This window comes from Melanotaenia boesemani, chromosome 12 (genome assembly GCF_017639745.1).
Source record: "Melanotaenia boesemani isolate fMelBoe1 chromosome 12, fMelBoe1.pri, whole genome shotgun sequence".
Lineage (NCBI taxonomy): Eukaryota > Metazoa > Chordata > Actinopteri > Atheriniformes > Melanotaeniidae > Melanotaenia > Melanotaenia boesemani.
The window spans coordinates 17,083,859-17,372,216 of NC_055693.1; the positions used below are offsets into that span (position 1 = coordinate 17,083,859).

General features: G+C 38.0%; 9 protein-coding genes and 1 long non-coding RNA gene across 11 annotated transcripts; 6 read left to right on the forward strand and 4 right to left on the reverse strand.

The window, feature by feature from the left end:
* The first annotated feature begins 4,991 nt into the window (after window positions 1-4,991).
* On the forward strand, window positions 4,992-8,006 carry LOC121649812 (protein FAM237A-like). The gene is made up of 2 exons (XM_042000891.1): window positions 4,992-5,364; window positions 7,903-8,006. Exons 1-2 carry the CDS (start codon window positions 4,998-5,000, stop codon window positions 8,004-8,006), a joined length of 471 nt encoding a protein of 156 aa, XP_041856825.1. The 5' UTR covers window positions 4,992-4,997.
* Window positions 8,007-11,908: 3,902 nt separating this feature from the next.
* Window positions 11,909-18,954, forward strand: casp10 (caspase 10, apoptosis-related cysteine peptidase). The gene is made up of 10 exons (XM_042001475.1): window positions 11,909-12,079; window positions 13,273-13,556; window positions 13,791-13,896; window positions 14,131-14,266; window positions 14,666-14,718; window positions 14,858-14,891; window positions 17,316-17,398; window positions 17,624-17,732; window positions 17,830-18,322; window positions 18,554-18,954. The coding sequence occupies exons 1-10, from the start codon at window positions 12,077-12,079 to the stop codon at window positions 18,711-18,713; spliced, it is 1,461 nt and encodes a 486-aa protein (XP_041857409.1). The 5' UTR covers window positions 11,909-12,076; the 3' UTR covers window positions 18,714-18,954.
* A 310-nt stretch (window positions 18,955-19,264) lies between these two features.
* Window positions 19,265-27,133, forward strand: prkra (protein kinase, interferon-inducible double stranded RNA dependent activator). The gene is made up of 8 exons (XM_042001476.1): window positions 19,265-19,872; window positions 21,069-21,244; window positions 22,473-22,554; window positions 22,778-22,856; window positions 23,983-24,100; window positions 24,195-24,289; window positions 24,373-24,535; window positions 26,490-27,133. Exons 1-8 carry the CDS (start codon window positions 19,820-19,822, stop codon window positions 26,645-26,647), a joined length of 924 nt encoding a protein of 307 aa, XP_041857410.1. The 5' UTR covers window positions 19,265-19,819; the 3' UTR covers window positions 26,648-27,133.
* A 1,506-nt stretch (window positions 27,134-28,639) lies between these two features.
* On the reverse strand, window positions 28,640-70,017 carry osbpl6 (oxysterol binding protein-like 6). Its single transcript, XM_042001474.1, has 23 exons — window positions 69,426-70,017; window positions 62,044-62,289; window positions 50,564-50,686; window positions 50,148-50,201; window positions 49,372-49,485; window positions 49,112-49,282; window positions 44,506-44,647; window positions 44,238-44,341; window positions 43,656-43,748; window positions 42,634-42,802; window positions 40,244-40,374; window positions 38,814-38,921; window positions 38,296-38,427; window positions 37,376-37,463; window positions 36,114-36,367; window positions 35,564-35,701; window positions 35,165-35,228; window positions 34,901-34,979; window positions 33,377-33,521; window positions 33,111-33,255; window positions 32,877-33,003; window positions 32,640-32,762; window positions 28,640-31,229 (listed from the first exon to the last, which is right to left on the reverse strand). Exons 2-23 carry the CDS (start codon window positions 62,188-62,190, stop codon window positions 31,118-31,120), a joined length of 2,763 nt encoding a protein of 920 aa, XP_041857408.1. The 5' UTR covers window positions 62,191-62,289; window positions 69,426-70,017; the 3' UTR covers window positions 28,640-31,117.
* Window positions 70,018-73,412: 3,395 nt separating this feature from the next.
* LOC121650828 (cytochrome c-like) lies at window positions 73,413-75,170 on the forward strand. The gene is made up of 3 exons (XM_042002581.1): window positions 73,413-73,510; window positions 74,073-74,251; window positions 74,354-75,170. Exons 2-3 carry the CDS (start codon window positions 74,080-74,082, stop codon window positions 74,497-74,499), a joined length of 318 nt encoding a protein of 105 aa, XP_041858515.1. The 5' UTR covers window positions 73,413-73,510; window positions 74,073-74,079; the 3' UTR covers window positions 74,500-75,170.
* Window positions 75,171-76,174: 1,004 nt separating this feature from the next.
* Window positions 76,175-125,718, forward strand: pde11a (phosphodiesterase 11a). Its single transcript, XM_042000804.1, has 20 exons — window positions 76,175-77,252; window positions 77,705-77,863; window positions 89,243-89,332; window positions 89,981-90,121; window positions 90,280-90,344; window positions 91,829-91,961; window positions 93,910-93,985; window positions 96,935-97,002; window positions 97,093-97,185; window positions 98,128-98,178; window positions 102,299-102,445; window positions 102,577-102,684; window positions 106,477-106,586; window positions 107,458-107,548; window positions 114,508-114,608; window positions 114,806-114,883; window positions 114,985-115,048; window positions 115,503-115,577; window positions 116,405-116,488; window positions 122,155-125,718. Exons 1-20 carry the CDS (start codon window positions 76,464-76,466, stop codon window positions 122,383-122,385), a joined length of 2,754 nt encoding a protein of 917 aa, XP_041856738.1. The 5' UTR covers window positions 76,175-76,463; the 3' UTR covers window positions 122,386-125,718.
* A 2,298-nt stretch (window positions 125,719-128,016) lies between these two features.
* On the reverse strand, window positions 128,017-155,025 carry agps (alkylglycerone phosphate synthase). The gene is made up of 20 exons (XM_042001814.1): window positions 154,811-155,025; window positions 151,201-151,290; window positions 149,985-150,075; window positions 149,733-149,853; window positions 149,562-149,636; window positions 148,425-148,496; window positions 147,536-147,615; window positions 146,057-146,137; window positions 144,944-145,069; window positions 144,627-144,735; window positions 141,082-141,209; window positions 140,467-140,518; window positions 139,093-139,169; window positions 138,880-138,992; window positions 137,366-137,435; window positions 135,637-135,698; window positions 134,746-134,835; window positions 133,173-133,272; window positions 132,996-133,053; window positions 128,017-129,606 (listed from the first exon to the last, which is right to left on the reverse strand). Exons 1-20 carry the CDS (start codon window positions 154,990-154,992, stop codon window positions 129,485-129,487), a joined length of 1,899 nt encoding a protein of 632 aa, XP_041857748.1. The 5' UTR covers window positions 154,993-155,025; the 3' UTR covers window positions 128,017-129,484.
* A 1,453-nt stretch (window positions 155,026-156,478) lies between these two features.
* On the reverse strand, window positions 156,479-157,916 carry LOC121650399. Its single transcript, XR_006012263.1, has 2 exons — window positions 156,854-157,916; window positions 156,479-156,744 (listed from the first exon to the last, which is right to left on the reverse strand). It is a non-coding gene; the product is annotated as an uncharacterized LOC121650399 (long non-coding RNA).
* A 4,589-nt stretch (window positions 157,917-162,505) lies between these two features.
* On the forward strand, window positions 162,506-169,183 carry nfe2l2a (nuclear factor, erythroid 2-like 2a). Its single transcript, XM_042001745.1, has 5 exons — window positions 162,506-162,698; window positions 165,532-165,795; window positions 166,068-166,160; window positions 166,246-166,431; window positions 167,543-169,183. Exons 1-5 carry the CDS (start codon window positions 162,660-162,662, stop codon window positions 168,809-168,811), a joined length of 1,851 nt encoding a protein of 616 aa, XP_041857679.1. The 5' UTR covers window positions 162,506-162,659; the 3' UTR covers window positions 168,812-169,183.
* A 3,338-nt stretch (window positions 169,184-172,521) lies between these two features.
* Window positions 172,522-178,306, reverse strand: hnrnpa3 (heterogeneous nuclear ribonucleoprotein A3). 2 transcript variants are annotated; one of them, XM_042001817.1, is made up of 11 exons: window positions 178,112-178,306; window positions 176,753-176,875; window positions 176,507-176,653; window positions 176,212-176,422; window positions 176,026-176,115; window positions 175,857-175,931; window positions 175,414-175,461; window positions 175,125-175,262; window positions 174,895-175,011; window positions 174,736-174,803; window positions 172,522-173,280 (listed from the first exon to the last, which is right to left on the reverse strand). In XM_042001817.1, the coding sequence occupies exons 1-10, from the start codon at window positions 178,130-178,132 to the stop codon at window positions 174,751-174,753; spliced, it is 1,023 nt and encodes a 340-aa protein (XP_041857751.1). In that variant the 5' UTR covers window positions 178,133-178,306; the 3' UTR covers window positions 172,522-173,280; window positions 174,736-174,750. The 2 variants fall into 2 exon arrangements, with proteins under 2 accessions (XP_041857751.1, XP_041857750.1); XM_042001816.1 differs by lacking the exon at window positions 172,522-173,280 and adding an exon at window positions 173,902-174,634.
* Between the last annotated feature and the right edge of the window lie 110,052 nt (window positions 178,307-288,358).

A 288,358-nucleotide genomic window follows, 5' to 3' on the forward strand; every position in this document is an offset into this window, starting at 1 on the left:
GGCACATAGCTGTAGGGAATATAATTAAATTATGTGGTTATTTACATGTGCAGCAAGGACTGCCATATAGATGTATACAGTGTATTCAGTTAAATGAGATATCAACAGTAGAGGTGTAGCTAAAATTACTGATTTACAGGATATAATTTTGTTGGATGAGTACATGTATAATCTCATAGAAGTGGTAACGTGAACAATAGTGGATAAAAAGGAAAGGACCTACCTAGAGTCTAGATGTGTGTGTAGGCCAGAAGTGTGTCATGAGTATCCAGGACCACCTCTGTCACCCCATGGTTGCGATTCTTCTGGATGTCTATGTACATATTTGGGCTCTATTAGCAGAACACAGCCTTCACTTTGTAACCAGAGCTAACTGTTGCCAACAGCAGTGCATAAACACTTATTTTGTGAAGGATGGTGCTGGTTGGTTTCTCTGATGCTGGTGATGACATGAGTGTTGCTCTGTTTGAGTGACCGTGATAAGCTCTGTTTTAACATTGCAGAGTAGTTTGTTTCATGCATTCCTTTTTATTGTTACATTTCTTTGGACATTGCCGTGTGGCCATGCAATATGGCTAAAAGGCTGCATTGGTTTATAATGTAGCTTCGGTGTGTAAATAGTGTAAACGTAGCAGGTGTGAATACAAAGTGAATGGTGGCATTTAGACAAATGGATTTTAGTCATTGTGTGATCGCCTGCTAATTGCTGGGATAGGGTCCAGCTTCCCTGCGACCCTGAATTGGACTAAGTGGCATAGAGAATGAATGGATGGAAATTTGTCTATTACTGGGAATGTTTAGATGTTGATTTTGTTTGTCTATAATTTTCTTTCTAATCTCCTGAGACAACTCTTTCCTTTGCTTCCTCTGGTCCATGTTGAGTGTGATACACACCATGTCACCAAACAGCACAGTGACTACCTGTAGCCCTATATATAGACCCAATGACTGATTACAAGATTGTAGACACCTGTGATGCTAATTAATGATCACACCTTGGATTAACATGTCCCTTTGATCACATTATTTTCAGTCTTTTCTAGGGGTACCATCATTTTTGTCCAGGCGTGTTTTATGAGTTTATTTTTTAAATAATTCTGTTGAAGCATGGTTGAAAAGCAATGTCTGACTTTCATTGGTTAAATTTCATAGAATTTTTATTTATTATCACTTTTGTCAGATTCAAGTTATTTCTGTGACCATTGTGAGTTTTTCTTTCATTAACCGAAGGGTCCCAAATATTTTGTCCAAGTGTGTAGTTTGTATTCATGTGTGAGATATTTGCAGTTACAATCTATTTCATGCTTGCAGTGATAATTGAAGTGAAGTAAGTTATTTGCCACTTTTGGCTGTTTTTGGTATTTCTGTTAAGGCATGAGTACTGGGAATTTCATGATTTTCCCTGGTTGGAATAATGAGGAACCCATTTGTTCTCTAATATAATGTTTTTTGGTAGTTAGTGTTTCTTTTTAGTGATGAATATTTATTTTAATCCTTACAACTTAGATACAAAAAATAAATAAATAAAATCCAGCACATTTTTCCAAGGCTGTGTAGAGATGTAGTTATTTCTGCAACAGTATTCTCTGTAAATGTAATTCTGTTAGTTTATTTTGTGATTGTAGTAGGAAATGTCACTTTTGAATGCTGCTTTTAAGAAAAGCATAACTTCAAAAGTCATGTGAAGTAAGCTAAGAAAATGTTAGTTGATTTGGCACATTTTTATGACATGTTTTACAGTTGTAAGAAGTTTGTTTTCTCCTTCAAAAATATGGCTTTCAAGTTTTAAAAACGATCACTTGCACTTAATTTTGTGGAGATCTTAAAAAAAAAACAATAGCAATAAAATATCCTAATAAATGTGTGATGTAGCACACAATTCTGAAACTGAATGAAAGAGTATTGCCTGTGAGCACATAATGAAAAGAGAAGCTAGATGATGTTTTAGTTGCAGCGTAGTACATTTTGATGACATGATGTTGAGTCAGGAAGAACACACAGTTTTTCCATTTATGTTTGACATTTATCATCACGACGTATGTTGCTGACTTATTATTTTCTTCTTTTTTTACATTTTTTACATGCGAGTCAGTTCGTGAAATGTTCATTTTTGTTAGCCAAATGTAAATAAAGAATGCCGTCAAAATGTATTAAAAGACACAAATTAAATCTAAAAAGCCTTAATATTCATATGAACTAATATTAAATATACATATTATACACACACATACACACACACACATATATATATATAAATATATATATGTACGTGTGGGTGTGTGTGTGTTTATAATTCCTAGTGGGTCTAAAGGCTTCAAACCTTTAACCCCTTACCCAAGAAAAAGCACCTTTTAATCCAAGGCATTTATTTATTTGTCTTTTTCACAAAATGTTTAAAAATAAATTACTGTTAAATTTATCTAATTACTACAATTTTAGCATGAGATCAAATGTAAGAAACATGCAGGCCAAGGAAACTACAGGACCGTCTAGTTAGTAGTTCTAATTTCAGCATTGACTGCAGTTTAACAGCAAACATTTATATAAAAATAAATCTTTACATACCCAAGCATATAACTTAACCAGATTAAAAACACACACCTAATCATTTATTATCTCTCATGCACTCATACAGATAAAACACATAAAAGGCCCCCCACCCACCCACCAATTCCATTATACATAAACTCTCTAGTATCAGGCTTGATGCTGCTGTGAGGAAGCCATATCTTGGGGATCCATCCACACTGAGAGTCACCAAGACCACAGAGGCCGCCATCCATAGGCACCACAATGATGGCTGGCCGGGTCCCACATCGCAACCATTAGGCTGCAGTGCAGTAGCCCACTGTCCACCCAGACAAGGGTGATCACCACAGATCTTGCAGACTGAGGAGGCATAGCCCCTGGTGTGGAGGATCCCAATGAGGAAAACACTGGGATTGAAATAAAAAGTTAAGAGTAAAAAAAAATCCCACTGCAAAGCAGCACTGCTAAAAAAATTCCCCACTGACTAGCTAGAACTGAAGAAACGTTTCAGAAGAGAGATGAAAAGTACCAAGATAAGGAAGCCTAGTTGCTTTTATTCATGCTAGTTTATCCATCTACTCCACACACCTCCTGGTAGTTGCTGATTTTACTCGTGCTGGAACGCTTGTTCTGTGTGGTGATGTGGATCAATTTCATGTGGGCATAAAATTGCTTTGTCTTTCCTTAATTTAATCTCTAATAATTACAGCTTGTAATTCTCTACCTCACTTACTTTCTAGAAGCATCTTAACATTACATTTCATGTTTCAGTATGAATGTGAAAATAGTCTTCATTTAATTTAGTCCCAGCAGAAGAAATGTAAAGCCTGCTTCTTTGCATCATCAGAGGTATGAATGAATGAGTAAGACCATCCAGTACATTTTGTTTTTGCCTCCCACCGTGAAGGTAATTACACTTGAGATCACGTATGCATATGACATTTAAGTAAAAGCACAAAAATGAACCTCCTTTACTTCTCTCTGAAACACTGTTTATTAGTTTGGTTTTAAAGATGGCAGAATCACCCAAGTTTGAGAAGTCAGATTGCTTATATTTCCTGTGGGAAACATGTGTCCGGAGTATGTTAGGTGCAAATTGGCTTAAATTATGTTTGTGTTTATTGTAGTAGAAATAAATAAATAAAGACAGAAAGGAAAAAAACATACAAAAATCCAATTTCTCATGACTTGACAGAAATCTTTCCACAAACGTTCATTGAAATTAAACATTCAATGAAGGTTTGAGGATCCTAGTCTAAGCATTTTGGTTGTATGAATTCAAGTTTTTATTTAATAGGAAAAAAACAGACAAACTAATCAGATGCAGTTTCATGTTTATTAGAAGAGCTGAGAGGTTTTCCCCAAATAAACATCCCCTATCTGAAATGTTTTTGTTGGACGTGGCAAGGGCAAAGATAAACCCTTAGACCTCTAATTGCCATTTTTTAATTCATTTATTTATTTTGCCTTGTATTAAGCCAAAGCACATCCTGTGCATGTTTATTTTAGACAGTTGGTGAACCTAAAAAACAGTAACTTTAACAAAATGAATTACACTTCATGTTAATTTCATAGTGGGGTATACTCCAACAACTATTTTCCCCTTTAATGTATGACACTATATGTACAGAAGTAAGATCTTCTTTCATGTTGTTGAGTGTTTATCTTTAAAAACTATTTTAATCACTATGAGCTGCATCAATAATGGTACAGATAATGGTGATTAATTTGATTAGGATGACTATATGCACCTCGTGTTGACATTTTTGCACATATGAATTAATTATAAATACTTCAGTATTTTAAAAAAGTGATTCTACTCTGTAATGAAATGCACAAATACAGCAGCATTTGCTTGTCTATGGCATAAGGGAAACAAAGAAAATCCAGTGCAGGAAAACTTCAGCCAAATTAAAAATAAATAAATAAATAAAAGCATGAAGTAATGGTTTAATGCTTATTGTTTGGTTGCAGACAAGTTGGGATTTTTTTTTTCTGTTTAAAAAAATATTGAACGTGACTAGCAGCCATTTGCAAAGGAGGGAGCTACTGACGTCAGTTAAGCCCAAAGAGGTATTTACCAAACCCCATCAACATCATAGCCCTGCCAGCCAGCCTAGCTTGAGTGGTAAGTTAAGTTTTTCTGATAAGGCTACTTTATATTATAGTTAGGCCCTTGTTTATTTTAGTAAGTCTAGCATTTAAATAACTTTTATCTAATCACTTTAATTTAAAGAGTCTTACACAACAAGCAGTGTTGGGCTGTAGCGTTTGCATATGTTGCCATTTGAAACGCATTTGGCTTTTGAATGTCATTTTTTAGTATTTAGACTCTCTATATTCAGTATAACAAAAATGTTAAATGGTTATTCGTATTATTTACTGCAGAAATGTGTTTGACTAGCAGTTGTTGCTGAACTTAACTGAGAAATGACTGGAACAGCTGATCTGCGTTTGGACCTGTGCAGATGGTCCCAGTTCTCATCAACTCAGCCTCCGTCGTAGTGTTTGTGCTGGCCTGCATGTGTGCAGTGTCGCTGCAAGGTCAGAAGCCGGGTCAGGTGGATCCCCTGACGGTCCACCGGGCGGACCCGCAGTGCTGGGACTCGTCCTCGGCTCTGCTGCTGGAGATGCGCTCTCCGAGGATCGCTGACACTGTGCCCGCGTTCTGGGATCTGATGGAGTCTCTCAAGTCATCTGTCAACGGAAAGCACACGGCGCTGTTCTGGGACCTGGCCCGGGTCTTCTGGGACATCTATCTGGACTGCGTCTTGTCCAGGAGTCACGGCTTGGGGCGGAGACACGTTACCTCAGTGCAGTCCCTTATTACTGACAGTAAGTGTATAAATGGGTAAAGTGTGCATACTTTTTTTTTTTTTTTTTTTGCAGTCGAACAAATCCTTGCAAGTGAACAGTTCCTAAAGGTCAAATGAATGTGCAACAGGAGAACTGGTTGTCATTCACTGAACTATAAATGAACATATCTGTTAGAAAAAGCTTTTGCAAAGGATTTGGTACTTATATACAGGATTGGGCTGCTGTAGCTATAGCAACAGCTTTAATACATTAGTCACTGCATTTAATGCCACGAATTCTCAAAAAACTATGGAAAATTTAAATTAAAACTTTTAATAGTAATCCTTCTTTTAAATTCCTATACAAATGATCTGACATTATTTCACTTATTTAACTCACTACTTTAAAAAGAAAAACATTACAACCTACATTATGCATCTATGAAAACTAAAGAACCATCAGAGAACGATCAAACCATAATCACCCTCCAGCTAGAAGTTTTTATTTTACAGTTCAAAATGATTTTGTTATATATTCCAAAAGTCATATTTCATACAAGATATAACATTAAAACAAAGCCTTTTTTCAACAATGAGGAATATTTTTTCCAACCAAAACATTTCCTGTATTTGTGTGACGTATCTATTTTTAGTGGCAACAGATATGAATACTAGTGAGATCAGATGAAAAGTAAATAAATAAAAAAAACAAAAATAAAATAATAGTTTTAAGCCTTTAAAATGGGGTCTTGCTTTTCCTGGTCTAAATACACAGGCTAATGCTTAACCAACATTGTAATTATTTTATTGGGGCTTTAAGATCTTATTAAAAATTATTACAAGAATAAAAAAACACTTTAAATATTTGCTCTATTTTGTAACAGTTAATAATCAAAGGTGACTTTCACTTCATTTTGAAGACATCTGTTCTCTGGATGTAAATATATTTCCTATAAGGAAAATGCATCTGCACTTTTAAATCATATCTGAGACATCAAAATGATTAAATGTGTGTGCATCTCAGTGAACTTTGTTTTTGGAATAACACCTGAAGGATATTGTAAAACAGAAATATAACTTTTCCAAAAGTATTTTAACACAAAGTTTTCAGGTGACTAATTTTCCTTCTCCACTCCTGTTTATTACTTTGACTTTTAGAAGGAAAAACATCTGCTGGACAGATAACTGTATTCACATATTTACTCAACTTAACTATGACTTTTGCTTTGTTTTAAGAGGCAACACATCTCTAAACCCAGTGCTTTCAGGATTTCAGGAGGTGATATTAAGTACAGCTGTAGTGTTGTATTGACACCAAGATACAGTTTCAATTTTCCATGTCTTAATGTTTTTTCGGGGATGAGCTACAAAGCAGCCTTGGCCAGCCACCTTTTTCTTGATTTTCTCATTGCCACCATCTGACAATTAGATGGAGACACTGCTCTCTTGTACACGGTGGCCGCTTGTTTGAACAGACAATCAAATTCAAACATATATTTTATGTAAAATGACCTTTACAGATGCCTAAAGTTCAAGTGAATACAGCATGTAATATATTTAAAAATTTCTATGATGCTCTGTCTAAATGATCTTGTAATTCAACACCATGTTCTTAATCATAATGAAGCATTTATACAGCAACATCTCATCAACTGCCTACATGGTGACAATATCAACTGTTAATGTTTAATAAAGAGGGTGTAAAAGTCATAAAACCACCAGTGACGACTATAGTGCTGAAGAAATGCTGATAAAATTTGTGATTAGATTCAAAGCAAGTTTTTCACATTATCAATTAAATATAAGTGTTTGTGCAGCTGTTATTAAAACCATACAATCCAGGCTCATTCAAAGTTAACAACTGTTGATAAAAAATATGTAAATAGTTTAATTTCACTTTTTTTATTGAGATGGACATTTGGTTGTAAAATATTATTATTCCCCCAAATATAGACCCTTTTTTTAAAAGGTCCCATTTACATGTGTCACTAGTCTGTGCCCCTGCCTAGCCACCCCCATCAAATATTTCCTAGACCTGCCTCTGCTTTCGTGTCAGTGCACCATGTAAGGCCTGGACCACTGCAGCTCCTCCTCTGCAACCAATCCACAATACTGCTGTCCAGCTGCTTTTTAACTTGTGCAAGAAATTAAAGCTCCTAGTTTTCTACACTGGCTAGTTGAAATCATGAAGTTTTTATTATCTATTCATAAAAAATAATAAATAATTACACCCTTGGTAATTAGTTGCATGATTCTCCAGCAGTTTTGTTTTAATATCATGTACTTTTCTGGGGTTTTTTTTTCACTGTCCCAGTTTCTTTACAGAACTTTTGGTTAACATTTTACATAACTTTCTTGTTATATTGTGAATAAAATATTATATGTTTATGTGATTTGCAAGTGAATGCTTTGTTTTTAATAACATTCACACAGTGCCTCATCTGCTTTTGGTTTGGGTTTGTATTCTTTGTAAAAAAAAAAAAAAACAAACATCAGAGTGAACGGATGTTGTTGGAGCATGAATGTAGTACCACGTTCAGCTTCTTTTTTACTCTGAATGCATGCTTGTCCCTTACAGAGTTCTTCAGATTCAACAGCTCTGGCATGAACTCCCGGGCATGGCTGAGCGTCAGAGTGAGACGCAGAGGACGCATCACAACCCTGAAGACTGAACCAAAATAAAACCATAGCATACCAAGCAATTATGGAGACTAACTTATGAACAGCCTTCATCATTATTTCATTGCTAATCAAAATTCTACATTCTCTTGTTATATCCTTACTGGGAGTTAAAGGATATCTCTTGTATTATGAATTTATTATATATATGTTTAAGTAATGTAAAATAAAGTATAAAGATAAATTAAAAATGCATACAGGTATTTGGTCACATTTTATTTCTGCACATTATCGTCCCAGTGGAAAAAAAGGAATGATTAAGCTGACTTTTACAATAAAGCTTTAACTTATCTGAAATTAAAAAAACACTGATAACCTCTTGCTGCCACATAAGTTTCTTGTTATGTCAAGGGAAAGCCTTTTTAGCAGAGCAACATGCAGAAAGAAAACTCCAGTTACACCGCACAGGTTGGTTATGGCTCTGCTATATAAATACACACCATTTACCTTTTCAGCAATTAATAACACTTTTGTTTAACTAGTTCAAACAAAGCTGTACTACTAAGGCCCTTTGTCACAATAGTAGTATTAGATGAGCAACTAGTCAGGTTTTTAACGTGTTAGTAAGCCTTTGGACCAGTTGAATCGAGTACTATGTTTAACCAGCTAACTGATGAGTCATATAGCTGGCATGTTTACAAGTCAAAATAGGTTATTATCCCAGGTTAACTAGTTACCAGCAAATATGCACTAATAAACTAGTGGGAGCTGAAATGTTAACTAATCATCTAGGAAAGGCCAAAAAGATCACACAATCGAACAAATGCTAATTTTTACTTTACTCCTGAAGTAGTGTGAGTAAAAATAAGTTTGCCAGTAAGGTCTTAAATACCCTTAGTTACTCTAGTTAAGAGTGATTTAGTCTTAAATGATGAACTACTGAGTGTAAAAATTAGTGGGCTACTGAAAAACAAAGTGTTCACTAGTTCAGCTAGCTGCATGAAAAAGAAATGAAAGGGTGGGGAAAATATCCAGTGAGGCTTCCCACTGGCATTTCATTCTTTAGTCAGCATTTGCCACAAGTCAGCCAATGTGGTTGTGTTGGTCACTTTGGCACAAACAGCATGTCTAAGATGATCCCACAAGTGAATGGGGTTGAGGTCTGGTCTGCAGGCGGGACATTCCGTCTTCTCCACTCCCAAATTCTGGAGGTCGTCTCTGATAAACCCTTCTCTGTGGGGGAGAGTTTTTTTTATCTTGGAGGATAGGGTACCGTCTCAGACTGTGAAGGATTGCTACTGGTTGTAGAATCTCATCTTGATATCTCTGCACTAAGTTTGTCTCCAATAGTGACAAGTCTTGTTTTTGCAGTGAGGCAGATAGAATAGAATAGAATAGAAATACTCTATTAATCCCTTCGGAGAGCCCTCAGGGAAATTTGGGTACCAGCAGCAATACAGCACCAACAGTAAAGCAGGACAAGCATAAGACACAATATATACAGGTACAAAGCAAAATAGAGGCAAATTAAATGCAATAAATATAACAATAATAACAATAAGATAAGTTAAATAAAACAATATAAACAAGCATTGCACACAGTAGAGGTGGTACAGATTCCCAGTTCACTATTGCACGTATCAAGATGCTGCCCCACACCATCACACTAGCTCCACCAACAGCTGTTATTGGTGCAGCAGTCAGCAAAGCTTTTTTCATGTGGATTAGAAAAAAGTAATTGTGGAAAAGCCACAATTATATCAAATATAGTTTGAAACAAATATCTATAAACTCACTAATAATATCTATAAAAGTCATCACACTTCATGTACTCATTACACTTTATAGTCAATAGTGGTGGAAAACATTATATTACAGAGGAAATTTTTAATGATATACTGCACTGATTCAGCAATACCTATGAGCATCCAGCAGAGACCACCAGATGAAGCCTTCTTTCCCAAGAGCCAGTGGGGATTTTTCAATGCTTAAGTGTATGAAGTTCACACAGAGGTCAGTGGAGTTTATGAGCCCACTATGTTTGCCCCAGCAAGTGGTAGAAGAAAAAGGCTGAGACAGTAAAAAAGCACAGTAAAGGCTAATTAATCTAAGGTATACACAGGTCAATTAGAATACAAGATTCTCTGTTTTCCTGACAACAGGGGATGGGTTTTAATTTGGTTTGAAGGATATGAGGATGCAAAATAAAGCATTGTGTATGTGTGTGTGTATCATGGGTGTGTTAATTGGGGGATGGAAGAAGTTTTTTGGGAGTTTTTTTTTTTTTTTTAATGTGTAACTTTTAACAAGATGCTGGACTGTCTATTTTTGTTGCTGACTGAATTTATTTGTGCCTACACTGGAAAATAACTTCTGTGACCTCAAGTCTGATTCATCTCCAATGATTTTTGACTGAAGGGATTTTTAACTTTGAAGAATTTTGAACACAGTTATTCCTTTAAAAGACTTTGCTTAAAATGCTGGGTGAACAATCTGAGGCATTTTGGCCCAATGCTGAAGACTGAGGTTTGCTGTCTTCTCCACACTTTGACCCTATGAACCAACTACCGCAAGCAGAATCTGGGCACATGACTGAATCACTCCTCCATATGTCCAGGTTCCAGTGCACCAGCAGAGGTGCAAATTGGCCTGATGGTATAGGGCAGTAATAGTGGGCATTCTGGCAGTCCTATGAGATCAGAGATTGGCTGTGCACAATCTGTTCCAGATTGTCTGGCTAGAGAGTCCTCATCCTTCAAATCTTGTTTGTAGATCTGTAGAAGACCTATGCCTACCTATGGTTCCCACGTAATGACTGGGTGAGGAAACATCTTCTTGTGGTGTCGTCTTTTAAGGACACTCGCTTTGCACTGTATCTCTGACAGCCCCCATTATATGGAACTTAATTTTTGAGATTATACAGTGTTCAGTCTGAATAACACTGTAGCTTGGTTTTAAGCAGCACCAGACTGGACCTGTCCAATGACATGCCCCTATCCAGATCAGTCAAAGGCATACAGTGCATGGAGCAGACATACTGCATCAGGGTCCGTGTTCACTGTGCTGCTAATCAGGCACCTGAAATTGTTATGGGGTTAGAACACTGACAGCGACAGCTCATACTGATGCTGTTATAATAAGTAATAAGTTTAAGTTAAACAGATTATACTGAATCATGATTATTGAAGATTTCTGTAGCTGCTGAAGAAGGAATATATCTCAACATTGCTATTGAGATTGAAAAAAGTTGCACTGGAAGATTAAAATATTAAGATAATAAGCCTCAATTTAAAATTCAAAGTGTTTATGCTGACAGTCGTTTTATATGTTGACAAGTTTTTTTGTTTGTTTTTTTTTTTTCTTTTACGTTGACAGTTTTCTTTCATTGGGTCCGCACCATCTATTGCCCGGGCAACCGAGCGGCTAGCCGGATGGGCGGAGTTTCCACTCCAGGGCGATCAGCCGGATAACCAGGTGAGAATGCCCCTCGGTGGAACACACAAATCACAGTGGGTTTTCAGATAAACTTAGAAAATGTCCCATCTTGAAAAATAATGTCGAGGTGTGTATACTTCACTAACTATACCCCACTTCTTACTGGACACAGACCAACCCAGACTCACCTTCAGATCCTGACCCTATGACTGGATTATTTTTCAAACTCTGGACAAGTTTTTTTTTTTTTTTTTTTTTTTTTTTTCCCCCTGGACAAACATTTAACTTTAATAAACTAGTTAACAGTCTGCTTTGGGTCTTGCCTATAATAGTTTGTACTTTTTTGCCACTTCTGTCTATGACAGTGAACATTTCTGTTAGCAGGTATCGCAAAATGATTTATAACTTTATATTACAAACTGGATTAGTTATTATTCCTCATGTAGGCCTAACAGCGGTATGTGCCACAACATGTATGTGCACTGTCACCAGTCGCATATTTATTCCGCACTCTTTCTTTTACTTTCGATTTCAGCTGTCTGGAACACTTGTCTGTAAAAGGTTTGTCGGAGATATAAGAAACATTTCTTCCATCTACATCACATACATAGATCCTGTAGTATGCGGAACAGCTGACAGACCAGCTCATACCCACCCACCCACCAGCAGTTTGAGCATTTTCTACATCCACCTGTAAAATGGTAAGACTCTGGATCACGAGATTAAATTCTTAACGCTTGATCAATCGCCTAAATCGAAGTGACCCACCATCCGTTTTAAAAACCTTTTCAGCTTTTTATAGTCTATTGACAGGTATTCAGCGACTTTAATTTCCCTGTCAGCGTTACGTAAGGGCTTCTTCTATACACCCGTTTTGTTTCCATTTTTATTTAACTTCGTGGAAACAGCCATTTATTTGTATAGCACATTTAATGTACAAGACAATCCAGTAGTAACAGCAGGATGTTAAAGGTTGGAAAATCTGTGGACAAGCCAGTTTACCAAGTGAATTTAATAGGAAGCTGCTGTTGATAGGCCAGTTTGTTATTACATTACGTTGCATTGTCACTACATTATGGGTTGAAGTAAATGTTAGTCTCTCGCGATTTAGACTTCTGTATTGTTTATTGTTTCTGTTTACAATAATAATAAAAGGCCACATATCTCAGTATGTGTTTTTTATGTTTAAGGTGTCATAAAACTATTATTTAGATTAATGTGTTATTACTGCGTGATGACTGTAACCGAGCCAAAGCTTGAGTCTTGAGTAATTTGGGAATGACTTAAGAAAATTTGGAGTTAAATCTACGTAGTTCAAGTATCTTCTGTTACATTTGTCTGTTGAATTCAAAACTAAGTCAGTTTAGCTTTCTGGAAAAAGGCAGGTGATGCAGATTTCTGTTGAGCAGCAACAGCACAAATATAAAGAGTCAGAAAAATCTTTTCTTGCTTTCAAACCCCAAAAATCAGCCTTCAGTTTGCAAACAGACGTCTGAAAAGTTCTGTTGTATAATGACATCAAAATAAATTTAAATTAAAATTGCTGCAATGAGCAAAGATCTGCACTCAAATATATTTATTAGAAGACTTAAGACTTGATTTCATGTCTAATAAAAATTTCCACCAGAGTTAAACAAAGGCTTTATTTTTAAATTAAAATGATTGAATTTCAACTTTTTAATTAGACAAAAAAAACAAACAAATAAATAAATAAACAATATTTAAATAAAGGTTGATGACAGCACAGATATTCCATGAAAAAACCTATATTGTGCTCTCTGCTCAGTTATTTAAAATCAGTGAAATAAATAAGGAATAAACTGTTATTGCAATAAACTTGTAATTATTCTCACCAGAGGAACCTGAGGTATCATGTATTTTGTTTTAAATACAGGAAGTGGATTTCCAAAAACTCCTGCTCGATGTGGACAAAGCCCTGTCTAGTCGTGAGATAAAAGCTTTAGGATTTCTCTGCACTGACCTCCTGAACCGAGACATGACCTCGGTGGAGTCAGCCAGTAAACTCTTCAAACATCTAATGGACCACGATCTCCTGTCACCTGAAGAACCACAGCTGCTGATGGAGCTTCTCCTCACAATCCAGCATCAACGTCTGCTTCGCAACCTCAGCCTGGCCGATAAGGCCTGTTCAACAAAAAGCCTCATCGCTCCTTACAGGTGGGATGCACATATTTAGTTTCATAACAACAAGTGAAATTCACAAAATATCATATATGCAACATCCTGCAACTAAATCATTTCTGCAGTGTGATTTTTATATTACTTAAACTCACAGTCAGTGTATTGTGTAAAATATTGAATTATGCCTTAAATTATTGATTAATTTAGTCTATAAATGAATAAATTGGACATCATACTGTAAACTTGTATTCTAATTTTCTGTGATTGCAGGAAGCTGCTCTACACCCTGTCCGAGGAGATTACTACGAAAATGTTGAGCGATATAAAGTTCATGTTGAACAATGAACTCCCACGTAGAAAGCTGGAAGACAATGTTGTGAGTGCTTCTTGGTTGATTTTTGCATAGAATCAGAGACATTCCTGACATTAAAATGACAACAATGCTAAATTTAGTTTTTCCAGACTGTTTAAGGTAATTCAATCTGATAATAATAATGATACTAATAATAATACTTTATTTGTATAGCCTTTTCCAACAACCCTCAGATGACCAAAGTGCTTTTAAAAGGACAAAAATGGGATGTTACTGTAATCTTTCCCAACTTTTCAGACTGCTCTGGAAGTCTTCCGGGAGCTGGAGCGCATGGACCTCATTAATGAAGCTAACCTAAATAAACTGGAGGACATTTTCAAAATAGTGTGTCCTGTGCTAAATGAGAAAATCAAGAATTTTATGGCACAGCAGGGTAAGAAACTTATAGTGACAAACAGATTTAAAAAGTAGATGGGAGGATAACTGTTTTAGTGGTTGCTTTAGGTGAATCACTGAGGACATATTTACTGATAAGCTATGATCATTCTGTGTCAAACCTCCACTCCACCCATATTGTGGATACTTAACATGAATTGAAGTCGTAACTTTAATGGTATGGGGTTTTGTGACTATATTTCTATCCTCACTTTTAATGCACAATAATACAGGGATACAAACACGAAGTGTGAAAAGTTTGCTAAATAAACATGGTGTAACACTTCTACCCTCTTTCTGCAAAGAACTGAGACTTAAGCAACATATAGTTTTAACACTGTGTTCAGATCTCATATTTTTCTTTCTTGTTCCAAATGATGTCACACCAACTACACAGCTCAAGAAAAGAATCATGCAACATCTTCATCTGATCCTTTTAATTTAAACCAGGTATGTACTGTCATGGTGCTTTCAGTTCCTCTGAGTGTTGTACTATTTCACATAGCTGCAGTCTCATACTGCATGTCACTGAGGCTTTATGCTTTCTGCACAAAACAAGCTAATGTCTGTTTATTGTATTTCCTGTTAGGTTTCAAAATCCTTACCGGGGACTGGTGTACAAGGTAAAGTCAGACACAACAACATATTTGCCTCTGATGGTGAGAGGAGTGTGCTGCATTTCTTAGGAGGTGTTGCTTTTAATTAAATAGTTAATTAATTAAATTCAGCAGCATTTGGTACAGGTAAATCAAAGCACATAACTCCAGGTTTTGCACCCCCTCACTTGCTTACCGTCCATCTGCAAATCCATTTTAAGATTATTTTGTTTTTTTAAGTTTCTTAATGGTCTTGCCCCTTTTTATCTTTCTGAGCTGCTTTTCTTTTATATGTCATCATCACATAAGGCAGCATGTGACCCAAGAAAACACCAGCAGCTGAAGGATTGAAGTTGAGGACATTAGGAAGCTACTGGAATTTCTCTTTGAAGAAATCACTAACATTGATTTAGCATTATGATACTAGTTGAGGAGGTAAAATCGCTCTGTATTCAAATGCAGAGAAAGAAAAGAAGATTGCGTACTTGGAAAGTAGGGTCACAGACCTGGAACAATGTGCCGGAATGAACAATGTTGTTATCACTGGAGTTCATCTAAAACCCCGGTCATACGCCCTAGTGCTGACCACTAACAGTGGGGTGAAAGCCAGAGGAGCTGGATCTGACCTCAAGTGTTTCCTGCAGTCTAAAGGCACTGAACTGGACTATAATAACATAAAGGCATGCCACCCTCTTCACAAGAGAAACATCACTGATAGACCAGCAGCACCATAAAGTTTATCAACAGGAAACATAAGAATGCTCTACTAAAGCAAAGGAGAATATTGAAAGGAATCAATGTTTTAATCAGTTAACATTTAACCAAGCCTAAAGCTGACATAGTTAAGTCCACAACCTAAAGAAAATGGGTAAAATACAAAACATATAGACCACAAAGAGCAAAATAAAAAATAAAACTAAATGGAACAAGAGAAGAATTTAATGTGCTGGATAGAATAATGCAGGATCTGGAAAAATAACATGAAAATATGACACTCAACTCATCTCCTGATATAAGCTGAAACACACATCTGACAGATCATTATATATTGAACCAGACCTGAACTTAACAGTAACACATGTTGCTGTTATGACAAAGAACAATTTAACACATCAATAAAAACTGAGTCCAAATTATTGATAATTCACTCGAACAAAAAACGCCTATATACCAACTTTAATAACATAAAAGAATGTTTAAGCAGCACATCCATTTAGGATTATTGCAATATCAAAAACCTGGTTGAGAAATGAGAAAGGAGTGAACTTTGAATCAGGCAAGGCAAGTTTATTTTTTTATAGCACATTTCATGTACAAGACCATTAAACGTGCTTTACATGAAACATCAGTAATTTACAGTGGGATGCAGACTGGAAAGCATTAAAAGCACATTAGGAAACAAACTATAAAAGAAGAGAAATTAAATAAAGACAGAAAACATCTAAAAATGTCATTAACAGTTGTTTTGTTTAGAAGTAGCGACAGAAAAGTTTTTATCTCTGATATAAAACTGCTGAGAGTTTCAGCGGACCTGCAGTTTTCTGGGAGTTTGTTCCACATGTGAGGAGCATAAAAGCTGAACGCTGCCTCTCCATGTTTAGTTCTGACTCTGGGAACAGAAAGTAGACCTGACCATGATGACCTGAGGGATCTGGTTCATAACAAACCAGAAGATCCTGAATGTATTTTGGTTCTAAACCATTCAGGTCTTTGTCAATTCAAAGTCAGTTCTTTGACAGACAGGAAGCCAGTGTAAAGATCTGAGGACTGGAGTTCTATGATCTACTTTCTTGGTCTTAGTGAGGACTCGAGCAGCAGCGTTCTGGACTAACTGCAGCTGTCTGATGGACTTTTTAGGGAAACCTGTAAGGACAGCTTTACAGTAGTCCAGTCTACTAAAGATAAATGCATGGACCAGTTTTTCTAAATCCTGCTGAGTCATTTTAGCCTCAATATATTCTTTAAGTGATAAACGGCTGATTTCACAACTGTCTTAATGTGACTGCAGAAATTCAGGTCTGAGTCCTGAATAGTATGTAGATGGATATGAACTGACATATGAACAGGAGGAACAAAAGTGTGGCTTTGTCTGTGGACAGTAATCTCAATTTCAAAATAGTGGAAAATATGTTAACAGTGGTGGACAATATATTAAAATTTATAACTGTATAACTATACCTTTCTGAAACAAATCAGAAAATCATTATCCTAATATTTTTCTTTATTGGAAATCTAGAATCTATCAGGATTTGGTAACTATCACTCTGTGATATGATGATAAATAAAACTCATTCAGATTTTTGGAGAAAGACATGAGGTACAGTCTCATGAACCAAGTGGTTCAGGTACTGAAAACAAGCTTATCATCATATCAGCTGATACTAAAAATGACACGTCTAACCTTCTTCTTGTCTTGTCTTTTCTCAATTTGACTTCATTTCCACATAACAGTCAAAAAAGAGAGGAATGATGTTGAGGAAAGAGTGCCGTCTCAAGAAAGCACAACGTCCTCCGTGACTGAGATAAAGACTCAGGTGTGTGTGTTGCTGTTTCTTAGACACGTAATAAAGCTCAGATCTTGGACAGCTCTTTTTATTCTATTTTATGTTTTTACCAGGAGCCTTTCAGTATGTCATTCCTTCCCTCCTTGTGCTGATTAAAACTATACTTAGTAAAACATGAATTATGCCCTGACATGTGTTACTTTAAATTCCTCTTCCACCTTTAAGGATTTAATTGGGATTATATTTTTTCTGTAGGGTTTAGAGGCATATCCCATGACTGCCGCAAAGAGAGGTGTCTGTATGATAGTTAACAACTATATCTTCACCAGTCTTGCTAAACGTGAGGGAACCAAGGTTGATCAAAGTAAGTTAAAATTTGATTAATTTTGTTTCCAAGCTCTGTTCTATATCTCAACTTACTATTTACATGTGTTTTTTTATCCATTTGTGTTCTTTTCTAGAAAGTCTGGAAAAAGTGTTTAAATGGCTGGGCTTTAAAGTTGAGTTACACAACGACTGTGACAGAAAGAAGATGCTGTCTGTGTTTCATGAGCTCAGCAGAAGAGACCACAGTCAGATGGACTGTCTGGTATGTTTTGTTCTCAGCCATGGCCAGGAAGGGGGTGTGCACGGAGTGGATGGCCTCATTGTCAGGCTCGAGGAGCTGATGGACCCCTTTGTTGGATTAAAGTGCCCCTCTTTAGTAGAGAAGCCAAAGCTGTTTTTCATCCAGGCCTGTCAGGGCAACAACACGCAGAAACCGGTAGAAGCTGACGGCCCTGAACTCAGCAACATCTGTTGTGACGCTAAAGCAGATAAAAAGTCTATCCCATCTGATGCAGACTTCCTGCTGGGAATGGCCACCGTTCCTTCATGTGTCTCCTTCAGAGAAAGGAGCAATGGCACCTGGTACATCCAGTCATTGTGCAAGAACCTTGTCCAGTTGGTGCCCAGGTTAGTGAAACAAAGTAACAGAGATTAGCCATTAATGGTAATGAAAGGAAAATATTGTACAAGAATACTTCATTTCACACTTTTATGTAGTCTCTTTGACAACTGCAGCATTAACAGCTGCAGTTACTTTACATTTACATATAATATGATTATATATGAGAATAGTTATTTGTGAACAAGTGTGAGTAAATACTTTATGCCACTTTCTCATGTCATCTCTTGTTTTCCCAGTGGGTGTGATCTTGTGTCCATCCTGACAAAAGTGAATGCAGATGTAAGCAGGAAGACTCACCCCACTGGTGAGAAAAAGCAGATGCCTCAACCAACCTTCACACTCCGCAAGAACGTGGTCTTCCCAATTCCCAAAACACCTGCTCCGAGTCTGCGCTGAGAAAAAAAGCACCTATGTCATGGACTTGCAACAACAATGTTCTGATCCTACATTCACAGTTTACATTTTCTGCTGTCTTTACAGGGACTGAATGAGTTTTAAAGTACTTTGTAGCATTTAGACACTGTTTTGGTCATAACTGATTGCAAAAATATGTCATATTTTTATTTTTTTTTTCAGCAAAGATATAATCCTATATAATTAAGTATTTTCGGGGGTTTTAATGAATGAATGGAATACATTCAATTGTTTGTTTTTCTATCTGAAATCCATCTTCAAAAAACATGGGCACATGTTCAATCAGTGTAAAAATAACAGAAGCAATATTTTAAAAAAAGATGTCAGAATTAAGTATTTAAAATAAATAGGTCAGGGAGCTTATATGCTGTATGCTTATGCATTTAAAACGTGCAAAGTTAGATTTTTTTTAGATTTAGCTTGAAAAAAAAATAGTCTAAATCAGGTGTGTCCAGCTCCAGTCCTCGAGGGCCACAATCCTGCAGGTTTTCAATGTGTCCCTGCTCCAAAACCACCTGACTCAAATTACGGAGTCATTGTGCAAAACTTAATAGGTTGTTGGATCAATTTAATTTGAGTCAGGTGTGTTGAAGCAGGAAACATTGAAAACCTGCAGGACAGCATCCCTCGAGGACCGACTTTGGACACCCCTGGTCTAAGTGAAGAGCAGAGAGGGCAATTTATTGCCACAGAAAAGGGAAATGCAGATGATAGAGAGGAACATTCAGTCAGCAATTAAAGCTGCAAACTTGAACCTTTTTTTTTTTCATAAGATTAGATTCTTGGAAACAGACTGAGCCAAACTACAACCTTCTGTTCCGTGAGGCAGAGTTAGCCTAACCCTCCACCAGCAGGTGCCGCTAAACATATTCCTCTCATTTCCAGTGATTACTGACCCGGATGTTTATATGCTGATACGTTTATTTGTCTATGATTTCAACGACAAGGCTACAATGATGTGTTGTTAGCGTTCACGTTCTTTGATTAAAAAAACAACAAACAAAAAAATAGATGTCCAGAAAAATTAATCAAACTGGTGTTCAAGTATTTTTATTTTTTATTTTAACTATAAATCTCTAACTGTAAATATGTCTCAAGAGGGATTTCAATCATCAGCATTAAAAACTACCCCCGACACGAGGTTTGTGTTTTGATTATTAATAATACTAGTGTTTATGCTCCGTGAACCATTAGCAAGAACCTGAAAATTGGGTTTCAAATCTTCTTCTTCTTCTTTAATATTATTACTATTTTTTAAGTTTACATATACAGTTAAATACAACGTCGATGTGCACTGTGCCAGACTTGTTAATACAGAACTGAAACTGCTTTGTTACATTGCTACCGGTTAGCTTGTTGGCTAGCACGACCTACACTGTGTGTTTTATTGTTATATATATATTTTTAATGGATGTACCTGCATCCCCCACGCGTGTAGCTTTTGTCAAATATGAAATACTTTTTAAGCAGAATGCCAAACATAATGATAAAACCTTCAGCTTGTGCGATGTTTTAGCTAACAGTTGAACATCTCAGGTACTAATAACATTAGCTTCTTTCGTGATACTTGTCTTGATGAAAATATACCAAAGAAACGTCTGTCTCATATTTGAGCTTAAAGCTAGAAATAAACGTTTTAGTATAATAAGACTGATAACCGGTTCACCAGATTTACTTTCTGATCTATAGTTGTAACAGTAATCATACCAACAGGTTTTTTTTTTTTTAATCTAAACCTTTAAATCTTTAAGCCATTACCAACCAGTTTTAGCTGAGTTTAAGTACAATGCCCTGCTTTGCATCTCTGGGTTTGCAAACTTTAGGTAAACTATACGTGTCATAGTAACATTCACATGAATGTAAGGACCCAAGGTTTCTTAAAGTATTGCATTGAGATGATACTCATGCTCAGTTAACTTAGTTTTATTGTTTATATATTAGATTAGTGTATGTATGTACATATGATAAGAGGTGTAAACCCACAATACCAAAGGTTCTGATTAATCATTTTCACAACAGATAAATATTAAAAATGCTGAAAGCAAAAAGCCAAAATAGAAACTATAGCTCAGTCATAGATATTTCTTGTTCTCAGACGCCTGAAAACATGAAGCTCTTGACAGTTTAACTAAACCCATTAATTCTCAGAAGTTTGTGAAAGTTACCTTTGAGTCTGTAATTTTAGATTAAATTAAAACCTTTAAATATTTTTGCCACATTAAATGCCACTTGCTATTATATTAAAGTTTCCTTGTTGTTCATCCTGTAATTTATTCTTAATTAGTGTTGTTCTTTTTGGCCTTATCTGTGTTTTGGTGTCATTGTTGAACCTGCAAGCTTGAACACAGATGAATTGCAGAGGAGCAGTCCTGGGAAGACCCCTATTCAAATATTGCATGAGTATGGCATTAAAACTGGGAACCTTCCGGTGTATGTGATGGAGAGGGCTGAAGGGGAGGCTCACCAGCCCAGCTTCGTCTTCAGTATGACAATTGGAGACATTAGCTGCACAGGTATGCCACAGTCCCACCCTAAGGAAGTGTCCAGAAAGGGCAGTCTGGCCTGTCGCATGTTATTTGTCCCCTCATGTTTGCTGTCATTTGTATGTGTTGCTGCAGTATCTGTAACACACACTATGCATGCCTTCCTGGACCAAAATATTGCACTTAATAATAATAATACATTTTATTTAAAGTGCCTTTCAGAGAAGAAAGTAAAACAAAGAAGTCTAAGTGCAATAAAAGAAGTGGAATAAAACTGTTAAAAAACAGTAAAAATACAGCAGTCAAATTAACTGAAAAAAGTGTTAAAGGTTGTAGCCAAGTTTAAACAGGTGGGTTTTCAGAAGAGATTTAAAGGGGGAGGAAGTCAACATTATGGAGGTCTGGAGGAAGAGAGTTCCAGAGTTTGGGAGCAGAGCGGCTTAAAGCCCTGCGCGCCATGGTAACCAGGCGATGGGACAGTGAGATGACGAGAGGAAGAGGATCTGAGGGAGCGGGAGGGAATAATAGTGTGGATCAGAGCAGATGGATGTGGAAGAGCGAGATGATGAATGGCCTTGAAAGTGAAATAGAGGATTTTGAAAAGGACACAGAAATTTATGAGGAGGCAGGGAAGCAGTTGTAGGATAGGGGTGATGTGGGAAGAGGATGAGGTTTTAGTGATTATCAGGGCAGCAGAATTCTGGACCCGTTGAAGTGTCTGGAGGGATTTGTGAGGCAGACTAAAAAGAAGGGTGTTACAGTAGTCAAGGCGGGAGGTGACCAGGCTATGGAGCAGGACAGCAGTAAAGTGAGGGGTCAGGGATGGGCGAAGGTGGTTTATGTTAGTGATGTAGGCTTGAAAACATAAGGTGTCATCAAGGATGATACCCAGACTCTCAACTTGAGGGGAAGGAGGAACTAAAGAGTTGTTGATAGAGAGTGAGAAGCATGTGCAGAACACTGCATTTCCAAAGACTTGAAGCATTGTCAGAGATCTCAATGTTATAATTAAATGAATCCCAGTGTTTAACTGTATAAAATAGCCTGATGTCAGATGGAGTTTTCAACCTGTTACACTGCAGTGGGACTCTTCTAAGGTCTGGACCATGCAACCAGAAAATATATAGAAATTTAAAGATTTTTTTCTCCATATCGTGTTTATATTCTTTCTGGATTATTTACTTTATTAAATAAACAACAGCTGTAAGGTTATTGTTGAAATGATCTCTATAACAAGTTTTTGATTGTCTTGATTCAGGTCAAGGATCCAGTAAAAAGGCTGCTAAACACCAGGCTGCAGAGGCTGCACTGAATATTTTGAAAATAGATGCAGGAAGTGGGTGAGTGGATATAAAATAAGTTACTTAATACTTAGTTAAATCACCATTAAGGTAATTATTCTGCAGGGAATACACAAGATTATAACAGCATTTTGTTCTCAGACATTTTAGAAATAACCTTCAGAGATGTTAGATTTGTTGTTGAGCATATGGAAGTGCTTCATTGACAGCATTTAGCTGCTAATCTCTTCTTGTTGTGCTCTTTTGATGTGATTCCCAACAGGAATGTTCCTGGAAAATCTGACAATAATGGAGTAGCAGTAGAAACTAACCACCATCCTAACGCTGTGGGCTTACTGCAGGTGTGCTGTAGTTTTTCTTCTTAATGTTTGTTGTGCATGTGTGTTGAATTTAACATATTAAACAAGATTAGGCATCCGTCTTGCATCCTACCGGTATTGTGCGCTCCCTCCAGCCAGTAAAAATGAGTTCTACACTTGTTTTATTTCTTGCTCTGTCCCTTTCTCTCTTTCTTTTCCTTTCTAACTCTCATGATGTCTTCTTGTGTGTTTGCTGAATCAGCCATTGTGCATGTGCAAAATGGCAGGTGTATTGACATCTAGCTGGTGACGTGGTGCATAAAGTAAAACTTGCAACATCATGGAGATCAAGTGCAGTTTTTTAGCCTCAGGACGCTGATGGGCAGCAACAGCTCCAAGAATGGACTTAATAAACGTCACTGTGTCCTCAAACAAGTCAGGAGCGTAGTGTTTTAAGGTCAGAAAGGTACATAGTGCAACCTTCAGGCCTTACAAATGAATTAGCTTGTTATGGATTTGGCTTGTACTTGGTCTCAGCCAAGTGATACTAATTTTAAAGCTTTATAAATACTGTGACATGTTAATCCTTGTATGAACTATTACAACCCTCAGTCTCCTCTAAGCAGCTGCTTAGTATTCTGAAGATTTGTATAACACAGGTGAAAGTTTAAAACAATAATACCTGACTCTCTACCTTTAAACTCCACCTTTCTGACTTGTTTTAATGGTACACTGGCATCAAGTTACAGATAGTTTTGCTTTATGGCACTGTGTCACATGCCTGGCCATTTTGAGTGTGCACCATGTATGATTCATCAAAGAAACAGTGTGTGTCTTGAAGCTCTTGGAAGTGATGAAAAGACAGGATTAATTCAATCAAATACAAACTGTAAAAACAAATGGCTATATAAAAGGTGACAATGTGAAGAGGATGGCAAAATCCACCAAGGATTTTTATCTGTGGCTCTCACAGTTGCATGCAGCTGCTACAAAAAGCTCAAACAAAGTTTGCATGCTATTGCATATTTATGTGCATATTTGTAAATATCTATTTATTTATAGAGGTTTACAGTTTACAGAGATATAAATGCTACAGCTGTGCAGCAGTAGGTTAAGCACTGTGTAATGATGACATGTATTTTAAGGATTTCTTTGTTTTTCTTTGTAGGAGTTAGCTTTGCAGCGAGGATGGCGTCTTCCTGAATACACAGTCTCTCTGGAGGCTGGTCCGCCCCACAAGAGAGAGTTCACAGTTATATGTAGAATGGAGTCATTGTCAGAAAAGGGTGTGAAATATTTTAAAGTTAAATCATCTCAGTAGTTTTTTTTTTTTTTTGTAATTGGTTTATTATGTGCTGGATCTTTGTGTTTGTGTCGTAGCTGTAGGAAACTCCAAAAAAGCAGCAAAAAAGGCAGCAGCAGAGAAAATGATGGCAAAGCTTCAAAACTTGTCGGGCTGCTCTGAAATCACATGGGTGTGTGGAATCTTTCTTTTTATTTATTTTTTGTGAGGCAGCTGCAACATTTTAGGTAAAAATCTCTAAATTTTGTTTTTCAGACTCCAAAACCGAGTGTCCGATTTGATACCATCATGAACTCCACAGCAGAGAGGATATCTTTACTCAGAAGGAAGCCGCTAAGCATTCCCAACACAGATTATATCCAGATGATATTGGAGCTGTCCAAAGAGCAAGGCTTCGAGGTTACATACTTTGATATTGGTAAGACAACAATTATTATGTCTCTTGGTAGCTACTGCTTCCTTTTTATTCGGTGACAAGCCAAATTCTCATTTCTTTCCCTGTGTTTTTATTTCAGCACCATTAATTTTTTGTCTTAGGCACTCTTACTAGTTGATCAAGAAAATGATTTATCCTTTAACTTTGTCCCTTTTTAGGACACATTGATGTTGCACTTTGAGAGTAGCCATGCACACTAAGAAAAGTCTGTCAAAATAGGGTCAAATGCACCATAAAACATTGTAACTGTTCACAGTAATTTTACTCGTATTATTTCATTCTCCCATTGCATCTTGAAGAACAAGAACATCAGTGGAGTGAAACAAACCGTGGAGGACAGGCGCCATCACAAGGAGTCGCTTGACACCAAACTCTGTTTCATTTGAATTTCAGCCTCCTTCACCATAAACCCAGTGAATGCAACAGTTATATACAATGGAAAGACAGAATTTTCCATTTATGGATTAACAGAAGTTCAAGTACAGAAAAATGTACTGGTAATTTTATACTAGGAGATTCTCTGTTTTTTTTTTCTTCGGACAGCTGCGGGGGACTATAACCAGTCATTGTCTGCCATCTTTGTTTGGATTACAGTTTAAGAGTAACTACTGCATCCATTTACAGTGAAGCCAAATTTTTAGTTTGTTTTAAAGGTCCCATATTATGCAAAATTCACTTTCTAAAGGTTTTCTAACAGTCATCTGTGTCCTCATGGCCTGTGTATGAAGCCTAAGAATTAGAAAATTCTTTCACTTATTGCTTCACTTTTCACTGAATGTGTGCTCAAACGAGTGAGTCTGAGATCTTTCCCTTTGTGACATCATGAAGGGAAATGACCACTGCCCCTAGTAGTGGATACTGTGATTGAGCAGCACTGAAAACATTGACAAAAACAACACATGGGGTCACGGTGAACATGTTATTTGCAACGAGGTGACGTGGTTCAGTGGGTAGAGTGGTTGTCTTGTAGCCTGAGGGCTGCCGGTTCAATCCTTGGCCTGTGGAGCTCATGTCCCTGAGCAAGACACCGAACCCCAAACTGCTCCTGATGGATCATGGTTCCGCCACCAGTGTGTGAATGTGTGTGTGAATGTGATGTATAATGTAAAGCGCTTTGGGTGTCATTCATGTTACAGTAAAGCTCAAAGCGCTATATATATACAGACCATTTACCATTTAACTTGTACCATTGGACTCTAAACTATTGGCATCCATGTTACGTACTAAGAGAGTTGACCTGTGTTATTTTGGTAGCTGCTACTGATGCTGCACATGATCTCATCAGCTTAGTTCTTGCCAAGTTACAAGCACAACACCTCAAAGTATTGGCAACATCTGGAGATTTCAACCACACCTCTTTCTTTGCTACCCTTCCTCTACACCAAGCATATCTATTGCGCTCACAATAATTTTTTTACAGACCAGGCTAAAAAGCAGAAAATTGCATGTAGTGATATACTTGTATAATCTGTCTTATTCAGAGTTTATCATGAAAAGCACTCATTTGTTGACTTTGCTAGAACACTGCCAAAGTCCAGTTTTAGTGACCAATACCACAGTCAACAGACAAGAAAAACTAACAAGATCATCCAAACTGGGAACTATAGGAGGCTAACCAGTCCCTTATCTGTGTGTATTGTGTCATTAAAAGGTCAGTAAACTGAGAGGGATAACTTTTAATGATGGGCTGACTGGAAAGCCTCTGTTCTGTTCAGTTCCGTTTATTTGCAATTTGCAGTACAAGAAACCACATTAGAAAACAGTTGCAAAGAGCTCAAAGTGCGCTACCAACATTTATCAGACAGAATATACGAAACACAAGCCTAAAATATACAACACATGGGTACATCCTAAAAACGCATAAGAAGAAGAAATACTAGGAAAAAAGCTGCTAGCACTGATATAATGTGATATTCATTGTGTCCTTTTTCCCCAGACGAGCTGACAGTGAACGGCCAGTACCAGTGCCTGGCAGAACTGTCCACCTCACCTGTGACTGTGTGCCACGGCACAGGCATCTCCTGCAGCAACGCACACAACGACGCAGCTCACAGCGCACTCCAGTACATCAAGATCATGGCCAATAGTAAATGAACATCACCAGCATCGATAGCTGCTTCACCCCAACGTCGTCAAATACTCAATAAATTAGCTGATGACCCGCCTGTCACCGTGAGAGATCAAGATCTATTTTTATTTTAATGTCTGCTATATTTAAGCAAATGTTAACCAATCACCGTCTAATCACAGTTTCTACTGTGATGTATTCGGAGAGAGATTAATACGACTGTAGGGATGGCATGCATTATAATCCACAAGAAAACATTTATGTTTTCAATGTTTGCATCTGTTAGAATGGAATCTTCATTCAATCTGTAATCCAGCTGCCTTCATGTGGCCCATCCTGAAAGTTGAAAACATGTTAACGTTATGTCTGTTGCATTTTATTTATTTTTTTTTATTTTGGTAATACATAAAGAAAAAAATTATGGACTGTATGACAAATGTTCTGACTTGTGTTCTTTGCTGTAGTGTCAGGAGCTACAGAAATCTATAAAATAAAGCAAATCATCACATTAATGATGCCTGTTAATGGTCTTACAAAAGGCTGCGTTGAAGGAACAGATTGCTGTGCTGCCCTACAGAGCTGTTGCAATGTTATTAAGTCAAAGGGTCTCCAGGGAGCTGACCGACTGACTGCAGTCAATTTATCGGGCACCATGTCCTGCAGCATTAGTGTAATTACATCAAAGCAGGTGTGTTCAGTTCTGATTTATTTAGTTTATTAGCTTAGAAATTATAAAACTGATCATTTTTTTCATTCAGTCTATAAATGATCGATTTTAGTTATTCATGGATAGGTGTGATGGAGTGTTTTGAAGAGGAGGGTGACAAAATTAATGCAAGTGAATTATTTGGATTACTTCCCATACATTAGCAGTGGAGTAAATATGCTAACACAAAGCATAATTTTTTTTTCCATCAACAACTTTTTTACAGATTTATTGTATTTAGATAACTAGTGGGGATTTCATTCGGAAAGCGGTGCAAATTTTACACAGCTGGACTCAGAAAACTCCATTCCCACAAACTCAATGCCCTGTCTTATCATGTGGTACCAACGAAATTTACAGTAATGAGAAAATAAAAGATCAATAATTGCCTCTAACATTTTTTTCTTTATCTTCTACTAAGATTTATCAAGACTTGATGGTGTCAGAACTCAGCTGTGTAAGGTATTTGACTAAATTAACTCAACAAAAGGCAAATATTAAATGTCCCTCCTTGAAGGGGGGTTTCATTTTCACAAGTGTGTGCACGGAGGGTTTAGAGTTTTACGTCACATTTGTGGGAGTTGCATGTTGCATTCTTGATGGCTTCGAGCTAGTGATATCACAAAACTGCTCTCATAACAAAAAATAAGCATTCTTCATGTGTACGCTCAAACATGGATTTATTCATGCACTTGTTAAGTTTCTTAGGTAGTCAGACAAACTAAGGCCAAGTGTTTGCTATTTGTTGTAGCTCAGTTGCCAGGTCTGAACTGGTAAATGGCAAGCAGTTTATGGATCTGGTATTAGGTTAGTGTGCTTAGGTCAACTGTGAGACTGTACTTTTGACTTGAGCAGTTATGGGGGGAAACATTTTGGTCATCTAGGTGGTGATTTGGGAGGTTTTTACTAATCTGAGGCAGAATTCAAGCAAACATGACTGTGGGGTCTCAAAGTTTTGTTTGTTTCATCATGACAAACTTTAAAAGTACCATTTCAATCTACAGACTGATAAAAGAAACAAAAATTCCACCTTGGATTCCACGCGCCATTTTTTTTCATTCCCAATATTAAAGTCACACAGACTCCTCAACTGTTGAGTTTTGCAGTTTTATTAGAACAAGCTCTATGTAGCAGCAGTGTACAGTGTTCATGGAAAGATATGTACTTGTTAAAATTGCACTTCAGTAGGTACCCATTAGGAAACAGATTTAGAAGAAACTGAGCTGACAGTGCTTCATGATACATGTCAGTCCAAAGGAAAAAGTGTCCAATTGCAAAAACAGAAACCTTTTATTCTTTTTTTTTTTTTTTCTTTTTGGTAAGGCATTGCAAACATTCACTGGCAAGCTAAGTTGTCTAGACATGCAGGTGGAATAATGGATGAAGAAAGCTTGGTTTTCTTTTTTCTCCCCCACTACATACTGACTCTATGATACAAACGCTATGCAAAGCACTGCCCTGACCTCCACACACAACTGTTGTGACTTAGTAATCAGTGTTGCTGGAAAAAGAAATTTTGCAGTAGTGCCCCATCTTCTGTATATTATGCATTCATAATTAAATCCAAAAGGTAGCAGAGCAGTGCAGAACAAAGTCTTTAAACTTTGCAAGCATGTTAAAGTCGGTTAAAACTCTTCTACTCATCTACCGTCAATTAAATCTTCCTCGTGATATTCTGTCCACAATTAAACCCTTAGTGGAAAGTGAAGCGTGTCTGGAGTTTGACTCGTTAATGGAATACCTTTGTCTTGGCATGGGATTTCCATCAGTTGTGTGGTTGTGAGGCATTAATAAATGCATTAAGGCACAGCAAGTGAAACGGACACTGATGGGTTGTAGCGCTGACTTTATGATCTGGGAAAAATAAAACTTTCTGCACACGGGTATTTCAGAGGGAAAACAGGAACATAGATGCAAAGCAGTACTACCTTTTTTTGTTTGTAAACTACAGTATCATGTGAACAGTGCACATGTAGGACGGATTAGTTTCACACAGTTTCATGTGTTTATATGTCCTCCTTCAGAGTCCTCACCCTGCAGTCCAGAACAAAGAAAATCAACTTAAATGTCCTCATGAAAAGGTGGTGTGTGATAACTCATATTGGTTTCATCATAGGTATGTTGTCTGACTTTGTAAAACACAAAAAGGGAGGTCACTAGATAAAACATTAAAGCTTATCTGCTTTGCAAAAAATATACAAAGTTCAAACAACTCGGGTGCTTTGCAGAAGCCCAAGACATAGCAGTAAATTCTCTGGGGACTCATTAATGCTTGTCCGGTAAACTCTTACTATGAATGAATTTGGTTTTAACATCTAAAACATGTTAAAAAAAAAACCCAAAAAAGCCTGTTTGGTTGTTTTGTCACAGGATGACCTGTAGGGGTCCCTGCTGTTTCATGCTGGACTATGTAATCTGCAGCTTTTTGGAGAGCTGAAAGTAGTTCTTCAATAATTAATCAGAATATAAAGAGTCCATGATTTGATGATTAATTATTTAAGTATTTTTTAATGTTTATTGGTTCTAAATTATCTCCTTTTTGTTTTTGTTTGATATTTTTACAAATGGAACGTTTTTGGTTGTTACAACCTAGAGAAAATCTCTTTGGGCTTTAGGAAACTGCTTTGGGAATTTATTCGGCATTTTTGACAGAAAATGTCAAACGTTTTGATACTATCATTTTTTTTTTTTAGTAATTGAAGCTTCTGCTCTGCAGATGTAGCTCGATGCAGATGAATGATTGGACTAGAAAAGATCTTTTAATAAAGGCCAGAATCAGAAAGTGTCTGAGGAAGGTTTGACAATCTGTAAAATATTACATCTCTACAATCTTTTTTCTCACTCAACACAGTTTTCTGCAACACATTCAGAAAGGACAGCGGACACTTAACCTGTGCAAACTATATATGGAGGGAGTCGTACATCAGTTTATGTAACCATGTGATTCAGAGAGTTGGTTTCACATAACAATGGTTAAAATTAGACAGTGTGCCAGGGGAAGGAGGGTGAGGGCCGTCCCTCTGTTTACATTATACCATCACAAATATGTGTTGACAGTATTCCCGTTTAAATAGTTATTTCGCCTTCTCTTTGAAAATGTCTCATTAAAGAGGCCATTTTTAGGCGCCATGATTCCTTTACTGTTGCAGTTCATTTGAAATTAGATGTTTCCCCGGACAGAATACTGCTATCTCACAGATTTTACAGTATTAAAAGGCAAAAAATAAATAAAATCTACCAATTCACATAGTTTTCTTTCCCTAAAGTCCAAGATATTTTATAAAAATACCTCTTTTTTTCTACAATAAGTGATGATATAGTAAATGTGGCTTTATGCCAGTGAAAGCTGCTCTCTAAACATGCAAGGTATCGTAGGCAATCAAAATGTCTACTTCATAGACTAGTCTAACCAAACTGCTGTTGGAAATTAAATGGCTTCAACTAAACGGCGCCTAATCCTGTGAGCTGTATGGGTGTCTTTTTTTTAAGGCAAGGACAAACTCCGAAGTCAAAAGAGCCGAGGAAAGATCTACATTGGAGTGGTAAGACTGTTGCCCTGACAACCCAGCTTCGACAAGCATGATGAAGGTGACCCTACAGGATATTTCCATGGATGGATGACCATGTGGCAGCGCCTCAGAACCTCAACAGGGTAACAGGCGTCAGGCCATTCCTCAACTCTGAAGTTGCTCATATCCATGCACACAGATGTTCAAACATGATTTTCTCAACACCTTCTTGTGCATAGGTAACAGCCTTCTTGTCTGTGGTGGACGGGGAGATCCATGTGCTACCACAGGTTCACGGTAGGCTCCATGTTGATGAAGCCGGGGTTTTTGCGGAGCTCCCAGTACGTGTTGTTGGAGACCCATCTCTCCCTGTGATTGGCATCCACAACTTTCCTAGAAAAAGACACAGAAGTGATAAAGAAATGGGGAGGAAACGTCACTCTTGCTTGTAACTTTAAATAACTTTTAAATGCTCCTCCCTACACATGAAAACACAAACTTTATGACACATGAACTGCTCTTCACACCAAGAAAGTTTGAGAGAGAAACGGAGACTCCAATTTTACACCCACACACATCCAGACTTCATCATCAGCTCTTACCCTGCAGAGACACTGATAAACTGTTTACAGCCTGCAGCAAATGATACTAATCATGGTGTTTTTCATCTCTTTGGCTTCTTTTTTTCATTGATGCAGGAATAAGTTTCATAAATCAGAAGACTGTGATATTTTAAATGAGAAAAACACTCCTACATGTACAACATGTTTCATTTAGGTCCATTTATTTGAAATGCAATTGCACTTTAGATTGTAGTTGGATAAAATAAAAACTTAATTATTCTCCCATGTTTTTAGTCCACTTGCTTATCTTGAAAACAGTAGTATATGAAATACCCGTCTAACTTTACAGTGATCACTCTCATTTATTTGACTGAGTTAATATTTATCAGTTGTCAGGGATTTAATTTGTTCTTTTCATCCTTTAAAGTTAAACTGAGAGTTTTAATATGAGAACTATAAATCACATCAATACAGGTGCTAGTGGTGTGTAATTGCAACTGTTCTGGTGCTCGTACACACTCTTACAAATGTGACATAAAACAGTAAAGTTGCAACAATCTCTTGTTGCTCTTTTTAATAAAAACTGATGGTAGAACATGATGAAGCTCTGATATGTAAACAAACGATCTCTTGAATTAAGAGAGAGGTAATCTAGCATAAGATTTCTTCAGCTGTGACATTTATGGACAAGACTGATCATGACTTGCAGCTTTACTATCAAACATCTGTCATTTTTCTTTTCCTTTTTTTCCCCTCTCTCTCTTTTTTAACTACCTATGCACCATAAATGGGCACATGTCAAAGGATGAACGCTGACATCTGTGGTTTGTGATTAACTTGTGCCTTCATTTTAGCAGATGTCTGAGCTGCCTTACAACTGACAACTTTCCACTGTTTATTAAACATAGCAGCTCTGATCACTTCTCTCATTACGCCAAGATTAGCTTTTTTGTCATGATAGTGACAGTACTAATTTATTAGGTGTTTCAGACCAAACATCAGTGGGGAGGCACTACTGCACCACTTTTTAATAGAAGGGTAATCATTCTTAATGACATAGATAGTAGAATAAATATTTATAGTTGGGTGAAAAGATTTCTAGATGTTAATATATAATTCTAACTTTAAGAAAAGAACAGATCTGATCAACAGTCAGATGAATTCTTTCACATATAGCTGAGAAACAACAAAAAATCCTAACTAACACAAAGGGCAGTACAGCTCAGCTTTCTGTCCTTACTTGAAGAAGCGCGGCTCGTGTTTGATGTTGTTCTCCTCGTTCCACTTTCTCCTAGTCCTCTGTGCATCCTCAATGCGCTGCTTCTCTGAGGATGCCATCTCCAAGTTCCCCTCCTCCAGATGCCTGTAGCAGAGGAACAGCTCACACCATGTAACTTCACACAACCTGGATGTGATTTGTGTGAAATCAACCATGATTTTTTTTTTTTCAGCTCGTCCAGAAACACACAGCCTTTACCTTTGATCGGGCCTGAATCGGGCATCTGTACGCGGCAAGACATCCTTCAACTCGGGGCAAAGCTCGTTAAGTTCAATGGCGAATCTGGTGAAGCCGTAGTACAGCTCAGAGTCTGTGGGCATGGAGCCTGACAAAGAAAGGTAACAAAACCCAATTTTAGCTTAGACACTTAAAAACCATTCATGCAGGTGGTTTGAAGTAAAGTCCAGCTGTGAGAGTGTACACGATGCTCACCTGGCCTCCAGATGCATTTGGCAGACGGTGGGACACCGCAATAAAGGCCCTCGTGCCATTTTCCAAAAAGCCTGTGGATCACTTTCCCTTCTTGATCCATTACAAATCCTTGTACCTCATTTACATTTGAGCTCCAGTAGTTTCCCTGAAACAAATGCACCATTAGTGACTCATGCCTCACATTACAGATCAAAAAAAGAAGCTGCAAATCAAAGCTTAGTTTACTGTGAGTTCATGTTCAAATCACATCTTCACAAAGTCATCACCTTAACAAAGGTAAGTTTGCAGAGGCAGGTGCTGCTTTTGGTGTTTCTGATGGTGATCTCCCCGTAGTGCTCGATCCACCGTCGCCCGCTGAGGATGTTGTGCACACAGGTGGTGACTTTATTCCATTCATAGTGATCTCCAAACCTAGAGAGACACAGTAACAGCTGACAGGCTGGAACAACACAGCGAGCGATGCAAACATGACTATATTCTTTTCCTGTCAGTTGTGTGTTTTTTTAAGTACATACATAAACACTGGAACAGCCCCCAAAATAAACACACCCAAAATAAAAAAACAAAACAAACAAAAACCAAAACAGGTAATAGGGGAACAAAGGAGTTAAGGGGTATATAAGTATGCACTTAGTTATATCATGAAAATTTTATATGTATTCACAAAATTAACTATATGGGCCAAAATAAGTTGCACTGGCGCGATATCCCTGAATACTGAACCGTACAAATGAACTCCAGAAGGTCACCTATGGATCATCCCCAGGTGCTATCGTAAAATGAGACAAGTCTTTATTTGCTAGAAAGTCTCTAAAAGGATCCCAAATATTATTAAAGGTTTGCTGCTGAGGTATCTAAGCATAGCATTTGTATGGTACACACTTAAGTCTTACCATATGGGGTTCTCTGTCCCACAGACTGGATTGACACAAGAACATGCATTCCATGCAAATGAGCATCCTATAGGCAAATTCTATGATTGGAGGACACAGGACTGAGGAATTTTCTTTGTTTAAACCCTATATAAGACAGAATGACACATCAAGTCTTTAGGTCTTCGTTCTGGCTTTGGGACCTCCAGATTTTGCTGCAGAAATCTGTTTTGATGTCTGAACTTTTGTAATAAACTTCTTTTTATTATTCAAGTCAGCGTCCAGAGACGTTTTTGCCTGAGAGACAATTTTTTCACTTCTCCTGATCAAGATACATCACTGCTTGCCCTTGATTTGAACCGAGTGTGTTTTAAACAGAGTAAGACATGGTTTGATCTGGCGGCTTAGCCCGAAGCCTCAAGTTCTCAGTCTGTGTGTTGTGTCCAAAATGCTCTAAATGTTTCTCCAGAAAGCTCTGAAAGAAGAACTTGTAAAACTCTGCACAAATAACAAGTTTGTATATTTCCACATTACTTAATAAACTGACTGAGAAGCACTGACATTTCTGTGATGCATTATGCAAATATTTAGATGCTCGTGTCAACAGAAAAGAAAGTCTATTAATTTAAAGTTTTACTATTATCAGAGTTTGCCTTGTGGGGGACACGTTTATTATTATTATTTTGTTTATTTTGTACTTTCACATTATTAAAAGCCTCTTTTAATGACCACAAGGCTTACTTGATTTTCTGAAAATAAAAAAAAGTGTTTTAGTCATAATTAGAATCTGAATGTTGACAGCAGTGCAGGCAAGCAGGTAATTACAATAACTCCAATCAACACTCCCCGAAATGATTAAACGTCTGGAACAAAGTGTGTGGTTTTGAACTCCAAACACATGATCGGGGAGGAAGTTACCTGGGAATCATGAGATTTACAGATCCAATGGGTAAAATCTCCATTGATTTTCCCCAGAATTTGTTTTTCCACCTCACATCTGGAAAGAAAAACAGAAATCTCAGAAATGAAGAACAAATCTGTAAACGTTAAGTCTCAAACTTTGTTGTTTTATTCTATTAACTTTGAGATGCAACTAAAGAGGCTCATCAAGTCTCTTGCTTATATCCACTAATGTGCAGGTCCCATGACGAAAGTCTCTCACTAATTAGTCAGGTAACCCACCTTGCCAGAAGGTGAAGTTCTTAGACTCGCAGTGGCAGGCGGAGATGGGAGGGTGGTGGCTCACCTTTGAGAAATGATCAAATGAAAAGAGTCTGACAGCTGCTGCACATCACAGAGAGAGAACCTACTTCTGATAACTCAGAAAATGTGGTTTATTTTTGCCAAAATTTAGACTACTGACTAAACATGTGTAAAATGTCAGTTTGGGCCGTAACAAAGTCTCAGGAGGTAAATCTGAAGAGCTGTGAGATGTGTTACAGAAGGTGGAAGCAGAATCAAAACAAAGTCCAGGTTTTACTTCACACCAAATTATACTTGTCTTTTTAAAGCTTTTTCCTGCAGCCTAGATCCAGTGGGGTATAAATGGACTGAAAGCACACCATCTTTGCATGAACCTACCTGTTCTGAGAAAAAACAGAAGCCCTTGTCCTCCCTAATACATTCGTAAGTCTCTCCAAGCAGTGGGTTGAATGGCTTACTTCCTGCTCTGTAGTAAGTGGATGAGTAGCCTGAGATGGCAAAAGCAGCGACCAGGGCCTGTCAAAACAACACCAGTGTGAATGGGGTTACAAGTCTCATTAAAACAGGTCCTGTCACAAATAAAGCAAACATTAGTATTTATCAAACAATATTAGAGTGCTGGATGATGTCAAAATAGGAGGATCTAAAGTCAACAGCTGCACTGAAGCATATTAACGCCTCACAAGCATGCCTTCCAGCAAGAATGTATTTATTACCACGTGGCTTGTGAATGTGAATTCATACATTAAATTCTCTGCATGAAGTACATAAAACAGCTGAAATCAAAGTTTTTGAGATCCAACTCAAGAACGCTCTATTGTAGAATTTCTTATTAGTGCATATTCAAAAGCTACAGCGAAAGGTCAGCATGCTTTACACAGATAAACATTTAATTTGACACAGTGCTTGTAGATGTCAGCTTCTTTACCATGCGTTCAAAGGGATCCTCAGTCTCAGCAGCCTTGTCCAGCAGCTCGCTGTACTCCAGCTCTTCGCACATACGCTGCAGGGTGTTGAGGGGCTCGTTCAGCTCCACAGGCATGGACACTTTGGACAGGTCCTTGCCGATGTTGTTCCTCAAGATGTTCCAGAGGTTGATGTTGCTGGTGTCTGGACAGGGTGCCGGCAGGCAAATGCGTCGCCCGTTACGGAAGGCGCTGCCAGCAAAGTCTCCGTTAGCCACTGGTTAAAACAAAACAAAAAAACGCAATGAATCCATCAGGTCTAGTTATTATTTTTAACAGTGATCACATATTCTTATAACTATAATGATAATCTTCATGTAAAAATCCAGAAATCCATTCCTTTAGGAACATTATACAAGAAATTTAATCACAATCCAGATGAAGATGCAAAATTTTAATTATCCGACTGACATAAAATGAAATGATGACTATTAAAGTAACTAGCTTAATCCTAACTCGCAAACAATAGCATAAACTCACCAATTCTGGCTTTTAAATGTTGAAGGTTTTATTTTATTATCTGCCAAAAAAAGTGAATGTGCACAGCTAACTTTTCAAACAGCTTTTGTTAAAACAAAGCATTTGAAGCTCTGAGCTTTCTTTTTTGATAAATTATTAACAATAATAATTAATGAGGCCACAATGAAAAAGAGCCTTGAAAAATGATTACCTGTAACTGTAGAAACCTTTTCAAGACTACTAAGTCAAGTCACCTTTATTTACGTAACACATTTAGAACAGAAGGTGCTCCACGGTTCTGTCCAATCAGGGTAAATAAAATTAAACAAATAAAATTGGAAATATGAAAACGATATAAATAGTATTAAAAACCTAACATGAAAATCATGACACACTGAAGTAAAAACCAAATCAATACATGAGTTCAAACAAATATTAGGTCATTTATAGTCTACTCTCATCCTCTGTGGGATGTGACAGAGATGGAGGAGGAAGATCCCATCCCGCCTTCGCACACTGCCTTCATGAAGCCTGAGAAAAGCCCTTGGCACAAAGCACCCCTGCAAAGTCAACTGCCTCTGCAACACTGATAAATGAGCTTGCCAGAACAAGCGTGTATCTGTGTGTGGGGGTGTGATGTTACAGAGAAAGCATGGCTGATGCATTAAGTGGAATCCCCTGCTTTATTTATGCTCATCTCCTTAATAAAAAAAAAAACAAAAAACCCAGGCTATGGATGCATGTGGTGGTGCAAAACTGGACCTACTTTGTCTGGAGACGTTATCAGTCACACTGGCGTTATCCTCAGATATGTTATCGCTCACATCACTGACATATGACTCATCATCTGAGCCCTGTGAGGGATACAGGTACAGAGCAGAACGAGTCAGTGCATTACAAATGACAGACAGAACAAGAGAAAGACTCAGTCTCACACAGATTCACACAGTCATTGCAGTTTGCCAGTGGCTTACAAACTGCAGCAGTCGCCGGCTATCTGTCCCACTGCAGTTATAGTAGCACGAGACACTGCAGCATTTTCATACTTTATAAATAGAAATGCAATGAGGCCATTGATGCCATCAGAGAGGAATGCATTGTTGCTGCTTTCTGTAAAAGAAGCTATGAAAGTTTAGCCAGCAAAGTACAACAGATTTGAATGGGCCTGGCATTAAAGCTACAGGGAAAAAACTGATGAATTTCTGTAGAGAATAATCCTTCAACATGGCTCAGTGAATGTCTGGGGAGCTGCAATGCTTCAAGCTCTGAGGAGATCTCACACCAGGAGCAGGATGTTCATCGCAGTAAAACAGTGGTGAAGGCAGAAATTATTGTTTCATGTTCTGGACCAAACTGCCTTTTTAATGGAGCTGGAAGCCACAAAATCATGAGTAACAGACAAATATTATGACTCTGAGACACAGCAGAGGAATTAGGCCTTGGAGCAGATTCAAAGGGAGCTACCATGTGTGCGTTTAAGTGCTATGCTAGCTCTGCTTTGATATGGTGCTCTCATTGACTGCTGACTAACTTCAGCGCCACACAAACGCATCATCAACTCCATTTTTCTCTGGCTTTCCAACAGAAGGGCTAATCTAACCCACACCTTGATTCACTTCCACTACAACACACTCATCACTGTCCAAACAAACATATTTTCTTAAAGTCAGCAGCCCTGTGCTGTACCTCGTTCTCTGACGAGCTGGCTGACAGAAGCACTTCCTGTGCATCAAAGAACTCCGAGACAGACTCTGACATGGAGAGTCGGCTTTCATTAGAGGCCTGCTGAGTCAGAGGGATCCCCATCTGTTCCACGGCCTGCAGGCAAACACAGCATTTGTTCAGTTTCTCAATATGATGACTGCTTTAAGACCCAAAATGGACATGAGCAAGCAGAAACAGAAGCAGCACTAGATGACAATACTGAGTTCATATTACATGAGTATCTTTGCCAAAGGGCAAGCTCCAATCCATTTCAATTAGTCATTTTTTTCCATTACCTCAATGTCAGGTTCTGCATAGAATAATGATTATTGAAGTTCACCTGCCAGGGTGCACCGGAAAGATCATCAATCTTTAGGAACAGGAATCAATAAAGCAACTGACAACTGCAGGAAGTGAACACTAAAAGTATGTGTCCTGTCATGGAAGATGTAGTCTTATCAATAGCAGCGGTATATGTGAGACTGACATCAGTGACCTACCTCATCAGGCGTGGCGATGATGTTCACACTGACAACTTGTTCAGTCAGGACGGATTCAGAATGGATGCGGTTGAGGCGAGTTCGAAGTTCTGCGTTCTGGGACAGAGTCTGATAAACAAAAAGAAGATAGTCATAATCTGAAGCCTGCTCTTGTTGTTTATACACATAAAACAGATCATCTGATTTTCTGTAGATATGCTGTATAGTGGCCCCTTCAGAGAAAAAGGAATTGGAAACCAATTTACTCTCAATGGCCATAACTTAATGGAAATCATTTTGTTTTAATTTCACTTCTCTTTTCAGCTTCTCAGTTCTCCTAACAGCAAGTCAAATATGAAGCACCAAGGAGGGAGAAAGTCTGTGTTATCTTGTGGACAAAGTACAGCACTTAATATCTAAAGAACTGGACACTTTGTCTTGACGAAAAGAAGAACTAAATTCAAAGAAATGTTGTACTAACATTCACCATTCATAAATGAAAACACTGTTTTTTTTAGCTGCTGGATGTCTTGACAAGTAGCATTTTACTTCCAAATGTGATGAGTAAGCAAACAAAGTCTAAAGGTTTACAATTATGTTGATAAGCAGAAGTGTACTGGAACAAATATCCATCTTTGAATGCTAAAAACATCACTATTCTTACGCTGCAGCACATCTATTCAATTTTAACTCTTCATTTTTCTTTAAAATTTTTTTTAATAAAAAGAAAAACAAGCATCATGCAGCATCTTTAAGTACATTGTTAGCTATGTTTAAAAAAAGACTATAAAACAACTAAAACATAAAAAAAATAATCCCACAGTAATTACTTGTAGATATTTAAATAGCTGACATTACAGTCGTAGCTATGGCAACCACTGACCCTGGATATCAGCCACCCACAGAGCTTTGCCGTAAAACCTGGCCTCCAGCTAGTGACAACCGTGTCACACTAACATCCAATTAGGAAGAAAACGGAGATTAAGTGGTGAGTGAAAGATTTCACTGAAATTATGTCAACAGTTAACAGAGGAATTGTCCAATTAAATCGCGGTGGTAGAGAGACAGCCCTAAGGAGCGCTGTTAATGAACTACACGGCATATTTCTCTACTCGCTAATTAATATAGGAAAAGATGATTGGACTTTCAGAACTAGCTTGCCTCTGTTCTAATCTCCACATGTCATCTTTATTAATTGTGATTTTTGTGACTTCTTCAGATTCTTCTTCATGATCATCACTTCCACTAAGGCTACCAGAAAACGGGCTGAAGTATAAAGACACATTGATCACACACATTGATCCTCTAGACGTCCTCATCTCTCCTGGTAATTCTATGAGAAACATTAGAATTAGCATAAAATATGAAAGTGGTCAACAAACAAGTCAGATGAATAACAAGCAGTGAGAGGAAAGAGGTATCATGGGTAATGGTTCGAGGGCACTCATTACCTGTGACAGAGACTTCCTGAGAGAGTTGATCTGGGCCGAATGGTCCGACTGGTCCTGCTCAGATAGAATCTGTTTTATCTTTTCTTTCTCTATGGCCACAGTGTTGAAGGCCGACTTCAACAGCGAATGGACTGCAGACAGATGAGATGAAAGTAAAAACAGTAACTTAAAAGAGCTTTGCAACAGTTCAAAGTCGTCCGCAGTTGCTTGGACATAATCTTTGGATTAAAATCTTTCCGCTCAGTACAGTGCATACCTCATCTTCAAAGATAAAACAGAACAGGCACGTGGGGCTGCTTTCACACAAGTCCAAAAACTGCTGGTAATGGTGCCACTTGGTGCTACTCTACATTTGTATTTCAGCTGTAATTTATTTATCTATTTCAAAAATCTAATGTGTCACACTACGTGTTTTGGCATCTTTTTAAAGATATAAACAGAATAAAAATGATTACTATAATTATAAGCAGGATTACATTCAGTTATGCACTTGATTAGCAAGGGTTACCAATATAAATGAAAAATTTATTAAAATTAACAACTGCTCCTGTGATCAGATGTATCTGCAACATGTTCACAAAGTATAGCTACACTTAGCATGAAAAACATTTTAGTGACACATTGAAGTACATTGTGGGACATTTTACTTTATATTTGGTAATTACTTTCTAAAAAAACATTTACACTTTGTGGCTTTCATACTGTGATGAAATGAATGAAGAATTTTTAGCGACAGATGGACATTTGCGAGAGCAGACTGGGCTCTGAGCGCTTTGGATCAGTTTGTTGTTGTAAGGAAAGAGCTGAGTTGAAAGAAAAGGCAAAGCTCTTGATTTACTGATCCATCTTTGTGCCAGCCCTCACCTATGGTTACAAGATTTGTGTGGTGACTAAAGGAATAAGAATCCAGGCAGCTGAAATAAGTTTCCTTACCGTGGTGGATTGGCTAATCCTTAGAGATGGTGTTAGGAGCTCAAATGAAAGGAGACAGCTGAGGTAGTTCTGTTATCTGTATTTTTTTTTTATTTTTATATCTCCAACAGGAACGAAACTGTGGGGAAGACCCAGAACACACTGGAGGGATTACATAACCCTTCTGGTCTGGGAATGCCTTTCCCCCAAGAGGAGACGGGTGTCCATGTTTTCTTCTTGGTCGACTGGTTGCCGCCATGTAAGCCGCTAAGCTTGATGAATGTATGTCTATTGTTCAGAGAGTTATATAGAGGGCATAAACTGTTTTGACGTTTTCTTTGTGAATAACTACTGTTCAGTACAGAAAATGTCTTCAATTAATAAAATATATTTTCTTCCTATTTAGTGAAAGATGTTATTAAATTGTTAATTTTGTTTTACTGTCGGGTCAGCACCAAAAATCCTTGTGAATCCAGTGAAAATCCTTAAATCAGATGGCAGCTGTAGGTCAGGATGAAGTGGGGTCAATCATAAGATTGTTAGTTTCATCCCCAGCTTTCCAGTCTACATGTTGCAGTATCCTTGGCTAAGATTCTGGGGTAAAGAGCCACACGGATCAACGTGTTCGTCACCATAGGAGACTTTAAAAAACAATCCTTTAAATTAACTGCAATGCTTCAGGAACTGTTCTCATGCCATTTTAGAAATATTAATTTAAAAAGAAATAACTACTTTAGCTTTGATGAATGGCATCACTTATATAAATTTAATCTCCATGTTCTGAATATGGTGACACTGCTGAAACTCATTAAATAGAGCAAGAAACAAAGTAACCTGTTGAAGGAGAGATTTTGTCTCCTTTTAATTGTATACAATCTATAACTTGGTTTGGTCTATAACTCGTGTTTTAAAAGTGTGGTCATGAAACTTCATATTTTTAATGGTGATACTGTCTTTTTCCAGAGCTGCAGTTAAATCATTACCCTGTAAAGTGGGTTAAATCAAAGCCAAGTTACATTTTCAGTCTCTCTCAGCAGGATTACACAAAAATTTACAAAAAACTTATCAAATTAATGAAAGTGATGGAGCATTGCTGCAGATCTGGTCAATTTATTCAAGCTCAAAAATAAGGCATTGGGTTGGTCAGTGGCATTGCTACACAGAACGAAGTTCTCAGCTGGTGCCTTACTAAATGGAGTTTGCATGTGCATTTTTTTTTTCTCTGGATACTCCCACAGTCTAAACACATATATTCTGATTTTAAATTCCAGGTTGCACCTCACCTCTCACCAAGCGCCAGCTGGGAAAGGCTCTGGCCCGATACGAACCCATCATATAATGTGGATATAACTAACAGAACTTCGCAGTTCATTAATAATGCAACGATACAACTCAAAAACTTTTAAATAAGAATAGGACACAGGTTGTGATAGACCTTAAAAATCCTTCAGGGTCAGTCATCCTTGGTGCCTGCCTACCTTTCTGGGCAATGGTGCAGAATTCCTCCTGAAGTTTTATATAGTCGCTGGCATACTCCACACTGTCTGCCAAGCGAGAGACTTGGGGCTGAAAGTCCACCAGCTCTGCACAAAGGTTGGGGTTGGATGAGTGTAGGCGGACAGGGGACATGCTAGCAGACAGAGGAACCTAGAAAGAGATGATAACCACGGAGGACAACTGTCAATCACCTGAGAGGCGCAATGCTGCTGATTTCTGGCTGTCTGTCTGAAAGCCAGAACATCTGGGCGTACCAGGAACCTTGGTCCAAAAAAGTAAACAATAAACAAAAAAAATCTAAGTCAACCCAGAAAAAGTATTTATAAAAAAAATCAATTAAAAGAACAATTGTGTTGGTTTTGGAAATGTTTTACCACTCATCCATTACCAGTTTGTATCTTGCAGATCAGTGGTGAAAACAGTTGTACAACCAAAGAAATGAAGCATACAACTTGCTTATTCCTGAAATATACAAGGCATCTCGTTATGAGGTTTTATTCTGTTGCAAATCTGATGCATGAAAGTTCAGCAGAGGCTGGTTTAACAACATGCATGAAAGTGGAAACACATCAGATATGATCATGACTCAGCTAAATTAAAAAAATGCAAAAATAAAGATGCATTTGTAAAAAGTGCTGAAGCCATGACACACAGTACCAATAACTGCCAACAACAGTGCAGACTTAAGAAGAAAAAAAAGAAGAAAGAGGACAGAAAAGGCCAAAACAAATGTGTTCTGCTGGTGTATGTGTGTTTTAACATAGTCACTATTAAAAGCAATAGTACTGCATTACAGACTACACTCAAGGGCTCTTCAACCTCTAACAAACACTTACTTACACTTAACCATTGATACTTTACATGATTTTTTGTGATTTAAATAATAAAGTTAATGCATATCTGAATGTTTCATGTTGTATGAAGTGCAAATATGTAAGTGTCAGCATCCTGCTTGTGTGTGTTTGTCTGTGAGTAACAGAAGTACAGATCTGGAGAGTGGTACCTGAAGCTGGAATTTTGCATCTTTGCCGACACTTTTTGTTCTCCATCTTCTGTTCAAGCGCTTTTCTTTCTTTGACAATTCTACACAATTGGCCTTTGAGGCACATGTGGATCAAAATATGCAAAGTGTGGTTAATAGGACAAACACAATACAAAACAAAAATGCAGTAATTAGCGGCACACAGATTGCAGTGAAATGGGTTGGAAACAAAAGTGAAATGTGTCATTTTAAGAATGAATTTTAGTCAAAAACTCTACTAGACAGTAAATGGATTGTAATCAGGTAGAGGGGCAGCAGGTGTCCTGAGATTAATACACTGAATTTTGTCTGTGTGGGCAGGAAATGAAGGTGGCTTTTTAAAAGTTTTCAAAAAACAACTACTTTTTTAAGACAAACTCCTCCATCACTGCCCATGTTATCTTTTTCTCTCTCACACACACATATACACTAACATCTATTTAGAGTTCACCCTTCAGGAGAGAACAGTGTACAAAGAAACCTATAAATGAATCTCAGACTAAATTGCCTTCCCTGCTCACTGTAATATCTGGATGTGTATGCATGCCTGTGTGTCCGTCTTACCTGCATATCTGTGAAGTTGGGCGCTGACTGAGTCCTTTGTAGAATCTCCAGACTCTGCAATAACCGGCTTAGCTCGGTCAGGTTGGACTGACAACGTGCAAGCTCTGAAAATAAAATTCACCCCCACAAAATCACAAATGCTTTATGTGTCATGAAATAGTCACCAATCCATCTCTGAAACATTTAACGAAAAGCAGGAGGCATGATTTAATCCACTCTTTTGTGAAATGTGATTTGCTCCAGGCATGAGAAAGAAAATTACACTTACCCTCTGCACACTTGTCCATCTCCTCTGATTCCTGCAGCCAAGCAGCTACCTTGCTCTGTCCATTACTGTAGGAGGCGGGCAGGCTGCTGTTGCTGCTGCTGCTGGGGGCCGCCGCCTGCCATGGTAAGCTGCTTGGCTTGGCCTGGTGTGGCGATGAGATAACAAACAGGGTCAGAGCTTTGGTTGCTTGGTCTATTGCATCATGTCATACTCTGTTGTGGAAATCTGCACATATGTTAGGTGCCTCACAAGGTATTGATGATACTTATTCACGTGGCAGTGATGTCACTGACAAATCAATACACGGTATTAATGCCAGAACTAATCAGTTCACTTGGAAATGATTTTGTCAACAGAACTGGTTTATGTAATTTTACATTACCTAAATCATGTGGACGACGTGCGTTTCAGGATTGATTTTAAGGTGCTGTTAGTTGTTTATAAATGTCTTAATGGTCTTGGGCCTTTTTTTTAAAATCTCACCTACTTTTAAATTATGAGCCCTTGCGGACCCTGAAGTCGTGTGGTACTGGCCTTTAAGTTGTTCCTAAAGTCAGGACTAAAACCTACGGCGAGGCCTCTTTCCACCACCATGGCCCTCGTCTATGTAACGGCCTGCAAGGGAACCTCAGGGCTGCAGAGACTGTTGACGCTTATAAAAGAGTCTTGAGACCTACCTTCTTAATTTAGCTGAATTGTTATTTTACCTTGTTTAGGCTACTTCATTTTATTATTTTTTATTTTATTTTCCTTATTCATATACTTATTTATTTTAAAAACCCTTGTTTTAGTCATTTTCTCAATTCTGTCTTTTATGACCTTGTTTTACTTTTTGTTTTGAGGTTTACTTAATTTTCTACTTTTAACATTTTTAACTCCAGTGTATTCTTCATGGTGGGACCATTGCTTGCTTGGTCTGCAGGATTGTTGCCAAGGCTAAGGGCCCTGCACTGGCTATATATATATATATATATATATATATATATATATATATATATATATATATGTATATGTATACCGACGTCACGCCTCTGCGTCGTCCATTAATTTATGATAATGGCCACCTTGAAAGGCATTATCCGGCTTATACCATGGTCCATTAAGAAAGAAAAAAATATTAAATAAATTATTAATGTGTTAATGTTGTTTTTTACTGTTAAAATCTTAAGTTTTCCACAAGAAGCAACTGAGTGGACTATTTCATTGTGACGTGTTGCCAAGGCAACCGGCTCTGACACAGAACCTGCAGCTCAGTCGGCCGCAGACGTGACACAAACATTTCAGAGGGCGGGTGCAGCTCTTACAGCTGTGTGTCCAGAGTATGATGCAACATTTTGTTTCAAACAATTGAAGTCTACAGATAGTTTCCTACATGTCAATAAGCCTGCAGGCTGCTCTGATCTGGCGCGTCTGCAGCCTGGCGTCTGAGTTTCTGTTGCCACGGTTACCAACTACCATTTAGTCAGTCAATAATTTACGGCAAGAAGGCTATTTGGCCGGAACTTCTTTCATAGGTGTCCATTATCACTTTTTAATGCCAATCAGACTCAAATATTCACCCAGACCATGGTATAAATATATATAAACCCTGCAAAACAAACCGACAATCATCAGAAGCATCAATAAATAAGACTGCAGTAGAAAGAAAAAAAAATCAGTCACAACAACAAAAACATCGGCAACACAAAGAGAAACATGAACATAACTGTAGTTTTGCTGATTAAACCCACAACACGACACAGTGACTGTCTTATCATGCACAGGCCCCAGGAAGCTAGGTACGGCTGCCGCTGACCCCATCAGGCATTGGCCCCCAGTGATGGACAGAGCACAGGGCCCCGGTGCCCACGAGCAAAACCCCAACCCCCCAAGGGAGAGGCCCCCAAATGCCTAAGAGAATCAGGTCCCCCTGGACAGCTACCCAATGTAGGCCAGCATCCACCCTGAAGCCCAAGACAGGCACCCCGAAGACCAGACCCGCTCCCTCTGAACCCATTCCCCAACCCCCCAAATACCCCTTTTTCGTCCCACCCCAACCCACCAAATACCCCCTCATCCTGTCCCCCCACCCCACTACTCACTCCCTCCCTACTATTCCCTCGCGTTTACGTGGAAATAGTAATTCCGAATTTAGGTTTACATGGAAAACATGTTTAATCACCTTTATTTAATTCTGCTTTAGATTTGGGGGTTGGTCAGAGGTTTAGAAATCTGCAAAATAACTGTCTTGATATTTCTATGTGCTGGCCAAATATCACTATTAAATGCCTGTAATCTTCAGGCCCTCAGACAACATGGCTTTAAAAACAGGAACGATTCTGTCATCAAAATCATTGTGTGAGCTCAGGAACGCTTTCAGAAAACTTGAACACAGTTCACAGTGCCATCCATAAATGGTGGTTAAAGTTCTATTATGCAACGAAGAAGTCACATGTGAACATGATCTGTCATCTTCTCTGCACCAAAGCTCATCTAAAATGGACCAAGGCAAAACGGAAAACAGTTCTGTGGTCAACTGAAAATTGAGATTCATTTTAGAAATAAGAAAGAGGTAGCATCTAGCTTGATGTCAGTGCTCAGATAAAAACCTGGACCTCCAATGGTATGAGGATGAATTTGTTGCTATGGAACTGGCAATTTGCACATCTGGAAAGGCATCGTCAACACTGACAAGTATGCACTTGTTTTAGAGAAACATATGCTTCCATCCAGACATGTATTTCAGGAAAGGCCTTAAATATATTAGCAAAATATTGCTAAACCACATACTGCATCTATTACAACAGCAGAGCTTTGTAGCAAGAGTCCAGGTGCTCAGCTGATGGCTGCCTGCAGTCCAGACCTTTCATCATCTGAAAACGTCATAAAATGCAAATATGACAAAGAACACAAAGGCCTGTCGAGCAGCTAAATTCCTGGATCAGACAGGAATGGGACAACATTCCCCTCACAAAATTCCAGTAAGTGGTGTGCTCTGTTTCAAAGAAGAGGAGATGCTATATAGTGGTAAACATGGCCCTAATCCAAATAGTGGTGCTGACAATGATTTCAAGATGAGCTAATATTTTCCATGAAATAACAAAATGTCTAATTTTTTATATTTGATATGCTTTCAATGTCTAATTGTGAATAAAATATTGAAGCATATTTTTTTTTAATTGGAGTTATAAACTGCCAGATTAAGTCATGTTCTACTTGTGTAGATTATGTCCATGTGGCTGCATAATCTATTCCTGCTATTTTGCACAGCGCCTTAAACTAGAACGCAATACAGAGCAACTATCAGCAAATACTCATTCAAAAAGCTGAAAGCTGCAATTATCAGGTTGATAAATGTGTTATGGGCATTGCTATAGATCAATGTTGGCTCTGCTCCACACAGACAAATTGCAAGTGGTATATGAATCATATTAATATTTGGTGTCCCTGATCAAGACAAGCAGCCCACCTTAAAAAACGCAGTAAATCTGTTCAGCAGTCAAGACTGAAGGTCTCTAGGCTTATTTTTAAATAACTGAAAAATGATATGCTCTTTGGCAGCCTTTAAGTGACATCTTTATTTTTAAAAAGTACTATGAAGCTACAAAGCTACAAAACCTAGAATATCTTGTTTTTGAGTCTTTGATGCAGCGGATAATTCTGTCTGAAGGACTGGAATCTTTCATTTAAGCTGATCTTCTGGGAGAGCTCATCAGGCTACAGCCAGATGCTCTGGATCCAAATCCTACTGATCACCTCTAATGGCCTCCACGTGGCATGAAGCATCACTCCCAGGAGAAGCTGCTCTGGGTGCATACTCACATTTACATACACTTCAAAAACACTGGCAGGGCTGGGTTTCATACTACACTGGAAACTGTCTCAACAAACAATCCATTTTGTTATCCTAATGGTTCGGATACAATTACTTGTCCAATCAGTTTGACTGCATTAGGTACCTATCTGTCTGCAATCCAGATCCATTAGTCTAGCAATTAGTCAGATAAAGCAGGGCATCTATCAGAGCTGTGGTAATAACTGAAATGTGGAACAAGTTTCCAGGTCATCCCAAAGTCAAAGAATTGGTTACATACATCAAAACTGTTCATCTGCAACTTGTGTATGATGAAAGCAGCAGAGTCTGACACATTTGTGTTGAAACATGAAATCCGTCATCACTCTGCATGATTGCTGAATCTAAATTCCTCTTTTCAGGGAGGTATTTTGGTACATTATCCTATTTTCCAGTAAAACATAGTTAGGCTGATCTCGCACTACCTGTGACACACTATTCCTGAATATTAACTGCAGACTGCTGAGAGCCAAGAGAGACTAATTGTGAGCCTGAAGCCAAGATAAAATATGAAAAATATCCAGATTTCTTTCTGAGATGAATTAATAAGTTCTGATTTGTGAGGAAAAGTTTGGATTTTTAAAAAAAAAATTTTTTTTAGATTTGCTCTTTTTCTAAGCGGAAAGCTATAAGATTAATGACACTCTCATACTGGTAACTACATGGCGTATAGCCTCAGCTAGTCAGCCTATCTTACCATAAAGACCAAGGACAGGGAGAAACATCTATCCTGTTGGACCACATAATCATATTACAATGAAGAAGGGAGCCCACCTTTGCTTCATTTACTACACTTGGGGTGGGCTGGGGCGACTCCATGGCAGCTGAAGGAGGAAATGTTCGCATGGGGGCATCCCGGGGGGATCGAACAATCTCGTTCTGCCTGTAGAGCCGGTGATGACGCAGCTTTGACACCCATGCATCAAATATGTCTTGAGACTTGACCTGAAGAGGAAGCAGACAACGAGCTTTGGCTTCAGTCATCTGCAGAGTCTGTTTATCAGTTTGAAATATTGGCCTATCATCCATGTTACCTTCAGGTGATAGATGTGCTCCTCAGTGTCCAAGTCGATGCGACGTGCCCTCTTTTTGATGGACATGACAGAGAGACCGACGTCGATGCTGCCATGGAGTTTTCCTTTTTGTATCTGAGGACATTAATAGATAATATAATGGTTTTACAAACATTATAAACATGATTTATGCACACACGTGATTTTTTTAGATCTGTTATCACATTGCAGATCAATTTTATGTCAAACTGTTAAGCCTGCAGTAACTGATGAGTCCCCCCGTGGTGTTAAATGCTTGGACTTCGATCATATGACCAAGCACAAGGACTTGATCACGCTTCCCAACAAGGGCTGTTTGCACCCGAGAGTCTGCTTGTTTGCCATTTATGTGAACTTGGGTACTTTCTAGGAACTTAAATAATTAAAAAAATGATAAACTGGCATAAATTAATGACCTAAAATTAAATTAAATGAATGAATGAAAAAAGAAATCTTTTGCTGTAGCCCTATAAACATTAGTGTCACTGACGATTATTTGCATAACTAATGAAAAGTCTAAGTCTTGAAACACTGTTGATAATCTGAGTAAAAGTTAATCCAAAGTGAGCCGGATATATTAGTTTCTTCACGGTCATCATGTGTTACACTTCCACTTTGTCAGTGAAGTTTTAGCCTTTGTGATGAGGTAACATAGTAACCTATGTTGCTGATGTTTCAGCTGACTCATTGTTAAACCAAGATGAGGTAAGGCGGGGCTGCCGTGCTTCTGCCTGTAGGATATAGTCAGTGTTACTTACATCAATGGGGGACTTGGAGTACTTCAGGATACCATTGTCCAGAACAAAAAAACGCTGCAGAGAAAATAAGCAGCAAAATAGTGTTGATTAAAGAACAGTGAGGACAGACATTGAATGTAGTAAAGATCACATTGCACCATTAATATTGGCTCTTCTCATATTTTGTATTAAAATACAAATGTGAACAAACTTAAAGGCAATGACTGTGTGTTTCTACTGGTATTCATTTAAGAATATGAGGCTTCAGTTGATGCTAAGAATTAAGAAAAATGAATCATTGTAGAAAAAGGAGGAAGGTCAAAGCAACATCTTTTTTCTTTTTTTCCCCCCACTGTAAACAGTCGCTCTGGCTTGTGTATGAGTTTGCTTTTCCTGCAGCAAAAGCTTTTGTGTGTCACATTGTGTTTGGATCCTACCTTGTGCCAGCCTTTCAGGGGCCATTTTCGCTTCTTCAACATAAAGCCTTCATGTTTGTCAGGCCTCTGGACGTTACTCTGACCGATTTTCAGCCCCTCAATTATCTCCCAGCTGTCTGCCTCCTAAAGACAGAAAGAAATCCACAGCTGTGTCAGAACTAATCCACTCACTCTTGCAGCATAGGGCAGAAACCGGAGGGTCCTGTTTGTTTTCAGGAGGAAAATAGTAAGAACACATGTAACACTTCTTTTTTATCTTTCAACCAAAAAATACTGCCCCATTTGAAATTCCTCCCGCTCTCTCAGCATTTCCGCTCCATTAGCTTTCTCCTGACTATGCTCTTCCTGCTCCTACAGAGTCTGTAAATCAAAACGATCCCTCTGGATTGGAGGGCCAGCAGGGTCATTCTGGGACAGGTAAGACATCCCAAAGTTGTGTCACTGGAGGACAAAACAAAGGAAGTGTGGGGTCACAGTTTTGAAAGCAGAAATATGTCTAGCAACAGTGAAACTGACCATTATGCTTTTTCAGTTTCTCTGAGGTTATTTTATTTGGAGGTTTTGATGTCATATCCTCTATATAATCAAGGTTTGAATCAAGAACCTTCTTGAAGGAGGCAACAGCGCCATGTTCTCCTCTTAGAGAGGCTGCTAAGATAATGCTTACTAAAAATGCTTAAATTAGTCCTGCACAGTCCTGAAGCAAATGTGCCAGTTTTTGATGGTTGCATGCTTAAAAGAAGAATAATTTTAAACTTTAATTTTAAAAAGGAGCTTGGTTTTGTTGCAAATGAAAAAAGAAATCAAGTTTTTACTGGTTTTAAACAAGTCTTGGAGAAAAGGTCTGTGCTTGGAGCTTTTCCAGTTATAAAAAATCTAAACTTATATCACAAAATGTGATGTATTTGTTTATTTAGGAATGATTTTTTGAGCAACAAAAGTATAAAGAAAATGTAATGCACTGAGAAAATGTAAACACTCAAGCTGGTCAGATTTTACATTCAAAACCTGCATCAATGGCAGCATGACTCTAAAGCAACATCAACTTAATATGCACAAGCTTCTCTGGCAAAGCGAATAATGGCCTCTGGCTCTCTACTGCACAATGTGATGCCAAGACCTTCAAGTCAGCTCTGGATGTGCATGATGACACTCGCCCTTGGACTTCAGGACATTTAACAAAAGGAGACAACAGCTTGTTTAATCTAATGACCAGGTGAACAGATCTGTGTGTTAATGAGGTCATGTTACCCCCCTCCTCCCCAACTCACCTTGTGAAATTGGGAAAATGGAGGAAGTAGCTCAAATTCATTAGCAAAATGCAACTTGATTCTCAAAGCAGTCCTGTCAAAAGGTAGCAGGCTATACGTTTGACTCCAGGCAGTTAGATCATTATCTTTTCAACAACTCAGCTGCAGTGTGTTTTCTGTCAAATGATAAATGCTTCAATGCTTTTTTACTTATCATGCATATGAACACCCTCCTCAACAGGCAATATGAAACAACAACCACAGAGGAATGCCTTACACAAACCTTCCTGCCTGTTATCTGCAGCATCAGAGTTTCAACTGACCCCCAAACCAATAAATCAATAGCACACTAAAAAAGGAACTGCCTGCGCTGCAAATATTTGAATTCATTACTCTTTCCAGGGCATCCCTTTAAGATCCAAACCATGAAAAGGATCCTCAGCATCTGGCTCCACAGAAATACCAACTTATATGCTGACGTCTGGCTAATATGGAAATTACTGTTCCAATGACACAAACTGATTTTGTTATTTCAGCTTGAAAACCAAACTGAATAAACCCAAAGTGTTCCTGCACTCTGCTTACATTTATTGATCTTACTGCAGAATAATAAACAGCTGAATGAGCTGGTCCCTCTTAGCAAATTTAACCATTTAATGAAGGATCATATGGCAGAGTAAGTAAGAGGCTGTCTGCTTTTCTATGGCGAGATTTCAAAAGGTTTGTTGAGCAACCCTGCTCCTTTGAGTCAATACATTTCCATATCTCCCTTGATAATTAGACACTTCAAATCAGTTAAACCACTTGGTTACATACCAGAATATTTCTTTTAAAAATGGCAGTGAGGAAGCGTGATCATTGACTGAGTCAATCTGTCAGCTGAGTTGTGCCTGCTTCATAGGGCATTTCCTCAGGGATTCATCACCTGCAGCGACACTCAACACAGTAGCTCAGCACACCTTTCAATGATGCAATGAATCAAACTATTACAGCTAAGGTCTCCCTGAGCAGAGGAAAGGACAAACACTCCTGGGGGACACCTTAGGCTAAATCAGCACTATAAATACCAGTGCAGCAGCCTACTTCTGATGACCATTTTTTCTTGCATATCTGTATCCTGCTTTGGCACAAACTTAATGCATAAAGGGACTCTATCATTCCACATCCAGCACAAGACCTTTAAAACAGCGAATTCAAGCAACAATCAAACATGACTGCTTCAAATGATGCTTCAAAATAAACAAAACAAACTCCCCAACTCCCAAAAAGATCTAATACATGTAACGTTAAGATTTAAGGAGGCTATGAGAGCCATAAATAGAGCAATTATATCCGATTCTCTAATGCGAAGATCATAAATTTATTCATAATATTGGATAACATTGTTTTCTCATACTAACAGATTAATTCCTGTCCAGCAGCAGAGGTAGATTTTTATACATGGGGTGGCCAAAATGTGGGCATACATTCACATACAACTCAGTGAGAACTTTACAAAAAGTTGTAAATATATCCCTTTCTCTTAATTCTTATATCTTCAAATATATATATATATATATATATATATTTCTCCACATTTTCATGCCGTGGTTTACTTTAAAATCAACTAGCAGTAGTTGAACTTTCACAGGGACAAAATATCTTCTAGAAATGTGCAGCTAAATGTCAATATGTTTACAGGATGACAATTTAGAAATCTCCTTAAAATGTACTTTAGACTGGTGCAGTAACAGTGGTGATCCATGTGTGTCTGGAAAGACGTTTCTGTCCTCCTCCACTGTCAAACACCTCTGGTGGCACCAGGGGTGTCCAACCGGATTGCAGAGGTGGTCGGTGCCACCCTGGCCACCCCTCTGGCTCTGCCCCTGTTCCGGTCTCAGGAAAGCACATTGACAGCAGCCTGTAATATGAACATGATGCCATACAAAGGCTTAGCTATCAAGCATCCAAAGGCATGATATTTATTCTTTTCTATATAGAAGCCTCAGCTGTGGGATACAGCTAGATTCTAAAAGATCCAGGTGGGAGTTGTTTGAAGAGTTATGAAAGCGGATGTGGGCATGAGACAATACAGAAGCAGATAGCTTATGGAGTCAGTGTAGTTTTTAACAACCTCTCAGGTGATATAAAATGCCAGCCTCAGGTAAGACTAATTGAATCTTTAGTGTTACAATCAATTAAAATTTCACAACTGACAATATGATTAGGTGCTCTTTCCAAATGACCAAATAAACATAAAGTACTGCATGTTTTCTGAGTAACAGCCCATTCTACAGTGAAACTGTGCTGCTTGATAGAGGAATTGACGTCATCTACCACAATTACCACTGGAAGATGATATTTCAGCACCTACTAACCACAATTGTTCAGAGGATGCATTTCACTGCAGTGTTTAGGATGGCTCAGCAGTCTAGCTCAGAGTATGATGGTGGGCTGCCACATGGAGGGGAAGTTAACAGGCTGACAGAAACACAAGCTCATGCACTGTGTAAACAGTAGATTAAATTACACTGACTAACAACCTGCATGTGTCACCTGTTGGCTTGTGGATGAAATATTGCAGTGTGTTAATGTGTTAAGCAATTTACTGAGAGAAGGTCTTTTTTTTACCTCAGAAACAGATTTTTAAGAGGACAGAGATTAACTCAAGCATCATGACCTCGAAAGACAATGATCATCAACAATTAACATTTATAGTCACAACAGATCAGTTACATCAACAAATGATCATTTGCCTTTGAGTCTTTATTACAAGTTGAATTTCCCTTTTAAAAGAAAAAACAAGTATAATAAAAATATCTAAAAAAGGTCATTTTCAGCCTTACTGTACACCAAAGTGTATTAGTCACTTTAGAAATCAGAATTTATCTAATGGAATCAAAATGACAGCATCTAGTATGTACTACATATATATATTATATCTAAAATCTCATCACTGCAGTTTTAGAAAGAGTAACAGTCCAGAAACTTTAAGACAGCTTTCATAAAAATACTGTGTGATTATCTAATTTCCTCCAATGTCTGGCCAGAAAGCATTATTGTGACCAGGAAATGACAAGAAACAATAGAAAAAAGTGGGTAACTGCAGGAGCGGTGTGTCATTTATTTGCCTTAAAAGGGAAGTACAGTATGTGTGGGTCTGTGAGTCAGGGTTTACTGTAGATGGTGCCTCTAATTGCTCTCAAGAGAATCTCTAGAGTGAACAGTAGTAGTCAGCAGAGGCTAGAGTGACATGTATTGATTTAAAAATGGGGGTAGAATCCCATTAAGGCTTTCCCCAAACAAAACACAGCATTCTATTTTTTTTTTTTTCACCAAAAGTGAGGTACAGTCGAGCTAACAAAAGTATTTTCTGAGTGTCTGCTATCCAAGGAAGCATTTATTCTGCTCCCTGCACATGTACCTTAGTGTGTGCCGCTGCCATAAATGTGAATTCCCATCAAAAGTTCAGGTATTAATTGGCTTAAAAGTTCAAAGCTATGGGGGTAGTAGATGAAAAATAAAAATGTTTTGCAAATGTCACAATATGTTTTAATCAAGAAGCCACTAATTAAAATTTAGTGGAACTGACGAAGTAGAATGGACTGCTCTGTCAGTTATAAATGTAAAATAAATATATTCAACATTAATGCAAAATGTTTGAAGTATTAAATCCTTAAGACAAGAAACTAAATATAACCCATCTGCACAGGTAGACCATGTAAAAATCTAGCTGTGTTGTTGTTTTGGTGCTCTGATTTCTCAGATGTCTATCTGTAGTTCAAATATTGGGAAATCTGAGACAAAGTCCTCAAATGTTTTCTCTTGTTTTATTATTTTTAACTCACCTTGAACTAAAGGTTGAATGCATATGTTTGGCCCATCAAATGTAGTCATACTTGACTTTTCTGGGTCATGGTCCCACAGGAGAGCAATACCCCAGTTCTGAGGTTTGTGTGTGGTTTTCTGTCTATGAGTACATGAGTATAAATCTCACTGATTTTACAGAAAGTGTAACGTAACACAACAAAGTTGGATCACAGAAAGAAGAGCTTACAGTCATCTAAAAGATTACAACCAGCTTTTTATTTTTGTGTTTGGGCATTTTGGAATTATAACAGCAAAATGATTCACCGAATCTTGCCATGAAACGAGTTAACAGGTAAACTTTGGGGGACAAACAGTGGTTATTTGTGTTTTTAACACTCCTGTTTTAACAATGATGATTTTTAGTCACACAGAGGAAGAAATTTTACACTGAAAAAAGTTGTACTAAAAAAAAAAAAAGTTCCAAAGAGCAGCTACAGAGAAAATGGAGGTTACGTCTATTAGATAAAATTACTGTTTCATAAATCAAGCTTGATAAACTTAATAAAATGATCACTTAAAACCTCTATTGCATGCATTATGATGTCAATTAGGGGAAAAAATGTTTTTATGTGTTAAAATAAACTGAAACATAGTCTAGTTTTCCAGTTTGCCAGTAGGAATGCCATAATGATGCATAAGTGCATAATAGATTAACAAAAACTTAATATTTATTTCAGAAACTTGTCAAATATTAAGCAGCTTCAACAAGTTACAATTCAAATTATTTTAAATGTTAAAGTATTATAAAAGGAAGTCTTTTAAAAGGTTTTATGTCTGCGTCAACTGTGGAACAACCCATTAAAATAAATGTCTAGAAAGTCATTTCTTTCTAGAGGAGGAGAATGTGGCTGAATTCATTCTATAAATGGAGGAAAATGTGGAAATCATGAGCAAATAAAACAAGCTCACTGTAATAGTAAACTATGGCCAACAGAACATAACCTTATTGAACCAACATAAAATTAAACTTTGTTAATTTACAAAGATTAAAACAAAATTATGATTCATATACCTTTACCTACGATATATACCTAAACACACAATACCACACACAATGCATGTTGATTGCATTATGGTCCAATGTTGCCTGAAGGCAACATATGCAATTTTACACAATGGTGTATCATTGCCTTAGAGCAACAATAGGTTTTTGTTATTTAAATAGAAAATGACTTGTATTTTGTGGAGTAAAATAACAAAGCTGTTTCCTTTGGAAAAATTCTGCCAAACACAGTTTCAATATGGCTTCCTGAGTCATGAAACAAATTAAAAACATTGTTATTGCCCCCCTATGGTCTTCTCTCCTATTTAAAGTATTGCATAATTCAAAGAGGATACATTTTGGATATATACCAGGACCAAAATTGTGCGGCATGAGGGTAAAATGGTCCAACAGAGAGTTGAAGATAAAGAAACATCTAGATATGGCTCAAATGTAATAAGGTAGTTGGAGTCTACCCCACAAAAAAAAAAAAAAAAAAAAAAAGACTAATTATATAGTTGAGAATATTTTCATAATTATTTAATAAATGATAAAAATAAAATAAAAAAAATACTGACACCAATCAAAATATCCTGGTGCTTACAGATGAGTTTCATACTATTTACATATTATTATTGTTATTGCTCTTTATATTAAATAAAAACACAAAATTTACCATACTATTTTTGAGTACATCTTTGATGTGTTGAGTACATCTGGTGAATATGTTTTCCCTTTTACATTCTCAGTTTTGGCAACAACAGAGCATTTATTAAAAGTTCAATCAGACAATATTAAGCAAAAAACAAACAAACATATATTGATTTGCCCTGGCATATTGCTAAGTGGTCTTAGGCAGTGATAGGATCTCTCTTATCCAAGTAGAATTTCAGGAACACACACCATCCTGTTTGTTGTGTTCTTTTTCTTCGTAACACACGGCAGTAGCAGCTCATCAAAATCCTTTTTGGAGCTAGAGTGCAGCTGGGGCGGGTCACACTTTACAGAAGCTTATTACTCAGCTGTGTGGACACTAACATCATTATTGTTATAGCTTTTGTTATAGTTATCGTCTTGGTTTAGATTGCCCTGTAGAGGCCATCTACACCAATCTTAGTTTGTGTTTATGCTCATAAAACAAGATCACCAAAGCTCAAGCTCGATTATTCTCACAACTTCCAATCCAATGTGAGGATGTTCCATTTAAACAAAACATACAGTGAAGCATTAGCAGTTGCTTAGCAACATACTATGTATTTAACAACTACTCACAGTAGAGCATACCCCAGCCTACCCATTGTACTGCAAACAGGTTCTGTTTATTATTACCTCTGCCAAGGCAGAAGTTGTGTTTTCGGCGACATACGTTTGTCTGTTAGCAACATAACTCAAAAAGTACTCGACAGATTCTGATGAAATATTCAGGAAATCTATTAAATGGAATAAAGAAGAACTGATAAGATTTGGGGGGTGATCTGGATCACCGCTTGCATAGGAATGTTTTTAACACTAGAACTGCCAACCAGTACCCCCTAGAATCGCCAGAGGAGGTCATTTTGACACCCTGCCAATGCAGCATAAAAATGATAAAAGTGGCGTTTACAGTGGCATGTTTTTTTTCTTCTTTGACTCTTTTTTTATCCTTCTGAAGTAGACAAAAAAATTTATTAGAATGTGGGATTACTTAGAACTTGTATTTCAAATTTCAAATGTCTATTAGACACACTAGAACTTACTAGCTTACAACAGTCACTTATTAGCTAATATATAACAAAATTGAGTAATTTTTTAAATGTGTTTATATTATTTATTAATTGTTTGAGGGGGAACAATTAGAAAAAAGCATCATATAATGCTAAAGTAACCAAACAAAGCAATGGATGTCAACTGATATCGATTCATTCATCGAGAGCCCAATAAAGAACACATGCTGGGTCATTCTAGCACCGATGCAGCTCTGGTAAAGGACCCATGCATTCAGTACAGCCATGTCCAAAATGTTATAAAACAACACAACAGGTCTTTTCTAGTTGAAGCCTGAGATGAATACTCACATCTTGTCAAGGATGTCTAAACTTAGTCTTATTGTAGTAAGAGGAGCTGATCATTTGTTCCCCATTTAAATCTTGATCATTTGTTGGTGCATTCATTCATTCATTCTCTGTACTGCTTAGTCCATTACAGGTTGCGGGTAAGCTGGAGCCTATCCCAGCATTTAACAGGTGAGAGGTAGGGTGGCAGGGCCAACACAGAAAGAGACAGACAACCATTCACAAACACACTCACTCCTAGGGAGAATTTAGGGTACCCAAATAACCTAACATGCATGTCTTTGGAAGGTGGGAGGAAGCCGGAGAACCAGGAGAGAACCCACGCATACACGGGGAAAACATGCAAACTCCACACAGAAAGGCCACCGCCCCCTCAGGTTCGAACCTTACCCCAGCCGAGGCTCAAACCAGCGACCTTCTTGCTGTGAGGTTGCGGTGCTAACCACCACACCTTTTATGCTTTTTTTCTGCTTCTGTTCATTTTTTTTAACTATGGTTTGTTATGCTTCGTGGTTTGTCTGTCTGTTTGCAACATAACTCAAAACGTCAAAAGACGGACTTTAATCATTTTGCCATTACAGCCTCTAACTTGTTGGATAATGCCACAATCATTGGGAAAAAAAAACCCATAAAAAATAAAAAGATTACAAGATTACATCATGGTAGATGTTATAATCCAACAGTTTGACCCAGATCATGTTGACATTCTGGATCTGGTGATCCAGAAAGTTGAAAATATACCTGGTACTGGGTATGCTGTCGGGCGTTTTGGGGTTTTTCTCAGGTGAGTGACCTAATGGGTTGGCAGAGGGCTGAGCTCTTGAGTGTTTCTAGTTGTTCATGTTTATCATCTAGTTAATCATGTTTTATATATTCCCTAAATATAATCAGGTTTATCAATTTATCTTATTATATGTTTTTACATATTTTAGTTATTTCCATATACCCATACTTATAAGATTAAAAAAAGAGAATCTCTTACAGTATTCTGAAAAAAGTAAACATGTATTCCTTAAGTAACAAGACTAGCTCATGCTGACATATTTGTCTTTCATTCACTATTTATTCACACTTTTACAACAACAGTTTAACATATACAAGAATAGTTTATTTACTCATACGTCTAAATTCCATTTCTAGAATTAAGATTAACTAGAGAGTAATGTTGAAAAAACATGCCCCTACGTGGAATACTGGCTGATGAAATACTTGTTATTGACCTGTATAAGTGGGTTTCAAATTCCACACAGCAGAAACAGTAGCAAGCAAAGCAATGTGATGCAGTAAAACAGTCCAGGCTTCATTTGAGCATCTTGTATTGTGGCCCAGTGTTGATTTGTCACAACGCCAATCTTTTGTTCTCTTTTAACCACCAATGTTTGCTGTACAGGATCGATTAGACCCATGTTATGCCACTCAGACTACTACGAAAAGCGTTGAAAAGCAATAGGAGGGCCAGCTTCAGCCTGTTTTAAATTAGTCTTACTGTGTTTAATTGAATAGTTTTGTTTGGTTCACTCAAGTAAGAAGCTGAACTTTAATTCCTGCTTTAATTAGACTGCTTTGTGGAGCATGCACCAGGTATCAGAGCACATGAAAGCATGGACTTTGACGTGAGCAATTGCTCCTTGGAGTGCAGAGGAATTGTTTCATGGCTGCTGATCATAGTGCTCTTGCACAATACTGTAGTGATTCCAAGCATTTTTGTCCTTATTAATCATTCAGACCCTATAAGATGAAAAACAGGGTCAAGGTTTGCAAGTACCAGTATTTTCCTTTAATGCAAAATTAATATTCTGCTCTGAGATTTGAAGCTCTGCTGTGGAAAAGACTGTTTTTTTCACTCTGTGGTAAGATGTTTGTCAGTTAAACTCACCCACACATCAGCATAACACAGTAGGTAGCTTTATATATTCATTTCAAGGGTGTATATTCAGCAAGTTGTTAAATTTGGTTTAAACTGTTTATGTCGGCAGATCCATTAAGCTGAAGAAGGACAGTTACAGCAGCTCTACAAGAGTCTGAAATGCCAAAAGCTACGATATTGCATAAATCTTGACAGTAAAGGGCTCCAAGAACCAAGATTATAATTTCATTCTTGTTGTGCTACTGATCTGCTGATTATCTAGAAATCTTCTTGATCAAGCAGGTGCACAAAATTAAGGTAATGTACCACACAGTTTGGGCATTTGTCTTAATCGTGCAGCTTCCTGTCTGGCTGCTACTTGACCTTACCAACTATACTAAAAGAGACCATTTATGTTGGGAAACAAAATGCTGAACCATGATTTTAATAGCAAGACGGTGACTTTAAAGAAAAGAATAATTAGCAGACATTTTTGACTGTCTGGTTCATCAAGCAGTACCTACTTTCCTCACACCAGCTTCCTTTTCTCCTCTTCTGCAGACACTAAGTTATGCTCCCACATAGCCTACCAGCATGTGCCACATGTTCAGTGGAGCACCAAGCCTCCGCCTGTCCATCATGAAATATTCATAACCCGACTCTGACGGAAAAGCTGTGATGTCAGAGATTCCAGTTTCAGTGTCCTGTTTCTGAGAGGCTGCAATGACACAGCAGCTCAGTGAGGGAAGGAGGACCGGGGGGGTTAAGTTTAAGCACATGTCCAGTGAAGAGTGAAATATAGTCTGCAACGGGCTTATTTAGTAACCAGGGAATTAAGGTTGTTCTCTCTGATTACTTAGCTAATAATTTAAGGTAGTGTAATGTTGATAGCTGGTTAGCCTTTTTTAACTAACTAACTTTTTACAAGGATTAAATGATGAATTATTTGCTTTTCTGCATTGATGAATTCATCAAAGATGTGAAAATAAAAACACAGTTCAGCAGAATTACCAGCTTAATCTGTCAATTTGTTACTTTTGGCTAACTGTAAAATAAAGCAACCGTTTGGCTTATACTTTCAATGAAGGCATTTCTGGCACATTAGAGCACTCTTTAACACGTTTTGGCTACTATGTCCTTAAATTAGACTGCACTGACAAAGAAACAAAACCAAACTGGGTTTGTTTGCGTCTGTCAGTCCATCTGTTAATACCATTTATCTTCTTGCTGTCCCGATCAGGGGATCAAGGCTATGTTGTGCCTGGTAATAGCTTGACCGGATGTGTTTGTAGACCTGCTGAATCCATATATCTCATATTCTCAGGCCCAATTCTCTTCCATCAGCCTGTTTTTCTCTTGGACAAAGAGTCTAGCTGATGGAAGACTGCAGCAACCCAAAGTAACGTTCACGTCCCCTGATACCTGAAGCTACAGTCACTCAGAGTGCTGCCATCTCTTAAACCTGCTGCTATAATGATTCCTACTGCCAGCAAAAAAATTACCTGCCGGCTGTCACGTTGAGAAGAGGAAGAGGAGGAGGCGCTCTTGTGAACTGGAGTGGAGGTTTTGTTCACTGGCGTGGAGCTCCTCTCCTCAGAGCTCATGGTGCGGCCGTGGGGGCCTCTATGGCAGTGATGGTATTGAGACATAGTGGGCACCAGGCGGCTCTGTGGACCTCCTTTAGCACTGAGCTCCGCAGACCAGGGGCATCGTCTGACACTTCCTCACACTCACTGCTTGCTGTTCATCTGAGACAAGAAAAACAAGAAGTTAGATTACTGCATTTAGTTACAAAGATAACAGCAATATCAAAAATTCGCAAGTAGGCCTCTCTGAGGCTTTCAGAAAGATCCTCCCTCAGTTTCAGTTTTTCATCTAACTCACAGATGCTGAGTTGAGAAACCCCGAGCCATTCTTTGAAGCATGGGTTTTTAAAATTCTTCTCATTACATGTGCATTACTGAGCCTTTCATCATGTTTGCTATGAGCTCAGTGCCACTCAGGATTTCTGAATACACTGTACATTAAGCTAAGGTGTGTGCTTCACTGAACTGTATCAGAATCAAGCTAAACCTACAGGACACAAGGCCTGGATGTAATTACACTCTGAAATATCAGTCATAATTACAAATTATTGGGGCAATTTATCATGTGGGCTCATGTTAAAAAATGCATTTATTGTCTTTTTTCTTTTTACAAAAATCTTAAAACCCTGAGATATTTGCTTTACAATTACAACAGAGTTCTCAATCATTTTATGTCAATCTGCAGATCAGTAATTTTTCGAACTATTGCAATTTTCTCCTTTTTTAATTTCAACTAACAAACATTATATCTTTATACAAGAATAATATGAACTCTGCAAACAAATAGGTTTGTCATTATTAAGCCGGAATGCAATTTTATTCAATAATTTCAGTTTGGTTGGTTGTTTTACACTATTTATGCTTCATTCTTCTGCTATGTTTTGGCATTACAAATCCAAATACCATTGCATTGTTGCACATAGGGTGCACATTTTATTTTTAAGCCAAATTTAAAAAAAAGGAGCGCCTAATAACATTAAGGAGTTAAATTTGTAGGATTTGCTGGACAAGAAGGTGGCGATCAAAGGCGTTAGCACTGCGGTAAAACAAATAAATGGGCAAATAAAGAAAAAAGAAAATCTCAATTTGTGTGACGATTAATAACCAATAAAAATTTCATGATTGCAACACTGCTAAGATGCAGTTAGACTATTACCATATTAACCATTGCAGCCAGCATTGCAAAATATTGATCCAAAATTAATGTTTGTAAAATAAATAATTAATAAGAGTCTAATTACATTATGCTAACAACTGTATCAATATGAGAATGAATCAGTTTTATTTGTAAAAAAAAAAAAATCTAGCCAAAACACTGGATCTACAAACATCCAATCATTTAACTTTTAAAACCTATCAAGATAAAGGTATGTCCATATTCTCAGTAAATACTGTATGTTCACTTCAAAATGTCGGTTAAGCTTAGCCTCTGCTAGAGGTGGGGGGTGTTTGTTTTCATCATTAGTCATGGCACATGCTGACATCCATAATACTGCCTGAAGTGGTGCTGTGTAATAATCTGAGCTGTATGGAGGTCTCAGCAATGATAAACATACACTGATTGCATGACAAAAAAACAAACCGCTAAACAAACCCTGTAAAGCTGATTAACTATGACACCATCAAAAATTGATGATGACCATCAGCTTTGTTTTTATTCTCTGGCATTTTGTACAAGTTACTTAATAATAATTGCAGCTCTATAAACATTATAAAACACAAATATATTAGGACACAAAATAATACCACTAGATTGTTATAGATTATATTATTACTCTTTAACAATAGTAATATATTATTTCCATCTTAACACTCAAGATTAATTCTAAAAGACTCCCAGAAAAAAACTGGCAAGGCAGAATTATCATATCGCCACAGGCACTAAGAAGCCATGCCACAGACAGTTTGCCTTCATACAGTGAATAGATAGTGAGCACCGCTCTTGAGAATCCTGTGGTTTTAACAACAGGATGTTTGTGTTAGGCTCTACCATGTGTGAGGGAACTCCTGAGTCCACAGAGCAGCTCTCCACACTACGGAAGTATGCTCGCTCACATGCAACCGTGCAGCATCTAACTGTGCATAATCTATAATTCAGATCCTCAGACAATGTCATCATCCCTGCCCTGCCTGTCTTAAGCCAACTAGCATGTAAGCTACTGTAAGACAAAGCACTAAGTCCATTCACATAGTATATTCCACTTAGGCTATTTAATAGATTGACTCTCCTTGACCTAATAAGAAGCACAAGTGATGAGTACTTCAAAGTCAACTTCACTGTTTACACTACACTGTTAACCTGAAACTGATCAAGCTATAGTTTGTGAGAAAAAATATGGAGCATTCTGAGAAACAATTACCAATTTTAAAGCGATCATCAACAATCAATCAACTCATTAAAATAATCAAAAGAGCTCACGCTGGATATGAAGATACTGAGAGCAAATGAGAAGTGAAAACGCAAAACAACGAGGGTTAAAACTGACTTTCAGAACAAGTACTTTTACCACTGAAAATTCTAATTCCCTAAAACAGTCACACGATAATTTCTGCATTTACAGTCCAAATCAGGCAATGATTGTAAGCCCATAACTCTTTGTATAGTTGCTAAGTGATGTCAGCAACATGGGTTTCGTAGTGTAAACCAGAAGTGCCAATTGGTAAAACAAATCAGTCCACAATCAAATAAAAATGCCACTGTCATAAATCTGACACACACAGGGCAGTCTGTTTGACTCCTGTTTGGATGGACAGCAGGCCTGCTCCATATAAAGCCAGTTGTGTTGGGGAAAGTCTGATCAGGACTTGATTAGTCATGAGCTTATAGATCTAAATCCAGTCACCATGATTATGGTCCTCTAAGCAGGAAGACAAGGCAGGCTATGTGTGGATGCTATTAAGACATTGCTGAAACACTTGCTCAAGAGTTCAACAATGTCACTGTCACTGTGACTGTCTTTACATAATTAGGTGACAGGAAATGTATGAAATGTGTCATTTCTTGCAAGTGCAAATAAATAATTTTCACATAGTTTTAAATAAACAATATAAGTTTAAAGCAGTAAAGCTTCATAGTTTTCTCATTTTGACTACTCTGACTTATTGGTTCTGCTATTATCACTTTGTGTGCTTCTGTCATTTATTTATTTATTTAGTATTTTCTGGTATTGCTTGTTATATTTTTTGGGGGGTATTTTTAATCTATGTGATGGTGGAAGGAAACCGGCTTGCAGTCTTTTTCTATGTAGGTCAGTAAAGAACAAACAAAAGTGAACACAGGGGGGATCTTAGTAAAGAAAATAAAAAAAATAAAGGTTTTAACTTGAAATTTTAAAGAAATTATTATTTTCTTTCAGGAATCCTTGCTAAACTTTTCAGCATTACATCAAGGGACTTTGCTGTTCAAAGTTATTGTTGGAGAGTCTGGTTTGAGTCTGAGATGCAAATTATCAAGATCCAACTCCACAAGGAGGCTCCTTTAGTAGTATAAAGTCACAATAACAACCAGTATGTCCCAGTCTGCAGTGAAGCTGCTTTTGTTTGCCTTTTCTGAATGCCTCAGGCTGGTGTAAAATGTCCCTAAACTTCCTATTTATGCACATACGCTATATCTCTTTCCTTGTGAGTTCACCCATCTTAGTGTCACAAGACCTATTGAGAAAGTATGGGGAAGGCTAGTGTTTTAAAACTAACAAGCTGTTGTGCAATATTAGTTGGGAAATACAGAAGAAAATTTAGCAAATAATTTGATAAAGTTTAGAAGGTAAACCTACATATTATACTTGGTTGTATTGGGCTGGATGATAGTAATGACTTGGCTGTAACTGGGTGGTTATTTTTAAATAGTGGCACAGTGTTATGGTGGTTATCACTTTTAACCAGGGGTCCATGATGGAATCTCAGCTTATGCATATTCTCCTCCTGCAAGCGAGGGTCTCCCCCCTACTCCGGTTTCCTCTGAAGACATGCATGTTAGGCTAACTGGTGAGTCTAGATTAACCAGAGGAGCAAATGTGCATGGCTATTGTCTGTGTTGGCCTTGTAATGAACCGTGTGAATTGCAGTTGACGCCTCTAACCCTATGACGGCTGGGATAGGCTCTACACCCCTTGCAACACTGAACAGGATAATGTGGGTATAGAAAATAGATAGATGGATCACATTTCTTAAAAATCTTTCTCATTGCCAGTTTGACAGATGTGTTTAGTCCCTCTCACCATCATGCTCTGCAGCATGTTGCTTTCTGCATCAAACAGACTTGATCAAATGCTTAAAAGCTGTGGAATTCATGTCCTATATTGCTCACATTTCTTTTTTCTGTCTCATTTCAGGTACTGAATTTGTGGAAAGGATGTTTTTTTCTCCAAATTGGTAATAAAAAACATTCAAACAGATGTTTTCCTGGAAAAAATAATGTAGCCGCTAAGCTGCGCTATCAAGTGATTATATACCATTAAATGCATGTGTTGATTTTTTTTAAGATTCAAGACCACATGTTCAGGGTTCATTAATCTACACGCTAGAGAGACTTACAACGAGCTGCGTGAACAACTCTAAAAACTGAGCATTAACTGTACACAGGGTTTATTCCTGATTATTCTGTCAATGACAGTAGCAGCATTTTTGCAACCTATAAAAAACTTATACAGCAGTCATAATTAGTTAATGAAACAGAATTAAAAATAATCAAATAAAATAGTTTGTGGAGAGAGGAAGAAACATCTGCAAACTGCTGGACTAAGGGGCATCTGCAAATACAATCTGCTCCACTGAGATTACTCTGTTTGGACAAAATCGAATTCTTACATGCTTTTCTTGATGTGTGTTGTGAACTCAGTGGAAGCAGCAAGTGTCTAGTCAAATTTCTCTTTCAGGGATCTGTCGAGTATAACAAATAACAAAGTGACTATCATGTGTCCTGACATAGGCCAAGCAAAGAAGAGCTGGCAAAACAGTGTAAAGACAGATACTGGAGCACTGTAATCCCACTGTGAGATCTGAGGGGGATGATAAGTTAGATGCCCTATATGTCACACACTGCAAGACCCAGTGATAAACAAACTAATGACGATCAGAAAGCACGCAGAAATCTATCCATACTGTGTGTTTTAAAGGAACACAGATGCCAGTGGTATCACTCGCCAAAAGCATGTAACACTGGTAACTGTGCTGTAACACAAGTTGACTGACAGTCATGTCTGAGTTGTCACCACATCCAAAGAACACAATCTCACAGTATTGAGCAGCACTCTACACTAAACCAAGTTTGCTGATCCCACTTTCTGTTGCATAATTAAAGTGGCCCAACAAAAGAAGTCTCATGTCCTTATATTACATTACAGGCCTTAAAGGACATGCGCTGTCTGAATTTACGACTGGCTCGTAATGCTTATCGACTAGCTTTGACTTTTTTACTCTGTATACTATCAGACTAAATGGATGTAGATCTTGTGTGACATTTGCAAGCAGCCAGCAGCACAACTCTTTGAAGTGGGCCTGCATTTTTTTTTCTTTATTTCCCCCCAAACAACACCAACTGGACAGAGCCAGTTTGTCCCACGCTGCACTCATTACATCATCTAGCTAGAGCTGAGCATCACACTGTGATGCCTTTAAGTTGCTGCCTCACCTTTGCCCATACAGGAAGCTGTCAGGAACTATAAGCTAAAAAAAAAGGAACTATAGGTACTGAATTCTTGTTTGCACTCACATGGCTATTTGTACTTTGTGGCTAATATCACACATCTCTGAAACTCTACTGCAGGGATGTGACACTTTCGTTCTGAATGATATTCCTGTTTTAGATGTGTTGATGATGGTAGAGGAATGTCAACAAACACATCCCTTCAAGATTACCCGTACATTAGGTTAATCTCTAGCAACTGTGAGGACCATATTAAATGTTACAAATAATTTTAAAAATCATCAAACCATTTATTGACCCGTTGTTTCCTATGAATGGGGTCAATGTCATACTGTAAGAGACACCTCCAATCAAAAGCTTTTCAGTACAGGAGACAAGTTTTCATTTATTTCCAGCACATGCTTCCATCTATGTGAACAAATACTGGCAAAATGTCCCCCAAAGCACAACAGCCCTCCACATCACTGTAGGAGTCAAGGGTTTAGATTACCCCTTGAATTTGTCATTATTCTTTATAAAGCAATATGTTTCCAGCTGAAAAACGAAACAACACAAACACAAATTAATTAGGTTAATAACAGAGCTAGCAACAAACGTGGTGGTAATTATCAAAAACTAATCATTAAAGCAAACCGAGAGGAGGGGTATACATGAGTCATCAAACTGACAGTTATGCATGAGTCTGGGTAACACTTTAATCCATCATGCGCATGAGTGTGTGAGCAGCAGGAATGAGAAATCATCTGTTTCGTGTGGTATGAAAAGGCAATCTAAGTCCAATATTTTAAGCATCGAAGCGATGATGGCTTCAGCTTTATCTCCTATCCATCTGTCACAAAATAAGTCATAGTGCAAACATATAATATTAATGGGATGGGGACACCTTCAGCAAGAGCAATGTTCCAGAGAACTAATAATCGCAGCCGATCAAAGAAGCATCTTTTCAAAGAGCCTATCAGTGACAAACTACAAATAAATACATGGAGCTTTCCTGTCTCCTCTGCTTTCTTTAACTTTTGTGCCATTTTAAATGACTGCAAAGTCACTGGCTGACCTTCAGTTTAAAAAGGAGGCTGGGTGATGGTATGGTGGAATCCTGGAAGTGACAGAAGTTGGGTAACTTTCAATAAGTTGGCATTTCAGCACTGGCAACATAATGAGTGTGTGTAGAGGATTATGACTGGAGATCATGCTTTGTGCTAATTTCACGATATGAGACAGCTGACAGTTTGGGGAAAGCAGAAGCTCAGTTAAAAAGGTGAAAATGTCAGTGACGCATTACATCATTAAAGTCAGTGACAGTTTGTTTCAGTGTTACCCCACTGAGGCATCCATGTTTTTTGAATCCTAGATCATAATAATGTCCGTGTGGTGTTGGGATGTTTGGGAACATGGAATTATCCCTGTCTCAAAGTAGCAGGTGCTAGCTAAGTCAGCTATGTGGTCATGTCTGACTGGTCCTCGGTGATTCACTCAGGATGCAAATACAAAAGGATGAGAGCTGGGGTTTCAGTCTGAGAGGTTGAACTGAGCATTACAACAGCAGCTCTGCACACTGATTCCGCATAACATTGTTATAATACGGCAGGATGGTCTATATAATGAACGCTGGCGTTCAGGCTGCTGTGAAATAAAGAAAAGCTTAGTGCCTTACCAGGGATGCAGTGTGACCATGTCTTTATAATTCTTGGCGCAGGAAACAACTGAAGGGGTCTTCCTTGACTGGGCAGATTCCCAGCTTCTCAAAGATAAACGGCTTCCATATGTGTCCGCATGGTATATATGTATTTCTTCTTTTCAAAGTCGTGCGCTACACGGTAGCTAAAACATTATGGGAAGTCAAAAAAAAAGTGCTGTGTTTGCCTGTTTCCTTGAATGCGGGCTGTGATGCTCAGATCGGCTCAACTGCACCCCGATCGCTCCTCCCTGCAGCAAGATCGGCTTTGAGCGGGAAGAAATTGCCGGAATGGATCAAACACTGGCGGACAGTGGGTGTTTACAAAACGCGGAAATGGAGACGCGCACGTTTCGGACTGGAATCAACCGGTGACGGAATCAGCAACTACACACCGATCCCAGAATGAAACCGCCTTCTGGCATACGGTTACCACCGCGAGCGCTCTGCGTCGCTACTGGAAACTGACTGAGGTCAAACTCTAGACAATGGTGCTACAGCAGACATAGCGCTTTTAAAATTAATTGTTAAAATGACTGGACAAACCTGTATGTTTCCTGTGTATGGTAAAAGAAAAGGGAAATAACTCAGCTCTGTAAGCTGCTTTCCCCGCTTTTACTCCCTTTTATTTTAAATGTAACTAATCTATGCGGTTGCCTAGCAACAGCTGTCACCACCCATTTGTACAGTAAATGGGCAGCAGACAGCTCTAGGAGATGGAAGTAGCTGTAATAATGCAATTTAACACAATTTAAGCCACTTGAGCACTTTCAATTCATGTGATATAATACTTTCAACCCCATCATAATTCTGGAAAAATACTGTATTGGATTTTCAGCGTGTATTTATTTCCATAAATAGGTAGACCTTCAAGTAAATTGAAAACAATGCAAATAAAGATACATTTTGGTATAATAACCACACAAACTAAATACAGTATAAGATCAAGAATGAAAACATTTGTTACATTGAGGCATGCAACATCCCTCATTCCTCAATAAAGACATTAAAAACTCCCACATAAAATATAAATATTCCTACAAAGAAATATATTTTGAAAAGTAGGCCTAATAATATGGTCAGTTTATGAAATAATTAATCCTAAATTACACTCCTCAGCAGGCCCATGATAGGCACATTACATCAAACGATCTGTTAGTGACCTTTGATGCCAGTAGCCTACATATTTGCTGCTGGTACCCAAATTTCCCTGAGGGCTCTCCGAAGGGATTAATAAAATATTTCTATTCTATTCTATATTTATGTACTTTTATAGCATATTTTAATTACTGAAAGTTAACTTTAGTGTCAAAACGCACACCCTCACAAATGAAATGGCTGAGTAATTCGAGTAAGCATCTTTAAAAGAGGAAATTTTTGATTCTCTCTGCAATGAATATGTCTCTAAGTGTCATTTTATAGATTTTTGTTCAGATTACCCATATAGTCCATAGCACTAGGAATTTTTAAAATGTAAGATTCTGCTTGGTATGTTTGGTATAGGCTATGCTTTTTAAAAGTTTATTCAGAGAAGTTTTATTGACAAAATATCTCTGCAGTGCTGCTTTCAACAAACTGTCAGTAACATACCCTTCATGCCTTCAAACTACATAACGATCACAAGATTTTGAAATTTTAATTTCTATACAAATTAGTCTTTTTATCTAAACACAGCTTTTGTTTGTTTGTTTTGTTTTGTTTTTTTCTAAACCCAAGTACCCCGTTTTATGATTCTTGCTTACTGTACCATCTGCATTCATGATGAACACAAGTACAGCTAAAAAAAACAATGTGGTTGTGGTTGTAGCTTACAATAGTTGTAGCTTAGCTTAGCATAGTTTATTTTAGATGACAGTTATTCTCACGAGGTACATAAAAAGACCAAACCGAGATCAAGAATCTCGCTGCTTATGTCACAATGTTGCAGGCCTAAGACATGTGATGGACTACAAAAAATTGTGATTTCTGAGAAAGAAAAACAGTATGTGGGTTTTTTTTTCTCCCAGAATTGAATATATATATACATATATATATATATATATATATATATAATATTGTTGCATGCCAACAAAACCTTTATGTTGTTTTTTTCTGGCACATTGTATCCCTTCAAGAAGCATACTGACAAATATCTACAGAAAGGAAAAAAGGGACATGATTTTATTATTATTATTATTATTATTATTCAATTAAAAGGGATCATAAAAGTATTGGTTAACTGGCCTAAAACATGGCATCAATATGTGTCAGACTTTGCCTTTACTTCCATAAGATGAGTTTCGGTTCAACAAATTGTAATAAGGAAATGTAAGGAAAAGCATGCCAAGTCAACTATGTTTGAAGATCTTTGAAGTGTTATTCTCAACATGTCAAGCTCAAGTTGAGACAAAGTGAGCTGAAATATATCTAGATAAAATTTAAATTAAAGCTACTATTTGAATGGGTAAAGACAAGCATAAACAGTATTGTAAACATGTAGTATGATATTATAACGTGTCTACATGGGCCCTGTAAAACGTGCAAATCTACAGATAAAGTCAGGTAAGAAAATGACCTCAGGTAGACAATACTGATGAAAGCATGATACACAGCTTGCTCCACAAGAATTTTAAACTGGGTAGGTCAGTGCTGAGGCCTGTTGTTTTAAATTGACGTAATTTACTTTTAAATGTTGTTTCATTGTTTTCAGGCTTGCATAGGCTGTTAGCAATTTCACAATCTAAGTATTATGAAAAATGTTTTGTGAAAAATTTGATAGGGTTTCTCAAGGAAAAATTGATAAACTTGTTCAAAACTGGTAGTGTCTGTCTCAAAAATGATTGACTATCAGTTTTTATGGCAAATATAATGTGGATCCTGACATGCACATGGCTTTTGAACTTTTAATGGCTACAACCCAGATAGCAAAGAATGTTTGGTACAAATATGACCCATGTCTTCAGTTTTCTTATGACCACATTTGGTCTTGACCCACTCATAGTAAGTAAAACTGCCTAAACTCAGGCACATATCCACCAGATACAGCCAAAATCTACATGATTTTTGGGGCCTTATGCACCCCTAAAGCATTTAACATAACCCATGTCAAAGCCAGTTTATGACATCTGGGACACATATGTCAAAAACAACACATGCTTTCATCAAATTTGACAAAGCTCATGACATCTGGGCCATTTCTGGGCCAGATAAGACCTGCATTCTGCTGTTAATGTATATAATTGTCCTAAAAAAAAAAAAAAAAAATCAGAGGGAGAAGACAGAGGAGTCAAGGATGCCATCTAGTTCAACTTGACAAAACACCTCTAAACAGAAGAAGTGGTCTGAGGTATCACTTACTGAGCACCTACAGCAGCTTTTAACTCTCCTCCCAGGGACTTTTGCATGTTGAATCTTGCAGCAAAACATGTTTGGCCAGACAGTAAAGCAGCTCGCAGGTAACAGTGACTATCTTTAAAGTAAGAATTATCTTTCAAGAATTCAGAAGCTGGAAAGTCCCTACCAAACAATTAGAACCCATGAAACTTCTGGGATAAGAGGTTAAACATCTTCAAGAACAAGAAAAGAAGTCCAGTGACCTTATTGAACCTCTCAGGATTATCAAAAATAACATTTCTGATATCTATGAAGGTGTACAGTATCTTTGAGCAAAAATTACATTAAAATTTCCAGTCAAGTATACAACATTACTGTAAGATGTTTTAACAATTTTTAAAATAATTGTTCCCATCCTCAAACAGATTGAAATAAATAGGCTTTTAAGGCACCATTTCAGTGTTTTTGCCTTAGAGGATTTTTGTATTACTGACATTTCATATTTTAAGGACTGTATCGACATTGCAAGGTAATTTATCAATGGAAACATGGTTTTAAAATTGCGCAACTGACATTTACCAGGCTAGGATGATGAAATAAGTCAGCTGACTGGTGACGTCACTCAGACTTCAGGGAAGGAAGCACGTTTTTTTTTTTTTTTTTTTTTTAACAAGGAAAGCCACGGAGCCGGTAGAAAGAGCACGCTATAGGAAGTTAATATAATCCGGTTGATTAGGCCTTTCATATAAAAAGGTAAGACTCTAATCATTATAATGTCAAACTTTTCCAACTGTTGTTCCTCCTGAACTACTTTTACGCGTGAATCGACTGAAATATGAGCTAAATCTGGCTTTGTCCGTTCCTCAAGGTAGCTACGGCGTGTTCTTGTGCCGGTCAATTCCAGAAAGTTCTTTAATGTTTTAATCCAGTGTTCAAATCTAATATGTATTCAACGTTTAGTCCTTGAGGTTTTAGCATATTTCCTTCACTGTCATGTAGAATCCCATTAAACCGATTTTTGTTGGAGACCTGAACGCAGCACAGACGAAAAAAATCCACTGTTTTGCTTCTTATGAGAAGTTTAGAGTTACAGAAGTGAAGTTAAAAGTTTTGTATCAGTATCTGAGCCATTGTTGCGTAACTGGGAAGAGGTCTCCCCCGTGTGGCTGAATAAGAACATGGTTTAAGATTTAATTAAATGAGGTGAATATTTATGAATGTATTTATTTGCTTGCATACATAAAATGATGAATATTAAAAGTCTGCAGTTATTGTCCAAGTTCAATTAATGTATCCATGTGGCATTTCCTTTTTAGAAAACATGCCTGGAGACATCGACAAGGGTAAGAAGACATTTGTCCAGAAGTGTGCCCAGTGTCACACTGTGGAAAATGGTGGAAAGCACAAGGTTGGACCCAACCTTTGGGGCCTCTTTGGACGCCAGACAGGTCAGGCAGAAGGCTACTCCTATACAGATGCCAACAAAAGCAAAGGTAATTATTGTATATGTGTGTCAAATGTGTTTTTTCACATTGTCATTGATATTATTCAGTTTAAACATTGTTTTTCACTCCATCTTCTCATAACAATTTCAGGCATTATTTGGGATGAAGACACCCTAATGATTTACTTGGAGAACCCCAAGAAATATATTCCAGGAACAAAGATGATCTTTGCTGGCATCAAAAAGAAGAATGAGCGTGTGGACCTTATTGCATATCTGAAGTCTTCAACTTCATAACAAACTCTTCTGTGCATCTTCATCCCTTTCCATGTCTTAACATTCTCAGGAAACCAGGACTTTTCATTTCTTCAAATTGTGGCAAGCAGTCTTAGTGATGTTTGTGGAGTTGCCATGTTGATTGTAGCTGTACATTAATTTTGATATCAATGACCGCCTTCCACTGCTGTAAAATAAATCTTTTTTTTTTTTTTAACAGTTGCCCTTTTCTAAGATAAATTATTAGACAATATATACTGTGTATTCAGGGTGTAGGGACTGAATGTGATATTGTACTGTTATGGATTATTTTTTAGTAATTGTCTGTTCCAAAAACTGAATATGCCTTTTCTGCTTTGAAAATGCCTCAGTTGTTTTTGTACGTTTTCAATTTCTAAGTTGAATAGAACTGACACTAAGCAGTATTTTTCTTACGTCATCCATTGATTCTCTCCCAGAAATCAACATGTTTTGGGTATGACGTCACACTGTAATGTTCTTATCTAACAGGCTTGGGGTGCTTCATTGTCATCATCACTCTCTTAAAAAAATTATGACAGTGTCTCTTTTTGTGCAGCCACATTAGACTAACTGGATTTGTGAACTGATTTACTGATATCTTGAAAATTGAGTCCTTATTTCCCCCAGTGGGAAAGTGGAGGAGATGAAAGAACATTAAATGGTTAGTAAAAGTGTTGTGTGTGATTTAGTGCTTATTTCTGTTATGTATCATGCACATAGGTTATTTTATGAATACCTTTTTAAACTAACATGACACAGCTGGTTTCTTTTAGAAAGTTTGAATTGAATCTTGATGTTTGAGACAAATAGAAACATTTAATCTTATAAAGGGGACATTTAGTGTCTCCCAAGTTCTGGATCACTGCCTGTTGAAGGCACCATGGTTTTGCTTTGATGTCATGACAGCTGATAGTATGTATATTTCCAAGTAAGGGCTTAAAATTTTAGATAAAGATTTTTAGAAAATGAGTGGCAGAACAGGAAAAGCCAAATCTGAATGTACAGGCAAACCCGTGGAGTGGACTACAGCTCCCCCCTGTGCTCAGTTGGCGCACCAACACTCATTCACTATTTTGTATAGGAATTTGATTTTCTGAAATGCACACCCTGCCAATACAAGTCGCTGTTGCATAACTTGATTAGGACCACCGTAGGTCCAGAATTTGCTCTTTTTTTTTGTAAGAGATGCACTGTGGAGCTGCAGTGTTTGTCATGAAGCACTCTTGACAGATAGACTTATCATGCAATGCATAGACACATAGGAATACATTGTGTTTGATGCAAATTACAATTTAACCTGCTCACAAGTTAATTTAGGCTTTTATCCTATTAGATGTTCTTGCAGAGACTAATTACAATCAATTAAAAAAAACTACTGTAATCCAGCATATCATCTTTTTGTATATTGCACTGATGAAAAAGTCATCTTGCATGCTGTAAAGATGTTAATTAAATGTATCATAGGCTCTGTAAAGGAGGACAAATGGTTCAAATGGCCAGAGGTCTGAGCGCCGAAGCAACCCCGAGCTGCAGATTGTGTGACGAAGCGAGCATCAGCAGGAGCGAGCCAACCACAGCCAGCCTCACTTGAACACAAGAGGGCAGATACGACGGTAATGCGCGGTAGTGGCTCTGTGTGAGGATTTTCCATAACTGCGATAGTCTACGAAAGCCTCACTTTGGTTCTACGTTGCATTATTTAGGTTTGCGTTCAGTATCTTGAGTTAACTGATCGGTGTTGATGCTGTGGGGGAATATGCTGATGCGCAAAAGGAGTCTCCATCCCTCTCCTCACAGAGTGGAAGCTGGATGTGTTGCTCCAGAGGTGCCTCCAGCATAATGCACTGTGGAAGTTGAGGTATTCGTGCAATTTTCTACTTTACGCCTCAGTAAAGCCTCATAGATGATATTTCTCTGCGCGACTTCATGGATTTGGTTCACTGAGGACCATCTGAAGCACAGACATGGCTGTGTCAAATATGGTGTTCTCTGACGTGGAAAGTTTTCTGGACTCGCATCCAGAGTTATTTGAGGACTACCTGAATAGAAAGGGAAATTATACTATGGTGGAGAAATGGCTCAAGAATCACCAGGCGAGCAAGAGTCCGGCGGCTGCGACTCACGCCGAACCGAGAGAGGAGAAGATCAACCCGTGTAAGGACAGCTGGGCGAGCAAATGTGACGGTCTGCAGCGGAGAGCGTCTCAGAAAGAGCTGCGCAAAACTTTCGCCAGATCCAAGGCAATTAATGTCAACAGGACATACGACGAACATGTGAATTCCAGGGCACAGGAGCCACTGACGAGCATGAGGAGGAGAGCTCTGTTGAGGAAAGCGAGTTCTCTGCCCCCAACCACAGCGCACATACTGAGCGCGCTGCTGGAGTCCAGAGTCAACATCCCCCAGTACCCGTCCACGGCCGTGGATTTTAAATATTACCTCAAAGAGCACAACGAAAGAGAGTTTTTCCTGGAGCTTGTAAAAGACATCTCTAACGACTTGGATTTAACGAGTCTTAGCTACAAAATCCTCGTGTTTGTCTGTATTATGGTGGATGCAGACCGGTGCTCCTTGTTTTTAGTAGAAGGAACTGGCAACAAGAAAACACTTGTGTCCAAATTCTTCGACGTGCATGCAGGTACCACGGTTTTACCTTCAATGAACTCAGATGAAGTTCAAGTGCCGTGGGGTAAAGGGATCATTGGCTATGTGGCTGAACACGGAGAGACAGTGAACATCCCTGACGCCTATCAGGTGCCTGCTCCTTATTGTGCATGCATGCGTGTGTGCATATCTATGAGTCACAGAAAGACTGAGACAGGGACACGGTCCATTTTCGTGCAGTTTGTCACTTTTATTCCTCTCAGTTTATTGTTAAGACAAAGTGTAGAACATCAAAGAGCTTGTGAGCCAACACTAACAGTAGGCTGTGCAGAGCTTGTGTCAAACCACATCAAAGTCCATAGTTAGGACTCTTTTAAGAAAAGAAAGGCATAGAAGTCTTTAAGTGGAAAGCTTAAATATCTTTTTCTTAGCATCTGAGTGAAAATGTTCTCTGAATGAGACATATTCAGGTTTATGGCTACATTTTGTAGCCCACATTTTGTGTTGCCCACATCTGAACATAGAAGTGGAGATAGTTGCTCTTGTTTTCCCTACAAGTGGATGTTTGTATTTTCACTTTATTCTGTGCCTGTGGGTTGCAGGATCGTCGCTTCAGTGATGAAATTGACAAGCTGACAGGATACAAAACCAAGTCACTTTTGTGCATGCCCATTCGCAACAGTGATGGAGAGATCATTGGAGTTGCTCAGGCCATTAACAAGACTCTAAGTGGAGAACTCTTCACTGAAGATGATGAGAAGGTAATTTCTTCATTACAGTTATGAGAACAAAATAAATGAGATTTGGGACAGGTTAGATTAAGCCATTCTCATTTATTTATAAATAGAACAGCTGCTCTTGAATAAAAGGGCTGCAAGTTACGCTAAGAAATCTCAGTACTTGCTGTACTTCCTGTGGGTTTCATGCCTTGTTGTCTTTAGGAGGATGGAAAGATGAAATTCAACCATTATCATGTAAATTGGACTAAGCAAGAGAAGTGGCACCAGATTATATTGATCTATTTCACTAGAAAAATAGATAACACTTTTTGGTTTTATGGCAAAATGGTTTGCATCTTAAATGTCCACCAAACCTGTTTGGTCTGCGAAGCTACAAGATTTAATTAAAAATCAAGACTCCCCATGGAAAGGCCGCAGGATGTTCTCTGTTGTGGTTCTGTACAGGTGTAGCAGTTGGTTGTTGGTGTTTCTGGTTTGATTGAAAAGCCGTTGCTTTTGCTTTTGTGTCCATTTTCTTTTTCTTTTTCTTTTCTGTTCACTCTTTACCATTTTTTGTCCCCTCCTGTCAGGTCCAGCAATATTATGTAAGTTCAAGAATGATTACTAAAAAAAGTCTGATTCTCAAGAGGAACCTTATACCCATAAAGATCTCCTTGGAAAAGCAAATTTGTTCGGCACAACACCAAACCATCATTTTGCTTGCTTTGATGCTGGAAAGCACAAGGGGGGGGGGGGGGGGGGGGGGGCGACGGACAGTAATGATTAGTGATCCTGTCACTTCTTTTGTCTTTTTTCCCTCTGGCTTGGCTTCATTATAAAAATCTCCTGCAGAATACTTCCACATCTGTGTAAATGATAGCCATGAAATATGGTACATCCATTTCAGAAAAACTTTGAACAGTTTTTGGTGATATTGGGACATTTCCTCCAATAACATCAGTGACCAATGTTTTAATTTACAAACTTGATGACATTACCATCACTCAAAATAGCAAATGATAAGAAACCAACACACTAAACTAAAATTGTTAAGACAGATCTACTAGGTCTATCGGTATGAATTATTTGTTGAATGGTACCAATTATTGAATGAGTTGGAGGGTCAGTAGCTGATACACTCTATAATGCTGCAAGCATGCTGTTATTGTTTACTTGTTTGCTTTTAAATCTGATCAATGAAGTCATGGAATCAGCTTAGCTACAACAGCATTCCTTGGTTACAGCGGTGTGTTTCCTGTTCTTCCATAGCCATCTCAGTGTTGCATAAACATTGGTGTAACCCATTCCACCTCTATATGTACTTATAAACAGGGTGCCACTGTGCATATATATATATATATATATATATATATATATATATATATATATATATACATACATACATATAAAGCTAATGTGATGTCTCACATCAGCTTCAAAGAACACCTAGCAACTCTTAAGACTCTTAGTTTTGTTATGACTGCTGCACGTTGAATTAAGCACAGAGGAAAGAATAAGCCTGAAGTTATGCACATGCTTTATGATTCATGCCTGGCATTTCAAGGATGTTATTCTTTTTTTTTTTTTTGTAGTGTTAGTGGTATACAGGCATAGCAGGGCAACAATTTGTCATACTTTATTAATGTCAATGTTGTAACACTTATTAGTTCAAAGTAGCGGCAACGTTAACCCTTTTTTGAATTTTGCACCCTTTGTTTTGCATTGTGACCTATTTGCATGAAACATTTTATTCTTTGTTGATGAACTCTTAAATTTCTCTGGCTTGATATTCAGACTAAGCTACAATATGTGATTATATTTATTTGACATTTTGTTTGTTGGTTAGCAAATTTATGCAAAGAGTTGAATTTCATATTGGAGAGACAGAGCATGGGCAAAGGAGGAACCTGTTAAATCTTGGTGCAAACCAGAATAATGTTTGGTAAAACTGCATAATATGGCATTTCAGTTGGTGGAGAATATACTCCATGAGTATCCCCATAAGTTGCTTTGTTGTTTGAATCTTTTATCAGCTTAAAATGATTGTTGTGATTCAGAGACCTTGAAACAAGCTGAGCATTCTCAGTTTGAACATTGAGTTTTTCAGAAATAAATGTAAAAGGGTGATTTAATAGATAGCACTGAAGCTTAAAATGTGTTTTTCTTCTATTATTATAATCCGATAATGGTTATTTCTTTTAAGCGCAAGAGGTTATAAAATTTTGGTTTGTCTCAAAATTGAAACCATCGGGCCCTCACCAGATATCAAATTAGGCAAATAAAACTTTAGATGAAGAACAACACATAACATATAAAATCATGTCTGTTATTTGACACTGAGAAAGATTATTGACAAATGTTAAAGAAGTGAATTCAGAGTGTAAAATGGTCAGAGAAACTGTAAAAATCCAAGAGTCACACCCCAAACTCTATAAGGGCTCAGTTAGCTTGTTAAATGTTTAACCCGTTGGTACCTGAAGTCCTGTAAGCAGGACATGACAAATAAGTATTTTACTCAGTCTCCCTTCCAAGTTACTCTTGTTTTTTGCACTGCACAACTGGTTGAAAAAAACATCTCATTTTCTCAAATGTAAATTTTATGCATATGAAAATGACAATATAGGAATCTAATATTTCTTGTATGTTATACACCATATGTAAGTTTAGATTCTTGAGATTTGAATGATCTTCATCATTCCAGGCTACAATCGCAGCTGTAGATTTAGTAAACACTTATTTCAGACTAGTCACAAAGGCAGTGTACCTTTGAAGCCATATTGTAAGAAATGATGCTGCAACAAAAATGATCCTGTTACATCAGCAAGGGTCCAGTTAAAGGGGCAAAAGCCAAAATTGTTTCACTGCAAGGTTTGCTGTTGTGTGCTGCCCGTAGACCAAAACAAAGTCTGCCATGACTCACACTTTCTTCCAACTCTTCCTCCACCCCAAACTCTGCAAATGAATGCAAAGTGCAAACACATCGAGCAAAACAATATCACCAGTTTGTGGAACATGTCAAAGTAACTTATAATGTTTATGTTGTTACTTGCTGTCCAGGAGAAAAGCTAGCTCCGAGTCAATTTTAGCCTCTTTAGCTCTCGCCGTGTTCTCCACTTTGGAAATACAAGGCCAGTGTTAATCCAGGTTTTATCTCTTTCTTTATCCGACAACTTTTCCAACAACCATAGGTTTTTTAGCGGTAATGTCGCATCTTGGTCGTTTGCAGGTGAATGTTTCGTTCTGCTCTCTGCCTTTCTGTTTGAAAATATGTGCTGCCATTGCAGAGGAGGGAGGAGGCAGTGATTCATATGAACATACATGAACATGCCGCCTGACTGGCTGGTGAACACGGGACTGGAGATCATCACAGAGAGACTGTGTGTGATATTATGCTATATTCCAGATGAAATTACACCTCTAGTTTTTCCACATAGCCATTTATTAATTCATTCAATCTAGAAATTAATCTCAGCTTATTGCCCCTTTAAATCAGTCCAGTATAACAGTTTGTCCACAACAATTTTTATCCATAAAAATCTGTTTTAGGTGAAAATTGCTGGATTTTAAGGGGTTAGGTTCATGATGGTACAATAAGAAAAAGACTGGACAAGTATGGTCTATTTGTAAGAGTTGCTGGGAGAATTCATCTCCTCTCTAAAAAGTGATGACACTGTAATATGTTGTGGTAAGAATTTCAAGACCTATTAAGAACAAGAAGGACATAGTTCTTTTTTCCTTAGACAGTGTGTTCCAGGGGGCTAAGACACTGTGGTAACACCATCAAGAATAATAACCTTATATGTGCTGTTCAGCTATTCTCCATCTGACTGCAGAGCGGAAAGCACAGCATGTCACCAGTTAATTCAGACTCGCCTCTTTAAATTACAACATTTTTGTGATTTTTGAATGACTGCCAGTTACTAACACTAGCTTAGGAAGAGTTCTAGTAGAGTTTGGGCACCATAGTTGAACCAGTTGTTCATGGATATTCTGATTTCTAACAGATTTATGATCCAGGAAGACTTAAGCAGAGCTATGGTCAACTTCTATTAAATATTTAACTCTTTTGTGAATAATCTGTATGAGGAAACGGGTCGATCAGATTGTATGTTGTAACAAACAGAAACAGATGCTAGCAGATGCCTGTAATACACAATTACAGAGAGGTAAAGCTGTAAGAGGGGGGGTTACATCTCTTACTGAGATAAGACTTCGGTTGCTGAATGACTGTGTATCTGAGAGGCACGAGGAGCACGTGTTAAGTCCATCAACACGCCTGAATAGATGTAGCAGAAAGGCAGTGACAGGCTGATATACTGACTTGCTCTCTTGTTGCATTAGGCCATAAAAGGCTAAAGAAAAAAGAAAAAAAAAAGCACGAAACATGAAAACACTGATCTAGTTTCCTTTGCTTTAAGTTTCACTGTAACAAATGACTGTGGGTTTTTCCCTCCATGGAACGGTTTTCTCTGTGGTGTTCCACTGCAAAGATTACATCTATAAATTCCATCTATTGTTGATCATATGAGTTTCTTTTTTATTAGTCCCTTGTTTCAAGAAGAGTACGTTTCACACTGCATTAACATCACACTAATGCCTAGGATGGCTACCGCTGAATTAGTAATGAAATGCGATGCTAGCATCAGAGAACACAGTAAGCTCCTGTACAGCACAGCTAAAGCTCAGCTTTTATGGAAGATCTTGTAATAAGAAAATGTACTTTCTAAAGCATGAAATGACACTGCAGTAGCAGATTTCATTAGAGGCTTAAATGTGCTTTTATCCGAACAAATTTGTTTTCTGTGTACTTAAATTTTTTAACACATTACAAAGCTGCTTTTAAATCCCACGCTGCCTTAATTGTGGTCTGTTGATACAGGATGGGGAACTGTGGGGAGTTTGAGTAATGGTCCAGCCACTGTATAATTGCAGCATCTCATCTCTATAGAGGACCACAGATACTGACTTCCTTTTACAAGTATAAATGGACCCACTTCTGCTATCTCTCTGTCATTATTATTTAAAATAGATTTGCCTTTCACTTTTGAAGCCTGTTAATATATTAGATGTGAAATGTTTCATACGATAGACATTTTTATAAATGATCTTTTAGCAAGATCACCCATGCAGGTTCCATCTGCCAATATTGTTTAACATCTGTGTGAGTCAATTGTAAAAAGCATTCTTCTTTCACCACTGAGCTCCCTCTGGCCATCAAAATTCCTGTCAAATGGCTCGAAGCAATATTATAATAGCCACTTTCACACAATTTCCCAATGTAAATCAGCAATTAAAGAACAGAGAATACAATTTCTGTCTAGAGCCACATGTTAATGCAATCCCAGAGGATATTGGATCTAATCAATTTTATAAAGAGCACTGTAACAGATTCCTTAAAAAGTGCTTAATATTGCATAAAAGAATATGACAAAATTCCAGTTAAATCAGTGTTCCTTGTGAGGTTGAAGACAACATAGTCACGAGGATGTTTTGTGCATGTTGCAGGTCTTGAATTAAAAACCCCTGCAAAGCAACAGTAGAGTAGGTACTGCACAGTAGAGGTTTTATAATTTGTCCCTCAAGAGTTGACTGTATTTATGGCATATTCATTGACTTTAAAAATACTTTGACAGTAAGAAGAAATTAGCAACAAAAAATAAATAGACAATGGTTCTACTTCTTTTTGTTCAAAGGGGTTGTCGTCTAGCACAAGCTTACATCAAGGACAACGAGCACAAAGCAGAAACACATCTTTATGCCCCTTAAAATTCCAACCCAGTGATACACCTTTGAATCTACACAGTTCAAACCAGTTTATTTGATCTCATTCATACATGAAAAGAAGGCAGCATTTATAAAATGCATCTGAAAGCAAAACCAATAATCTGCTTTGGAAGGAAAAACATGTAGAAAACAAGCATATTGTACAGAACATCTTAGCTAATGATGCTGATTTTTAGATTTTGTTGATAGGATAACAACTTTTTGCAGCTTACATGGAAGTCGATAAGCCAGAAATAATCAGAATACCACTCAAACAAGAAAAAAAAAGAAAGTTGGAACAGATTCATTCAATTCAGGCAAGTTCTCATTCATTTTAGATTGGTTGTGTTAATCTTTTGGGTATTATTTCAGTAGGAAAATGTAAGCATGTAAATGCATAATGTGATCATTTCTCTCTCGGATTACAGTATGTTCTTTTTTTTACTTCCTTTTGCCACAAGTAGGCCTAACAACAGATAATAGATAGAAATACAAAAAGAAGGCAGTCACTGCCTGTAGGTCAATACACTTCTCCATTAATTTGCACAATTTCATTTATGTCCTTGGTGTAAATTGGAGATTGGCCACTACTGAACTCTGCCACCTATTTTTGTGATGAACTCTCGGGTCCTCTGGCGCGCTACATTGTAAATGATAACAGAAGATGGAGAATTATTGCTGCTTAAACAACACAGCAGACGGTCTTATACTCATCCCAGGGCACGATATGAGTCTAACTTTGTCATTTCTTTTTCTATTGACCGAATGGAACGTTATCATTACAAAGAAAATTCAGAGTAATTGCTTTGGGTTGCATAAAGACACGCAACGTATGAGATGCCTTTGTGATAGTAAATGACATTAATATTCATCCTGAGTGATCTACACAGCTTTACAAGAAAATTAGTGAAGTACATTTATACACTTGTTCAAAATGTATTCATTTAACTGCCCATGGTTGGAAATTGTAAGGAGGCAAAATATGGTGAGGCTGTTGTTTTCTGTTGCATCAGTAGCATTGTGATAAGACAATCTGCCAACTGAAACTTTTTCCACAGGTTAAGTTATTTCACATAATTTGAACAGTAATTTTGCCAGATGAAGCTTTGGTTATAAAATCAGGATTTTATTTAGATTTAACAATCTGGAAATGCTTTAAGCAAATAAATGTTGTAAATGAGTTTTAATTGGTTGCATTTCAACAGTCCAAATTTAATCAGTGCATTTAGCTGGCACACAAAGAAGAGGTTTAGTTTTAGTCCGATTAAAACCAGACTTTTAAAATGCATGAAAATTTCAGTCTGACAAAAATCATGATAAATTTCAGCTTTTAAACTTGAATGAACAAACCCAGAAGCTGTGGTTGGAGGTGCAATAATTCCTGCTTGTGATGAATATTTAGGAAATTGAGAATTCAGTTTTCATATATATACGTTTGCTTTATTAAAGTTGTCAAATCATGATTTCAACACAATAACGCTTTGTTAATTAGCAGATCTGGCATTCAGAGATGTTACTTATTTCCAATAAGGTCCATCATTTCACCTTTTTTCTTTCTCAGTGTCTTCCCTTGTCCACTTTGGCTGTTTTTAAGCCAAACTAACAGAACTTTAACCAGGTAAAAGTGTTTGTAAACACTGCTAATGGGGAAGCATTCCTCAATACTGCATTTCTGTCCCAGCATGCAACTATGTGCAACACAGGATGACATATGTAAACATTTTCTATATGCTAAACTAGACTCAAATAAACTTAGGCATACCACAAATAAGTGTAAGCAGATATTAATACAACCTTGATTACAAATAAAGCTATTCTCATTTACATATTTTTTCTCCTGCTTTTGTCAGACAGCTAACTGAAAAGCAGTCCATTAAGAGCCAGTGTCAACTTGTGGTCCCGTATAGCATTTCCAGACTGTGGCTTTGGCTTAATAAAATCCTGATTTCATCACTGCAGCATCATCTGAAAAAAGTCACCCTTCAAGTAACTACAAGACAAAGTCTGAGGAGTGAATTTGAATATGCTTGCAGGTACAATAATCTCTCACAGAGAAAGTTCGAAGTCTCGATACCTCTCCTGTGCATGTGCACTAGGATGAAGATGGTGGTCCATTTGTCCTGGTGAAATTCTTACCATAGTTTGGCAATAAAAGCAGCAGCTGAGATATTTGTCTTTATTATATTTTACTTTTGCTACTTACGCCTGCAGATTTTAAGGTTTTTGATATGCTCATAAGGTCACAGTTGTCTCAAACTGTGGTCATACAATATTCTAATGTTATTAAGCAAATTCATACATTATGATTCTTCATTATTATTGCCCAATGATTACACTGTTTGTCAGCTCAGAAAACCAGAATATATAAACATTTTTGTATGACTACAAGGTAAATGATTCAAATGTTCCTGTCACTAAATCCACCTTTGTGTTTTGGAGTTAAATTTTTTACTCATAACAGCAGTTCTCTGCAAAACTGGCCTCATCACACATGCAACGGGAACACAGCTCTGTAGGTCACCTAGTAAATATGCACATGGAGAAGCGAAGAAATAAACTGTTGGCTCTGTGATTTTCCTTGACTTGCTCCATAAGACTTAGCAATTGTGGAAAAGAAAGTAATTGAGATTAGAGGAACTGACTGTCCCCAAGGCCTCGGCTAGTTTTATTTATTTATTTTTATTAAACCACTCTTTACTGGTCAGTTCGAAGGTCTCTAGGCAAAAACATCTTGTTTATACTGCAACCTTGTGTAATGGCCTGCCTGACAGAATGTAATTAGAGAGAGCAGCGCTCTTCTTGAGTTTGCCTGTTAGTTCCACAGGCAGATCCATAGCCAGATCCCCAAAGTCCTGCTCGCTAATGAATCTGCTCCTGCTGGGGTTATTGATGGCTGCTGCCTTTTTGGAAGATCATTATTAAAGAATTCCATAGGACAGCTGAAATAGCATTATGCATGGAAATATTGCTGAGCAACATGTGTTTTCTGTTTCTGAAAACAGTTGCATAAGTCGTTTGATTATGCATACTGACTGAATAAAGTGCATAAAATTAATTTACTCATGATAAAGAAATATCTCATACAACCTCATGGGTAATTATGTGATTAGTGATTTAATTAGTTATTTAATTTGTGCCTAGCATGATTGTGATGTGCATAATAATGTTCACAATGAGACTGACATGCCACAGCAAAGGAATTCTGTTTTTGAGGTTTTGTGAGGAACCCAAATAGTATTTTGACTTTACACTTGGGAAAAGACAAATAAGCCTTTATTTTATTTATTTATTTATTCATTTATGTAATCAAATGTTAATTAACAAAAACTGTTTACTGAAGGAGAGATGCTAAATACAGGGCTGATCAGATAAAATAGATGTGAATGAAAGGAAACAGCACTTAACAGATGACCAATAACATTTTAAAAAGATGTGGTTGGACAGTTGGAGGATTGCAGATGATGACTGAATGTGCTATCACATTTTGTTTATAAGTTGGTGGGATGGATGTTGAGCATGGATTGAGGGGCCTGCAGGCTATAACGCAAAGCTTGTTGAAAAGTTACGTTCAAATAATCAAATTCACGGTATTCTTTACTGGGAACTACTGTGGAGGAGATCTCTTCTTAGTACCAGGAAAAGCTGAAGGTGAGTTAGGAATGACTGATTTCTGACAGAAAAAGAAATTTTCCAAATCTTTAATGCAATCAAATGACTTCACTTTATCAAGTGATCTTAGTTGGAGGACTATATGACGACTAAGTGGATTTGTTTTAAATTTCTAAAGCAGGAAAAAATATTACTAATATTTCTGGTATTGGGCTTCACATCTAATGATGAGGGATTATGCGTTTCACTTGTGCCGTATAAACAAATTCTGTATGTACAGCCTACACAGCCTGTTCTATCAGCCCTCTCTGCTTACAAAGTCTTTAGAGTCTCTCTTTGGTGTACACAATCCATTCTTATTAAAGAAAATATAATGTACATTCAAACAGCTCTGCTATCATTGAATAAAAACTGACAAGTTAGAGCTTGCAGCTATAAGGTATTACAAAATTGTTATTTTTTCATTTTGATTTTTAAATACAGGGTCTTAAAGTATAGATCCATCATTCTCTGAATGATCCTGACTGAAAACAGATATCTAGTTAAACTTCTACATCATTTTTCGTGAAAAAAATCTGTTGCTTACCGTGTAGTTTTAAGGTTTGTGGGGTTTTTTGCAAGTAATGACTCGAGAAAGAAAAAAATTGCAGGAGTGAAAGAACAATTAATGGGCCAAAACAAATGTAATAAAAATGGAATATTATTATATTATTATTTAAATTTAAATTTAAAAATCCTTTGGATTCAACTTTTTTTTTTTTCTTTTTTAATTCTTTAACTTTATTATAATGTTTTTTCCACACAACCACCTGCGGCTTTAAAAGCAGCACAGATAACAATAGATGGGTAGTATAAAAAAAAATAATAGGCTAGATACTTCTAATACCTTTTGATTGGGTGCATCTTTTTATATGGAATCTGACAGGCACTTCACAGTATTTGTCCCCATCAGAAAAATGATCAATGAATAATGTTCAAGTAGCTTCGTAAAGGTAAAACTAGGAATTTTTCACATCCTCTTTTGTAAGAATCACCTTGATTTGCATTCTCACTAATGTTTAATAGCAAAAACAAAGTTCTAAAATCATCCATTTGTTCATTTCCTCCAGCTGAATAAAACATCTGCTTACACATGGGTTGTACGTCAGCATTGTCAGCCACTACTTAAATGAATTTTCTGAGCAGAAGTCACAAGCCTCATAGTTCCCCACAGTTATGCTCCTCACATGCCCAGTCATCAATGGCTTATATTATATATTACTTTACAGTAAAAGAGTTATCCTTGTATCAGCAGCCACAGCTGAGTAACTTCCCATTCATGCATTGTTGTGGTGGTCCTACCCTTGGGTCATGCTGAAGGCTGGTAAATATTAGTAGGTTTGTTGTACTGATTGTATTGTTTACACAGCAGCTAGATGCTAAAGATAGACAGATAAACAAAGCGGTAGAGGAACAAGCACACAACCTAAAATCCTATTGATTCCATGTTATGGGGGCTGAGTGTCTTCCAGATAAGGCAATGTTGTTGGGCAATTGTCATCACATTGAATTCAAGCTGCACATTCACATCGCAGCTGCAGCCACTTCTTCTTTTGCTTTTCCAAATATTCCCATGTGTTTGCATATAATAAAAAATTAACAGTGGTTCACAGGAAATTAATGTAGTTTAACTTTAAATAAATAAGACTTTGATTTGATTTCAGTATATAAGCTATAGCCATTAGGTCACATCAAGTGATTACATTATTTATGTGAAGAAAATATGTGTGAAATAAGGAGTTTATATTACCTTAAGGCAGTATGTCTGGACCACTCAGTCAAATGGTAAAATGTCAGCTAAATTGATCTATTTGTCCTAGAAAAAAGAAATGTCAATGAAAGGCAATTTATTTGTTCCAATTCAAAATACAGAATTTTTCCTGAATGAAAATATCCCAGCAACTTTAATTCTATAATATTAAACACACCCTGATTAGGTCAAAACAAACATAAAAACAAAAAAAAAAATGCAATAATCAGCATGTTTACAGATGTTTACTGCATCCACAGGTGCTACAGATGTATCTTCCCTTCTGTGGCATTGCCATCTCCAATGCTCAACTCTTTGCAGCCTCGAGGAAGGAGTACGACAGAAGTCGGGTAAGCGCCACAGGGCCAAAAAGGATAATAGCCCACCCATCCCTAGGATCAGCTTCACTTCCTCTCCCTTGATGCTGACATTGAGGCTGAGTATTGATCAGCAGCAGCCCACTTGCTGCCGGTGCAGTGGGGATAACGGAGCAGCATGCAGCCCTACATGTGCATTTTCTTAGGATCTGTAGAGGGGGATGGGTCTGTATCCAGATGGGGGCCTGGTCCATGATCTACATCTCACTGGGAATGTTAAGACTTGCACTAATTCATGTCACACATTGATCTGTGATAGAAGAGAACATAATGAGAACACAGTTCAGTGAGCAGAGGAAAAAAAATGAGGCAAGCTCTCTTTACACTATATGATTTTTATGTGCCTGTGCATTAAATTGGACTTGCGCCAACTCAGATAAAGGACCTAATTTTCTTTTATTAGAGAAAGTAATCATGCTAAATCATCTGGTTGGTTTACGGTTTAAGGATGATGATAATAATCAGGCATTAACAGCTGAGCAAAGCAAAACATCTTTATTTAAAGGGCCCTCACTCTTACCTGCTGACGGATATCTCATTCGGTAGGGTTTGCAGTAACATGTGGCTCAGATTGTTGGGAATAATGCCAATTGTATCTGTTTTTTTGTCTTTGCTGTTTAGGCACTTCTGGAAGTAGTCAATGACCTGTTTGAAGAACAGACTGACCTGGAGAAAATTGTCAGGAAGATCATGCACCGTGCCCAGACACTGCTTAAGTGTGAGCGCTGCTCTGTTCAGTTGCTGGAGGACATTGAGTCACCGGTACTGTTTTTCCCCTCTTCAATCCTGCTGAGTATATGTCTATCTGTCAGTGCATTTGTGTATGTGCAAGCCTTCCCTTTCAATCTGCCTCAGTTTTGTTTGAGTAAACACTGTGTGTCCAGACGCTTTGGTGATTTCTTCCCTTACATTTGTTTCAGGTTGTCAAGTTCACAAAGTCCTTTGAGCTACTGTCCCCAAAATGTAGTGCAGACACTGATAGCAGGTATGTATTGTGCCTCAGTCATGAGACGCTACTGTGCATCTCAAGATACATCTAAAGATGATTTTGCTTTCCATTTCCCCCTTGTCATTTCCCACTAAAAAGTTTTAAATTCTGCACAAAGTATCCACCAAAGACAAAGAAAAATAGTATAAAAATGGACTATCTGATAGTGCTGTAGGAGTAAAATGCTGATTCTCAACAGAAGACATACTCTGGGAGCCTTAATTGGGTTTTGCTGCTTCTATCTTCTGTTATGCATGAGTGAGTGGAGAAAGAGAGGCTTAATATTGTGTGGGATGTTTATGGATGAAAACAGCTCTGACGGGGAGACAAATGATCCCCCTCGCCTCTTGTGCACTTGCCACAGCTGATATGGTCACTTCAAGGCAGTAGTGATAAAACTGTAGCAAAAAAAAAACAAAACAAAAAAACAAAACAAAACAACAAAAAAAAAAAAACCCAATAATAATAATAATAATAAAAAAATTAAAAAATTAAAATCAACACAAGAAATTTAATTGAAAATAAATGAGCAGCCACTGCTAGACTGGCCAATTAGGCCTTTTTGACTAAAGACACATTTCTAATGGTTGATTTGATGTTTTATATTTTTTGCCTCAGCTGGTGAATTAAAGTAATGAAACAGCACAATTTTAGTCTACACTGAAATTATAGAAACATCTGAATAACAACACTGTGTGTAATTGAATAAATAGATTTTGTGTCAAAAGGTGAGCAAACTGTAGGATTTCTAATGTGCCCTGAAGCCACAGCATCTCTCACAGGGATGCTGAAGATGTGAAATGACTGACGAGGAAAATGAAGCATGACAGAGAGAAGAGCAAAAGTTAAAACATCAAACCCACAAGGGTTTATATCCACACATAACTGCAACACATGATTTCAAAGGATCTGACATCAGTGTCTTTCCATCTTTATTCTTAAGAGACTAAATTAGCTACACAGAGCATTTACTTTGTCGAAGCTGAAGGAAAGTCAGGCACAGCCCCCTGCAGTTAATGCGAATAGGAGGTGTGAGCACTGATTCAGGTGGGTTTTTTGGCAAAATGTGGGGGCGTTTAGCAACAAAAAGGCAATCACACAATTAACTTTTCATTACTTCATACGCTGCAGAAGAAGTTTACTGACATCTACTTTATAAGAAGTTCATTAAATACAAGTTAATGTGAAAGAGGGTCCACAAGGAAAAATAAGAGCAACTTTTCAAGTCTGCACTTTAGGTATGAAAGAGAATTAAGTTTGAAGAAATTCTTTTTATTTATTTGTTTTTAACTTGAAAGCAATATAAATGAAATTCATTGTATTTAATGGGGTTATCAGCTAAAGAAGTAAGAAAGAGGCATAAGAAAGCTGCTCTTTGAGAATAAAACATCTTCTAAATAAAGAAAGTTGGATTCAGCCATTGTGTTTTTTTTTTGTTTTGTTTTTTTTTGTCTCCTTCCAAACTTACTTTCTGACCCTAGTTTCAAAGACAGTATGGAGAAATCGTCTTATTCAGACTGGCTCATCAACAACAGCATTGCAGAGCTCGTGGCATCAACAGGACTACCCGTGAACATTAGTGATGCCTATCAGGATCCTCGCTTCGATGCTGAGGTATGAATTAACATCAGCGGGACTTTGTCAGAGTGAAAAAAGAGAAAATCTGTAATGACATGTCTGTAATGATTCTCAGTCCATCAGCACTCTATGGGATCTTCATACCTTCAGATCAGACCTTCAAATCTCATGAATGACTCATGAATGACTTCATTATTAAAACCAATGAGAAAGTGATGTCAGGATGGCTCTATTGGTATACATGTTGATAAAACAGATGAAAACAGAAATTAAAGGCCCTCAACGCAGAAGATGAATACACAGACTGTGTCGGTGTGTCGGTTACACACAAAATTTGGTCCGTTTTCAGGGAGCTTAGCTACCACCGGAAATCACAGGGGCAGTGTTGAGCTAACACACAACCAGCTAAAGGAACGAACCAGAGAAGAAGAAGAGAAACACGAAAAAGATGACTCAGAACCGCCAAATAAAATGCAACCGAAGAAGAAGAAGACATAGACGATGAAGAAGAGGAAATTGAAAGAAACTTCTTCGTGGTTTTCTTCTTCTTTTGGTGTTTTGGACAGCTGTAAACAACTTTATAGCAGTGCATTACCGCCACCAAGGGGGTCGAAACGTGGACTTGAACTCTAAACTCGGCACTGCCCACCTGTGGATGAACTGATTTATTACCCATGGAAATGTAAAAGATGCATAGAAGTGTGAGGGCGGTGACGTATGACGAAACTGTCTGGCTTCTGCATAGAGCATAAATGGGCCTTAGAAGGCCAGATTGTGACATCCATTCCCGAGTTTCCTCAGGTTGTGTTGATTTGAAGACAAGCTTGTTTAATAAGCAGTCACACCTGGAGCTTTATTTGCTGAAATGTAAATCCCTTTGACAACAACCATGTTGTTTTTGTAGTGCAAAAAAAAAAAAAAAAAAAAAAAAAATTAATTAGCTTAAAATCGTAGAAGAGGGATAGTTTCATCTGCTCCCATCGACCATGGAAACAGGTGTTTAACATAACCACTGCCCAGCTCGCATGCTGTCATGGAGATACATTACTTACATTATGTACTACTTTACATTGCATGCTTACAGTGGCTGTTTTCATCAGTTTAACAGTCATACCCTTAAAGACAAAGTGACCAATCTCCGAATGACTGAACGCCATCAATTTCCCAGATTGATAAAGCCACACATTTTATAGATCTAATATCTCAAAGAAACCATATTTATATGTTTCCTGTAAAAACTGAACTGATGAGGAGATTGCCTTCGTCACATGGCGTGAGTGCTCACACAGATTAAAATGGTTTCCACTCAGTTGAGCTGATAAGCTTCATAGGAAATGTCTTCAGGATCAAGAATAAAGCCCCAGCTGCCCTTGAGATGGTACTTTGTCATGACCAGCATTAAATTTTTTTATTCTGTGACACCACGTAGTGGTCAGCTGTCAATTTGTCTGCAGGATAAACACCCTCTCCAACCAGAAGGCTATATCAGCAGCAGCCAGTGCTGATTTTGCACAGATCGTAACAGACTCTCAGCAGTCCATTCTACATCCAACTGCAAGCAGCAGAAGTTTGACATGGTCACCCTTAAGTAACAGTGGCAGAAAATTGTTTTATAACACTTCTGCTGCAAGTTGGATGGGAAGAAGAGCTACCAGCAGGCCATTAATGAAGTGAATAGAGTGGCTTGCTGCTATCCTCTGCACATTACATCTTACACTTCCTATATTTCTTTGTGCAGATGTACTGCTCTTCTGTTTGAGGTGTAGCATATATACATAGTTAATGGAGAAGTGGTGAATTTAGTACAAGAGACGTAGATATAGATATATATATAATGCAAATTTGAAAAAGGTGCAATCTCTAAGTGCATCACATTGAAGAATAAAAACATTGGTTAAACAAGTCTCAAGTACAACAGTTGTATTTTTTGTGTACACTGATCATAATCCTCACTTTATAAAATCTTTTCTTTTTGTTTATATAGGCAGACCAGTTCTCTGACTTCCATATCCGGTCTGTGCTTTGTGTTCCTATATGGAACAGCAACCACCAAATCATTGGTAAGCTAACAAATGGTTATGATTTTCCCCAGATCTATCCTTATACTTATCTCTATGAGATATGACTTCAATAAATAAAGTCTTGTAATGTTCTGAAAAAGAATTATTAGAAAAGACAAGCTGGTTAGAATGATGTGTAAAAGTGAAAATTACACCTATGATTACACACTTGAAAATTAAATTAAGATGAGGCTATAACAGTTTCTGCTCCATTCTGGGGATGACTTTCTAGAGTTGGTAAGCTAGCCCTAAATATGCAATCCTTGACTACTGTTCCAGTTAATCCTAAAGGTTAAAAGACCAGGGGGTGATCCTAGTTATGTGAAGACCAGCTGTCTATTCCCATTTGAAAATCTTTGTGTGAGCGGACATATTGGAGAAACAGGATCGACCTTTATCCAAACTAAGATGCAATTTTATTGGTTATTGTGTGGCAGAGTATTGGAATTGAAACTACTGGAACCAAATTAAAGCCCCTCATTTTTCCCCCACATGTATTTATGAAATACTTTTACAGTTAGTACTCACAACATAAAAAATGCACCTTTTTGGTGCACAAAGCAAACATCAACCAGATGTGGAGCTTGTGCATGTGTACAGCTGAAACTGCAGGGGTGTGATGAGATCCATGCTGTGCTGCAGCATTACTCCACACTTAGAGGTGGAGTTTCCCTTCTCCAGTCAACGTGCTTTATGTTTGTGAATCAGCCGTGGGCTAATACCACACTGACACTGATAAATCATTGATCTCTTCTGGTTCTGGTGCTGGATATTGCAGCGAGGAGCCATGATAGCTGCTCCTCTCTGTCCACTAAGATCTGATGCATGAAGACATTAGTTTTATTTGAGTGCAAAGTGATCAGCATATCTTCTGCAGATAGTTGGTTAAGACCTGAGTGCGTCTTTGCGTAGGTGTAAGTGCATTTGGCAGGGAGGGAAGAGGGAAAGAGGAAGAAGAACTGAAAGAGTGAGGGGAGAAAGAAATGTAGCGTGTGTGGGTGGCACCTGAGGATGTTGAGCGAGAAATCATTACGCAAACAAAGCAGCAGAGATGAAATTCTCAAGTCAAAGACACAGTCACTTATAAAATGAATTTTCTTGTGTCATCTGCTGAGGTTACAGCCAGCTCATTCAGAATGTAACTAGAACAAGAAATATGAGGTTTAATGGCAAATTTGAAACTTTAGTATTTCATGCAGAAATGTGACACTAAATTTCATTTTAATTACTGCGGCTGCACCTGCAGTCATATTTTAGATTATATATTTTCAAATTTAATGAAAATACCTCCTGTTAACAAGAGAAATAAAATTGAAAGAAAAAATGATGGGTATACTAGAAAGGTAATCAGCATAAAAAGCAATTTTGCTTTTGCTTCTGCTTGAATTGCTGAAATAATTGCAGACTTTCATTGCACAATTTGCTGTAATATCACAACTAAATACAACTATAAAACTTTGATGTTAACACACTTTTTTTCAGAGATCTTGTATTCTGTGGGGCCTAGATTAAGATCTCTTATCCAATGACTAGTATTATGAATACTGATTTGCTTTTTCTCTTTCAAAGTGAGGGTGGAAGTGGAGTCATAATCTGTCTGTTAACAATATTTCACTAAACTACTACAGAATCTCAAGAAGCTTAGTTGTACAACACTACTATATTACTGAATAGTAAAAGCAATAGAATCCTCCTAAAGCAATTTGCAATGTAGTGTTAGTGTTTTAGATGAAAAATTGGCATTTCCCATGTTGCTTTTAACGGCTTCTCTGACAAAACTACAAACTGAAAGTGTTCTGATTGTTGTCTAATGCAAGTAAAACACTGACTGCTCATAAGTGCTACACAAACCTAATAATGAAAAAACACAAGTTATCAGTTCTTCAAAATGTAAATAACTGTTAACTGCGTGTCCTGTTATTTAAACAGCCCTTGCATAAAGACGACTTTGAGTTTAGCTTGGTTGTTTGATACAATTCCTTGTGGGTTAACACATTGCTGAGCTGGTTGCAGCTCAGGTCTGGTTTTGTGAAACACTAAGCAAAATTTGACACCCCCTCCATAGATTGCCTTCAGTAAATAAACTGCATTGTGCAGTCACACAACACTAAAGGTCTTCTGTTACTTCTTGATAAAACTTGTACTGTAGCTATGAATTACTGTAAAACTGTGTTTTAATAAATTGTATGTTCATATAATGGAAGTTATTGCAATATTAGTAATGTGGCACAGTTAAAGATAATGTGCTGGCAATGGGATCTAAGCAGTGATTTAGTTTGCTTGTGCTTGGGGTCGCCTATTCTAAAACTCATCACAAATTACAAAGCCAATTGCAAAAGGAGTCATTGTACAATTAAGAAAACATCAACCTTGTGTTTTATATTCAATGTCTCCATAAAAAAACTGTTCTTAGCTACAGTGCTAATCAATTTTTAGAGACTGAAACTTAGATGTAGCATTGGGAGGTTCTTTGACCGTTAAAGCATAAATAAAAATGGTAATGCATTGTTATTCCTTATTAGCATAATTCCTTTGTGATAATAGACATCACTCATCATTAAGTGTTTATACTTTATTATTAAAGCATTTTCTGTTTTTAATTAGATGATAAGAGAAGCAATCTAAACAGGGAAGACGGGTGTCAAAGACAAAAGGTTTCAGTCCCACAGCAGCGTTGTAGATGTGTAATTCTCTGTCAAAGTTAACAGTAACTGAGCGGCACCTTCTGCAGAGCCACACTTTAGTCATTTTAACACACACTTCTTTGCACACTACTGTAACTGAGTCCAGAGAAATTATGTGTCTCAGCTTAAAATTAATCAGTAATTCATATCCATCAGTTACTTGTGTGTGTGTTAAATCCTTATTAAACTGGAGCCAAGTTATGTGCACCAATCAACATCAAGCTGAAATGATCTCTGCTGTATTTTATCTCATGGATAAACTCAGGTGTTGCCCAAGTGCTGAACAGGCTTGATGGGAAACCATTTGATGATGCAGACCAGCGTCTTTTTGAGGTATTACACTTGCTATTCTTTATTTACTGCATACAACATCTAGTAGGCATTTTTGGAAACGATAATTTCTGAGCTTCATTGTTTCTTTAGGCATTTGTGATCTTTTGTGGACTCGGCATCAACAACACCATCATGTACGACCAGGTGAAGAAGTCTTGGGCCAAGCAGTCTGTGGCTTTGGATGTAAGAACACCTTAACTTATTTGGTTTCTTGCAATATCCTCCATTAACAGTATTTGTTTAAAACTAGCAGAAAACATTACAGTGCAAAAAGCTGATTTTGCACTCCTCCTTCTTTTTGTCCAGCGCAGATGTATTGCACCATTTGTATTAGTTTCGGGCTACCCCTCAGATGATTTTAAGCTTAAACCCTGTCCTATTCCTTCTTTGTTCCATAACTTTCCTTTAAAGTCAACACATGCTGAAGGGTGACACATTTACCCAGAAGTCACAGGAAACAGCAGCTGCTACATGGAAAATAAAAAGTCTTTTCCTCACTTTTTCCTCTCTCAGGGGGTCTTTGTATTTCTTTTTATAGTATCATATTTCCACAAGAATGTACGCATGAAAAAAGTGCTGATCTCTCTTTGTAGATAACCTTCTCACAAAGGTTTTATTGAAAATTAATGAGAGGCAGTGGAAAGCAATCCCTCATCTGCCTTGCAGAATGTAGCCATTCAGCACTAGTCAGCCTTTACAGTATGTCCTTAGATTACAATAGGGAGCTTTCGGTTGAATTAAAGTGGTTAGTACCAGTGTTTCTTAACATGAGCACAGATAGCTAGAGACAAATAGAGCATTAAAACAAAGAGAAGCTGAGTAAAATCATATGTGTACGTTCTGCTCCTGGTACCACTGAATAAACATGAGTATTTATGATCAAATAAGCAGCTGCAAGTCTGTGCAAGGTATTTCTCGGTGGGAATGAGGGGAACATGGTGATGAAATCAGTACTGACATCGCTGCTCTGACTGCTCTAGATTTTAATGTGACTTCCTCATCTAGGAAGACCACTAACATGCACTAATACCAATGTGCAGTACTCTCTTCTCTTAAACACCTACAGGGGATTTTAATGATTTGAGAAAAAAGAAAAGACTGAATGGTACTGTCATTATTTTACAGGTTCTGTCTTACCATGCCACTTGTTCCAAGACTGAAGTTGACAAATTCAAGGTAACAAATATTCATGTTGTTTGTCTCAGCTAAGTCCATTTTTTTCCCTCACAACTGCTACTGTTCTGGAAAGTGTTTTTACAGGATTTAAAATCATAACTTAACATAAAGCTTTTTCTTAATTGTCTTTTAGTAGCAATTAATGTAGCTGTTACAGGAAAAATAATGCAGTTTTTTTTGTAATTGTTTGCAAAGAAAACACTTTTTATGCTTATACTATTAAAAACAAATCATACACATTCTGGCACTAGTTATGTCCAAGGTTTAAAATGATTTCCCATCACAACGGTCAACCAGTCCCTCAAAATGCTAACGAGCTAAAAAGCTTTTTAACTTTTTTACGTGACATGTTGTGGTTTGTCACTTGTTTATGTGATTTCTAGCCAGAAGTACTATATGGGTCAAATAAAAATTCATAATGTAACCTAAATAACAAAAAAATTGGTATTAGTAAAAATGGGCTTAACTTTATCTATATGATCTATTTGGCTGTTTATTAAGTGCAGGTGTGAAACCTATAAAATAATTAGACTAAGTTCAAACTGCAGGCAAATCCGGCCAAGGCCACTTTTGTATGTCGTGATAAATTTGATCCAGTTGAGCGACCTCAGTCTGAACGGTCATGTCGCATTTCGTCTGACTTTATGTCATTGAAGTGAAATAGACCAGCGGAGGAAGGACGCAGCAAGATCAAAGGTAAACAATGGAGAAAACAGTATTATGTAAAAATTCTGATGGCTGTAATTGCACAACAACTTCTCCATTGATACACACACACACACACGCAAAGACTGCATGCAGTAGGTATTGGTCACTTCAGGGTCATAGACTGTTCACATTGGAGTCTGATGGCGGTCACACTGAAATTATAATGTAAACAACCATGAGAAAATTTTTTTTTTAAAATCCGGATTGAAACAAAAAAATTGGAGCGACATCAAGACCTACAGTGTGAACATAGTAAATATATTTTAAGTGTGGACAAACCCTAAAGTAAGTAAAATTTACTGAATATATCTGAAAATGAACAGACTGAATGTTCAGAACAAGAGTAAAAGGGATATTCAACAGAGTGAAGGAACCTCCTTGTAACCTGCTGCACAGTTTTTCCTGTACAGACATAATTGTTGAAAAAATGTCTTCTTTTTCCATAATGTAAAAGCATCCAAATGACTAGATTGTGCCCAACTCTGCAGTAGACATAAAACAAAAAGAGATTTTCAAGAAGAAAAAAATAATAGACTCTTTTTAAATTGCTTTTATATTCGCATTAACTACACCAGAATCAAAAATATGTGCCGGAACATCTTGTGGAGTTTACTGTGATAAAACTGTGGACAGGAGTTACAGTTTCTCCTTAAACAGCAGTTGTTTGAGCTACAGTTTTAAATAATTTTTAATTCAGATGAAATGTTAGGCAACCGGCTCTGGTGTACGTGTAATTTTTTGAATACTTGCTTGTGTACTGTGTTTGTTACCAGAGGATTCCACTAGGGGGCGCATTAGAGAACTTTGCTAGAAAAAGTTGCTAAATTTGTAGGGTGAAGATAAAACAATGAACATGGCGACAATCGAAGGGGTTTGGTTAATTTTGGGATCAGGCAGCAGCATTGTAGATTACCCATAAGGCCCCTAAATTAAACACAGTATGTCTTGTCTTTGAAACATACTCCATAACTTTTCCACTGTTGACCCTGTGACCTTACATCCAGTGTAAGTGGTCTCTACTCTGCCCCTAGTGGTTACTTGCATGTTGTAGCTTCCGTAGCATTATTTGGTCATGCACAAACAATGCTTCAAACAAAAGCAAAATACGCAAGGCGTGCATCACACACACACACAATTAAATGCAATTAAAAGCAAGTATTGTCAGTCATACACCCAACGTCACCGTGGCAACCTCAGCTGCTAGTTTCCTTCAACCTGTTTTATTTACACACTAATAAATTGAACATAGAATAGATTAGAATAGAACTTTATTTGTCATTGCAACAAAATTACTAAGCATAAACATTTAGTAGTAACATTTTAATTTAAATGCAAGTATAAGTCTGCCAAGATATTCAAATATTCAGAAAGTACAGAAATCTGTGGGGACAAACCTTTCACATAATATCATTCGCTGGCTAAACTTGCAACATGACATGGTCTCACTCAATCACTCACTGGTATTGATAATAAAACGCACAATACTTAAATGTGAATTGCAGTTGAATCAGTAGAGGAACACAATGCAAAAACATAAAGCATGAGTAAAGGAAGAGTAACAAGACAGTAACAAGTGTAACAATGAATATTCCTTTCTGCCAGCGCATGCTGATGAAACTTCAGACTCAACTCCCATGTGCTTCCACAGTGGCTCAGACACCCACTGTGTCTGCAGTTCATCTAAATGTGTTTATTCTGACACAGCTGTCAGCTCCAGCTAAGCTCACAACTTTGTCCAAAACCTTTTGTTTAACTAGACCTGTTCTAAACCACAGCTTAACTAGTCACATGGGAGGGCTGCATCTTTGTTTTTAATAACTTCACACATTACTTCAAAAATGCTTTCTATATGGCTGGGCAAATGTCTACTGAAAAACATTGGCAGATGTTTTCAGGAAGAACTAAAATGTTATTTGTGACCCACTTTTAAAGGTTTAGATCTTAAGCAGGGATAATAATGCCTGCTGTTGTTCTGCTTGACACAGCAAAGAAATTACATTCTAAGAGTCTTGTCCAATAGACTAAAGCTGTTCTGGTTTTAGTTCTTGATGTGGAATTATCTGAGTATAACAGTCTCACCTGTATTTTGTGGTACACTAAAGTTCTTGGTGTGGATTACAGTTTGTAATTATCAGGTCTGCTGTAGTGGAGCAGATAATCACCATAATATGGTTTTATTATTCTCCTAGATGTGCCAAAGCTTTACGGCCAATTCAGTTAACATAAAAAGCTTTTTATGATTGAGCTGAACCTTATTAGAAAGCCAACTTTCCATGATGCCTCAAATGTAACTATTTTTACCAAGATAGTAAAATGCTGAATCTGTCTCTTATAATGATTTGCAATAGTTTTAATTAAAACTTTTGTTTTCTAATTAAATCATTTTTTGTTAACCTTAAAGGGAAAATGAAGAATCCATGACAATGACATTACTGGTAGCATGTCTTCCAGACTTAATTTTGAAGTTTCTCAAAAGAACTGTGGTAGCACACAAGCATAAATATGGGCCAACAATTCCCCAGTGAAAACAAACTAATTGTGGCATTTGAAATGGATTACTTCAATCAATAAGCAATCATTCTTAATGCATTATTTATGAAGCAGAAAATACTGAAAATATCTACATTTTTAATTGGCATGACATTTTTGAAATATAGATATGACCTATTTTCCTGCACTTTCATGTGTAGGTTTTTCCCCTGTGGCCATCACAGCATAGTAGGATTCCTGCTCTCTGGTGTGCTCGTGTGATATTTCAGCCCCCTCATTCAGCACCGTGCTCTGCTTCCTCTCCCTCCACAGCCTCCACCCTCTTTCATAACTGCTCTACATATGGAGCCTCATTGAGCACACTTGCCTGGGATTCCACAGGAGTGCAAATGGCAGCGACAAACAAACCTGGCTGACATTTTGTCACCTGGGGCTTTGTATTAAGAGACGCAGAATACCTGCTGACCTGACAGGCAAATGTTTGTGAGAGAACACTGGGCTCTGGTGGCTGTGGGAGAGGAAGAGAAACACAGCTTCTCTGACACTGTAACATAGATTGGTTTACCATTATAATATGGAGGTTAGAAAGCCTTAATGACCATTTTCAAAATACTGACAAGAGACAGGAAGGACGTTTCATGCTCAGACAGTCACTAACCTCATTTATTTACCATTACGCAGCTACATTTTTCAATGAGCTCTGAAAGTAAACAACAGTCAAATTCTTCAGTAAAGCCCCCTCATTAATATCAACACTATCTAAATGAGGCCTCAGAGTCTTAATTAGCATGTCTTCATATTTTCATGCATCATCTAAAAATGGCACAGCATCTGCTGACCTTCCTATCCACTTCTGCTCCATAGGCTCATGTTCTTTTTCCTCCTTTATTTTTTTGTTTTCTCCCTCCATGATTGAAAACAGGCTGCTAACATTCCCCTGGTCTGCGAGCTGGGCATTGGTAAGCTCTCCTTTGATGATTTCTCCCTGGATGTTGACGCCATGATAACTGCTGCTCTGAGAATGTTCATGGAGTTAGGAATGGTGCAGAAATTTAAGATTGACTATGAGGTGAGACCACTAACTTTTTCCATCTTCTTTCCTCTGATTACTTGATTGAGTTTGCCCCAAACAGTGTTCTGCATCCTCTTGAAGACAGCTGACCCATGGGCTCATCTCTCTCTGCCCGTCTTCCCCTCCAGACACTATGCAGATGGCTGCTGACTGTCAGAAAAAACTACAGAATGGTTCTCTACCACAACTGGAGACATGCATTCAACGTCTGCCAGTGCATGTTTGCCATGCTGACGGTAAACATCCAGCCAACTATATTTTCAAAGGCATTGAGTATTTGTAATATGTTTGTACAGTTAGTTGTCTTTTATGAAGCTCTCAGAGGATCATGGATGCAGTGATGATTCTGAGATTAGATTACAGATGAATAAATAATAACTAAAGCCTAACATATGAGGAGGAGGTTTGCACAGATTTAAATATTATTTAATTTCAGATACAAGATATATTTCAAACCATTGGTTCCCAACCTTCCAGCCTATGACTGTTTTGTAGAAAACAAAACCTTTGTGTTTGTGATACTTCTGACTACATTTAGCAAGTACTTTCTAGTGGTGAAAGAATTATTGAGAGGCATTGCAAAAACATTCTATGTCAAGCTGTGTTATGTGAATAAAAATATCTAAGCAAAAGTAAATGCTCACGTTATCCATACATTAATATGAAAGCATCATTTCATTCTTTTCATTGATAAAGATGGAGCACAACTATAATATATTAGGCTGCAACCGCTAACTTAGGCTTAATATGCTGATTCTTTTCTCAAGTCATTGTTTAGTTTGAAAACGTTCAGAAAATACTCTCAGAAAACAAATGGCATCGTCTCTTTGCTTCATCCAACTCACTGTTCTCCAAATGATTGAAATAAAAAAAAATTAAAAATAAAAAATCTGAAATCCAGACATCTAAAAAGCTAGTAACATTAAATTTTTTAATTTATTCCATGAAAGATTGCTAAAAATTTACTTTGAATTAACCAACCAAGCATGGAAGCCTCACATTTTTGTTGCTTAATCTATTACAAATAACTAAACTTTTCTATAGACTCATTATAGACTTCATGTTAAATCTTAGTTTGTTAAGTAACTTGGAGAGTCCAAAAAATTAGAAAAGTAGTAGAAAATTAGAAAATGAGAAAAGTAGTATCAAAAGTTAGAAAGTTAGCAACATACAAGGACTCCACTTTTGTCCTTATGTCTTCTGATGGAACAGATTTCAAGGTCGCATTAGCTTATTAAAGTAATGTAACTTACATAAACTTGAGTCAGTCTTTAAAAGTATGATATGCTCAAAGTGGGAATTTATTTGGTCTGTACTTTTTTTATACTCTTAACAAATGACTCTCTGCACTTTACTTTTGCTTTGTTCAAAACAAACTATGCTAATATGTATTCCATTTCTTGAAGTACAACAAGATGAGTTTGCATGAGAACATGGATGTAGAAGTGAACAATGTTAGGTTGTGGTGTCCTCACTGTGCACTTGCATGAATCTGACTGGACATTACATGTGAGCTGGCAGCTGGGCACTAATGAATGAACCATTAATCTGTGCCTCAGTGAATCAAGATTCCAATATTATTTTAGTCAGATATTACATTTTAGACTTTTTTAATTCTGACTTAGTGTGTTATTAACTGTACAAACAGCCACTTTTGTGCAGATTCTTGTTTAAACAGAGATCCCAGGAGTATTACTTAATATAGTCTCTTTACTTTGTCCTTGAGGCATCACACTCACACTCACATACACATGGACGTACACACATACTCTTATATGATATCACAGAGTAGTTTATTTAATCAAGTGCAGCATTAATGTGCATTGTCCCATCTGAATTGATTATTGGCAGATGGAAATTAAATAATAGTGTGTAAGCTCCTCCATGAGCCACCACCTTATCGTGGTGGAGGAGTTTGTGTGTCCTGACGATCCTAGCAGCTATGTTGTCGGGGGCGTATGCCCCTGGTAGGGTCACCCATGGCAAACAGGTGTCTAGGGGAGGGACCAGACTAAGTGTGGCTCACAAAACCCTTATGATGATGAAAAAACAAGGACCAAGGTTTCCCTTGCCCGGACGTGGGTCACCGGGGCCCCCCTCTGGAGCCAGGCCTGGAGGTGGGGCACGGAGGCGAGCGCCTGGTGGCCGGGCCTTTGCCCATGGGGCCCGGTCGGGCTCAGCCCGAAAGGGAGACATGGGCCTCTCCTCCCGTGGGCTCACCACCTACGGGAGGGGCCATAGGGGTCGGGTGCATTGTGAGCTGGGCGGCTGCCAGAGGCGGGGACCCTGGCGGTCTGATCCTCGGCTGCAAAAGCTAGCTCTAGGGACGTGGAATGTCACCTCTCTGGCGGGTAAGGAGCCTGAGCTGGTGCGCGAGGTTGAGCGGTTCCGGCTAGATATAGTTGGACTCACCTCGACGCATAGCTTGGGCTCTGGAACAACTGCCCTCGAGAGGGGCTGGACCCTCTTCCATTCTGGAGTTGCTCCCGGTGAGAGGCGCCGAGCAGGTGTAGGCCTGCTCATTGCCCCCCAACTTGGCGCCTGTACGTTGGGGTTTACCCCGGTGGACGAAAGGGTAGCCTCCCTCCGCCTTCGGGTGGGGGGACGGGTCCTGACTGTTGTTTGTGCCTATGCACCAAATAGCAGTTCAGAGTACCCACCCTTTTTGGAGTCCTTGGGGGGGGTGTTGGAGAGCACTCCTTCTGGGGACTCCCTCGTTCTGCTGGGGGACTTCAATGCTCACGTGGGCAATGACAGCGAGACCTGGAGGGGCGTGATTGGGAGGAACGGCCCCCCTGATCTGAATCCGAGTGGTGTTTTGTTGTTGGACTTCTGTGCTCGTCATGGATTGTCCATAACGAACACCTTGTTCAGACATAAGAGTGTCCACATGTGCACTTGGCACCAGGACACTCTAGGCCGCAGTTCGATGATCGACTTTGTAGTCGTGTCGTCGGACTTGCGGCCGCATGTCCTGGACACTCGGGTGAAGAGAGGGGCGGAGCTGCAATGGGGTCCTGCCCCAAGTGGAGGAGTTTACATATCTCGGGGTCTTGTTCACGAGTGAGGGAAGGATGGAGCGAGAGATCGACAGGCGGATCGGTGCGGCGTCCGCAGTGATGCGGGCTTTGCATCGGTCTGTCGTGGTGAAGAGAGAGCTGAGCCGAAAGGCAAAGCTCTCGATTTACCGGTCGATCTACGTTCCTACCCTCACCTATGGTCATGAGCTGTGGGTAATGACCGAAAGAACGAGATCTCGAATACAAGCGGCCGAAATGAGTTTCCTCCGCAGGGTGGCCGGGCTCTCCCTTAGAGATAGGGTGAGAAGCTCGGTGATCCGGGAGGGGCTCAGAGTAGAGCCGCTTCTCCTCCACATCGAGAGGAGCCAGATGAGGTGGCTCGGGCATCTGGTTAGGATGCCTCCTGGACGCCTCCCTGGTGAGGTGTTCCGGGCACGTCCCACCGGAAGGAGGCCCCGGGGCAGACCCAGGACACGCTGGACAGACTACATCTCTCGGCTGGCCTGGGAACGCCTCGGGATCCCTTCGGATGAGCTGGTGAATGTGGCCGGGGAGAGGGAAGTCTGGGTTTCCCTGCTTAGGCAGCTGCCCCCGCGACCCGACTCCGGATAAGCGGAAGAGAATGGATGGATGGAGTGTGTAAGCTTTTCTGGGACCTTCCATTCTTCTGCCATGTGTTTTAATGAGTGGGCTGAAGGCCTTGCTGTCTTTGCTGCTATCCCCACAATGACCTATAGTGATTCATCAGCACATGATCTCCAGAACCTATTCATCTGAGCCATAAATCTTGATGTGCTGCTGCAGTCCCACTGGCATTTTTTTTTCCAAGATGATGCTGCTGTCGGAGTGTTTTTCCATTTTTATTTAATGTACTTCTCCGAGCTTCATAAAATAATGCACAGGCTGCTCATATTGAGTGCATATATATATATATATATATGTGTGTGTGTGTGTGTGTGTGTATGTGTTTGTTTTTTTAATTTGCCTTCTGTTCTTTGTGCCAATCAGACGGCAGGTTTCCAGGAGATGCTAACAGACGTGGAGATCCTAGCGCTTATTGTAGGTTGTGTGTGCCATGACTTGGACCACAGGGGCACCAACAATGCTTTCCAGGCCAAGTAAGTGTACCTGCTGTCTCCATCTGTTGACGCCAAAGTTGTACACAAACACGCTGCCTCCTACACTGTTTTAAAGTGTGTTTAAAACAGATGTGTTTTTTTCCATCCAACATGTTAATTCTTATTTCATGTGAAGGCTGACACTATTTTGGGCTATTTGAAGTTTTTAATGAATGCTAAAATACACCATGAGCAAGAATTAAGCTTAGAAAATTCCAGTGCTACCAGTTGCACTATGATAAAGAAAATATTGCAACAGTTGGAGTTTGTTTCTTATTATGAGTTAAACAGTCTTGAAATATAGATGACTGTTCCTTTGGCAAATGCTAAATCGGTTCAAGTGACGAAAACAAAATGAGCTCTTGTAATGAGCTCTGAAACAATAGATTTTTCCCTTTTGAACTTCTATTCTGCATATAAAAGAATAGACTTGTGGCTGTGGTAATCTGATATCTTGTTGCCAGAGTGAGCAGTAGCTGTGACTTTCTTTTTTTAAGGAATTGCAACATATGCAATGTTTATTTTTTTATTTTGTTTTTGTCACACTATGAAATCTCTGCTGCTACAAGGAAAATTGTAGTCAAAGTACAAATTCTATGTGTGGAAAAGTAGGGGAATTTTGCAATTTAATATGATAACTTTCTTTAATACACATTAGAGAATGACCATATTCAGTGTTTGACATTTCAATTTCAGCTGCAGTTTAGGTTATGAGTCTCAAGCTTCCTTTATTATTGAGCCGTAAGTTGGAAACTGAGTGCAATGTGAATGGGTGAGGCAATGGCAACAGACTTCCAGAGCAGTCTTTGTTGAATCCTGATTGTGTTATTCCTCTTTTTGTGATCCCAATGTGTGTTTGTGTGTGTTGCAGGACGGGTTCAGCCCTGGCTTTGCTTTATGGGACCTCTGCTACACTGGAGCACCACCACTTCAACCACGCCGTTATGATCCTGCAGAGCGAGGTGCGCTATGTTCTAATATCTGCTGCAATGCAGTTACCATTCGGCTTCTGATAATGCTTACCACTGCATGTTGTTGTTGTGCAGTACATTTTGTGTTATGTGATCACACACACCATTTCCAAACAAGCACTTAAGGATATTAACCCCATCCTTCTCAAACACGATATAGTTTTTAAACTTTAACCAAATGACACAATTGCATCGCTTCAGAAAAAAAAAAATAAGTATGTATCTTTTAACAGTTGCATCAAACTTTGTTAATTTTAGTAAAGTGTACAGAATACACTAATATTAAAGTGTGTCTTTCATGAGTACATTTCATACTACTGGTAGTGATCACCATGGGCCTGATTTTCTCCAGACATTGTGAGTGTCTGCAGGAGAAGCACAAGTGAAACTAATTTTGGTATCAATGCTACAAGTTACTCTCAAACCAGCATGCACAGAACTGGCAACCAGTGCACCTAACTGGAATGTTTTCCCTACTTTGACACACCAAAATATCTGTTGAGAAAAAGACCCATTAGTGTTGCAGGTGGAACTGTAAAAAGAAGATCAGACTCTCATATCTCATGGCTTTCAAAATGCTGTGAAGTTACAACCAAGAGGAAGTTAGGTTAGAGCTCTGTATAAAGACTTGAAACAGAGGGCAACAGCGAGCCTGACTTTGTTCAAAAGTAAAACGTGACAGCAAACCAACAGAATCTGAGACAGAAGTAGGCAAGTTTGATCCTCAAGAGCAGCAGTCCTGTAGGTTTTAATGGTTTTCCTGCTCTAACACGCCAAATTCAAATTAAATAGATTCAACATCTTATCAAATTGTGCTCAATGATTCATTAATTGATTCAGGTGTGTTGAAGCAGGGTGTTGTATCGGATGGACACGTTTACCAGTTTTGTTCATTTTGGCCACCAGAGAGCATTGGTTAGAATGCATAAAGATAAAAGGTTCCTTTTGGTTTGGGCTGTTTATTGACATTAGTATGTGTGGTTTCTGAAACCTTATGGTGCCCCTGGACACACCATCAGTGATGTAACCTGGGATCACAGGGGGTTTCAGGTCTTTCAACAATCAGACCCCTCCTCCAGGCGACCCAGCCAGGGTTGATCAGGCCCCAGCTTGTGTCCAGGTAGCGCTACCCTACTTGCCATGCCTCTCCCCTCTTGATCCACAACCACCTTGATGCCACTTCTGCTACGTTGGTGGCTAACTTAACAGCCCTTCGCTGACTTCTGTGATGCCCAGCATCTTGTTGGCCCTGCAGAGGGATTGGCCCACAAATCCTCGGCATCCCACTTCGATGGGTTGGCATCGTGCCCGCCAACTATTGTTCCGGCACTCCTCCACTAGCTCTGAGTCCATCCACTAAACAGAGATATAATACAACAAAAGTGTGCAGTACATTTCACAACACCATACATATTACAAACAAACATGCTCAGCATGCAAATACCCACAGTTGTACAGTAGTACAACAAGGAAATAAGACAATACTTGGTAAGGATATATAAGGAAAAAGCTACGTTTGGGGCTGCTGAGCTACACCTTTATGTGTTGTAACAACAGCAATATCTGGCTGAATGAACACAATATACACTCCAGGTGCGAGCTAATAGGCGAGCCAACAAAACGTAAATACTCACTGGTTGCATATGTGTACACAGTCTTAAACCAGGAAAAACCCAAAAAACGTGAACAGTCAGACTTTATTCCTAACTAATGAAAAAAACAAATACTTCCACCACTGCACTCAGTACATCTGCTGTGTTCCTCTTCCACTGAAGGAGTGCAGCCGAGTTTCGCCTGACTAATTAACAAGCGGCCAATTAAGCTGCCAGTTAAGGGCAACCTTTTCTAACACAGGGAAACCTCTAAACTTACGGGACTGCGACTCTCTTCCATAACCCTGGTCCAAGACAAAAACTGATTATGGTCGATTCAAGTTTAAAGATGTCATATTTAGATTTTTCTTGTTTTATCCTTTTTTCTGTCTATACTTAAGCACTGGACCTGTAAGTGGACAGAGTGAAGTAAAACTCATAATTATTTACACATCATGTTACTGTAAGTCCTATAAGTTTTTCCAAGGAGGATAAAGGTAGGGCAAATGGCGATTTAAACAGCCCTTTCAACCACAAATCTACCTGTGATGTAAGACAGAGACCAACATACTCCACCAACAACATGACAACACTTTAATAAAACTTCTGGCCACTTAGGTTTGGGCTAAAATACATTATTTTTACTAAGTGTCACCTTTATGGGTGCCATTTTATTGTTTGCCTTGTGTTATTGTATTTCCTAAACTGCCAGAATATTCGTTTGAAGTCACAAGACTTATACAACATATATATATATATAAAAAAAAAACTCTGTCTTCCTGCAAAAAAGAAAAAGAAATAGAATAAGATCATATGCTACCCATTCTGTAAAATGAGAAATTTAAAAATGTCCTTTTAAATTTTAGTACAAAAGCTACACTTTAATCACATCTTGATTTTTCATTCATAGTGGTGTACACAGGCTAAATAATGTGCCACTGTCCAAATATTAGTGGAACTTTCCGTAAATGAATAAAAAATGTGGAAGGCTGCTTTTTCCTTAAAGAAAAAAAGGAGCTTGTGCTCAGAGTGCTTGAAGGCAGCCATGTGCTGCCTTGGTGTGTGCTACATGTGAGTAAATAAACAAATCGCTCATGCTGCCCTCAAATCAATGTAATTACAGAGATGATAGAGTTGGTGGTAATTGGTTGAGAGAGACATTTTACCAGGTGAGTGGGTTTCATGAAGTTGTAATTGGAGGTGTTTTGAGGGAGCAGCTGAGACGAGGCTTAGTAGTGGGTTCCAGTGGCTTCATTATCATGGTGATGACAACACAGTAAGCTGACAAATGTTTGCTTGGAATATCATATTGGTGTCTGTTGATACTGGAGGTTTAACTGTCGTTGTCCTTAGTTAATTAGCTTACAAATGAATACTGTGGCTAAATCAAATAGATGAGACAGCTCATACTTCAGTCAGCCAGGCTGCACCAGCCATTAATGACTGAGTAAACTTTTACACGTCACCCACTTCTTTTGTGCCTCTCGGTTTTCTCTAGTTATTCTCACTCCGGGTTTCGTCCTCCATCTGCTCCAGTTGTGACAGAATGAGAGATGTCCTTTGTGTTTCTGCCGTTATGTAGTTCAATATTTTATGGGAACACATGAGCTGATGAAAGGAGTTAAAGGCATGTTGGCACAATTTTCAGAGCTGAATACTCAGGGTTTAAAACAATGGTTATCTAGCTATAAAGAGCTTTGCCAATTCCGAAACCATTCTTCTCTTCAGCTTTAGCCAGTGCTGACATTACTTTAAGAAATTTATCAGACTTCAGTCAGCTGTGGCCACAAAACGCTCCACAGCTTTTTCCACATATGCAGTAGCACCCCTAAGACTTAGAAAACACACTGTGGTTTGTTAAATTGGTTGAGTTTACCTTTTAATAGGGCACATTAAACAGTGGGATGCAGGCAGAAAAGAGCAGATGTGCCAATACTTCCCCACTATTGTAGGAATCTTTTAGTATGGAATCTGAAACGGTCATGCTTGCATGCTTTTTAACACTCTTTTCTTGTGATAACAGGGTAATTTATCTTATTATCTTGAGAAAACAAACTATGTTTTTTAGAGATAAAAGACTGTTCAAATGCAGGGTGGCGATGGGGCTGGAGCTGTTCCTGGTCCATCACAGAACTATAATAGAGAGACAAACATTCAGTCAGACTCACTCTCACTCCTAACGAGAATTTAGTAACTTAAATCAGCCAACATGCATGTCTTTGGACTGTTTGAGGAAAATGGTAGAGAACCCACGCATACACATACAAATTTCCCTGAGGACTCTCCAAAGGGATTAATAAAGTATTTCTATTCTATTTCTATTCTAACATGAAAACCACACTTAGAAACATATATTTTTTTATATATACACTGTAAGAATTATAAAAATAAGAAAAATTAAGTATGTATATTAATAAATTATATTGAATTTTATTGAGTGTGTTTGTGATCTGCTGGAAGCTGTGATGGTTTCCAGTCTAACTGCTGTAGGAATGAAGGACCTGCAGTAGCTCCTTCATGGTTTGGATGCAGCAGTCTGTGTCTGAAGGAGCCCGGCAAGGCTGTCAGTGTTCGGGAGGGGTGTGGGGCAGTAGGGAGGGGGACTGTCCATCATCATGGACAAGTGTTTAGTCATTACTGTCTTCTCTCCCAACACCCCAATTGGTGGGTCCAAGGGGCATCCCAGTACAGAGCTGTTTTATACTGGGATGCCTCAGTACAGTCAAGTCAGCAACGGACACAAGCTGACGTCAGATCAAGGAATGTTCATCACTGATCACTGCATTCAATTTTACTTCTATCAAGTATCTATCTATCAGGTATCTATCAAACCACGAAGTTTTACCAATTCTTCATTTGCAGAATTACATACATACCATAACTGTAGCCCTGCCCCAGCTGTCATGTGATCTATTTTAATAAATGAAATCAGGTGTACCACAGTAACCAATTAATTTTGAGCCCATCTTGAAAAAACAAACTTTTTTTTTTGAGATAATGAGATAAATTCACAAGAAAACAGTCCTCATTATCTTGAGATAACAAGAAAATTTACTTGTTATCTCAAGATAATAATTAAAAAAGAATAATAGTGGAGCACAGCTAATCTCGGCTTCCGTATTGTAGGGCATTAGATTGTGCACAGATTTAACACACAATTGGTGGACAGTAAATAAAGTGAACTGTAATATGAGGAGTGATTTGCTCACAGTGTTGATATTTTTCACACTGCTGTGACATATTGGGATGCTTGGTTAGGATATGAATGTTATGATTAAAATTGATGTGTATCCTGCTATGACAAGTGAGCCAGCAAACTAAAACTACATCTGATTTTGTGCCTTGAGCTATTGAGGCAACAGCAGAAAAGCCTTTTGAGCAAAACAGCAGGAGCTAGTTCAACTTAGCTTCAATGGAGACATGTTCCTAAGAAGTGATGGTAGGGGGTGTTTAAGCTGTTACATTTATTCTAATGCAGTCCCATCTAGATTTGCTGGTCAGAAAAATTTCAGTGGGGTTGTGTGTAGTACTTGTGTGTAGGTACATCTTGCCTGCAGTGGGCATAATGGTTCATTGACAGCAAGCTAAGCTAAGCTAATCAGAAAGGGACAAGCAGAAAAGTGAACTTTCTGAAATCTAAGATATTTCGGCACTGTTGGAGCAGGAGCTGTAGTGTGGATATTAAAACCACTTCAGATCAAAGTAAGGACTGGGCCCACATAATATGGTACATTTGGAAAAACAGGCTGTTTTTGAAACCACCAAGGATGTGTCGCTATGGTAGCAGGTGAGAAAGCATGAAAACTGTCTCATTCCATGTAAATATACACAGTAAATACTAATCTGGTAGCAATTTTGTTTGTTACGCTGTCTTGCGGTACCTCCATTACTGAGGTGGCAAGTCCTAATTGCTTCTGCCGACATGAACAGCAGTATGGATGCCTGGACTGGCAACGTTAGGCAGTGGTCTGCATTTATGGATAAGGGTATCTTGTCTGGTGATTTCAAAGTTTTTCTGTTTTTCATATTAGTTAGACATCAGAGCATTCATATAAACTATAATTCTTCTGACAAAAAAATATTTTAATTGACTATCCACAATGGAACATAAAACACTAATCTGGTTATCTTAAATGATCAAACATTGGTAAAGAAATAGTTTTAAACTTTTGAAAAGGCTTTTAATTTTCTACTTTGTTTTCATAGTTTTGTTATAGCTAGCATTGGCTGCAGGACAACACGTACATGACTGGTTACTTTTACTGACTAAAAGTATTATTTTCTGGTCAAAATGTTGCCCTAATAAAAGCAAATAATGTTACATTTCAAAATATCTCCCAAATTAGTCATCAACTCTCAACAACACTGCAGCCCCTCATGTCTTAGTCTGTTAGCATTTACTAGCATAACACTACATTAAGCTGGACGGCAACATGGATACGTACAATTTAGTGTCAGATTGACAACTATTCACTATTCAAGTTTTATGTGTTTTTGTCGTTAGGCATATAATCTAGTGTTTCCTCGGCCATGACAGCATGTCATTTCTTCTCTGTTCTCTGTATGTCTGGTTTTCCTCCCCAATGCGAACTCACTGCCATCAGTGAACAACCAGCTTCAACCACTGCCCCCTCTGTGTCACACAGACATGTTTTTCACTTTCAGGGAAGATTTGGAAAAATGGCAGCAGCAAAACATAACTTGACAAATAAAAAAAAAATAAAATTAAAATAAAACCACTTCTTCTTCCAAACTAGTAGGCACTGTGCATGTCAAAAGTGTTATAATGGTATTAAATCTCTCCATCATGTAAAACAACTTATAGGACCACTTTAGCGTCAATGTAAATATGTCAGCTGGACTCTCTAATCAGATTGATTTTCATCTGAAGGATGAAATATTTGTCTATGTAAACGCAGCTATTGCTAAGGAAATAGCCTGATTGTCCTCTGACATGCACAGATATGCCACCTCAACAATGGTGGTGGATTTACCTCTGGTGTTTGCTTGGATTAGTCTATACTTCTTGCTCAAACTGCTATGCTTTTTCTCGCTTTTCTTTCGGTTTGAGTTGTTCTAGAGAATTAAGATCTAACTCTTGAGGTGGATCAGTTCTGACTATATTTTAGCTTTAGATCTCTGGTCAGGAAAAGCTAAATTGCCTCTTCAAAATGAGAGTATTCATAATTACTTCATAAAACCCCGCTCAAAAAAAAAAAAAAAAAGTGATGTGCATGCGAAATATAATAAATAATTCATCACGAGCTTTTGTCCTTTTTTTATTCTCTCTGTGTGTGCAATTGTAAAAGTGCAGTGTGAGTTCAATATCGTGTTATCTGTGTTTATGTTTCCCCACAGGGTCACAACATCTTCTCCAACCTCTCGTCTACAGAATACAGCAATCTCATGCAGCTGTTGAAACAGTCGATTCTGGCCACAGACCTCACACTTTACTTTGAGTATGTTCTGCTAATCACACTAAACTGTGAGACATCCACAGAGTCCAGAGCACATTTACACTGAAGCACACTATCAGACATATCTCTCTGCTAATGCTTATTAAAAGGTTGCAGGTTGCTTGTTTTAGGTAACATCGCCCCCTTGTGGATTTAATGTAAGTTACACCACCATGTAAAAATTTCTTGCCTCCCTTTAGGAATAGAAACATGTTCTTTGAGCTTGTCAAGAAGGAAGAGTACAATTGGAACGTAAAGGCTCATAGAGACATGTGCAGGTAATGTTCTGCCTCTTTGTTTCTTTGTGTGCCTAAAAGTAGATTTTTTGTAATTTACATCACAGTTCCCAATGCTTAAAATAAACCTGTCCTCTTCTCAGATCCATGATGATGACAGCATGTGATCTTGGCGCTGTCACAAAGCCCTGGGACATATCACGCAAGGTGACAAATACAAGTAGTAAAATGTGCAGATGTATTTCTGAACCATTCATCTTGAGCTAAGATGAAATAAGATGGAAATAATAAGCAATGATCCACTTTTCTCCATCTCAGCTTAAAATTTGAGAATGTGCTACTTTTCATTTAATGATATAACCACCAGGTACTTTTCATAGATTTTTAACAATAAGGGTCAGTCCCAATTCTTAGTCCTACTCCTCTGGTTTGCAGTGATAAGACCCCTCCTTTTTTTCTCTTTTTTTGTGAAAGATCAAGGAGAAATACTAATTTAGCATTTCAAACCCAGCTGAAGGGTCTCTGTTCCTGAAAATGGAGGGGTTGAGCTAAGCAGAGCCAAGGGAAGTAATTGGGAATGGGTCTGAAGAAAAAAAATATATTGCAGTAACATCTGCAAATGTAAGTTCCTGCCCTGCACAAACCTTTTCTCTCTCTTCAGGTTGCAGAGTTGGTGACGAGCGAGTTCTTTGAGCAAGGTGACAGAGAGAGATTGGAGCTGAAACTCACGCCCTCTGTGAGTAAATCAGACCAGCTTTGCTTTTGTGCATTTTGCAGTTTCTCTCACCTCTGTGCCCTCTAAGAGCTGATGATGCCGAAGCAAAGATATATTTTCTCTGCTGTGCCAAAACATACTGACTGCGGGGGAAACATGAGAGGTTGTGTCTCATAGTGTGAGAAAAGTGTTGGGTCAGCTTGACCGCTTCACTGCCTTGCTGCTGTGCTGAGGGAGGGAGGGTATGCCCTGGATTTATAGCTTGTTTTTTTATTCATTCATCTGCAAACGTACAGACCAAATCTTTTTTTGTAAAAATAACTTCTAACTGAAGAGAAAGTTAGTTTTTTTCTTCATTCAGAATTATTTTTGCCGATCTCAGCCCTGCCACCAGAAGAAGAAAATGGTCTGAATGATTGAGAACTTTTTGAGGCTGAACTGTGTTGCAAGTCAATCAAAAGGAAAAACCAGGAGCTTTCTGCATGCAATTAATGACTGTTGAGTAATCGAGGCAGGCCACATTGCCACCCCTCTGAAATAACTAATTCAGTAGCCTCAGGTCTGCTGCTTGTGTCAGACCTTTAGCGCTCTATGTGTGGGTGTTGGAAATGAAATATTAACTTCTGAGTCCTAGCCTGGTAACTATCTCTGAAGCACAGCCTCAGTGGAGCCTCTTAAGTTCAGGCTGCAGAAGAATAAGGGAGAATAGAAAATGTGCGTGAAATAAACTGAGTTGCCTTGAGAGCTGAAGGAGAATTCTCTCAAACCAAAGCACTAACAGCGGCACTTTAGGGCCTGTAAGCTTGAAGAATGTAGAAGAAAATAAACTCTTATCTTTTGCGTTTCAGGCCATTTTTGACCGAAACAGGAAGGATGAGTTGCCAGGGCTTCAGCTGGAATGGATTGATGGAATCTGTTCGCCGCTCTATGAGGTAACATTTTGAAGATTCATTGCTCTCCAGCCTTTATTGTGTCACACTTGTCACATGTCTGCCTCTGACATGAGTTGTTCCTCACTTTCTCAGTTATTGTCCTCCACTGACGCCAGCAGTGAAACTGTCACTGACAACTATTCAGCTGTCTTTTCAGCCACAGATTTTTCTCTGAAAGAGAAATTCTTTTTATTAAAAGCTCTGAAACAACTCCAAGGTTGCATCCTGCTCTTTTGAGAATAGCAGAGTGAGTGTGCACTTTCTGATGCGTGAAAGCTCAAATAAGTGAGTGAATAGAGCTGTGATGTAAGTCGGGTTAAATCCCCTCAGTAAAAGACTTCGATGTGCACAGTAATAAAATTGCTGACTTTTGGCTGCATACTTTACCTTAGACACCCCGAAAACCAGGCTGATTCTGTTGACAGATCTTTGCTCAGCCAATATGGTGATCTGAGTTAGAGCTGGTGGTTACCAGAGAAAGAGATAGAAATCTATGCTGTGTCCTTGCTGGTATAATAATGTGACAGTGTGTCTCTGAATGACATCACCTGCCCCTCCCATTGCCAGCAGTTATGGTTGTGTGGGAAGAAGAAGAAGAAGGTTGACTTACGGAAGAGATCAGGTCCGTTAAGATATAGGGCATATTGGAGTTAAATTCATGAATGTCAGACAGAAGTTAAAGCAGACTAATCTTTGCTGGGCTGTGTTTTCACCATTGTTACAGTCTGTGCTGTGTTGATAAAAAAAACATCAAAGCTGTGTGTGTCTTGTCTGCGTGGGGGGTTTGTCTTCACGCTGCCTCATGTAAAAGGCTGATGTTTGGAGAATGCAGATATGGAGCTTGCCATCGTGCTGCTGCCAATTAAACTTGTGAGGGGGAGAACATAGGAAGTTCAGAGGTGACAGGGTTTTTTTTTTCCCCCCGTGGGTGGAAAAGATCTTGTTCTTGATCTTACTGATCTCCTTCTCCTGATGGTAGCTTGCTACTTTGTGGAATATTAATCCACCATTATATAACATTCCATCCTGTCTGGCAGTCCCTGTCTTCCACTGAGTCTGCTCCAGTGGAATAATGCACAAAGCAATGATGTCTCACTGAGGGTTTTGACCACTGAGAAAGAGTGACAATATTCTCCTCTTAAAAGAAATGAATGAATTAATGCAGAAACAAACAAATTAATTTAACTTGCAGAGTTCAATTTGCAGTCGCAGAGATTAAATAGAGATTAAATAGATTAGAAAGTTTAACAGCTGTTAGGAATACAGTAATGCTTAAAAGTTTCTGAACATTTTATCATTTTCTGTTCATCTTGGTAAAGACAATATTAGAGGCTTTAAGTAGATAAAGTGATCCCAATGGAAAATTTTTCTTGGACAAAATGATTCCACAGTACATACCCATGAGTGGCAAAATGTATGTGAAACTTTGCAATTACAGCTGAACATTTCTGTCCTGCATTTTAATTCTAGCCCATTTTTTCTGTGCAGCTCAGTTTAAACTCTGGATGTTTTTGCTCATATGAACTCCTTGCTTCAGGTCCTTACACAACATTTCTGTTGGAGTAAAGTCAGGACTTTGATTTGGCCATTTCTGAATGTTAACGCTACATCTTGCTGCATGACACACTTTTTGTTGAAATTCCCTTCACAGATGTCCTGACATTCAGCCTCAGAATTCACAGGTATTAATGAACTGGTATGATTCTGTGAATGATAAGAGGTCAGTCTGACCAATTGGCAGCAAAACAGACAAGAACCTCTACACCTGTAAACATAACTTATGATTTAAACTGTTTCTGTTTTGGCTTCAGCATTACAGAGCTGTTTGGATTGTACATGTGATCGATTAGCAAACTAAAGGGTACATTTTAGAGAGTAGTGACTTTCATCTTGCAGTCCTATTTTCCACACTGTTCTCGCCATTTCTTTTTCCTGATGGTGGACTTGTGGCAGCCAGTGTCAGAGAGGCTCTTACTTACACTGGGTCAGTTTGTTCCATCTCAGATTATTACAGTTTGCTCTTGAAATGATCTGTGCCTCAATATCTCCTGTAGTTTACAACATTGCTCAGAGCTTTTTCTGTTTTCACCCCCAAACTATGGAACAGCCTCCCTATCCATATTAAGGCCTCACCAAGCGTGGACATTTTTTAAATCTCATTGAAAGACTTATTTTTACTTTCTAGCTTTGAATTCAGACTGAGTTTTGGCTTTTCTTGCTGAATATTAGTTTTATGCTTGTCTTTTTATTATCTTTTATATATGTTTTATTGTTGTGTAGTATCCATTTTATTTGTATTTTATCTCTTCTAGTGGCACAGCACTTTGGTCAACATATGTTGCTTTTAAATGTGTTTATAAATACAGTCGATTTGACTTCCTAAATTTCCCCAACTATTCACCCTCTCTGACAGAGGGCTGTTGGAATCCAAACACTTCAGCCTGATTAGAAAATGCTATTTTTCTCAGGTTCCTCAAAAATCTCTTCTATGCATGCTATGATATACCTTAATTGTTGTGAAGATCAGGCACTGATAGATCTCTCTCATACCCGACTATGATTGAATAAAAGTGCTTCTACTAGCATGTTATATTGATGTTTTTATCTGTAAATTAATTAATGACAGTCTATTTTGCTTCATTTGTTGAACCTGATTCTTCTTGTGTAAAGGATTTACACACAAATCATTTCTGTAAAACTACATGGATGTGGACTTTTCCCCCCAATCATTAAAATGTATACGTTCAGCTTTCAAAGCTCAGTATATTTGTACCTGTGCAGCTTTCCCTTTTACATATACTAAACAAATTGCCCAGAGCAGACATTCAATACTCGTATCAAACAATGGCTTCACATATAACTCTTATACAAATGCACAAGAAAAAAAAAAGTTTGGACTTGTTTCATGAGTTAAAGTCATACACACACTATATTTTCATGTGAAACAGGGTTAATGAAACTGTAACTAATTACAGGCTCCCCTGGAAACTAGAAAAACACAGCAGACACATTAGAATAACAAAATCCTCTCGTTTGTCAAAAAGAGGGTGACAAACTTTACTACACTGCTAGCTAAACTTTGACTTCAACATTAGAAAAATGGCAAAAGAAAGTAATTTCAGCCACATATACATTTGTAATTTTGAAAAAGTCGCCATTTATTGGAGTGCAGCTATGAAGCATTTATTAGTGTACTAACGATAAATAGCTATACTGCTTTTCTAAATGTAGTCTAAGATGGTCATACCATTCTCTAAAACCAAGAGATGTATGAAAAACCCAGAGAATTGGTTCAAAAACTATGTTGACTGTGAAGTTTGCTGAAAAAAAAGTTCAGTTTCTTGTGCACTAAATTTTTTTTTTTTTTTTTTTTTTTTAAAATTGCAATCAGCCCAGGTGGCACCAACTTGTTCTTGTTCCTTATTTAAAACAAATGCAACCATGTTAATTACATTTTTTTTGTCTGACACTAGCACAGTTTAGCTATTTCTGAAATTTATTAGTTTATTTCATAGTGTAGTAGTTGTTACGTACGAACTCCTCGGAGACAGATAAAGGTTAACAAGGCTTTTATTGAATGAAGTGAACAATGGAATAATCTCACGGCTAGAAGACAAACGGTGGAATTGGCACGTTATCCTGGAGACACAGAACCGGGAACAGAAAGCAGCGTAGTCCATAAATGATGCAATGACAAGGTCCGTCAGGGAGTGTGTGTCGTGCTGGAGATTGGGTGCAGGTGTGGATGATCAGCAATCTGAGGATTGACTGCTGTGGTGCATGGCTGGAGTGTATGTGGCAGGGTGAGTAGATTGGAAACAGGTGTGGATGATTAGTATGCTGTGATTGACTGGCTGGAAAGGGTGTGGATGATTTGTGATCCAGAGTAGAACCTGGTGCAGGTGTGTAACAGTAGTGTAATTTCTTAGCGTAATTCAGCTTATCTTTTTTTAATCCAGATACATTGAGCTCTCCAAGTATCAGACAGCAAGAAGCATCTCAACAACTTGCACTTGAATGGACTTGAGTTTTTTTTTATTTTATTTTATTTATTTATTTATTTTGTAAAAACATTCATGGTAACCAAAAATTATTTAGTGCCCTTAAAACCATAACCTGTAAAACTATAATAATTTTTCTTTTCCCTCAATACTTAAGACCAAATACCTACAATATAGTGACTTTTGTATTAGTGAAAACTAGCATGCAAAACCAAGCTGGCTAGTGTGTTAGCTACAAATTAGTCTCGTAAGTATCACAAAATATTTATTTTAAAAGTTAGCATAGTGTGATTCAAACATAGCTGCCATTAATGAAAGGAACAAACTGGTGGTTCTGGTTTCAGGATTTTTTTTTTTTTTTGTTTAAAGCTTTAATCCTGCTGATCTAGCATTTTACTGGTCAAACTGTGTCAGTGTGTCCCATTCAAACATGGTGAAGTTTGGACTGGAGCTTGTTCTTGTTCTGTGGGTATGAAGTGCCATACTTTATGATAATAGTCCAATCAGACCCTTTCTTAAAAAACAAAGATCATTGATCTTATTATTGTTCTGAAAATTCCCTGCCACTGGACAAAATCCACAACCTTCACAATGAAACATCCATCCATATATTCAGACAAAGACAAATCCGGTGGCCGATTTGTGTGTTTTGCCATCTTGCGGTGCCATCATTACTGAGGTGGTGAGTCCTACTTACCTCCTATCTACCGACAGTAGCATTGATTGGTTTTACAACAACGCTGGGTCTGCATTTAATAATTAGGGTATGTTGTCTGGAGATTTAAAAGTTTTTGTGTTTTTCTAATTAGTTAGACATCAGTGCGTCAATGTAAGCTATGATTCATCTGACAGAAACTAATTTTAATAACTGACAACCCACACTGGAATATGAAACACTAATCTGGTTATAATAAGTTATCAAATGTTGGTAAAGAAACTGTTTCAAACTTTTGCAAAGGCTATTAATTTTCAATTTTGTCAGATTTTTGACATTTGTAGTTTAAGCTGCAGGACACCGTGTACAGGATCGGTTTGTGTTACTGAATAATTTTTATTTTTCTGATTACAATGTTGCCCTGATAAGAGGAAATAATGTTACATTTCATAATGTTTCCTGCATCAGAAGCCTCCTCACTAAATCAAAAAGGATAAGGAACAGTTTCTTTTCACAGGCAGTCGGGATCATAAACTGTTTGCGCCCTGTTCCTCTCCCTCCCCGTGACTCCTCCTTTTGTACACACTTGCACTTATAAAAGGACTTTTTAAAAATTTTATTTTAAACAGAATTTGCTGCACTTCGCATTTTATACATTTTAGGCTGTTACTTGATTTTTTTCTATTGTTATTATTGCCACCTATTTTATCTTATATATTATTTTACTTAAAATTATTTGTGTATTACTGCATAATCTTGGGAAACAATATTCAATTTTTTGCTAATAAACATCCTGTTATTTCTAATAACATTAAAGACATGTTGAAATAACCAGACAGACACACTTGCTGTCAATGGCCATGAAAAGTGCAGTTTTTGAGTAGAACTGTCCATGAATGTCTTAGTGTTTGCTGGGAAGGAGAACACACACATTTCATAAATAGATGAACCGAAACCCCAAGCACATGTGTTTTCTTTACTCTCATCGTTGTCCTTTTTTCTCTCTCTAGACTCTGGTCAAGTTGAATCCTAAACTTCACCCAATGCTTGACATGATCAGAGCAAACCGGGCCAAATGGGAGGAACTGAACCAGAAGAGACAATGTGGCCATAGTGTTTCTGCACCTGCGAGCCCCTGCAGTGGTGACAGCACAGAAACCAGCGGCTGCACCGTGGCAAAAACTGGCAGCATGCCCTGCTGCAGCGGCAACACTGATGGCACATCGAAGGCAGCTAGTTAGCTTCTGCTGGCAAGCTGATATCTTAGGTCTATTTTCTCCTAAATGCTGTCTGCAGCAGAGGCAGTGCAGTGCATGCAGAGGTTCTTGGGCTCTGCTCCTCTTCGCTTTTGCTACTTAGAGATGAGCTTTAGACTGGAGTGTGGCGCTAACATAGAGGTTTTTCTGCTTCCTTCAGATTCTTTGTGCTGAAGGCTGAGAGAGCTGTGTTTAGCAAGTTTGTTGGAGCAGCTACAAATCAGCTGATGACAGCATGTCAGAAGTAAATCAAACCACTGTGTCAATATGTCAACTAACACCAACTATCTTGGGCATTGGACAGATTATCTTTTGCAAAAGACATGGAGCATAAAGTTAGTCTCTACTGTGGATGTTTTGCTCTTGCTATCTCTTTATTGCTCGCATTTTGTCCAAGGGTAACATTTTTTGTAAATCTGTAAATAGGCTATTGAGTTATTTACAAGTGCTGTTTAAAAAAAAAAAAAAACTACAAAAAACTGTATGCACTGGACTGGATTGTAATGTGACTGTATGAAAGGGTGCAGGGACAACAGTGCTTGCAATGCAAATTGAATTCTCCCTCCCTTCCTGTGCCTTGTTTTAAGATCCTAATGAAAAATGCATGGCCTCTTTGCTGAGGTTTTTACATAGTATGGAAATCCATGTTGATCCATGCTGTTTCTGCCATAATTTCTAAAACCAATGAGTACAGTTATGCCCATTGTTAGCCACAAGAATTAACATAATTTACATACGGATATATATTTTGCCCAGTTTTATAAATGCAGGTTCACACTTGTCTCTCTCACACACAATGTGCCTTGAGAAAGTTGTTCTGATGTTAAATTAATTATTGCAGGATTATTCAGCTATATTGGTTTAATACTGACAGCTGTAAGCTAAAACTCAGTGTCACATATCATTTAAAAAGTGGTGATTAGCATTTTTAAGAGCTACGTTATTATTTTTTTTATTTTATTGGAAATTCATATTACTACAGGAGCCCTGTATCTGGTAAATATAGGGTTGCCATTAACAGTTGGTTAGCTCATCTTAGAGTTAAGACTATATAGCATGGAATTAGCCTGACTCTGACTAAAATTAACAATAGTGATTGACTATTGCAGCATTAAGCTCACTGGTTCATTTGAACAGAAAACCACACCATCTTTCTGCAAACCACAGATGCAAACAACTGCAAACTTTAGCAGTAAATGTTCCAGCAACATGCACAAATGTACATCTTATCAATCACCTATTTGTGAAGGTCAGAGATGGTGAACAGTGGGATGAGCTGACATCCAGCCCACGAAATGAGACCAATATTCCGTTTTTGCACATGTTGTCAAATCAAATTAAACTTTAATTTATATAGTACTTATTATACAAAAGCAGCACAAAGTGCTTTACATAAAAACTATTTTTAAATATATATACACACACAGACCTTCACATGCACAGAACTATAAATCATCTAAGTTCAAGAACACACACCTGATCATACTCTCTTTTTCACACACACTATTCTCAGGTTAAGTCAAGTCTCAAATAGTGTGGGAATAGTACAGAACATATTAATTTTAAACTTTTTCAAATTAAATTAAAACTCAATAATTTAATTAATCTAGATCCAATACTTGCAGGCCCAATAAAATTTCCTTACATTCCTAAATCAGCAACAGCTGTTTCTAATAAACAAGTCCAGTAAAACCACATTTCCAGTGGGTCTGATCCCAGTTTAACGTGATCATGTAATTTGTTCAGTAAATGTTTAATTCTTAATTCAGTGGAGCCAGTCTGACGGTACAAAGTAGTAACAAGCAAACCTTTACACCGCTGTGGTGCTGAGGTCGTTGCTAACCTGATGCTAACATTAGCTTTCATATTACAGTGACTAACCTCTCCAGGTGTGTTTAAAGGTGGATGAAAATGGATGTGGTGGATCCAGTGTCCTGGATTTTATACCACAGATGTTCGAGTTTGCTGCTCTTATATTGGTCCCTTTTTATTAAGTTTTTAATACCCAAATGTTTGATTGATTGTGCGTGCACTGTGGGCGCGTCTGTGTGATGTTGCGTCAGTGTTACATCTGCACAAATAAGATAGCAAATTGGACAGAGAGAAATAAATAAATAAATAAATAAAATATATCTATATATATATATGTATATATATATACATATATATATGTATGTAATCATAATGCAATCGTTCACAAGTCTCAAATCGCAAGTCCGAGTCGAGTCTCAAGTCACCGGAAATGCAAACAAACATCCAAACAGCCTGAGATTAGTGTTGATTATTTTTCTATCAGTAATTTATTCTATTAGGTTTCCATTTCATTAATAAGTCATATCTATGTCTGATGTGCCAAAAGATTAAGTATCTCTTGATTTGTGAAACCTGCCCTGAATTACAACTATACAAGATGCTCCACCACCCTCATTTTAACAATGTTCCTCTTCCAAAAGAACTGGTTAAAATATGACTTTATTCTCGTGAAATTATGACTTTATTCTCGAAGCCTGTGAAAAGATACTTTTCTTAATATGGCCCTAATACTATGCCATATATATAATATAGTTCCCCTGGTGGTCCCATCATATTTTACAATTGTCAAAACTACAAGGATTTCCTGCATCTGTCTACAGTAGGAAACCAGTTGAAAATGGTGAAATCCAGCAAAAATGTCAAATATAACTGCTTTTCTTTAAAAATGCTGACATTATAGAATGAATTGTTTTAAACTGTAATGACAGTAAGATTAAAATATGGACAGATGGGACACTTTGGGTTACGGAAAGTTACCAGAGAAAGTGTCTGATAGTACATAAAAAATTACTAATGATATCAAATCAATTTTGTTGCTAATCTTTGACATATCCAAAACCCTAATCACCACCAAAGCGGAATCCCCGTAATATTTATTTTATAAAACATATTTAATGTTTTGTATGTTTTTTTTAAATAAATAATTATTCATTCAAATATTTAATCTGGCATTGAAAGGGGTTAAATCTTAAAAATTATTAAATATTTGGTAGTTTTGAGCAAGTCTGACAGTGTTTTATGAAAAAAAGCTGAAAACTACTGATGTATGATGATTAAATAGCATTTTTTTTTGTGCATGTACATTTTTGCCACAAGAGTCCCCAGAGAGGGTTTCTGACACTACATAAAAAATACAAATGAGATCAAGTCAATTTTGTTCCGAGTCTTTGACATATGCAAGTGTCTAATCACCACCAAAGACCCATCCCTATTTATTATATGTAAAATAATTCATATGGCATTTAAAATGTTAGAGTTCCTTTTTTTATTTTTTTTTTTTGAGCAAGATGGACGTTGTTTAAATGATTTATGAAATAAAACAAAACAAAAAAAAAATACATTTATAGCAGTTTTGTCCATGGATACTTTTGGCCACAAAGGTCACCAAAGGGTACTAAATTTGAAGAGGTCACAAGGTTAAGTTAGCACAAGATATCAGTGGTGTTATAATTAATAGGGCAGGCTCAGTGATTGTAAAAGTGATATTTCTGGTGATCATGAAGAAGAATCACTTCCTACCTTCATGTAAAACTGGTGAGCTCATGACTACGACATGTGAGGTCAGGCATATCTCTCATAAACTCAAGTAATACTACAAAGAGTGGGCGTTTGATTGAACCCTTGGCAACACCATGTGAAGCCACCATCAGCTGCGTGAGTGTAATTTCACAGAAGGAGATCCAATCAAGCACAAATCCTTTTAACACATTTCTTCCACTAATTTTACACACATGACTTCTTTGGACAGAGTCAGGCTAGCGGTTTCTTTCTGTCTTTAGTCTTCAGAAAGTAATTAGGTTTTTCTTCTAAAAAAAATAGTTAACGTTTTCCTGTGAATTTGTCTTTTTTTCTTCTCCACGCTGGTAAATGCTAGAAACTGAATGACAGCTTTTTTATCTCCAGAAGACTGAAACACTGAAACTTGTAGTACTGAAGTGCCCGTGTAATATCAAAGCTTTTCCTTTGATATTATTATTATAATTATTATAAGCATCGTTTTTTGGGTGGGGGTATGCCTTATGAATTGTGTTGTAGCTTTGCTAACTGGATTTTCAAACGTGACTTGTGTGGCATGGATCTGTTTGTGCTCTGCTGTATTTTTAGTTGAAGAGCTCAGTGGAATTCAACCAGAAAAAGTTTTTGAATTGCATGTTTTATGCAGTATTAAATCCAACCACTTGCTAAGGATGTAGCAAACAAGTGAGCCAACAAATACCTCATATTTTCATCAGTACACACTTTATCTCATCAGACATGCATGACTTAAATTCTCTTGCATCATGTTGCGTGAGTTACGTATGAATATTGCAGTTCTATTTTTCTATTAGGTCTCCACATGTGACTGACATCTACATGCATTTTTTGCAATGTAACCTGCTTCTTGTGTTTTTTTCCTTTCCCATTTGGATTTCATGGCAGGCTAATCTGACAGAAACCCAAGGCATGAAAAAGCAAATGTGCAATGTTTCTGTTAAGAGTTTAAATAAAACTATATATCCTGCCATGTGTGCTCCGATTTACTCTCCTATTCACTATACTCACTTAACTCATACTGTTTTGCCTTCTCTGTAATCAAGCTCAAACGTAAGGTACCATCACTGTGTCACTTAAACTCACTGGTCAGTTTATTAGGTACACCAGTTCAATTGCTTGTTAACTTGTTCATAGCTTATCAGCCAATCAAATGGCAGCAACGCAATGCCTTTAGGACTGTAGTACAAGGAAAAGGCCCTTGCTAAGAGAGTGAATGAATAATCTCTCCAAAAAGATGTGAAGTGGTATCCTCTGGTAAGTCACTCAATAAAGACAAAGGTGGACACACACACAAAAAAAACTTAGAACTAAAAGTATTATGCAGGATCTGTCGTTTTAATAGTCAATACTAACTGTTGCACAGAGATGATCTCACTTGGTTTATGTACTGTATCAAAATAATTCCCATTTTCACCAAGTTTTCATTCCTCCCAGCACAGTGCTGACCTCATGTGGACAAACGTGTCTTTACACAAGCCTGCATCTTTCAATGAAATATAGCAGCTTCAGATTTCATTCAATTATATCTGAATTCATCATCAGGAAGTCATGATTAGTGATGTGAAAGATGTACATTTTTCAAATGTATACATGTGATAAATAAGACTAATCAACATCTTTGATTATAAACAGGTTAAATTCTACCTTAGCCATTCACACAATCCTGGGTATAAACTACAGCACATCAGCTGCAGTGCATTTCAGCGCTTAAGGCTGAACTCCACTGTTTGATGGGTGGCTGTGACGTCAGCCAGCAGTGTGTGGGTGGATGCGTGGGTGAGGATGACTCCCAGATGAGCCTGTCGAACAGCAAAAGATAAGCTGTTTCACTCGGCTGTGCAGGGTTACATTGAGCTTTGTGTGGCGTAAGCAGAGGCAGAGCAAATAGAAACCTGCTCTTAGGCTCTTGCTGACCTTCCTCAGCATGTCTGACAGTATAAATCAGGACGAGAACTGCGGAGCTAGGCTGGAGATGTAGCATGAGGAAGAGATTTCTGCCCAATGAATAATAATGTGTGTGCACGGGAGGGGGGGGGGTTCCACAACCGGTGTGTTTTAGTTCAGTTTATTGCACAAACAGCATTGACATAATGTACTTAGATGTCACCATGTTGTTAAGACATGGGGGGAGAGGGGACAACATTCTCACACATTTTTTTTGACACATGGGGTAAAATGCTGGGTCCCAAAGAATTCTCATTTATATGAATAAAAGGAAAAACTGGTCCTGGAAAATGTAAAGCACAGATCAGGGGAATTAAAGATGAAAACTCCTTCAAAATCAGAGGGAAGATGGAAAGAGTCCAGTATCAAAATGTAGCATTTTACAGTATCCAAAAAAAAAAAAAAAAAAAAGACAACCTCTTTTACACAAGATAGAAACACTGAATTGTTGGGATGCTGACAAATGTTTTGTTGGGCTCCAATTAAACAATTAATCAGGAAAAATAATTGGCATGAGCATAAATAAACCAAGTTAAGTTGAATGTTTCAGCATGTGTAACAGTCACCAATATTTACATGTAAGTACTATGTTAATGGTTACTTTTGCATACAATAATATTTAAAAAAAACTGTATAGCTGTGCATGAAATTACTATAAATGCAGTGGTTATGATAACAAAAAAAATGTTTACAGTATGTCTCCATAATCTGATGAATTGAGTCTTTGGTACAACGTGAGCACCGCGATCCAGAGGCCTTACACAAAGAACGTGGTCAAACTAAAAATATGCATGTTTGAAAATGGCTTTTTGTTTTCCCACTTTGCTTTTTCAGTAACAAACCAAGGGTAAATGCTCTTTGCACAAAAACTAATCAAACAAGGTACATCTCTTTGCAATCATACTGTACATCTAGGGACTGTTGTAAAATTTGGTGGATTACAACAAGAGGGTTCAGTTGGTTTGTCAGAAGAGGCACACACACATTCACACTCGGTCCAGAAACAAGTCTCTTATGGCAATAGGTCAGTACAACAGAAGGCAAGAAGGCATGAAAAGATAAACGGAAGACACTGAAAACTACCCAGACCCCTATTCTCGACAAAAGGACGCACTGACAAGTGTGTAGGAGGAGAAGGGAAGGCAGACAAAAGCTTTAGAAAGGCACAGAGCTTTAGAGAGTGTATTCTTCTAGAACTTACCGCTAAAGAGGTGCCTTACACACTCACTGGAGGAACATGAAATCAAGCAGTTTTAACTGTGTTGGCAAGGATGTTTAAGTCGGTTAAACAAAAGCATGTATGACAAAAATCAAAAGTTGCATTGTGGTCGTAGCATAAGAAGCCGAGGCTGCAGCAAGAATAAAAATGATCCTCAACATGAATGATAAGTGATTGTTACAGCAGATCAAGTGCATTACAGTTAAAGAAAAGGTTTGGGTGAAAAATGGCACCGAATCACACATTTGATGGAGAAGACAAAATCTCTGTCCGTTTTAAATTCACATTTAGTACTTGTTAATTCAAAATGAATAAGATGCTTTTAGAAAAAGACAGATGGACAGGAAGTGGGACTTAGAGCAGGTTTCTGTTGCCGAAGATGTTATTCGGGTCCACGTAGTCCTTGACGGACTTGAGCATCCCCATGCCGACATTGGAGACGGTCTCTCTCATCCACTCCTTCCGAAGTTTCCCCACTAAATGACAGAAGAGAGAAATAAATAAACAAACTGAGGAAGACGACTGAGGGAGAAATAGAGGAATCGGCACGGCTGATTGCTCAGCAGGCTGCTGGGAGCCAATCAATCTTGTGAGAGTGAGTGAATAAACAGAGGGTGATAAATGCTTTTATTCAGAGAGGAGAAATGTTTTGCATGGCATGATTTATGGAGCTCAGCAGACTATCAAACTCATTAGGCTCTGTGTGTTCCCAGAGGAGGGGCCGGCTGGCAACTGTAGCGGCCCGTACCGGCTCCCTCACTCTGTGGAGCTACCACTCCCCTCCAATTCCCTCCCTCCAGAGTCGCCGGGACCTTTTTTTTTTCCCTGTGTGTTTCTGTCTCATTGTGCACACAAGCACCGCTCCAGCTGACCCACCAGGGTGTTATGCTCCACTGTCGTGAGTGCAGCCCTGTGCCCCAACACTGGCCTAATCGCCACGAGGGTGCCAAGGCAGACCATGGAGCACCACACAATGGCTCTGTCAGTGGGACTTTGGCTTTCTGCCGCCCCTCCAAACTCTGAACCTGCAGAGGCTTCAGCCTGGTGAGCATTCCCGTTACTTCACCAGCTGTCCTCTCTGACATACTCCACAGCGTCTTTGCCTGACCAGGGAGCCTGGAGCCAGCAAGAGGACTGGGAACCTCCAGCTTGCACAACAACAAAAACAAGGAACGTCGATCCTTACACAACAAATAAAGCTGAATAAATTGGATTTCAGACTCTTATTTGAATTCTTTTGTAAAATTAAAATTCTGACATTTTAAAGCTTAAAACTTATGGACTGATAAAAAATTAAATTAATAAACAATTAATAAAAAGATTAAAGTAAATGGTAAATAAAATAACAATTTCAACTTGTTTTTTTTTTTAGTTGCCACCCTGAGTCATAGTGTGGACATTCCATTATTACAGTACAATCTTTGTCCCAGTACCTACAACCCTGCAGCCAGTGGAGGTTTGAATACCTAATAAAAATAAATTCAGAAAAAAAAATTTAAACAAAAACCTAGTGAATGTCTGCCTTAATCAAAGAATTTTTTATGGTAATATTGAGAAGGGACAAAAAATGAAGAAAGAACATTAAACAACTTCCACAAAAGTGTGTCTAAAGTTACCCTGCAGAAAGCAACTTTTACAGCGATCAAAGCTGGGTAAAGGTTAACCTTTGGAAGTCATGTCACTTTCACAAAACACTCTACTAAAATTCAAAACTCACAAAGATAAATTTGAGAACAGAGCAGCTTGGAACAGGTGCAGCTCACTGAGTAATCACTTGAAAGCTGCAGTGTAATCACTTGAGATTAGATTTAAAGAGAACATGATGGGAGTGTTCACACGCCTTCCTCCTCCTCTCTGCATCCATAGCAGGGAGACCCTGCATTTACAGGGCGTGATGAGGTAAGGGGGCCACCGTGACGCATCACAGCGCCACATTATCAAAGTCAAGCCAGAAAACCCAGATGGGGATCAGCCATGAGGTCGGTGAGACCCGTCTCCTGACAAAACAGGGCAGACAGCAGGGTCACCAGGGACTCTGATACCACACACATGTCCAGATGGTGACAGGGGGACCAATCAGCTGCTACCCAATAACTAAAAAAGTTCCCTAGTCTCTACCACCTCATCCTCCTCCTCACTTCTTCGCCATGGTTCCACCTCCATCCCTCCCTCCTCGAAGGAAACGGAGAGAAAACAGAAGGTGTTGGGACTGCATCATTGCCTCCATCACTGTGATAATTTACACATCTATCTTGTCATTTTCTCTCTTTCTTGCTTGCTATTGCAATCAATCTAACCAGGCTTGGTCTGTGCAGCTGCAACATGCAAAGCAGAGCAGGTAGCTATTTCAAAAATGACTTTTTTTTTTTTTTTTTTTTAAACAGAGTGATTTTTCTCTCGTGTGGAAAAGCCTGGGGAAGTTCAGAGCATGAGGGGAACATCTGCAAATCAGGTCATCCTTTTTGTCTCCTCAGTGCAGTGACCTGTATGGAGGTGCAGCAGACAGTGTTGACGGGTTTGCCTGTGATAGGCAACAAGGTGAAACAACGATTGGCTGTGCGCCCTTTAACTGAGAAGATGGTACAGGTTGACAGGAGATTCGACTCAGGACATGATGGGCAGGAGAAGGTAGCGGCTGTGCGTTTCAGTGATATGGCCGAGCCAGAGCATTGGCTGAGAAGCTGCAGTGGAGGGCTGATGGATGGATGACGCTCCTCGTGATTGATGTTCAACAACTCTATACCACTGCAGCACTGGTGACCTAGTTAAAGAGGACACATCTCCAGATGGTGTGGCTCTTAAAATATGTCTTTAATCCAATTTACAATGTTTATTTCTGAAGTTAAAATTGCTGTTTTTTTTTTTTGTCAGACAGCAGGCGACCCACAGTGGTATTAGCCAAATGTCCTGCAGAGAAAGGGTCAGAGCGCTCTACGCACTCAGATTCCGCTGTCTGCCCACGCAGCACAATACTGACCTGCTGTAAATACAGGGCCACAAAAATGTATATTTCCTCTGGTGCCTTCCCACCTCACCATCCTTGACTACATCTGTTTTGTTTGATACACAAAACCCAGTGAAACAAGCTCCATTTGTCAACCACTGATTGTGGGCAGACAAACCGGCCTGTCTGCACCCAGATAGCGAGCCTCACTGTTATTAATCACAATTACAGAATGGGCCCCGCATACAGGGGCTGCATCAATATCCCCCCCGTCACCTCCCCGTGCTGCTCAGGGTGGCCGGGCCACCGTTTGGAGGTCAGTATACAGCCAGCGATAACGGCAGCATCATTTACCCCAACCCGCTGCCTCCTTTTTATTAGCAATCTTTTAATTTTGAACCCGTCCCTACCTTCAGGAAAAATTGTGATTTAATATCGCAGCTGATTCACTGCATACTGTTTTTGACAGGTGTGATGAATAGCCTGAAGTGATGTATGAAAACAGCGAGGCGGATGGCAATATAGATAAGGCAGCCATTTCAGTTAGCCCTGATGGGGCCCAGAGAGTTGTTCCACCGCCCTCCCCTACTCACGTTTCATTTGGTCACTGCCGAAATGAACAACTAGTCGAGTCAGAGTCATTCATCTGAGCTGCCCGAACAGATTCTGGACATGTGAAGGAAGCAGTGAAAGATTTCGGACCAAATGTGCATTTACAGCACGACTGGATGGCCAATGTGGAGGAGCATGCTGGGAAAGTTCACCATGCTGTCATCACATCTCTACACATCTTGGTTTTAACGTATGCAAAGGTGGAAGTATGAGGTCCAATTCAGTGTGCACTTTGTGAACCGCATTCACCTGTTTAGCACAGTTTCTGAAAACAGGATATTTTACTATGAAATGAGCAGCTATTGGTACCTCCATGGTGATGTGACAAGCTCCCTCCATTGGCAAGGATCTCCTCTCTAGCTCCATGCTGGAAAACAAAGAAAATTTTCATTTTATGATACTACATTCTGGTATTCGCTCTGCAGGGCGGTGGATCTATGAAAAGCACAGAGCATCAAATGATGCTTAAAATAAAACTGCACCTACCTCCACTTGTTCGTACACGTGCACTGGATCACTCAGTCCTCTGTAGTTGAAGGCAAAGTAAAAGTAGACACAGGCACCAGCATCATATGTCTGAGTCACCCTGTACAAACAAAATAAACATTTCAAAGGGCAGGAAAACCTTCCTAATGATATATTTTGAAGATAACTAGATTGAAACTAAAGGGTCATGTTTTGTCAAGGCCCGCCATTTTCATCCAATGAATTCATTTCTTTTCTTAGTAGCTCGAGGACAAAGTGAAAGTGGGAGGTTTGACTTTCCCCAGTGAACCCCTGACCTCAATTCCATTCATGATTACCAGAAAGAACTCAGAAGCACCATCACCACTGTCACACAGCATTGTCGAACATTAAATGGCAATCAAAGTGGTATTACCGAACCGTCTGAGACACATTATAATAAAAAGAACCACACTGCTTGTGTAGCTGCTTCTAATCAAAATGCAGGTTGTGTTCAGGTGGTCTAACATGTGAAATAGCCTCCTGGTTAAAATAAATGCTCCTCCAGTGTGCATGACATCTCTCTGGTCTAACTCCCTGTGGAGGAGCAGGGTGCAGAGCCCTTGTTCATTTGACATGGCCCATCACCTGGTACTCTGACTGTTCTAGAGGTTAAATGGACAAATCAATCATGTGACAGACTGCAGCCGGGAAATGAATGGCTTCGGCATAATCAGGCTGAGGCCTAATCTGTCCACAATCTGCAAGCAGCAGTCTGGTGCTCCTCAACCAGCTCGCTATCCTTCTGTCTGTCGCATTGTCCACCCTCATCCAAGTCAGTGGGGACTGGATCATTTTCAGTATAATATCAAAATTGGGCTTTATGGTTTGAGTAAATACTAAATACAGTCATTGAAATTAAAGGTATATTTTCTTTTTATAAGATAGTATACTTTCAATTTCATTCTATTAATTTCTTTTTTGTATCAAAACATAAGACACTTATGATGTCTTATGTTTTGATGTTGATGTGACAGACTGTTGCTGACAAAGTCAGATAGAAAATGATCATTTTTGCTGCTAAAGGTGCTTCTGCAAACTGCTTAATCAAGCGATGTATAAAGATTTTCATATGTTGTTTTGTATTTTGACTTTCTGTATGATGGCCTAGTGCAATCTGAGGTTGTATTTACCTCCACCTAAGACCTGGCAAGGATTTTTTTTAATGTCCCGTTATATAAACTTCTTGCTGCAAGTGCATCAGCCATATAATTAGCTCAGATGGCAACTATAGTACCTCACATAAAAACACCAGGCTTCTGCGATCTAAAACTACACCATTGATTTGATAAGGTACTTGGACTTATTTGGATTCATTTATAAAAAAATCATATACTGATTAAGAAAAAACAGCATTTAAATTGAATGCCAAAGAGAGAACAGAGAAATCAGATCATATAAATTATATAATCTTCTCATTTGATCTCACTATGAAAAACACATTATGTAAAAATTATTTCTGCACCTGTGTTACAACATTCCTGGCAAAAAAAAACAAAACAAAAAACAAAAAAACAAAAACCCAAAAACAAAGAAACAAGTCCTAAATTATTACCTGCAGGTAGATAATGGTGAAAACTGAACTCCTTTCTCTTTACACTCTCGGACAATGCGTGCCTTTACATTCCTGCAAATGTCCAACACCCTGAAAATAAATACAGTGAAGGATTATTTAAAAAAAAAATCATTCCTTAACAAGACTTTGTAATATCATATTAGGTTGTGCATTTGAAACATAACAGCTGTGTGCATGAGGAATTCAATTTGAAATAAATCAAACCATGGTGCAAAATTATTAAAATTCAGAGAGAGGCAGGAGGCCAGGCAGGAGGAGGACAGACTGACTAACATGACCGACCACTGTGCGAGAGATTCCCACTGGTGTGGAAATGGCCGCCAGTCCTAAGCATGTGCAGCCGTGTGTGCAGTGTGGAGGATGGGGAGGAGGGTGGGTAATGAGCCGGGCGCATATGCTCGCCTCGGTGCCTGATCTCTTGGTCTCTCCCGTCAGGCATATTACACAACAGGGAACTGCACGTGCTCCTGTTTGTTGTGCAAGAAAACAGGATAATGAAAACTTTTTGGAAATTCAGATCACACAATGTGGATGTGAGGAGAATCTGTGATGCACATTACACGCATTACATCTCCCCATGCAGAACACACAGTCATCAACTTGTGTTCTCAGCTGAATTTGTGTAGCAGTAATGGGTGGGTCTGCAGGCTGAAGAGGCAAAGCTTCACCAATGCAGTCAATTAACAGGGACAGGAAGCACACATGAAGGTGAATAGCAAAGACAGAGGCAAAGAGAAATAAAAGAAGTGAGGTGGTAACAGGGCTAGGGGGAAAAAGAACAAGACTCGATGGGCAGAACGAGTGAGGGGTGAGTAAAGAATAGTTTAAATAAAGCGAAGGAAGGCCTGCAGCTCATTTCAGAGCATTTACCTGTCCCAAGGCACAGAGGTTTCAAAGGACTCTCCAATCACATAGTAGTCCATCCCCAAGTCCTGGATGGAGGACATCAGACAAATAAGGAAGCCGACAAATTAATGTTGTCAGCACATTTACAGTCAGAAATGTGGTTTTGCACCAAAGTAATTAGTAAGTAAAAAAGCTAAAGGCATTTTGTTTATTCAGCCAAAATAATCAACTGCTTCTTAATGTAACAATTGTTTATTCTTATATCTCCTTAAATTGAGGCATTATGATGGATACTCCCCAAAGAGGAGTAACTCTTTCTCCAAGTATTTTAATAGTTACAAGCCCAAAACAAGACATGCTGAAATCCCATGTTTGTTGAGATATATATATATATATATATATATATATATATATATATATATATATATATATATATATATATATATATATATATATCCTCACTTGACTCCTTCCTCTATTCTGCCATCACCCTCTTCTTCCAACACACACCCGTGGGCATGTTTAGTCCCCAAACATCAACCCTACTCTTCATCAGACTGTTTTTGTTTGCTGATTGGTTCGTGTTAGGGTCACAGCCAATCAGTGGTGGAATAGCAGGAGGCCTTTGTAGAATACCCATGGGAAAATAATCTAATACTGTGTGTACATTGATTTTCAACACAGAAGAAAAAGAAGTGGTGCATAACTAAACAATATCAAATTAAAGCACACACTTTCAGCATAGCTTTTACATTATTTACATTCACTTTACTAGTGTATAGCTTAAATCTTCCTTAAAAATGAGCGTGACAAAATGACACATTATGACATCTGTATGGGCTCCTGAAAGAATTTCTTTTTGTGTTAGTAGACATTTTGTAGAACAAAGCAAAAATTTAATATAACCAATGCATAAACCTATAATGACAACTACTGAAGAGTATTTGTGGCTTTATTATTAGTGGTACAATCACTACAACTGGTTCTAGTGCTGGCTTTTGCATGGCAAACCTTCACACAATGTGTCCATTTAAGTTTTAGTCTGACCATTAATTGCATTGTTTAAAAAATGTGGATGTAATTCTGTCATTATATTCACATTTTCAATCATTACCTTAATATCCAACTCTTTTGTGCTTGCTTAGCAAATACTTACATGTGGCAGCTAAAAACACATCTATTTAAACTTGCTTTTACTTAGTTTTATTTGTTTTTATTATCTCTGTATTACTGTTATTCAGTGTTTTATCTTATTGTTAAGCACTCTGTGATTTTATCTTGAAAGATGCTATATAAATAAACATTTACTTACTTTACTTACTTACTTACATGGGAAAAAAATGTTTAAAACTTGGTTAAATGAAAATATGGCAAAGACATCTGCTTTCCCCAAGATAAAGGCACACACAGCATAAAAAATATTAGATAAACCTCTTGCAGCAACATGGTCACTGAAGTGTATGCAAATGCCCTGCTTGTTGATGTTTATGTGATCATCAGAAAGACCTCTAACAGGACTGACCTGAGTCAACTCTCCATTGTTATTTTGTCAGTAGCCACTGTGCTCTCCTTCCCTCAGAGTCAGACACATTGACAACAACTGTGACCAGATCAAATCAAAGACCTCCCGAGGTCATTTTCTGCAGTCTTTGATCGTTGCTCACTATCCTATCTGCTGTCAAACTGCAACCTCCTCTCCCGCCCCACCTGCCCATCAGCTCAGTCGGGAAAAAAAGCCGGACAAGTCACCCACCCGGAGGTAAGCGATGACGAAGGTCAACATGTAGCCTCTCTGCCCATTGTCCTCTCCAGCTGCCAGGCCCCTGGAAAGACACAGCAAGGTTAATATTTAACAGCTCTTTTCTTTCAGCTTTGTTGCTCAGACCGCTCCCCCTCACAACAGCTGTCTTAAAGCCTGTCAATCCAACAATGTACAGATCAATGCTGCTGTGCTCCATGCATCACTACAGGTCAGCCACACATCTATCACCTGCAGTGGGTAATCACATTTTCATCCACCATCCAAACTAATCAGGCCAAGCTCATTAGAAAATCACTATATTGATTCCCCCCCACTTCTTCCTGATTCTCAACACCAGAGGAAAACATTCCTCACCAAACCTATCCTAACTGATCCATCACTGACACTTGATCTGATGGGTGATCACGATTTCTTTAAAATAATGCAATTATGCAGAAGATGCTGCATGGAACTGATAAGCTCCTTCAGCTTTAATGGCTTTCTGTCACCCAGTGAAGCACACCCCAGCTACCTGGAAATCTGTGCATAGGGCCATACAGTAGCACAAAAACTAATATATGATGAATAAACCTGATCCAGCAGGAAACCAGTTAAATTTGCTTGTGATGATCCTGTTTGTGCCCTGCTTCACCTCGACTTAAGTGGCTAGTTTCTTTCATTAGCAGGGTGATGGCTGAAATACATTATAAACTGACAGAAATAGGTTAAATCTGACTTTTTTATTATTATTTTTCTGGAACGTTCTTTAGAATTCTGTCTTTAGCGTAAATTTACAATCAAACAATAAATAAGTAAATATATGATACAGATGGAATCTTGTGTTATGTTTAAAGGTTTTTGTGGTGTTACGATATTTCAATTTTCAAGCCAGTTGTTTAAGGTGTTCACACAAAACTAATAAAAGTCATTCTTAACCATAAGTAAAGTGTTTGACACTAAAATGAATTTATGACAGGGTGAATCCAAATAAGAGACTGGTGTGATGTTCTATGGGCTTTAAAACAAGCTTGGAATAGTGCTTCCATCTAAAGCTGGAAGTCTTCACTGATCTGTCTTATGATCAATCACATCAGCTGAACACTACCCAGCTGTGTCCTCCTGCCCTGCACTGTCCTCAGGGTACTCTGCCCTACTATCACTGCCCACAACACACACTTACTTTAAAATTACAGGTGATCTGACATCAGGACATCTACAAGTCATCCATCAATTCACAATGAGACAAACTACTGGGTGAAAGACCAAATCTCAAGTGTGTAACCATGTTATACTTTCCGTTTTGGTTTTTCTTTTTTATCCTTTTTGTCTGAGATCATGAAGTCTCCACATCATGTTTTTTTATACCTTTATTTAACCAGGAAGTCCCATTGAGATTCAGAATCTCTTTTACAAGACATGTTTAGAGTCACACAAAATGGTAAACGTAAGCTGCTAAGGATTTTCTTACTAATCTTCAAAAAAATTTTGTAAAAAAAAAAAGGGAAAAGATGGCAATTATTTCTTACCCAAATTTTGCAGCAATGTCATAAACCTGCTTCTCATGCTGCAGGACCTTCTCACGGTCTCCTTCGAACAGCAGGGTGGCCACACACAAGCGGTTCGGGTCAAACCCTTTGAACTGACAATTAATAAGGTAGATTCAGTTTTCATGGAAAACACCTGCGGCAAGAAACCGACGGCGCTTATTGATGTGTTTTATTTTTATATTATTTTTTTACCTTGGTGATGTAAAATTTCTTTAACCCATCCAGGAAGGAAGTGAAAAGTGAAGATACTTGAGGCTTCAGGGCATGACCTGTGAAAATATCAGAGAAATGTTAGCTACATTTATTCAAAAACTGATGCTATTTTACACACTTTAGCTAAAGTCTGCATCTGCTTGCATCCCTCAGCATCCTGAGAGACCAAGCAAGGTAGATTTATTTGGGGTTCAAACAAAAGAAGGAAATATAAATGGCAACATTTGAATAACTTTATAACTGGCCAGTGGCTGACATCGACAGCGACTATAAATCAGAGAGTTTCCAAAGGGAAGTGGAGTTGACACAGTGATATCCGTCTTCCTCACCCTCACTTTTTGATTTATTCCTGATCGGACGCACAAAAGCGCCTGCGGACAAGCGAAAATGAGGGGCTGGGGCCAATGGGATGGTTATCAATCACAGCGGGGAAGTCATGGGTGATGTGGCAGAGACTTAACAGTTCATTTATTTCCCCCCATGCTCAAGTCTCTTCATCACTTTGTGTCCTGATTGTTTCTATTCCAAAATTTGATTGCAGGTCTAAAGGTCTTTCACAACCATCATAGTCATTAATTAAATACTCAAAATCCAGAGAGACAAAATTACACCCACAACAGCCATAATCTCACTCTTAACACTTCTGTCTCAGGTATTTATTTATTTGCTGCTTATTACTAACTAACTAACTAACTAACTAACTAACTAACTAAATAAATAAAAATTATTTTTAATATTTTTATGTACCAAATCAGACATTGCTAAATTGTACTTGTAGTCTCTACATGAAAAGAACATTTATAAATATCAATTTAATCAACAGCCAACATGATTAAAAATGAGGAGGTAACTTGCATGTTTCAGGCATTGATAAAATATGTATCTTAAAAAAAAAAAAAAACAACAACAACAACCTACTGGTCACTTTATCTTTCCTACTTAATGCTAAGAAGTGCCTACACTGTGAAAAGTGGAAGTATGGGGGAGATAATGAGATCCCTGGGGACTGGGGAACTTTAGAGATCTCTGGCAATACCAGATGCATTCCAGCAAACCTCAAGAAACAACATCATAAAACTTCAATGTAACAACTGCTTAATTTTGTACAGGGTTATTTTTCATTGTGCCTCAAGTCTTTGTCTCTGTGTTCATGTGTGCTGCTGTTGTGTGGGAGAAATAAATATCAATTTAACAATTCAGTGCTGTGAAGGGTGGCATTAACTATTGACTCTTTCAGAAAATGTAAACCAGGTCAAATAAAGTCCTGCTTGTACAATAAGTAATCATTTGTCACTTAAATCTTTACATTGAACCATTTCGTCAATGGAAGGAAAGAAACAAAAAATCCCTTACCAAATTTAAATTGTTCATTATCCATGAGCCGTATAGATGCTGGAGCACACCTCTGTAGGAGAAAAGAAAGTGTCTTTGTTAGTTTGACCTAAACTTTCTCCAATAAATGAAGAATTACAACAATGATATGAATTAAACTTAATAAACCAGTTTTTATTGGTGAAAAGATTAGTTTCTGGCTTCTTGTTTTATACTACAGACTCGAAGCCACTTAAATACATGTCTTTATATCAAGTTGTATTTTTTTAGTTTGTGATAAAAAAAAAAATTAAAAAAAATTAAAAAAGGGAAATTATTGTTTTTATAAAAGAAAAAAAAAAATGAAAACGCACTAATTGTCAGAGTTAATGATGTTGGGCAACAATAACGACTGGGGTTTTGGTGCATTTAAACTCTTATCCAATTATGGTTAATATTGAAGCTACCTTATGTCACTAGCTGATACAAAACACTAATTAAGGGGTGGCATGAGATTAGGAAACACCAGATGACTTTGCCCTTTCAGGATATTGTGAATAAAACCACTTTCAGTTTAAGGTGTAAGTTTTGTTTTAGAGAGTTGGAGATGAAGTGGAAACAATGCAGAGTATGTCAAAGCAGATATGAACATTATACCTGTTTGGCAACTTCTCGAAGACAGGCAACTCCCTGCTCAAAATTAGGAAACACCACAGAGCCGTATTTCTGATACTCTGGCACGGGACGGATCTTCATTGTTACCTCAGTAACCACACCCAGGGTTCCTGTTGAAAACCACAGATAATTTTAGCAGAACAAAGGGAAGTATATCATTTCCCACAATTTACATGAACTGAGCCTCTTAGAGCAGAGTGTAAGGAGCCTTTTTTTTTAAGTGCTCTGGTACATATCCCGAGGGTCAAGCTAGTGACCTTTGTCTCACGTTTCATAGTAGATCTGGTTTTCTACCACACACTGGGCAGACAACTAAGATTTATCAGTGCAGGAGCAAGAGGAAATAAAGCAGAGCACTATCAAAGGCACCAAGGCTAAGAACAGCAACCTTTATACAGGTACAAGGAAACCTCTGGCTGCCATTATGACCCTGAAAACTGTCACCCGTTAGTGGCTGCTGCTGAAGGACACACACTGATCATTTGAAAACCAGAACGTCTCCGCTCCCTCCCGCAGCAAATATGCTTACTACTAATTAGAGAAAGAGAGCTGCATTTTTCAAAAGGTCAAAGTAAACTTGAGATTAAGACACGTCAAGTTCTAAACAAAACTTGGAAATATACAAAGCCCTGAAATTTTTTTTTAATGTTATCTTGAGAGTCTGCACGTGAGAATGTGAATGTACAAATCAGATGGACCCAGCTTTGGGCAAAGCTTACCCTGCAAGCAACCAGGTATAAGGTCTAGGAAATGTCTGAACGGGTGCATGTATGATTAGAGCAGCAAAGAGTTTATACTGCTTTACACTCGCTATTCAATATTACGAATAATATTCATGATATTATTCTGTTAAAATCAAGCACATATAAAACAATTGTTCATTATCCATGAGTGATCAAGTCAACCACCCTGTAATATAAATGAAACATTTCTGTACTGAGCTCTGCCTAATCACTGCCTTTCATGTGTTTCTAGTATTCAAACATCTTAAAAAGAATTGTGTTCTCTACTAATTGTATCTGAAAAGTAACCTGCAGACACTGTCTGGACATGATTCATGTGGAAAGCAACCTTGAGTCTCTGTTACTCAGGTTTCTCATAACTGCACTGCCTCAATCAATAAATTTGCTGTTTTGCAATCCAACAGCTTTTGACATTTTAACAACTGGGTAAAATCCTGTTTTAGAACAGTTCTTAATGTTTGAATGTTCTGCCTCCTTCAAGAACATTGTTATTGTCCATTTGGAGGCTTCGTCAGCCAGTTATGGTTTCTAATGAGCCCTCTAATGTGACACTACATGCCACGGGGCTGCTCTCTAGTGGCACTGTGGAAAATATGTGACTCTATTGAGCTTTGTCTAACAGAGGCTCCCTTTTTTCCCACCAACATGTAGGAGGAGCCGTACAGCAAGCAACAAGGATTCAGTACAAGGGAGATGAAGAGAGCTGGAGAGGAGCTAGATTATTAGGAAAGGTGAACAGGCAATAATGTAAAGGCGATAATAAGAATAGCAACATAAGATAAACTGTCATTTTTGACATGCTATAGACAAATCTCATTCACAGTATTAGGATTTCTGTAAAGCAACATTTACCACTGTGGAAGTGAACAGAATCAATCATTTCTAGATAAACATTAGCTGACTGCACATTTTATAAACTGCTGAAAGGATTTAAAAAAAAAACAAAGAAATGATCACCAATCACTCCAATCAGTTTTTAAACAGGTTGAAGCCAACGTGAAGAACTACTTTGCATTCAGGCTACTTCAAGGTCAGAGAGACAGATAGACCCTGTTGTTGTGCAGAGAATGAGAAGCTTGAGGTTTCACAGTAATTTCAAATAAAATTGATGTGTTCCACTTAACATGCGGAGCATAGTTGAGGGTTTTAATGTGGCGCTTTGCTGTTGTTGATGTGGCCTACTGTCAGACTGCAGGATGGGGTTCTTAGGTTGAGGAGGTAGATAATTTTAATGAGACCATGTGGTGGGGTGACCTCTTCGTTCCAACGTTAGGCCTCCCAGAGGTGCTTGTACTCTCAAAGATGTGTGGCCGTGTCCTATCTATGCTTTGTGCACTAAAAACACAGGAAAACCTCTTTTGACTTAATTAACCCTGATTTATGAACTGGTTTCCTCTCAAAACAAAGTTTAAAGATATTCTGCTGACATGCTGTTTGTAAAATTTTTATGTGAGATCAGATCAGGTCAAAAACACAAAAGTCATACTAACATGTTAAAAAATAACAATAATTTAGAAACAGACTCACACCCAGTTGTGTTTTTGTTTGTTTTTCAGTAAATGTGTGTTTATTAGATTATTTCCCAGCAAATATGTTCCCTTTCTCACAAACTTAGCACATTTATGTGTATGAATGTATGCAGATACCTTCTTTGATTTTCACCACACTATCTAAATAAGCTGTGTGACCACTATACTGTCAGCACATCCTTCCACTGTATCTTTACAGCACACGTAAAATGGATGTACAATAATTGTAGCTGAATCAAAATCGAATTCAAACAAAGGAATTGAATTAATGTTAGTGTTCTAGTTACAGTGAAAGCTCTCTACAGCTTTAGCAAATTAGAAACTTAAGAGTGAAGCAAATCGACTGTCACGGAAAGTTCTGGGGAAAAGAAACAAACAACAACAACAACAACAACAACAACAACAAAAAACAAATATGTTTTTTCACCAACACTCATTCTTTACTACTTCTCATTTAGGTAGGGTAAACGATTTTTGGCAAACCTGTTTCAAACATGGCACTATTTTGTTCAATGGATAATTAGCTGTTTACTTTCCAAGTTATGCACTACAGCCTGAAAACTAATATAAATTAGGCTAACATTGTATCTGAGTTATAGCAACTTTCAGTCAAAACATAACACCTGATTGTAACGAGTTTATCACAAGTGGTGATCACAAAGTGACTTATAAGGTACAGCTCACAGTAAACCTGCACTGTAACATGCAAGCTTTTAAGACTTCTGTAAATAAAAATAACAATAAACTAAGAAGTAATGACCACATTCATATATTTTATGTTATATGCTGGTTTGCATCTGGTAATAAACTCACATAAAATGAGCACAAATTGAAAGTTGTGCAGCAATCCCAGCCCTGGCAGGGAGCAGATTGCTGAGCTTTGTAGGGCCAATATAAAGTTTGTTTCCACAGCTGTTTAACATAGCGATGCCAAGAGTCTCTGAACCCCCTCATTATGTAGGGGGGACCTGGCATATGGCAGTATTCCCTGTGCGCATTCACAAGGACAGGGCACTGCAGATGGGGCGTAGAGGACACTTTCTGGTTCTTTGCTAAGACCCCATCAGGTCGGCTTTCCACCAGTGCTAGTTAATGTGTAAGAAGCACAGAGCCTGAGAACTATCCTTATGTTACCATTTTATCACAAGGACTTAACAAATATGCACAAAAACCCACAGTAACACAAAACATACACAGCTGTACATGTGCCCACGTGCCATGTTGTACTAAAAATCACACGAAGGCGTTAGCAAACCTTCTGATCCCATGATGAAGTGGTGAATGTCTGGCCCCGTGGACATGCGTGGTCCCTGGCAACTCTTTTCGATCACACCTCGTGGAGTAACCATCTTCACGTGGACAACCTATTGAGTCAGAACACAGCAAAATGACAGAAATACTTTCCCTATGTGTTTATTACTGATGCTGATACCACTATATGTGAGATAAGAAAGTAAAGTCCAAAAACACTTTTTGCTAATAACCCAATTACTGTGCAGTAGCTTATGTGTCCTCGCACTGGCTGTATGGATCAAACAAGCAGGAAAGTTAAAGGGAGGCGAGGTGACTCACCAGGTCCTCAATGTTGCCATAGATGTTCTTCTTCATGCCTGATGCTCTGGTTGCTACCCAGCCTCCCAGGGAGCTGAACTCCATGGAGTCAGGCTCATGTCCTGTACAGTAGCCGCTCTCATTAAGCTGTGATGAAAGGAAAGACAGCGTGTGTTTGTTGTGGTAGTTAAAAATGAACCAAAAATGTTTGGAAAACACTGATGTTGTAAACCCACAAGAATGTTTTAATAACAAGCATAAAGAAAGAGCAAGTAAGGAGGGGGTAATTGCTGCTTTGCTGCTGCATTTCACTGCTCTATTTATACTGCAATGTTAAAACTAAGTTTTTATAGCACTGCAGATTTTTACAGCCTAAAATAAACCAAGCAGAAAGAGCACAAAAGAGCTGTAAGTGGTAATCAGTGCATTATTTGCTAGAGTCAAATAATAGTCTAACTGTAGCACTGACATTGTGTGTAAAATAACTCAAGTTTCCACTCCCAGCTAAGAAGTTTAATAAATATAAATAATTATAGCTAAATACTTTACATGTTAAACGAACTCTTCTGATCCTCTATCCCTTAGGATGTACAGGTCATCATGAGCACATTCATTCTCATCAAGGCAGCCCCATTTCTGAAAGACTGCATCTTCTGGTAAAACATTTAAACAGTAACGATAACAAAAACCTCAAAGTATAAGAACAATGCCCCCCTGAAGCACAAGGGTAAGTCGGGCCTTGTTTTATCACACACTCCTCTGGAAGGCAGTTTATAATGCAGACCCATCTGCTCTATCAACCCGGACCAGGCTAAATGCAGAGATGGAGTCTGCTTCAGATGCAGCTCACGCATTCCTCTACACCAAATGCCCGCTCCCTCTCCATTTTTCTGAATTAGCTTGATGGTGCCATCTGCTCATGACCACCATCTCGCTCTCTAATCTCCCCCTTCAGCACTGTACTCCTATCTAAAACTCCTTCCCGAACCCTGTTGGATCTACTGAGAAAAGAGTACCAAGGTGACTAAACACGAACAACCAGCACTGAGAATGGTCACAGCTTGACTGCTGGCACAGCTTACACAAATGTAATCTCTTTCTGTGAATCACTGAGGATGGAGGAGCGATGCTTACCAATCTCTCCAGATCCTGACCGACGATGCCAGCCTCAACATGTGCAGTTAAATTTTTCTCATCAATCCACAGAATGCGGTTCTGTAACAAAGAACAACGTGACTGAGAAAGTCATAAATACAGAAAAAGTTTGTTTGATTTGAGCTATACCACAGACTTGATGTTGAATTACAAGATTGTAGTGGGAACGTTTAGTACCCTCATCCCATTCATCTGCCTCTTTAGCCTGTTTACTTTTCTTATTTTGACTTAAAATATCCCCAACTCACAAGAAAGTCTGTTTACAGTAATAGTAGAACATAGTTTGGTCACCAGAATTACAAAGCTCAGCTATGTGCAGAAGAACTACAGGACAGAGATAACAGTCAACATCTTTGAGGTTAACATCCAATTATAAACACATTCATCTTGTTTAGTCCACTGAACACGTGTCTTACCCCTACCTGCAGGAAGTCTTGTCATACCTGCCATCAATTATTCTCCCAAGGCAATAAACTTTATGTTCCTATCACATTGCTCCTTTCATGTGTTTCCATTGGAGCCACTTCACCTCTGACCTCTGGCATTAAAAACTGGCCACTTATGTCTATGGCACCAAACTCAATGACTAGTAGGCTAGCGGCATCCGGACAGCTTGTATATCACCTCTCTGTGGCCCTGGATCAAAGGGCTGTAGTGTACTGGTGACCATTTAATATTCCAGACAATGAAACATTATCACAACTGTGGTGACTTGCTCAATCTTCTATTTAAAATCAACAACTTAGGTTGTGTCCCAACACGCACAGCAAATATGACAATTCTACGTTTGCCAGCAATTAAAACATTTCTGCATTACTGCAGTAAAGAACAATGAAAAAAGACAAAAGTTTCTCAGAACTTGAAGTGATGCTTTTAAAAACCTTTATAACTGATCACACATATATCAAATCAGTTTTATTGTAGGTACAAAGATATTGTTAAGCAGAACAAACTGTGAAAAGAAATTACAGCTCAAACTCACACACAGTCAAGCCTTAATGTTAAATATTAAAAGGTAGCAAATAGAATAATCCCATCTAATCTAAATATTTATCTTGCTGCACAACTGAAAAACTGAACATAACTCAAACTATCATTGTAACCTAACAGACCAGATATGTTTTTGCAGCCCTGCAATTACCATCTTGGAAAAGCTTACATCACCCAATATGGGGCAAGAATTTGTCATAGTGTGTTGAAATTGCTCCAATATCATCTTTGAGGCGGTGGTTTTTGTGGTGTTGTTTTTCATTTTTTAAAGCCTCTTTTCATTATTTGTATCTCAACTCACATTCAGAAACATAAACAATAAACATCTTAAATGCTCTCAGTGGAAGCCAACATGACACTTTTAGCAACAGACAAAAAAACCTCCCATTTTATCTATGAAAATATGTCTGACTGTTGTTTGCACTTACTGTCATATTTTCTCATGTTCAGACAAAGGTGTTTACGTACCATCTGCGATGTATCCAAGGAGACAATGGATCGAGTTTCCTCTGGGGGGCACTCTAGGGCACTAGAGACACTTGTCCCCCCTGAGAGACGAAAAACAACTGTTACAACAGCTAGAGAAGCTCAGATGGGATTAATAATGGCTCAGTTTCATAAAGTGTCCCAGTAAGCCATGACAGCGATCTACTATCCAAAATGTCTTAAAAAAACATCAATAGGAGTTACAAAGGAGAAGCTTTTAAACAGGCCGAACACACTGTAACACCAGTAAACACAGCGGGGTTTGAGTGCCTTTCCTTTTTTTTTTTTTTTTTACCAAATCAAACTTATTGTATAAACACATTTCAAAACAATCTAAGTTATCCAAAGTTCTGAAGGAGTTTTTAGAAGCAAAGGACAAACAACAACAAAACATTTAGAAAATCAGATACAGTAAATGATAATAATAATAATAATAATAATATTAAAAGCAAGTTTTTTAAATATTAGGAACACCACCAACAGAACACCAAGAACACTATTGTTAAAAGTGACTGACCACAAACCATACGTCACAAGATCACTTTCTTCCTTCTAAACCATCAACAAATAATTCACAAAATTGTGGCAGGAGACAAGAGACACTAACGTTTATAAAAAAAAAAAAAAAAGGATTAAATATGAGCAGCAAGTATTTTATTCCCTTGAGGTGGTGGCTCAGTAGATTGCTAGACATCATTTTGATATTGCAGAAATTAAACCACACACATAAAATTCTGCCTCCACTACATTGTTAGCAGTGATAATTTTTTGTTGTATTAAAAAAAAAACAACAATTAAACAAACACTGAATACACCCAATAATAACAGCCCTGTGTATGTGAAAGCAAATCAAGCAGATTCTTTGACTTACCCCCATATGGTATCAAACACACACTGTGTTTGCTCGCCAGTTCCACAATTTTGACTACATCATTGTGACAGTCTGAAAAACAGAAAATAATTTCATATTATATTTATCCATCTCTCGCTCGCTTTCTCTACATACACACACACACATATACACACACACACACACACATATATATATATATGTGTGTGTGTGTGTGTGTGAGATATATGATACACTGAAAAGAGACACTTTTTTAAAAGACAATATATAAGTTTACTGTATATTGCCTGAGCAGTTTTATCAAGGGAGACCAGCAGAGACTCGACAGCTTTTGATTTTGTCTGGGACTTTCCTCAGGCGGAGTCAGATGCATGAAGCTCTGTTCTCTTGGGTGGGATGTGCTGGATCAATACAGATGCATCTTAACCAATCACTGAGCCCACATCCATTCACAATGTCGAGGTGAGTGAGTGGGAAGAGCAGCAATACCCACCCACATGGATGTGCATGACTGGGCTCGAGAGCTTAGGAGGCAGTGAGAAATGCTTACATTCTAGTGTTTTTTTTCCCCCCTTGCTTTTCCCAAAGTCCAATTAAATATACAGCTGTGGCCTACGGATTACAACTCAACAACCTAAGCATCCACTTAAAATACACAGCTCGACTTGGAGGGACAGCTGAGGAATGCAAATTATAGATCAAAATGTTTATTACATAGTAAATGAGTGTATTTCCTGGATTGGAAAAGTTCAAATTTGGTGCCAGTGTGGATGAGACTATGCCTACAGTTGCTTGGTGATTTGCTGCCCATTTGGGAGAATGCTAATCAAGTTTCAACCATCAGTCAACACTCATTTGCATGATAAAATAGTGCCAGCCATAACAAGCGAAAACCAATCTCAGAATCATAATTCATGGGTGTACTGTGCAGGGCCAGACTGTGGAGTATTGGGTGTCAACCATCCTCCCCCTGACGCTTCTTATTAAGCTTCCACTCATACATATTAATATCCCTACCTCTGCAGAGATTAACCCTTTAAATCACCTAAGCCAGTAGGGGGATCAGTGATGTATGTGGGAAGAGGAAAAAAACAGACCAGTTTGGGGAGGGGAAAAAAAATAAATAAATCACAGCTACAACACAGATTTCAAACTCACTTGGCCATACCACCATATCTGGAATACGACCAACTTTCCCCTCTCTCAGAGCAAAGATCTCATGTACGCAGTGGCCTATAAGAAAACACACGTGTTAACCTCAAATTAACTCCATAGATGCTGCAGCAGTGAAGACAATAATAATACATATGTGATATCTTTTTGCCTTACCATGAGCACGAAACACTCGGTCTTCTGCGTCATGAGAAAAGGGAATACCTGTGGATTTCAGTTCCTCCACAAAGGCCTCATTTAGAGCTGGAGTCTGTACAGCACTGCTATTCAGAATGGGCTGAATCAGACAAAACAAAACAAACAAAAAAAAAAAACCAAAAAGGAATACATTGTGGTTCCATGCTGTGACCGAGTGTTGTATGCTCCCATTTATTGAAGTCACAATGAAAAACCATGAATTTTACTCACTACTGCCGGAGTTTTATGCAGCAGACTGGCACCGAATGTGCCTTCAAACCAATCTTTCAGACCAGGAATGATCATACCACTCAATCGATACCTGGAATGGGTAAAGGAGGACAGAATGTGTGATTAAAATTAGTCAAAGTATCATAGATTCGGGATTTTCAGCTGTCAGTAGAAATCTGGAAATGGAAATAGCAAAATGCCCGACTGGGTTGATCAATTTGAAAAACTAGATCTGTTTCAAATAAGAATAAGAGGATGAGGTCCAGTGAGGTTATTAGACAGAGCAGCAGTGACGGTACTGCTCCCGTGATAGCCTTTAACATCCCTTACATAAATGAGCTACTGGCACGGACTAGGCCTGCCCATCAGGGAACTGTGGCGTGCCTTTGTTCAAGACACTGTGAAACACACAGTATAATGAAAAAAAACCTTTGTCACGGTGTCCAGTGAGGAGCAGAATGCAGTCTTTTCACCCCAGCTTTGCTTGTTGTGTAAATTACAGGTAAAGTTTTGTTTGGAGAGCAAGAGTGCTTGAACAGGAGAAAACAATTTGCTATGCAACACCCTGTTTAGATAATTACTTACATCCTAAGTAACATCATCGCACATACTGTGCCAGTTCCCTGTGTTGACTATTTGACTGAAAAAAAACAAAAGTGGTCCAAGGTGAGTGCAAAAACTTATGTCAAGTAAGGATAAACAAAATGACAGGTGAGCCATTTTCTCCTGTTTTTAACAAAAAAAAAATAGAGGATATCAGGCTTTGTATCTGAATTCCAGCAGCCAGTCAAACAGCATATTTATTCCTTCAACAGTTAGTAGATTAAATGTTTTTAGCAACCCTGCAATGCTCTAATTATGAGCAGACCTGAAATTCATGTCTGTTAATGAGTAACAGAAGTTTGTGAGGGCTTACAATCACAACCAGTGACCTTCTCAAATGACAATGAAATGTTTAAATGCCAACCACTAGGTGGCACAAACACCACACTGTTGTGAGAGTAGGAAGAGGACTGCAACTGATTTCAAAAAGCTGGGTTCAAAGTAGGGACTGTAAAAGAGATCAATGCATAACTTCAGCTTTAAGTCACATCAACAGAATGAATCCCACAGCTTTACACAGCCTTAAACAAGTCAGAAGGTATGAATATGATTATATTTCTAAATCACTAGGCAAGAGCAGTGCTTAAGAGCAATGCCTGATATTCCAGCTTACCTTTTGCCTGTAAATTCCGCTTGGCCTTTCTTATTGAAGAGGAATCTTGAATCGCTGTATCCCCAGCCGTTCCATTTCATAATCTCCTGTCTGTGGAAAAATAAATATTGGAACAGGTTGGCACCACAGCTCATACACTTAAGCTTACACAGGAGTTATCAGAGGAGGTAGCAAAAACATAGGAAGGTTTTTTTCTCCTGAATGTCATGGCTCAATATATTCTACTTTTGCCAGTATTATTCCCCTTAATACTAGCCTACCTAATTTCCAGCAACAATTCCCAATAAAAACAAGTAAAAAATCATAACCCTTCTTGATAATATTAAGCTTCATAATGATATTTTTAAATAGTCAGACATACTGAATATCACTGACAGAAAATTGAAGTCTCCAACTCCTATCAAGTTATTCACGTCCTTTCCATTTTTCTCAGGAGGAGCTGGCACATTTACAGTGAGGGAGGCTGCAAACAGGCAAATCTAGAAAATTCCCAGGGTGCCTATCAAGCCAGAACCCTTTACACATCGGCTTACAGCAGCAGTGCAGAAGCAACATAGCAAAACAGCATTTCTATCAACAGAGAAAACTGCCTGCACCACTCTCCTCAAATACGTTAACCTATTTTACATTTATTGCAAATGCCAGGCACTCTTATCCACAGCTAGTTTAAATACTGTTCAGCCATTCATTACTTTGATGACAGCTTGACATGAGCACAGTCACCAAATACATACAGATTGTTGCTGAAGAAAATGTAAGCATACCAGAAGTAGCCAACTGAAATTAAAATTGTTCCTCTGACATGAATGAAGTTGCTACACAAAGAGGATGTAATTTTGAAAACAAATGCTATTATATCTTATAATATCTTCACTATCTGATGAAGTATAAAGCAAATGTGCTGCTTGTAGAACTGTGGAAGAGAGAAAACAACTCTATCTGCAGAAAAATCAATAACTCATAGGTCACTTGGGACGAGATACTTAAATATTGGAGTAAATATTAACACAGCTAAATTGAACATTTCCATAAATTTTGAATGACTGCAGAGAGTGACACACCGAGTCATCCTCAAATGAGGATAATAAAGCCTCAAGGACTTGAGATACGCTGTTATAACGGCTGAAGTTACTGAGTAAACATATATTAATACATTTGGGAAATGTTTGGCAGGGCCAGTGAGAAAAGACTAACATTCCCATTCCAGTTACCAACAAACCCACTCAAACCATTAATGGGATTTTGTATAAAAGCACAGTTCAAGAGCTTGATGCATTTCTTCAAAGATGAGCTCTCTCCTGCTCTAAACTCAGACTCCTCACATACACACCACGCTTGTTGAAGTGACATTAGGCCTCTGATGTTCTTCTTGAAGTTCATTCCTTCTATCATCTCAACCCCCTCCTTTTCCAAAAAGCGTTAATTTGGAAAGTTTTGTCGTGAGACTAAAAGATGACAGGTGTTGTGCAGATAGTGAAGCAAATGAGTGATTAATCATTTTGAGACATATAAATCAACTTGGCATGAGATACCTAGATATAGCTGAAAGGAATGTGAATGAGTGGAGCTCAATAATGTCACAATCAAAAAAAGATAATTGATAATATATGTTTAATTCTAAATAATGCTACAATGTACAACTTAACTTCCTTCCCCTATATAGTTTTATAGTGTATGCTAATACTGCAAAACATTGTCTAAAACCATCAATAGAAGTCTGTTACTTAATTATGCTTCATTGGACTTAAACGCAACATACAAGCTGTAAATAATATTACTGAATCTTGCAGGATAAGCATAACTGCATACATATTATCTCTTGTATTGCATGAATTGTGGTTTTGCTGTATTAGACTGCTGAGCATTTACCATGTGCACTTAATAAACTGATTGCTAAGTGCAAAGTATTCATTATAGGTTGCTTTTGATCAAAATGAAGATTTAAGTGATTAGAAGGGCACTTAGCAAGCATATCTTCTGATGGGTTTAATCCCCTGATTCATTTTTTCTTGAGCTGGACCAAAATTTAATGATCTCCTCTTTTGCTCAAGCTCTTTCTCTCTACTTAATTCAGTGAAATGTGGCTTGGTAGTTCTAGCACACATTTGCTGCTAAACACATACATTTTCCTCAGCTTCTGCCTTGGCAGAGGAAGTATCCCATTAATACTGCATCAGCAGTGGTTACAGTACCTGAGGCTTGCTTAGACTTAAAACATATTATTTCAACTTAGACCTCACACAACTTGTAAGATTCATGCTTGGAAACACCTAGGTAGAATACACGAATGGTACCACTGACTATGTCAGCAAAATCACAGAAGTTAAGTGTATTGAGTGGATCTCGAAATACAAGGTGAGAAATTATTATTTTATTGTTACATAGGGGTATTAATTTAAGCACAATATAACAAAATGTATAGACAAATAGCTAATCTGACAACTGTTATGCACTTGAGCATAATCACAGTGGTAAGTAAGTCCAATAAATTTGTTCAATACCCCATAAAATTCGGTTTCTACACTGTTATGATAATGAAACTAAAAAACAATCTTTGTTCATTTATTTGCAGCTCTGTTTTGCATTTTCTGAACTGTCCAGCTATTACTCACATAGAACAAATGGTGCTAGAAGGCATAATATTTTACAATATTATTAGTGTCATTATTTAAAAAAAACTAAACAAACAAAAAACAACGTGATGAATCTACCTGGGCTAAATATATCCATATTTGTGGAAGCTAACTGTAGAAGTCCCCGCTGTTATCTCAGGCTAACACTAGATGTCAGTAGATTATGGAGGCATTTCCTTAGAAGGGACTGAGATGGCAATGGGTTGAAAGTCAGGCCACCAACTGTCCTGACCAATCAAATGAGCAGAGGAGACATCGGTTTGATTGTTGCCCCACACTGTCTGTAGTAAGAGTTCAAGTAGGTTTTCCCCCTTTCTTTTTTCTTTGCTTGAATGTGTTTACTTATAAATGAATCAATACAGCGATTCCACCTACAAAGCCTGACGTATCAAATTTAAATGAGCGTTATGTTATGAGAAAAAATAAATCCCGACTTGTCCACATTACTTAAAGGTAAAAAAGATTAATCACATATGTAGATCAAATGTGGGGAAATGGTTTTATCAACTACAATTCGATAAATTGTGTGTAAAATTCCATCACTTTCATAGATCTTGGTTTGTTGTGGGATTACAAAACGCCAAAAGTGTAACCCGGTCAACAGTTGTGTTACGCTTTTCCAATAACTTCGCTGACAATGAAAATATTGCATGAAGCAAAAAGAGGGATGTCTATGACAGCTACATGAAAAGCTAACTTTGAGAAAGTCGACCAAACCAAACTCCTAGCCGCACCCACTCTGTAGCAATGAATGGCTACTCTGTAGCCAAGAATCGTTAGCTAGCAAGCTAACTAACGTCCATTTAACTACGTTAATTACGCAATTTTAAGTTGGGAGAAAAAGGGGGGAACCAATGTGTCACATGTCACCCAACGCTCTTTTTCTTTAGGTTGTTACACCTAAATGATAGCTTAAATGACTAGCAAAAAGCTACAGAGGATGAACTGTAGTCCACCGCTCCATCACATCCTTGTACCTCCTCCTGGGCACCGTCCTCTCGTCGCTGGAGACGTCTGGTTTGCTTCCCTGCGCTTTACACTCCGCAGATACAATGGCTGTGTTACCGGCCACCGGTCTCTGTAAATGTCCAGCAATTATGCTCAGTCTGTACTGTGCAATCCGGTGACTGTCAGAGGTGCCGCTGCTATTCGACGCCATGCTGCTTCCGTGTTTGTGAAGGGATGGAGCGAATCCATGAGCGGAGGTCAGAGGTCAACACAAGGAACGTGTGCTGCCTTTATGACTGTAGGAAATATTGCACTCAGGCCACAGGATTTACAGTGAAGTGGCGAATTTAATGAGTGGGAAATTTTCTGTGGTCAGGTTTTGAAATAGAGAGCGGTGGTGACACTTCAACATAATTTTAAAGTAATTCCATATAGCAGATTTATTACCAAATTGTAACTTCACAGTTTGTTGAATGTTAATTTAGCACTGGCCAATATGAAATCAGAAGTTTGTTTATCAATGCATCAGTAGTCATAATTATAATTTAAAAATTTTTAACAAATTTAAATGTCAAACAATTTGCAGGTCCTGAAATGTGAGTATTAAATTTGAGGGATTTTAGAGTGCAGTGTGAGCAACAAACAATAGCTTTTCCTCCTTTCTTTCTTTCTTTCTTTCTTTCTTTCTTTCTTTCTTTCTTTCTTTCTTTCTTTCTTCATTCTTTCTTTTAAACAATGAATGGATTAGTGGACTGGTCTACTGAGCACAGACATATATGCCTGAGCACCCCTCCCTACTGTCAAACCAATATAAAAACACAGGAAATAGAGATATACAGCCACCCAGGGAATCAACACAACCCTAGTGATATATGCATTCATGTCAAAAAAAAAAAAAAAGCACAAAACACTGCTGTGTAACAGGGATGGGCTTTGCCCTTATGAATCTCTTTCTTTCGAATGTGTTAAAGTCATAGGATAAATTTGTGCGCATGGTTTCAGGTCAGGACAAGTATGAGAGAAATGCACTTCTGCCTGTAATTATGGAAGGATACACAACTGTGTAAGTGTTTTTTTTTCTTTTTGTTTCTAAGCTACAAAATTATTTCGTGTAGTTACACAACTGACACGTCTCTTTTATACTGGCTAACTATTAGAACTTGAATGCATCATTTTATACGTTTCCCGGCATGCCTTGCAATATAGGACCGGTTGCATAGCTGTTGTCTGTAGAGACTGGAATTACAATTAAATTCAGTTTGCAGTTATTAAGAGACATTTAATGTACTGTGTGGATTATTCATCATCTTATCAAGTTTATAAAGTAAACGTTTTAAATAGGCAAAGTTTAACCATAGTTAACAAGGAGTAATGCAGGACAATGTAAACATACAGTTAATTAAACCTCAAGAATTTAAGTTTATCTGAGGTTATTATTGCAGCACTAAAAACATGTGTAAGATCTGTGATTTTCTAGTCAAAACAGTATCTGGAAACAGTGTGACAGTACAGTTTACTTTTCTGCCTCACCTCTACTCAGTCACCTGACCAGCGTGACTAGTGTTTCCATATGGCACACAGCCTGCTTTTAAAGTAATGTTTTGAACACAAGGTTACAGTGCATAAACGATGAGCAACTTCATCGTGGAACAAAAATGAAGAAAGAAAGAGAGAGAAAAAGAAAATAGTCAGAGACGTTTAACACTGACAGAAACTTTATTATTATTCTTTTTTAAAGTGCGAACAGAATTATTGCATTTTGCTGGAAAATGAGCAATCCAGATGTTTGAAGCTTTATTCCCCACAAGTATTAACTCCCAAAACAAAGTTCTGTAATGCACTGACTGCAGGCAATTAGAGTCTAAGTGTATCACAGAACTTTATTTGGAAAGCCACAGTGCCACCTCACAGGTTTGTTCTTGTGTGGAACCTTATCCTCCTCTTGACTAGGTGCTCCTTCAGCCTGCAGCAAGGTACAAAAAAAGGGGAAAACAAGAAAACTGTGTTAACTGCATGTCCTTCAGTGCCTAATAACTGGAACAGACAATATGGTTGGTTTTATTTGTAGACACCTATATTACAAGATGCAGATGCTTGACTGGGCCGACTCTTGCTGTGCGATGGGTCCTCCTTAGAGTCACACATGCAAACCAGGCCCGGTGGAGTCTTTTTAAACAGCTCTAAAGAAATAATTGATTGGCTTAATATCATCTGGGTATATGCAATACTGGATCCTGAAGTAAACCCTCCCCCAAATGATCCTGAAAGGTATTTACTTACCTCCTCAAGCTTCACCATTTGGTTGGTTGCAGTAGTTAACAAGTTAACCAATCTCTGCTTTGACTGACACGTTTAGAGTTTACAGTTCTAGTGATATCTTTATGAGGATTATTAAACTCCTCAAAGTGTTACCAATTCAACCTGTTGAGCTTTAACAACTTTCTAAACTGAATGGACCAAAGAGAATAAACTATTTGCTCAACAATGCAAAACGATATGACAGCATTAAAGACTGTAAAGAAGGCCAGCTGAGCTCCAGGAGTATTAAGTTATATTAGTTTGAAAATAGCTGATAGATTGGGCACTTTATCAGCAACTGACAGCAACTTTACCCATGCAAAAATAATGTAACAAAATAAAGAAGTTTCTCAGCTAAAATCGAATGATTCTCCAAAGAAGAAATATAATAAAGACAAGGTAAGTTCTGCAAGTCATACTGTACCTGGTATAGGTAGACGCAATGGACCAGCTGCAATCCAACACGAGGGGCAAAGAGTCTAGATCTAAAAGAAAAAAAAAGAAGAAGAAGAAGAAAAAAAAAAGCAGAAAGCGAGTAGAGACATTGCAGCCCATGGCTATAAATTCACATAGCAAATGCCTGTTTTCATGGCGGTTGATGTCCGTCTGCGGACTTGCAGCGCTCTAATCGTAAGGTGACTACCGCCGCTTTTACCTTTTCTTCCCCCAGTGCTGAGCAATACACTATATGCAGCTGGAAGAATGTCGACGTGGAGCTGCCAAACGTGAACGCGTATTCATGAGCGCGCACAGAGGAAAAAATAGGCTTTTTAGTGTAATTTCACGCAGTGGCACAGTGAACTGCACTTCAGTGCGAAGTTCTTTACAGATAGGTGCTAAGGCCAGGGCTAAGTCTGTCCTGTTACCCTGAGATATTTCAAAAGCTACTTAATTACGTCTCGATCTGACTTCCTTCGCAGATGAGTCAGACTAGTTAAAATGTCATTAACTGTTAGGATGTTTGCTTTCTAACATCCTTTTCACATAGTCTTCAATCGAGTATGGCGATGCTGTTTAAAGTCTTCCATAAAGGCTTGGTAGTCTATCCTCCCCCCAAAAAGTATTCTTTCTTTTTTAAAAAGAAAGAATACTTTATCTATCTATCTATCTATCTATCTATCTATCTATCTATCTATCTATCTATCTATCTATCTATCTATCTATCTATAAATATATATCTATCTATATATAAACCCCACAAGTTAAAGATATGTCATCAATAAAATTAGATTCTAAAGAATGTCTGCTATCAGAGCATCTTCTCTTGTCATTATCCATGTTAGAGTTTGATTTTAATGCTGTGTTATTAAATCTGTGGAGTCAACGAGGAAAGACAGACAATAGTAATATCAAAGATGGTTTAATAATTTAAATACAAATCAAAATGACACTCAAACCCACAGGATACTTGAGTAAACATATCAGCATAATGCTTCTATAATGTAAGAAAAATAAAGACGTTATCCCAGAGAAATCCATTTGTCATAATATATTTGCAGTTTATCAATTACATACAGCCAATGAAAATCAAATGCGTTTGAATTTTTTTAAAATGTTTGGTGTGCAAAATATAACTATGAAATAAATGTGACATGCAGATTAATAAATATATGTTCTTCTGTATTTAGATAAAAATAACAGGAAATAGAATTACTTTGGTTAAAAAACACAAACTGCTCACTGTACAGCATTTAATCATTTGTATGCCTCATTTCTAAACCTGAGTACCTAATGTAAGAATATACCACAGTTAAACATAAACTGTATTATGACTGCAAGGATTAATTATGGACCAGTGGCCTGTCCAAGGTTGCTTGATGGATAGATGGATGAACTATTTAATGAATTACAAATGAATCTAATTATTTTTACAATATTTAGAAGTGTTTAAACATACCATTATTATACCATGTAAATGCACAACATATTGTAAACAATGATGTGTCAGTAACTTCAGCTTCTTAATTAGAAAAAGTTGACATGCTATAGAAATAGCCCATTCGAAAAACAAAAAAACAGTTTCTTATCATTTGTCTCATCATTTATTTACAGTTGAAGATTCACAGACAACAACTTTTATCTCTTGAATTATCAACTTTAATTTGCTTATGTACGAAACAGCCATTTTCCAGGGTGAAACACAAAACCAAACATGTTGGAAAATGAGAAATTTACAGTTATTAATGACATTTAAAATGTAAGAAAAAAAGAAAAGAATAACAATGTTGCTCTCTTAAACACATTATGTCAACAAGTGATTAAATGATTTGGTGCAAAAGTAGCATCTACAAAATGTTCCTGACAGGCTCAAAGGGATTTGCACATTTCTCCATCCGAAAATGTAGAATAATAATAAACACTTCAAGTAATCTGGAGGAATTTCAGTGTATAGAAGGTAAGTCTGAGCTGGACACCTGTGATCTTAGATCCCTGAAACAGCATGGTATCAAAAAATGTCTTTCACCAAATAGCTGATGTAAACACATTGAATAACTGTGGGAAACTTTGTTAAGCACTCCAATACAGTCTTACATTCACAGCTACCACTTAAAACTTTACATTGCAATAAAGAAGCCTTATGTTAATCATGTCCTGGGTTGGTAGTGTCTTTTATAATCTTGGAGGCTTATGGGATGGATCACCACACAGTGGAAAGTTGTTATGTGGTCAGACGAATCAGCATTCAAGATCGTTTTTTGGAAAAAATGGATGCTGTGTGCTTAACATAAAAGGAAAAAAATGAACAAAAGTCAACAATCATTGAGACTGTTACCAGCAAAATGTCTAAAAGTCAGACTCTGATGTACGGGGTTGTATCAGTGCAAAACACATTTACATTTCTGTGATGGGATCATTTATATAGAAGCTCATTGAGATTTTAGAGCAACATGCTGCATTAAAGGTGGCATCTTTTCCAGTGTAGGGATGTTCATGCATTTTTCAACTGATCTGGCCTGACTATGTGTAGATTTAAAACAAGAGGCAACTTTAATGGCCCCATGTGTTGAATGTCTAAAGACGTGTTTTGAATTATGAACTGTCCGAATTTTTTTTTTACTGATTTGGGGTTGTATTTGGTTGAAATGCTAACAAAATTAATGAATGTTCACAGCAATGACTCAAGACTCCACTTCCTAAGCCTTGTGTTTTGAGGGTAGTTTACTATACATCATGGGTGCCCAAGTCTGGTCCTCGAGATCCACCATCCTGCAACTTTTAGATGCAACCCTTCTCCAACACACCTGAATCAAATGACTGGCTCGTTACCAGGCCTCTGCAGCGCTGAATGACATGCCGATGACATCTGATTCAAGTGTGTTGGAGAAGGGTTGCATCTAAAAGTTGCAGGATGGTAGATCTTGAGGACCTAACTTGGGCACCCCTGCGATACATGAATGAAGGAAAGTCAAATATTAAGTTAACTTTTTAAACGTGCAACCCCAATTTCAAAAAGTCTGTTCACAATAGTACAATGGAAAATGTTTGTTCAAACTAAGACATTTTAATATTTCATTAAAAATATTAGCTTGTGCTTAATTCAACATCAGCAAACACCGTTGGTACAAAGTCAGTAAAGTGATGGAAGAGTAAGTGGCACTTAAAGAAACAGCTGGAAGAAGTTGCTGCAATAAATGTAACTTAGGTTAAATGGTAACTGGTCAGGAATATAAAAAGAGAACCCCAGAAGCAGTTTCTCAGAAGCAAATATGAGCAGGGGTTCGGCAATCTGCAATAATCGACAACTACAAATTGATTAGCTATTTCTGAATAATGTTCCTACATGTGATACTACAAAGACCGGATCTTCCATCATCTACATTACATGACAGATTTAGAGACTATGGATACATCTCTTTATGTTAGGAATAGGGGTGAAAATCAGTACTGGATCATTTTAAGGTTCGGGCCCTCAGACAGCACTTCATTAAAAACAAACATTATTCTGTTTTGGAAATCACCGCATGGGCTCAGGAACACTTGCAGAAATCAGTTTCTGTGAACATAATTTGCTGTGCCATCCATTAAAGCAAGTTAAAGTGTCATCATGCAAAGAGGCAGCCATATGTCTCTGGACCAATGGTAATTTAAAATGGACTGAGGCAAAGAGAAAAACTATTCAGTTGTCTAAGAGATTTGAAATCTTCCAAAATGGAGAGAAGGAAGCATCCAACTTGTTATCAGCATATTGTCAATGTTATGTTTAAAAGCATCTCTGATGGCATGGAGCTTGCGCCATGGCACTGGCACCAATTGCCTATCTAAAAAAGGCACAATCAGTGCTTAAAGGTTATACAGGTCTTAGAGCTACACATACTCCCAAGCAGATGTCACCATTTTCAGGGAAAATCTTGCATATTTCAACTAAACTACATAATGCATCTATGACAACAGCATGACTTCAAAATGCTCTTTAACAATTTGAAAACAATTGTTGCATCATGAAATGCAAAATATTACAAAAAAAAGAGTATTTGAGAAACCAAAAACTTACATCACATATGAATGCAAAAACATTATTCTCATATAGGTCCAACAACTGGGCTCTTCAGTTCCCAGATGTTTAAAGACTGTTGTTAAAGAAGAGAGTATTTGCAACATTACATATTGTGAATAAAATGTTGATTTATGAAATTTGCAATTCTGTGCTTTCTGTTGTTTTTTTTTACATTTTGCAGGTCTACAATTCGGTCCTACGAAGGTCGCAGTCCAGCAGGTTTTCATTGTATTCCTGCTTTGACACACTTAAATTAAATGGATTGAACAGCTTATCACAATGACTCAATTAATTTGAGACAGGTGTGTTGGAGCAGGGGTATTTGGAAAACCTGCTGGATTGTGGCCCTTGTAGGACTGAAATGAGAAACCCTGTTTTACAGTGCCTCACAAAATGAAAACTACACACTTAGTCACCTTAAATTATTTCTGCCACTAGGTCGGTACTGGATTCATATGACATAACTGACTGCAACTTTAATCTTAACTCTCTCCTGCGAAAGGTTCGACCTGTGCCAATAAGTGTCTTTTAAGGGACATTAGGGCCCCAGGGCCTCTTGAGCCATGTGGTCCCTGTCGCCAGGAGGGGGCGCTATGCACCAAAAAAAACTTGGGTGATGACAGAGCTGAATAGTTGATGAAATAAGCTTTAATTTTTCACTTTTTTTATGAATTTGCTTAAAGGTAGTTTAAAATGTGTTCTTATCATAACCGAAATTAGCAAGTGTTTTTTAAGAATTGTCGTCACGTTAAAGTGCACATAAATATGTTGCGTAATAATCCTGCTTGGTAGCTTGTAAAGTGCCAGAGCTGGTTTCATGCGCATGCGCACAGAGCCCCCATCTCCAGTCTCATAGGCCGCCGTGAGTGGGACGATCCCGGCGCCGCCGCTCGGTGGGCGGGCCAACATTTCCGTAACGCTCACAAGCTCTGTTGGAAGCAATATTTCCCGAAACTCAGCTGCTTATGTGACGGACTGTATTGGCTTCGGACCACTCGCCATTTTAATCTGCCATATTTGGACTAACACACTGTCATAAGGCGTTAATTATTATTTTTTATTTTTTAAGGACCGGACAACGCTCCATGATGATGGAAATGGAGGTGTTACATTCCAGTCAACAGGTAAATATAATTTTTTTTAAAGGTGATCGCATGAAGAGATAACATTGACACTTCCTTTCTTATACAATCAATGACAGACTAACTTAAGGAACACTTTTCTTTATTACAAATAATACAACTCACACGATAAAACAGTCAACTTAGAGCAAAGTTAAAATATGTGATTTATAATATAGAAATAGAAGCTTGCGTTGACAGCAGTAGTTACTCCGTTCAATCAGAAACATTGACGTTTCTGCAAGTCATTTGCTTGTGACGTTTTCAAACAGGAAATTAAATCAATTTTACACGTTGTATGTGTTGTAGACGTTTTTCTCCCACAAATGTAGGCTAAATAGTTTTTATTTGCCATCCTAAGTGAGATGAAGTTGTGTAAATAAAAAAAACTGGACTCTCGAGCCTTCTCTCTTAACTGCGCACCTCCTCCTCCTCCCTCCTCCTCCAAGCATGTGATCCCATATCTGATAGAGAAACGCTTATTTTAACCACCTTGAAGATTTAAAGCATAATGTAATGTATGTTTTTTTTTTTTTTAACTGTTTGTCATTCTGTGTGTTTTGTCACGTGCCAGAAGCACAAGAGCTTAGACTTGTCTGGACATGTTTACCCAGATATACCCATTTATATGTTCACAATGCAAATTTCTCCTCCTATTAAATCGAGTCTAATTCTGCTGTGTTTGGTTAAAGTTGTCTTGAAAAATGGGTCAGTGGCAGTAAAGAGTTAACTGACAATAGCTTTAATGGCTGTTTTGGAACATGTGCTGCTGTGTTTCATCATACCTGGTGAAGGGTGAATGTCTACTGAATTGTGATGAAAGAAAGTGTAATAAACCACCAGAGTTATATCCCCTTTGTGGCCTTTGTTTTTAGTTGTTAAAAAGTGAATAGACAACCCACACTACAATGATAAATGTTTTACTGGCCTTTAATTATTAGACAAGCATGTTTTGGAAAATGTTTGTCTTTGTTATTTAAAAAAAAGGTAATTGATGTTCTGTGTGCTTTGTCTCTATTTCAGAATAAAGACACAGTGGCTTGAGTATAGTAGCATATTGTTACGGTAGACATATCTGGGAAATCAGAGCAGTTTTCTGAGCCAGTTTCCCTGTTCTGGTGCCAGTTCTGGTCTTGTGACATCTATGTTACCATTACCACATCTTTAAAAGAAAAGCAAAACAACCACACACACACACATGCACAAAAAAAAACTTTTAGTCTTTAACATGGACTATATTATACTACTTTGATAGCATGAAATTCAATGATGCTTAAATTTTAGAAACAGTGTTTCCAAATGGCAAGCCCATTTTTGGACATGTCATTTCTCAAGGAACTTGTAAGACTTGTCTGATGAAGGTGTGACCAGTAGGCAAAAGGGTGATTTTTATTTTAAGTTTGGAAAACATCAGTGACTACAAGTTTGCCTTCAGACATCCCACAAAGATGTTTTAGGGGACTTCCTCATTCCTATGGAGGCTATAATTTGTGGTAGCATGCTCACCTTTCAGCTGGGCTAGTGTGATTTATAGCTGGCTACCTCTGTAATGTGTAATCCTTTAGTGGTCAGGTCTCTGATGCAACACTGAAGCAAAGATGGTTAGTGGGTTCTTATTTTGTAATGCCACAGTTAGAGAGACTGTCCAAAAATATGTATACAGGTAAATGATTGCGTGCTTGCTGTTATTATTAGTTTATGAAGGTTTATGCCTACACCATTTTACTTCACAAAAAATAGTCAATAAACATATACAACTGACAGTATGTTTAAAACCCTTTCACATCCTCTTTATTGTACATTGTTTTCTGCTGTCTGCTCTTATTTTCCTTTGGTTCCCTTTTGGTTTTCCCAAGTTTGCCCTGGCCTTATAGTTAAACATTAAAAAGCTCAACTCATAAGTTATGTTTATACGCAAATCTGAGGAACAAATAAGTCACATGCTCAGTTGGTTTCATGCGAACCAGTATCTTGGGTTTATGCAACATCCTCAGGCCTTGTGAAACAGTTTCCTTCTGTAAATAAATCATGGTGAAAAACACAAGAAGAGCGCAGCATAATTTATCTTTCACAGTGTTGTTTAAAAGGGCTAATAACATTCAGCCCACGAGGGGAAATCTACAGGAAGTAGTATAAAAATATGCCCATTGTCGATGTGCTGGGCCCTGTTTTCTGTCTTAAAAGCAGCCCTCAGCTTCATGTGTACATAAATGTAGGACAGTGTCATTGTGCAGATTTCGGTTGAGACCAGAGATCAGTAGATATGGTTATCTCCTTGAAGACATAACAAGAAAGAAAGTAAACAAGGTTTGTAATCCCTGCCCACAACATATCTACTAAATTCCTAATTTTATTTGTCCACGTTTTATAATGTAAAATAAATGATTATTATATCACACATACTCCAAGCACAATACTCTGTTCTCATATTAATTTTACTTTCCTGATTATATAGATGGAGATCAAGAGTGTTAAAAATTTCAAAGCTAATTTGGACCTAGGTGATCATTTAAAACCAAGCCTATGATATTAGACTATTTAAGAGTTTGAATGCGATAAAAGAGTTCACACCTCACTGTAATCAGATGTGTAAGTGTATCAAATTAAGGCTCGGCTGGTGCATGGTGTGAACAAGGGAAACTGAGAAGTACATTTATTATTCATTCTGCTTCTCTCCCTTGACATTAGCGCCAGTGTTGTTGTCAGTGAGCAGATACAGAGGGACAGGGTGTGGCAGGTGCAACAGCCATTCTTGCTCCAGTACTGATTATATTCTCACTGCAGGACTGCACAACAGCTCACAACTCTCTAAGGCAATCTGCTGTTGTCTTTCCAGGACATGGATCTGATTGACATACTGTGGAAGCAGGACATCGATCTGGGTGCCAGGCGCGAGGTGTTTGACTACAACCACCGTCAGAAAGAGCATGAGCTGCAGAGGCAGCGGGAGCTGGAGGAGGAGAAGAAGCTCCACTTGATGCAGGAGCAGGAGAAAGCCCTGTTGGCGCAGCTACAGCTAGATGAGGAGACGGGAGAGTACATCCCGCGCCCACCACCCAGCAACCCCCTGTCAGCTGTCACAACCCTAGAGGTTACTCAGGTACAAACACATGCCATCATTACTCATGTCAGAAATGGAACACTCCCACTTCATTTGATAGGCCCTGGCTGTGTTGTGGCTAGGTAACCACCTCAGCTAATATAATTACAGACACGCAGGTGGGTCTGTAGCTTTGCATTTGTGTAGTGCTCTACAGACCTAAGCTCTATAACTGCAAAATCAAAATGTTATTTTCTTTTTAAAAGATGGCTTTATGACAACAGATGCCAAATTTTATGACGTAACAGCTAGAACTTAAACTTCTGTTGCAGAATGTTGGCTTCACAGAGGAGACTGCTGATGGCATGTCATTGGATGAATGTTTGCAGCTACTGGCGGAGACATTTCATGTAGAGGAACCTGAGGTAAGAATATCGACTCATATATTAAACACAAATTAACATCTCATAACACGATCTCTGTAGTTCATATATATGTTTTGTCTAACAGAATACTTCAGTTTGCATGGACACACCTGCAGTTTCAGTGCCCACCAGTGTCAACATCATGATGTCCCCCGACCAGCCAGCTCTGTCGCCAGCCTCTGTCTCCTCAGATCAACTGAAAACACCACAGAAAATGTCTCCAGATTTGGAGCAGGCCTGGATGGAGCTTTTGTCCCTGCCTGAGCTCCAGGTATAATACATGAATTCTACTGCCTAAGTTGCATGGCTGTCTGCATTGTGGAACAAATACCCAAAGAATGCATATAAAGCACAAGCTTGGCATTAGGGGACAATCACTTTTTTGTGTGCACTGTGACAGACATGCACAGCTCATTCTGCTTTTATTGTTGGGCAATTTAAAGCAGAGGTGAGTGCTTAAGGTAAATTGCTATTCATATGATTACTACTTACTACCTAGTTGTTGTAGAACTACAAGACACCTTGTTTAGAGAGGGCATGGCAGATTTGAAAAGGCTTGCTTAAAGACAGAAAAGCAAAGATTTGTGTAGAGTACTTTTTCAGTAGCTGCACCTCATATTTGCATTAGCTCATGGGTGGAGCGGTTTTAAAATTTGTTGCCTTGACCTGTCACTGACTAGACTGGACTGCAGTCCTGATAATAAAATAGTACTGAGCTGGCAGGCTGCTGATAAGACTCACAAGGCAGAAATGAAAGTTGTGTGGAATATTGTTTCTGTTCTTAAAAACTGTGGTCGTGTCATAGGTTTGGTTTTAACAGGATGACGATGGGAGAGTTAAATAACTGGATGTGTTCTTGGTCTGGGAAATCTCTGTAACAAATCTTGTACTACTGTATAACCAGATCTACCAGTATTTATCACTGAAACAGAAGTCAGCTGGAACAGCTACACGATCCAATGGCCTAGACTGCACCAACCAAAAAAACTTGTTTACTGGAGTTAAAATGCAAAATGTACTTGTTTCCTTACTGGGATTTTACTTCAGCACATTTATTCTAGGTTCCAATGTTGCCTGAGGATAGTGACAGTCATAATTCCTCTTAGAAATGATGCTATATGGGATATATTTTTATAGAAACTTGTAGTAGCTTTGCCCATTTTAAGACTTTCTGTGTGCCATGGATCACCTTTAGGAGACCACTGTAGGTATAGAAGGAGCACTCTACTGCAAATCCATCCACAGCAGCGGATTAAAATAAATCTTAACATTATTCATAAATACTACCATTTTCTGTATTTCAAGTTTGATTTTCAAACTATAACTTATGTCTTTAATACATATATATATTTAAATAATTTCTTGTGTTGTTTTTCTTATAGCAATGTCTGAACATGCAAATGGAGGACACACTGGAGACTACAACATATCCTCTTCCAAACAGTTCTGAAGTGCAGAATCTAAACTACCCAAACCATCAACTAATCCAAAGCGCAACTTTTTACCCCATGACCAATGTCACAGACGTGAAAACAAACAATTTAAATGTTGATCCTACAGAGTTTATGAATACATTTGATGACTCAATTTCCAGTATGGCTCCATCTGATGATCCCAGTCATATGAAGGAGGAGGCCCCTCAGATAAATGCGAACCATAGTGCAGAAGGTTTCTGTGACATATTTTATTTCAACTCCGTGTTGGAAGAGAGCAGCAGTCAGCATGGCTTTGAAGGAAATGAAAGTATGTCTGACATCCCAAACAAGGCCCCCTTTACACCCGTTGACCTTTACAGTGTGTCACCTGGAGATACACTCGACAGAGGCAAACAAAATCTGAAAGCAGAACTTCCAGACTCAGATTCAGGAATCTCAACTAATGCAAGTCCAAATGCTAGTTCACCTGGCAAATCTATGTATGGAAGCAGTTACAGTGATTCAGACATGGAAGAAATGGACAACAACCCTGGGAGTGCACAATCTGACTACTCTGAGATGTTTTCATTAAATTTCCAACCCGATGATCTTGAGCTAGTAGTACCAATATCGGCACCAACTGGGCTGCCTCAGCAGCTAGATAAGAAACCCGAACAACACAAGGTGGACCTAGCAGAAGAGAGCGGCCACGACAGCACTCCCTTTACCAAAGACAAACCAAAAAAACGCTCTGACGTACGTCTCTCCAGAGACGAGCAGAGGGCCAGGGCCCTCAAAATCCCTTTCACCGTCAGTATGATTATCAATCTGCCTGTCGACGACTTCAATGAGATGATGTCAAAGCACCAACTAAACGAGGCCCAGCTAGCCCTGGTCCGTGACATACGTCGCCGCGGCAAGAATAAGGTAGCTGCTCAGAACTGCCGCAAACGCAAGATGGAGAACATAATAGGCCTGGAGACTGACCTGGACTCACTGAAAGAAGAAAAGGAGCGTCTGCTGAGCGAGAAGAGCAAGAATGTGACAGACCTGAAGGAGATGAAGCGGCAGCTCAACAGCTTGTACCTGGAGGTCTTCGGCATGTTGAGGGATGAGAAGGGGAACTCGTACTCTCCATCAGAATTCTCCCTCCAGCAGTCAACCGATGGCAGCATCTTTCTTGTTCCCCGCATCAAAAAGACTTTTAAGAGCGAAGGCAGCCACTCATCTTTGTAACATGGTACTACGTCTTAGGATACTATGCAATAACTTTGTAGTCATTCAGCTTTAAGCTTTAGCAGCGTGGCAGAACTATTGTATAGTTTTTGCTTACTCCTCTTGAATGTTGTAATATTTTTGATATTTTACTTTTTTTTGTACTCCAATATCCTCACAGATTCTTTAACCAATACTTTGTACATATAAACATCACCTGCTTTTGAGATAGCAAAGAACGTTACTGTATATGTATATATTGTATATATCATATTTCTGTGTGCTGATGATTGTTTCAATCATTACTTCTTTTATAACTTCCCTTGATTTGCTGCCTATTTTTATTTTTATCCTGTCTTCTATGCTTTTCAATAAACTGTTCATATAACTAAGTATACAGCCTCCTCTTTTCTGAAAAAGACAGCATTCCTTGGTTTACTGTAGCCACCGCCCAAATGATTGATGCCAGATGGATCTATAGTCTAAGGAAATGTTACATAACTCACCACACAATGAAGTCAGTTCTACATCCAAAGGCTTTCCCAAAGGACTTACAACAAAGTAAATAAATGGAAACTTGTATAGAAACAAAAAGGTCACCATTTTGAATTGCTTTCGTAATCGGCTCCTCTTTTATTAGAGCATGCTTGTTTGTACAGTAACTTAAATCTTTTAATTCTGTGAAACCTCCTGGCAAAAAAAATCACACCCACCACATTTATTATGCCACACAACAAAGAGCACAATTGTTGAGCTACAGCAGAGTATGCTCAGTATAAACCATACATGACAACTTCACAATGGTGCACTGGGCTAACATAATCAAAGCCTAAAGCCCCACGTTATCAATACCGCCTCCACACACATTCACACACAGACACTACCTTTGATCACCAAGCCCAATTTCTGTAGGCAGTAAACTAGTGGAAAGGGTAACATCAAGGACATCTGTTATGCAAGTCTCAAAATCAAAGTAAAACAAAGAGTAAACCAGTCTGACAGTAGTTATACTGTATGATACACAATCTTTTATAGCAAAGCAGATTGCTATGAAATTCTGTATAGGACATAAAAAAGACCAACCACTGTACGAAAAATATTTTTATTTAAAGATTTAAAATAAAAAAAAAAATAAAAAAACACACTCATTTACATATTATGCATGAAAATCAAAGCAGTTCATAGCGTTTTTGCTAAACCAACATGCATTCAATCACAAAGCATTTTTGGCCCACAATCCTACACAGAAATTAGGTGAAAACTGAAGGCACTGGTGTATGAAAAACACTGCTTACTGGGATAACCTTTGTGAAATCTTATATGTTTAATATCTTCAGAGCCCTTCATGGTCTGGCTCCTCTTTATATTACTGACCTGCTTCAGCCACACAAGTCCTGTACTACTACTCCAACTACTCTAAGACCGTTATTTCTAAACAATAGCACCAAGACTGCTTCTATCTTAATGTAGTTTGGACTCTGTGGATATTTTTAAATTGAGACATTTTTTTTATTTCAACAAGTTTTAGTTAGACTTGAACTCTTATGACTGCTTTTGTATATATATATATATATATATATATATATATATATATATATATATATACACATACATATATATACACATATATACTTATATATATGTGTATATACACTACCGTTCAAAAGTTTGGGGTCACTTCCCTATTGAATCCCATGGCAAAGTGACCCCAAACTTTTGAACGGTAGTGTATATATATATGTGTATATATATATATATATATATATATATATACACACACACACACATTGTGTAGGAGTGTGGGCCAAAAAATGCTTTGTGATAGAATACATACACGTTGGAACAATATCTATCTATATATATATATATATATATATATATATATATATACAGTGAGAGTATAAAGTATTTGATCCCTTGCTGATTCTGTTGGTTTGCCCACTAATAAAGATATGATCATTCCATACTTTTAATGGTAAATGTATTCTAACATGGAGAGACAGAATATCAAAAAGAAAATCCAGAAAACAACTTTAAAGAATATATATTAATTGGTTTGTATTTCATTGAGGGAAATAAGTAATTGATCCCCTAGTATGCATTAGGAGTTCTGGCTTTCACAGACTAGTTAGACACTCCCAATCAACTTGTTACCTGAATTGAAGACACCTGTTATAACTAATCACCTGTATGAAAGACACCTGTTCACAGAATCAGACAGATTCCAAACTCTCCAACATGGGTAAGACCAAATAACTCTCTCAGGACCTCAGAGACAGGATTGTTGACCTGCACAAATCTGGAATGGGCTACAAAAACATTAGCAAGATGCTGGGTATTAAAGTAACAACCATTGGTGCAATTGTGAGAAAATTTAAGAAGTATAACATGACCATCAATAGACCTCGGTCTGGTGCTCCACAGAAGATTTCACCTCGTGGGATGGCAGTGATCATGAGAGCTGTGAGAAATCGGCCTGCAACCACACAGCGGGAGTTAGTGAATGACCTCAAGGCAGCTGGGACCACAGTCACCAGGAAAACAATTGGCAACACTTTGCGCCGCAATGGATTAAAATCCTGCAGTGCCCGAAAGGTATCCCTGCTTAAGAAGGCACATGTGGAGGCCCGCCTAAAGTATGCCCGTGATCACCTCAAAGATGTACAAAGTGATTGGGAGAAGGTTCTGTGGTCAGACGAGACCAAAATTGAACTATTTGGCCTAAACTCTACTCGTCATGTGTGGAGGAAGAAAAATGCTGCCTATGACCCCAGGAACACTGTGCCCACCGTCAAGCATGGAGGTGGAAGCATTATGTTTTGGGGGTGTTTCTCTGCCAAGGGCACAGGGCTACTTCACTGCATCAGTGGGAAGATGGATGGAGCCATGTACCGTGCAGTCCTGAGGGACAACCTCCTCCCCTCTGCCAGGAAGTTGAAAATGGGCCGTGGTTGGGTCTTCCAGCATGACAACGACCCGAAGCATACAGCAAAGGCAACAAAGGAGTGGCTCAAGAAGAACCACATTAAGGTCATGGAGTGGCCCAGCCAGTCTCCGGACCTCAATCCAATCGAAAATCTATGGAGGGAGCTGAAGGTCCGAGTTGCCAAGCGACAGCCCACCAACCTTAATGATTTAGAGAGGATCTGCAAAGAAGAGTGGGCCAAAATTCCCCCTGATATGTGTGCTAACCTTGTGGTTAACTACAACAAACGTCTGTCCGCTGTGCTTGCAAACAAAGGCTTTGCCACCAAGTATTAAGTGCTTTTGGCTAGAGGGATCAAATACTTATTTCCCTCAATGAAATACAAATCAATTAATATATATTCTTTAAAGTTATTTTCCGGATTTTCGTTTTGATATTCTGTCTCTCCATGTTAGAATACATTTACCATTAAAAGTATGGAATGATCATATCTTTATTAGTAGGCAAACTAACAAAATCAGCAAGGGATCAAATACTTTTTACTCTCACTGTATATATATATATATATACACATATATATATTTATGTATATATACATATATATATACACACATATATATATATACACACACACACACACACACACACACACACACATATATATATGTGTATATACACTACCGTTCAAAAGTTTGGGGTCACTTTGCCATGGGATTCAATAGGGAAGTGACCCCAAACTTTTGAACGGCAGTATATATATATATATATATATATATATATATATATATATATATATATATATATATATATATATTTTTTTTTTTGTTGCTTTCTCTTAGAAGCACTTCGTGACGAGTGTCTGTGAAAGGTGCATTATATATAAACATTACTTACTCAATTTAGGCAAAGAAAATATAAGAGTTCTGTAACTTAAGTGTACATAAACCAACTCGGGGATGATTAGCAGCCTTTTTTATAGACATATTTCCACATATTTCAAGTTATTTAGATCATTTGTAAATTTAACTTTCCATTAGAAATAAAACACTTGTGTATTGTTACGTTTCCAGACATCATGAGACTGAAATGATATTACAATAAATTGAATATATTCAGCTTCTGAATGTATAGACAGCAACATACATTTGTACCATGAATAATGACTAACATTATTAATCTGATAAACCCAAACTAAGAAAAGAAAGTAATCTAAAGATTTGTTTCTCTGACTTTATATCAAATCTTAATTTGCTAAGTGTTACATTGCTATCAACTTAACCTGAAATAACCAGCACAGCAAAACGTGGAAATTAGGTTTAACGGTTTCAAGAAGTGGAATAAAGAACAGGTGAATTCTGCTCAAAAAGAATACATTTTGGATGTCACCGTCTCATCCACACCCTGGAATATTTCTGTCTTACACCTTGTTTAAACTCTGTATGCACTGTTAAATCACAATATGCAGCCTTGGATAATATTTCAAAAAAGTCTTACCCATCCAGAACCTTCCATGTTATCAGGTCTTTACAGATTTTCAGCAAGAAGAGAATGCCCATTTCCACATCTGTAAATCAAGCAAAGTGGTTACTCTTACCTGCTCCATCTTCTTAAGCCTGCTTTTGTGAAATATTGGCTCCCTTTTCTCGTTTATGTCTGACATCTAGTATTTGCTGTATCTCACTCAACAGGATCTCCAGTGTGTCCAGGACCTAGTCTTTCTTCGCTAGCACCAGCTGCTGGAGAGTTTAGCTAGCCTTGGAAAAGAGATAGATGCTCACTACCAGGCACGACACTGCAAGCTTCCTCCATGGGCGTTGTGCTCGATGCTGCCTTCTCCCTTCTCTCTCAAAATGCTGACTGGTCCACTGTGCTGGAGCTGAAGGCGTCCTGTCTGACAGTCATCTGAAAAATCTTCCACACTAGCGATGCTGAGGGCTCAACTGCAGGTGCTTGTGGCTTTCATAATCCTACCTTCTCAACACTGGCATTAGGTGTGTATGGGGCCCCTCCCTAGGACTACCCAAAACTCCCTTTTCATTGACCCTGGGATATGTAAACGCACACAATACTGTACTAATACACATACACATTACATTCACCCACAGATATATTCATATTTCCACAAGTGGGACAGCTCTAAACAGGCTGATGTGCTACACTGACATCACAATGAACAGGAAACAGATAATTTGGTAACTCATTTAATCCTTTTCTGAACCAATGATGCACTGAACCTCGTGTTACTTGACTACACAATTTTATTCAGTCTTTTTTTGGCTAATCAAAATATTTGAACAACCTAAATTTTGGTTTGCAGGGAAAAGGAGCAGTGTGGGATTCCTTTAAATCTAATCCAGGCTGTTTATAATGGTTGACACTGGTACTATAAAAGATTTACACACTGTGCTTTACATACAAAATCAAAATACACTTGACACTTGCATTTATGAAATCATAATAACTTCAAATAGGAGAAAGTAAATATCTAGCTTATCTATGGGCCTGATTTAACTATGCTATTTGACAACAACCAAGTTAAAGGACATAGAATAATTCAGCCAGCAGAAAACTAACCCATATAAAAAAACAGAAAAGAAAAAAAATCTTAACTGGCTTCAGATTAAAAAAGAAAGACAACAATTTACCCCTGATACCATAGGCACAATACACACACTTCAGACGCAGAAAAGGGAAAACTTCCTCAGTAGGGAAACATCTATCACAATTAGGGAAGGGTTTCATCTGCACTCATGTCTTGTTCATACAGTCCTTCTTCCATTAACTCCTTCGATTTAGCTGCAGTAATGTCTGACTCGTGTGTTCCTCTAATGCTTTCAGATGACTGCCTCAAAGTAACCTGCAGCTTTCCTGACAATTCCTTTGCTCACCTCCTCGCCTCTCCTGCTAAGAACTGAAGCCTGTTGAATGGATACAGGATAGAACAAATAGTTAATCTGCACTTTCATGGGCTCACTCTGTACTGTGCTACGAGGGTGGCATGAAACTGAATGCAACTTACCAAAACATGAAATGACTAATATCGTCGTGAGCCATAGCCCCCGCCACTGCCACCAGAGCCGTAGCCACCTGCAGTTACACACAGTGACCACAACAGAGATTATGTTGCTGTTATTTTGAGGTCTGATTATTACATAAAGATTTAAAGGGTGAAACTCACCACCGTAGGGTCCACTGGAGTTTCTGCCTCCAAAATTATTTCCTTTCATGGGCCCATAGTTAGACTGCTGCCCACCATAATTTCCAAAGTCATTGTAATTTCCCCCACCTCCATATCCTGAAAATATTAGTCAAACTTCTGTTTATTTTTAAAAATAAACAATATATAAATAAAAATGATCTAATTCTCAATTCACAGTCAAAATGTTGTAGTCAAAGTAAAACTTCTACCTCCACTATTGCCTCCATAACCTCCATCACAGTTTCCACCAAATCCTCCACCCTGGTTGTTATATCCTGGACCACCACCTCCATAACCTCCTCGTCCACCTCCATAACCTGGTCCACCACCATAATTTCCTCCTGGACCTTTTAAAAATCAACAACCAATTTAGCATTTTCTTCTTGATGGTGTTTACAACAACAAACTGAGGTCTACAGACACAACACAACAGATGTGGGTTACACAGACAGTAACTGTAAAGACACTTAGGCAAATCTATATTTCAGTGCAACTTACCGTTGTCAAAATCATTGCCATAATCTCCACGTTCTCCACCATAGCCACCTAAGAAACACAAGCAGGGTCAAAAGTAGTGTGTTATAATTGTAAACAGTTTGTTAAACATTGTAGCCTTATCACAGATCACACACAAAGGTAGGTTTACTCTACAATACTACTGCTGTAGATACAGCCATCACACCCATAATTCTTACTCTGCATGCGACGAGAGCCACCCATGGATAAGCAAGCCCTGAATTAGCATTTAATCATTAAAAGTTTATTACAAGCATCATTTAGCAGTGTTGTAACACTGAGCATGGATACAAACAAAAGTAGACACAGGATTCACAGTTATTCATTTGGACTATATGCAAACATATAAAAATATTAATTGTATCTAATACTTTCGTATGATAAAGGATAAAGATGCTTTAATCTGACATGGAAACACAACTCACCTCGGCCAAAGTTGCCACCACCACCTCCAAAGTTACCTCCTCTCCCCATGAAATTTCCTGATCCACTGCTTCGTCCTGATGTGAAGAAAGGCCAAACATGTTTACAAATACGCATCACATCACTGAACTGCCAGCTGGTACAACCTTTCTATTTATAGGATATACTTACCCCGATTGCTGGACATAGCATTCATTTCCTGTTTAGACAGAGCTTTCCTGACTTCACAGTTGTGAAAGTTGATTATGTGGTATTTCTGGGCTATAAGGAAAATGGGGAAATAAGACAACAGAAACTCACACACAATAATTTATATTTCCAAATAGAGAACTTAAAAATGGTACAACAACTGCATACCAACAATTTTGTCGACAGTGTCATGATCATCGAAGGAGACAAAGCAGAATCCTCTCTTCTTCCCTGTCGAGCGCTCTTCCATGATGTCAATGCATTCAATCTTTCCATACTTTTCAAAATACTCCCGAATGTGGTACTCTTCAGTGTCCTCCTTGATTCCACCTACGAAGATCTTCTTCACCGTTAGATGTGCGCCTGGTTTGTTGGAGTCCTAAAAGAGTGTATTAGTGAGCAAAGACCTCACCAACAACCATGCAGTGGTATCTGCCTACTGGTCAGAGATTTATATTTTTACCTCTCTGGACACAGCTCTCTTGGGTTCAACCACACGGCCATCTACTTTATGAGGCCTTGCTTTCATGGCATCATCAACTTCTCTTACATTAGAGTATGTAACAAAGCCAAACCCTCTTGACCGCTTGCTGTTGGGATCCCTCATCACCTAGAAACAACACAAGGATAGCAAAGACAGTTTAAGTAGTGCGTAGCCAGTTTAATCTTGTTACCTAAAAACATCTTTCCACAGAATAAAACTACAAACCACACAATCGGTGAGAGTTCCCCATTGCTCAAAATGGGCCCGCAAACTCTCCTCTGTGGTTTCAAAACTCAGCCCTCCAATAAACAGCTTTCTGAGCTGCTCAGGTTCTTTAGCGTCACGGTTCTGTAAAAACAAGACACACACATAACTGCAGCTGTAAATAATAATACGTAACAATTCGCTCCTGTAATAAAAAAAAAAAATCTAAAAAAGAAAACAATAAAAAACATGTTTGAATAATGATAAATTAATTACTGCAGTATAATCTACTGAATGATTGTTAGTGGCATGAATTAACTGAATTTCTCTGGTTACAATGTTAAAGTACTCATAACTACATACTAAGAGGAGCATGCTGCATGTCTACATGAATAAAACTAAATTCTTACTCATGTTGATCCCAGGTTTGGTTAATTATTAAAATGACATGAGAAGCACTCTCATAACGCTTCACTTACACATAAATTATAATGTCGACTTAACCCAAATGCACATTCATTTTAATAGCCCTCCCTACCAATTCTGATGATTTAAAGCCTAATGCATTTCTTTATGGAGAACTATAATTGACAACATCTACAAAAAGTCACCAATAAAATGTCTATGAAGGCCCCTACTATTATGAGCCTTTATAGCTTCTTATCACTGTTCCTGTAATAAACTAGTAGGAGCAGCTTTGCATAGAGTACAACCAAGCGGACAGCTACATTCAGTACATAAACCAACTAACACATCTGATAAGGGCTAAATAAAAACAAACACAAACTCGGAGTTCAATGCTATGTCCGAGTCCCCCTAATTTGTTACACAGCAGCCATTTTGACATGAAATTGTAGATACACATAGGTAGAAAGTAATGACATTAATGGAAGAACTACTGTAATTACGTACTGAGCTTTTAAAAAGTAATTGCTGACGCCTGTATTTACGTGCTATTCCATGTCAAAATGGCTGCTCTGAATACGGTAAGGGAGTTAGCCTGAGCTACCATCGACAGCTAGAGGTAGCTTATTTCAGAAAAACTGCAACTTTAGCATCTAACTATTATAAGAACATACACAAAATTAACCAACAGGTTTGAATTAGTAGTTTGAATCTAAGCTAAAGCATAGCTATGCTATATTGCTCAAATAAGGACCAAGATTCACATGGGTTAACTTGACAGTAATTTTTGACAGCCATTAGCTTAGCTCCAGCGTTAGCTTACAAGAGCACCATTGAGCAACGCATCAGGAATAAATTACAGCAGAATGTAATGCACGCTCTCACCAATATTACAAATATGTTACCGATTAGCTGTGGCTTTCCTGAATCTTACGCATTTGTATGCTTAATCTGCGTCACATCTCAGCATCTCACCTCCATTTTGCAGATGTCCATGACAGAGATACAAGGACGTCACGTGACAAGCTGGTCGTTCGTGCTACTGGTTGTCAACCACCATCATCAAAACTTCAAATACATCTTAAGAAAGCATCTAAAGTTAACCCACAAAACGATGCAAAACTTTATGCATTTTAGGAACGATTCTAATAAAAGTTAAAAGTTACGTTGTCAGGTCCGCTGCCTTGCTCTGTGCTATATATGTTTATATTAAAGGGAAATTTACGCCATCTGCTGGTAAATACAATCAGTAACGTGGGTTTCCTAATGTAAAGTGACTTTATATGGCTTTTCGCTGTGAGTTGGTGCTTTATAGTCACCATATAACTTATTTAAATCTACAAAACATAAGTATGAGATAGCTATGCCTGCATTTTTACTCAAGTTCTGTTGTGACGACAAACACAAGTGTGCGGTCTTGTCTCTGAAGGCACTGTTTCTGTAGCATATGCCAGTATGGTATTTTGCAAAACAACTTTCCCCCCCATAATGAATAGAGTATAGAATAGAGTATTAACGGTTCTGCTCTATAAGAACTTTAACTTTCTCTTTTATTGCTAACTTTGAAGTTTTCTGTTTACTGTTAGAGACTAAGCTGGATTTTTTCAGAACACTTATCCTTATAATAAGACATAACATTATTCTCAGCTCCACTTTTGTGTTTCTACTTTTCCATTTGCATGTCTCTGTTAGAGTTTACAGAGAATATTTGATTGGGAAAGTATGATCTATGAGCCAGATGCTATTTAGCCTTGTTGAAGCTGACCAGCATCTCCAAATATATGACAGTTTTATGGTTTAGACAATGTCTGTCATTAACTTTATTGTAGTATGCGAGGAAAATACAGCCCCAATAAAAGGGGTAATGTTTTTTCTGACACTGTTAATGATGAGTATTTATGATCAGTCCATAGTTCAAATTCAAGAGCAGGCCAGTGATTTGCTCCTTTTAATCTACAACTATTACTGTATTTGCTTAGTGACACTGGAGCAATATCTTCTTAAATTACAACACTCTAACATTTTTCTATTTTTCTCATCATTTATAATAATTTTGCTTACATAATATCAGTGTCCTGCTATGTGCAAGTAGCCCATGTGAAAATGATCCTCCACCCCTAAAACTGGACCCTGCTTGAGTACTGACAGTTAAGGGTTATGCATTTTATTTAATGCATTTTTTTTCTGGATGTCAAACATGTTTGAAGTCTGTTGCTGCTGAAGTCAAGTAGGTGGTCTGAAAGTTCAGTTTTCTGATTTTGATGGAACTGGGATAAAAATAAAAAAAAGCATACAGAGTCTTTGCCGGCATTTTATTTCACACATTATGATAATATTGACGCTAAACACTCCCCAGATATTCACCATGAAACTCATTTGCACATAGTTTATCATTTTGTGATTTTAATAATAATTTTTTGTTTAATTCTGTTAACGAACGATGGTGCATTTTGGAAGTATTTCTACATACATTTTAGGTTATACCACAACATAGAGGAACTTATAACCTAACAGGTAAACGGTTATTGGTGTTATACAATACTGTGCAGAATTATGTGCTTATAAAAAGCAAAACCTTGAAGCAGCTGAAACTTCTCAACAAGGATAGAATCAGCAATGTGGTCAGATGCAACATTAAAATGATGGTTTCAGTTATAATCCCAGAATGTGAAAAAAATATAATGTATGATTACATGTATGACTAATTCCTGCAAGTGAGAAAATACTGCACCAGTTAAGATTTTCACTGAAACTTCAGCACATGCAGAACTGACTTTAGTAACGCTTGCATTATTTACAACAACTTTAACATTAACTTGTATTAATTTAATCTTAAATTTTAAGAAATCCAGTAGTTCTACAAGTAGTTGTAATATCACTTGCTATTTAGGGAAACTTCTTCTGTATTACATAATAAACATTATTAGATGCCAAAGACATTTGTGACCACAACCAACTCATGCTCTGCTGCAGAATCTCGTGGCTGAAGGATTTGGAAGGAGAAGACGAGCTGAGCCACGGAGTGCATTGAGCGTAAACAGAGCAGTATCAGCCTCTCGCAGATGTAGTTTGATGGATGCTCTGTGCACACCTCCTCGCCCTCACCTCAGGACAACATGTTTGTTTGGTTGTTGATCACAGCCCTCAGTCATTGTGCCTAACTGCCCCCTGACACAAAGATATATCACTGGTCCCACACACTCCTGCCTGCCATGGACATTTCCATTCTGTGTACTTTTTGTGATAACTTTTGCTTTGACAAATTATTTAAAGAAACCAGTAAAGATGGTTTTGATTCAAAAATTATGCAGCTTCTGTTTTATCGGTGTAGTTTTTGGTCTTCATCAAAAATGGATATGCCAGGACTTAAACTCAGTCCAGTGATAGAGAGGTGAGATTTAAGTGCAATTAGCTGTTCATTTACATCAAATGAAGTACAAATGAATAAAATTATTACTTAATGACGCTCATAAAAAGTCTCAGTCTGCTCTGATTTACCATAAAACTGTACAATCTCAGTCCTGATTGTAATTTTTTTCTGTGACAAATGAGTGATATAACGACCTTCTGAAATAGAGGGGGATGACATCTTCGTCTGGGCTAAAAGGCAGCACTTACTGTAGAACCACGATTAAATAATTAACATGGGTTTTATACCCATTTTACACCTCCAAATTATGGGTTGCCATATATCTAAGCAGCCACTGAAGGAAATCATGTCAGCAAAAATTTCATGTATAGTAAATCTTGTGAGGGAGGGACCAGTGGCTGCAAATCATCTGTGAGCTGGAGGATGACATGAATAAAACCTTTTCCCTTCATTCTTATCAGGTGACAGAGGTGAAAACACACTGTGTTGACATACATGCTTATGTGTTGCATGTAACATTGCACTTTGTATTTGGCCTTTATGTCACTTTCAGTGAATTACACTGACAAGAGGGCTGCTCATATTGTGTTTTATTTTTGTCCATATGGAAAGTTATCCAACTCTAGGTAGCATGATATCATAATGCTCTATTAAACCATGTGTATATGGTAGAATTGCAGATACAAAAAAAAAGTTTTGTGTGGGAATAGTAAACCACCTTTTGAAAAAAAAATGCATTTGAAAGTTCACAAGCCTATGACCTTTCAGTTGAAGGCCTCACTGTGTCTGATGTGCCTTTTACTTTCTATGTCCTCTAGATGGCGCCATGGTCCATGAAAAGTAGAGCCATTTATTTGCAAATCATTACCCTGTAAATGTCAAACAAAATTCTTTGATATGAAATTACTGTTTTCCCCTTGTGTCACATGTCTGGGTACTTGATTAACTGCAATAACCCAAAACTGTAATTCTAGCTGTTGTATTAGATTCCATAATTAATGTAATTATGTGGGATGCATTGTTTATGGGCATGCATGGAAAATCACCTTTGTGGTAAGCTGTTAAAAATTAATTGATTCATTTAAAGAATTGCTTATTAAATTTATTAAACATTTGCAGAGTTTACTAGTCAGCTTCTTTTGGTTGCTTTTTTTTTTACCTGCATATCATAAGTGTGTATCTTGTCTTTTTATTTCCCACTACAATATTGTGAACTTAATGCTCTCACAAATGCTACCACCCACTACCCGTTGTTTGAAGCTTTAAGTTTGACCTTGTCCTGAAAAAGCGTAGACTTGGCTCCATGACTCCTCTGGGGAAGCCTGCTGGCCATAACCTGGGTTTGGGCAGACGGACGTACGCAAGTGGAAACTCTGAGGAAATGGACATTCAGAGCAGGGAAACCCAGGAGTCAATTTAGTCACTGTCTACTACCTTTTTGCATGCAAGTACAAAGCCAGTCTCACATGTTGGCGATGACGAGAATCTCTCTCTGAGGAATTTAGGGACAGAACAATTCCTAGCATCTGTTTCCTGTTCACTTGCATGGAGGAAACTGAGTGTAAATCACACCAAATAAAAATAGAATCAGCATTCAAATACAGAAGCTAAAGTTGGCCAGTATGGCCTTGCATTTTGATAATTTCTGTCACTGAAATCTGTTGTAGAAAAGATTTAATAATAAATTAATCACAAAATATCAGTTTGCTGTTGAGACCAAAAATTTATCATATCATAAATCATGTTTTCTCCATCTCCTGAGAAACTGAGTTAATCTCTTACCCTCAACTGTATTCTTATAGAAGATTAATATACTGTGAAGGATGCAGTATTATTATTAATGTTATTATTATTTTAACAGATGATTTAAGACTGACAAACTTATTTTCATTTCTCAACAATGTAATGCAATATACATGTCACATGGATTAGATGAGCTTAGACAAGAATAATAGGAAGCAATACTCTGAGTCAGTGACTTAAATACTTTGCTATTTCCAACTATCCCCCTTATCGTGAAATTATTATTAAAATAATGCAAATATTATGTTTAATCCAAGTACTTGCACTATGTTCACAAAGTTTACAACTTTGTAGACATATATTTTATGTTAAGTCTGAAACCTTCAAGTAGTTTGTACTAAAATAAGTGTTTTTATTATATTAGATTTAATGTAATATTTATTTTCATTCCTGTAAAATACAGTGTGATGATGTGAAAACAATAAACTAACCTCATGTGATGATGTGAGTATTTTTGTTCCAAAAAACTACTGTTTTTTACTAGCATACATCCTTATTTGTTCTATTTAGTTTTATTTTACTACTGTTAATAGGGTGAATTTATAACAAATAAAATTTTCTAAAGAAATCAGTTTTAAATCTTACCACAAATAGGTGTTTTCTTTGCAACCTTATAGGTTTCAGACAGATTCTCATGTCTTTTAGTAACCGATTCCTCTAGTTTTGATTCATTGCAACCTAAACACTTTGCATTGATACCATCAAACAGGCCAGGACAACGGCTTTTTTAAATTGCTCTGAAAAATGCTCTGAGGGAGCAATAAATTGTGCTACACTGCTGGCTTTTTCAGTCTTTCTCCAAGCAAATTGGTGTTTGGTTAAAAAAACAGGCAGACAAAAACAGAATAATCCAAGAATGTGATCATTATTGGAGATTTTAAGTCCTTTTTCTTTCTTTTAAAGATAAAAAGGAGGATGAGACATTATTATAGTAGGAAGCAGTCCAGTGCATTGGCCTATTGATGTCCAGAGAAGAGACATAGATAGTGTGGTGTAATAAAAGCTTTTATTTACAGCTCTTCAGCAGAGAGCAACAGAGAAGTGCTGTGTTTCCCTTTGGCACTAATTGACTGCCTGCAGCAGGAGAAACATAGACTTTCACCCCTCTGTAGAACACTCCTCTCAGATGTAATAATAAGCACAATGCTTTCTCTCAGTGTACTTCTAAATTCATCAGTCTCAACAACTCCTGTAACAAGGATTCATTTTGATAAGTCAGAGACCGTCTAATGAAATGAGGATTAGGTTAGTGGGCAGTGTGCTGTACTGTGACTCTGCATCCATTCTCTGTTTAAATGTTGTAAGCTTAATTGTGATCTGAGCAGCTCTGTGCAGCTTATGTGTGCGGTCCATTCAGAGTATGTCCCTTCTTCCTGGGTGAGAAATAAGGTAGGGGGCAGTTGGGAGGACGCAGGGGAAAACCATCTTCCCCTTCCCTTAATTCTTGTGTATGGGCGACAAACGACCACAAAAGTGCTGCTTTCACAGTTTTCTGTGGCCCGACGTTGAGCTCACAGCAGAATGAGACAAAGGAACTGCGGGATGATGAAGTCCCGAGCAGTACAGGGCAGGTGTTTCCTCGGTCTCCTGGGAGCTTCGGAGTACACCTGCCCACTACTAACCTACCGTGATGGATCGATGAGGCAGTAACTGACTCAGCACTTCAAGAGCTCTACCTGGGATTAGAGCACAGAGGACCTGATTGAAACACACTGTCATACCCCAAACAATAACACACATCCATCTTGGAGGGCCAGCTCCTCTTCTCTCCCCTGCGCTTTGCTATCACTGAGAATGATTGTACTGTTGATGATGAGACATGCAGTCTATTAAATGAAAGGGTACAGTTAGATTTCAGCAGACATGATAATAGCCCTGCTTGGTTATAGTAAACACAATCTGTATCACTATGAAGCTGATGAATTATGACCTTTGCACCTTGTAAGACAAGCTTTACAGACACAGATTCACACAGAAAAGCACACTAATCCATAAAGCTAACGCATGAATCTTAAACACACAGTAATTCCCATTCACTAAAACATGTACTGAAAACCTCAAAACAGGCACATAAACAAAAGCAGATGCCTACATCTCTGCAATGTTAAAATTAGATGATACTCCGTTTAAAATGGAATAACCATAAGGTTTGCATGTTCCCAGGAGTCAATGACTAATGTAGTATAATAGCCTATGCTGGCATGGGTCATTTTGCAAGTCGACCCGGGCAAAGCCTTCCTATTCTTTTTTTGTGTATCCATGATTACTGTTAATGCATTTCAGCCAATTTTAAACAAACTTCAAGGATGAAAAAAAGCCATGTAAAAACACTGTTGGTGAACTGACATATCTTATTTATTTTAAACAAATACCAGGATAGTAACTGTATTTGCTGAAGTGATTTGATGCTAATTATATGTTGTGTTAAAATATACAGGGACTTTGAAAATAAATAGCATGCAATGCTTAAACATAACTTTGGAGGGAGCCTTAAGCATGGAGTTGAAGGTGATCTAAAATTCCATTGCTTTCAGCTTCTTCCTATCAGCTTCACGTAAGATTATTAGGACAAAGACCCAAGACATAGTAAATGTTCCACATTAATTTTACCTCCATGTAAAGAATACTTTTTTTAATTAAATATCAGGGATGAAAATGTATAGTGTATGGCATTGATGGCCTCTCAAAAATGTCTTTATTAAAATATGTTGTATCTTTTTTTGTGTGCTTTTGTTCAAGTAAAAATATTTGGAACAAAGCAGATTCAGAAACCTTGCAGCTTCTTTTTCTGAAATGAAGTAGTTTATGAAAACAATACTCTCATGGGTGAACAACACAGTAAATGTTTAGGGAGAGAGGGCAGGCTGTTTGATCTAGTCATGGCATCAGAATATCTGCTGCACTTTGCTGTAGCCAGCCACGCTTCCTTATCTTGTCCTGTTCTGCTTATCTAGCCTGTGTACAGAGTTGGGCCTGTAACGAGCATCACGCCTACACCTCACCCCATGTGGATAGACCGACCGCTGTCCCACACATCTGTCCACACTTGCTGTGGGTGGGTTTTTTTTCATGCTGCATGCCACATGTGCACACAAACACCTGTGTATCTTGCTCCATATACATGTACAAAGCTGCATTGGGATGGTGTGGTGAAATGTCCCTTGTCCAGGTGGCAATGAAAGATTTAAAGGATGTTGTGGATGGAGGTGGACAAAGGCTGGCCTATGGAGGATGTGTGTGACATGTAACATGCTGCGGTGGCGTGGAGAGATGACATCCTCTGTTTAATGAGCACGGCCCATGTTAAAGTGAGCTGCCTGCCACGGAGAGCTGTAAATCTGCCTCCTATCACTGCTGCCCTACTAATACAGGAAGTATTATCTAATAAGTGCAACATGGAGGACTAATTTCACTGGAGCTGATACCTCCCACGTGCAGCTCTCAAGCTTCTTGTGGTGGAAAGAACTTTTTATCACTAGGAAGCAAGTGTCGTATAAGTTTAGTGGGACAGACAGCGACTAGACCTGTCTCTACCTTTGAGTTGTCTTATGTTGAGGTTAATAAAATCGAACATGGTGCCAGACAGATCCCAGATGCCCGGTTGCTTTGCCCCAGCTGCCTTCTCTCTGCCACATTCCTGGACCATGCTGGAACTCTAAAGGACCTCTGTGTCATTGCCCCCATTCTGGCCTGCCCTTCAGCCCTGATTTGTAGAGTGCTGGTGTCAAAGGGGACTACTTTGTAGATGGTGTGCTCTGCTTACCTGTTTCCCCACAGCAGAGGCAATAAATGTCACTCTATGACACTCTCTGGACTGTCTCACTCTGAGCATTACAAGGTTCCGAGATAGAAACAAACATGCCTGGGGAATTAAAAGTCTGATAACTTGTTAATAGAAGCCCTAACCCATCAAGGCTTTTCTAACTAAAAAGCCCTTTCATCCCTGGATTGTAAAAAACGGAGATAGCCCCTTTCTTTTGTGGATGTGGCGTCTGGCATTTATCTACAGCTGTAATGCAATTGTGTTTCAGAGTTTTCCTCCACTGAGCAGGGGGTAATTGCTGACTAGTCTTTTAACCTTATTAAATCATCCAGAGGCGGTGTTGGAGAGAAGATGGAGTTGATGATACTGCACCTCTCTTGCTTTTAGGAAAAGCAAAGATGCTGACTGCACTTCATCCCGGGGATTATACACCGAATTCGAGCAAAGCTGCCACAGCTAATTAGAAGGAAAAGGAAGCACTGTGACAATCACCATGGGATGAACCTCAGGCTGTGCAGGCAATGTTTTTTTTATTCATAGCATTTTTTACTTTTTGTGCAAGTTTGCTAGGCAGGGTTGTTATTGTTAGTGTTTTGGTTGTTATTTTTACTAGCCTGCATAGCGTTTGTGATCATTAAAATTGATATGATCCTCATGCATGACAACTGTCAGTTTTTACTGCCATACATCAATTGAGAGCAGCTATGATTCTAAAACTGTGATCTCTGTTCATAAAACCACACATTCACAGGTTTGATTGCTCATGGCTCATTTATCAAAACTTGACATTCACAATATGACAGCTGAAACTCCAAAGAGCTTTGGGTCTGAGCTTAATTAGATCCTGTGGAGCTAAATCAAATCAGTGTAAACGAGAGCAGAGAGCCAAAGCCTCCCTAAACAAACGTGTGTCTGTTGTCTGCTCTGTGTGATAGCTATCTCAACATGACTCTGTTTGCAGGGTTCTGTGAAAGCAGAACCACCTCTCTGTCTTTTCCTGTTCTGTTAACATCCCATTCCCCCCCTCGCCCAGCTCTCTAGCATCTTTCTCAGCAGTCAGAGAAAGACTGTGAAAAGGATGGACTTATTTCACCTCTTACTCCTCCTCCTGCTCACACTGCTTAACCTTGACAAGTCAGTATGATACAGACACACTTTGCTTATCTCCTCCTGACATTACCACTGTTCTCTCTTCTACGGGGCATCGGGTCTGCTCCATTAGCATAGCTTACAAACACATCACTCTCTCTTTTGGAAGCTCTCATGCTGCATATTCTGCAGCACAATTGCCAAACTGTTTTTGAAATTCTTGTAATTGGGCCTTGTTGACAGGAAAAGCTAACTAACAAACTGTCTTTCCGGTTCTGGTTAAACCACCTTACTGCAGAAAGCACAGTCAAAAGTCTTGTGCAGATATATACTTGTTTGGCTGGCTGGTGTACCGAGGCTCTCAGCATCTGGTGGGTACCCCAGGGCCAAAGAACAGTCAGGTCCCTGGTCTCCAGCTGCAGGGTGGCTTCAACCCAGGTCCATTAGTCACCAGACCCTGGACACCTCTCGCTCATCCCACCACATAAGGTGGTGTAATTGGTACCCATCAGCTGTAGCTATAATCTCCTTGGTGGGAGGCAGGATGTACACCTCATGTTTGGTTAAGAAGGTGCAGAGCGGGGTCCAGGACTCTGGGCCTGTCTCTTTGCCATCACTCCACTTGAAGGTGAGATGATTTAGGAGCCTGGGAGAAAGTTAATTTCTCTTGATCATTGTGTGCAACCTGGAGCCTTAATGGCGGGCGTAATTAATTCTGCTGATGTTAATCACCAGGGCTGGTCCCCACAATTATCAGCCCTGTGCAGATGGGGCACGGCGCAGACATGAAAAATTAGGAAAATGAATCTGTAATGGGGTGGCAGATCTAATCTGCGTCAGAGAAAACAAAGTTAGGGAGAGCAAGAAGCCCATTCCAGGTGAAAAGCCACCAATACCGACAAACCTGTGTGGCAGAGCTGAAAAACATTCCATCCAAAGTGTTTTGTAATTACTGGGGCATTGAATTGTTCTATTGTTAATTCATCACTGTTGCAGAGGTTAAGTTCAACATCTCTGTCCTGGGTCAGGGGTTGGAGAGGAGAGGAAGCCACAAGCAAGTCACATGCTTCAGGAGTCTCTGTAAGGTTAATCAGGTTCTACTCTCACTTGTGTGGGCTTTGCAATCAAACTTCATGCTTGTCACTGTATGCAAGCTAAAATATGAAGGGACTCGCACACAAATACTCTCTTGAATGAATGTGCACAAAATCTCAAATACGCACACTTGGATTATTTCAATCATAGGTTTCACTGACGGAAGAATTACTAAAGCATTAGTGGTCAAAGGACAGATACTCCCAGAGGACATTTCCTCTGCCAACGTCAAACAAAATTAAGCAAAATCCAACTGATTAATTGAAATTGCAGAGCAGCCATTTTTCAAGCTCTTACTTGGCTCTGGCAGTTGGACATGCCGTCATTTCTATTTGGTCAGCTTAATTAGTCTTCTACCTATTTTGTCTTTAATAAGGCATGCCATAAGCTCTTAGAAAATCTAGGATCTTGGAATGAATCATTATTCATCATCATTGTTGTTGCTAATGGTGAAAACCAAGCAATAGACTGAACCACTGGCAATGATTTAGTGAAAGTGTATTAATAATGAATTGAAAAAGCAAGTCTGTTATATTGTTGCTACTCACATGGTACCCTTGAATATCAAAACAATTTATATCACACCTAATGGCTAGGCAGGATAAATCTAATGGACTAGTCCACGATTAGAACAATCTTATCTGTTTCCTGTGTTTTAATTTATTGTTTTGCAGTTAACATTTTTCAAGCGGTAAAACCACCTACCTTTCGATTGTCTAGTTATTTAGCTGTAATTACAGTTTTGATCAATACCCGCGCATTGACAATATTACCCTTAAAGTTTTTTCCAATGTACATCAAAGGTCAAAGGCTCATTTTCGTGTAATTACTCACAGGGGGAAGTGCAATTCTTGAGGTGAACCTCAACAAACAATAATAGATGGACCAGCTGGCTGTTCATTGTTCTGTGGTCAGACGTTTCACAGCGATGGTGACCAGGTGTTTACACAGGGCACAGCCACACAGCTTCACGGCAAGGGGAAGGACAAGAAGAGTATTTAAAGGAGCGATGAAAAGCTTTCGAACCAAAGGGAAGACACATGCAGCACAGATAAACATGCTATTCAGACTAAAATTAATGTTATATTTTGTGACAAGGCAATCACTGGATTACATTCTCAAACTGGAAAACTCCCTGTCCTTGAAGTACGTAGAACATTCCTTTACATGTGGCTACTGTTTTTGTGCAAGCATACCTTGAAATCCACTGAGAGGACACAGTGATGGAGATTAGTATAGTCATAATTCCAGGGGATTATATGCTAATGTGTGCTTGCCTGTTTGTGTGAGGAAATTGCATTGTGGTTATTAGTGTGACACTAGAGCTCTGAGATGTTATTTGGCAAACGTCCTCATCGGTTCTCAGATGTCCTCCAAGGATTTACATTTTTATTACAACATGAGAGGGAAACTAAGATGATACTGCAGCATGTACACAGACAGAATCTATGAGTTTAAGGATTTAATTGAATGTATTCAAATGTGATTCATTGAACAATTACACTCTCATTCCACAAGCACATAAGCGCAATTGTTTTGCCTATACCAGGTTCTCCTCCCCTCTTCTCATCCTCGTGCTAACACTCCCACTCCCTTTAAATTAGAAATCGGACTGGCCTTTGTAGTAGACACTGAGGAGGAATCAATAGGTGCATTAATTACAGCAATTCATTACCCAAATAAACATGGGACTCAACCTTTGCTGGATACAAATTCGTGGGATGTTAAGTGTTTGGCTGGAGACAAAGGCCTGGAATCCCTATTGCATTAATCTGAAGGATCAAACCCTGCTGAGTGCCAGAGCTCCTCATGGGAGTGTCCAGCCTGGGATCAATTCCTGTGTACCAGCAGTGAGTTATGGCCACCGAATACAAAGGTGGTCATGTGACATGGCACCGACACAGCCATGCTGCGGCTGTGGTGTATTCTGTCTTTCTCTGTCTCTCTCTCTCTCTCTCTTTGGGAGTCCTGCTGGCCCACAGTGTAGTGGGCTAACGGGGCAGACTCCTTTTCCCCAGATCCCCAGCTTCCATGCTTATTCAAGGGTTGGGTCTCTTGCATAGATGGCCCTTAGAGACTCCTGAAGGCTTTTGGTAGAGGACGAAAGTAAAGGACATCCCTCTCCCTCACTGTCATCTCTAAGGCATGAGCCTATTTGTGAATTATATCTCCAACGGTGGCCATAATAAAACATGATAATGATGGATCACACCAATAAATTACTGTTGAGTGGATTGTTGGGTCAGATACGTTATTGTGTGTGTGAGTCACAGCAAACGTGTGATTGCCCTGAACACCCAGGAAACTTTAAACAACCCCCCCAGCAAGGTAAAGAAAAATAGGCAAATAAAACACAAACACAACACACACTGTATGAGTATGGTGTATTATGTCAGGAACTTTACACAGTGATATCTTGAATTCCTATTATACATTGACTCAGACTAGCTGGAAAGGTGCATCTTTCTTTTTAAAACATACTTCCGACTCACGGAATCCATTACCATTAAACTGTAATTGAGAAGAAACATAAATATCTGTAGACAACATGGCTGGAGTTTATTACAGCTCAGCAAGGACCTAAACACGATCCCAACTTTTAAAGGGAACCAAACCTTCAGGTCTATGCATTGGCTGGTGTCGACGGCTGAGTGAGTTGTCATAAGTATGGAAGGAAGCTTTACAGATAAAGCAAGAAAAAGAAAGAAAAAAATAGCTTTTCTTCCAGCCTTCCTGCTCTCTACTGGTCATTTGCCAAAGAACTCTAGCCATTGTTGCTTAATACTGTTTTATTTATTGAATACCTGTCCTTCAACCTTATTGACGATAAAAGAAAAATACAATTTGTGGGATTGTATCTGATTTACGGACCATTTAATGGTTCATATATGTGCACAACAGCACATCAACATATCCACAAACCCCAAAGCAATCATTTTCTACTTTTCTTCACACAAAGCCTGAATTTGCTTCAAGTATTTGTACAGAGAGCCAACACAAAGACCAGCCTTCCTCTGAAACATGAAGTAGTGTTTCAAACATCAAAGTCATTTTACAAAAGATATCAAGATATTTTTTCTGCACATAAAATGAGAAATAAAGATAAAAAAAAATCCACTAATGGCCATGTATACTCTTGCTTAAGGTGTTTTTGTCTGTTTTGAAAAGGTCTTGATATACTTTAGGGGATAAATGGAAAGAACTTTATTAGATTGTATCTAACTTGACAAAGAATAAAATAACATCACTCACTGGCTGTTTCCAGTCTGAGCAGCAAACAAATTCATGTGACTAACTGGCATCTTGCCAGATATGATATCACTGCAGTATTTAGGCAAGGCAGTTTATTTGTATAGCACATTTCATGTACAGGACAATTCAAAGTGCTTTACATAAAACAAAGGCATTACAGATATTAAGAAAAAATAAAAGGGACCAAAACATAGCAAGAATCAGAATAAAATACTAAATTACATTAAAATGATTAAAAGCAAGATGAGTTAAAAAGTTACCAGTTGTTAGTCAATGAAAGCCCAAATAATTTCTGATTGTGGCTCTTTTGAACCATATAAAGACAAAAAACAAACTACATTCTTACCAAATGGAGGGTGTTTTTTTTTTCTTTTTATGAACCTTATGAACACACATTTTATGTTATCAATCATAGCTGTTAGAATGACACAAAGTCAAAATTGGGTCAAGCTTTTAAAAGGTAGGGTATTGGAGAAAAAAAACATTCTGTGTGTCTCCAATGTTTTTAAACCGACAGTTGGAAATGTTAGAGAACGTTGACTTTGAAACAAAATATACATCTCATAAAAACTTGCTATATGTTACTGAGTAAAAGTGTGGTTGAAAGGAATCAGACTCTCTGTGTGTGTTTTCATCTGACCATATATTTTCTTCATTTGTATATTGCACTTTAAATCTATCCTTAAAACAGGTTTTTAACATTTTTCACAGATTTTCTGTATGCAGTGTTTTAGGTGATGTGCTGGCCATGCAGAGGTTTATCTCTTTTTATGTGAAGGACATTCCTCAAACATTCAACAACCCTCATTTGAATTCCAACACATTTTAATATAATTTAATTTATTTAGTGATTTCTTACATTTTTAGGGAAAATGTCTTGAAAACAAAAAAAAGGTTTCATTTCACAGCAGACTCTTAAAAAGGTGGTTATGATGATAAATTGTCTAAAATGCTGTACAAAAACAAACAAACAACCCAAATACACCTTCATAAGTATACATCGAAAGATTTACAGAATAATATAAAGGAAACCTGAAAAAAGAATAACAAGATAACCCTTCTATGACAAACACACATAAATAAATGTACAGTCAAAATTACATGAATGTATCTAAAAAATGTACATAAAAAAATCTATGGAGATATAGATCATGGAGCAACAAAAATATATGCTCATACTGTCCTTTTTGTATCTCTTATTCTGAAGCAATAGTAATAAAACTATATAAACCCTTGGATCATGAAATTGTACAGTCTTATCCTGAGATAATATATTTCCTTAAGAACTTTGAAGGATGAGTATTCCTCTGTAACACCATCCATTGGCTTTACCCAGCAGTCCCAGTGTGCACATCTGGGTCTAAAATGTTGCAGATGCTGTTTGTGTCTCTTTTTGCCATCATAAATTTTGGCCCACTTTATAAAAGCAGGGTCTGCTTTAATGATGAACCTAAGCCAGCTGAATTCACAGGGTACACACTTTTGGGCTCATCTGACCTGCTTGTTTAATGTGGACTGACATTTCATTGGCCCAAGCTTTTCAGCAAAGCTGAAAGGATATCTGACCTGACCCACTTTTCATCTACCACACAGCAGTCCTCTCTGTACAGAACTTTATGAACTAAGGTCATCTTTGTGGTGATAAATGCAGTTTTTTCTTTTAGAAATACCCCCGCTATAATAATTTATACAAATGTAAGCCTATGAAAAATGACTAGTTTTCATTTATAGTGCATATCTGAACCCTGTTCAGGCTTAAACTATTCAGTTCCACCTTTCAACACTTAAAGCTAAAAGGTGATTAGTTTTTCATAAAAGTCCATTTGAGTTGGCCACCATCCAAAAGTGTTACTAATTAAAAATCAATCTGTGGGCCATTAACACTAAGGTGTGTGCCAAGGTTGTGTGTATCAGAGGATCATTTGTAATGAGGCTAGCTTTGAATCTGAAGGAGGGAACGAGGAAGGGATGGGAACAAGGGGAGGTACAGATCTGAGATAATCCTGGGACTTGCTGTTGCTTAACTTAACAATTGATACTATGTGTAAAGATGCTGAACTTGTAGTCTTCACTAATTGATCCACTTACCCTCATCGGGAGAAAGCAGAGAAATAAATGTGGGTGTTCATTGCATGCGAGAGAGTCCATAGATAACTATTAAAGCTGGATTTGTTGCCCTGATTCTGATGGCTATGGAAGGGATTCCAGAGGAGGAAGGCATTTGTCTGCTTTAGCAGGAGTGGTGTTAGATGTTTATGTGATAAATGTTAGCTAACTCAAACCAGCACCATGGGAGCAGCAACCCGGAGTCTTGGACTCTGGATCTTATTAAAGTTACAGGGATGTATTTCATAGCTCCCTTCTAAATTCTGCCCAATTACAGAAGTGTAGGTGGTACTGATGTTTACCAATTTGGATCCTTAGTCTAAACTCTAAAACAACACAACTTTTGTCTTACTGAGCACAAAGGTGTAGTTTACAGAACTGTAATAATGTTGAAAAGTGCTTAAACAGGACCAATAACACACAGGGCATCGTTGAATCTCAGCCCTGCTTTTACGTGATATTATGTGAAATAAAAAGTGTGTGCTCATGCATGTTGGTGGCTAATATCTATCCCCTCAATGTTCTTTATGGTAGAACAGCAGCTAATGTGGCATAAAAGTCTGCCCTCTAGACCATGTATGGCAGTAAAAAAAAAAAAAAGAGGCCTTGACTGCACAAATAATTGTTGAAAGTACTTTGAAAGTGGTTGGTTTAACTGCTCTTTACTTCTACTCATATTTCCTTGGGGCTTTGTGTTTTAGTTTTTGGCAGCTATTCTTACATCCATTGTCAACTGAGTATATGTCATGTCTACATGTGTCTGACAGTGTAAACAAGAAGGTTAGACAAGAAATAAATCATTTCCAGAAAAGTTGCAGTTTCATGAGGGGAAAGGTTGGCTTATGTGCAATCTCTTAATCTTTTCGTGGATTCCTGAATATATTTTTATATAAGAAATATGACAAGAACAAATATTATGTAACACGGGATAATGTTGCAATAATTGTTTTGATATTTAAGATTATGTCTGTAGACCTTATTTAACCTAATTTTAATATGTTTTTAAGTAAGACATTTGTGAAATTATTTAACAACTTACCTGTTTGGAGGTTTGCGAGGTATAAATAGGAGATGGAAGTAGTTGTTGATGTATAAAATTACTGACTCTTAAACACCTTTGGTCACAATGAGCTTCTATTCAAGAGTTATATATATATATATATATATATATATATATATATATATATATATATATATATATATTATGTCATAAGCTATATATTTATATACATTTTAAAAAATAATTTTGTGAAAATATGGTGGCATTATATATGTCTCAAAACCATCGAAATGCATGTACAGAAATATATACACATTTAATTTCTCGTCAAATGAACGTAGGACTAATTTTCAATTATTTGTGTTATTGACACTAATAAAGCAGTTATCAAAGTTCTGTAAATCCCTCTGCTGTTGTGTCAAGTTTGACAAAAGTTGTGGTGTTCTAGGCCATGTCTACATGGAGTCAATTTTGGGTGTATTTTATTTTATTTTATTTTATTTTTTTTTTATTTTATAAATTTATTTTTATTTTTAAAAATCCTGATCTTTTTATTTATTTATTTATTTTTATTGTTTGGATGTTTTATCCACATGGAACAGGTGTTTTGAGGGCATGAAATTAGTAATATTTAACACTGGATCCCAAAGTGAATAAATACCTGTTTAGCTTCCATGTTTACAACCCATACAGATCTTTCCTGACACCATGGCAACACCTCTCCCTTAGCCTGGATGTGCAAACACCACCAACAATGATGGATAACAGTGTTGTGTTCACGCTACAGCAAAATCCCTAAAAAAAAATCTAAAATCCTCACAAATGCCTACTTTTTAGCACAATTCTCTTTCATCCTCTACATCATATTTTATTTGCATTGCACCAGTTTGCTGCAACAGACTGGTGACCTGTCCTTTCACCTGCTTATTGCTGGGACAGGTTCCAACTCCCTGTGACCCTGAATTGGATTAAGCAGTGTAGAAAATAGATGGATGGATATATTCTGAAAATAATGATATTGACCTCAGTCAAGTTCATCTTTGTTTATTATGCGCTTTGTCTGTTCTTTATCTCTATCTGTCTGTTTTTTAGCATATGAATTACATAATAGTCGAATGTTGAGAGTCTGAATATGAGCTTCAAAAAGAATAATACAAAGTGAAAAGAATCAAAAATACTTGTAAAACGTATAATCAATAGGTTTGACAGCAAGCAATAAAGACAACGTAAATAAAGACTAACTTCTATCTTCAAAACAAACAAACAAACAAGCAAACAAACAAACAAAAACTTGGTTTAGATATTGTGGGTGATCAGATTTTTGCACCCTAGGCTATCTGGTTAGTAAGCATATCTTTCATTTAGTGGTGCAGTTAAATTACTCTCTGTAAGGTCCTTATTCTCTCTCTTCTTTCCTTCTCTGTCTGCCTAACTTTCAACGAGATTTGACAGTTCTTAAACAAAACAACCCAAGATCAAGAAGACTTTACCCTATGCTGAAAAACTACACTGAAGGGTATGTCAGGTTAATTTACATTCTGATTGTTTTTATACATTAATTTTAGTAATCAGTGCAACAATATATAGTAACATTTAAGTTTCATTTGAGAGTAGTGCTAGGCAGATAGCACTCATATACTGTTTTTGTGAAGACTGCAGAACGTCTGACTTTAAGCAGTTTAGGCTATAGTACGCTTTCAGTAGTCTTATTGAGGTGAGAGTTTAGTCTAGACAATTTTTAACTGTTCATGCATGCACTGTCCATACGGATGTTGAACCTATTTTCTTACTGCAGCATGATAAAGATGCAAAAAAAAAAAAAAACTGGAGCTTGGATTTATGACACATTGTTTTTTTTTTTTTTTTTTTTATATTTCCATTTCTTGCACACTTTTATTAAATCAAGTAATTAAACAGAATATACATACAAAATGGACATTCTGTTTAATGATCACTCCAGTAAAGGTAAGAGAATTAGTATCTGAATTAAAATAAAAGAATACGTGAACCATAGATCCGAATCAACATAGCTAGTCGTTAATGTTCGGTAGCTGATTGCTAAGGCTAATGCTAACAATAATGTTGGCAAGATAAATGCTAAGGCTAATGCTAACATTAACATAAGCTAGCTTTAGAGAAACTGAAATGTTGACATGAGAATAAATGTTTCAAAACAGTCCATAAACAACACTCTTTTAGTTTTAGTGTAATAATGTTTACATTCTCATACACCATTGGATCTATAGTGGTCAGTTTTCTCTTCTATTTTAAAAGTTTGAATGGAAGAAAAGAAAGCGCAAAAGCTTTTTAAGAGGGAAATAGAGTGATAGAGAAAAAAATGAAAATGGTTGTGAGTGTAGGAAAGGAGATAGATTGTGTGTGTGTGTGTCAGAGAAAAGGAGAGACAGAGGTGTTGCATGCTTTTGATAATACATGAGCCCTGAGAGCGATCTGTGGCTGCCGTGACAGTGGAAGCTCAAGGAGAGCTCAATAACAGAGCTGTCAATGTATTCCCTATTTGAGTGTATTTTTAGTGCAGGCATCAAGGGTCTCATGCATATTTCAATAGATACTTTGTATATTAGGTGCGAGAGCACACACAAACCGGAGTGAGGACTTGCACAACATGACTCCAAGAAATATGAGCTTGATTCTTAGATTTGACAGAACAGCTCAGAGTGGCCCCAGATAGGTTGGGTTTGACTTTCAGTGGATGGGGTAGGAAGACCTTCATTGATTGCATTTTGAGACAACAAAGAGATGACTTTGAATCCACTATAAGGGATAAGACGAGAAAAAAAAGTACAACACATTAAACTGGAAGGCCAGCAAATGTATAAAATTGCAATACAAACAAAGGAAAATTAATCAATGGTTTGGCATTCAGATGAAGATGCACACAAACACACATACACAAAGAGTTTTTTTAAGCTCCCATATAGATTAGATTCACAAAGACTGCACTCAAAGGTATGAATTCTAATCAGTGCTGTCCCACATCACATTAGAGATATATCATCACAGACTGGTAGATTATGTCACAATAATGGTTCAGTTTTTCTGTCAGATTAAATCAAATTTACTTTTGATTTAATCAGAGTTTATTAAGCTGCCATTTCTTTGCTGATGGTAATGCCATAATTTTGCTGCAATGTGTGTATTTGGTGACATTGAAGGGTGTGCCCCCTACCCCTCCATGTCATGGCTGACTACTCATAACACCTCTTGTGCAGATGCAGTCAACAGTTCAACAACAGCAGCGAGCAGACTCTGCATGAGAGCTTTTAAAAGATCAGTTTTTCCATTACATCCTGGTTTTGGAATTCACCGTCAGTGATAGCTGGATTCTATTAAAGTGTCTGTTTTTGTTGCCTTTAGGGCTTTACTTTAATAGGCATCTATCAAATTGTGGCAAATGTATTCTATAATCAATTCCTGTTATGGGACAAGTGGATGACATCTCCCAGGTCTGGGTAATGTACAGGACACAGCTCCAAATTTTGTTGCGAAGAAATCTCCCATGGAAATTTAGCCAGTAAGAGCAGTGCAGAGTTAAGCATGCTCAGATGTCACAGCGTGTTACCTTACCTACAAATTGCATTACATAGCCCTGCCAGGAGATGGAGTTTTTACTTGACATGAATATGGCTAGTTACATTAAGACTGAGGAGTAATATCGCTTGATTACTTTATTTGCATGCAGTTATATATGTATATAAAAAAAACATACTTTTTGCATGCAGCAATATTAGGCTTTAACATTCGGACATAAACTTCTGGTGCCAAGAGTAGTTAAACCAAAATAAACTTTAGGTTAAACATAGGAAAATTCTGTGTCTCAATAATTTCTGGTTTTACAAATACCTCTTCTTCATGTTGAGGAAGTTTACACTCAGTCCAACAGATGTTGAAGTTAAAGTCTCACACCTAATCTTCTGAATAGAAAACAAAACAAAACAAAACATTTTACTGTCTTATCTGCAGGTAGTTTGTAATGTGCAAAATCCACTTGAACAGTAGTAGAATGAATTGTAAACTTAAAAAAAAAAATCTTACCACAGAACCATTACTTGTCTGTTGTATTAAGTGATTTTTTTAATTAAAGATTATTAAGATACATAGGTTCTCTTTGTTGATTCCTCAGCTGATATGGCGTAACATTGAATAATTATGATGCATATGAGATATGATAATGTAACAAACCTAAGCATTCATACAAACCAGTGTTAATATGAAATTAAATCCATGCAGCAATGTGAGACATACACTTCTTTAGAGCTTAATCCACGAAACAAAGATGCTGTTGCAAGGCATTTTTAATCCCACTGATGTCAGCAAGGGCTATAAGATAAATATTGGTTACTGCCTAATAAACAGGGAAAAAGAGGAAACAGAAATACTGTAAGGGGAAAAACAATCTGACGAGATGATAAATTAAATAAGGAATAATTGTAATAGGATTTTTTTTTCTTCTTTCTTCTTCTTTCAGACTACAAGCTTACTTAGAGGTGTAATTACACAGAGAAGACCAAAGTCAAAATATCCCTACACCATTGGAAATCTATTGCATCTATAGATTGGCCTAGAACTTTCAAGGTGCTCTAACGAGAGGGAGAAGAGCGGTCACATTGATGGCGGAGGGGACATCAGATTTCCATTATTGACTGCTGCAGATATTGCACTGTAGCAGTGTGTAAATTGGTTCCTGAGGGGTTTTCAGCTCTTTGAGCTGGGGCGAAGTGTGCACATCCACCCCCACTCCCATACCCTGTAAATCGTAGTGGCGGATCCCTTCCAGTTCCCTCACTGGCGCCGGTCCCCCCCCTCTTCTGATCAATACCCAATTCCAGCCTGTGCAATCAGCTGCCGTTTCCCTAGCAACGCTGATGTTACACAAGTTGAGTGCTCACAGTTACAACAAATCATTTCCTTTTAAGCAGATGTAATTGGGTATTTGTACAGTGGGCTGTCAGCTGAGACTATTTACATCAAACCTGAACCTGTAGGACATTAGTTATGCCTGTTCTCTGAGGAAAGAGCTTACCAGAGCAGATGACCTTACGAAGTAGCCAGGAGGAGGTAACTATAGCAACACAGAGTACTATGTTATGGTACACCTCCAGAGAGGCTTGGGGTCACAGCAGTGCAGGAGATGGGATTGGCCCTCTTTATTTTCTGAAGGGGTGAGTTTGAACGCTTGTAAGGAAAATTAGTCATTTGTCCTTGTTCGCAGCCGTTTACAGAAGCATGACTGATGTACAATCACTATCAGCTGCAATATCGCAAATGAGAATACTTCTTTTAAATCAGTTTGCTTTATTATTTCTTCTGAGACAAAGACAGTTTCATTATCAAATTAACATACGAGAAAACAGTTTTACAACTATCATATTTTCAGAGAGGTGAACACATTATATGGTGTCAAGTTTGCCAATAAAATAAAGCTGTTTGGCCTTACAGCATCTCTCAAAAATTGAACAAAGAAAAGTATTGTGACATCATTTAATACAGCAGCATATAAGCACAATAGTGCAGCTCCACAAACCACAGCAGCTATAAACTAAGTGGCAGGGCTATAAACAGTTGTGCTTTCCTTGCAGGTGACAAAATAATGTCATAAGGATTAAGTCCGTGAACATTTCAACTATCACACACATAATATTTCCTGTTAAGTTGCTGGTTTACACAGAATATTATATACTAGTCAGGATAAGCCTTCATACAAAATACAGAATGATTCACTTGCCAAGATAAAACAAGTCATCAGTAAGTAAAAGCTTTGTTGAATCATGTTATTTCACTTAATTCTCATCTTTTCTCTCCCATCAATCACATTAAAGCCCAACTGTTTATACTGACTTAAATATCCTTTAACAAAAACCTCCTTAAATTTGGTACACTTATGTAACCAGCAGAAATGAAAATGATCACCACATATCAGATCTTTGCTGCCACATTAACTTATAATCAACATAAAATACTACTACTACTACTACTACTACTACTACTAATAACAATAATAATAATAATAATAAACTATGGTATCAATCATTTAATGGTTTTCATATGAAAACAAAGCTCATACACACAAGATTATCATACATCCTTTATGTAGTCTTATCATATCTGAACATATTCATAGCCTTAGCCTGGAAATATTTCTACTGTATTTTCACAGTTAATGACAAAGCCAAGTTTTACACAATCTCATTTCTCCCAAAACAGCTACATCCTTGTCATCCTCACAATCACTTCGTTATTGGATATTAATGCATTACAATTGCTGAACTCCATAACATAACCAGTAAAATCTGATTTCTATTACTACTCTCTTAAAGGCAATTTAACTGTCATTTGTCAAAGTTATTGGTCATTTATCCCCAGAGGATGATAAGACGTTACAGTACAGTGAAATGTATAACAGTCTGTGACTCATAAAGACATAAAGACCGGTGCATGGAAGAGGATGGTAATTGTTGATGATCACAAAAAAAAAGGGATTTTTTCATAAAATAATTATATGTTTATCAAAGCAACACAAACATTCTTCATAGTGCACAAAACTAAGGTACGTGGTGACATGGTGATTGCAAGCAACACAAGTTTTAGTCTGGTTGGCATTACATCCAACAGCTGAGGACAAAGAAAAAAGACTTTGCATTCTCTTTTTTATGCTCTTAGGAAAAAGTTAAATGAATGACCTCTAAGTTCTTAAACATTGTTACAGCAGATACAGTTACAGGGATCCTTGTGTGCTTGCTGCTGTTTCGGTAAAGATGAACTCTCCCCTGTGGCCCCTGATTCAATCAGTGTGTCTCCACGTCCACTGTTTCCTGGCACTGATATATTGCAGGGAGCAAGTGGTGGTGTGTGCCGTCACTGCGTGGATCAAGTTATGTCACAGCCATTTCACAGCAGCTGCAATTTTATTCAATGGCTGTTCTGCAGACACTGAGGGGTGAAGACATTAGTTTGATGTGCTGGGTATGATCCCTTTATCTATATCTGGATTGAAACAGGCAAGACTGAAGGTCAACCGGATTTCTTACTGCACACATAAACTAGAAGGGCAGGGGAACTGTGACGGTAGAGTGAGTGAATGAAGACAAAGACAAAATGGTCTTTAATAACTATTTAATCAGCCAAATAAACAAGAGCAAAAAAGCATAACGTTAAGGGTTAGTCTGATTTTGCTCATTGTCAACAAATATAATGGAAAACAAACAGCAGTGACTTTCTGTGTCATTCTGCTACTTAAGTCTCATAAATCTCAAAATCATTAAAATCAAATCTGGAAAAATATCTTTGATTTAATAAATAATTTAAAGCAGTTTACAAGTATGGGTTACCTTTTGTGAGCAAGTTAATTACAAGTAACCGTTGTAGCTTGTAGCAGCTTGTGGACTGATTTTGGGTGATTTTCCTGGGTAAATCCAAATAATGTAATGTAATGTCAGCAGTTCCTTGCGTCATTCTACAGAGCTAGCAATGTAGCTAATGGTAGTCTGGATATATACTCAACACAACATAAACTCAAAAAAACAAAAAAAGATAAAAGGATTTCTAATAAGGCCCACAGGACCAAACTGATAAATAGGATCATCATCAGCTAATTTACATGGACCCTAAACAGAGATCTGATAAGTTGTCCATTTGCATGCTGCAGCATTTAATCAGGATGAAACTTTGGACATTTAAAACACAAAAATTCAAACTAATTTGTTGTAACAAACAAAAAATTAAACTAAGCAAAAATCTTTATTCCCTATTTTTTTTTCCAACTGTGAAGTGAATAAATCTAAATGTTCAACAATCCTTAATGAAACTGTCTTTCAAGGACTCGTCTGGTTTGCTCCAGTATTTACACACATCAGAAACTTGCATCACCCCCATATCACTTGAGGATGAAAAAAACATTTTATTCCAATCAGAAGGAAATAATCCAATTAACTGTATACATAGTAACATTTGTCTTTTGATAAATCAAAATATTAAATTACTCTGATTACAAATTCATTCTGATTGAGCCAAATCATGTCACAATTATTTAAAATAAGACATTTTTATTCTGACTGGACATTAATCTATAGGCGGTCTATGTCAACTCAACTAATGCCAGGGTGTTCAGTTCTTAAAGGGAAGTCATGTTGGTCAAATCAAGCCTTTTGTGTAATAATGCTTTAGAGGCGTAGAGGAGTGGTGTGCTAGTTTGTGTTTGCACCGCTAGTACAGTCTTTTTAGTCTTTGTTAGACTAAATCAAATGTTTTTTAGAATAACCCTTTGCAACAGTCTGGTTCTGATGTGTTTTTAAACGTTTTTGGACAACATTGGGCATTGGAGACCATAGTGACTACCTAGATCTACTATTTTATCTATATTTTAAATAATTAGAAAAAAAAAAATCTAAAAATATACAAAGTACAAACAAAGAAGCAGGAAAACAGACAAACAAAAAAAGGTGCAGCAACTCTGTGATTGGAGAGGGTAATCATTTGAAATGCCAAAGGAAAACAGAAGCCTAGATACCTTTATGTCTGAATAAATATGACACTAATGTGAGTTTGAATAAAAATGCACATATACTAATATAATAAATAAATTAATAAATTAACTTTTTTAGTTTCAACCCAGATTGTCACACCCAGATATTTAAAAATGGCCAACACTCCAAACATAATCTATATGAAAAACTAAGAGATAACAATTTTTGGTTAGCTCTCCCACATGCTGTCTTAAATTCCCCAAATGATCAACAACTCAAAGATCACACTCTGAGAAGATAAAACTCCAGATGCACATCAGCACCATGCAACTGGAACAGTGCACTCAAATATAAAAACAGTAAAAACAGCTTTTAATCAAACTTTTAAAAGTTTTCATTTACCTTAGTTCACTACTGCATCTAACTTACACAAGAGGCAGGCAAACTGTAACCATGCCCCAGCCAGGCCAATGAGAGCTCTGCTCTTGATAGGATATGGAGATATTCTAATGTTAATCTGATTCAGACCTTAGTGTAAATTTCCATATTACCCAAATGTATTCTTCTGGTGCATGTTTTATTCAAGGTCACATTGGGTTCCATACATTATAGCATGACAATATGCTGAATGTGATTATATGGCACTTATTCAACTTGTCATTTCTCACAAGGGTTAAATGAACACAAACTGAATAAAGTGCAGCCATTCTTCCTTCTCTAAAGGAAAACAAAAGCTGAGCTGCTGTTTTGCATATTCTCTGACACCTCTTGACTAACAGATGAGAAGTGATTTAAATAAGAGCTTGCTTTCTTCACCTGTCGACCTCCTGTAAATATTATTAATAGCCAGAAATACATCTTTTAATTCCAGATCTGTATTTTTTTTTGTGATAGCCAAGTGTCACTTCTCTGGCTGAAAGTACCAGCTTGTGCCCATTTTTCAAGACCTCGATGAATATTCAAAAGATGTGCTCCGGAAAGGGTGAAAAAAAAAAGGGGGAGAGTTAACATTAATTAATATTCGTTGCAGTAAAAATGAAAGCTAGACCAGCGCTAATTTCAATAGACAATTAATCATGAGGCCCAGTAATTACACCGGGGAGTTTACACATGATTTTCTTTTTTTTTCAGTTCTTTTTCTTTTTTTTTAAGGGGCCATAGTAAAGAAAAAGAGATAATCCCCTACCCATCACAATCACTGGCTTCCAACCAATCCCTGCAGAAAGAGCAATTAGAGCAAACAGCAGCAGAGCAGTAATTGTGTACCAGGAGAAGACGAAAGCAGAATCTTAATTGCAGTGAGTGAAGATCACTTGCTCTCACACCTGATTGTACTGAGGGAAAAGAATGTGCAGGCCAGAGCAAGTCTGCAACACCTCCAGGTGCCGGAGTAAAAATAGCTCCAACAGGAGCTCCTGCTGTATGTGGGTGTGTAGCACATGACATGTGGGCATCCAGAGCACCCCATTCTAGTTCTGTCACACATACACAAATAGGTCTCACAGGGCATGTTACCATTATTTCACACATTTTATTCTTGCTTTAATGACTCCTATTGGTTTTTTCAGTTCTGTGATTGTAAAAAAACAGCTTTTAGTGACCCTTGTGATGTGCAGTTCACAGCAACATAAATAAGGGTTATTTTACAGAAAGCACAGCTTGTGCAGCTTGCTGCTGGGATTTATCAGGATATTTTGGTCAGACTCGTAAAATGCAGTGGAATTAGTTGTTTTTTTCTTTTTTTTTCTTTTCATTGTTTAAATGTATATAACAGATGTGAACATTATGTGATGCTGAGAGCATCATGAGTATAGATACGGTGTATATGAATTATGTTACATTTAAGTGGGTATATTTTTATTTATTTGTACTTTTGAAAAAAAGGTTTGACTAGTCTAACTGCTGCTGCACACAATGACTACAACGTCCCTGGTTTTATTATATCTGAAGTCATTTATTGCATGTCAGGCCCATCTGTCTCTGCTTATTCGTGGTTTGTCTCTTTAGTATTGATTCTTCAGTAAAGAAGAAAAATTCAAATGATCTTAAGGAGGAAAAAGGTAATTCTAGTCTGTGGTTTATTGGTACCTTTACACACTTGATGTGAATTTAACCCAGCACATATGATTCAGTGTAAAGTTCAAACTGAATTTAATGAATATTTTGTTTACTTGTGCATCTGTATATCATCAAAACCTTAGTTTAATCGTAATTTATCTCTTTACTTTTAGTATATATTTTTGTTTTCTGCTGTCTAAATGTTTTGTTTTATCCTGTACCAAACTTCCTCTTACCTGTGTATATGAAGCTAAAGCTTAGTTTATGCATCAACATCAGGTTGCTGGTCTCAGGGCAGGTGCCACATTGAAAAATTTAAGAATATTTCTTCTACTATGTACAAATATCCTATCAGTGCTTCCTAGAAAAACAACCCACTCATTAATAATTTCATTTACCACCCACAAAGCACTGAAAAAGCATTTTTCCCCCAAATATCATCAAAATTATGACTAATTAATCACCAGTATCACTTTGCATTAGCATGTAAGTATCAGCATTTGACGCCTAATACCAATAACAGAAACAAAACTCTTCAAAACACAAAACTCTCATTTAGCAGCTTTTAACTATTTAAATTTTGACTGGTGTGATTTTAATTTTAGGATTTTTTTTTTTTTTTTTTAACATATCATAGCCACATTTAAGACTTTTTCCAACATTTTGTATTCATCCCTCACAACATCATGTAGATCAGATCTCTATCTAAGATTCACAACTTTTATTCTTGCATTTTAACATCATTATGATTCCAATAACTTACAGTAATGGACTAAGGGGTTTAACTTGACTATTTTGTATAATTTCAAGTTATAATAATTATTATGTATAGAACTTTGTAGAATCCAGTGAAAATCTTGATTCCAGTGAGTTTGAGTATGTTCATGCAGAAATGCTTTGGATCATGAGGAAAAATGTTAAGTCAGGTCACTGTAGGATAGTGTTGAAACATTGCGCTGTCAGCACATCACTGTCACCTCATGGCACAGTTAGGCCTCACAACACACAGTCCAGACCTTAACCACAGTGTTGTTCCTGGACCAAAATTCACAGACAAACATCCAAATGTGTTAATAATTGTAATTATTTTTATTAATGTGGCTTTACAAGGTTGTTATTTGAACAGTCCATTGCTGTTGTTTAAAACATCATCAACCTGTTTTAACAAAGCAAGCTTACAGCCAACTGTTCAGTCATCTTAGGTTTCTCCTGGCACATCTTGAGTGTGCTCACATCTTCCACCTCACTTTTTGAGCATGGAGAGAAATACATCATGCTGTATTGTATTTGAATAGGGACTGTTTTATTCTGCCACTAAAAACAGTGATTCCCACATAAAAGAAATATACTCTACTTTAGATACTCTAAATTTGATTATTTTGTTAATGGCAGAGAACTTGATAATGCTACATGTGAAGACTTGTGAAATAATTCAGCCAAACGTACAGAAAAGTTAAAAATAATTCAAGTCAAGTAGAAACAAACTGAAGTATCCGCCACTTATATTGTGATAATCTCAATGCCATTGTTTAGTATATCTTTGTAACAGTTTACTTCCCTGTGTACATTGTTGCATGTTTTACAGGATATTTGTTACAAAGCACAATTTAGGGAATTTAGTTAAAAAATGGCAAAAGGGTGAAAACACAAACATGCTTAAAAAGAATAGTTTATTTGATTGGGGCATTATATGTTTAAGAACATTACATAAAACATCAAATGTAAACACAAAAGATTCGAGCCAGTGGTGAAGTTCCATCTGCTGTCCCTAAATATGACAAAATCAAGATTTGGACAAAAATACTAAAGTTTAAATAAAAATAACGCAATTTGTAGCCTTCATCTAATTTCTGGGATGAGATAAGATAAGATAAGATAAGATAAGATAAGATAATCCTTTATTTGTCCCACATTGGGGAACTTTCGGTGTATAGAACAAAGCCATATATATATATATATATATGTCTGTATAATAAAGAAAGGAAAAATGTATTTTGAATGTTAGAGATTCAGTTTCAGTTCATTCGGATTACTATAACTGTATTCAGTTCAGGATTCTAATTTGAACACAAATCCAAACAACAAAGCTGAGCAAGTTTTGCTCTATGAAGATATATCTATGAACTTAATGCTATCACTACAGGTCAACTCAGTGCTGCATCACACAGATATGACAAGGAGGAAATGCAATATTTTAGTGATCTATTTAGAGAAGTGTTTCCAGTTCAGAGCAGGATAATCATTAAGAAATGAATTAGATGTGCAGTGAGTGATCATAGCCACGTGAAATCTTGGATTATAGTGTAAGAAGATACAAGGGCAGGCACAGCAGAGCCTCATGCTTTGACCCTAGCTTCCTGTGTAACATTATAGCATTTCTATTTAACTTTATAATCAGGGCTTTATTAATGCAATGCTTTTCTTCCGCCTAATAATGAAACAACACAAATAAAATAAATTGTGATCAATGGAGGCGAGCAGAGACAGATGAGGAGTGTGTCACACTGGGGATGATACCAATTTATCTCTTTAATGCATCTCCATGGGGTTCTCTCACTAAAGGATACAGATTACTGAACCCCTTGTCTCAGAGGAAAATGCGTGAGAAGAATCCATACACCATACAGAGATGAAAAGCCTTCCTTTCATCTTGTATCATTCATGGTTCGTGGTCACTCTCTACATCAAATTCAAGAATCCAGCTAACATGTCTACACATATTCAGAGAAAAGAAAAAGACATGCACTCTTTCTAGTAATTAATCTTCATGTCCTAACCTTCATGTTCCGTAACAGAGAACAGAAAAAATGCAAAGCACTAACGTAGAGAAAATATATATTTACATTATCTGTATGTTGTTTATATTTTATACATAAAACTTCGTTATATTTGGGTTTATCACTAGTTTTGTTTCAGCAGCTTGGAGTTGTTCCACTTTCTAAGAAAGACCAGCCATAAACACTGAAGTTATAGGCCTACATGAGCAAAACTTTGCAGAAGAGACTAGTTAGATATCAAATGTTTTGGTGAATGAGGCAAAGTCAAGACACATCCCTGCAGTACATTGGAGATTCCCTGCAGCTATGCTTACATAAATAGGGCAGAGTCAACCAAGTCCATTTTGATTAAGTACCAAACAGCAACAACAAAAAGCAAAGAGCAGAGACATATTTGACATTGAGCTGTACAAATATACATGGTCTTTATAGAGAGCGATTGCAAATGGTCTATTTTTGTAGGAATGAAAGCCAACATTATTTAACATAATGCAGACTATGATCCATAAATATTCTCCATTAGACATGAACATGGAAACCAAGATGCAGCAACTTGAATCCTCACTCTCATGCAATCTTGGAAAAAGAAACCAGATTATGTCTTAATATATAAACATGCTTTCATTCATGGCGTTTCCACATTTTCTGAGCAATTGCATTTCAGGAGGCTCAAGGTCAAATTCAGACGGAGTCATAAATTGTTTTGTTTGATGGCTGAGCTTTGCCATAATAGGGGGGAGAAGGCCAAATCCATAAAAACGTAAAAGATGCGCTGGCTAACTGTGGGCTGGACTGCCAACATTGTTGTCCCTGGGACTAAAGATGCTCCCACCAGAGAAGGTTTCATGGTAGATAAAGACTTTTATGGTCAACCACTGGCATGCAGAAGGGGCTCAAGTAAAACATTGCTTCCAAAAATCAGAGGAGATGCCACAAACTGATGTTAAATCTGAAACCATTCCATATGCTAATATTCCATTTGCTGAAATGTCACACAGTTTTTCCATGAAGACAAAAACCAACAATGTGCCAGCACACACTACTCAGTAGTGTCTGCTGCTGGCCTCAGGCCTCTTTGATTCTGCTAAAAATATGAATCTAAAATAAATTAATAGACACTTACGTACATCCTTAGATAGATACAGCACATAGCGCTTCTGGGCTCTTGAGGCCCCGGGCCCTGTGCTCTGGCTGCCCTGGATGGCCGGTGCCTGTTGAGGTCAGCAGCTGCCCATCTTGGGCTGTTGGGACCTATGTCATTCCTCTGCCACCCTCTGGGTGGGTCCGAGGTCATCTTCATGGTGGGGTGGCTGGGATTTGTGCTCCGAGATTGTTGCTGATCACCAGGGTCTCAGCCTTAGTCTGCCTCTAGCCTCCATATAGGCGTGGTTGCATTTGCAAGATCACACTCATCTCTGATCACTCCTCATTCCTCATAATCTGCTGACACAGTCACTAAGTTGTCCAGTGGGTTTATACACTAAGAGCTAGCTTTTTGTGTGTGTGTGTGTTTCTGCTATTTTGGTTGTTGTAATACATGATGAGTTTTTTCTTTTGTTTTTTTTTTTGCTGTTATTGTCTTGGTTATTTTCTTAGAAACTCCTGATGATCGTTTCTGTACAGGTGTAGCACTTGGTTTTCTGTTAGTTTGGACTGAAGGGTTGTTGCCTTCTATCTGTATTTTTGCTCCTCTTTTTTTTCTACTTTCCTTTTTACTTCTCTTCACTATTCTCCTTTTTTCTGTCCCCTCCGGTCTGGTCCAGCAAGATTACATGAATTTCATAATTCAAAATAAATAAATAAGATAAAAATAACAAAACAAAAAAAAAAAAACAACAGATTTTTAAGAGGAACCTTATACTCATAAAGCTCCCCTTGGCAAAGCAAGTTTGTTCAGCACAACACAGCAGCCGGACCATTCTTCTGCTTGCCATGATGCTGGACTGGACAAGCTAAAAAAATGTTCATTCATTATTATTTTTTAATCAAAATTTAAAGATGAAAGCAACAAAGTTTCCTAAAGAACCAAATTAGCTTAGACTAACAAATAATTTTTTCATCTAGCCAAGGATCACATAGGCTAAGTAATTCACTGTGTTAGTTCTCAGTGTTGCTAAATAGGAGGGATATTGGGATTCCCTGGACAGACCTCCATGTAAGCCTTCTCTGGACAGGATACACCACACTAAACCCCCTCCATCTTCACTCAGCTACATCTGCTCCTCATTATCACTGTTATAATGAGCCTTTGCACCTGAGGTAAATAAAACTTTAGTCTCGTTCTTTGTCTGCTCTCTCACTCTCACATCTAATGGTTCATACACAATACTCTGTGTGCAAGTAGAGCTTGTTGCTGTTGTCTGAGGGACAAGGATCCCCCCACCACTGCCCACCCCCACCATTTTTCTTTTTTTCTTTTTTCTGAGGACATTAAATGTGGTCAGTGGAGGAGCTGCTGGCTACACATAAAACCCCCACAGGTTCCCCGTTCACAACCATGGCCACAAAGCAGATAATGAGTTCCATAAAACTGTCAGGAAAGAAGAATAAATGAGCATCGGATACACCAACCGTAATTCAGATGTCACTCTAAGTAGCTGGAAGAATGGTAAAAATGGTTTTCTCTAGCACTGATTAGAAATACTAAGGTGCTAAAGCCCTGATAAGAGAACAGTCTTTGCCTCTGGTGGTCCATTCTGCCTGTATCCAAGAATATTCTGCCACAATTCATGTAAAAAAGATAATTGTTTTGAATTGTTTTCATGCCTTTACAATTAACAAGCCAACAGTTGTTTCTTGTTGGCAAGAAACTCATATTCTGCAAAGGTGGGTGTCTGCAGCAGCTGTTTCTGAAAAATCACTGTATGCAGGCTGATTAAATATGCTTCCTCTGAAAAATTCAGCTGCTTATTCTCACTTTGTGGCGCCATCATTATTCCTGATATTTGCTTAAATGCATTAAGACTTAGAAAGATTGCGTTTAGAATTGTGCACTATTTTATTATTGCAACATTGCCATGAATATGACATCCAAATAAAAATCCCACCCAAATCTGATTTAGCTGGATGTGAAGCAGTAGGCAACTTTGAACAACGCTGTTTTGACAAATGAACATGACATGCAGGGGGAAAATAATTTGACAGGTGACAAATGCTGAGCAGTGATACAATCTGAAAAGCAGGCCACCTGAAATATGACTCACTCTATTAAAATCATTCATGAAGGATATTGAATAGTTCTTTAAAGACTTCAGATATCTGATAAGACATATTTTCATTTGGTGAAATCTTTTATTATGAGTATGTCTGAGACTAAAGCATTGTTCTATGCTTATTCCAGCTGTGTGTAGTTATTAATTTGGCACATCATGAGTTTGTTTTTATGGACCTATAAATCCCTCTTAGGGATTGTAGTATTTATTCATTAGTAATTTCATCTGTCAACACTGTAGGTAAAGTACAAGTTCAGTGACATTTACTGTCATCACTTGCTGCAGAATTTTGGATGTTTAATAAAAAAATGTGATTACATTTAAAACCCACTAAAGACTGATTACTTATATAACAAAATGGATTTGGAAGGACTTTAACTTCATTTGGAAATTATTTTGGAATGGCATACATGAGGTTGTTTGGTTCATTTCATAGGCAAATTTTCCTGTCAGCATCCTCATTTTCAGAGGATGATGGCTCAGCAAATGGATCCAAACTGATCTGCAGCCACCACAGACACACAAACCTCAGGGAGCAGTAAAAGGTTAAAAGTCCAGATGAAACAAGCAGAAATAACTGCACGTACAAGAACCCAATGTTAGCTTTTATATATTTTATCTCCCTTCTAAAACAACTTCATTTTATGGTGTTATTCATTTGATCATCATCGCTAATTATCACATTAGAAATGTAGAAAAATTGCTGGACAACTTTTTTTCCCCCAAAATACCCAGGTTTACTTTAAATACTTCATGCACCACCAACAAAGAATACAGAACTTACCATGAAATGAGGAAATAGGAAAAAGTCAAAGCTTTCATGATTTTACGGTTTGCTGGTTTTTATTAAAATGGATTTCTACATCTGATATTGGATTTTCCTGTTCAAAGAAATATTGTAGATGATTTATGACCACATCCAAGTTGAGTTCAACAGACTTTCTTAATTTAGTTCTCAGACTTTTTTCAGTTCCAGCACAAACACAGGAGTCATGTGCAGTGAAGGTCAGATCTTTTCCTTCTCTGAAAGTTAAGAAGCTACAGCAAATACTCCTAGGATTGCTTTCATTTTTAAAAACCACATGGGATATTCTGTGAATTGCAGTTTGCTGGGTATATTTTTAAATGCTATAAAAAAGAGTTAAGGGGTAATTTAATGTAGAGCGGCTGGATTTGCAGACAGAAAGATCATTAGAAAACACAGTGACTATAGTTGTGTACAGTGCAAGCTCTGGAATTGTTTTTATCTCAGTCCTCCAAGTTTCATGGTAACAAATAAACTAAAAAAGGCAATTTTTCATACTACCACCTTAGCAGAAGAACTGAAGAAATATCTACTCGGACAGTATCATCAGACAGGCCTATATGACGCCCTGGAAACTTGGTAGTACTACTCCAGACTTTCTGGCACTTTTTTTTTTTTTTACTTTTTACTCTCAAGCTTACAGCATCTCTTACTATCAAATCAAATATACCTTGGTGGGTTTAAACTCAGCCTTGACTCTTTAAAGTGATATCTGGCAGAGGACTAAAACAACAACAAAGTTTTGGATGTACATTATTGCCAGCTGTCAAGAGGATACAAGACTTTTTGTGATTCTAGCTTTTTCTTTACTTTTATAATGCTGTTTTTGATAATAAACACAAAACTGGCTATATTTATTCTTTGCTACAGTAATTAAGTGATTCCATGAGCTCAAGCATGAAAGCAAATATTGACTTTCACAAATCGGCGCTTTGCAAGATAGAAAACATGTTTCTAATTGGTGTTCTAACTCTGTCTCTCTGCATTCTTTGTAAATGTGCTTGAAAAACAACTAAACTCAAATAAATATTTTCATTGGTTACATATTCCCACTGCCTAATTATCTTCAATGCATTTGTTCCACTTGTCCACTCTTTTCCATTTGTCTTTTCAGTAACCAGTGATATACTGTTCATGAATATATGCAACAAGGGAAAGCAGCTTGTTCTGGAGACCATAACTCATAGGCCAAAAGTTGGCCTTATTTACATTTTACATAGTGCAAACCTGATCCTCTTTTTTTAAGCTTAGTTTGTAAATCTATGAGAATGCAGGTAACTGCACTTCACTGCGTAGCCTTTAGTAGCCAACAAGGAGCATCTAGAGCTTTTTACACCTCCCATAAATTCATGTTCATGTTCATGTATTTCTTCAATAATTTCCTGATTTTGACATTGGAAATTTTTACTTTGTATGTATTTGATACTGGCATGACCACAAAACCTCAATGAGGGACAAACCGATGATTTGATGAGTATTTCAGTATTGCCACAGCGCATCAAACTGGAACCGAAACTTTTATGAGGTTAATGAATGAGTTTAAGATCTCTCACTCCCAAATGTTATTTTTATGACTGGCTTTGGCAGGGAGCCCTTTGTTTCATTAGACTGTGTCTTTATCATTTATGCACTGATGGGAACACAAGGTTTTGGGGTTAGAGACACTTATTCTCTAAATGGTTCTTCATTCATTCAGCCACAGGGCAAGTCTAATGGAATCCGCTTAACGCTGATGCTTTAAATGGCATCAGAAAATAAAGACAACGGCCCAAATTCTTCTTGAGATTCCACGCACAAATATTGCCAGAAGTAACACATTAAAAATTCTATATACAAAATATTTAATGGCTATCAATAAACTTTATAAAAGCTTTCATAAGACTATAAAATCTTTCATTTTGTTTGCATTTTCATCTGCAATGAATTCTTAGTTTCCACAGGCCATGAAAGGCAACTGAGAATGTTTTACGTACTTTATATTGATTGGGTGGGCCTATTTAATTCGACTGCTGCATATCTTTACTCGGAGGTCCAGTGAAAATCGTTTGGGAATCAAAGTGCAAGCAAGACAAAAATAATTGACTGTTTTCAAACTCCTGCAGGCATCAGAATAACTAACCAAAACAGCTCCTAGGGATGTCTGAAATTGGTTTTGAAAAATCCTCCAACAGTATATCCAGACCAAGAAAAATGGTAATACAGAAATCCATTTCAAATTCTACAGTGCACATGAAGTTTTTTTGTTTGTTACTGACACTTATTCTAATATAAAGTTGGATGCTAAAAAGTCAGTATAGTCATCCTTGGCTGAAGGAGAGACAAGGTGTGTGTTTGTGTGTGTGTTTTAATCTTGACTGTTTCAGGGTGTACGAACCAGATGCAGTGAGGTGGAGCTCTCCCCCACAGAGCTGTCTCCCTGGGTGCCTGGAGGTCCACTTCCAATCTATTTGCTGTAATTGCCGTCAGAGTGTACACCTTGGAGTCTTCTAATTCCCTCTTTTATTTCAGCCACCATGAGGGAGACCATCTGTCCTCCTGCCTGCACTTCCCCCACCCACTCATCAAGCGTCAGGTCTCTACTAGTCTGCACAAAAACACCAGCAGGCACGCACGCGTGCACACACATACAAGAAACAAGCCAAAATTTTGTCTTTGACTTGGATACATCACACCATCATTCAGCCAGCATCACATGACTGCAGGAGAGGGCATGAGTGTGGTTTTATGAGGTGCCAGTGAGGATGACCACAACGCTGTCACATAAAAACATAAAAGTCAGAACTTGCCAGCGTGGTAAAAGTAAAGTAATAGAGTGTGCCAACTGCTGATTTTTATTATTATTTTTTTTAATTCACTCAGTTTTCCAGAAATCTCAAATAACCACAGAAATACAAGCTGGCCTTCTTTTCTGTTAAAGATTTTGTGTGTTTTATTGCTGCTATTTCGTTCTAAGAGCAGACTCAAGTTATTGTTAGCAGTTACCACAGCCTTCTGTTTTCCCCTGAGCTGGTCACATTTTGTTTTAGGGACTGAAACAGTTGTGTCCCAGACCACTAGCTTAGTCCCAACGCAGTGACAGGACAGGTGCTGTTCAGGTGCAAACATTTACTTCAGCCTTAGATCTGATTGTTATTTATAGGCTCTGTCGACAGTCTTTTAAATCTCCTGAAAAAGAAATTGATCACTGCATTAGTTTCCATTGTTGCAATAAAAAACTTGGTCACAGCATTAGCTGAAAATATTGTTATGCCAACACAAACAGTAATTAAAAGAAATGCTAGAAGAAGGTCCCCTGCACTGAATAATAAGTGACATTTTCTGTGTCTATCTCATTGCATTCATGCGCCCTCACTGCGTCTTTGTTTGTGGTTTTCTAGACTGCAGCCACAGTGTCTGGGGTGCGACTGATTTAAATACCATCCCATCTCATTAACATGCACAGATAGAGCTGCGAGGGCCAATTACATTCATCTTGTCATGTGGCTGGGCTTCCAAGTCGTTAATATTTTATGGCAACACGCTCCCCCAGCTGCAGCAGCAACACACCAGTGCTCTTACATTATTCCACAGCTCAGGACAAGAGATCAGAAACTGCCTGAATCCACACACTTCTAGGTCATGACAATGTAAGCATGAAAAATGACTGGAAGTAGGAAGAGGTTGAACTCCACATGCAGATTTAAGAACTAATTATTATCAGACAACCAAAATCTTAAAATGAGAGAATAAATATGTAAAGGATTTTTTCTTTTGTTACCCCAACCTTTTTTGGTAAAAATATTTCAAATTTTACTCATTTTTGTGCAATAATTTCAAATTGTTTTCATGAAACTATATGATCCTGTGCTGCCAAGCACTACAAGATCCAAATCACAATAAATTATCTGAGAAAAAAATACATAAAAAACACATTATAATGAAAAAACATCAACAGCAAAAAACATAAAAAAAAAAATCAACCAAGGAAATAAAAAAACAACATGATTAAACATACAAATGCAAATGCAAATGCAAATGCAAAAAAAAAAAAAAAAAAAAATTGAAATACAAGAGCTATCAAGAAAAGAAAAAAAAAATCTCTACATCAGTTAAGAAATCATGACATTTGAAAACATTTATGTAAAGCCAGGCTACGTTTAGCCGAGCTGCTTGCACAAATGGTTTGTATTTATAATAATAGTAAAATACAGGTCTTTACCACATCCCTCATCAAATCCCACTTTATGTTATCAAACTGGACTGGACAGGTTCAGATCTAAAGAAGGAAAAGGGGGGCCGAAGTAACAGAGCCCATACCTTAGAACCTTGCCACCTTTCCAACTTATGTCCATAAATTATACTTGTAAAGACACATCATTTGTAATTTCATAGTACTGAAATTAAAGATAATCCCCCCCCCCCAAAAAAAAAATAAAAAATTATAAACTTAATCTTGGGGCCATCAAAAACTTAGTTAAGACTCTGCGTCAAACTGCGTCTGTCTCGTGTTACCTTGTCAAAACGTGCAACGGCAGGCTGAATTTATAGGTTTGTCTGTCGATTTGTACTACCCCATCAAAACAGAATACCATGTGTATTTTTCATGCAATTCACAGTTTTGATAAGGTTAAAAATAGTTAGTTACTTACTTACTTAGTTTAAAGAATTGTGAATTAATGATCTTTAAACTGACTGAAGTAGCAGTTAGGTACGATCTCATGAAACGTAATGGTTGTTCAAAAATGAAACTTTAAATAAATTAATGAAGGTAGGATGTCTTGACAGTACACCCATAAACAATTTATAAAACATGGATGGAGCCTCTGTGAAGGTCACCTTCAGGTTTCTGAAGAGCTGAATTGAAGCTCATTGGCCGGTTCCCGTTGTTGCCATCTTGGCAGGGTCACGTGTGTTATCATTCCTGGAAAATCCAACAGTGGGCTTAAGAGGTGGAGCTGAGACGGAGACTGTGAAGTTGGGGGTGGATGATTGACACCCATCAAACTCTACAGTAGCCTATATTTGTGTAGGTAAGATGCTGCAACAGTGTAAATGACCCTTATCCAAGTGTTAGTAAGTAAGTTTCTATTATCAGGCCTTTATAATAATGAAAAACCCAAAACACTTTAAATATAGACCTACAATTTCCATGAAAATACATGAAATACATGTATGAAATGAAAGTTATTAGTTTTATTTCATGAGGCACAGCTGATGAAAGCCTTAAAAACACGCAGGTACAGCTGTTCAGACAAGGACTTGAGGGTAGCATAGATTTATGGGCATGTCCTTACTGCACATTGAAATGACGTTTTCTTGTTGTGCGCATGCACAAGAGGTATAGGTGGCATGTCTCAATAGGCAGGATGAAATGTTACAACACCGGCGGAGTGGAGCAACTGTGCCACCCAACCTTCAGCAGGTGAAGTCAGTTTCCACAGGTGATGTTTTACAGACAGTCATGGTTCAATATGGCCATTAATCACATGTCAATAGTGGCTCACTTGTGGCTCACTAGTGGCTCACCCAGAACACCTCCCTGGTGAGGTGTTCTGGGTACGTCCCACCGGAAAGGCCCCATGGAAGACCCAGGACACGCTGGACGGACTACATCTCCCGGCTGGCATGGGAACGCCTCGGGTTCCCCCTGGATGAGTTGGTAAATGTGGCCGGGGAGAGGGAAGTCTGGGTTTCTCTGCTTAGGCAGCTGCCCCCGCAACCCGACTCCGGATAAGCGGCAGAAAATGGATGGATGGATGGATGATGTCACATAACACCCATGAGGTTCAAGCATGTGCAGAAACCATCAGAATGAGGCTAGACATTCCAGGCCTTCTTTCAAGCTTACATGAATTTCTCAAGTTGTGAATAATATTATGACTGTAAAGGTGACTCCTTTTGGAATATATCATCTATCCATTTTCTGTACTGCTTTGTCCAGTTCAGGGTCGCGGGGTACGCCCTGGACAGGTCCAACACAGAGAGACAAACAACCAGTCACAAGCATGCTCACAACTAGGGAGAATTTAGTGAGACCAATAGATGCATGTCTATGGACGATGGAAGGAAGCCGGAGTACCCAGAGAGAACCCATGCATACATAGGGAGAACATGCAAACTCTGCACAGAAAGGCCCCTGTTTGAACCTTTCACCAGCCAAGGCTTGAACCAGCAACCTTCTTGCTGTGAGGCAGTGGTGCCTTTTGAAATATACTCCCCCCAAAATTGATAAGCTTATTTTATATTCTGGGTCTTGCAAATGCTCCCTGAATCTAAACCAAACACATCATTGGAAAGGTCTTGGGTAAAATTCATTTTCTGCCATTTAACTATATTAGATTAAGATTATTAGATTAAGATCTAAATCCACAGTTACATTCACCATCTCTTTAAAGCCCCAGGTGTATTGTTATTTCAATATTTCCAACTTTAAATTAGATGCAAAAAGCCCTACTATGTAAAAACTTCAATTTCTTACAGCAGTGCTATGCAGCTAAATACAAATCAGTGCCATGATTGTAGTTCTTCTGGTTTCAGAACAAGCTCAGAATATAGGGTCACATATATGCCAACTCAAATACCTCATGAAGCAAACTTGTAATTACACTGCCTCTAGATTATATATATTGATATAATGTAAATATGATGGTTTATTTGTGATACATATTCTTTTATTAATTCTAATATTATTCTTTTTATTAAATAAAGTGGGTGTAGGCTGGTAGTTTTTGCAGTCCTAAATAGGGTTGTTGAAACAACCCAAATGCTTAATTCATATTTGATATATGTTGTAAAATGCTGGTGTAATTAGAATGTTCTAGCCCAAACGTTCCGTAAATTACAGCTTTCGCATGATGTTTATGATTTACACAAAGAGCAGCCAATAGGAAGAGGAAAAAGTAGAAAAAAAAAAAAAAAAAAAACTCCCTGATTGAAATGGTATTACTTTGGTCTAGTCTGTCTGACTAGAAGGAAGTCAACTACCCCCCCCTCAATGACAAATCAGCTGAAATAAATGATAAAACAGCGATACTTGATTTTTGCTAACAAAAAGCCAAATAAGCTACACACTGTACCTTTAAGAATATGCTGCTTTAGCTTTGGATTAATTCAAATTATTTGTGCTGCTGATAATCAATTCTTCCAAATCATCATCATCTTATATGATTCACATCAGTGTTTATGAAACAACAAATGAGTACATTTAATGTCACATTTACATTATGGAAGAACATCCTACAACACTTTCTTTCAAGTGAATTATTCGTAAGTCCTGTTTGGTACAAAGATATCTCAGTATTTTACATCATATGTAATGTCTGAACATACAGAAGTAGTACTTTGGATTTAAAGCAGTGACATCTAGTAGAGAAGTTGCAGCTCACCACCATCTGAATACTCCTAGTATTACTTTGTTCTAACAAATAAACCATGAAGAATTTAGACCAGAATTTAAATTATTTGCAGCAGCGTTATCGACTTTTGGTTTATCTGCAAAGGCAAAATGCCCCTTTGGAATTGAATCAATCAATCAATAAGATTCCTGAAAAATGTTTTATGCATCTTTTTGATAATGTTTTTCTTTGTAGAAATGACTGTCTGACTGTCCAGAGCACAAATCACAAATTCACACTTGAGAAGAACTGCTTTCTTCCTCTTTCCCATTTTCTAAGTCATAGGCAAACATCTTTGCAATATTTCAGTTATATGCTTGATGAACTGAGCTAAATCCCGGTACAATAATACAGGAAAAATCTATGGTCGGACTCTTGTAATTCCTTTAATGATTTCTCTAATGAAAGTGCCCAGTCTTCAGAACAGTGGTTGCAGTTTTTACCTCAACTGTGCAGAGTGGGGATGGCCTGAGGAGACAAGCTCGGCACATGTCTGACTGGTAACAGCAGCGTACACTGACTCGCCTCCTGGCTCTGTGGCGATACACACCAAGATTGATGTGTGTTCATGACAATAGCCATTTGTATCAGGAGATGCTGTTTCAAATGCGAGGGAGAGAGTCACTTAGCCGAACAATTTCCTCACACAGCATGGCTGTTTTGCTTAATTTTTCCCTCACAAATCATATTCGGAGAAATTACTGTTAGATAATAAGATAAAGGGAAAAATATCTATTCCTTAAAGTTGATAAATACTAATAGAATGGACATTTTGAGATTTTTTTCCTCACCTCATGGCTGAGTCACCAGTAAGCATTTATTAGACTTTTAAGCAGTTTTACTTGAATTTCTCAAATAAAGTGTTTTGATGACATCAACATCACATGAAAGTAACATATTTGTATTTTTCTATTAACTTTAACATACAATTGGAACAGAATGGCTATTGAAATCTAGAAAAATAAATTTATTAAATTTATCGCATCCCGTGCCAAAAGGAGTTGGATCATTTTAATTTATAGAAGATTGTGTGACATACTGATATTTAAGTTGCAATTATGTTGTACACCAAAAGAACAAACGATAAAGCTTTGTGATAAGCAACAGTTCATGCGTGTTGTGAGTTAAATTTGATATTTAATTCACATTTCAGTGAAGTTTGCATCATCTACTGAACGTCAGAAATTCCTCTGTTGATTAAAATTGCATTTATTGCATTTGCAATCTCACACATAGATGCATTGAATAGATTCTTGACTAAATACAATAAAAACTTTCAGTGGATACATACTAAAAATGTGTCAGTGTATCCAATAATATTCTCAGTATATCCTTCTTTAAGGAGGATTGTTAAAATTGTTGATGAAATAAGTGTTTTTTCTCTTGTTGGTTTTTTTCTTTTTCAGTAATGACATCATTCTTCGAAACACACTCCGGCACAAATGAAAATATATAAAAGAAAGTCATAACATTAAGATCTTCTAAACATTACTCATGTTCCTTATCTGTTTTAGGGCATTCCTCATATCTCATTTCTCAAACAGCCAGAATTACTGAAGCGTGAGGTGGGAGCTGCTCCACATTTTGCATATCAACCATCTTCCTGCTGACAAATGTTAGCTTTAATAAAACCACAGAAGAGAGACGGGACCGGGAGGAAAGCCCACCAAGACGGGACTGGAGCTGAGACAATTTAGCAGGAAATGAAAAGTTGAACTGCCTGGGGGGAATATCAAAATCCTCATAATAATTTGTCAAACTGTGATCTATATCGTTATTGCCCAGACTGCCTCTTGAAAGCGGGATTTGCTGTCTCAGAACTTTTCAGAGTGTGCTCTTTGTTTGCAGATTTCCAAACACAACTGTGTTCATTAAGTGACTGTTTGTGTCATTCGCTGCTGTGGTTTGAGCCAAACCTGAAAAGCAACCAGTAACTTTGCATCCTTTCTCTTATCATTTTAATATAGATTAATTACCACACTGCTGCACATAATACTTTGTGTGTAATAAACAAAGGCAAATGCTTGCAGACATGTCACCATCTTAAGACTTTGATCATGTAACACACAACTGAATGTTTACAACTGCACTTCATTGTGTTTATAATTTAATCAGGAACCAAGTGCAGGATTTGGCAAGCGTAAGCATTTGTTATGAGATGAATGAGACATATCAGAGCAAGCCAACTATTACAGGATGTTTGAAAAGAAAGCATTTTCTGTAATGCCAGTTCTATTTATCTAGATGTATAATCCACACAGTATATGTCTAGAACAGCCACAAGGAAAACACAAACACACACTGCTTGTCTCTGTGATGGACGGGTGACTTGTTCAGTGTGTTCCAGCTCCCCTGCTTTCCTGGATTGGTTTCAGACATAGAAAACGGATGGATTATTACTTTTTTCACCTCCCACAAATATTAGATGGAAAAAATAGTTATATTGTTATGAGTTTATAATGAATGCAAACACAATAATATGTCATATTTAAACAATTAAATAATTTAGAAGTGGAATGTAAAAATGACATTGAATATATTGTTATATTATTTGGCATGTATGGTGCTTTCCAGTTGCCTATATCATTTACATTAATGCCACCTTTATTGCCCCATCACAGATGCTGGCTTTTGAACTGTGCATTCATAAGAAAAGGGATGGACCCTTTCCTCTTTGGCTCAGAGTCCAGAGTCAAAGACTTCCAAACAGAAATTTCCAATTTTAATTTATCAGGACTAGAGGATAACATGGTGTTTTGAGAGTGAAAATCCTTTTGTAAGCCACTGCTAGCAAGGATTGTTTGATTTGTCAGCTTTAACTCCGTATCTTCTTTTAGTTTAGGAATGTCACATTTGTATTCTATGTCCAAATGTTAAATTAGAAAAAATTTAATAAGACAAAAAAGTCATGACTTGAAGTGTTGTTGGTGGAAAAAAATGGTCAATTTCACTATCAGATAAACAATAGGTGCCCTTGTTTTATTCATCATGATTGAATCATCTGCAGAGTATTTGGAGCGTCAGCCATCTGTATACTAGCAGCACCCACACAGACAATGATAAAACAACAACAGTAAGCTGAGAACATGTTTAATATATATATATATATATATATATATATATATATATATATATATATATATATATATATATATATATATATATATATATATGGAACTCTCATTTGGAAGTAAAACAAGAAAACAGTCTTTAATAAGATTGAAAAAAAGGACATACAGTAGAATTAGTTTCTTGGACAAAGAAAAAAAATGTCTGTGATAGACTATAACCTGTTTAAAATACTGTAGAGTGAAGATAGGGGCATTCAATGTTAATCAACACACAAAAAAATAATAAAATCAGAGAAAATGCAATAAGGGTAGAATTAGATTTCTGTATTAATTAACCTCGGCTCTGTGTCCTGACAGCACGATAGGGGAAGACCCCATGATGAGAAAGAAAACACAATTCCAACAACTCCCTTCCTCGCCTGCTGAGCTGTTGAGACAGTCTGCCAGGGTGATGTGCCAGGTCATGTGGGCTTATCCTGCACATGGTCTCTGACCAGCAAGAGAACAAGGGCGTCTTCTTTCACAATATGAATTCTGAAAGTTCTCTAATTAAGGTACTACCCGTACAGAAGTTTGGCTAAGGGGAGAGCCACTTGGGATTAAATTGTTAATATTCTGCCGGTGTACATACAAATTTAATGACATGGTGAAAATATAAACACACAGTTTTATTCAATGGTGCACACAAGAACAAAATTTGAAAGTCCCTGAACATGTGCTTGGCTATTTTAGTTGCACACTAAAATTTGCCATCCTCATGTGGCCAGTTTAGTTGTTTTCTGTGAACTTCAGTAAAATATTCTAAGCTGGAAACGTTTGTGCTCATTCTCCAATATATCTGGCTTGGAAGAGACGATTGTTGTGGTTCGCCTTTAATTGCTTCATCTGTACTGAACCCATTGGGACGCTGCTGCCTCAGATACTTTCCCACATGCAGCCTGAGCAGATAACTTGCACACAGACTCAGAGCAGAACTGCTATTGCAGCAGTGCACTTCATTAAAGAGAAGTATACTCTACAGAGGAACTCTGTGCTTCAGGTTGCGTAATCAGACGTCCTGAGCAGATGAATCATGGTGCAGTATGCTGGAGCCGACTGCTACATTTACTTAAAGGATGTTTCCATCACTGGTGTGTCATCTGGAATCTGTTCCCTGGTACCGCTGCTCCATTCCAAACCAATTAGCACTTGATGGTCTGCGTGAAGGTGGTTTCCACTCCACTGAAAGCTAATCTAAATAGTCACTTTTTTGCCAACCAGCAGATCTTTGAATCTAAGTCTCATGGATTTCAAAGTAAAAAATCTTTCATTAGTAGCAGTATGTGTTCAGTATATTTTGTTGTAGGCTATTCATTCTATAAGCTGTATAAATACAAGAGGGGAGGTTTTTGAAAGCTACGTGTGTGTGTGTGTATACATATATATATATATATATATATATATATATATATATATATATATATATATATATATATATATATATATATATAAGGGCTACAGCTATATAAAGAAAATGCAGTGAAATTTGGTTTACAAACACAAAATCAGGGGTCTCTAACCTGTGACTCTGGAGCCTATCCCAGCATTAACAGGTGAGAGGCAGGGTACACCTAGAACAGTTCACCAGTCCATCGCAGGGCCAACACATGGGGACAAACAACCATTCTCACACATTCGCTTCTAGGGGGAATTTAGAGTCCTCAATTAACCTAACAAGCATGTCTATGGACGGTGGGAGGAAGCCGGAGAGAACCCACGCGTACATGGGAAGAATATGTATAATATACATATATATATATATATATATATATATATATATATATATATATGTATATATATATATATCATGGATATCATGGATTCTGCTGTTGCCTTCACCTTTTAGGTTTTCCTTGAGCCCTTGGTATTTCTCCAGTTTCTCATTTTCCATTTTCCTAATATTGTTATTAGGGCTGAGCAAATTTCATTTCTCGATATACGATATATATTGCAATATACTTTTTTTTATGAAGTAACCAAAGAGACCGTTTTAATTTACAGCCCTAAGTGCTAAATAAACTTTTATTAAGGATCACTCGCTCATGTGCATTAAAATAGCTGACTGAAATTAAAATAGCTGTAAATTAAAGTAGAAATGCAAAATGCAATCTTTGACACTGAAATTGCTCAAATATAAATGAAAAAACATCCAGCCAAAAATCGTTTTTTTTTTTAAAATACTTTTTTAAAAAAAAAAGATATGACCAATTTAATTTCATAATTTTTACCTAGCTAGTGAGTGAGTGAGGTGCCATTTTGGTGTGATGTTATTGTCTACCTCTAGGGATTGGCTGGTTGGTTGTTTGTCTACAAGTGGAATCTGTAGGTAAATACCAGCTACACTACACTTCACCTGACAAGCTGTACTACATTTAAGAAGATTACTACAATGTAAGACGTTGTTGAATGGCCAATCGAGCATCCAAATCTAGTTGCCTATGCTTTTGAGCCAATATGCCATGTGACTCGAGCAGTGGTTGGGAAAGAAGAGGAAGATGTGGAGCTGGTGCTTGTCTCAGGGACGGAGCAGGTTGGCAGCACTACCTGGTATAGCTGTGGCTGCTGTTTGGCAGTGCCCATCATAGTGGAGTCTATCTGCTGTCAGGAGGCTGACCTGGAGCATATTATGCGTGGTGAATCATGTATAAAAAATGTTGCACATTTGCATTACTGTGCTGGGAGGAGGACATTTTGGAGGTGGCCATGCTTTTTTTTTTTTTTTTTTTTTTTAACTTGTCCTGTCCAGCATTGTAGCAAACAGAATGATGGTCTGGTTCAAATTTGCTTTGCCAAGAGGAGCTTTATGGGTATTTGGCTCCTCTTGATAATCTCATTTTTTATTTCTATATTTATTTAAATATATTGTTTTATCTTATTTAATTGGATTTATTGAATTTATGTAATCTTGCTGGACCTGACCACAGGGTAGAGAAAAAAAGAAGTAAAAAGGAAAGAAGAAAAAAGGAAGAGAAGACAAAGATACTGCTTTTACAACACAGTATTGTACTACTGTACCATCAACAGCGGGAGCAAGCAGATATGTCTATATCTGCACATGCGCTACGTCTTGTTCTAGCTCTGGAGTGTTACTCTTTAATCATCGTAGCGCTATCTCGATATAAACAATATTCCCTCATTCTATATCGCATGTGACAAAGTCTCGATATATTTAAAAATCTTGAGATATTGCCCAGCTGTGATTGCCATCATTTGGGATGGCTACATCAATCACAATGGCTTTCTTTTCCATGATCACAATGTCCAGAGGATTGACCATTACCATCTTGTTGGTCTGTATCTGGAATTACCACAGGATTAGATTTCTGATTCTCCTTGCAAGTTGTTTCCCACTTTGACCTAGATGTCGCCAGTTCATATTCTGCACTGATGTTTCTGTACATGTTTTTGTGCCGGCTATGTGGTTATGGCATTCCAAGTGTTCTTTTCCATCCAGTGTCTTAGACCCTGCTGTTAGATGCTGGATTATTTCAGAATATTGGTCTCTATTGCTCTGGTGCTCAAGGATTGCTCCTTTGCTGCCATGATTAGTGCCATTGTGCTCTCCTTGCCATTGGTAAGACTTGTTCATATCCACCACTTCAGCTATCTGTCAGTGGTACATTCCTTGCAAGGACTTTCCCTCCCTTAGTAGCTCCTCCAATACATTCTCCCACTGTTTCCACTGCATGAGACAATCACTAAGTGATTCATCCCTTGGGGTCATCTTCCTGATGTATTTGTGAAGCTTGGATGTTTCATCTTGTATAGGGGCTCCAATCTTCACTAGTTTAGGCCTCCTGCTTAATGCTTAGCGTGCAGCCTCTGAATACTGGACTTGGGGTGGAACCCCCATGCAAGCTGAACAGCTTTTGTGTTTTAATATCTGTGGCCTGAACTTCCTTTTTCAGCCAGATTGTTATCCAAGCAGGGTATCTGAGCACTGACAGGGCATAGCTGTTAATTGTCCAGATCTTGTTCTTGCCACTGAGCTTCTTCTCAGGAATTGCCTTACTTGTTTCTGATATTTGACTGTTGCAACTTTCCTTGTGGTCTCTTCATAGTTGTCATTTATGTGTGGTAATTCAAGGTACTTGTAGATCTCCTTAACATATGCTATTTTGCCTTCTAGGAGTGCAGGCTGCATTTCTCCAGTCTGACATTCGAATGTCCCTGCTGTAGCTCTTGGTGTTGTGGATGTGTGAGTTGATGTTTCACTCGCTCTTAGCATACAGTTTGATGTCATCCATCTAGTGGAGGTGACTGATGGTTGCCCTATTCCTGAGTTGGTATTCATATCCAGTCTTATTCATTATTAATTAGGTGAGGGGGTTCAAGCCTATGTAGAACAGCAGCAGGGATAGAGCATCTCCTTGATATATACATCATTTGATAGAGACTTGCGCAATTTGAAGTTGGCCTCACAGGTGGTTTTCCACAGCCTCATTGAGTTTGCAACAAAAGCTCTTAGAGTGTTGTTGACCTTGTACAGCTTTAGACATTCCAGGATCCATGTATGTGGCATTGAAACATAGGTTTTTTTGGTTATCAATCCAGGCAGTGCACAGATTTGTCTGTGTGGTTTTGCAGTCTCAAGCGACAGTTCTGTTAACCAGTTACTGGTGTTTTGCTCCTCTGGTATTTTTACCAAAGCCTTTCTGTGCCTCTCTATGTGCCCACTTATCTTAGCCACTATGATGCCTGACAGGAATGTTCACGTTGTGGAGAGACGAGTTAGTGGCCAATAATTAGACTGTTCTCTTCTGGGGATCTTTAATGTCTTGGTCAGCCATTTTCATGGAGAGGAGGTGCCATCTCAAAGTCAGCTTGGGGTGCACCTAAATTTTTTGCTGGTGCACCAAAATAAAGTTAGGTGCACCAGTGCAACCAAAGCCAAAAGTTAGTCTGGAGCCCTGATTTTCTATTTCATTGATTGCATTTTTTTATTTGTACTTTGGTGTTGTAAAATAAACATACAAAGGAACATTTCCCTGTTGTTATTGTTGCAATGTTATCATTGCAAACAAAAGTAATCTGGTGGGGATTTAGTTCCTCAGATGCTGGGAGGAAATACTTGACGGCTCATGTGCTCAGTGTTTCAGCAACAGACTACTCAGATAAGATTATTACAAGGGCACAATGGCAGACTGCAATGTAGTTGGACTTTCAAACTAGCTTGTAGATGGGCATTATGAGATTGAGCTGAAAGATGATGCAGCAAAGTAATGGATTCAGTGTTTACAGGAGAAAAAAGTGTTATCTATGGGGAGCAAATATCTTTTACATGCACCAAAGAACACAAAAGACAACATATGTGTTCTTTAAAATATAATATCACTGACTTTGGCCATGACCACATGGAGATTAGTTTAGGTGTATCCCTAAAAGTGTTTATTATTTGGATGTTTCGTCTACATGAAACTGGTATTTTGGGAGCCCCAACACTTTTAAACCAGGTCCCAAGGTGAATAAATTTGAAAACACTGTTTTAATTCCTTGTTTAAAATCTATATGCATCTTTCCTGAACCGATGATGCCATAGCTCCACCACTCCATTAACATGGATGTGCAGTTTGGCTGTCACCCAAAGCTCAAGTTCTACCTTATTGTTAGTCCACACAAATGTCTCCTTTTTAGTTCTATTCTCCACCATCTTTGTATGTTTGTGTACATCACATGAGTTTTGTGTACACGTTTCATGTCTTATTTTCTGCTTTTTGGTGCGTTTCTTACTTGCCTGGCATATAATCTGCACTGCTTTTAGTGGTTTTGTGTGGGCACAAACATTTCAAAATTAGCTCTGTCTCCATGTGGATGTAGCCTTTATTAAAGGAGCAAAAGCAATTTGTTTTACCACAAGGTTTGCAGTTGTGCACTAACTGCAGACTAAAACAAAACATGTCATAAACCACACCTCACCTTCCCATACCTCACCCCCCAGTATTTTTACCAAAGCCTTTCTGTACCTCTGTCATGTACTGATCTATGTGCTCACTTATCTTAGCCACTATGATGCCTGACATCATTAAAGGGGCAAAAGCAAATTTGTTTCACCACAAGGTTTGCCGTTGTGCATTGCTTGCAGACCAAAACAAATCGTGTCATAAACCACACCTCACCTTCCTATACCTCACCTCACTTCAGCCCATTAGGTCTTGCAATGCTCTTGACTTTGGACTTTGGAAATACAGGGCTAATGTTAATCTGAGTTTTGTCCCTTTCTTTATCCAACAATTTCTTCAATGACCGTTGTTTCTTCAAAGGTAATCTCGGATCCTGATTGTCTTTGGGTGAAAGTTTTACTCCAATCTCCACCAATTTGCTTTGAAAATACACGCTGCCATTGCTCACTGGCTGTAGCCTTTTATAGGGAGGGAGGGCCGAGGGCTCTGGGAGGAGGTGGCAATTTCCATGAACATACATGAATGTGCAACCGGACCGACCATGCTATACTTCAGATGAAATTACACCTTTATGTGCCATAAAACATTGTTAACTGTGACTGACAAATCCATGGCATACCAACAATTTAGAAAGTCTTGGTTCTCTCCACTTCCTGGATGTCCACATTGCCAAATAAACTCAGTTACAAACACAACACATATATAAAACATGAGGTAAGCTGTGCCTTACTGTAACATTTTTTAAATCTCTGGTTGAACACTGATTTAGTGCAGACATCAATAGCTGCGGTAAAAACAAGTTGATTATCACCTCACTTTGACAGGTTGAATGCATTATCAGAAGCAATTAAGGTGTCACCAGTGTTTGCACAGAGAGATGGATGACAGTTTGATGATTATGATGAAAAGCTATATGCTGACCCAGACTGAACTGACACCCCCTTTATCTGACAAATATTCTGGAGGCTGGTTGCCTTTCTTATTACTAACAATATGATCAGCTTGTTTTTAAGGGGAAGAAAGTATGTGAGACACATGATTCTCTTTATGAATACTTTGCAGCACAAGTACAAAAATAGCTATGAGGCTTTTGTAAGGGCTGTAAGAGAGAAAGAGGGAGAAAGAAGCATTTCTAACTTTCATCCTGATTGGCTGCAGACATCCACACCCATATGCTCTATCAAGAGGAGGGACCTATTTCCTTAAGGCTTTCTCCATGTAAGTACAGCTTGTCTCCCTTGACTTTATTTACAGTCAAAAACTCTTAAGTGAATGCATTAGTGTGAGAGATTTATCACTCAGGCCTGTTTCATTTGAGAGGTACTGTAACTCTTCCCCTCTGCGCTCTGTAATAAGAGGGCAAACAAAAGTACACTAATGCAGCAGTCCGAGCCGTTTCTGTGAAATCTGTTCTATTCTGGACATCTGGTGATGGCTGGTGAGGAAAGAAAGTGCAGAGTAATGATGTTGGTAATTGGGAAAATAGGTCACCTGGGATATGAGGTGTTTGCAGGTGGAGTCAGTGGAGGAACTGTTTTGGTTAAGGGCTAATATGAATCACTGAAAATGTGCTCTCAAAACGGGCAGCCATGCTGTCACTTCAGTTCTAACAGCATAGACAGATAGGTTTACACAAATGACAGATTTAGGTCTTGGCTTTAAAGTAAAACTTTTCATAGCTTAATGAAGGTTTGCTTCATGTTTAGAACTCATTTAAAAAATGGGATGATGGTACTTGTAAAATAATATTTTACTAAGAAGTTCAAGCTTCTGTAGTCAGTCTTGTGTGGATGTTGTGGTTAATTATTATTTCCACAGGAAATCCCTGTATTGAGTGACAACCCCCACCTAAAACACACTGACTCAGAAGCACACACACAGACACACATACTCAATATTGAATGCAGCTGCATCTCCCAAAGGGGAAAGGGTAATTTGTCCAGCTCAGAAATAAGGGTCTCTCCATTTCTCTCAGCAGGATGATGAAAAACATGAAACTGTGCTGCTAATGAAAAGAACACTCAGGATGTGTATTATTATTCCATCAGTCTCACCTAGTGAGCCCTGGCCTGGGTCCATACCAGAGGAAGGGCTGCAGCTTTTCCACCCTCTCCTTTCAGAGCGATCCCGTGGTAGGCTGCCACTCGCAGATTTCCTCTTCATTCATTTCACAGGAATTTGGCTGCCATTTCCTGAGCAGAGAAGAAGGTTTGACTGGCTTCGTGCAGGGCCAAGCTGGTATTTATCTAACCACACACTGGGCTTGATTCATGTGAAACAAGCACGCCCTGTAAACAGTGTCATTACTGAACCCCAACACTTCATTACTCAACAGGCCAAGTCACTGGCTGCAGAGGGAACCAAAATATGGTGTAAAGCGTGGTTTGAACACATTTGCTCCGATAGATCTACCAGCAGAGTGATGGATTTATATTTGAAGTAATATGATTTTAACATGTGACTGATGTGGTATACTCTGGCTGAACAATCTCTGAGAGAACAACGTTAAAAGCTGCTGCTGGATGACTCAGCCGCCATGCTGACAACAGCTTTTTACTGTACAGTATTTAGCTCAGTTATTACTCACTGGAACCCAAGTTGGCAACAGAAAATACTACTAACTGAAAAGAAAGGGTTTAATTCTTACCACGGGGTCCAAAATGTCTGATGAGGTTATTGGTCAGTATGGACTTAAAGCACTTACACCAGCACATTGTAACTTTAAACAAATCCAACCCTGTAGCAATGTTAACTTCACGTCCTCATTATCCTTCTGCTAGCACCGTTAACATCACATTTGCAAAACAAATCAACGTAATGCAGTTTAATACTTAATTTGATTTATTTGTGATGAAAACAGACATATTGCCTCCTAACCGCATTACGTTTATCACAGTAGGAATTACAAATTATTTCCTAATACCCTCTGTCATTTAATCTTTTGTATTTGCACAACAGGAATCTGGGAGGGAATCATTGCCCCTCTAAATCTATTTGTCGCACCACTCAAGCTCACAGCTGTCCTCAGCGTGGGTCACCTGTAATTTGTAATGTTAAATAAAGGGCAATTCATTTCCTGCAGGGCCGAGCAGTGAGCCAGGCTCATACTGAATCAGCCACAGATTCAAATTCATTACAGGCTGGGTGGTGAGCTGTGGCTGTTCAAACCTGCATGCAGTCATTAAAATTACAGCAGTCTGAAAAGTTGCGACAGTCGACAAAAAGTTACAAAAGTTCTTAACATAAAGGTGGAGAACAAGAATCAACAAATAGCAAATGCATTCATATAAGCTAAAATAATAACAAATTGGGCTTTAGTGCCAATATTTATCGTACTGATCAAATTTACTATTATTGCCATTCGTTTTTCCAAAATATCTTTTTTTCTCTCTGCATTTCATTGTCATTATTCTTATTGTAGTAGCTGATCTTTGTTAATTGATGTGAATCGATTAACAAGAAGGCTTTAAAAGCACAGAGGATGAATTATGCTATAAAACGTTAAAGGTTTGTTTTTTATTTGCAAATGGTCATGGGTTGCTGTAAATCATTCTTTTAACAGTAACTAAATACATTTACTTAAGTTTTAAATGAAATTTTGAAGGTAGTTGAACCAATGTGAGGTTTGTTGTTACTCTGTGGATAAAGCTGTTCTAAACAAAACCTGTCAAATACATAAAATATGATCTATTGTTTCATATTAGAATATATATTAATGATTTACAATCAATAACAGTCTTAATTCACCTCGTAAATAACACAAGTCAGCATACATACTTGTAAATTTGAGAAATGCAGCATATTATTAAACTTTAATATCATATGATCTGCAGCATGTATTTGGTTTCACTTATTTTGATTCTAATGCATAAAGAAGTTTCTCATTTTTGATCTTATCTTCTTACAAGCGACTAAACTGGATATTAATTTAAGTAGTGGGTCTTTTTACATACTGTGCATTTCAGCAGCAGTGCCACTTAACAGAGGTTACGAATGTGTTTGAGAAATGAGTGTCCAAAAGGATCTGGCCATAGTGCAAGCTCTGCTGCAGAGCAGGGACTGTGTTGCTGTCTGGCTGTAGTCACCTGAGCCAAACAAATGGTTGTGTCAAGCTATCTCTGTTCATATACCCCTCTAGTCCAGAGAACTCCATTTTTCAGCTGGAAGTGGCTGGCAAACGACTGTGGAGGAAGGTGCGTGACCCTGATGACTTCAGTGGCACTGCAACCAACTGTGAGACAGAAATTGATTTTGAAAATACAGACCATGTGCCTGGAAACTGTTATGTATTTCCCAAAAGCTCTCTAATCAGATAAAGGCCTACAAAATGCTGTTGACCCAGGTAACAAGAGATCTTTGATATAGAATATCATTTCTGATAAACATCTCACATTTTTGTTGCCTTTAAGGCTTTTTTTCTATTGGCATAAAGACTGAATTTGATGGAAAAATACAACTGTGCTCACATTACTGCTCTAATAACTTGAACACTTGCTTTTTTCTCAGCACTCTTAAGTGCTTCTCAAATTCAGGAAGATATGTACCCTTTTTCAGCTGGAGTAGAGACTTAAGTTTATAAATGTGTAATGCCGTGTGGCAACACTTGCCCATGCCAAAGCAAACTGTAGTGTTGTTTCTGTTGATGTTGCACAGAAATGATCATGACAGGCTCCATCAGACTTTCTGATCTTGCAGAAAGGCTGCATTTAGTGTGGAGTGTACAGTGGTTTTAAAGAAAAATGTTCTCATGTCTCTAGCTCTCTATTTACTGCTGGGACCACAGAGATGTTTTCTGCCCTGTGTTTACAGTTCTGATGCTGCCAAGAGGAGAGGAAAACAAGAAGTGGGATTGATATAAGAAGTGGTTGTTAGATGACTTTTTTCAAGGAAAAGCTAAAGCATTATATGTAAATGTAAATATGTCTTTTGCTCTTCAGCAAACCATAAAAGCTTAAAATAAACTACGTGATGCATAAAGACCTCCAAGCAACCACATTTGATCTGGATGTCTTGCAGTTTTCAGTCAGGTTCCTCCAAACCCTGCCAGCAGGGGGAGCAGTTTTTACAAAATTTCAGCTTCATTGTCATGTCCAACCTTCTGCCTGGGCATTTCCCATCTCCTTTGATAGCCTTAAATCACAAGAATAGACTGAGAGGGATGCATTTGCATTCCACAAAAGTACCACACTCCTGCCTAGATCATATTGTATGATGCTCTTCATGCATGAGAACAAAGAAATCCTTTATAAGTGAAATGGTTTGGATCAGTTTATTACATATAGTTAGGGCCATTATTACTGTGAATAGAGGAACAACAATATTCATTGTGTGATTGCATGTCCTAAAGGTTTGTATATTGATTTTATTATTGTGTAATTAAAATGTGTACAGTAGGTCACTGTGGCCTTTTGTTGATAATGATCTTTGACATCAAAATGTTAAATGAATGCTTATTCAAGCCACAAGGTGGTGCTAAAAGAGGACATTTGTGTGTATTATCATTAAACTGAGTGGCTGTAATGTATTTATGTATTAACTGCACTCATACTACACTGCAAAGCATGCTGCTTGCAATCTGGGACATGTCTCACTCCCCCTACATGATGTCTGTGTCAAACTTCATGACCAGATCATATAAAGTATGTCCTCCTTTAGCACAACAATCTTCCTGCCTTTAAGAATCCTCATGGTTGGAACAAAAGCAGGAGAAAAGACTGACAGGAGTTCATGTTTGTCAACAGCATTTACTGCTTCTACAGGATACATTGAGTTCAGGGTGGTGAACAATGCAGGAGGATGGGTGCCAGGTTTTATGGTCTGGGATCCTGCTCCCAACCCCCACCCCCACCAAGTCCCTCTTCCTTCCTGCAATGCACTGTAGTTTACACTTGAGCCACTACGAACAGCGTTTGCTGAAAGAAGTGAGGCAGAACAATGAAACAATGAGGCTGAGCAGAGAGGTTGTGCAAACCAGTGAGTAATGCTTGACGTGTGGTTTGTAACACCTTCATGATGTTTTTCAATATTAATCTCACTTACTGCCAGCACTTAATCAAACCTGACATCCAGCTGTGTGAAGAATTATTGAAATATTTAAGCAATTTCTGTTGAAAAGGATGTTAAAACTCACTTTGGAATACCATGTTGGTGCCTCAGAGAAGTGTGTCTGTTTTACAAAAACAATAAAAACCAAAACCAAAAGTGCTCATTTGATATTTTTTTAAACCAAATGTTTTGCTCAGTTTAAGAAATTACTGAGTTGGGATCAAATTATAATTTCTAAAATTAATTTTCAAAATATAATGGGCAAGTTATAAAGATTTGCTTTAGATAGAACATTTCCTGCTTTAGTTAGTCTTGTCTTTGTTTGCTCAAACTCTTATAGAGAGTAGTACTATCAAAAGACCTTTAACTGTACAAAACCTCTCCTCAATATCTGTAACAAAATTAAAGTAATGATGTTTTTCCTTTCACAGCCACAGAAGACTTTGATGCTGCAGATTTGGTGTTGTGAGGTTTTGATGAGAGCATCGGCTCTGGGTTTCACCATGTGCTCACAGACTGAGAAAACACAGTCGCTCTCTCTCACACACACACATGCAGGGTGACGTGCTGTAAAGGAACCTGTTTGTGACAGTGCTTTAACACCTGGAACGGTGGTCATCCATCAGCATTCGGTTTGATATCAGGGCTGGCTCCCTGGTGGGTCATTGACACAGATGACAAACCTGTCTGGGGGAGTTATAGAGCTGCCAATCCCATCACTATGTGCCACTTACTCAACTCATATTCACCCAATCACAGGCCAAAGGCTAAAGCGAACAACCCACTTCCTTTAAAATATAATGCCATTTTCTGATTAAGCCCTTTATTTATTTATTTTTTTTAAAAATGGCACATCTTTTCCACACCAAAATCTGCACAAAAGCAACTTGTTGAGAGGTTTGCATGGGATCTGTGGTCATGCATATTAATGCCTCATGTTGCTGGCCGGAATACTGCGAGTTCTCCACAACAGCAAAACAATACACATCCACACAGGCATTTACTGCTCCAACTATATGACTGCAATAAAAAACACGGCAAATGAGGCATTCTGGGAGCCCCAGGCCAGATGTTGAGTGAGTGGTGTGTATAATAAGGCTTAATGAAAGGTTGGAGTTACCAAAATGTCCAGAGAACGAGTAGGAATAAACACAACTTAAAGAAGTCCTAAAAATTAAAATTGTCAGTCTGAAACGTGCTGCTCTTTTCTGTTTCCAGATAGGTAGATTGAGATTTACTTCCACACTCTGGATAACTTTCCTTCATATTAAATGGTCATGTACATGCTGTTCTGTGGTATAGAATAGAGGTACACATTGTCCCTTGTCTTGGAGCACAGTACAGGGTCTACAGAGAACCACCATGTTTTCAAGGTGACTATTCACAATGAAAGGAGGCTTCCTGCACAGGGAGCCTCTATGGTTTACAATTTCCTTCTTGTGGCGACAATCCTCAAAAATATGTGTCAGGTTGTTGAACAAGAGTGATGATGTCCTCTACAAGTGGAAAAGTTGCACTCCCTATGCTTTTAATTTTTATATTGAAATGAACATAAATCAGGAGTAGATGTGCTCCTGTTCACTACCTTAGATTAACACCTACAATTTCCATGTGTGTGTGTTAGGCTTATGTGTGATAGCCATTGTAAATGAGCTAATAATTGTTACACCTGGCACCCAAAGGACGCTTAATACTGGACAGGGCTGGAACTACTTTCCTACAACCTCCTGCAAGCAGAGGGGAGGTCATTCCCTCATTTGCGCTGAGATAACATTTCCTTATCAGTCCTCTGTTAAAATGAAGTGTTTGATGTTTGTGTGCTGTAGAAAGGCGATGGCAGTAAATCAAGAGCATAGTGAAAGCTGCTCTAATTTATCCATTATAAACCTCTTATTCAAACACACTAATAAAGCAGAGCATGTCATTAATGCTGCTTTGCTGATTTTCTGATCATCTTTAAATGAGACAAGAAACAGCTGCATGGACATGAGAGGGAAGCAAAAATTAGCAAAAAATCATTTTCACATGTTGAGCCTGATGTGGTTCTAAAGCAGGCTGCACGTGCATAACAGGATACTGAAAGGATGTTGTTGATCTGGAGAGCTCATAACAAGACACTACAAATTAAGGAAAGGTTAAGAGATGCTGGTCGCTGCACAGAGGTCCATTCACTTAAAGTGATGCATTGCAAAATTGCTTTCCTATTGGGTGGAACATTTGTTTTGCGTGATGGATGTAGACTTACTGTGTCAAAAAACGGGCTTTTACTTTGTGTGTGGGTATTACCTGTATTTAGGAAATCTGCAGTGTAACATGTAAGAAAAAAAGATTATTTGTACTGTAGTTCATGAAAGTAATTAATCTTAACTAAGATATACCTGAAGCAGATACAACTGGGCCAATATGTATTGTATAATTGCAAAGGAACACTAGCATGTTTATTACTAGAGTATTAGCAGTAATGAGGTTAAGTTATATATTAGGATGATGCTCACCTACGTAGATAACAAATTAAATATGCCTATTTACTTTTTATTTTTTATAATCTGCCATATTTGTTTTTTGTTACAGCCAGTTAATAACTAGCCCAAGTCCTACATGTAATTAAAAAACAGATTATAAATAGTAGTATTGAACCTTAGGAAAATGTTGTTCAGTATGAAAACAATGACTTTTATTCCCTAAAACATTATATGTATTTTGTTACTGTGAATACTATTTCTGACATAGTTTGTAGTCAATAGTAATCTCTGGAAAGGCACACAGATATAAACACCATGCTAACAAGAGTAAATGTTTGTTTGCAAAGAAAAACTAAGTTGTTAAAATTTAAAGTTTAGTAAGAATTTAGAGCTGTTTATAATAAGCATGCCTATGCTAACAGGCACACCCAGAGTTGGGTTGCACCAAAATGTAATTAGCATCAGGATTTCACAATCAAATAATCAAAGAACACTTGATTACATCTTGATTACATCTTTAAATGTCTCTGACAGGAGTTAAACTTCTTGCCACTGTTTATGGAAGCCTTGTCAATATAAATGTTTGCTTGTAAAGTTTGCTAAAGTACTAAAACCAGAATCTAGCAGCTTATATTCTGCTGAATATCAAAATAAGTTTTGCTTTCCAGTTTTGTTAATCGTGACTTAACTGGTGTTTGTTTTTAATTTATACATGAGCATTTATGGAGGATGGGGCATTCTTTGAAATGAAAGTTTCAAAGGTTCTTAAAGATAAAAGTAAAGACTGAAATGGCCTCCAATTTTTAGCATAATATGCCACTTTGTAAAGCAATCCTAAGGGTTCAGATGAGTTTATTTTTTTAGAAATTGCAATTCAGTGAATAATGTTATTTATTATAAAACTTGGCAAGTCATTTGTATTTAGTAAACGACTATGTTTTAAAATAATCCGGCTGAACTTTGTGCATGTCACATAACACTGAGAACTGACTGGCCTCTGTCTAAGTGATCCCATGCAAATGTGGGTGATCAAGTGGCTGGGTGTGAAGTGACCAATGCAGTGCCAGAGAGATAAGCCAGAGCTGAAAGTCAAGCCTGTCCAGTTGGCCAGGTCAACATATCTGAGTCAGACACACAGCAAATGGCACACCGTTTGTCTCATGTTACCCACTGTCAGCAGGAGGGAGGCAAGGTGCTTTTCACCAACACCAGCACCAATTTCTGTTGGGCTGTATCCACACAAACCCACAAGCACGCAGGGTACAAGCATACAGGAAGTACCTCATCACCACATTATAGTTCCCACAGTGGCAGTCTGGGTGATGTGAATATGTTTTCCCTCCTGAATGAACGTGTGGTTGATAGTAAAATATCTCTTTTTGTGTTTATGTTTTGCTTTTGGACACATACACACACACACACACACACACACACACACACACACACACACACACACACACACACACACACACACACACACACACACACAAAGCAAAACAAAAAGTATGGAAATAAATTGAAATAATGCCATATAAAGAGCATTATACCATCAAAAGGGCATTGAAGTCATGGTTTCGTCATTGTCAAGCAATGTGCAGTCCTGTACACCATCAAATATCCGCTTTACTTACATGTGTAAATTAAAGTTGTATAACAAACCATAAAAGTGTTATATCAAACAGTTGCACAGGCAGTTTCCTTAAGCCGCCTCTTTCACTAACATAGCCCATGGTATGTCACTAATGCAAGGGTCAGACATGAATGCCCTGCCAGAGTTTTTAGTAGCCTTGTAAATATTAAAGTCTGCTTGTAAAATTTCATAAAGTGCTGAAATCTGTAACAGCTAATTTCTTTTACTATCGGTCTGCAGAAATTTACAAAGCTGTTGAAGTTAAACCCTGTGCAGATTGACAAGTCATCTTATTACATGATGGAGTTTAAACGGTGGCTCATGCACTGGCTGCCTTGTGGTGGACTGAAGGAGTAGACAGGGGCTCATGTCTGTGTGGACTCAGACACTGAGTTACCACTAGAGGGCAAAGCAGCTCCAAAAATCTCTCATGACTCATGTCCCTTTCAGTTATTATGTGTGTGCTGAGACAGTAGAGATGGAAAAAATGGGGGTGTTTAGTTCTTAATGGATTCACTAGGGTGCAAATTACTAATTGAAACATGTATTATACTACCCTAATAAGATTAGTGAATGTTACACAGACAAGTGAATGTTCCTTTTTTTTTCTCATTGAGACTAGCCTTGGGGTTTGTGATGGACACGTAATGTTATTTAATTTATATATATATATATATATATATAAATTATCTTCTTTTAACACATCCTGATGCCACATACCCGTAGGACATGAATGCTTTTAGACTCTAAAAGTTGTTTAAAAGCTGAAGCTAAAATACAAACCAGGCTTTCAAACCTAAAAAAGAGACAGCACACATTACATCCTTCACAGGCACAGAGGGTGCTGAAATGTGTAGTATTAAGTGTTTCCTGTCATGGAAGGATGTGGGATGGCTGTAGTATGGTTGGATACGCTGGTCTGCAGCTGCTCCCCTTGGCTGTGTGGTGCTCCACAGAGAGCCTCACTCTGCCTCTGTGAGTCTGGGCCTCAGGCCCCACAGCCACCTGGGCCACAGGGAGAAGGAATGCGCTAACTTAATGACGTACCGTAAATCAGACGAGCCACACAGCGATCCCAGCACTGCCATTGGACAGTACTGTGCCCTGAAAGCCCATCCCACTGTGAACTCAAGCCCTGTACAAAAGGCATGTGGAAACACAGTATGTGCAGCCACTCAGAATCTGTTTTCAAGGGGACATGTTCAGCGCTGCTGCACTCTGGGCTGTTCCTCTGCAGAGGTCGGGGAGGCCTTGGCGATTCAAGACAGAGAGCAGAAGGGTTGAAACTAAGTGCAAGGAGCTGTATCCCCTCAAGGCTGATGGGAAGCTAGTTGGGGGCATGGAGGGGCTGAGCACTGAGGCAGACTGCCATAAGTGATTGCAGCTGCTGCAAAGCCTTGAAGTTGGCTACAATAACATCCAGTCAAGTCAGGCAAATGACACTGTGAGGGAGGCTGTTTGTTTTAATTCTGCTGTAGGTGTCAATTCAATACTGAGACTCTGCAGGTAAACACAACAAGAGAGTTGCAATCTAGTGTTTTGAAATTGGCAAGGCAATAGATTAAAGATAACTTCATTAACAAGTTCACTCATTTAAAAATGCATCAGTTCATGGCAGAAGACACTAAAATACCAACATTACGTTCATCTGATATAAATATAAATACAGGTTGTTTGGCTGTCAGGCATGCTTTAAATACTAATTTCCCTGTGCAAAGTTCCTGTTTCTTCCTCTAGGCAGTGTATTCTCCATTCCACCCAAATTAAAGCATTTCCATTGCCGCACTAGTGGAGAGGCTGGTGGTGAACAACGCTTCATTTTTCTCCCCAGGACTAACTTCTCCATGCAGTGTGGTACAGGACTAATGACAGTCATGTTAATGATGTTGACACTCCCACCAGCACCAGCCAGCGTACAGTAATGAGGGGAAGTAAATAGCAGGTAGCTGACAACAGGGCCACTTCCGCTGCCACGCAACTAATGATCCCTTTCACACCCTCTGAACACACTTTGTAAAGATGACAACACACAGTTTAGGAGGGTAAATCCTGCCTTTCTTATACCTTCACTCTGCTTGTCAGTGGAGAAAGCATCTGTTAAAACATTATATAGCATTATATCTATACACCCGTACTGTCTTCACAGATTTGTTGTACTAAAAGGGATAAAAGATTAGAAACATATCTGCAGCGCACTAGGGATGAACTTTTCTCATCCTGTAGGACCCAAAAAGAGGAGTGCTTCCCAGTGCTGGAGGTATATATCTGTATGAACATGTCTTTCCTGAGAAGATCACATAGATTTATCTAGATAGATAGATAGATAGATAGATAGATAGATAGATAGATAGATAGATAGATAGATAGATAGATAGATAGATAGATAGATAGATAGATAGATAGATAGATAGATAGATAGATAGATAGATAGATAGATAGAGTCATGTACAGTATTATTGTCTGCTATGTCAAGGGATCAAACAAACCTAGGTAATCTGACAGTGTGGCTTTCAGTCCTTTGCTTTGCCTGCTGTGCTCCTCTCATACGTGAAGGTATAAGTCATATGACCCTGCTCTGAACTCCAAAGTGAAAAATTCATTCACCTCAGGAACATCTGTACAACATGTGAAGTTTGATATGTGGAAGAATGCATGAGTAATGATGTCAACAGTCATCTCTGCAGCAGCAGCCATTATCATCTCTAGTATGAAATGAAACGTGGCCTAATCTGATCCCCAAACACACAACTGTCACAGGAAACGCAGAGCTCTCTGCCATGCTCTGGGCTCACACAAGATAATTTGCATACTGAAATCGGCGGGACTGTGGGATCTTCAGTATTAATGATTTCCCCAAATGAAAATGATCTCTATGTTGCAGCAACATATCTTACAAACAGGACATGGTGGATGTTCTGCCGAGCAGCATGTGATATTTCATGTGATGAGCATCAACCCCATTTGCCACAGGTGGTGCCTGAAGCCATGGAACTAAGAAAAAAAAGCATAAATCTGTACTGGCAGCTGAGATCCTGGAAGCTTCCCTGTGAGACTACGCTGTGTGACTATGGGCAGGCATCATTGATCACTAGGTAAAAATGTGTTAAGATTTTTTTTTTTTAATCTGAAAATGTGTATTTTAATCAAGTCATTTTTAATGGTTTCCAATAACACGATGAGCCTCCTAATGTAGACTAACAATAAAAGGCTCTTGGACCTGAAACAGTTTGTGACCCCAAAGCTGATATCATGACTGGGTTCTGTTTGTTTTGTTTGAGTGTGTGTTTGTGTCTGACTAAAACAGACGCACAGAGGAGGGGTTGGATGAGGTGGAAGGGTGCAACTTCCATCAACACAGTGTCTGTGCAGGCACAAGGACTCTCTGACCCTCCTGTGAACTTTCAGGCGGGTTCAGAGGCCACCAGAGAGGGCAGAGGTCAGCATTCATGCTCATCACCAACAATGCAATGCTTTGCCAACAGCACAGAGAGGAGACAGTCACCACAGGCTGCTCACATGAGTCTGAATGTGATTACGCAAATCTGGCTTTTGTGCTTGTTTCTTTTGTTATTCTGAGAGCATTAATTTTTTATTTAAATTTTTTATGTTTTAATTATAATACAACTGAAAGCATATTTAATATACTTCATTCTAAAGCAGAAATAGGTGTTTACTTTGCACAATATTTAGTATACATGATATAAATTGAGTTATAGACATGCACACACTGTGTATGACTCACAATACTGCCACTAGAAGGTGCAAAATTGCACAAGCTTTTTTCCGATGCATACAGAGATCTGCTGAAAAAAAATGAATGCAACTTAGGTTCAATTCAGCTTTATTGCTAACATTAGGGAGTCAGGACAATGAACTGCATTGTAATGTACAACCTGAGTAGAAACAACAATATATATAAGAAAGCAAATGTACACAAAGAAAAAAATTGGCAATAACCAAGATAAATCATGTAATTTTGTTGCATATACAATGAAATTGTGGAATATAAATAATTTGAGCTATAATATTTACATGATGGCCTAAAGTACTATGAATGGTGCAAGAATATTGTTATGGCACAGTTATAGAAAATATCATTATTTCAGCAGTTTAGTAATAGGCTATAAGCTGTTCCTCTAGGAATCTTTAAAGTCAGAACTAAATAATCAAAACTACCTATCTATCTACCTATCCACTATATATATATATATATATATATATATATATATATATATATATATATATATATATATATTCAGCTTTGTCCAACATCTAGTCGTTTTTTGTTTAGATAGTGACAAGCCACAGTGTCTCATACTGACTGTTAAAAATAGAGAAGAATCAGTGATAATCAGGAGGTGCTTCAGCAAGGCTGGAATCAGGTAGATCTGTCTTCGTAAAGGATACATTATAAAGTCACAAAATTATCCTTGAAAAACATCCCTAACTCAGAGGATTACAGCAGGACAATCCTCCAAGCCACACAATCAGGGGAATCAAGGTTTGAATGGAGGATCACCACCACCAGAGCCTGTTATGGCCAGCTCAATCTCCAGATTTAAACCATGTTAAAAACCCTTGGAATGACATCAAAAGTAAGATCGATGGTCACAAACAATCAAGCAATGCTGTTTAGTTTGATTTTTTTTGTAGAAAGAGTGGTAAAAAGTTATATATATATATATATATATATATATATGTGTGTGTGTGTGTGTGTGTGTGTGTGTGTGTGTGTGGGTATTGCAGTATATTTTTTTTACCTTAATCAGTTAATTTCTGTTTGCATATTCTGTGAAGACCTGTATATTTTGTCACCATAGGTGTCCTCCATGTTACAGCAAACTTTGCATCCTTCAACAAAAAAATTATAAAAACACCAATAAATCATGTGTGGTCATGTAAATGTTAAATAGTGATCCAAACATAGCATGTGCTGGTGGGTGGTAAATTGTTATGTCAGCACAGAGCTTTGCTGAGAGAGGAAAGCAGAAATGTCCATTTTGTCCTTGTGGCAACAGCATGTGCACCTGCTCACCTGCAAATATCAGGCATGAGACATTTGGGATATGAACTAAAATGGAGAGGATTATGCACGCTTGTTGCCATGCTTGCTGCTGTGTTGAGCAGCAGGCTGACAACAAAAAGACAGACGGACAGCAAAGGGATGTATCTGTTGCGGAACGTTGGGAGAGTCTAGCTTAGCTTTGCATGGCCCAGTCATATGTCCCCTCTGTGTCCCCCTGAGGCCCTGCAAATTGCTGAGCAGCAGGAAAGCAACACGCCAGAACAGACATCCCAGTGGAGCAACCACTTCCCAACAACACAGCAACATATCCCACCATCACAGCCCTCCTGACACATGCACATATAAACATCTGCATACATCCCAGTTGTCTGCTGCAGTGCAAACTCCACACTTCTAGTTGTTTATCTATAAATGAACTCTCTTGAATTTCTCAGAAAGAAAAAGTAGCTTAATTGCTTGAAGTTACTTGTGGATGTTTTCACTCTTATGCAATTGTCAGCACTTAAACAGATTTTCTATAAAATTTATTAAAAGCAGCTCAAGCTTGCACTCCTCCCCTTAACCACTAGGGGGTAAAGCTCCCCACACTAGATGACTGCTGATGTATGCAGCAGGTTTAACAGCATCTAACCCCGTTCCCCCAGACCAGACCTCCCTCTGCTCTGTTATCCACTGGTCTAAATGAACCAGTCCACCTTCGCTTGATTAACATGATGTAAGGCTCTCCTAATTTAATTCTCTGCAAAGTAAGGACTTGTTATTGTAATGTTATCTATTTTCTACATTTCTTCTGCAGCATCTGGGAGATGTTGTCATTGCAATGATAAACACCAATTTCACTTGAGCCTTTATTACTAGACACCGTGAGCAAGAAATGGAGATAAATGAGCGTGAATCCCCAAGCTCTGATATGCGACTGTATGCTCTCACCTCCTGCATTCCCCAGCACTCTGCCAACGGCCTCGCCTCCACATGGGAGCTGCACGAGTTAACAAATGACCAACAGGATTACACACTGAGAGAGGAGGGGAGGAGAAGATGATGCCAGATTGTTTTGTAACCACGCATTGAGGAAACGCTCTTCAGGAAAAAAAAGCATTTGCTGTTTGACTGTTTGGCCCACCTAATCCTTATAAAGAATGGCTAGACTGCTCAAAGGCACTACTGCTGTCTATGAGCAGCAGATTTCTTCTTTCATGTATTATAAAATGGTTGTGCACTCAGCTGTTTTTTTGTTGGCATGTGTACAAAAGATGATCTTCATCTTGATGTCTTGTAATATGAAAAACTGTGACTCTCCTGGCTTTTTGGGAACTACAATTTTGAGCACACATTGATGTAGTAAAGGAGGTATGAAGGACCAGTGAAAGTGTGAAAGACCCTGAGACCTTAACTGTGAATGACTGAGTTTAACAAAGCTTCACATCTGTATTTGGAGGCCTGAATGTCAGAATATAATATGCTTCTGTCCTGGTGTGAGTCCTGACCCAATGCCCTCCTGACTCAAAACTCTTATGTAGATGTAGGAAACCACCTCACTGTAGAGGGACTGCCCACTTGCACAATGAAAATAATCTTTTTACATCGCGAGTCATATCAGAATCTAATAAGAGCAGCCATTTTTGGCCTACCTTAACCTGATGGTGAACCCTATAGTTAATACGCAGCGGTTATTATTTTACCATCAATCAGCAGGGAGGCAGGCAGGCTGCTCTCTCACCTCACTGTGCTGCCTTGCAATCTAATTGTGTCTGAGCTTCATCAGTTACCAGAATCAATCAATTCCTCCTCAAGCCTGATGCAGGCAACCATGCCCTGGACTGCAACATAGCCTTTATTATAAGCATCATCTTCCAGGCCTCCTAATCAGAAAGCCAGGAGGCAGCTTTGTTGCCCTGACCAGCTCTGCTTCCAAACCTGTTTCTCATCTTTTTTTTTTTTTTTTTGGTATCTCTTGACAGGTTTAGCCTCCTCGTGAAGCTTTGAAAATCAAGATGTAGCGAGAATGTGACGAGACCCTTGAGGAAGTGGCTGAACTTTTGAACTGGTGTGTGGGGACAGTCGAAGGCAACGCAGACAATATTAAGTGGCCCGCTGCCTCGAAGCTGTCACTAATGGGGTAAACATTGACATACGAGCGCAGTCTCAAGCAAACATTCATCTGAGCAACTTTGCTAACCTTGAGAGGATGCAACATCTTCCTGCCTGTGACAATTCCAAACAAATAGAGAACAGATTATTTTCATAAACAGAATGAGAATCATACTTGACTAAGATGCATGAGCCCTGAAACCACGTACCGTGTTCTGCTTACAAAGCTGCACTGTAAATGTTATATGTGTGTTATGATAATATATTTATTACAGTACAATAAGTGCACACCTGTCTAATAAAAATCTCATTGGTATGTCAATAATAAACTCTTCCCTCCTTTTTTTTTATTGATGTAACTGTCGAGAAAAAGGTTGAAATTAATTAACTTTTCTAATTCATGCAAGAATCTCACTATTATGGCACAACATGCACTGAAGTTACTATGTGATGTGTTTCAGAATGCTGCAGTGTTGCCTCTGGGTTTTGGCTCACACAGTGCCGTAAACTTATTTATATGTCATTGCTGAAGATGAAGACATATTGCGCTTTTAAATCTCCTAACAATACCAATCAATAACCATGAATGTCTCAGTATTGTCATATTTCATATATCAGCTCCATTGTTTCAAGATGACAGTGATCATTCTCTACAGAGGCCCAGCATGTATGCATGCAAATAATTCTTATCTTGATCACTGTCATGTGAACTCACCACTCTAACATCTATTATTCTATCTGGGCTGAAGCTTTGTAATCATGTTGCAAAGGAGGGACCTGAACAGACTCGTTTTGCATGTAGACAATGAAACAAATGTTCACTGTAAGTGACAGGAGTCATTTAAATACATCTTAGATATACTTCGGTGCTGCCTTGCTAAACTTGGTTAGTCTGTTTTGGGTTTTTTCTTTTTTCTCTCTCTCTCTCTTTTGCTCAGGCTACCTAATGTGCACGTGTTTGTAGGAGTTACTATTTAGCAGTAGATTTATGTTTAAGAGCACAGCAGGATAACCTACTTGGCAAACTGCACTGGTTCTATACCAAGGCTATCTGCAACACACACTTCATATCAGCATGAGTAGAAAAACAAGCTGTTCTTTTTTTTCCCTCTGAATAAAGGAAATGCTCCTTTGGACACCAACTGGCCCCTGCGCTGCATGAAAACCGAGGCTTCCTCTCAAATACAGTTAGTGTTGATGGACAAAAGTATAATGAATAGGCTTGTCTCAAACTCACAACACCTCTGACACATTCATGCACCAAAAAAAAAAAAACAAAAGAAAGAATCTCTTCCTCATACTGTTACACAAAACACAGTTGAGAGTGATGTGTGTTGCAGTCAGGCAAAGGATGAAGTACGTGGGAAAAAGCACAGGCATATAACTGCCAAGAGGCATGAAGCAGGAGAACTATCTGTCACTGTACTTTTTGCTGGCTGTGACAGAGGAGCTAAAAATGACAATCTAATAGCTTGGATGACATTTTGTTTAAAAAAGTGATGACAGAATGATCCCATGTCTCCGTAACTGTAGCTGCTGCTGCTGGGCCAGGAGTCAGCCATTATTCTCTACTTAGCCACTGTCTGTCTTGGTGGTCACTGAGTGCTGCTTGTAATGGGCAATGATAAGTTTGTATGAGTTATGATAGGATCCCCCATGTCAACCGATGTCATGCAAATATTTATGTCAAGTAGGAGCACTTGAGTTAGCAAGTACATGTTCTGATAGATGTGAATTCCCTACTGGTGCAGCAATGATAGAACGTTTTTGAGGCAGTGGCCTACTTCCTTTTCCAGTCCCCAGGCCTGGCCACCAGCACTATGCCAGGGCACTGCCCTCTCTTCCTCTGAGAGATCCTGTGATTGAGAGGGCTGAACACGATGTTTACTTTGGCTGCACTGCAGAGAGAAAGAGATGGAGACAAGAGATGAGGACAGAAAAAGACAGATAAAAGACAGAGGATGAAGGGCAGACAGATATCTTCAATTGTTGCAACATGTTTTATCTCAACAGGCAAAAATCAATGTCTTATTTATTGCTTGCTGTTGCTGCTGTTCCATATTCAAGCAGCAGGCAAGTGGACAAAAACAGATACAGTCTTAATAGGATGCAATCAAACACACTATTGGCTTGTGAGATTGTATGAATCAGCTTTATTCATTCACTTTTGTAAGCAGTGTTTGAAGGGAGCAATTTGAAGTGAGAGAGCTGATAAATACTAGTTGTGTCCCCTTCCTGTTGTGAGGGAGCGATGTAAGTGGTGAACTCTCTCTTTCATCCTCTCCCATTGCCTGTGGCTTTCTCAAGCGTCAACATTCTTCCACTTATCTTTATAGCCATTAGCGCTGTCAGCCTCCCTGTGTCTCTGCTCTGGCTCACAGTGAGACCCTCGCTGAAATTCCATGAATATCAGTTGACAAGCGGGATGCCTTAAAACTTAAGTCGCAAACAAATTGAGTTGTTTGTGTTCCTTGAGTTGTAAACAGTAAAGAACATGACCTGGAGAGAAGCCGTTGGTTACACCTCTGGCCTGGTTGCAAATGCACACTTACACAGGAGTCCTACTCTAAAACAAACAGTACAGCTTGAGCTAGAGAGAAGTGGCCTTTCAGTGTCTGTTTGAGGGTAAGTAGGAGGTGATGGTTTTGGGAGGTTCTGTGTGATAACAAACTCTGCATGTGCTCTGCTGATTAATATTACAGATCTGGGCTGACATGATACTTTGTGGTTGCTCATATTTTAAATCAATGTAATACAACAGCTGTTGGAGAAAGTGAAGCTGAAAAAAAGAAAATAAATTCTTGGATCCACAGAGTTAAGATGCTAAAGATATATTTTGTCTGTTTGAGTGCAGCAGCTGTTGACATTTTACAATAGATTCATATGCATGTTTATCTATTTGTATTTATCTGTAATTAAATAAGTCTTGATAATGGTTAAATTAAATCAATCAAGAATGATTATTACATTATATTCTCAGATTGAGCTTGATTCTTTACACTCTGCTGATGATTTATTAGGTATACCAAACTCAAATAGCATCAAAACCTGCAACAAATGTTACTGCCTTGATTATTATAACATTCAGTTTATGTCACAATATTTTAACATCTCTATTTTTCTAGTGTTCTTTAATAGTGTTTACCTCATTCAAACCAATACAGGAACACTGAATATTTTAGCTAATGTGTTTACGTTGATCAACATGTATAGACTACAATGAACAAAATGATCATAAAGCTGCTGAACTTGCACTTTCTCAGAATTTTTCAGGAAGAGAAAATCAAATTATATCTGTCATGAAGTGAAGTTTTATTTTGTTTTTGATGGATTGCATTTTAATTTCTCCTTTTTAAAACCATACAAAAACCTTATGCACTGTATATGTAGAAACTGATTTGCAAAAATAATCTGAAAAAGGTACAAAAAACAAGCAAACAAAAGCACAATTTCTAGTTACAACAGAATAAGGAAAAAATTATCCACTAAATTATCAATAAAAATCACTTCATTAATATAATCCATTGTAACTATGCAGAATTACTTCAATACACCATTATTGCAGAGGTACCTCAGTACTAGTGTACTGAAGTACTTTTGACATCCTATAGAGGGAGTCTGGCATCACTGCTGTGTGTCAAACAGAAACACACAAACACACACAGAGATACACTGGACCACACAGTGTTGAAATCCTGTCATCAGCTTGTAATTACAGACTCCAACTGACCAAAATTAAACATAAAGAGCAAAAGAAGGTTCTTCAGTTTCTGCCAGTTTTACATATTTCACGCCCTCCTAGCATTCTCTGATTTGAGTGGAACATGGCACACAGCCCTTGTATTTTACACCAAGTTGAGAAGCTTACAAGCCACTTAAATCCAATTAGAACAAGGGGAGCAACATGTCTTAAATGCCACCCTCTTAACCAAACTGCCCTCAGCTATTGCTGAGTCTAATCCCTCATGTAACACAATTCGGAACAGACAACATGAGGATTTAGCTAATCCCCCATTAAAGACCTGCCTAATCCTCTTTAAACTCCTTGTATACACACTAAGTTAGATACTGTACTAAAAGCAAGGGTCAAATGGATTAACCTTACAGAAAGTGATCGTTTCTCATGTCTCCATGAAGGAAAAAAAAAATCTTGGCAAGCTGATTCTTGGCTCTGCTGCACATAAAAATGACACAGACTGGACAAAAAAGAAATGCAGCAGATTGAACGTGCACATTGTCCAATAAAACAGAAATTATTTTTGTGCACATCTAATCTACATAGACTTTTAAATAATTAGATTTTCCTTTTAATACAAAACAGATTTAGCATAAAAACATTGATTCAATATTATTTGCATAATTGCATTTTAATGTTCCTTTTCTTTTAGTTAACAAGCAAGTACTTCTTTTATAATGTGACACCAAGGAATACTTATACCATCAAATTGTTATTTTTTCATAGTGTAATTCCTTGTGTAAGAGAAAAGTCCCTGAGAATCCCTCAGTGGCTGGAAAATGTATATCCTCCATATGCTCTCAGGCTGCTGATGTCAAGGCAGACTGATTAGGTGGAAGTGGAGTTCATGTAAGCAATGGCGAGTGCAAATCAGCCCCAGATCTCCCCACAAGATGCTCACACTCACTGAATACAAAGCTCTGAGATATGTGATATTAAGTAGGAAGACATAAAACCTTGTCTGGACCCATGTGGTCTACTACAAGTAATAGGGAACAGTCAAATATATATTCAAGTTTTCAATGAAAGCTTGTTGAAAGTGTAATGATGTTAAAGTGCTGTTAGGGGAGTCTAAGCCCCATGTTTTATTGGCTGTTTATTTTATTGGAGGACTAGCCATGAATCTAGGCAGCCTTCAGTAATATTGCCACAGAATGGTTGAGCCCTTCAGCCTGCATGAGAGATTTTATTAGCCAAACATTTGTTTCTCTATAATAAAAGTACCCAGGACTATGTCTTTTCAGTTCAGTGGCAAAAGTAGCAAACAGATGTGTGTTTGGTCTTCTGCCTCTTGTAGACGTCAATGGCCCTGCTATTTTTTTTTTTTTTTTTGACTTATAATAACAAACGGTGGCAACTCTATGTTAATGCATTTGAGGCAAAGATGTTCATGATGAAGTAACACTCAGTGCATGCAATTAATTTGTATGGAATAACTGCAAAGGAGCCCATAGAATCTCAGTTAATGTCAAAGCTAACATGAATTTCTGCTTGAATATATATACATATACATATATATATATATATATATATGTATATGTATATATACACATATACATATATATATATATATATGTTTGTGTAGCATATCCCACAATGCTCAGCTCCATAAATGTGGATTGGATGCTGCATGGGCAATTTCTGTTTCATTTACCCAGCTCACTAACAGTTGGCTACACTGCAAGATGTGATAACTACAGCAGTAATATTTAGTCAATGGGCCTAAATCCATTACCTTAAGCATTTGCATAATACAGTAGTGTCATTGAACAAATGAGGATCATGTAATGATCCAATCTGTGTGGGCCAAAATGAACATTGCAAGGAAGATGTAATGACTGCACATCTGATGAGATGGACAAAAGACTTCCCTGTGTATTATCAATGACCGGTCAGCAGTAAACATATCAATGGTAAGGCAAGGCAAGTTTATTTGTATAGCACAATTCAATGATAGGGTGATTAAAAATGCTTTACAGAAACATTGAAACATCAGAAAATAAGAAGCAGCAGAGAACAGGTGGGTCTTTAACCTGGATTTAAAACAACTGAGTGTTTTGGCTTATAGTTTGTTCCAAACATGTGGAGCATAGAAGCTGAATGCAGCTTCTCCATGTCTGGTTCTGACTCAGAACTGATAAAAGACTGGATCCAGATGACCAGAGGGGTCTAATATGTTAATGCTGGGTGAAGAGGTCACTGATGTATCTTGGTCCTAAACCATTCAGAGCTTTATAGACCAGCAGCAGAACTTTAAAGTCTGTCCTCTGACGGACAGGCAGCCAGTGTAAAGACCTCAGAGCTGGACTGATGTGGTCCACTTTTTTGATTTTAGTGAGGACTCGAGCAGCAGAGTCTGAATAAGCTGCAGGTGTTTAATTGATTTTTTTTGGTAGACCCGTAAAACCACTTTTACAATAATCATGATCTTAATATAACTATTGGCATCAAATGCTGTGAATCATGCATCAGTTGCACATCTTAAGAGACTGTCTCAACAAGTAAATTTACCACATATAATCAGTACAATAAATACTCACAAGTTGTTCGAGCCAACTGACAGGCTGGTGACTGATGTAGTTGCAAGAGAGTGGGCTGAATGGATGGCACAGAACAGCCTGATGAGGTCAGAAAGCAGGGCTCTAGCTGCATTTGGCCCAACTGATCTCCAATTAAACAGGGCATTGACATCAAACAACAGCATAGACCACGTGAGTAACCTCTGAATGTCTAGCCAAGACATGTCACACACACCCTCTTAGCTTTCGCCACAAGTTTGTGAAGAAAAAAAAAGGAAAAAAGAAAAATGAAACCCACACACGTCTTTTCCAGAAGTAAGTGTTGCATGTAATTTTGTCTTTACATTCAGACAAAAGCCTGCAAAAGCTCAATGAAAGTTCACCCCAGCAGTTATTTGCTCTGATGCTGGGTACATGATCCAGTTTCTGTGGGTCTGTAATCCTCTGGCAGCCCCTGTGGGGAAAGTATGTTGAAAGCCTTTCAAGGTTTAGTTGGCGATCACATTTCTTGCCTCAAAATATGGAGCCCCCAGTCAATATATCTATGACTATTATCTATCAATTAATACATCTGTCTCCATTGTAGGGGTCTGCTGCCCTGCTAGTGGCCTGACCAGGCAGTGAACTCTTGCATTCCTAAAAAACATGGTCATCCAGCCTCTGTAATTTGTCATGTTGGAAGTTGACAGTAAAAGGTCATCCACTCCCATCGCTGGAGGCAAGAAAAAGCACCAGGATGAAAGTGCACGTTCAGACTACGGCTATTACTGAGCTCTCCCTATTTGTATAAGACAGGGAAGACACACACACTGCTTTATCTAATCTAGGTCACCTATCTGTTTTATACTTCCAAGACTATCAGAAGGCACAGGCTGTAGCTGGTCCATTAACAGGCACTTCAGCACCTAATAATCCAACTGTTAAGTGCCTTTATGATTGTACAGCATCATCAAAATGTGTGCAGGCGAAAGCCCATAAACACTCCTGGATATTTTAGTATTCAATTTAATCTGCATGTTGTAGACGACACACTTTCCAAGACATGCAATAAATTATTTCCCTCCTGTGTGGTTTACACTGAACAAGATGAACCTCATGATATTCATGTCCACTTTACTGATATCAAAACATATCAGTAAGATCACAGCATCTTCCTCCAGCTGTAATATTTTAAGTTGCTGTAGTTGCACATTTAGTTTAAAAGCCGACAAGCAATCCCTTAAATCGGGCCACCTCTGACTTCTCTCCAGAGCTCCAGAGCGAGGGCAGGTCTGCCAGCAGCTCATCAATCATGCACAATAACAATTGATTCCCAAACATAAACAGAGCATCCACAATATAAAAGACAGCTGGATCAGGAGGAGCATGGCTGAGGAAATGCACTTATAGACATCATGGTCGAACAGTCCAGCTCCTGTCTGCTACCCTCTCTCCCACAGACTGGCATGATTTAGCCGGGTCTCTAGCTTCCTGTAATTATTTTACTTCCGAAGCACAACACTGCTAGAGCCAAAGCACCATGACACCATGGTTTTTACTCTAAAGACTCCTCCAGCTCATCTACAGCTTAACCTGGACGACTAAACTCCAGTGCAGAAAGATAACAAAAAAGTACACATAGAGAAAGAGGTACTTGTACTTCACAAGAAAAGTGAAGTATTCATTTCATATAGAAATATTGTAATTCTTGTAATTTATTTGAGTATTATCACAACAATTTAATTTAGTTTTTTCATTAAGACAAAAACTTATGAAAACAGTCTATAGTTAAATATTAAAATTTTCACTTCATTATCTTTGTATATTCTCAGTCTCATTCAAGTTAAAGTCTGGAAACGTCTTGATTTATTCTCGTATCAAAAGTCCAAAACCAAACAATTTTTAATTTAATTTGATATAAAATTATAAAATCATGTTGGAGATGTTGGACCAATTTGTTCTGCCATTGTATCTCCCACTGGTAGTTTAAATAACATAAATAGTATAATTAGTAGAACCTATTCAAAGTGTAGCCTACAGCAAGGTCAGTGCAATTTTTCACAATTTTAAGAAAAACTTGCACACTGTCTTTCTTAAAAAAACAGACACATGGATGAAAAGATAGACAGACTTTTATTAACACATTACTCATTTTTGGCAGAGTAATAATCCACCATGTATTACACCTGTGACATACCTGACAATCCATCACAGAAAAGAACTTTTAATGTCATATTTTGTTATGCTCCTTGCATGAATGGTACATATTGTTACAATATCACCACAGTAAAGATTTTGGTGTATATAACAATGTAAAAATGACTAAGGTGAACTCTGAAGGTAGCTTATTTTGAATAGAATGCCCTATCCTTAACCTTTACTCCATAATTATGGTGCCCAAACAGCCATGTACAACAGCAGCTTTAATCTAACCAAACAGCTACAAAAAAAAACAACAACAAATGTAGGTCAGTACAATTCATTTAGCATACACTTGAAGTTAGAGTACAAACATATGGGGCAACAAGGGATTTGGTTTCTTCCCCAAGCCATGAATCTAACCAGGGATCCCCAACTCCGGTCCTCAAAGCCCCCTGCCCTGCAGACTTTCGATGTTTCCCTGCTTCAACACACTTGACTCAGATTAAAGGCTCAATAGCAGATTTGTGCAGAGCTTGTCAGAGATTGATTTAATTTGAATCAGGTGTGTTGCGGCAGGGAAACATTTAATACCTGCAGGATAGTGGGTTGAGAAGACCAGAATAGGAGATTACTGTTCTAAACCACAAATTTTTGATTGATGTAGTAGAAAAAAAATCAAAAGGTTAACTGGAAACCTAACCCAACCTAAACTTTTAAACCTTGTCTGGTGTTTTTCATTCACCCAAACAGTGCTTCTTATTATATATATGTTAGCACTGTGGGGTTTATTGTTTATCCCATGGACTATGTGACACAGAGGGATCGAATCACTAATCTTCTGACTGAAAGACAACCACTCCACCAGCTGAGCCACAGTCACCTCATGCCCTCCAACATGAGATGAAATGGTTTTATTAAAAACATGGACAAAGTTTTTTCCAGACTTTGACTAAGTTTGAGGCTGAAGTAGATGCTGTTTGAGCATTCTGCAGGTGGGCTGAGCCAGCCCTGGTGAGGAGTCCTATAGTTGTGGGTGGAGTTATGGGTGGTAGTAGGTTTCTGCAAAGACGAGTAAGTAGAAAAAAAGAGAAAACAATTTCTGAACAAGAGGAGACTTAATGGAAGGCTCGAACACATGCAATGTTTGGATGAGCGAGAAAGAGTGAGAAGAAAGATAAATGAAAAGCTGGAGTAGGAGGGGAGAGTGTGAAATTACCAAATTCCTTTAACCAAAACTCAACTTTTAGTCAGAAAATAATGTTCCCACTTTCAGGGGAAAAGTTAGACTTGTGTTTCCATCCACAACATTTTCTACAAACACTTATTTTATGTTAACTCATGTACTTTTATGTCCAGGTGAGTCTTTCACACATTTTGCTTCAGCGAATTCAAATCTAAACATACTTTGCTATTGTAACCAACATGACTGCAATAAAAGGTTGGATGTAAAATAAAGTCAAAGGTGGGTTTTTGGGGAGTTCAAAAGCAGGCCTGAAAGAGGCTAGAAGAGCTTATTGTAAGAGAAAAGATGGGCACCCTGTAATACATGCACACAAATACTGCAGCTTAAAACAAAATGAACATGTGGTTATCACCACCAAGCGAGAAGTAGAGAAAGAGAAAACTCACATTAGTTTACACAGTGTGCATTCCACTGTGTGCTTTAAAAGATTAAACCAGTTAAAACCGACTAAAATTATTCTTTTTTATACCTAATAAAGCAGGAGCAGCTCAAAACATTCTACCTTTGGCAGGTTACAAATTTCTCAGCTCAAAGCAGACTGGCCTCCAATGGCAGGATGCATTCAAGGTCCTACACATCACACCATGATTTCTGTTTGAACCTTAAATATAACCTGACTAAGGTCATTCTGATTAATGCACCCTTTTATGTTGTTACTTTAAAAATATATTTACTTTTAATACTTTTGGAATGTTACTTGTACTGTTTCCCTCAAATCTAAAGACTCTGATCCTCACAGATTGTCTTCAGTGCAGGACATTCAAATGCAAAACAAGGAATGTTGCTAATAATGGTTATGTTAAAAAGGGTATATTACAACATACAACATAATAAGATCATGCAAGAATAACAAGCCTGTGGTAACATTAAGCGAATTAGGCTGAACATACAAAGCATGAGTCTTTTAATCACACTGCCAGAATTAGTGTGTGGGCAACTTTTAACATCATATATTAGTTATGACACTTACACCTTCAGCATACAAAAATACCAAATGAAATAAACAGAAAATGTGACTGCCATACAGTAACTTGAGTGTGCAGTTTGCACTTGAACTGCTCATAATGTTGATTTTATTCTCATAGTTACTTCCACAGTCTGTATTTGTTTTATTCAGTACTTTGGCCAGTGCATCCACAGTCTACCAATCTAATTCTCCCATCTGCTTTATCTCAATTAGGAAATATGCGTATGTTTTATTAATTATTCATTGATAATCTTCTTGAACACGATGTGGAGCAATTCTGTTAAGCTACATTGAAATATTATCAATTATCATGTTTTAATTTTTACCCAAGTGGCTCCCCTATCTCCACTTACATTAGCCTCCTCTGCTCTTCCATGCAGCATTAGAGAGGCATCATTAGTGAGGACCAGTGGGAAGCCTGCCCGCAATGGAGCAAATGGAAGTCATAAAGCAGTACTACTCATCACATGGACATTACACAGTGACCCTCCCAATCCCTCTGCCACTGCAATTGGCTGACAGTCTGCATCAGTGACACGGTAAACCACAGGCTTTTCAAACTCAATTTTGTCCTGCATTAATTATTCCTCTAAGTATTCTGTCCCTGTTAATATTGAAATTCATAAATGTATAAGGTTAGGGGTGAGCATGTTGTGGCACACTTACCAATGTGATGATACAATTCCCATTTGATGGTAGCTACATAATTAAGGCTAGCGAGCTGCATACTGCAAGACTCGTATATCTTTGTTATACCAGACAAATGTTCCCCTTGGTGCACAACCACAGCAAGTTCAGAGTTTTTTGATGACTGAATCTTCTATTAACTTCCATTTAAAATTCAGTCGCCATGGTATGAGGAACTACTATACCTCCATATCCATCCATATCTCGATATACCGGACAAAAATGAATTACCCATGGTTCTAAATTAAATTTGTTGCAGCACAGCCTCAAATCCTCAGAATGCTTGGTGCCATAAGTAGATTAAAATCTCTCCGTGATGTAAAAATATTCAATACAACTCCAGTAGGAGATCTCAGGGAGAAGCTCTACCGCTGATGCACTTTGTGCTGTTATCCCATCAAGGTGACAAGAGTTCAGATTTTCTGCCTAAGGGCTATGTTGTCCATTTGAACCATTGGCCTTTGGTCTGGAGTTCAGAGGTGCAGACCCAGCTCCATTACAACCAGGGCTTTGCTAGCTCTGCAAACAATCTGATCAAATGAAAACTTTATTCAGTTCCAAATTTCTACAAAATTAACAAGAGCTGTAGATTTAGAGTCTAGGTATATATTCTGCCCCAACTGATAATTTAAAGCATTGCTGTCATGTGGTAAACCTGCTTTTTAAGAGCAGTCAGCGTGTGGTTAAAATAAGACTTAACCTGTCCTATAAACAAAGAGAAACTGCTGTTATTTATAGCATGAAACAGATAACTCAACTCACTTGATCTTTTAGACTTTATGTATGACACAGAAGGTTCTGCAACCTGTGACAACACTGACTGAAATCAAATCAGCTGGAGAGCTTGTCTGTTCAGAGCAAGAAACAGATAATAAGTGCATATCTTGATAAACCTCAGGTTTTATTTTTTAAGGATTTGATGTATCTTGATAAGGAGATGTGGAAAAGTTGAACCTCAGGCAAAAATGTCTCTGGACGCTGACTTGAATAATAAAAAGAAGTTTATCACAAAAGTTCAGACATCAAAACAGATTTCTGCAGAAAAATCTGGAGGTCCTAAAACCAGAACGAAGACCCAAAGACCTGATGTGTCTTTCTGTCTTATATATGGTTTAAACAAAGAAAATTCCTCAGTCCTGTATCCTCCAATCATAGAGTTTGCATATAGGATGTTCGTGTGCATAGAAGACATGTTCGTGTGTGAATCCAGTCTGTAGGACAGAGAACCTTATATGGTGAATCTTGAGAGTGTATCATAAAAATGCTATGCTTAGATCCCTCAGAGTCTTATAGACAGACTGAACAGATCAACTCTTTTATTCTCAGTCTGTCTGTTTACTGAACGAGTATGCATTCCTATGCAGACAAGTTGCCATGTTTTAGTGGTGCGTTTGATTTCACTCAGGAAGTCGGATCTGGTAATGACGTCACATCCCAGATCAGTTAAGAGCATTCTTGTAGACAAAGTTGGAAAATTTGCAAAACCAATATGTATGCCGCCAGGAAACTCTTTGTTTTGCTTGCAGTGTCTCTTTACAGAAGATTATTGAACCAGTGTATGGAAATTATTATAGAAGAATATGGAAGACGTCAAAGGTAAACCATGACTTCATGTATGAAAAATTGTTTTACTATATGAAAATAAGACTGGTTGTTTTGATGTAGTTTCTCAATTGTGCAACTTGATTTTGTTTAGTGTAGGTAAAGTTTATAGGAGTATATTGTTGATTTGTTGACCAGCCATCATTACTGGGTGAATTCGGAGTTGGTAAATTTGCACTGACTGGGTATCCAACTTCAAGGGGCGTTTGTGTTGTATTTCCGACTGGGAACTTGGATAATCCAACGTCCGAGTACAAATCGAACGCACCATAAGACCTTCAAATAACACAAAGTACAACAACAAATTATTCAATTAACTGCAAATCATCACTGGCTTTTAAATTAGATTTTTCCTCTTTAAATTTATGTTTTATGTGCTGAAATTTTCAACAAGAATGAAAACAGGTTGTTCTTGCAAAAGCGCATACTTCTACCAGGTCCATGTGCAGAGCATTCCGGCTGCACCACAGTTTCATTTCCGACCTCCGCAATGGGTCAATTCAAACCGGGGGCATGTCTGCTCTATCTGAACTGCTGAGCTTGGCACTTTCTGGACGCGTGCTCTGTCAAAAATAGACTCTATGCGTAGTATCCTCAATTGCCAAACTGTCATTTAATGGAAGGCTGATGTGACACAAATTTATTCAAACTGTATTAATTTGGTTTCTTCTGTGAATCAAAGGTTTGAAGAAATAAATAAATGACTTAAAAGTTTTTCCTGCATTTTAGACAACTTCCCAACTTCTGGAAATGGAGTTTGTATATTGTACAAACTAAATATTTCCACCCATGAACTCAGATATACAGTACCTCATGTCAGTCTCATTACTAATGAATGAATGAATGAATGAATTTATTTAGAATGAACAAACAAAAGAGAAAACTAAACACAACAAGAAAATAATAAAGAAACAAAGAATAACAACATTATATATATATATATATATATAGAGATATAGATATATCTCTATATATATATATATGTGTGTGTGTGTGTGTGTGTGTGTGTGTGTGTGTGTGTGTGTGTGTGTGTGTGTGTGTAATAAATAGGGATAGAACAAATTTACACACACATATACACATACACATATAAATATATTCATACATACATAGATATAGACTACATAAATATCCATATCAACTTATAATATACAATACGTTTAGCTATTTTTATTCCTCATCTTCCATCCAAAAAGAATATCCTCTTTTTTAATATATATTTGTGCTTTGCTTTATCTCTTGCTCCAGACTGTTCCATAAAGTCATCCCACTTGCACATACTTTTCATTTTTGTTCCTGCTTGCCCTTTTTTAAAATTTAGATATCCCCTTAGATTATAGCCTCCTTCTCTTTCTGTGAACATTCTCTGGATATTCTGGTAGTAGACTATTTCTTGCTTTGTACTTTATTTGCACTGTTAAATTTAACCTAGTTCATAAATTTCAATGTGAATGACTTTATACAAAAGGGTAAGTGTATTATGAACTTAAAGTGAGTTTATACTTATCCAGCCAAGTTTTTAACTTAATATTCACAAGTTTGGAGTGCTAATCATGAACCACTAGGGTAACTAAATATTGCTGCTGTGCTAGCTAGGACAGTGTTGATCAGTGGATGTACAGACTACCATACATCATCATACAGAGTTTTGATTTTCTTTAGATTATGACCCCAAATAACTTTGGTAGTTTTCTAGAGATAGATTATCAAAATAAATAAATAAATAATTTAGCAATGTGTTTAGCAGTTCATTTGTATTTGTTGCTGGCAAGAGTCTTGAAGAGTGAAACACAGTCACATTGACAGTCATTACAGAAAACAAACAAATGAAAAAGCTCCAAAACAGTTTACAAATTATAGCAGTCCGTTTAGATGTGGTAGTTTTGAGATAGCTTGTGATTGCTCATGACAAATCCACACTTATTGCAAGTCCACAAGGATGATAGCAGATTATAAGTCTGTTAATTTCTAGTAGATACCTTGAAGACACATGATGTCCTGATGTATATACAGTATGTTCTAACTGTTTACATGGTGTGTGTCATGATTTCTTTCTAAACTTCAATTCTGTATCTAAAGGCACAGAAAATATTGCATGGAGCGTAGTTATTAGTTTATAGACACAAAAATTAAAAAAGAATGAGCAAATATAGGATGTAGAGATAGTGAGGTTTAGTTAAAAACAAAAACAAAAAAATATATAAATGAATAAAATTCCAAATAAAGACAAAGTGAGTAACATTGATAAAAACAGAGCCAAAAGGTTTTGAATATAAAAAATAAGCTAGACTTGATTTAAAGTTTATCTCCCTTACTTCAGAACACATTTGCCTTGATCAAAATTTCTCTAAGTGTTTCACTGGCAGTAGCACTTTGGCTTCTGGCCTTATTATAATATATTATATATATATTAATTAAAGAGTGAATAGGTGCATCAAAAGGCTGTAACATTCCTCCGAAAACATTGGTTCTTTTTACCTTTAGTATATGAAGGAAACAATTCCAATGTGCTGCAAAAGAGATCTTGAATCTCTTTCCCTCCATACAGTCTACAGGGATCGTATTCTGCAGTAATGGTGTAGGGTTTGTGACATTCTGTGCTGATAGAGGACATCATTTCACAGGAGACCTCACAGAGCAGCTAGACCAGGAAGAATGTGGCCAGATGGAACTGGGCTGAATTGTCAACATTTCCCTGTTGACTAGCCAGCTAAGCAAGTTCTACAACGCAGGCAGATTTTACATTAAGGAGGCAAGAGACAACACACACAGACACACAAACACACACTTCTCCCAAAAAGGCACAAATACCAAAACTAAAGTGAGTGCACAAAGCCTACAGAGGGCCTTGTGTGAAAAGGAGAGGACAAAGGTGAGGACTGGCTGTAATAAAGCCGTATGCCCGCTGTTAAGAAATGAAATGTAAAGCCATCATAGTGATCCATCTTCATTAAACAATTTCCCCTCTCCCTTGCTTTCGAGGGTATCAGTTTCAAGGGGTCAGGTGCTATTTCTCCGCCTCTTGGGTGCTGGCATGTGTTTAAATATACTATAGAGTGCAGCGCCAGTGCAGTGAAGCAGAGGAATGGGAGGCCATTGGTCCCGTGCCGATTGGCTGCCATTCAAGGTTACTCTTGGAGGGTTTCCCATCACCCCCCTCCAAGTGATACATTGCAATCTGACAAATGCAAACTGCGACATTTAGGAAAGCACTGGGAGAATAACTACTGTTGGTTGTTAATGTGGGCTCCTCACTGCCAAACTAGACTGTTGGGCAGGCAGCTTTACAAGCCTGATGTCCATTAAGCAGCCAGATCACTCCATAATTAAACTGCAAGCACTTAACTAATTCTCAATCCACTGTCCTCAGACATTTTGAGTTCCATGAGAGAGAAAATTGCCAGTTGAAAAAAACGTAAGCCAGTGTAAGAGCTAAGTAACACGGATAGAAACTAAAGACATATTGCACTTGAGTCCCATCAAAAACTGCTTTTAGCATCTGTTAACACAACTGACAAGCTGTGAGTGTGAAAAGTAGATTAATTAAGAATAACTTAGCAGACCATAAAGACCGAAGTACTTTTTAGTAGGTAAACAAAAGTTTATGTGTAAACATAAGATGTTGTTTTGACAGTGTAATTACATGATTTATGCTTTTTTCAAACTGAGTCAGGGATGGTCCTTCTAGTTTTGCTGATTCATAAGGAAAATACGTAGTGACAGGTGAGATGAATAGCCTTTTCCTCAAAGTTGTGTTTGTCTAAATAAGAGCTCTGTGTTCAATCTTCAGTCTTTCAGCTAAGTTTATTGTCATGACTGGCTCCTCGTTGTCTGAGTTGTCGCTAGGCATTTTCATATAGCTGATTACCTCATCACTCTGGGGCAAATCTGTTAGAATTTGAGTCAGCAGGTGCACATCTCAGTGCTCTGTGTAACCAAAGTAAGCATGGGAGATACAGTAAGACATGCAAATTCTCTGGAGTCAACACATAGATTTGCCACAACATAAAAATCATGGCAGCACATGCATATTATATCATGCATAAAAAAGAACAAGAACATGGGAAGATGTAGGGTAAGTTTCCTTAATTTTGTTCTAAAATGCAATGTCTGCTTCACATGTGTGCTTAAAAAGCATGCAGTAGTTATGTTTAACAGAACGGCTCCACTAACATAGCCACCAATTCACAGCCTTTTGCTACACATCAGGTTTTTTTCTCCTTAATGTGCCATTTATTGCAGTTTCTCTTAATTCAGTTTATAGACAGAGGTGAACGAAAATGGTGCTGTGTGTGTTTTATGCAAATTAGAAGAGAGGTGATTAATTTATAATGGGTTTCAGAGCAATTGAAGGCAGCAGGAACTGATCAAGGGCAAGGACATTATAGAATGGTACAGGCTGCATAGGGGTGGCTCTGCTTGTTCTGCACTGTACCACAGCATGACAGTATCTCATTACATCTAGACAAAACACCTCCCCCATTGATAATGAGCATTTTTCATGAGGACGGACTGTTTGCGTCTCTTGTTGTATTTTCTTGTTCCAGCCTGCACATCATTCTTCATCTAGCTAAATCATATATTGATCCAGCTCTGTATCTCATATCCATGCACTATAATGCAACGAGTACTGTGCATACAATGTGCCTGAGTCTCTTGGATATGTTTTTGATGACAGGGATGCTAAATATGAACTGCAATGCATCACCATCTACATTTTCTTAATAATAATCATTTTATGGGCTAACTAAAAAGTGCTTCATATTAACAATGGCATCACACACATGAACATAAATAGTTTTCTCTCAGCCTCTTATTTCCAGTTCATGCAAAAGCCAATTTTAATGGACTGTGTCTAATTTCTTTGTTAGGGAAATAAGAAAGGAAAACTCTTTAGATGTTAGATGTGATTCATTTCAGTTTGTGGACTTCTGAACTGGCCTGTGCAGATCTAACTGTGTGTGTGTGTGTATGATGCTGTATGATATTTTTTCTCAACAATTCTAGCCTTACTTTTGAACCAGTGCTCATATCACCTGTCTACAAGTTAAATCACACTTCCACAATTGTTAAAATAAACAGAGTCTAATGGTCTAACCAGCTTCCTATCCATTCAGAAGAACTGAGAAAATCATCTGGAATTGCTATTTCACACAGCATTTCATTTATGCTTATTTAAGTGTAATTACAATTCCAGCACATTTCAGTATACAAATAATGACAAAATAACTCACTGATTGACCAAAATGAATCCTTAGTAAAAAAAATTAACTGATTCCACAGGATTTTTTGGGTTCCTGGAGTTTTTTCATGTTTTTATTCTTACATGCAAAGAAATGTAAAAGTCAAAAAAAATCTTTATTTCATGTGGGTGGGAATACTATATTATTTATACAATATTTTAATAAAATATTTTAAATTGTGTTCATAAATTTAAAATGTTAGTGAAGCCTGTTTTTAAATGTTTGATTCTTACTATTTAAATCACTGAGGTGGGAAATTATTTTACATTTTCAACATGTTATAATTTCTTTTGTTGCTACTGTTACAACGTCACTAACTCTTACTAATTTCTATGCTCCGTTTGCTGCTGATTTATTTGTTTGCTATGCCCAGCACTTGGCTACTGAATCATCTTCTTCTTCTGGCTCTAGAGCAGACTAAACACCATGGTAATTCATGTCCCATCTACTGGTACAAAGTGGTACTACAAGGAAAGTACAGAGGCTTTCCCGGGGAAAAGAAATAACACTTCCCAACTTTTGCTTCCAAGATGCTGCATCACCTTTCGGCTTATGCTCACTTTAAATACTACATCACTTGCTAGGATCTCAATGCACCGACCATTTTGAACACACACTGCTGCAGATTCATCAAAGAAATGTTCTATTCTATTCTATTCTATTCTATTCTATTCTATTCTATTCTATTCTATTCTATTCTATTCTACAGTCATTTAGCAGATGCTTTTATCCAAAGCGACTTACATTTGAGAGTAAGAACAACACAAGCAAGAATTCAAACAAGATGGGACGTCATCATTAAGTTGTAGTCAGACTTCTGTGAGTCCAGTTGGATCCAGGTGCTGTCATGAAGTGCTAGAGGCAGTGCATAACCTTTTTTTTTTTTAGTTTTTTGTAGTTTTTGTAAGTCATTTTGTTTAAATACACCATTATGATTTCATCAATCAATATCAACTTGGGTATAAGTGCACATTTCATCACACAATATCGTCTTGGGCATAAGTGCACACAGCTTATTCAGTACTTGGTTGAGCCAAAGAGCTGGACAAATCTTTCTAACTCATTCAGTTGAGTAGAAGAGTTAAGCTAAGTGTGGAAATGCTCCTTAAACAACTGAGTCTTTAGCTTGCTCTTAAAAGTCGATAAGGACTCTGTGGATCCTTATATCAGAAGAGTAGAAGAAAAGAAAGAGGAAAAAAACAGAGCAAGAGTGGAGACAAGAGTCAACATCAGACTGACATTTCCTGGCTGGAGAAAGCTCAGAGACTCAATACAAGAGTACAGGTAGGATGCAAGATGGAAGCCAAATTAGCCGTCATCAGGGGGTGCCTCACTGAGAAAATAAGCACTTGTGGCTTTAATATCAAGACTACAGGGTGCGTTCTTTTGTTTTTTATTTTTTTAAATAAGTAATGTTTTTGTTATCAATTCTATTGATATCTGTGTTTGAATGTTTGACATTTAATTGTTTTTTTTCTACAAAGCACATCTTTAAAATATGGTTGAAAAGTATGAAAAAACGCACTTCTTTTTCTAGCCCTTTTGCCAATCCCTCTAGCATAGGTTTTAAATTGGAAGTCCTACCTCATATATGCATTTTTTTTTTCGAGTTTGAGACTGGCAGAAAGAGGAGCCCCCTTGAGGCTAAAAAACACCCCTAACTGATAATGCACAACAATAACTCCAACTTTTATTAATACAGGCTGCTATTCTCTACTACAGCAACATTTAAAAAGGGTTATTTGTGATGTGACTGCTTTCTGTCATTGCTGCCTCACTTGAGTTCATGACATTAAATATTTAGCAGGAGTTCAACAATGCTGAGATGATGGAAATTTGTTATGTATCTTCGACCATAACTCTTAACCAAACCATGAGAAAATGAGAAAAATGTATATTGGACTGCTGGCAAAATATTGCAGCTGAAGAATTACCATTATTGTTTAAATAGATAGCTGACCAATTATTATTATTATTATTATTATTATTATTATTATTATTATTATTATTATTATTGTTGTTGTTGTTGTTGTTGTTGTTTATTTATTTGTTTATTTATTTGCAATAAATATTAATCATCATGTTTTACATTCCACTTTCCTCACTTTTTCCAGCTTGGACATTTGGTGTCTTGTTTAGTTTTAACTGAAGAGAGCAGGAGCCCTGAACAGCTCAAGGGGCTTAGCAGAGATACACAAAGCAGCAGTGGCACAATTCATACCTTCAGGTGACAGAGTGCTGATGATTATAGCAAGGACAATGCCCTGCATGTGTCAAACAATTGGCAAATAATTTATGTCATCTTTTCCACTGTTATTTCCGTGGAGGGCACTAACTGTGTTGCCAATATCAAACCTCCTGCAGAGAAGAGGCGAAAAAAAAGGACATGCTACAAAAGACTGATGGAGAGAGAGAGGAAGAGAGAGCAAAAGGAGTGGGTTGGGGGAGGGGAATAAGTGCCAGACTCAGCTTTTTCCTGACTGAAGATGCACAGCCATCTGTGAGGAGACAAACACACGTATGGCCATCATTTGTCCAACATCTTACGTGATGTGAAGGCTTTTCACTCGCCATGCCAACCTGTGTGGTGGATGATGTATGTGTTTCTTCAGTCCCGTGATTACTAGCATGGAGCTGCAGAGCAATGCTCTTCACCTCATCAGTTCCACAGGCTGCGCTCCAAGGTGGGTGAGGGATTCTCTGCAAGATGGCTTCTGACACACAGCACAACCAAGGCGTACCATCATGAATATTATACAGTGCTTTTCACCACAGCCACCCACTGTGAATAGATCAATCGAGGTGGATGAGGTGAATTAGAATTTTAATAGAGTGCCTAGGTGCAGTAATTAAAAAGAATTATTATATTTTCCCTAAATACATGAAAAAGTGGATGCTGCATTGGGGTGGTGTTTGCTGTTTTAATCTTTTGTGTAGTATGCACAGCCTATTTACTTATTATCTATGCATTGGTGGAAGTTTTAAGGTATAATGAAACTGCAACAAATATAATAATGTACATATTTTATTTTCTAATTATATGTCATTTATTGTCACTAAAGTTATTTTTATGCAAAATATTGTAATTAGAATACACAGTTTATCTGCTATGCAATCCAGGTGACCTGGATGTACATAACATTTTTGCCTAGTTGTCTCCCAGCAATTAATCACTGCCAGGATTTACAGGAGCATTATTAAATTTCTCTTAATTTGTCAAATTAAGCCTATTGCTCCTTTTTGTCCATAATTATCTTTCATGGCCAGTGGGTGATGCATGTAACAGGTTTATGTATGATTTATAAAGCACAACCAAAGAAGGAAAATATAGAGCCAAGACAACAACATGGTGTCATCAGCCAAGCTGCGAGAGAAGTGGGGGATAATTGTTTTGGGAGCTATGGGAACCATAGGCTCTTTGAGGGAGAGTAAAACAATGGAAATGAGTCACAATGGTTGGCCGCCTGCTGTATTTTACCTTAACTGAAGCCCTGTTTGACTTTGCTCAAAAGCTGTATGTTTCAGCCAGATGGTAACCATGTAGTTTTTGATGACTTAAACTAATCAGACGGTTTAGGTGCTTAAACTAGTTTGAAAGTAGAATAAGTGAGGAAAGTCCTGGGTTGTTCCCCTCCAATCTCCTGAAGGTGGTATAATCACCACTCAAAAAGGTTCTTTCAGAAAGAAGATTATTTTGTATACCCATATACACAAAAGCAAATTTCTGGTTATGTGAATCCATAGATTACATATACTATACTATACTATACTATACTATACTATACTATACTGTCATAATCTTTTATAGGATTGTGTTGCTTTATTTACACTTATAACAGTGAAAATTGTATATTTTATTCAAGTAACTGGTACTATCTAGTCCCACACTGGGTGTTTATGAGTAACCTAAACGTATCCAATTACTTCTGTCTGCTGATCCATTCTAGCATCTACCAGTACTCGCTAATACTTAACTTCCATCGTAACCTTGTCCCACCTATGTTGCATTAAAAGCCACCTACTTAAAAGTATTGCCCTATTAATACATTCCTGTTATTAATTTGGATTAAAAGTTTTGATTTCATAAGAACACAGATTTGAATTTTCATGTCTTATGAAGTCAATCAGTTCCAGATGTAACTTTTTCTTCCAGCAGAACAAGATGTTTGAGTTCAACAACAGGACAGGAAGCATGTCATTACTTTAAGTTCACTACAAAATCCAGCTAAGTGAGCTTAGTCTCAATTAGAGCACCATGGGTCGTCTGCAGCAAAAATATAGCCATTGTTCAGTGGCTTCACTCAGAAAGAGAGCAATGTTTTTGTAGAGTGACCTGGGCAACTATGCTATGGTAACTGGTGTCAGGCTACAAGTGCAATGTACCAGCTTGCCTGCAGGCTAAACTATAATGAAGCCTTCTGTGTCCTAAACAATACAACCAAAGATAAAGTTCCGAGTGTCTTCCTTGACAAATATCTCTGGTAAAAAAAAAAGACAGAAGAGAAGAAACAGCCACAGTGACTTGGCAGGAAACTTGTTGGTCAACCTTTGTTGTGTGTGCAAGCAAATCACAATGGCAGTGGAAAGTATGCATGGGTATAGATGTTTAAAAAAAAAAAAAAAAAAAAAGAAAAATCCTTTGAAGGAGTAATGTTGGTAACTTTAACTTCAGGTAAATCCAAAACTGAGAAAATCACAATCCTCTATTGTGAAAATTTGTTAAAGGTTTGTTCTTTTGGTGTAGGGCAGAGGTCAAGGCCTCTACTCTAATGAGACCTACTGCTACAGAGGAAACCTTGTCTCTCATCGTAGAAAAGGACGTCTTCTTCTGCTGCAACAACTCTTTTGCCTTCAAAGTGCAAGAGATGATGGGGTATTCTTCATGCTTCAGTGCCAAGAGGAGAGGAACAAGTGAATAACCCAACCTTTACCCCATCCATGACCTTTTAGTCCATGTGGTGATTTGTCTTTTGCTTTGGGCCTCAAAAAGTATGACCAGTCATTTACTGTCCAGATAAAAAGACCATAATGGTCTTATTTTTTTAACTTGTTCTTTGAATTTGAGACGATTATCTGCAGGGAGATTTAATTTGTTTCCCATGAAGAATGCAAGTTCATATTTTTATTTAAATTTTTTGCCTTTCGGAAACAATTCAGGCCATCCAGTTCAGTGGTTTTTTAAAATGGGATGCAGGAAAAACTCATTAGGTTTCCCCTCACCTCCCTTTGCTGTGGTTGAGCTACAGCAGGTTAAGTGTCACTCAGAAATTAGCGTTCTCCTGGTAGAGCAATGGACGCCACATCAGCTGCTACCATTTTTGTAACTACATTAAACAAACCCTCTGAAGGCCTCAATGATGCATGCAATCTTAATTTTTATTACAGCAATTTATTATACACTCCCCAAGCTTATGACAGCCCCGACTGTCATTAACAGATTAATTATAATTTCCCCCTGTGCTCAGAGTTAAAGAGAAATGTGAACGCATACAGGCGCCCCTTAAAAACAACGAGAGCTGAGTAACTGTGTTTCATCAATCCAGTGCCTTTACCCTTCACCCTTTCTGAAAGTAAATGAAATGGAGGAAGCAGGTCTCTGCTCCTGTGGACCTCCCTACAGCCACTGTGCATAACAAAGTACTAAGAGAAAACCGATGCATTTCCCAGTTTATCAAATGCCAAGAAACTCAAAGAAGACATGGATGCTGGGGTTTGGTTCCACCTCCTTTGGGGCATTGTCCACAAAACATGACAGTAACACACAGTGAAGATATGTAGAGATTTTACAGATAGGTCTCCATTAACAGCTGATTGTTCAGCAGACAGTTATCACCAATACCTGCAATGGTCTAAATCTTCATTTAGACATTTCTTTTCAAAAACAATATTCAGGCCTCTGAAGAACAGGCATTCACATTAAACTGCAACTTTAGTGGCTGATGGATAACACTGCAGGGCTGGATACTGAGGCTATATTTCCTAAATAAATTATAAGTTCTAGTAACCACAAGAGTCAAACTTTGCCTTTTGTTTTTTTCGTTGCTATAGGGAATTAAAGGTGTGGGTGAAATATGTTCAAATGCAAGCCCATATCTTAACAAATGCTGGGAATTGTGCAGGATGTAAATACAAAGATAATGAAAAATAATTCACAGGCTATATTTACCTCTAAACTCTATTATGTTAATATAGAATATTTTAAAACTGAGAAATGTTAAACATTCTTCTCATTTAATAGCAGGAATATGTTTTGGAAAAATTGTAATGTTTACTATTATGTGACATCACCTCTTCTTTCCATTCTTGCATGTTAGCCATTTGGCTACCTCCAGGACATTAACAGCAATGTTTAATGTCCCTGCAAAAATAAACCAATAAAAATATTTATATGATTTGTATATCAATAATATCTTTGAATTGTTTCAAATTATCCTAACTTAAATAATTTTAAAATGATGTACCAAATGCTCTCTCTTCTTTAAAAAAATTTTTCTATGAATTTTCTATTTTCTTTGTATTTGTTCTCTAGTCTGAATTACCTTCTACAGATGGAAGCAAATTAACAAAACCCTTAAAGATTTTAACTTTCATAGTAGTGATAACAGAGGACATATATTTAGACAAGAAATTTACAGTATGAAGGTGCTGTGAACCACTTGCATGCACAACTATTCACAGCAAACGTGGTCCCTGCAAATAAAAGAAAGCAGCAATATTTAGATCAATGTGAGTTTATCTAATATGAATTAAAGGCTGTAAGGTGAGAATATAAAAAGCTAGTCGGGTAGGTGGTACTGGTGACATATTAGACAAAGTTGGGGATTAAACTCATTAGATCACCCTAAATCATTTCTAATGGCCCTTACCTGCAATTTATGCTTCATAAAGGTTCCTCCATCTCAGAATTCATTGGCTCAGGTTACATCATTGCATTTTAAAACTAAGTAAATGTCTTGATGAGTGTTGCTCTGTAGATGTTTGTCATTGGTAAATTGGCCAGAAAAAAGCACAGAAGAAGAAAGCATGAAATGCTATATATCATTATCATAACCATACAGAAATTTTACACCAGGGCCCCTCACAAATAATTTGAAAGAACAGAGCAGCACCTGTCATTTTTAAGCTATTATTACTTTTTCCAGTTACTGTTTGATTAGGTTTAACAGTCCAAACTACTTGGTTTAGCTAAGAAAATTATTAGGTTTGGGTAGAAGAAAAACATAAACATGTGGACAAAGTGCATGTAAACTGGAGCATGTTAATATTGCAATGCATGTTGCATTACTAGTATGTATACAATTTATATATATATATGTATTTATAAATATATATTAAATGTGTGTGTATGTGTTAAAATATATAGGACCTTAACCCCTGTAACTGGCCCACTACTCTCTAGTAGATGTACTAGAAATAGGTAAAATGCGTAGCCTAATTTCCCAATTAAATGAAAAAAGGAAAAAATATTAGAAATTACTATTACTATGTAATGTTGTATTAGGAGTTTTTGGCCAATTTGGTCATGTATTTCTGTGAAACAAAGCACTGAATTTTTGGAACACGGGTTTTTCTACATTTTTGTTTGTCTTCTCCCTATGTACATGTGTAAAATGTCAGAATAGTAGCTCAATGATACATTACCATTTTACAGTTTAGTATCATGGATTATGTCTGTTCTGTACAAGTGGAAAAACAAATTAGACATTTTCTGTTTTGACTGGGCTAAATGTCCCTTATTATCAACAAGCACATTTCCAGGCATGTCCTAAAGCATAGTGGTGCATAAAGGTACATGTTTCATTCATGAGCAATCAATAAGACTGCAAAGTTTTAATAATTAACTGTGCACTATCATGACAAGACACAATAACAGTTTGTGATTTGCCTCTGAAATCTTACTTCTGTATTAACATGATATATTTTTCATCTTAATCCATACACCCTTCTGTATGAAGTGTTATCTAGACACATTGAAAGTACATAATTAATTTAAACTGATCAACACTATTAGTTTACACTTGTTCTGATCCAGGAGCGGCCTGCTAGTAATAACTGCACACACCAAAAGCTTTTTTTGTAATTAAAAAAGGGTCATCATATTGCTTTAACAATTCATGCATCTCATGGCACTAAAAAAATGCCATCCCCTTGATCAACTGGTCCATAGCAACAGCCTAAACTACATTGTGTACTTCCTCTCAGCTACAATATATCTTTAAGGTGTGTTCAGATTAACATTAAAAAATTAATCAAAGCTTGCTTCTAGGCAGAAAGTCATACACTGGAAGAAAATAACAGATGAAAGAAACATAATTATAGAAGCTAAATGGGCCAAATAAAATGTAAGAAAAGACATTTAGGTAATAATTAGGAAAAAATATTTTTTTAAACACCCTTGCCTAACAGTAAGTTGTTTGTGTTATATATGTGAACACACTGTCAAACATTTTATAGAATAATGTTACTTAACTTAAAAGCCCCATTTATGCTCCCTTACATACGTAAATAGCGACACCTGTTTCAAGCATCGTCACACATTGCTGTCCTCATACTCCCATGCGTGTTTTGCGTTGCCATGGTTGTGGGCAGTTCAGAGTTCACTTCACCTCAACTCCTCCTCCTTGTCAGCAGTAATGCATGGCTATAAAGTTGTTTCCAGTCACTCAACATGCCCTAAACATTTGCATATAGTCTTTCTTTATAAGCGCGCACAATTTCTGCAGTTGTAGTGCCCGTCTTCATTCTTCTGCTTTCTTTTTCCTTCCTGATCCTCTTCTTGTTCTTTGGTTTGTTTCTTTCCCTGGTTGCCTGACAGCTATTCTGCTCAGCACTGCACCCGTGATTTCCAGTGGTATTGCGCCGTCTTCTGTGTCAAGCGACGGATAGCTGAGCACCCTGAAAATGGACCAAATTACGTGCGTAACCGACGCAGAAGATGGATGAAACTGTCTGTTTATCTGTGTATCTGTGTTCTACGTGACACATAAATGGGCCTTAAGTCTGGTAAGAAGAGAATGTGTTCAGTCAACTAAACTGGAGCTGACAACCTACATGTTCTTCTTTTGTCAGTCAGATTTTCTTGCAATAACTGAAATGTTTCCTTATGGGGTCAACACATGGAAGGTGATGCAGCTTCTTCTTTATTAATTTCCTATGGAACTTGTACAATGAGGCAAAAATTGCTGTCCACCTCCAGCCAAGCGGCAGACGACATTCATGCATGTGAAATGTACTTGTTCACGTAGATGTGCACATGGAGAAAGTGAAGGAAGTGAAAAATGTTCAATTTTTGTTGCTCCGAATGTAGGTCAGCCTTGAGGTCTGCCATCAAGTAATGATTTTCACTATGCTGTTTCCTATTTTGTAAGGATTGTCTTTCTCTTTAGTACAGTAGAGTCAACAGCAAGCTCAATCAAAATCTTCTGACTCTTCATCCTTGATACCTTGTTTGTCACGGACTGCTTTGAAAATGTCAAAATTCCCTCCAATGTCATAACCAATCAAATTTTTTGGAGACAAGCGATCCGAGAGCGCAATGTGCGACGCTGCTGCCATCACTGCTGTTTGTCGTTTCCTGTGTGTTGGATTTCACCAGGGTGTCAATGAATTTCACCTGTCGCAGTCGTTGGTCGCCTTCTGTGCGCCGAGCCCATTACACTATATGTGGGATTCTTAGCTAATGAGGCAATAAGACTGGATTTTAAAAGCATGTTAAATGATGAAATGTGTTTCATTAAAAAGTTTAAACTGTTGACTTTGAAAGTTAAATGTCATGGCTACAGCATGACCAAAACCATTTTATTTGTTCAGTATTTGTTGCAGCAGGCTGAAATGTAGCAACATAAGAGCAATGCTACAACGTACAATGTTTCATTTATGAGCAGCTAGACACAATAGTAAAGAGAGCCGCATTTCATTAAATTTTAATCAAGACAAATGATCTGTGAGAGCACACCGTCTCTTAGGTGGCTCTCATTGTGTGACAACCAGCTGGCTTCAACTGCTGAGGACAGAGAGGAGACACTAAGAGAAGGGTTGGCTAATGAGCAGCAGTAAGCTTGTGAGCTTCATACTGAGTTATATTCATGGAGTGATTAAACTAAAACAGCAACATAAGTGGTTGCAATAGATTTGAAAGGCAACATCTTACCAGGAGGAGGTGTGATTAATATTGTTATGGCCATAAAACGAAACGGTAAGCAACATGTCATTAATGAAACATCATAGAGCCATGTTTTTGTTTCTCTACTCTCCAGTCTGAGTGTTAAAAATTTATTAACAAATCATTTGAACAACACTTTGTTGCCATCTGATAAAAATTAATTCAAAACTCACGTTTCTTTTTGCTCTGCTTTGCTCTTCATTAGGTGCTTTTTAGATAATGTTCAAGATAACCTTTAGATAGCAGTGTATGCATGTAACATTTTTGTAGCCTCAACAAAAACCTTTCATTATACACGGCAGTTTCAAGCAAAGCAAAACTTAGGCCTGTTATAACTGACAGACATGGGCCAGGCCAGTGCTACCAGAAAACATGTAATAGGTGTGTTTGGTTTACATTTCCAGAACGAAATATTGTCATAATCCATATTTTTTTTAATTATGAGATGGTAAAATCTCTCTTGCTTTTTTGTGAAGCAGCATTCATATGACATGAAGCGAAGTTAAACGTGAAAATAAAAATGTGTAAACTGTAGCTGCATAATGTTTTAATTGTGTAGGCATATATTTTACAACCTCTACACCAATTTGTGTAAATCAGTCCTAACAGTAACTGTGCACAATTTGTGGTTTAGTAATATAAATAATATAAGTAACATTACTGTTACATTGTACTGTAACATTACTGTAAGGACTTGTGAGCAGGAGGAAAGTGGAAAACTGAAATGATTGGGAAATATGCAAGAATGGTTTCAAACCAGCAATCTCCTGTGTCCATGGATTAGTCCTTTCTACAAGGCCCTTCTTCCTCTTTTGAAGTATCTGTGGCCAAATTAGCACCAGCATTTATGCTGTGGACAAATGTAGCCGTTTAACTTTCTGCAAAAAGACTGGACTGAGGCATGGAAGGATTTTGAAACCAGTGTGGCAAATTTACAATTTATTTATTTATTTGAAAAATTGTTATATTGCACTGTGCACTGTCTTAGTGGTTACTACTCATTCTGCAGTAAGATTGTATTGAAGTGACTAGAGCAGGTTGAATTAAAACAGAAATGCTAAAATTTGTCTAATTATTGGAATCACATTTCTTTTGTATGCATTTTTGTTTCACTGATTTTAAGCATATAAAGTCCAAGACACATAACTAGCTAGGCTTTCGTGAGTAAGAGATTTTAAATACATAGAGCAAAATAAAGTCATGCTCACTGAGACAAAATATTATGTGTTCCTGCTATATGCACATACTTTGAAGAATCTGTCTGAACATAAGCCACATTAGTGGAAAGTAACTTTCATCAAACCCTTGACTAGAGATGTCTAATGTCGGCACTTTCCTGGAGGTAAATTATGTAATTTATTTTCCTGTCAGTCAGACCTGACTGGCATGCTGTCAGTCACCATAAGCAAAAGAGCCATGAACACACTTCTCTGCTTCATGCCATTGGGAACGACAACAGCCCATTTTCAAGAGGCACTGCACTCAGGTTGTCAGCAAGACATTTTTCTTGAGAAGTCTTTGCTTGCAGCCTTTTGGACAAAATCCAAGCCCTCAACATGTGCCTTTAAGACAAGAAGCCTGCAGATGTAACACCATGTGTGATCTTCAAGCTACTATAAGTTACAGCAGCTGTAAAAATAAAGAGTAATAAATACAATAAACAAAAAAAGAACAATAACTCTAGAAAATAAAAGCTTTTATATCATGATAACATCTTTTTTTTTTTTTAATAAGCCAGTATTTTTCAAATGGGGGAGATGGTTATGCAGTATGCAGTCATTGTGTAGAACATAAGATTGATGGACTTGTGTAGCCCTGTGCAGTCTGTGCTGCCTGGTCATACTAAGGCGAGCTTTCCCCAGGGCAAGCAAGAGTATTGGTCGAAGTTCAGATATAACTTCATTTTCTGTGTGGATGAAATGCACCTTAAGGGCAGAGCAGTGGGTAGAGGAAAGGCTTTATCACAAACTATGTTTCCAGCTCACAAGAATCCTCAGTGAGAGTCAGAGGCTAACACATAAAAGAAATCTATTGTGGCTGTGGAGCCTGACTGCTGACAGAAATTAAATTGTGTCCACAGACTAGGGTTGTCATGATATTAAAATTTAAAAATCGATACCAATATTAAGGATGGTGCTAGATACTATTTTCAATACTATAAAGGGGGGAAAAAATTATTATTCTTTTTAAAATATTAGCTTTTTAAAAGATTTTGTCTACATTTAACATTAAAAGGCATTTAACTCCAACTGTAATCCAGGGCAGAATCAGACAGTTGCAGCTTCGCCCAGTTCATTTTCAGGCTGGTTATGGAGCAGAAGAGAACGTGTCCTGGCCTTCCTGCAGCTTGAGGACATGCTCTTCTGAGCACTTCTGGATGAGGGAGGGGTCTGTGGTAGCATCCGCGACTCATTGAGAAGAGTAAACAGTAAGTGTCCGTCAGTCTCAAAGTCTCCAACAACACCTGAAAAAGTCGCTAATTTTTTTTTTTTTTTTTTTTTTTAAGCGCTTACAGACGTCTAAAAATAGCTAATTATAGCAACAAATTGCTAAGTTGGTAACACGGATTCTCCAGGGAGATGCTGTAGGGGCGGGGCTGCCCACTGCAGTGCCTATTTAAAATGGATAGAGACGGCTGACATTTAAGTATCGATACTTGTGCTGAGTAATATCTAACTAGCCACTAAATTTTAGAATTGATTAGTATCTGAAAATCGATTTATTTATTTATTTTTTTAACAACACTACCACAGACTTCTGATACAGAAAGCAAATGTCTATGTCAATAGGACCAGAATCTCAGTGTCTTTACTAAGAAGGTAAAAAAGTCAATTTGTTTGCATTTTAAATCTTATTGTCTCAGGAGCACATCTGAAAACCATTGTCAGAGAACAGTTTGTAGCCGTATCCACAACTTAAAGATAAAATACTATGGGAAAAAAAAAAAATCTACAAGTTCCATAAACACCACCACTGAGGCCAAATGTAAAGCTATACAGTGGTATAATGTGTCAAAACTTGAGCTTCTTCTGAGAAGTCAAGGACAATGCATCCTTTTGGCTAAAGGGGAATGGGACCATCAAGCTTATTGTTAGCAACTACTCAAAAGCCAGCATTGTGATGGGGATGCACATGACTAGGGCTGCAACTAATGACTATTCTGAGAGTAGATTAATCATCGACTATTAAAATAACTAGTTGACCAATCGGATTATGTCTCTCATAATTATTAAATGGCTCTTATTTCATTTTCAGCTTTGCAATCTCGCATGAGGTTGTTATGTAAGTCTGACGTGGCTCATCTTTAAATGTTCGAGGATTGCAGATGTACTTCCATGGTGTGCAAGGTCCGCTTTACAAATCTCACTTGTATTTAATTTATTTTATAAGTTTAATGTGAATTTATCCCAGACTTTTGACACCTTTTGCTGCCGTTTTGTTCCCTGGTCGGTGGCCATATTTTTACCCTGGCTGGCTTTATTGCACATGTGCAACTCTCAGCAGAGATGGGAAAAGAAAACAATGTCTCACTCTGTAGTTTTTTTTTTTCTTTGCGGATGTGAAACTCTCAGAGATAGGGAAGAAGACGATGTCTCACTCAGGTTTTGGGTTTTTTTCTTTCAACATTCGCTGCTATCCAGACTGTGTCTTTGTTAGTGAAGGATTTGCTTATTTTCAGAAAAACAAACAAACAAAAAAAAAAAAACAATGCCAAACTACCACAAATCCAGTACTGCAATGGTCAGCAAAAGTCTGGGAGCTAAATTTGCAAATTTGTTTGACAACCTGTTGCAATACTGATGACGTTTCCACACATTTACGCTGGAGATATGACAACATGAACAGTTGCCACTCTTAACAAGGACGGTGGTACATACTGAATTTGTCTAATTGTTCTATATAACTTTTGCAAAACTTGATTTATATGAAAGGCACCTGTGTAGTGTACTGTTTTGGAAAAAATCTTTAGTACACATCTGATCAGTCTATGTTGCAGATTGTCGGCCTGTCTAATGATGCAATGTGCCGCAGCAGTTTTAAAAAACCACATGAGCTAACTCACCAAGGCTAAAGACTGAACAATACTAGAATAGTGTATGTGAGAAGGAAGCCTCACAAAACAGTGAAGCACAGTGGTAAAAAGATCTAAGAGCCCACAGCCCCCTCCCTGAACAAGGTCCAGTTAGCCTCACGGTGGCAGACATCCAGCAAAGAATCTCAGGCATGAAGAACTTGATAGCAAACATGAATAACACTGGTTTAAAGATGATAACTTCACTCCATTAGCATCTAGCAGCACAGATGAACCAACTGCTAAAGGATGGGACCCACCCTGAATGGCTGACTAAGGGATGAAGAGTCCTGATTCTGAAAGATCCAGAAAGGAACAGTCCCATTCAGCTACTGGCCAATAGCCTTTGTCTCCACAACATGGAAGCTGTCAGGCATAATTTGAAATCGAAATAAAATCAAATGTTATTCATAAACAACTTTCATACAACAAGTAGCACAAAGTGCTATCCATGACAAAAACGATTTTTGAAAGTTAAAAACACAAGCTATCACACACTCAAGTTAGAACAATTAAGGGAATCTTACGTTTTCTTTTCACACACTAAGCACACACACACACACACACTAAGCACATACAGGGCTCACCCCCTACCCCCAACCCTATTCTAAACAGACTATCTTTAATACAATATGTTTATAAAGATAACAACATCAGCAACATCAACCTCCGTCACCCCTGGAAGATGAAGTTTATTTTATTTTCTATAATTACTCACTATCTTATATATTTGCTCATTCAGTTATTTCATATTTAAATATTATCTTATTATTTTGTGTTTTCTACTATGCACCAGATCACAACAGAAGTGATCTAAAGTCCCCTTTCATCTAAACAGGATTATATTTTCTCTTTTTATTTTAAAAACTAAACAGCCTGATTTCTTTTTTTTTAATTTTTTATCTTATTCTCATGTTGACAAGTAATTATGTTGCGTCATAGCTCTATATGCTGCATACATGTAAAGGTAAGCTACACTCCCATCAGCAGAGATTGTGCACGCTGGAAATAGTTGCATCAATGATCTGTAAACCAGACAGAAATATCTGCTTTAATAATAACGTCAGCTTTTATTTAATTATAAGAGCAACTGCGGGAGGTGAAGCAAATGGAGGAGTTTTCCTGCTCTGATGTACTAAGAACTGCATGTCCATCAGGAAACACGCACAGCTGATCAATCAGTCTCCTCATCATTGTCATCATTTCTGAGGAGAATTACTGCTTCTATCTCTTGCAGCTCGTAAACTAGCTAGCTAGCTACCTGCATGCTTTCCTGAAACAATACGCATGTGCTTAGGAGAGTTTTCTGGATGGGTGGGGGAGTAAGCAGTTGTCTGCTGTGAGTGAGAAAAGCTGTGATGCGTGATTTGCTTAGACCAGCAAACAGAGCGCTATGGAGAAAAACCCATGTAGACAGCTTAAAATGCTGCTGTGGTAGTTTACACTAGTTGTCCACGACATAGTCATTTTATATATCCTACGTAAAACATCTTGGGATACATCGAATATGCTCGATATATCGCCCATCCCTAATTGGGATCCTTAGAAATCATAGCAGCTAAAATGAGTGGGCACACATACATGACAGAGGTACAGAAAGGCACTAGTAAAAAGAAAAGGGGAGCCAAACAGCGGCTGTTGGACAGAACTGTTGAGACTGCAAACACAGACAGAAAAACCTGTTCATTGCCTGGCCTGATTACCAGAAAGCCAGTGACGCAATGCTCCATGCGTGGATCCTGGAATGTCTGAAGCTGTACAAGATCAACAACACCAAGAGCCTTTGCAAACTCAGTGAGGCTTTGGCTGACCACCCTTAAAGCCAAATTCAAGACAATTGTGCAAATCTCCATCAAATGTGGAAAAAGGGTGATGATCTGTCCCCACTGCTCTTCTGCATTGGGCTGAACCCCCTCAGTTGATTTGTCAACAAGACTGGCTATGGATACCGACAGGAATGGGGCGACCATCAGTCACCTCCTCTACATGGATGACTATAGATACTGATAAGATACTGGCAGGAAAAGAATACATGGAACGCCTTAACGAAGCATAGTGTACAGAAACATCTGTGCAGAATATGGACTGGAGACCCCTAGGTCACAATGGGCAACACCTCCCAAGGTGGTGGATAATGAAAGTGCTAAGGTCCTGTGGGACATCCAGATACTGAGGGAAATAATAGTAATGGCCAACCAACCAGGCATTGTGATCATGGATAAACAGCAGAGGAAAGCTGTTGGGATCAATGTACCATCCTGAAGAATGGCTGGAAAGGAGAGAAGAATATAGGTATAGGTATATGTGATCAGACAGCTGATTGTTAGAGCCAAAGGTTTGAACCACATGCTTGAGCATTAAAGTTAAACTAAATGAGTTAGGAATGTAAACACACTTTTAGAATAGATTTTTTTATTGTCATGTAAAACAACGAATCCTCTAAACAGTAAAACTTAATTCTTTTCAGAAAAAACAATGATTACCTGATCAAGGAATACAGTACATTTTAAGCCACGTATAACATGTTCAACTTCTGTCTTAATTCAAATTTACAGCAGTTTTTTTTCCCTCTCTGAAACCAGTGTGCTCATGCTATCTATATTCTTCAAAATATATCTGTACAGACTGTTCACTGAAATCAAGATTCAACAAGACATGATACTCACAAAATCCCCAGCTCACTCCTATTCTCTTTTTGATTGAATCTTCAGAGACAGAAACAGTGCTCAAACGAATATCAGATTGACAGATTGATACATGAGGATGCCGGTCGCGTTGATAGCAGCAATCTGTATGGAACACAGGCCAGAGCAGTGAAGAGAAATTACTTATTTTTTTGATGCATGGACCCCGCTGTTGAGCCTAGTTCACAGAAAGTTCAGTTGAGCAGCAGGCTCTGTCATGGTCCTTTTGAATGGATTCACTCCACTATCTCTCTGGCAGGCTGGGTGTAATGGATGAGGTGCAAGGCTCCAACAAAAAGCACATCTGCATCCACACGATAAAGTGCTTCACAAAGGAGACACAGGCTTTCTTTGAACACAGACCCACTTAGAGTTTCCCACACATGGTCCTCATAAAAATACGAGGACTACAAGTAACCAAAATGTTATTCTTATGATATAGGCAGCTGAAAGTATTTTCATTTACTTCTTATAAACTGTATTTCAGTAAAAATTCTCAGTTTACTGCAAAAGATTTTCATGAAGACGCATCATGCATTTTTCCAACTGACCACAGTGCTGTCCCATTATGTGCCATAATGATAATATTTCACCACAAATATATAATAATGGTGTACCCATCAGTATAAACTGTTCTGAGATCTGTCTGCCTTTGGTCTATTATTGAGCACATGTCATTGCTGTAGGTAGGCAGTATTGTGTAATTGACTTGCTGGCCCTGAGGCAACTGGAGATGTTAGGCATCTCAGTGGTCACACCTCGGTGCCTCACAGTTGGCAAGGCTGGGCTTGCAACAAATCACCCTGCACTGACAGCCATGCTCGCCTTTTGCTGCTCACTTCCTTTGGAACTGCAGCAATGACAACGAAAACTACTCACAAAAAAAGACAGCATATTTGAATATCATTCGGTATGAAATATTCTGCATAACTCTTTTTGGAAATAAGGACCAACTAGTTTCAAATAGAGAAATGTGAGCACGTGGTTATATCTTTAAAAACTGCTGGAAAATCTTTGCTCCAGGAATTGGGAAGGTTTGGCATAGGGAATGGCATTGTCTGGACACTTGAGAGAAAGACAGCAGATGGAGATGTGTTACTGTTGTTGGGCCAAAGGGACAATTGCACAGGCAGATTTCACAGTTACATGTACATCTCAGAACTGGTGTCATTAAAAGCTGGTGCTTTTTACAGAATACATGCCTTGTTGCATCCAACATTTCCAGGGGGGGGTCATAGGAGATGGCTGCCTGTTCATGAATTTATATGTTTCTGAAGTCATTGCTGCCACTAAACATGTTCAAATTGAAATTGCTGTAAAATAAATGTGACATTAATCATCATTTATGAGGCATACACTGAAAATTATTCATATAAAATCAGACAGGGGAAGACAAATACTGGGAATACAGCAAGATCACACTGCATCCTTCCTATTCTGTATGAGGTCATATGTATTCAGATTACGTCTGGTGGTCAGAGTGCATCCCAAAATTCTCTAGTTTGATTTTATCCCATCTATCATTATTCTCTTTGGCAAACACAATGCCATTGGTTCCCAGAAGAATTATAGGGCTGTACTGCAGAAGACAAACAATTTACTGGCACTTTGCCTCACTGAACAGCACTGTCAGCCTGCCAGGAACCATCCATTTTAAACAATACATGCTTTAGTCACTAAGCTACACATTTCTTCAATACAATAACTCCCAGTATTCATGGACCTTTTGAGTTATGCCAATTACCTAAGAAAATAGAAACTTTACCAAACACTGTAGATGTTTACTCTCATCACAAATATGTCCGATTTCATATTATGCTTGATGAGTAAAGATGGGATGTGTTGGAAAAATACCATCACCTTCCACACCTCTGCTTGAAACTTCTTCACCTTTAAAGAAGGAGAACAGATAAGATTCATTTTGGCAGCCTTTTCTGCATTAACTCCCTCTCCTACCAGAGTGTAAATTAAGTGGGGAGCTAGTGCACTGTGCCGAAGCAGGAATGTGGGCCTGAGGCAGAGCAGAGCTGAGCAGCGGGATGCTCCAGGGGAGCAAGAGGCCACATTATGCTGCAGCAGGGCCAGACAGCTCAGAGTCTGACAGCATTGTGCCCTCAGTGGACACACCAGGACCACTGCCACCGTATTCTCAGGACATTTACATTATTCAAAGATAAATGCATTGTCAATTTTGTGTCTCCTAACACTAGATATGTGTGCCGCTTCACTCCTCCTGCAGCCAAAGGTGGGCTCACCTCCGCCCGCTGGAAGACACACTACAAATGAAATCAAATGTCTTTCTGGATGGTGCAGAATTACTTAACCCTGCAAGCTGCCACAGTGCTCCTGGATCTAGATTGCAATACAGAGCCCTGTTGGTAAGGAGAACAATAGAAGAAGGCAATATGTCTTTGGATTTATTTACTTTAAAATGTGGTTCCATATTTTAGATCGGTTTTTGAAACATAAAATAATGGTTTTGAATTCATACACTGCAGAATGTCAGATTATACTTTTACATTTAGCTTGGCTTGGATTGAAAATGGATTTCATTGTTAGCACAAATAACTGTGTGCGAATAGTACAGAACATATTCATTTTAAACTTTTTAAAACTGAAAAAATAATAATAATTTAGATCTAATACTTGCAGGCCCAATAAATAATCCTTACATTCCTAAATCAGCAACAGCTGTATCTAATAAACAGGCCAAGTAAAATTGCATAGTTTACAGAGGGTCTGAGCAGTTTCACGTGATCATGGCAAAGTCAGTTGTTTATGGAAACTGTTTCATTCTGTCTCATTCTTCTTCTGATCACATTCAGTTGAGTCAGTCTAATGGTACAAAGTAGTAACAAGCCAATGTTTACGCCGCTGTGGCACTCATTGGGTGCTAACATTAGATTTTATAACCTCTCCAGGTGTGTTTTAAGGTGGATGAAGATTGATGTGGTGGATCCAGCGTCCTGGATTTTATACCACGGACTTTCTACTTTGCTGCTCTTATGTTGGTCCCTTTTTGTTAAGATTTTAATACCTAAAAGTTACAATGACACTGCAGGAACAGCTGCATTTACTGGTGCTGTCAATAGCTCAATCCCAAACCGCCCCCACTCTACCCCTTCACTACCGAGTGTCACTCGCAGCTTTGGAGGCCACTTTAGTTGGAAGGAGACTGTATATGGGTAGGAATGGGACGCCCTCTTCCCTTCACCAGAAAAGGACATCACTGGTCACATAAGCAACACAAAGACGCCTCAAATTTCTTTTTTTAGTGAAATGGCCATCAGTAATCATTGCAATGACAGGAGCTACATTATACTTTATATACTTTTATACTTACATTAAACCTTTAACTGATTCCTCAAGTTTTTTTTATTATTTTGCTGCTCCTTTTTATGTTACATTTAAATGTCTGATAAAATTTAGCGATCTTTCACCAATATGGTGTTGTTTTGCTCGCTGGTTTTGTTTGGTTTTTGATTCATGAATCCCCTAATGTCATAGTTTTGCACTTCAACACTCTATTTAACTTTCATCTGTATCATTATTATCATCCTCTTTAAGAGTTTGCACTTTGTCAACTGCTCAATTACAAAAACAAGAAAACAAACAAACTTTGAACCTGAATCAACCTTAGGCATTTTCTGAACTTCAACCCTATTACCACTTGACATTTCCAATCAAACAAATTAATTAATACTGCTAATTGTGCTTACATCAGCATCAACATCAGATTTGCTAGTTTCGTTTTATCTTCTTAAACCTTTTGTGATTTTCTGTCATTTGTGACAAATATGCAAGACACTTGCGGAACTCATATTTGAAGGTTGTTTCCCACCTTTCACCTTGCACCAGCTGCAAACTTTGTTGTGAGCGTGGAGCGTTGCAGACTCGCTATTTGAGGGCTGAATGGTCCACTTGCCGTCCCCAGTTTAAGGAACTGCCCTTAAACTGGATTTATACTCATGCGGCATCTGCGTAAGGTCAGTTATGGCGTGGCTGACTCGGGTGAGTGTGCTCTTGCACGCCAGCGTAGGGGGGTGTAGTTTTGGTGTCATGTTGCACTTTTTCTTCCTAAACTAAAGGTGGCAGCAGGAGTGGTATCAGCTGGTAAACTCAACAGGACAGTTCTTTTGATTGTTCACTTCAGTTCCAGTAGGTATTCCCTGTTTTAAAATAGAGATGAGTCCAACATGTTACAGTGTCTTCATGAGCTCATGGAAGCAAATGAAGAAATAATTTGATCAGCCTCTCATCAACGTGGTCCACTGGTTATTGTTTTTTAAAAAGGTGGTTACCACACAAATTCAGCATGAAGAAGCTCAGCGTGTCCCTCTCCCAACTATACGTGCAGTCCTGCTACATGAACATAGTGATGCAGAAGTAATCCATTGTGATTGGTCATTCCGTGATTACATGCTAGATGTTGTTGAACAACTGCAGAACGACGTTTCCTTCTTCTTCTCATTTGTTTACACTGTAAAATATTCAACAAACTGGCAACAAATCATGATCTCAAGAAAATGCTGCACCATGTTGGCCACCATTGTTGTTCCATAACAGGAAATACTATCCAGAACTGAAGCAAACCATTGATAAAATTCCACCCTGTGGATTTACCAGCTAGTACCAGCCCTACTGCCACCTGCATTTCATCTGCATCAGCTATGCGGACCCGGCCTAACGCAGACTCCAACTTGGGGTGGTTTGGGATTAAGCCAATGCACTGCAGGAGCATCTTTTTGACGTTGTGTCAGTGTTACGTCTGGCAAAACAGACAGCAGATCGGACAGAGAAAATAATGAAAAAAATACTGTTCATGATTCTCAAATCGTGAGTTATAGTCGAGTCTCAAGTCTTTTGAGCGTGAGTCCAAGTTGAGTCTCAAGTCACTGGAAATGCGAATGAAGCGCGACTCGAGTCTGAGTACCAGACTTGAGTACCCATCTCTGCTTAGTGCACTGTTCACCTAATAGATCTCAAACCTTTCACTAGCTTGTGGCAAATTTTATGGAAATTCCATTCTGCAAAATGTTTTGGATACAATTATACTCTCCTCACCAAAAACTTATGGTGAGAGAGAGAAAAGAAGAAAGCTAAAAATGTTTTCAGTCATCATCAGGAGATCATGAATGTTTGAGCATATTATAAAAGTATCATGGGATATGTCAGTGGCTGATATTGCATTGACTAGAGCTCAGGTATATCAGTGGTTATCACATTTTTGACATCATTGGATGAAGGCACCAAACCTATTTAAGGTCTTCATCCTGTCATGCAATGAAGATGAGATACCTAGAAATGCATAAAACAAAAATGCATAGAACAAGACTCAGTGTAAACAGTTGCTCACTAAATTTCTGCAGATTGAAGTGTTTCTCTTGATTTGACTCTAATAACTGCAGATCTTAAGAATGCATCAGACATTTCTGTGCTTTTGGTAAAGACTATAGAAAAGTCAAGGCAAAGCAGGTTTATTTTATAGCACATTTCATGTATAAAGCAATTCAAAGTGCTTTACATAAAACATTAAAATCATTACAGCGGGATGTGAATGAAGCATTAAAAAGAAAATGTGTTCGACTAAAACTTAAAAAAATAAAATAAAAAAATAAAATAATATATGACATAAAATGCAAGAAATAAGTGTAAGAAAATTAACTGTTGTTTTGATTAAAGGCAGCAACAAATAGCAAAGTTTTTAACCTTGATGTAAAACAGCTGAGAGTTTTAGCAGACCTACAGGTTTTTGGAGTATGTGAGGAACGAACCATAAGATTCATCATGTATTTTGGCCCTAAATCATTCAATGTAATGAACTAGATTTTGAAGTCAACTCTGACAGAATACCAGTGCAAAGATCTGAGGACTGGAGTTTACTTTCATGGTCTTAGAGAGAACTCAAGCAGCAGTTCTCTGGACTAAGTGCAGCTGTCTGATGGATTGTTGAGGAAGACCTGTATGGTCAGTGTTATAGTAGTGTAGTCTACTAAAGACAAATACATGTACAAGTTTTTCTAAATTCTCAATATGTTCTTTAAGTGATTAAAGGCTCACTTCACAACTCTCTTAATGTGACTGCTAAAATTCAGGTCTGAAAAAAGGACTACTCCCAGATTTTTATTTCAGTATCGTATTTCTTTAACTGAAGGAAATTCTGTTGCATCCCACTTTTAATTTGATTGTTTCATTTGATGATGTTTGATTAGAGTTTGGATTGCGCTATAGTCTCCTGGTGAGATGGTTATGTAAATTTGTGCCATCAGCATGATTATGGTAACATTAAATTGTTTTTCACAATCTGAGCAAGTGGGAGCTTGTAGATGTTATAAAGCAGTGGCCCCAAGATGGAGCCTTGGGGAACTCCATTTTCAGTTGACTCAGATTTAAAGTTATCTATAGACACAACTTCCTGTCTTTTAAATAGAACTCAAACCAGTTAAGTACTGTTTCACATGTTCTACCAAGTTTTTCACCCAGTCTACTAAGATATTGTGGTCAGCCATATAAAATGCAGCACTGAGATCCAGTAGTACTAGTACTGAAATGTTTCCGCTGTCTGTGTTCAAGTGAATGTCTAGTTAAAGACCTTAACTAGAGCACTTTCAGTGCTGTGGTATAGCCGAAAACCTAACTGGTACACATCAAAACAATTATTTTGTGTCAAGAAATTGTATAACTGTTGAGAGACATTTTTCTATAATTTTCCAGTAAGGGGTGGTTTCATATTGACCTATAACTGCTCATGAGTGCCAAATCTAAGTTGCCCTTTTTAAAGCTTGATGACAGTTCTTTTTAGGGTCTGAGGAAAGGCACCTGAAAGCGGAGATGCATTTGAGTTCCCAGGTATTTGTTGTTCTCCACCACCACAAGGGTGACAATAAAGCTGTAGGGTCATGGAGGGTGTGTCTGTGGGGCTGGAGGCAGGAGGGGATATTTTTGAAAGTTGTTCTGAACTGAACCTATGAAGAACTTGTTCAGCTCATTAGCTCTGTCCAGATTTCCTTTAGTCTAATCCCCCTTTGACTTAAAGCCGGTGATCTTTTTCATCCCTGACCACACACCCCTCACGTTATTCTGTTGGAGCTGTTTTCCTAACTTTTTCTTCCCAGCGCTTTTTAATCTTTGTGTTAAGCTGTTTGTGTGTCTTTTTCAATAACTCCCTGTCGCCCTACCTGCTGTGTGTGTGTGTCTGTGTGTGTAGTGTTGTTTTCTTTTCTTTTTTTTGGGGGGGGGGGGTCCGCTGGTGATCCAGGGCTTCTTATTGAGAAGGCATCTAACTGTTCTTGTGGGGAGGATGCTGTCCACATAGGAATTGATGTAATCTGTCACACACTCCAGTCATGGCATTGATGTCATGAGGACATCCCAGTTTGTGGCCTCAAAGCACACTATCAGAGCATGTTTTGCATCATAAACCAGATTTTAATTGTCTGTTTGATCACTGGTTGTTGCCAAATGATGGGTGTATAGGTGGAGATGAGAAGAACCATAACATGGACTGATTTTCCTGAAGGATGAAGGGCAGTGGAGCTGCATACATTTCTCATACTTGCATAAGACAAGTCCAACATCTTGTGTTTTCTGGTGGAGCAGCTGACAAACTGCTGGAATGTTGGAAGTGTAGCATAGAGGGAAACGCTAAAGTCCCCAGAGATTGCCATGACTGAGTTAAGATCCTGTGCTTAGCCTACCAGCAATTGAGCTAATGATGTCACAGGCCACATCTGTAG

Bases quoted from the DNA above. Each gene is read 5' to 3' on its own strand.
- LOC121649812 (XM_042000891.1), top strand. From the start codon at position 4,998: ATGGTCCCAGTTCTCATCAACTCAGCCTCCGTCGTAGTGTTTGTGCTG. The intron at 5,365-7,902 runs GTAAGTGTATAA...TGTCCCTTACAG, and splicing joins GCAGTCCCTTATTACTGACA to AGTTCTTCAGATTCAACAGC.
- casp10 (XM_042001475.1), top strand. The intron at 13,897-14,130 runs GTGAGTGCTTCT...CCAACTTTTCAG, and splicing joins GAAAGCTGGAAGACAATGTT to ACTGCTCTGGAAGTCTTCCG. The intron at 14,892-17,315 runs GTAAAGTCAGAC...TCCACATAACAG, and splicing joins ACCGGGGACTGGTGTACAAG to TCAAAAAAGAGAGGAATGAT.
- prkra (XM_042001476.1), top strand. From the start codon at position 19,820: ATGTCTCAAGAGGGATTTCAATCATCAGCATTAAAAACTACCCCCGAC. The intron at 22,857-23,982 runs GTGTGCTGTAGT...TTTTCTTTGTAG, and splicing joins ACGCTGTGGGCTTACTGCAG to GAGTTAGCTTTGCAGCGAGG. The intron at 24,290-24,372 runs GTGTGTGGAATC...TTTGTTTTTCAG, and splicing joins GCTGCTCTGAAATCACATGG to ACTCCAAAACCGAGTGTCCG.
- osbpl6 (XM_042001474.1), bottom strand. From the start codon at position 62,190: ATGTCTCAATACCATCACTGCCATAGAGGCCCCCACGGCCGCACCATG. The intron at 35,702-36,113 runs GTAAAGAAGCTG...TTGTTTTGACAG, and splicing joins AGGATCCCTTTGAACGCATG to GCCCTGGTCGCTGCTTTTGC. The intron at 33,004-33,110 runs GTGAGCATCGTG...TTTCTTTGTCAG, and splicing joins CAAATGCATCTGGAGGCCAG to GCTCCATGCCCACAGACTCT.
- LOC121650828 (XM_042002581.1), top strand. From the start codon at position 74,080: ATGCCTGGAGACATCGACAAGGGTAAGAAGACATTTGTCCAGAAGTGT. The intron at 74,252-74,353 runs GTAATTATTGTA...TAACAATTTCAG, and splicing joins AGATGCCAACAAAAGCAAAG to GCATTATTTGGGATGAAGAC.
- pde11a (XM_042000804.1), top strand. From the start codon at position 76,464: ATGGCTGTGTCAAATATGGTGTTCTCTGACGTGGAAAGTTTTCTGGAC. The intron at 77,253-77,704 runs GTGCCTGCTCCT...TGTGGGTTGCAG, and splicing joins ACATCCCTGACGCCTATCAG to GATCGTCGCTTCAGTGATGA. The intron at 91,962-93,909 runs GTATGAATTAAC...TTGTTTATATAG, and splicing joins ATCCTCGCTTCGATGCTGAG to GCAGACCAGTTCTCTGACTT.
- agps (XM_042001814.1), bottom strand. From the start codon at position 154,992: ATGGCGTCGAATAGCAGCGGCACCTCTGACAGTCACCGGATTGCACAG. The intron at 138,993-139,092 runs GTAAAAAAATAA...ATTAATTGTCAG, and splicing joins AGAAATTTTACATCACCAAG to TTCAAAGGGTTTGACCCGAA. The intron at 133,273-134,745 runs GTAATAATTTAG...TTGTTTGTACAG, and splicing joins TCACCATTATCTACCTGCAG to GGTGACTCAGACATATGATG.
- nfe2l2a (XM_042001745.1), top strand. From the start codon at position 162,660: ATGATGATGGAAATGGAGGTGTTACATTCCAGTCAACAG. The intron at 165,796-166,067 runs GTACAAACACAT...CTTCTGTTGCAG, and splicing joins CAACCCTAGAGGTTACTCAG to AATGTTGGCTTCACAGAGGA. The intron at 166,161-166,245 runs GTAAGAATATCG...TTTGTCTAACAG, and splicing joins TTCATGTAGAGGAACCTGAG to AATACTTCAGTTTGCATGGA.
- hnrnpa3 (XM_042001817.1), bottom strand. From the start codon at position 178,132: ATGGACATCTGCAAAATGGAG. The intron at 175,462-175,856 runs GTGAGTTGTGTT...TGTGTTTCTTAG, and splicing joins TGGTGGCAACTTTGGCCGAG to GTGGCTATGGTGGAGAACGT. The intron at 175,012-175,124 runs GTAGAAGTTTTA...TAATATTTTCAG, and splicing joins TTATGGAGGCAATAGTGGAG to GATATGGAGGTGGGGGAAAT.